The 255,554-nt window shown below is 39.8% G+C and overlaps 1 protein-coding gene across 1 annotated transcript; it reads right to left on the reverse strand.

Annotated features, from left to right (window-relative positions):
- Window positions 1-25,432: 25,432 nt before the first annotated feature.
- b3galt1 (Beta-1,3-galactosyltransferase 1) lies at window positions 25,433-209,150 on the reverse strand. Its single transcript, XM_004917705.4, has 4 exons — window positions 208,799-209,150; window positions 144,005-144,077; window positions 83,851-83,942; window positions 25,433-28,356 (listed from the first exon to the last, which is right to left on the reverse strand). The coding sequence occupies exon 4, from the start codon at window positions 28,149-28,151 to the stop codon at window positions 27,177-27,179; it is 975 nt and encodes a 324-aa protein (XP_004917762.1). The 5' UTR covers window positions 28,152-28,356; window positions 83,851-83,942; window positions 144,005-144,077; window positions 208,799-209,150; the 3' UTR covers window positions 25,433-27,176.
- Between the last annotated feature and the right edge of the window lie 46,404 nt (window positions 209,151-255,554).

Consider the following 255,554-nt stretch of genomic DNA (forward strand, 5'->3'; position numbering starts at 1 on the left):
CCGTTTAGCTGTATCTATTAGTAAGTATCTATTAGTAGGATCAAGTACACAAGATTCAGTGCAAGTTCAACCTACCTTTACCACCATTCTCTCACTCTCCCATAGTGCACTATACAGGTTTACATAATACCCATTAAAGGACAATGAAAGGTTAATATAAATTAAAAGTAAGTCTAAAGGCATTCTTTTTAAGTACTTACTGCATATCTAAATTCCCAGATCCCTGCTTGCTTCTCTGAGATATGGTGCTGGCAGCCTACAGCAGTGTGAAGCCTACAGTGACATCACTGAAATCTCTCTCCCCTTCCTGTAGGTGCCAGCGGCAGCCTTCCTATTCTCTGAGCATTTGTGTCTCCTGCTCTGAGCTACACATGCCCACCAGCCAATCAGAAGTGGATCTGGCAGAGGGGAGGGGGGGGGAGGGAATGAAACACATGTGCAGTATGAAGTAAGGAGGGAAAGGAAGGGAGAATACCTTTTTAGAGATGGCTGCCTGTTCTAGAAAATGTGAAGTAAGTGTGACTGAGTAAATATGTGATTAGGTGAGCCAAAAGTGTGGCGTTTTTACTAAACAAGAGGACGACTATTGGGCAGTATGCTTTTTACATTTTGACTTGCATTCTCCTTTAAGCATTCCCATTCTTGTTGATTAAACAATAGACAAATGTGACTATATTTTGCTCCATCTTTGTAGCTCCAATTAGCTCAGTTTACACCTAGTTCTCTTATTTTAGACAGTCACTACCGGAGTATCAAACGCATTTTTTCAAACAATGACTATATGTTTCCTTTTCAGTTTTAAATGCTTACTTTGGAGAGCTGTGAAGTACAAAAGAGTTGATTTTAATACAGGCATATGTCTACATTCATGAGAATCATTTCCCTTTTACGGCTGGCCAGGTCAACTGCCAGGTTCATATATCACATTGTATGTGCAAAAAAGAATGGAAGAAGTGCATAACTGAGCCCAGTCACATAGCAATAAACAATATGAATGAAATAGATTGTAATATCAATGCATGACGTCTAGGTAGTTAATCACTTAGCAAATCAATAGATTCATGGCAATTAAAATTCCATCTCAAAGATGCACAATGGTTAATAAATCATTACAAAATATATGGCTAAAGTGCCATTAAAAACATTCCCCTATTATTCCATGATAGATATTTATGTTTTCTTGCGTAAGTAAAGAAAGGTATAGAAAAGGCTTCAGCATCAGGGACTGAAGGCCTAATGGTCCATCAAGAATCATCTAAATCACAGTCTTGACAGTTATAAACTCAGCCTAAGTGGCGCAATATAACCATCCCCAACAAAATGATAGCTTTCAGTTTGTAATCTGCTCAGTGGAGCATAATTGCTGCCTGGGCAGAGAACACTATTGACACTTAGTAGCCCAAAATACAGAACCGTCTTATAAAGACAAAGCTCTTTGGGGATATGACCCATCATGTATGGGTATATAAATAGGCTGGTATAACAACGTTCATCATGCTTGCTTAACTGCACTATTGCCAACACTAAGGAGTGTCTGTATCGATCCCAAGCACCAACATAGATTTCATATTTTCTCAATGCCTTGGGGCTTTTTCTTGGTCAACAGAAGAGAGAAACAAGAAAAGTATTATGGAGAAGATCCTACCACATTACTTGTGATACTTCAAAAAATGCCCATTGCCCTCTAGAAGCTGGGTGCTTTAAAGAACCATTCCTGATCTCGTTGGACTACTACAACTGCCTTCTCCCTTGATGACATGAAGGATACTATGAGTTTTAGTAACATGGAAGATGAATGAAGGTTGTTAGTGTTAGGAGGAGTTTGTACTGATTTTTACCAAAAATTGCACCCCTCCAAAGAGCATTTTTGTATGTGCCACACTTTATTTAACCATAGAGGGTTGAGGATTACTATTATTATTGGTGGTCATCTCCACTCTATGGGGCAGATTTACTAATCCACGAATCCGAATCCCGAATTGGAAAAAATTGGATTGTAAACGAACATTTTGCGATTTTTTTCGTTGCTGTCGTGACTTTTTCGCGAATTGTCGCGACTTTTTCGTAGTCGTTACGACTTTTGCGAATTGTCGCAACTTTTTCGTATTGAGCGCTTTTGTACGTGGCGCGACAGTACGATTTTTTCGCGCCGGTGATGAAAAATTCGCCACAATTCATGAAAAAGTCGCGACGGCTACGAAAAAGTTGCGACAATTCGGGAAAAAGTCGCGACGGTGACGGAAAAATCACAAAATACCGATCATTACGAAAAAATCGCACGCGCCGGTGACGAAAAATTTGCGACAATTCATGAAAAAGTCGCAACGGCTACGAAAAGGTTGCGACAATTTGCGAAAAGGTTGCAACGGCGACGAAAAAAATCACAAAATACCGATCATTACGAAAAAAATGCATTCGGACGCTTACGTTCCGTTCGTGGATGAGTAAATCTGCCCCTATGTATATTGAACCAATACATAATCCACCAGTATTGTGATACTTGTTAGCAGCTCACTATACTACAGACTGGTTCATATGGTACATTTCATGGAATGTAGATTTTCCTTCTTAAATCAGTTAAATAATACAAATATATCCGGTCAGAAATTTGAGTGACAACCTTAGCACAAGAATGTTGATGTGCACATCATCTTAATGCTCAATCATCCCCATTAGCAAAACCCTCTTTGCAGATTTTAGTGCACAGGAAAATGTTATTTCCTTAAGGCTTCCAGTAATTACTACTGCTGGAAAGAGATAGAGGCCCAAGGAGCAATTTAGTCAGACCTACTACTGACAACATCATCCTTTTAGGGTCTTGCTGATAACATATTATGACAGACAATATTCCCATGATTTTCAGCTCAGTAAACAGACTGAGAGATGCATATTTGACAATATTTCTTTAATTCAGAAGCATTATTACAAGGATGATGATTTATGTGCATGATATTGATAGCAAACGCTGCTCTGTAAATGTCAGATATCTAATATTTATGTATTTGTTGCATATTGTAAAAAAACAGCAGTGTGAAATGTTTATTAGTGCTGCCCCGAAAGAAAAACTAAAAGTGCGGAGCCTGATTTATCGTCTATGGTTATTCTTTTGACAAGGGGTAACCCATTTTCCTGGCCATCGGGAAAGAGCTAATATATAGGAAAAAAAGATCAAACTGCTGAGAAACTCCCAATTCAATATTTGATCTGCTCCTAAGTTTAAAATGGTTAATAAAAAGAAACTAAGAAGAGGCTAAGGGGCACATTTACTAATCCACGAACGGACCGAAAAGGTCCAAGCGCGTTTTTTCGTAATGATCGGTATTTTTGCGACTTTTTCGTCGCCGTTGCGACTTTTTTGTATGTCCCGCATTTTTTTCGGGGTCGTTACAACTTTATTGTATATTTTCCGCGACTTTTCCGTCACCGTCGCGAAAAAATCGGATTGGTTTTTCTGCCGTTTACAATTGCTCAATACGAAAAAATCGCGATGGCGGCGAAAAAGTTGCGCAAAATACGATAAAGTCGTAACGGCGCCGAAAACATTTCGCAAAATACGAAAAAAACGCGACGGCTACGAAAAAGTCGCAAAATTTTCCTTTCCAATCCGATTTTTTCCCATTCGGGATTCGGATTCGTGGATTAGTAAATGTGCCCCTTAGTGGCAGTTCTTACTGCCAGTTTCATTATCAAACTTATTAAAGGGTAGTTTCCCTTCACAAAAAGTATTGTTTTCAAGTACAGGTATGGTATCTTTTATCCAAAACGCTTGGGATCTGGGTTTTTATTCCAAATAAGAGATCTTTCTGTAATTTAGCCTACTAAAAAACACTTAAACATTAAATAAACTCAATAGAATTGTATTTCCACCAATATGGATTTACGCAGCTTGATGTTCCCAACTCCAATTGCTACAAACAACAGGGAGGCAGATTTAAACAGATCAGCTGGGATTCTCATTGGAGGATTTTTTGCATTCTAAAGCAGTCATTGGCTGTTTTACTGTGCAATATTGCTTTAAGAATACAACCCTGAGATTCCACTGCATATACCCCCCCACATTTGCCAGCATTGTTATAAATAGCAACTATCAAACAAATACCAGCTTTCACCTGGCACCATTTTTTTTGTGGCCATCATCAGTGATATTTACATCTGCAAACAGCACATGTGCACTGCAATAAAGTCCATGCAATAAAAAATGCAGGCTTACACAGGCAGAACTTACTTTGATAAAAAGTCTTGCTTGGATTGAGCACTATAATGGTTAAACTGAGCTCAGGAGGGGAGGTTAGGAGAAAAACATGTTTCCTCTGGCAATAAAATACAAAACTTTTCATAATAACCCGCTCAACCACTCTTGAGGCACCGGTAAGAATTTTTGATACACATGTTAACTCAAGATCTGTGTTATCCTCTTATAGCTTTTATTGGCAGCCACCAGTAACTATATACTATTGTAGCTGATCAATCCAGAAACATATTCAGCAGCTTCCTTGGAATTCCACCTGGATTTGTGTGTTTTTGTGACTGCTTTGTTTAGATTCTTTCTACCAAAGAATAATATTTATGAATAAATGAACTACATACTCCTTCTAATTTATGAAATTGGCAAGCCACACAGCCGCTACATCATGCAATCACATTCTTGACAATTCCGTGCTTCCTACATTGTGGCATCAGTTCTGGTGAGACTCTTTCCTGTTTCAGCAGAATAATTGCCCTGTGTAATGTTCATGCACAATCAGTTTGCACAGATGGGAGTGGAAGATTTTGACTTAAAAAGGGGGGATTGTGGGAGCACTCCAAGGCTAAATAAAATATACAAATACACTGGAAGTGCGACTCATCTGGCCAAATTAACTACAACCATACAAAAGAGAGAGGGGGATTGATCAATGCACATTCCCTGGTCCCCTGTACATTAGTATCTATGCTAGTGCATGTATTTTCAAAAAACAGGGGTTTTTAGTTACAAAATTAGGATCATAAGATTGGTAAGCCACCATACCACGTCACGGTAAACCCCGTATGGTGGCTATTTACCTCTGGTCATATTTTTCAAAGTCTGGCACTTCCCTGCATAGCAGCCTTTCTTGGGATATGTGTCTCCTGTCCTGGGCGTTGGGTTCAGTCACAGGGCTTAGTCCCACCCTATGCCTTTAGCTTTTATATAGAGAGATTGCCAAGACCACAGCATTGGTTCTGCAGGCTTAATCCACCCCTGCTTGTGACTGCCCATTGACCAACACCCATTTTTTAAAGGCATAAGACCACCATTAAAGGGACGGTTGTTGGGGTGCTGCACCCACAAGGAAGTTTGGCCATTCTTCCTGCAGAATAACTCTGTTAAAATGCATAAATACACACAAAGGGGGGTTGTGGGAGCACTCCAAGGGGCACATTTACTAATCCACTAATCTGAATCCCGAATGGGAACAAATCAGATTGTAAATGAAAATGTTGCGACTTTTTAGTCGCCGTCACATTTTTTTTCATATTTTGCACGATTTTTTCGTCGCCGTCACAACTTTATCGTATTTTGCTCGACTTTTTCGTAGCCGTCGCAATTTTTTCGTATTGTGCAATTGTAAACGGCGGAAAAACCAATCTGATTTTTTCGCGGCAGCAACAAAACAGTTGCGACAATTAGCGAACTAGTTGTGACGGCGACGAAAAAGTCGTGACAATTCGCGGAAAAGTTGTGACAGCGATGAAAAAAACGCAAAAAAATACCGATCATTACGGAAATGCATTCGGACGCTTTTCGGACGTTCGTGGATTAGTAATTGTGCCCCCAAGGCTAAATAAAATGTACAAATAGACTGGTGCGATTGATTAATGCACATTCCCTGGTCCCCTGTTTAATAGTTTTGATTTTCCATCGTCCTCTTCCAGAAATCCATGGCAAAGGCATATGGGCACATTTACTAATCCACGAACGTCCGAAAAGCGTCCGAATGCGTTTTTTTCGTAATTATCGTTACTTTGCGACTTTTTCGCGAATTGTCGCGACTTTTTCGAGCTCTCAATACGAAAGTTGCGATAATTCGCGAAAGTCGTAATGCTTATGAAAAAGTCGCGACAATTCCCGAAAGTTATAATGGCAATGAAAAAGTCGCGACAATTCTCCAAAGGCATAATGGCAATGAAAAAGTCGCGACAATTCACGAAATTTGTTATGGCTATGAAAAAAAGTCACGACAATTCGCGCAAGTCGTACCGGTTACGAAAAAGTCGCGGCAATTTACGGGAAAGTCGTAACGGTGACGAAAAAATCGCAAAAAATGCGAAAAAGTTGCAAAATGTTCGTTTTCCAATCCGAATTTTTCTCATTCGGATTCGGATTCGTGGATTAGTAAATCAGCCCCCTAGACTCTTCCTAGGACTGAGACTGCTTTTGTCCATTTGTCAGGTTCTTCATCAGGACATTTGGCCAGTGAACTGGGGGGGGGAATTCTGGTTGTAAATTGAGACTATTGGCCGACATGTCGGTCTGCGTTATGTTAATTCTTTAAAATAAAAACCCCTGTTTTAAAAGTAAATTAGTATCCATGCTAGTGATGTATTTCATTGCCAGGCCTGCTTCTATCCAGTTCTACATCTTTTGAATGCTAGTGAAAGTTAGATGGTTTCACCCAACATGATTGCCCAAACAGAAACATACGAATGAAGCAAATCCAACAATGTTCCAACTTCAAGTGGAAATCTCCATAGAAATGAAGAGGTTAAAGGCTGTTTCAGCAACAAAGAGAGCACCAGCTTTGTAATAAAACTCCTGGTTTTGGAATGAGATGTTAAACAGACAGGTGCCCACGTCATTTTTTGTTAAAAGAATTGGAGAATATGATCTATGATAATGTGAATAATGTTAGCAAAAAAAAGCCCTTGACCTGTCACCCCCAACAACAATGCATTGCTGTGAAATACCGTCCAAATATGAAAAAAAATATGTCATAATATAGAGGTTGTGATGATGTTATGGGCCTTTTATTTGTTCTAAAATGTAAAACTGAGAAATCATTTTCGTAGGGTAAAAAACGTCCCTAGATGGCATTTACTTCTATGAAAACAAGGACATCTTTGCGGCTAAATGTTTTAGAGTCGTTTTTCCCTTCATCAGTAAATCATTAATTTGCTCAGTTGGGATTTGACTTTAGTTTCCATGAAATTAACAAAAAAAAAAAACTAATTTGGGTGGAACTTTGATAGACTTCAATCTTTATTAAAAATCTAAATCACTAGAGAACAGGAAGCTTGTTCTGGTTCCATTCTCTCGCATTACCTATTCTCTTATATATACAATGGGAATACCCATGTGACTAAGCAGAGCTAATATGATTCATATGATTCCCCCGTGCCAGCCTGGGAAAGGTAATTGCATGTTACTAATGAAAATTAGCTGTGATTTTCTAAAGGAGTTTAAATTTAGAGAAAATAAAGCTCTCGGTTTTACCTTCCACCGCAGACGATTCAACATTTTCCAGGTGCAGAAAAGAGCCAAACGCACACAAAATGGCTGTCTCTTTGGATGACTTGTGGCTCACACTGTGAAGTGTAAGTTCTTTGGAAATGACACCGGGCAGGAGGTGATTCCGAATTGAAAGGAGCGAGTGGGAAGAGCAGGAACAATACTGTGTTTTGTAATGCACACGTAGGCAGTGGGAGTCGGTGCAACTCAAAATATTACATTGATTTTCATTTCAATAAAAATGCTCTTACGTGTGGATGAATAAGCTCTTATACATGCTAACTTAATTAACATACTGTTTATGTGCATTTTTTAATTCCATTTCAAGCAAAGAACAGAGAACTAGATGTACATAGAGCAGACGGGATTCTTATTGGTGCATCTTCTTGCATTAATAAGGCCAATGGCGCTGGTGAGTTGGGGACCATTTTAATCATTAATTCTTATGCTTAAAAGGGACACTAAACCCTGCTGTGCTGCACTGCTCAACCAAACTTTACTCAGCTGTTGCTGGACTACAAATCCCAGAATAATGTAACATATAATGAAGGTTGAGGCATGCTGGGAGCTGTAGTCCAGTAATATCAAGGTTGTATTCTTAAAGGAGAAGGAAAGGTAAAATCTAAATAAGCTTTATCAGAAATGTCTGTGTAAATACAGCCATAAGCACCGAGCTGCACTGAGTCCTCTATCAAAAGAAACACAGGGTTTCTTGTCTCCTTATTTGTAAACATGTTCTTTGGTATCGGACTTCCTCTATCAAAAAAATCCTTCATTCCCCCCACCCTTAGGAATGTGTACCAAGCTAAAATGGCAGCTGCAATCGTAAACAAATGGTGGAAGCTTCTAGGGCTCTTTACTCAGGTATGGTAGGGCTTTCTGCAGAATAAATATAGCATTCTAGGTGGCACTAATGGAGAATCTATTGACAATAAAATGCCAGAATGACTTTCCTTCTCCTTTAATGCTCCCAACTCCAATTGCTGGAACAGAGAACAGGGAGCCAGATTTACACAGATCAGCTGGGATTCTCATTGGAGGGTTTCTTGCATTTTAATGCAGCCACTGGCCCTGGAGATTTTGGGGAATGTTTCATGACTACAGCTCCCAGCATGCCTCAACCTTTACTATATGTTACATTATTCTGGGATTTGTAGTTCAGCAACAGCTGAGTAAAGTTTGGTTGAGCAGTGCAGCACAGCAGGGTTTAGTGCCCCTTTAAAAAAATTAGAATTGTGGAAAAAAGTAGAATTTCGAGCACCGATAAATGATTCCCTTAATGTACCTAGCCCTTTTAGTTTTCCATTTCGGATCTGAAAAACAAATACATGCTTCTGTATTATTCTTTGTACAAAAGCCGTTTTTGGATTTATAAAATGTAACAGCTTGATATGGCACAGGGTTTGTTTTGCATTGCTCTTTTCCTACCAAGTCATTTATCCTGATGGAAAGTCACACTGTTCCACAGATTTTGTTTTACTGAGAAATATATGTGTCCGTTACGATCTTGTACTTTGTCTACGTTTTTACCTCATGTTGATCAGCAAAGATGTGACACTGTCTAGTCAGTTAATGGGTTTAAAGCTGTACTGTGGGCAACTGCATGGGCAAAACCTATTCCAAAATGTATCAGAGCTTCTGTAAAGCAACATGAAAACAATAATCAGCAGTTTACCTTGTTCTTGGTCAAGCAACAAGTGGCATTTGGCATGGGCATTAAAATAATGTTCATTGTTACAAGGGAATACGGGAGCTTGCTAAAGAAAATGCCAGTTGCAGGAGTATGTCACTATAGTACACTGTTAATCATTACATACAATTGTATATTTTTGAGGTACAGGTATGGGATCCCTTATCCGGAAACCCGTTATCCAGAAAGATCCAAATTACAGAAAGAGAATCTCCCATAGACTCCATTATAAGCAAATAATCTAATTTTTAAAAATGATTCCCTTTTCTCTGTAATAATAAAACAGTACCTGTACTTGATCCCAACTAAGATATAATTACCCCTTATTGGGGGCAGAATAATCCTATTGGGTTTATTTAATGGTTAAATGATTCCCTTTTCTCTGTAATAGTAAAACAGTACCTGTACTTGATCCCAACTAAGATATAATTACCCCTTATTGGGGGCAGAATAATCCTATTGGGTTTATTTAATGGTTAAATGATTCCCTTTTCTCTGTAATAGTAAAACAGTACCTGTACTTGATCCCAACTAAGATATAATTACCCCTTATTGGGGGCAGAACAGTCCTATTGGGTTTATTTAATGGTTAAATGATTCCCTTTTCTCTGTAATAGTAAAACAGTACCTGTACTTGATCCCAACTAAGATATAATTACCCCTTATTGGGGGCAGAACAGCCCTATTGGGTTTATTTAATGGTTAAATGATTCCCTTTTCTCTGTAATAATAAAACAGTACCTTGTACTTGATCCCAACTAAGATATAATTACCCCTTATTGGGGGCAGAACAGCCCTATTGGGTTTATTTAATGGTTAAATGATTCCCTTTTCTCTGTAATAATAAAACAGTACCTGTACTTGATCTCAACTAAGATATAATTACCCCTTATTGGGGGCAGAACAGTCCTATTGGGTTTATTTCATGGATAAATGATTCCCTTTTCTCTGTAATAATAAAACAGTACCTTGTACTTGATCCCAACTAAGATATAATTACCCCTTATTGGGGGCAGAACAATCCTATTGGGTTTATTTAATGGTTAAATGATTCCCTTTTCTCTGTAATAGTAAAACAGTACCTGTACTTGATCCCAACTAAGATATAATTACCCCTTATTGGGGGCAGAACAGCCCTATTGGGTTTATTTCATGGTTAAATGATTCCCTTTTCTCTGTAATAATAAAACAGTACCTGTACTTGATCCCAACTAAGATATAATTACCCCTTATTGGGGGCAGAACAGCCCTATTGGGTTTATTTAATGGTTAAATGATTCCCTTTTCTCTGTAATAATAAAACAGTACCTGTACTTGATCACAACTAAGATATAATTACCCCTTATTGGGGGCAGAACAGCCCTATTGGGTTTATTTAATGGTTAAATGATTCCCTTTTCTCTGTAATAATAAAACAGTACCTGTACTTGATCCCAACTAAGATATAATTACCCCTTATTGGGGGCAGAACAGCCCTATTGGGTTTATTTAATGGTTAAATGATTCCCTTTTCTCTGTAATAATAAAACAGTACCTGTACTTGATCCCAACTAAGATATAAATACCCCTTAATGGGGGCAGAACAGCCCTATTGGGTTTATTTAATGGTTAAATGATTCCCTTTTCTCTGTAATAATAAAACAGTACCTGTACTTGATCCCAACTAAGATATAAATACCCCTTATTGAAGGCAAAACAATCCTATTGGGTTTAATTACTGTTTTAATAATGTTTTTAGCAATCTTTAGGTAGGAGATCCGAATTACGGTAAGATCCTTTATCCGGAAAACCCCAGGTCCCAAGCATTCTGGATAATGGGTCCCATGCCTGTATAATTAATCCTTATTGGAGGCAAAGCAATCCTATTGGGTTTATTCAATATATTCAATATAACCCTAACCTATAAGCACAATACCCACAATGCAGCATTTTTTTCAAAAATTCCAAAACATTTGAAGCCTTGTGTCCACTGCAACTACACCATATGTGTCAAAAAATGGCAAGTGTTTTGAAACCCATGTCCTCAGTTCAGGGGCGGGCCAAGCTGACTGGGCGCCCTAGGCAACCCGGTTAGCCACTCCCCCCCCGAACGGCGCATGCGCGCCAAAGCACAAGCGAGGGGGGGGCGCGATCTGAACTGTCATTGCCTCCACCGCTAATGACAAGCGGCGGGGGCAATGACAGAGGAAGAGGACTAGGGGTAGAGAGGAGAGGCTCCTGCCTGGCGCCCCCCAATCGTTGCGCCCCCCAATCTTTGCGCCCTAGGCAGCTGCCTCTTCTGCCTACCCCTAGTTCTGGCCCTGCCTCAGTTTAGTAGCTTAAATAAATAAATCAACTTAGTACCTATACTTATAAGAATCAGTACCCTGAACCTTATGCATCACACGTGCAGTCCCTGAGGCTTTTAAGGAGAATGAAAGCCTAACTAAAGAAATAGGCTAGAAACGCTGTATTTTATGTTTTTGGCTTCTGTACCAGCCCAGGGCACCCACTGTAATCCTGTAAGTCAGTTCCTATCCTGCCTTTGCATCACGTTTTGGACTCACCGATTTTGACCCTTGGGCAGATATTTTGGATTCTGCTTATTTGCCACTTGCACTGACTCTCTGAGTGTATTATGGACCATGTTTGCCCAGAGCAACTTGTTCTTTGGAATTGTTTTCCTCCTGTTACTGTTTTGCAGTTTTTCTTATTAAATCTCTTCGTCTAAACAAACATTTTTGTTAAGCAGTATGTGTTACATAATACCTTGGCTCCTTTCTGGCAATTCAGTGGTTTAAGCCTTGGCTATACGTGGGCTCGAGCAACATTGTTTGCTCCTTCTTTAAAAGGCAAGATAAATAATGATGCCACTACACATTCAGCTTAGAAAGGCCAAGAGAGAAAGAAATCACTCCCACGACCAATTAAAACATTTCTCATTACTCTTTATTTTTACAATGTGTTTTAGAAAAATCAGCTTTGACACAGAACACCAATCCCCCTCGTATGAATGTGTAAGCACAACAGACTCATGCTCCCATAACTCACGGCTTTGTTTTCGCAAAGGGAGGATTGGATGTGACTTTGCATGGCATATTCACATTTCGTATTCGTTTCATGACAATAATACAAAATAGAATATTTTTCCATTAGCAGCTAGACTGGCAACTGCACTAAACACCATATGATACAGTGACATCAATGGCACTTTTACAGACATTAAGTTGAAGTATTATTTACAGCTTTGACAAATAGATACTGAACTCTGTATTCCATTAAACATGATTGTAAACTTTAATATCCAGTTTCTTTAATTCCGAGAAAAAAAACACCTCAAAGCTCGTCATTACGTACTTGACAGTTATGACTTGTGATGTCTTGGTTGTACTGTTTATTTGGAAGAAGTGTAAAGATACAACATTATCAAACATCAAAATAGTAGAAAATACTGAACAATTTGCATTTGGGCCTATGGGGACACACCATAGACATTCTGTTTTCTGATAGGATGTATGTATGAAGTCCATATACAGCTATGCAACATGATTAGCACTTAACAAATTGAACAAATGAATACAGCTATACCTGACTCAAGCTGGGTCGCTGAAATTATTGTTAGTGATTAGCAAGCACTAAGCATTCCCGTAAAGGGGATATATACGCTCCACACTTTTCACTGGAGGACCCTCTTATATCATTGAGACTGCTGGCCCTGGAGGACCTTGAAAAAAATGTTTTATAGTGCATTGTTGCTTTAGGAGGCCACCAAGGTGGTTGCTGGGCTACAGCTCCAATCGTGTTTTAACCTTTGAGAATATGCTGGAGAATGCTGGAAGCTGTAATCCAGTAACACTTGCATGGCGCTATACTTCTATGGAAGTCTTGTATTCCCCTTAAGGGCAAACCTAAGCCATGTTATGTGAATACAGACTAGTAGAGCTGACCAGACTTGAAAATGGTGAAATGAAAACCAATAATCAATCTTAAAACAAAAATAATGTTAAGAGTTACTAATTGGGCCATTGTTTAACATGGAAACAGTTTAATAACATTTATTTCTTATTCTCAGCATAGGGAAACTCCATTTGTCATACTGGAATTTCTAAAGTATTGATTATCTCTATATAAATGTCAGAACTGTATAACATGATATGTTTATGTAAAGGGCTATTGTAATAAAAGTTACAAAGTTTGAACCAGGTCTTGTAACCCATAGCGACCCATAGGTTTTTTTTCTTTCAAGGTGATAAATAGTATATGCTGATTGGTTTATATGGCGTATTGGATCTGATGGGACCTTGTGACATTTTTAATTTTAAATATTGAATAGAAATTAATTTTTAAACTGTAATTTTACAATAGAGCTGAAACAAGGAAAATGCAGGCACCGATATGAGGATTGTAGAATGCAAAATATCTAACATTGCCAACATATGAAGATACTTGCAATGTTATTTTACATAAGCAGTGTATGTGGTTTACCAGGATCATTTAATCAAACAAAGCAACAGTGAACTTGTAATTTCAGCCCGGTGACAGAATAATAATTGCATACTAAGTCAACTGAGCTGCTTGGAGAGAACTCATGCAGGTATAGATGGCACAGATGCAAAATGATCTCCTATTGATGTCAGTGGGAGTGAGTGCTATTGCCTTCAGTCTGGGCAAAATGTATTCAGCTCGGAAGTTGTTCAAGTTAGTAAGTGCGAATAACAAAGAGAAGTTCAACGAGGCATCTACAGTATGATCTACTGGAGCATACACTACGGCAGAAGGTATAACTCAGCTACAATGTCAGGACAAATACAGTATAAAAGTTTAAGTACATCATCAATCGAATTGAAGAAAGGCACCCTAGAGCTGTGAAATAACAACAGAAGCAATAGTATTCATGGAATTCAATGGAAATAAGAATGTAGAATAAAAATATGCCTTGTTTTTCTCATCAGGTTACCCTACTGGGTATTTAGGAGATTTTGGGACCACCGTTTAAAGAAGGGGAACTTTTCTAAGGCAATAAGTGTGCACCTATTGTAATCAATAGGTAATTTAGCAACACCATTGCCATTGAAAGCATTTGATCAGGACTAGACTAAAGTTTACTGAATTAGAACATAGCAAATATTCACAAAAATAGAAGTTAAAAATGCCAACTGCAATAAACATAACAAAATCTGTGAATCCAAGTTTAGATCTATATCGAGCTTGTCTGAAACAGCTGGCATTTAATGTAAGCCAAAAAAACACAAATGAGATCTAAATACAGTAGGAGGGGAGGCTATTTCTGAACATGTGGTATAACCATAGGAGTTTTGGGCATCTTTAAATTCACTCTACTGATAAATAACTTGGTACATCTGTATCCATGTTCAAAATCCACAAATAAATGGTCAAGTTGGACAAGCCAAATGGTTTATTTGATATAACCCCCTTTAAATAAAGCTCCATTTCTGCTTCTTTATTTTCATGAGTTGGAGGCATTATTCTGTTAATGATTACCAACTCTAAATTAGAACCTATCTCTTAATAGTCCCTCCTGTGACTTTCAAGGATGCAATGTATATACATGTATTTATGATTTTTCAAAAAACAAATAAACACATATATCAAAATGTCATATTATATCTCAACAGACAGAACCATTAGCCTAATGACTTCTGCTATTTACATTATAAAGTCCATTTGTTGTAGAAAGATGCTATATTGTAGTCTCTCCTTGAGGCTTCTGTACATTAAGAAATACATACAAAGTGATATGGCCTGTGGCCAAATGTAAATGTGATTTTCTAAGAAATCAAAACACAAATAGGAGCTAGGACAGAATCCTAGGTTTAAGGCTTTTCCAACTGCATGCATACAAAATATTGCAAACAATCAGCTTTATGTACAACCGAAACATAGAAACTGCAGAGTTTATACATACACCATATGTACATATTTACATTCATGTAAAACTATGCATATAAAGAGAGGAACAACATGCATTGGATTTTGGCCTTTGGCCTGCACGGACCTAAAATTTGCTGCACGCCAGATCAACCAATCATATATTCTTTATCAAACACAAACCAGTAAATGCTGCCTGTGATTGGTTGCTATGGATTAATAGAACTGGGACAAACTCTGCCTCTGTTATTACAATAGTAACTGCAAGAATTTTGCCTTGTGTTTTGCTTTTCCAAAAAAACTGGAAAAATGTAGGGAAAAAAAGCCAATGGCGTGATTAAAATTTCTCCATAGATTTTGTTGGCCAGAAAAAAAAAACTTTTTTGAGAATAGTTTTGCATTATTTTCCGCAGTTTTGTAAATTTTTGATAAAGTAGAGAAGGGCAGTTTCGCTCACCGCTATCGAACATTTTTTCACATTTTAAGTAGTGACGCGGAAATCTGTCCCGTTTTACCGAAAACAATTGCGAATCGAATGCCGAAAGATTCGCGAAAATGCCCCACGTCAAAAAAAAGTGTAGCATGCGTCATTTTTTGACACGTGTGACTTTTTTTGATGCACATCATTTCTATTTTTGCACGACAGTTTTTTGTGACGTGGGCGTCAATTGTAGACGTGCATTTCGTGAAAAAATCCGCCAATGGCGAAATTTGCAGCGAATCTATGCCTGGTGAATTATTTCACCCATCACTAATTTTCAGTAAAGCATTTTTATTATTAATCCATAGTACTGACTACATTTTTGATATACTGTACAATTTGAAGAGATTTTTTATTTTTTAAGTCTTTGGTGGGTAATTAGGGAATCTCAGTATATAGAACTTGCATCCGTATTTGTAGAAATAATAATATGCAAAGAATGACAAAGACCGTCAGTTGAAAGTCTATTATTTAATGAATTACTTTAGAATAAATGGCTGCAGGTAGGCAGAATAATTTCCCCTGGACTAATTTAGCAAAAAAGTCATGTGATTTCTGACTTCATTTAGTTTCACACAAGGCTTGGGTGGCTGAGATCTCCTGCTACATAATGGTCTAATAAAAGTTACATTTATGGGATTTTTAACAAAAGGCAAGAATGTCTAGACAATTTATTTTTAATTTGACCATACCTAAAATATGGGCATAATGCACTAAGGGAATGAAAAATATGCTGAACTGGTAAATATTCCCACACCTTGTGTCTCAACCCTTTCTCCTTGTAGATTGTAAGCTCTTTTGGGCAGGGCTCTCTTCACCTCTTGTATCGGTTACTGATTGCTTTATATGTTACTCTGTGTGTCCAATGTATGAAACCCACTTATTGTACAGCGCTGCGGAATATGTTGGCGCTTTATAAATAAATGTTAATAATAATAATAATTTCAGTTGAGTTCATAACCTCTTTCCTTCTAATGCAGCAAGGCTACAAGGAGAAAAGACGGAATTTTGATTTTAATGGCGCAAAAAGCAGTTAAATATTAAGCTGTGTCAAACCCAGAAGAAAAAATAAAGAAATAAACCCTATATAATTTAAAAAAAGAAAAAATTAACAGCCTTTATAAATAAAAAATAAAAATGTAAACAATAATAAAGAAAATATAAAGAAAAATTTAAAAAAAACACCTTTTATAATTAGATATAAAAAATCTAAAAAAATCTAAAGAAAAAAATTAAAATAAACACCCTTTATAAATCTAATATTTATTGCATAAAAATAAGCGAAATGGCGCTGTGTGTGGGCAGGGGTTTCCATCTCTAACTGCCCAATTGTATACAATGTAAAAATACAAGCGTATAGAATTTTATATTGTGAACTAATATAGCTGCTTGTGTATTATTAAAGGAGCATACTGTTGCACAATGATTTTTGGTAACGGAAAATATATTGTTTTGTTGTACAGGTATCGGACCCCTTATCCGGAAACCCGTTATCCAGAAAGCTCCGAATTACGGAATGCCCGTCTCCCATAGACTCCATTTTAATCAAAATAATTCAGAATTTTAAAACTGATTTCCTTTTTCTATGTAGAAATAAAACAGAACCTTGTAATTGATTCCAACTAAGATATAGTTAATCCTTATTGGATGCAAAACAATCCTATTGGGTTTAATTAATGTTTTATTGATTTTTTATTAGACTTAAGGTATTGAGATCCAAATTAGGGAAAGACCCCTTATCCGGAATACCCTCGGTCCTGAGCATTCTGGATAATGGGTCCTATACCTGTATTTGTGTATCTTAGTATCTGCTTTTGCTAGACAGAATGTTTTCTGTATTAAATAAATGACATTAAAAGAAGAATGTCTTTTTAACATAAAGATTGACCCTTGTGCCCAAAGGATGGTTCAATTACCTACGATATTAATAAAAAAGGTCAGAATAATAACCTCTCAGCAGATCTTTCATTAGAAGAGCTTCACAAATAGCACAAGGGCACTTCACTCCCAAGGGGTTAACAGTATGTGGAATTGGAATTCGTACTTATTGCCTAGTAATTAAACAGATAGCACTGACATAACATAACACAGCACTATATATAGACTGTTCATCATTTGTTACTTCCACGGAGCTTGCAAGTATTTTTTATCTAGATATTGCGCTCGTTAAAATGGAACCTATGGTCCGGATGATGCAAGGCAGTTATGCTTACCACTTATCCATATTAAAGCAAACTGATGGTTAATCCAGAGGTCATCTAACAGAATTGTACAGGTTTTTGAACCCAATTCTTGGTCAATTAGACTGGAAAGTGAACTTGACGAGTCTTTTCACTTCATTGATAAAGGTCCCATTGAGAACTGAAACATCGATCAAGTTTTGTACAATATGTTTACACATATATATATATCTCAAGTACACAGAAGGCACTCACAGAATCAAATCTGCAAAAGTAGTCCTTTATTCAGTAACCATGTCTACGTGTTTCGAGCCCCACAGGATCGTCGACGATCCTGTGGGGATTGAAACGCGTAGACATGGTTACTGAATAAAGGACTACTTTTGCAGATCTGATGCCATGAGTGCCTTCTGTGTACTTGATATGATTTGCTGGTCAGCACCTGGCTGGTATCTATAAAGTGGTGAGTGCTGATATTTGGAAGCTATTTATATATAAAGTCTTTCTAGTGTCTGCACTCCAATGCTAACAAATCCCACATAGTGGGGTGCTCAATCAAATGAATTGCAAGGTTGAGAAAGGTCATAATGAGGACCAAAATGTAGAATTTTTGTGCAATGTACTCACAATAAAGATATGGAATTTGAATTAGGGTGTGCCAATCTGAAAATATATTCTCTCTCTCTCTCTCTCTCTCTCTCTCTCTCTCTCATATATATATATATATATATATATATCTATATACAGTATATATATATATATATATATATATATATATTTATATATATAGAGAGGTTAAACAATATTTTTCAAATGTATCATATGGCCACAATCTTTCACAAAACATTCTAAACCACTTCAGAATGGATGGCTCAGTATTCAAAATTGGGGTGGGGATGTAGATGTTGAAATTTGCCTTTGTACACTGACCATCCCAACCATAAGAACTGACGTCATTCAGTATTAACACAAACAGTTTGAATGAGAGTGAAAATTATTGAAGTAGCAACAAATTTGTCCTGCTCAGAATCATAACTGTGTGGGGGGCAATAAGTAACCAAAAAATACTGTATATCTATTACAACATAAAGGGCCACATTCAATTATTAAGGTTTAACACATGAAAACTATTGGACAGGATTCAATTTGAGGTTGGAGATGCTCCAAATCCACTATTTTTGTATTCAGCCAAACCCCCAAATCCTTCATGAAAAATTCAGGCAAATACTGAACCGAATCTGAATCCTAAGGATAAGGAAGGGGTGAAGAGAACTGCGCAAAAAATAATACAGTTTGGCCAGGAGAGTGTATTCGGCCAAATCCAAACCCTGCTGAAAAAGCCCAATCTTGCCAAATCCCAAACCGAATCCTGAATTTGGTGCATCCCTTGGTGCATTTCAATTCAGAAAAATTTATTTTACTGTTTATCATGTAAAACCCTATAACTGGAACTGAATTAGTAGAAAAGTTTTTTCTTCTTGAATTAAATCTCATCCATAAATTTTCACATGATAAACCATGAGATCATTTTTTCCAGTGAATTGAATCAGGCCCAAAGTCCCACCTCCATCACTTGCCTGTACCTTGAGATATAAAATGGTAAACGTACGTCAGTCAGGACAAGACAAATTGGTACTGCCAAAGAAATTTTTATCACGGGGTAGCCCAGAAGCTATTTCAGAATACGTCTAACATTATCAAAATGGTTCACTTGACTGGTAACTAAAACCAATTAACATGTCAAGATTCAGTTTATTTGATGAGATCTAACTTCAATGTCAAAACAGCTTGAGAGCTCTCTATAGTGATGGTTATATGTAAAATGTCTGCCATTTGCCATAATTGCCAGCCAGTGTTTAAACAGAATTTTCTAGCTAAGTCTTCATGTTCATGGTAATGCCCTTCCCAGAACAAAGTAGATGCATTGGAAGATGTAAATAATTCATTTGTGTGAGATTTTCTAGCATCGTCTTCGGGGAATTGAAGCTGGAAATGAGGTCAATGTGTATGAACGTGCACGGGGTAGGAAATAGCTGGGGATGAAGGCTCCATACCATATGGAGCAAGGACAACACACAGATATTATGAGAGACTTGGAACTTTGCTTCACATTATATACGTTGTACCTGAAAACTTTCTTGTCTAGAATTAACCCTTCATATCCTCAGGTTGCAAACTTTTGCACTGACTGAGATCTTTCATGTCTGGCATATTCACTATTGGAATCTCACTATTAAATGCAATGACAAAATACATACAATATGCTATCCTTTAGCTCAATATCCTTATCCTGTGATAAAGCCTTTAATTCCTTGATGCCCAGTAATTTGCAAGGCCAGATTAATCAGTTAAGTATAGTTTTAAAGCCTTATACATGTAAATGACAGGAATCTTCCATCTGCTAAATAAATGTGTTTATATAAGATCTAGAATATATTATTTGAAAAGGATGGAAATTACAAGGAAAAAAAATCATCCAAAGAAATACTAAAGCAAGTAAAAATGAAAGATCAACCAAGGAAAGGAAATTAGTAGGATCTTGATTGGATTAAATTGGACAGACATAAAGTTGTATGAATGTCTGCAAGTGCAATGAGCAAAGTAGAATTTTAAATGCAATTGCAATGTTTTTTTCCTACAATGCATTTCTTTCCCAGATTTTCAGTGCCATTGCAATTGCAAGGAGTGAATGCCCTTTGCACAATTGTGCTATGCCTACAGCAGTGACATATAATTCACCAAAATGAATGCAATGGACACACTTTTTGGCCAACTCTGACTCAACTGGAATTCTGTCTGGCATCATTTCTGGTGTCCGGCATATAAGTAATGCCTGTGCCCGATTCTTTAAGTGCAAGTGTGCTGCACCTATTGATGCAGGGTGCAAAAAGAACCCTGGAGCTGCCACCTGGTCAGGAGGTGGTTTCCTTGGATCAATAGGACATGGAGCATTGCTCCTTTAATAAAAGAGGTCTTACATGAAAATGACTGTGGGGAAATAAGCGGGACCACAACTGAGGATGTAAATGAGCCCTGTAGACTCATGAGTCAAAGGAAATTTAACGTGGCCATAAAAGTCCCATTGGTAGCAAGAAAGATCGTTCCCTCCCTCCCCCACCGACATTCAGGGCTTAATCGTCAGATATAGAGGCAGAAACAATAGGAATTCTACCCGCCTAGCGATTCAGATTTTGCTTGGACGCCTTGGCCAGGAAAGTTAAGCAAAGCTAGCACATATATAATATCATATTAAACAACGCTTTGTACTATTGGTACATGTATGGTAGCTTCTAATCCCATCTAATATCCATACACTATGGGGCTGATTTACTAACCCACGAATCCGACCCGAATTGGAAAAGTTCCGACTTGAAAACGAACATTTTGCGACTTTTTCGTATTTGTTGCGATTTTTTCGGCTTCTTTACGAATTTTTCGTTACCAATACGATTTTTGCGTAAAAACGCGAGTTTTTCGTAGCCATTACGAAAGTTGCGTAAAATCTGGCGATTTTTCGTAGCGTTAAAACTTGCGCGAAACTTTGCACCTTTTAAGTTTTAACGCTACGAAAAATGCGCAACTTTTCGCGTAAGTTTTAACGCTACGAAAAAAGCGCAACTTTTTACGCAACTTTCGTAATGGCTACGAAAAACTCGCGTTTTTACGCAAAAATCGTATTGGTAACGAAAAATTCGTAAAGAAGCCGAAAAAATCGCAAAAAATACGAAAAAATCGCAAAATACCGATCATTACGAAAAAAACGCAATCGGACTCATTTCGACCCGTTCGTGGGTAAGTAAATCAGCCCCTATGGATATGGGTTTTTTCAGGAACTGGGCAGGTTTAAAAAAATGTATCTTATAGATTGTAAGCTCTTCTGGGTAGGGCCCTCTTCACCTTTTGTATCACTTATTGGTTGCTTTATATGTAATTCTGTATGTCCAATGTATAAACCCACTAACTGTACAGCGATGCGGAATATGTTGTTGCTTTATGAATACATGTTAATAATAATAATAATAATAATAATCATATCTTCTGAGGCACCACCTTGGTCAGTTAATGGTATATTGGCACATCAGTAAGGAGTCACATGTCCTCTTCCCTTCCTGCTGTTCTGATCAATCCTGATCTTTGTATGAATGAATGAAACAATGGAAAGGCCCTCGATCCACCATACACGCACCGAATATTGTACGAAACCTCATTTTGTACAATAACATCGGTGTGTGGCCAACTTTAGGGACAGAAATGATTGAACAAATGACAATGAAGTGGAAAGCAGAAGAACGTTAGGACAGACCTTACTTCTATATCATTGGAAGGGAAGCATTTGTAACTCTCCAACAAACATTTCTCAGTGTGTGGCTAATTTTGTTCCCAATTGCCGTTTCAACCAAACTGCAGATCATTTTTTAGAAGGGTTTAAAAAAAAGTTTTGTGTCAACAAGCAACAAAGTTCACTACTAAATAAATGTGATCTGTGGTCAAAACAGTTCAAAGCCATGAATGAATAAATGAAATATATCCCAAACGATTTGCTTGTTTAAAGGTTTTTATATGCTGACCTACAGCGCAGATTAAGAATATATTTTGATGCAACTAATTGGTACATTGGATAAATTACATGTTTGGGTTTCCTATTTTGCAAATGTTAAGCGATTCTTAATTATGTATTTGCTAACAAAAAAAAATACCTTTCCCTTGATTTGCACACACACCATAGCTACCAAAATACATTGCTTTAGACAAGACAATTTTCAAAAGTATATTGTAAACAAATGCAACCTCCCCCACTATAGCACAGAAACTGCCATTATTTACATCTACAAATTAAAATTGGTGTAAGCATCCGTCATAGATAATTGCTCCAAACTAGATTCCCAAATGCAGAAATGAAATGTAATAGATGCAGAATTGCCACTTTTTGATAAATAAATGTTTCCGCCCTAGAGATCATTATCTGGAAACAGCGGAGTGGAAAGGCAAAGCTTCTTTATTCTTGTTTAATTAAAAAGCCACTAATGAGGCTAAAGTGAATTCTTAAACTGCTCTTGTGGGCATATAGGTTCATAGACATTCAGCAGATCCCCTCCCCCCTTCTGCATCTCTATCTGGCATGTAAATTCATTTAGATATATTTTAGATAAATAAATAACATATTATTTTTATGTTATTGTTTCCAAATGACCTTTTTATTTTGACTCTGGCCTCTAGTCTGCAACTAAAAATGTTATCTAGTTATTGAGGGTGGGGGTCACTGACCCTGACAACTAAAAACTAGACCGTAAAGATCTGCTCATTTGGCGAGATTTTTTATGTTATATGGCACTATCGGATTGATCCGCTCGTTTGGCACTTAAGTTGAACTATGGGATGACATTGACAACAAGGAGCCCATCAACACGCCGATGGATTCCTCATCCCAACAGGGTTTTTTTTAAACCTGCCTGATCGACATCTAGCCAATTATCAGCCAGATATCAGTTGGGTAGACCTGTTTATAGGCCACATAGATGGGCTGATAAGTTGCTGACTTAGACCTTAAAGGAGAAGGAGAGGCTAATAAAGAGTTAATCTCAAGCTACAGACATACCTTCAGTTGTCTCAATAGTGCCCCCATAGTCTCCCCATATTTCTCTCGTTCAGATGATCAGAAGCCAAACAGGAAGAAGAAACGCTGAGCTGTGTAAAGAAAGTTCCCATAATGCCTCACTCCTGCACCAAGACCGGTGTACATGCTCAGTTAGCTAGACTATGGGGCACATTTACAAAAGCAGGAAAGGTTTTACCGTTGTTTACAATTGTTCGGTACAAAAATTTCGTGACTTTCGGATCGCCAATACGATATTATCATGACTAATACGATTTTTTCGTAAGCATTTTCGTGATATTTGCGATCTTCCGAAATTTTCGTTTCCAATGCGATTTTTTCCCATTCTTGATTCAGATTCGTGGATTAGTAAATGTGCCCCTATGAGTCAGCTTCCTGCTGATTGGCTCAGATCCACATTCCTAAGGGGGGAGGGAGTTCTTAGCATTCTTGAGGGAGGGGGAGCAGGAAAGGGGAGAGAGCAGAGAGCTGCGTGTCTCTGGCAGAGGAAAACAGACACAACAAATCTTTTGACAGAAAACTCAGTGCAGTGTTTCTGTGAGTGCTTATGGCTGTATTTACATAGACCTTTACATAGACCTTTCTGATAAAGCTTACTTAGTTTTTACCTTTCTTTCTTCTTTAAAGCTTCAGGGTATCTGTCACCATTAAATTCATTTGTGACCTATGGGATAATGCATTAAAATACGATTGTATAATATGTACCTTTTAAGAAAAATACACATTTAAAAAAATAGTGTGTTCTAATACTGTATGTCCCTTAAATGTAATTTTTCTGCATATTTTTGGAGAATGGTGTTGAGCAATGGTGGGTGCAATCAGTGATATTTTACACCCCTTGGATTCCCGCAGAAGCCAAATGGCAGCTTTCACTCAAATATATAAATGGATCTATAGGAATTCTTTTTACGCAGAATAAGGGTTACCCTTATACTATACATTTTATAAGGATTTATAAAGATCCATTTGATCTGTTTAACCTTGAAACCAGCAGCTGCTACAGGTGGGGGGCAAGTTACATAGATGGAATAAAGTATTTGGGATGCTTATTTATCAGTTTTTGAATTTTAGAATGTTTTTCCATTTGAATAAACTCAAAATTTTACCAAACTTGAATATTTATTTAAAAAATTAAAATGAAAAAAACTGGATTAGATTAAACCATGAAAAACTCATGCATCAAATGTGTATTCTCTTCATCAGTGTCAGTGGGTCTACATTTCAACAAATTCAACAAAATCTGAAAAACTCAAATTAAAAAAACATATATTTTGCCTGGGACTATTGGCTTTTACATCAACCTGCAAGCCTTTACATGTTTTTAGAAGTTTTTAATTTGAGTTTTTCAAAATTTCTGCACTTACTAAATACGGAACATTCAAGTTTTGGAAAGCATAATTTAAATTTAGGAGTTTTTGGGCAAAAAAATGTAATCACAGAAAAAAAATTGAAATCTGAATGTTGATAAATCAACCCCATAGTTTTCCCAGGCAGGAAACAGTAAGACCTATCTACAGCTTGAAGTAGCCACTAGATAAGACATGGTTGGCTGATTTTCCATTAACATTTTCACTGCAAATGTTATTGATATCCCCCAGTGGTACAGTATGCCTCGAAACTTTCGAGATTTTGCTGGGTTTTGTCTGAAAACTCGACTTTTTCGTGTTGTCGCAGCAACAATTTGATAAAGTTGGGTGACAATTAGAAAAAGTTGAGTTTATGACTTTTCTCACAGCGACTTTTACTTGCAACCTTTTTTTAGTAAATATTAGACATTTGGGAAAATGAGTTTAGTCGAATTTGAAAATAAAAAAAATGTAGTTTTAGTAAATCTGCCCCCTACAGTTACGAACATTTCCTGCCACTTTAATAATGCAAATCTAAAAGTCTAAAGATGAGGGGGAAGGTAGTGGAACAAGGCATTGGCCCAGTCTGTTGAAAACTACCCTGGGCCGGTGCATTTTTCCCTGGCCCAATATAGCAATTTAGCAATTACAGTTGGCACCTCCATTGACTCTTTTCTTGTCCTCTAAATCCATCTAAAATCCCAGACCTCTGTTTAATTGCATAATCCAAACATAATGTAAAGAACATCAACACCAAAAACAAAAAAACAACCCAAAACAAAACAAACCGTACCCCAACTGAATTTATTATATAATATAATTCTGATCTTTTCTTCTACATAACCTATATCTTTCTCTGTAATATCGCTTTTCAGATATGAATATGTACTTTCTAAGGCTCATATAAAGACACTGGGGTGTGTGTGCTAAGGGGATCGGCAATTTACAAAATGGCAAACACAACAGGCAAAAATATGACAATGCAAAACTTCAAAAACTTGCCAATTTATCAAGAACTCCGAGGCGTATTTTCCCCCATAGTAACTTCTCCAGGTTGGAGCTTGTACAGTACGCCACCATTATAAAGACAGAGCAGCCACTTTCACATCTCATTATCTACAGTATATATATGCTCATATCCCACATATGTAATTTCTTTATAGCTTAAATTTGACAGTGTATTTTATGGGGACAATACCTGGGAAATTTATGATGATAATTTACAGCAGCAAAAATGTGGCCTATTACGCTCGTAAGTACTTTTTCAAGCAAATATGCAATGTCACCATGAATATACGCCTAAGGGCAGATTTATCAAAATGTGCGTTTAGATCTAAATACATAAAAACTCACCTATGTTCTATTCATTCCTATGGGATTTTTCCAGCATATTTATCAATGGGTGAAAGTTAGATCTCACCATTGAATAAATTCACTTCTATAAATCCCATAGGAACGAATAGAATGTGAGTTTTTAGGTATTAAGCTCTAAACTTACATTTTGATAAATCTTTCCCCTATTGTACCCTTTAGTAAATATGCTCTACTGACTCCAGTACTGAATATTAAGATGTTTGCATTTATGGAGCAAATTAAAATACCAATCGGGCTTTGGCTACAAAAATACATTTTTTCTTCCATTTGTGTATGAATTACTGGAATATTAATGCAAATGAAAAATTTTGATTTTTTTGGTGTTGCCAGTCCCTAAAACCTTTTTTTTACCACATATAAAAACAGAGCATTGTCATATGATACATAGGGTTATAAAGACATTTACGCGTCTATTTTAGCTGCAAAAAATACTGTATAGGGATCATGTGAGACAGGAGGTGTTGTCTTTGAATAATTTGTTTTAAGGGCAGATTTATCAAAATGTGAGATGAGAGTTCACCACAGAAAAAATCACCCACTTTTGACTTTCTAACTTACATTCATTGATAAATACACTTTTAAAAATCCCATAGGAATGAATACAGTGAATATAGTGGGCAAAATATTGGGGTGAATTTCTGTGTTTCACCATTGGCAGATTGTTTTGCGAAACTGGTCCAAAAATTTGCCGCAGAAAAATTGCTGCAAAAATTTTTTTAGACGTGCGTCATTTTCAGATTTCCGCTAATTGTTTGCTGTTTCACAAATCTTTTCAAATTTTCACGAATTTTTCGTAGAAGCGAAATGAGACAGATTCGCTCATCACTAGTGCTGAACTCTCATCTCGCATTTTGATAAATCTGCCCCTGAATCCCAAGTTCATTAACCAAACGAAGAACAGATTTTTTAAATTGGCAATTGCATCTTCATAAATATGGAATCAAAACAAGAAATACATTTTCCGACAGTTGTCACCTCTGATAGGCTCTAGGGAGAATGTCAAATCTCTATATACAGCAGATTGCAAGAGGAAAAAAGTAAATAGACCAGCACTGTAAAAAATCCAATCACGTTTCTGCTTTTTTTTCCCTCTGTTACCAGCGTATCAAAATATCCGCCATCCATCTCAATAATAAAAACAGTCATCTAAATGTCTTAACATCGAAGATGCTTCTTGCTTGACATGTCATTCCAGATCCTGTGCATTTCTTCAGGACCTATCTGATGCACTGTGATTACCCGCCGGTATCTACACAAGCTGTAGGCCATTTTCCAGTGATTAAAGCCACTGTTTTGAAATGGGTGAATACCGAGCTTCCGTAAACAAAGCCCTACGTAGACATCTTCAAGATGCAACAGTCTGGTATGAAGGGAAGTTTTATAAATGAGTTCCGCAACATCAGCGGAAAAAATGTAGCCAGTTCCTGAACAGAAAGGAGGGTAATTGCTCTCCGGGTACAAGTCTCTAGGCATGTACCATTTACTCCGAACATCCCTTATAGGTCCTCCATTTATGACATAACCAGTAAAGTATCTTCTCCGAGGCTTCGTGGTGGGTTTTAGTAACTTATAAATCAGGTTATCCATATTTACAAAAATGTCACTGTCTGTTTTCATGATATACTTTGCTTTTGAGCAGAAGGTGGCAACCCACCTCATGCCCATCAGGGTTTTGAGAGTCAGGTTGTGGTAGGAGTCGATGAAGTCTTCTACAACAATATCATGAAAGATCTGACTTTCTTGCTCAACCATCTGATTTAAGACCGGGTCTGAATTTTTGCCTAAAAGAAAAAGCGTGACGATTTTAATCCCTTTAAAGTTGCTTTCGTTTCCCCAGGTTTCTCGAATTGCTTGTCGGGCATCAAATTCCTTATGGGTTGTGCTTATAAGGATCACCAGGAAAGGGCCGTCTTTTCCACATTTTTCAGGCTCATTTATAACGAATTCGAAAGAATGCGGGTTTATAGGTCGAGTTCTGATGTTTCCAAAGGTAACATTCTTTTGAACAATGGTTACATCGCCAACTCTGTGGGATGAGTATGAAGTTGGGCGAGTAACACTTAGATACCACAGGGCGCTTGCCCAGCACACAACTGTCAGGATATATAAACATGAGACCTTTGAAGCCATTATCTCTTTGGTCCTCTAGGCGAAGTGTTTAACCAGTGTTCCTTTCCCGTTTACCATTTTGTAATCCACAGGCGGTAGCATAATAACACCGGAATGAAATTCTCTTCAGAAATTCGTGGATCTTGAAAAATTATCTGAAATTCTGCTGGTAATTAGTTTTCATTTTCTTGCAGTCTAATTAATTCCATTGCCTGTTGTACAGAGCCTGAAAAACAAAAAAGAAAATATCAGTAGAATGAAATAAAAACTTTTATACAATATATATTTGAGGTTAAAAAAACAGCTACAATTAGTGATAAGTAGTGATGAGCGAATGAGAAATAGCAAGAAAATTTGTTAAACGGCAAAAAATTTGTGAAACACAATTGTCGCACTTTTTTTGTTGCCAACGTCTACTTTTTTGTCGCTCGCGTCTACTTTTTTGTTGCCCGCATCTATTTTTTTTGCCCGTATCCAATTTTGACGCGACAACGCCCAATGTTGACGTGACCACGCCCAATGTCGACGCGACCGCACCTTTTTTGTTGATGCAACCTCGCCCAATTTGACACAACTTCGCCCAATTTGACACAAGCACGACCAATTTGACGCGCAACAAAAAAAATCCACGCAACAAATTTTTCCGCTGCAAATTTTCACAGAAGTTTCGCAAAACAATTGGCCAATGGCAAAAGGCGGAAATTCACTGCAAATCCATGCCTGGGGAAAAAATTCTCTCATCACTAGTGATGAGTGATTAGCAAAACTTGTCGGCAGGCATGGATTCTTATCGAATTTTCACGTTTTGCCATTGACAGATTTTTGTTGTGCGCGGCAATTTTTTTTTATTATTATTATTAATTATTAATGATTATTATTATTTTTGATGAGCGTCATTTTTCGCATTTTGCTAATTTTTTCGTTGTTCCGTTAATTTGTACAAAGTTTCAAGAATTTTCCAGCAAAGAAAATTCATTAAACAAAGGATTTATAGATGTATAAATAAATTAAGTCTTGTACAATGTGAATCATTTAAAACATTACATTATGTCCCAGAGAAAGGGTTTTTATGTTACATTTTTACAATTCTGTCAAAATGTGATCTCAGAACAAAAAATTACATTCAAGTTTTTTCACAATTGTGATTTTTTTTTTAAAAAAAAGCAAAATTTCCTAAGGGACTTAAATTGGAAAAACAATTATAATTTTCGAGATTTTGTAAATTAATGTAAAAAATACTAGTTCAACAAACTTAAATTAACTTATAAAAATTTTAGTTTGTGTCTTCGAGGCAAATTTCTAAAATTACAGGAAAACTCAATTTCAAATTTTAATACATTTTCCCCTTACTGTCCAAGTTCTGATCTATACAATGTTCTGATCAATACAGAAACAAACCATATATCAATGCTCCACAATAAGGATACAATACAAAAATGTAATTTGTGTCACATGACTCACAAAAAAAAATAATGTAATGTTGTAAAACATACAAATATTAGTTCCTTGACTTGCATAAAAGCACTAAAATTCGACATAAAATTTGTGAATTTTGCAAAAGATACGTGAAACGGCAAAAATGTTGCACATCAAAAAAATTGTAGCGCGCCAAAATAATGCCGCGTATGTAAATAAAAATGACGCACGTGTAAAAAAATGCCACATGTGACACGTATGGTATTTTTATGCACATGAAAATTTTTTTTTTTTTTGCGGGCAACAATTGTTGGACGCAACAATTCACCATTGGCAAATTATTTTCGTGAAACAGGCGACAAAATTTGCCTCCGAAAAATCCGTCGCGCATCCAAAAATTGTCGCCCGCGTCAAAAGAAAATTGTTGCGCACGTAAAAAAAAATGCTGCCCGCGTAAAAAAAATGACATACCTTACGCGCACGACAATTTGTTGTTTTGTGGGGCGACAATTTTTTGACGCAGGCGACAATTTTCGGATGTGCGACGGATTTTTCTGCAGGCAATTTTTGACACCCGTTTCGCCCATCACTGTTTGACATGTAAAAAAGTTTTTTGACCTTCTGCCTTTATATGGTCAAGGAACTCCTTGGTGTCTTATAATAGCCTTATATTTTACAATGGGGGGATCATTAAGCAACCTTGTACCTACATATCATAGACCCATGGGCATTGCAGATAGGGAAATACACATGCAGCTATATACATTTTCACTTGCGACCTACATGTATTTATATATCCCTACATACAGTATATATATATATCCCTACATACAGTATATATATATATATCCCTACATACAGTATATTTATATATCCCTACATACAGTATATATATATATCCCTACATACAGTATATATATATATATATATATATATATATATATATCCCTACATACAGTATATTTATATATCCCTACATACAGTATATATATATCCCTACATACAGTATTTATATATCCCTGCATACAGTATATATATATCCCTACATACAGTATATATATATATATATATCCCTACATACAGTATATATAAATCCCTACATACAGTATATATATATCCCTACATACAGTATATATATATATATATATATATATCCCTACATACAGTATATATATATCCCTACATACAGTATATATATATATATATATATATATATATATATATATATATATATATATCCCTACATACAGTATATTTATATATCCCTACATATATTTTTATGATCTAAATAATCCCAGTTTTACGTTCTGTATTTCATTTTTTAAAATTTGCAGCAGTCTTACATTTCGTATCCAACGTTCTTTACCTCTGGATTTTAGTATAAATGCCGCTGCTTATCAATGTATTTATAGCTGAACTCGCAAGGTCCGCATATCATTTTCAGCCCACTGAGCAGGAAGAATGGGATGAATCCAAACTAAAGCAAATTTTCCTTCCATTTAAAGGGTGAAGGGATATTGATTCACTGCGCTTGTGTTTGGCAATAGCAAAGCCGTTTATATTAGTCTCGATATTATTGCTTTAACAGAAGGTATCTCGAAGAAGAATATGAGACCGTAGATTCTCTGTAAAATGAAAAGATGAAAAATGTTGTAGGTGCCGCTGATCTCAATCGATTTATGTTGTAAGAGACTATTTGCTGAACCATTTATAAGCTGGACAGATAGACAGCCTAACTGCCGCCTTAGAGAGGAGATTTAAAGGACAACATTTGCTTTAGATGCTAAATAGCAGTCTGATGAGAGAAGAACCATGTACATCTTAGAGCTTCTTCTAGACAAAAAAGAAAATACTGCAAGTTAGGCTGGTTGACTCTAGCATCAGTTCCTTGGTAACTGATTAATTGCTACTTACTTTAATGGAAATACAGGTATGGGATCCCTTATCCGGAAACCCATTATCCAGAAAGCTCCGAATTACGGAAAGGCCATCTCCCATAGACTCCATTTTAATCAAATAATTCAGATTTTTAAGACTGATTCCTTTTTTTTCTATAATAATAAAACATTACCTGTACTTGATCCCAACTAAGATATAATTACCCCTTATTGGGGGCAGAACAGCCCTATTGGGTTTATTTCATGGTTAAATGATTCCCTTTTCTCTGTAATAATAAAACAGAACCTGTACTTGATCCCAACTAAGATATAATTACCCCTTATTGGGGGCAGAACAGCCCTATTGGGTTTATTTAATGGTTAAATGATTCCCTTTTCTCTGTAATAATAAAACAGTACCTGTACTTGATCCCAACTAAGATATAATTACCCCTTATTGGGGGCAGAACAGTCCTATTGGGTTTGATTAATGGTTTATTGATTTTTTAGTAGAATTAAGGAATGGAGATCCAAATTACAGAATTTTTACAGAAGGCCCAAAAACATCCTACTTACCATCCCAGACAAATAAACAAGTCCTTCACTTACTATCACAAAGCAGTTACATCACAAAATAGAAAAACTGACCTAAAGGGGGAAATGATAAGAAATTAAAAGGAAACCTCCCAGGCCCAGAACACTAAGGATATGTGGGTCTGGGATCTAGAAGGAATTCCTAGATAATTATACAGGCAGTAAGGATATGGAAGAGCTGCACTGACAATGCTCTCTGCACTGGACTTTTGATCCTCTTGCGCCCCTTAGCACTCTTCCCCCCAGGGTTCCTAAATGACCCCTTGTATGTGTGTTTGTAATATATGTATATTTGTATTTGCTACCTATGTACATGTTGTTGTATAGCAGAACAATAAAGGAATAGAACAAACATGGGTCAATATAATAACAAATACAGATAAGCATATGGATCAGTTATATTAAAAATAAAAAGATAAGTGTCAAAGAGACAAGAGGAAGGAAACCTCTGCCCCTCAGAGCTTACACTCTAAGACCCCTTATATGTGAAACAGTTTTCCTGAACATCCCTTATAAGTTCAGATGAGTTTTATTTATACTGATGATTCCTTTTTATATTGTGCCTAAACTTTTCTCAGAGACCAAAACTGCAATTCGTTCTGGGTAAAAAAAAGGGCAAACTGTGATTAAATGAGGACCCTTGAGTTTAGGCGAAAGTAAACACATTTTATTCCGTTTAACCTATCCTGTCGCAAGCAATTCCGCATTGGAACCTCTGATTGCATTTTCACTCTCACACTGCTTCTACACAAAATCAAAACAAACACAGATAAAGGATTCTAGAGCTTCTGAGTCTTCCCATTTCTTTCAGGTCTAGAATTTATTCAGTGAAATCCCTATGAATATCCCTAGCATCTTGCAATTATTTTACAGCAACACACCATCTGCCTAATCCAAATACCTACTTTCATTCCGGCAAAGTAAGACTTTTCAAAATTCCCCTCCATTGCTACTTTTCTTGTTGTAAAACCTTGCTCTTTTTACTTCACCTACCCATTTATAAAGAATTCCCTCTTTAGAGGTGTAAATCCCCAAAGGGTTTTTCATCTATGGCCCAACTCAGATGCACCCACTCTAATGTTGCAACACACCCCCTAGTTCTGTTTGGTAATGGTGGCCTGTGCCCTTCACCCAGAAGTGCGAAGAAGTTAATACCCCAGCAGGTACCCCACAGGTTAGAGCCCAAGTGGAAAGTTCAGAGCATAGAAGGCACTCTGGTGTGCTTAAAGCCTAATGCCTGAGCAGGTGTTAGAAGGAACTCAGTAGAAAAGAACTTGGCAGTGCTGGCAGGGCCGGATTTCATTTTCGGGCACCCAGAGGCCACCCCCAATCTCAGCCTCCCTCAGGATCGCATGCATGCCCATCCTTGCAGATTACATATGGAACACTGGGGACTGGACACATCCCGTCCCCAGTGCTCCATATGTGAGCACATTTTACGTGTGGCTGGGCGGCATGCCACCCCAAAACTTATGCCACCCTAGGCCTGGGCCTTTGTGGCTTTGCCACAAATCCAGGCCTGAGTGCAGGTACTATTGAGTTAAGCCATGGGTGAGTCCCTCTGAGAAAATGTACCAGAGGCTGATTGTGGAAGTGGGTGAATGAACAGATGGAAGGGCAATTTGTGATTTGGCACCCTCAAATTGCATGATGACAGTTGTACAGGTGGGGCAACTTTATGTGGGCACAGTTCATCTATATGTTTACAAACAGGTCCCAGAAAAGAATAAACTGTGTTTTGGTGCGCTATGGACACACATATGGAAGACAGGTGCATAAGGGCCTGTGTGACTGATCAACTGTGATTGCACTAGAGGTCGATTAGCCAACTTGGTCAAATTTGCGGGGGGGGGGGGGGGTCGGGCACATATGCACAGGTTATCCTAGAACTTGGCTAAACTGTATATTCATCTTTAGAGCAGAGTGATGAATGGTGCTTATTTTATCAGACATTAGATTCAATTCGATGAGAAAAAGTAATCTCATGGTTTATCATTTGAAAACTCGTGGCGAGATCCAATTCAAGTAAAAAAACAATTCTTCTAATTCAGTTCCAGTTTTTCACATAGATTTCAATAGAATTTTGAAATTTGAGATACGTTTTTCTGAACTGCATCTCAAATTAAATCTCGTTCATCAGTTTTCACGTGATTAACCTTTATCTCACTAAATTGAATCTGCCCATTGTCAATTTAACCACCCAGCATGGACAGCCGTATAGCACTAATCCACTTAATGAATGGCTTTAATAAGCTGATCTTTACAATGGTGGTCTCCTAGTCTGTCAGTGTAGGGCATTAGAGGACCAGCTTTTCTGTTTGGATAGAGTGACTACAGACATATGGGATCCATGGAAGGTCTGACTACTTCTGGGCTCATATTTGCAACAAAACTCATTCATGACATTCAATCAATTTAGGAATTCCCAGTTGATAGTGGGTAGAGATAGATTTAATCTGTTATGTTGTATGCCAAACTGGCTCTCAATTGCTCTGTGTATAGGTACATTAACAATCGAAAATGTTGAGGGTCAGACCTGACCTAATATTTAATTCCAAAACACACAAGAATGCAGTTGATCTGCTTGGAGCTTGAGTCACAACTGACCACCCATAGGCGGTGAATACATTTACCTCTCATTTATGGATCTGCCTATGCTATAAAGCATTTTCTGAAAGGTTTTAACTTCCTTTTACAATCTCAGAACAATAATTTGGCTTCTTGTTCTTTTCAGCTTTTAAAACTAATAAGATCCATCATATGGGGTTTATTAATAAAAAATGATTTGTACTTTTAATAGTATGGCCAATAGGCTAGAACTTATAAGCAGTCAGCGGCTTTAATTTCTATTCTGCCAGCACATTCATAATCCTCCACTACAAATGCTTGTTATGGCTTAATTGCTATTTGATTAATTTTCTGGGTGAGCCAAAACCATCAGTTAAAATTGCAGAAAGTCTAAATGTCAACTACAGTATGTTTAAGCAGTACTAGAAAATGAGCTAAAAACTTTGCTATGGAAATGTAACTTGTAATGCCACAGAAAAAAGTGGTAAGTTGGTAGTTAGTTAGTTAGTAAAAGGGGTGCTTCTTATTATTTGATTTATTGCTGAACTATGTGACAGGATTCATGGATGTTGAATATGATCCTCCAATGATGTGTATGGCTCCTGTGTGCCCAATGGGACATCATTAACTCAACATAAGTTGTACAATTGAACATACTTTTTGGATGTTGGATAGTTGACCATGAAAAAGGCTGGGCTGCACTAATTTCTTGTTATGTAGGCCAAGCCTCCATAAATTTCATTATTCTGAAATTATGAATGTAATGAACTAGGAACTAACAGCCCTTAGCACTGGCTACTAAGCTTACTCAGTGCAGTATCTGGTATAGTGTTGTAGGCATTTCCTTAGAGATAAACCCTTTATTCTGTTTTGAGAAATAGATAGTACAGGTATGGGATCCCTTACCCGGAAACCCGTTATCCAGAAAGCTCCGAATTATGGAAAGCCCGTCTCCCGTAGACTCCATTTTAATCAAATAATTCAGAATTTTACAACTGGTTCCCTTTTTCTCTGTAATAATAAAACAGTACCTGTACTTGATCCCAACTAAGATATAATTACCCCTTATTGGGGGCAGAACAGTCCTATTGGGTTTATTTAATGGTTAAATGATTCCCTTTTCTCTGTAATAATAAAACAGTACCTGTACTTGATCCCAACTAAGATATAATTACCCCTTATTGGGGGCAGAACAGTCCTATTGGGTTTATTTCATGGTTAAATGATCCCCTTTTCTCTGTAATAATAAAACAGTACCTGTACTTGATCCCAACTAAGATATAATTACCCCTTATTGGGGGCAGAACAGCCCTATTGGGTTTATTTAATGGTTAAATGATTCCCTTTTCTCTGTAATAATAAAACAGTACCTTGTACTTGATCCCAACTAAAGTATAATTAATCTTTATTGGATGCAAAACAATCCTATTGGGTTTTATTCACGTTTATTGATTTTTTTAGTTGACTTAACGTATGGAGATCCAAATTACAGAAAGACCCCTTATCCGGAATACCCTTGGTCCCGAGCATTTTGGATAACGGGTCCTATACCTGTAGTAACATTTTTTGTTACTAAGGGTGGGAACCTTAATCCTGTTTAAATGTATTAAAAGTATTGTGATCTTAAATGGATGAGTTCTTGAACAAGCATAGTATCCAAGGCTATTGTAATACTAATATCTACAGTTAGTATTAATGTTTGTGTATATAGTTTATGTATGTGAGTGGATAGATAGGTCAGTGTGGGTCTGTATGTGAGTGTATAGATAGGTCAGTATGGGTCTGTATGTGAGTGGATAGATAGGTCAGTATGGGTCTGTATGTGAGTGGATAGATAGGTCAGTATGGGTCTGTATGTGAGTGGATAGATAGGTCAGTATGAGTCTGTATGTGAGTGTATAGATAGGTGAGTATGGGTCTGTATGTGAGTGTATAGATAGGTCAGTATGGGTCTGTATGTGAGTGGATAGATAGGTCAGTATGGGTCTGTATGTGAGTGTATAAATAGGTCAGTATGGGTCTGTATGTGAGTGGATAGATAGGTCAGTGTGGGTCTGTATGTGAGTGGATAGATAGGTCAGTGTGGGTCTGTATGTGAGTGTATAGATAGGTCAGTATGGGTCTGTATGTGAGTGGATAGGTCAGTATGGGTCTGTATGTGAGTGGATAGGTCAGTATGGGTCTGTATGTGAGTGGATAGATAGGTCAGTATGGGTCTGTATGTGAGTGGATAGGTCAGTATGGGTCTGTATGTGAGTGTATAGATAGGTCAGTATGGGTCTGTATGTGAGTGGATAGATAGGTCAGTATGGGTCTGTATGTGAGTGGATAGATAGGTCAGTATGGGTCTGTATGTGAGTGGATAGGTCAGTATGGGTCTGTATGTGAGTGGATAGATAGGTCAGTATGGGTCTGTATGTGAGTGGATAGGTCAGTATGGGTCTGTATGTGAGTGGATAGATAGGTCAGTATGGGTCTGTATGTGAGTGGATAGATAGGTCAGTATGGGTCTGTATGTGAGGGGATAGGTCAGTATGGGTCTGTATGTGAGTGGATAGATAGGTGAGTATGGGTCTGTATGTGAGTGGATAGATAGGTCAGTATGGGTCTGTATGTGAGTGGATAGATAGGTCAGTGTGGGTCTGTATGTGAGTGGATAGATAGGTCAGTATGGGTCTGTATGTGAGTGGATAGATAGGTCAGTATGGGTCTGTATGTGAGTGGATAGATAGGTCAGTATGGGTCTGTATGTGAGTGTATAGATAGGTCAGTATGGGTCTGTATGTGAGTGGATAGATAGGTCAGTATGGGTCTGTATGTGAGTGTATAGATAGGTCAGTATGGGTCTGTATGTGAGTGGATAGGTCAGTATGGGTCTGTATGTGAGTGTATAGGTAGGTCAGTATGGGTCTGTATGTGAGTGTATAGATAGGTCAGTATGGGTCTGTATGTGAGTGTATAGATAGGTCAGTATGGGTCTGTATGTGAGTGGATAGATAGGTCAGTATGGGTCTGTATGTGAGTGGATAGATAGGTCAGTATGGGTCTGTATGTGAGTGTATAGATAGGTCAGTGTGGGTCTGTATGTGAGTGGATAGATAGGTCAGTGTGGGTATGTATGTGAGTGGATAGATAGGTCAGTGTGGGTCTGTATGTGAGTGGATAGGTCAGTATGGGTCTGTATGTGAGTGGATAGATAGGTCAGTGTGGGTCTGTATGTGAGTGGATAGGTCAGTATGGGTCTGTATGTGAGTGTATAGATAGGTCAGTGTGGGTCTGTATGTGAGTGGATAGATAGGTCAGTGTGGGTATGTATGTGAGTGGATAGATAGGTCAGTGTGGGTCTGTATGTGAGTGGATAGGTCAGTATGGGTCTGTATGTGAGTGGATAGGTCAGTATGGGTCTGTATGTGAGTGGATAGGTCAGTATGGGTCTGTATTAGAGATGTAGCGAACTATTCGCCGGAGAACTAATTTGCACGAAAATCGGGTGTTCGCAAGTTCGCAAGTTCGCAAGTTCGCGAACTTTTAGCAAAGTTCGCAATTTTGGGTTCGCCTTAGCTGGAGCCAAATTTTGACCTCTCACCCCAGAGCCAGCAGATACATGGCAGCCAATCAGGCAGCTCTCCCTCCTGGACCACCCCCGGACCACTCCCTTCCATATATAAACCGAAGCCCAGCAGCCATTTTACATTCTGCCTGTGTGTGCTTGATGAGTTAGCATAGGGAGAGAGCTGTGCAGGGGTTTGAGGGACAGTTTAGGTAGCTTTGCTGACTAGTAATCTACTCTTCTTTTCATTGTGTACTGCAGCTCCGTCTGTGTGTGTTTGCTACTGTAATTTATAAAGCCCAGTGCTATTAGTCTAGCTGTGTTGGGGACTGGTGTGCTGCTCCTAGTAGTTCACCCCCAGCACCAACCAGAAATTTAAGTTACTGTTCTTTAATGTGTCCAGTGCTGTTTGCTGTCACTGAGCGATGTTTTTCCACCAGCAATAATATATTCCGTATCCACTACTGCGACGTTTTGTCTTTGGGTGTGAAACGGCTGTAACCTTTACACGACTTGATTGGCATGTAGACGCCGGACATTTTAAGGCAGTTTATTACACAAGTTTAGAAATGTAGTGTGATTTCTGCCCTTTACAGCACAAAATGCAACGCTGTGTCAACAACGTATTTTTCAGAGAAGTTTTTGCCCTTGATCCCCCTCCTGCATGCCACTGTCCAGGTCGTGGCACCCTTTAAACAACTTTAAAATCAGTTTTCTGGCCAGAAATGGCTTTTCTAGTTTTTAAAGTTCGCCTTCCCATTGAAGTCTATGGGGTTCGCAAAGTTCGCACTTTTTGGCAGAAGTTCGCGAACGGGTTCGCGAACTTTTTTTGTGAGGTTCGCTACATCTCTAGTCTGTATGTGAGTGGATAGGTCAGTATGGGTCTGTATGTGAGTGTATAGATAGATCAGTATGGGTCTGTATGTGAGTGGATAGATAGGTCAGTATGGGTCTGTATGTGAGTGGATAGATAGGTCAGTGTGGGTCTGTATGTGAGTGTATAGATAGGTCAGTATGGGTCTGTATGTGAGTGTATAGATAGGTCAGTATGGGTCTGTATGTGAGTGTATAGATAGGTCAGTATGGGTCTGTATGTGAGTGTATAGATAGGTCAGTATGGGTCTGTATGTGAGTGTATAGATAGGTCAGTATGGGTCTGTATGTGAGTGGATAGGTCAGTATGGGTCTGTATGTGAGTGGAAATGTCAGTATGGGTCTGTATGTGAGTGGATAGGTCAGTATGGGTCTGTATGTGAGTGGAAATGTCAGTATGGGTCTGTATGTGAGTGGATAGGTCAGTATGGGTCTGTATGTGAGTGGATAGGTCAGTATGGGTCTTTATGTGAGTGGATAGGTCAGTATGGGTCTGTATGTGAGTGTGTAGATAGGTCAGTATGGGTCTGTATGTGAGTGGATAGATAGGTCAGTATGGGTCTGTATGTGAGTGGATAGATAGGTCAGTATGGGTCTGTATGTGAGTGTGTAGATTGGTAAGTATGGGTTTGTGTGTGAGTGGATAGATAGGTCAGTGTGGGTCTGTATGTGAGTGGATAGATAGGTCAGTATGGGTCTGTATGTGAGTGGATAGGTCAGTATGGGTCTGTATGTGAGTGGATAGATAGGTCAGTATGGGTCTGTATGTGAGTGGATAGATAGGTCAGTGTGGGTCTGTATGTGAGTGGATAGATAGGTCAGTGTGGGTCTGTATGTGAGTGGATAGATAGGTCAGTATGGGTCTGTATGTGAGTGGATAGATAGGTCAGTATGGGTCTGTATGTGAGTGGATAGATAGGTCAGTATGGGTCTGTATGTGAGTGGATAGATAGGTCAGTATGGGTCTGTATGTGAGTGGATAGATAGGTCAGTATGGGTCTGTATGTGAGTGTATAGATAGGTCAGTATGGGTCTGTATGTGAGTGGATAGGTCAGTATGGGTCTGTATGTGAGTGGATAGGTCAGTATGGGTCTGTATGTGAGTGGATAGATAGGTCAGTATGGGTCTGTATGTGAGTGGATAGGTCAGTATGGGTCTGTATGTGAGTGTATAGATAGGTCAGTGTGGGTCTGTATGTGAGTGTATAGATAGGTCAGTATGGGTCTGTATGTGAGTGGATAGGTCAGTATGGGTCTGTATGTGAGTGGATAGATAGGTCAGTATGGGTCTGTATGTGAGTGGATAGGTCAGTATGGGTCTGTATGTGAGTGTGTAGATTGGTAAGTATGGGTTTGTGTGTGCTGGGTTTACTTGGAAGGGTTGAACTTGATGGACTCAGGTCTTTTTTTAACCCTATGTAACTATGTAAATGCAATATGCACAAAAGGTGTAATAAAATAGTATAGCAAAGTTTAATGCATCTTTTCAGTTTTATTGCTGGCATATATTGTGCATTTGGCCCTTATACTATTATAAAATTGCAGATCTCTATTCTCTAGGGTGAAGTCAACATCTTATTTAAAATCATTAGCATTTTCAGGATAATCTGGAACCTATAAGAAAGTTAAAATGGAAATTCTAATACTAGATGCGGTGAATGATTTTTAATGTGTTTAAGATGACTATGTTTTCCCTATCACTGTGGAAAAGGCAATTTTCCTTTTCCATGAACATACATATATAGGCTTCCACTCCAGAAGGCACCATCTGGTCTTGCTCTAACATTGTTTGCTGAAGGAAAATGTGCTTCAAAACTGAAAACACCCAAAGGACAGGTGTTGAATTTATTTCCACATACCAGTAAGGACGGATAAGGGACTTCTTATTTAGCATGGGGTCTTCTCAAATAAACATAAAAAGAAACCAATCAAGCTTTTGCGTTCCTTCTGCAAACGGAAGGATTCCACAATGCAAAATCCCTAAGAAAAATCCAATTTCCCCTCGCATTCCCCAGATATAAGCACAGATGTCATACGTGGACTTTCAGGATCACATATTGTACATTCTTTTGCCAATGCTGCATAAGGACACGCATTGTGCCCCTGCCTGTTTTCTTTGGGTTCATAATATAAGGCTTAATTTATGCTGACTTGTTGAAGGTAGAGCCTTCAAAAGCCCATCTCAGAAGTACTGGACCATTTGCTGCTGAATGAAGCTGTAAGACACGGATTTTAATATGCTGATATTTTATACTGCATGGCCTGTCTGTTTTTGCAAGTGTTGCAATAGATGAACAGTCTGCTTATAAATTAAACTGCATATTATCATGCTGTGTTGCCTGACGTAAGCTTCAGGTTTTTTTTTTTTTGGTGAAGGGTGCTGACAAATTGTACCTGTTCAGCAAGAGTCAATTTGAAATTAATTATTAGGAAGCTTCCGTTGTTAATCAGTTATGTATGAGTCACACTTTATGTACAGGTATGGGATCCCTTATCCGGAAAGCCATTATCCAGAAAGCTCCGAATTACAGAATGCCCATCTTCCATAGACTCCATTTTAATCAAATAATTCAGAATTTTAAAACTGATTCCCTTTTTCTCAGTAGTAATAAAACAGTACCTGCACTTGATCCCAACTAAGATATAATTACCCCTTATTGGGGGCAAAACAGTCCTATTGGGTTTATTTAATGGTTAAATGATTCCCTTTTCTCTGTAATAATAAAACAGTACCTGTACTTGATCCCAACTAAGATATAATTACCCCTTATTGGGGCAGAACAGCCCTATTTGGTTTATTTAATGGTTAAATAATTCCCTTTTCTCTGTAATAATAAAACAGTACCTGTACTTGATCCCAACTAAGATATAATTACCCCTTATTGGGGCAGAACAGTCCTATTGGGTTTATTTCATGGTTAAATGATTCCCTTTTCTCTGTAATAATAAAACAGTACCTGTACGTGATCCCAACTAAGATATAATTACCCCTTATTGGGGCAGAACAGCCCTATTGGGTTTATTTAATGGTTAAATGATTCCCTTTTCTCTGTAATAATAAAACAGTACCTGTACTTGATCCCAACTAAGATATAATTACCCCTTATTGGGGGCAAAACAGTCCTATTGGGTTTATTTAATGGTTAAATGATTCCCTTTTCTCTGTAATAATAAAACAGTACCTGTACTTGATCCCAACTAAGGTATAAATAATCCTTATTGGATGCAAACAATCCCATAGGGTTTAATTAATGTTTTGTTAATTCTTTAGTAGACTTAAGGTATGGAGATCCAAATTACAGAAGGACCCCTTATCTGGAATACCCTTGGTCCCCAGCATTCTGGATAATGGGTCCTATACCTGTACTAATAAATACAATGCTGACCAGACTACATAAGTGGTAAGGTTCTGATATAATCAGTTTAGTCCATAGTTACTATTATTCAACTAACTTTATTCACAATTGGCAATAAGCTGCTTTTATATACAAAATGACCAGAAAGCTTTATCTCTGTCAGACATGCACAGAAGGCTCTCCTCTTCGACTACCCTGTAGTCCTGTAGTCGAAGAGATGAGGAGAGCTGAAGAGGAAGAGGAGGTGGGGCTTCACATACCAGGAAGAAGAGGAAAGGAGCTGGAGATTCCAACTTATAAATTTAGAAACCAGATCAGACAGAATGAAGGGACTAAAGTATATTATGCTGGGGGTTGTTTAGAGTAATTTTAAAGATTGGAAAAAAAGGGTTACTTCTTTTTTAAAGGTTTACTATTTGTAGCAGGTGTGGACTGAACTACAAAGCTATTAAATAAGCTGTTTTCATAAAAAAGTAAATAAATAATAATAAAAAATAAATAAATAAAAAAATAGCATTAGACATACCAGTATATACTATTTAAGAAGTACTGGAAATCACATCCCACTTTGATATTGGACAAAAAAAAAAGTCTCCGCTGAAGATGGCAGCTTCTTTTAAGAAACAGAGTTTTAAGAAACGGTAGTTTTTTTTCATTAGAAAGTAAGAGTAACAAAATTAAAAGAAATATATAAGACTATTTTAAAAAGTCTTTTGCCCCTTTGCTTATTCATTAACATGGACTCCTCCATATTTGAAATCCAGATTATATTAAAATGATAATATGTTACCCAGAAGCCTAGAGAACTATTGGGCAATCAGGGTGACCAGAAGTGCTTCATCCAACCTGAAGCATCCCAACAATGGGACCATGATTTTTCCTCCTTTCCTCACCCAACCTCTTTATTCTCCTACTCTATTTTATTTACATGCTAACATCTATTCATCCATTCATTCTTCCCATTCAGAAATAGGGAATGACCATGAAACAGGCCAAATGGTCAGGAGTAGGAGGGCCCACTGACAGCTGGGCCCACCGGGAGTTTTCCTGGTATCCTGTTGGGCCAGTCCGACACTGCCATGATTTACCTCTTGATAATATGTTGAAGTATGCTGGAACTTGTATTCTACCAAAATCTGAGTAATGTATTGTTGAGCAACTTTGCAATTTTGTTTAGACACCCTTTAAATGTAGGCAAGCTGGGTAGTTTTTGTGGCCAGCCCCAAAGAGCAACACTAAAAAAATCCCACTAGATCATACACCTCCATCTTATCTTTAGAAAAAAGACTGGGGACCAACACTAAGACTTTGGCTCTCACTGAAACAACTTCACACTGTACAGTATGTGGTTTCCAAACTGGGAGACTGGAAGAGAGTAAGGGATGACTTGATCTTTAGGTAACTTAGGGTAAGATTTCGAGAAAATGCGTATTTGCACTCCTATATACAACAGAAAGCCTTACTTGAGAGTCAGGGTAAGAGTTAGGGTGAAAATAATTTCCTATATTCGTAACATTTTATGAGATTGGGGGGCCCTGACGAAAGCTTGGACTAGAAATAGATAAGCCCTAGAACCACTGCTGTGCGACAACAAGCAACTAGAATTCTGTTTCCTTTTGGGATACTCTGCTTTCCTCAATGATAGCAAAAAGCATCTGGTGCAGGAACCTTTAACTATACAGAATGGGTAGGTAAAGGAAGAGCAGAAGGTTGCACTGTACAGGGAACAACCGTTCAAGCTGCAACTTTCCTCCCCTGTTTTTATTGTGCTCATACCTCCAGTTAGCCATCCATTCTTAATTACATTAATACCTGCTGTGCTAGGTTTCCTTTCACGATATATTCAAGCAGAGATAAAAACATGAAGCCGCCCAGCAGGAGTCAGAGCGCCTGTGGGTTAATTCCCTTTTTCAGTAAACAATATCAACACATGGAGAACTTTAGAAAATGTCAGTATGTCTCATATGTCCTTCAACATATTGCCCATTGGCTCGGATTTGGTTGATGGCCCAATTCTCTCACTTTTAATGAGACAACAGATATTATATACAATATTATTTATTAGTATATATATTAGTATATATTTATATTTGTACAGTAACATCATTCAATACCTGCATTTAATTAAATAAGTCACCATATATGCTTTTGGTCAGGTTCTACAAGCAAACCTGTTTACCTGGGATGGGATCCACAACCTTTTTTCACTGATATAAAACATGTTGGTGAGCCACATACGCAACATGAAAATACGTACATGTCTGCAACTGTGGTTGCAGTTGTAAATGAGCCCTATTATCTGTCTTTGGGGGGAGACTAATTAAGACACAAACGCTCCGAGCGTTCGTGTTTTCTGCAACTTTTTCGTACCTTGTGTATTTTAGCCAATTTTTTAATTTTTTTTACGCGACTTTTTTGCACTGTGCGTTAAAAATAACACAACAAAATCGTATTGTTCCAACCAGTACGAAAGTTTCGGATTCATTCAAGCTTCGGTATCGTGATTTTCCTTGGGCCGGGTTGGAGCTGCAGAGTGCCAGTGAGCCCTATGGGAGACTTTCCTTGGGCCGGGTTGGAGCTGCAGAGTGCCATTGAGCCCTATGGGAGACTTTCCTTGGGCCAGGTTGGAGCTGCAGAGTGCCATTGAGCCCTATGGGAGACTTTCCTTGGGCCAGGTTGGAGCTGCAGAGTGCCATTGAGCCCTATGGGAGACTTTCCTTGGGCCAGGTTGGAGCTGCAGAGTGCCATTGAGCCCTATGGGAGACTTTCCTTGGGCCAGGTTGGAGCTGCAGAGTGCCATTGAGCCCTATGGGAGGCTTTCCTTGGGCCGGGTTGGAGCTGCAGAGTGCCATTGAGCCCTATGGGTGACTTTCCTTGGGCCGGGTTGGAGCTGCAGAGTGCCATTGAGCCCTATGGGTGACTTTCCTTGGGCCAGGTTGGAGCTGCAGAGTGCCATTGAGTCCTATGGGAGACTTTCCTTGGGCCGGGTTGGAGCTGCAGAGTGCCATTGAGCCCTATGGGAGACTTTCCTTGGGCCAGGTTGGAGCTGCAGAGTGCCATTGAGCCCTATGGAGACTTTCCTTGGGCCAGGTTGGAGCTGCAGAATGCCATTGAGCCCTATGGGAGGCTTTCCTTGGGCCAGGTTGGAGCTGCAGAGTGCCATTGAGCCCTATGGGAGGCTTTCCTTGGGCCAGGTTGGAGCTGCAGAGTGCCATTGAGCCCTATGGGAGACTTTCCTTGGGCCAGGTTGGAGCTGCAGAGTGCCATTGAGTCCTATGGGAGACTTTCCTTGGGCCGGGTTGGAGCTGCAGAGTGCCATTGAGCCCTATGGGAGACTTTCCTTGGGTCGGGTTGGAGCTGCAGAGTGCCATTGAGCCCTATGGGAGGCTTTCCTTGGGCCAGGTTGGAGCTGCAGAGTGCCATTGAGCCCTATGGGAGGCTTTCCTTGGGCCTGGGCTGGGTTAGAGCTGCAGAGAGCCATTGAGCCCTATGGGAGACTTTCCTTGGGTCGGGTTGGAGCTGCAGAGTGCCATTGAGCCCTATGGGAGGCTTTCCTTGGGCCGGGTTGGAGCTGCAGAGTGCCATTGAGCCCTATGGGAGACTTTCCTTGGGTCGGGTTGGAGCTGCAGAGTGCCATTGAGCCCTATGGGAGACTTTCCTTGGGTCGGGTTGGAGCTGCAGAGTGCCATTGAGCCCTATGGGAGGCTTTCCTTGGGCCGGGTTAGAGCTGCAGAGAGCCATTGAGCCCTATGGGAGACTTTCCTTGGGTCGGGTTGGAGCTGCAGAGTGCCATTGAGCCCTATGGGAGACTTTCCTTGGGTCGGTTTGGAGCTGCAGAGTGCCATTGAGCCCTATGGGAGACTTTCCTTGGGCCGGGTTGGAGCTGCAGAGTGCCATTGAGCCCTATGGGAGGCTTTCCTTGGGCCGGGTTGGAGCTGCAGAGTGCCATTGAGCCCTATGGGAGACTTTCCTTGGGCCGGGTTGGAGCTGCAGAGTGCCATTGAGCCCTATGGGAGACTTTCCTTGGGCCGGGTTGGAGCTGCAGAGTGCCATTGAGCCCTATGGGAGACTTTCCTTGGGCCGGGTTGGAGCTGCAGAGTGCCATTGAGCCCTATGGGAGGCTTTCCTTGGGCCAGGTTGGAGCTGCAGAGTGCCATTGAGCCCTATGGGAGACTTTCCTTGGGCCGGGTTGGAGCTGCAGAGTGCCATTGAGCCCTATGGGAGACTTTCCTTGGGCCGGGTTGGAGCTGCAGAGTGCCATTGATTCCTATGGGAGCTTCTAAAATCATGCACAGAAGGATCAAAGTTGGAAAGGTTTTCCTGCATTTTACGATCGTTTGGATACGAACTTTTTGTGACTGCATTAAGAAGACATTACACATTTTTCCTTAAACGTACAAAAAGCAATAGATTTAGGTGGGTGTGGCATAAGAGATGGTCATGGTATTAAACTTTAATATCTGTGGCCATAATGATTACATTCTGTATCTTCAGCCAATGATATCTCGACTGCAGTAACTCAGTTTGTAAGTCCTTCCTGTCAGCTATGTCATTGGCAGTGGTCGGCCCTTCATTTTCCTGTTCATCTGCCACCTACTCTTTATATGGCCCTGTCGATATTTGCAACATAATTACTGAGATTGTAACAGGTGAGAGTGTTTTTAAAAAAAAATAAAAAATTCATTTTTCATATTTAATTTGGAGAGGACTTTTATTATGTCTGGGTGACAGGTCCCCATTATGCAGACACTGAAATGTGTTTAAGCGTAGAAGTAGTTTTCTTATGCAGTGCACATAAACAACACTTATAAGATGTAATATTTAAAAGGTAACATTTATTTTTTAAAAATAAAAATGAAATATATCTATTGAACCAGAGGAAGGCAAAAAACCCCACTTGCGGGACTTGCCAATTTGGTGCAAGGGGGAAAAAATTCCTTCCTGACCCCTAAGACCTATGGCACAAGGATGTTTATACCCCAGTAATACCCTCAGGGAGAAACCTTCCCTGTCTGGGACTGCTTTTCATTGAGAGCACCATGGTGGTGAAAACACCAAATGTGCAATAGGCCTTAATGGCAGTCGGAAAATTGCCCTGGATCAACGTGATATCCCAGTTAGGGAAACAAAAGAAGAAAAGGCTCATTGCAGCCTTGTAAAATGTAAAAATAGGCAGCAAGAGAAAAAAGGAATTCTAATTTTAAAAAATGGAAAAAAGAAGTAAGAATTCTTCTGTGTTCTTCTGTACTTGACACATTGCCGCTCTCTTTGCCGGATCCCACGCATTGCAGGAAACACTGGAGTAGTCCATTTTGTGTCCATGCTGGGGGAGACCGACACCCTGCAACTCTCTTTGTCATAAATGACACATTGCAGCTCTCTTTGCCGGATCCCACTAATTGCAGTAGACGCTGGAGTAGTCCATATGATGCCCATGCTGGGGGAGACCGACACACTGCAACTCTCTTTGCCATAAATGGCACATTGCAGCTCTCTTTGCCGGATCCCACGCATTGCAGCAGACGCTGGAGTAGTCCATACGATGCCCATGCTGGGGGAGACCGACACCCTGCAACTCTCTTTGCCATAAATGGCACATTGCATCTCTCTTTGCCGGATCCCACGCATTGCAGGAAACGCTGGAGTAGTCCATATGATGCCCATGCTGGGGGAGACCGACACACTGCAACTCTCTTTGCCATAAATGACACATTGCAGCTCTCTTTGCCGGATCCCACTCATTGCAGTCGACGCTGGAGTAGTCCATATGATGCCCATGCTGGGGGAGACCGACACACTGCAACTCTCTTTGCCATAAATGGCACATTGCAGCTCTCTTTGCCGGATCCCACGCATTGCAGCAGACGCTGGAGTAGTCCATACGATGCCCATGCTGGGGGAGACCGACACCCTGCAACTCTCTTTGCCATAAATGGCACATTGCAGCTCTCTTTGCCGGATCCCACGCATTGCAGGAAACGCTGGAGTAGTCCATATGATGCCCATGCTGGGGGAGACCGACACACTGCAACTCTCTTTGCCATAAATGACACATTGCAGCTCTCTTTGCCGGATCCCACGCATTGCAGCAGACGCTGGAGTAGTCCATACGATGCCCATGCTGGGGGAGACCGACACACTGCAACTCTCTTTGCCATAAATGGCACATTGCAGCTCTCTTTGCCGGATCCCACGCATTGCAGGAAACGCTGGAGTAGTCCATACGATGTCCATGCTGGGGGAGACCGACACACTGCAACTCTCTTTGCCATAAATGACACTTTGCTAATTTATAATGTTTACAATTAAACTCAATGCAATAAACAGCTCTTTGTACTGTTCTGTTTGGGCAGAATGGCTGAGTTGTTGGCAGTGGCAATTGTTGGACTCATAAACCATATCAAACTCTATAGAAAAACAATACTAAAACCTACTATTAGTAGATTTTTTTTAAAACAACAACAGTTTCTCAAGAAACTCAGAGACTGTAAATTCAAAGGTGCTCCTCCCAGGCAAAACTCAGCAGGTAAAGCTTTAAAGGGACTAAAATGTCACTAATCACAGGGCTATTACTTAATGGGGCTGGGAAAAGCACTGTGCATGTTCCATGTGTTGCACTTTTTCGAGCTCCAGCTGGGTACAGTTTTTCTGCTGTATAGTCTAGAATGCCTTTGGCAAAACTACCACTGGAAGCCATTCGCAAAACATCTAAATTGTCGAAATGATTAATGCCTGGTGCCCGACTGTACTTTGCAGCAAACAACATTGCCTTCTAATAGCATGTAATTTTATCTGTCCTGCACATTTTACTTTAGCTACATATCCAATTTGCTTTGATGGCATGTACCGAATCAACATGCAATGCGTAAATAAATATCCCGTAGAAGACGCTCTTCCTAACCAGACAGACATTTCTGTTGCCATGACTCTGTTGCAGAACAGTGAATTTTGTCACGTTCGTGGCTGTTAAATTACCACTGCGAGCTGTAACTCTCAATACAAAACTAAATTACACCACGCAGTTATTTTGCTGCTTAATGATGAGGTCATTCGCATTATTATGCTCCCTTCAGTGTGCTTGAACTTGATGGGTTTTAGAAAGCATTGTTATGCAGCTCATACTCATTGAAGTGTTGACCTGGGCATTGCTATTTAATGCGATGCATGCCTGCAAATTCATTCTACCTGTTGTTTTGAAAGCCAATACAGCGTGCCAACATCAATGTCTTCATTTCCTAAGAACACAAGAAAAATGCCCTAAGTTTTTCTTTAGATCTGGGAATTGAAGTAACTGCTTCTAAACATAAGAACGATTAGGAGTGCAGAGAAACATGTATTTCATTGTGTACCGGAGACGTGAACCTGTTGCTAAAGCATGAGTTACCCAAATATGCGGCACTACAGCCCCAACATAATCCAACCTATTACTAAGGAATGGAACATTATAACAAGGGCAATCCAGCAAACACCAGCAATGGGTTCTGTAAGCAACATTGTTCAATAAATTACTCCCATATTTGTCCCATTAAATATAATGAAGTCAATATGATCATGTCTTATTTTTTGCCATACTTTGAAAATACAGGTATGGGTTCCCTTATCCGGAAACCTGTTATCCAGAAAGCTCCGAATTACGGAAAGCCTGTCTCCCATAGACTCCATTTTAATAAAATAATTCAGAATCTTAAAACTGATTTCCTTTTTCTCTGTAATAATAAAACAGTACCTTGTAATTGATCCCAACTAAGATATAATTAATCCTTATTGAATGCAAAACAATCCTATTGGGTTTAATTAATGTTTTATTGATTTTTTAGTAGACTTAAGGTATGGAGATCCAAATTATGGAAAGACCCCTTAACCGGAATACCCTTGGTCCCGGGCATTCTGGATAACAGGTCCTATACCTGTATACACTTTGTACAGATACAGCCAGCAAGTTTTCACATTTTGGGATTCACTAAAGTGCGATAAATTTTATTGCGTTAAATAAGTCGCGACAATTAGCGCGCGATTCACAACAGTATTACCGCGTGCATAATGTCACGACAATTAGCGCGCGTGTAAAAGCTATCGCACTTGCGATAATTAGCATGCATGCGAAAAATACCGCACGCGAGTTATTTAGCGCATAAATTATCGCATGCAGTATCGCACGTAAATTAGCGCAAGTGTGCTTATAGTGAATCGTGCGTTAAGTCACAAAAATTTAGACGCAATAACATTTTTAACGCACGCTATAAATAGCCCACGTTAAAACGCACTTTAGTGAATCAGCCCCTTTGTCTCTTTGACACCATTTTTTGAGGGTTAAATCCTGCTCTAGATGGTGCTAGACTGGGAAGACTTGCCAGCAAAACACAACAGAAATCACCATAGACTGTTAACTGGAAGAGACATAATGCAGCAACATGGTAAAAGGAACTTGGCTGCATTTGTACCAAGCTATTAAATGTAATTAATAAGTTCTGTGACAATATAAAGATACAAGGCTGTAGACAAAGAGCTTTTATACACTTCATACAATCATAATTATAATATCCTCATAAATTGCTATGCCTTGCCGAACCCTGTAGAATGGCGATGGCAGCTGTAGAGTTGTGGGAGAAGGCTATTGTTTCAAAATTCTCCTACACTAGAGCAGCGCTATTTTTGTGGGTGGCATTTTACCAATGACAGCAAAGAACTGCCCCTGGGAACTAAGATTTGCAGAACTGAAGGTCTCTAGCATAGAGAGTGAGGGGAAATTTAATAAAAGGCGCAAACAGTTGGTCAGTAAATGATCCCTCCTCGTTAGTTGCCATGGGTTTCTAGAACAGTATCCGACTTTGTACTTTTAATTACATTTCCCCTAAAGCAGCGGTTCTCAACCTGTGGGTCGGGACCCCTTTGGGGGTCGAAAGACCCTTTCACAGGGGTCGCCTAGGACCATCGGGAAAACACATATTTCTGATGGTTTAAGGAACCGAGACACCGCTCCTCTATGGTTGGGGGTCACCATAACATGAGGAACTGTATTAAAGGGTCACAGCATTAAGAAGGTTGAGAACCACTGCCCTAAAGAGTCTTCAAAGCTCTGTTATATAATTTTAGCAATTATTTCTTTTACAGAATCCCTATAATGACACTGTTTATTTAGACATGTCCTTCTATTCTGCTTTTCTTCTTTGTTATCCAATCTACCGTCTGGTTGTAAGGGAAAGCGAGACCAACCAGAAATTTGCAAAAAAAACATATTTGTAATATTTGCACATTAGTTATTATCAAGACAAGATAAAAGACTCCTCAGTGCAAATAAGTAATAACGGATGAATTCATTCTACACCTTGATATACAAAAATGTAAAAATTATAACCTAAGCTGGAAAGTTCCGTGTGCTACATGGCTGAATCTATTCATAAACTTCATAATCATGGGATTACTCTACAACACTTTTGTAGTTACCATAGTAACCATGTTCACAGAAATATTTGAAAGCAATATTGGGCATAAAGATTGCATTTTTCATACTTAATTCCCTCTCAAACCGCACTACTAATTTAAAATACACATAACTTTAAAAGAGAGTATGGCTTTCTGTCAGCAATCATGGGGACGGCACTGGGAACATACATGGGAATATAAAGTTGATACGACATATATAGAAACACAACGTCTAGAGATAAACTTTCAGGTACATACACTATATTCTGTATTTATTTCTGCAGAAAGTGGACAGACTACTTTTCAGTAGCAGTATTAATGCTTCAAGGAAAGGTTACAACATATCAGATCCTTAGAAATGACAGTGGCTCTTATAAAAGATTAATACCATGCTGCAATTAAAAACATTTACACAGAGCAACAATCTAGGTCCAGCTTTCCTGCTTATCTCTCTAAGCAGCGGATCATCTATAGTGTTCCATGAAGACATCTTAACGCTTTCCAGTTCAGCTGAATATTTTTCATTTCAGTTATACCGAGAGAGCATATCTAATGAGCATGAAGAACATTCATTTTCTCTATATGACTTTTTGTACATGTAAGCGTGAAATATCACTGCATGGCTTGGGTTAGAAATGCTTCATGCAATCCTACATAGGCAGAAACAAGTGAATAATAGCTCATTTTGTAGACATTGTTTGCTATGTATATATTATATGTGCTGAGGGCTTGTTTGTTCATTATCGGCCAAGCTTCTGCTTTGGGTCATCTCTTCCTACAACACTGATACCATTATTTAACAGTGTCATTTTATTTTTGGCCTTTATGAAGGTGCAGCTATGATAGACCTTTTGAAAGAAATTTAGTTGAGGTGACACCAATGTACTTTATGACCCATTTAGGTGCAAAAGAGGCAAACGCACCACAACATTTAATCAGATGTTGGCCAGCTAGCAAACTTTTGGAGGTTCCTAAGGCAAAAAGCTTGTATGTACACCATGAGTCCTTTTTATGGAATCTCGAGTCTAGATGAAGCATTTAGTTACACAGCATCTCCTATAAGTAGTAGCAACTTTTGGCTAAAAGACTCTTTTAGAATATGGTAATTTAAGCCATTATGAGTAATATAAGCCCGACCCTGCCGACAAAAGCATGCTCCTTTGCCCAGGCCAAACCAGCTCCCCTGCCTGTGATGCTCCCTCTCCTCCCCAGCCCAGGCATTGCCGCTGCATTGCTTCCCCACTCCCCTGCCTGTGCTGCTCGCTCTCCTCCACTCCCCAACCCAAGCGTTGCCTCTCCATTGCTTCCCCACTCCCCTGCCTGTGCTGCTCGCTCTCCTCCACTCCCCAACCCAAGCGTTGCCTCTCCATTGCTTCCCCACTCCCCTGCCTGTGCCGCTCCCTCTCCTCCACTCCCCAACCCAAGCGTTGCCTCTCCATTGCTTCCCCACTCCCCTGCCTGTGCCGCTCCCTCTCCTCCACTCCCCAACCCAGGGGTTGCCTCTCCATTGCTTCCCCACTCCCCTGCCTGTGCCGCTCCCTCTCCTCCACTCCCCAACCCAGGGGTTGCCTCTCCATTGCTTCCCCACTCCCCTGCCTGTGCCGCTCCCTCTCCTCCACTCCCCAACCCAGGCGTTGCCTCTCCATTGCTTCCCCACTCCCCTGCCTGTGCCGCTCCCCCTCCTCCACTCCCCAACCCAGGCGTTGCCTCTCCATTGCTTCCCCACTCCCCTGCCTGTGCCGCTCCCTCTCCTCCACTCCCAAAACCAGGCGTTGCCTCTCCATTGCTTCCCCACTCCCCAGCCTGAGCCGGCTCCCCAGAATTTAAAAGGGATATGGCATGGAGGGGGGGTGGGAACAGAAATCAGTAGGAGGGACCTGAGGTCACAGGCCTGGTGGGCCCCTACGCTCCAGTCCGAACCTGATATAAGCCCCTTAATTGACTTCAATTAGTGATGAGGAAATGCAAAAGCTTCCTGAAGATTTATCAAACTTCAAATTTTCAAGGTTTTTTCCAAATTCAAAAAAGCTCAAACATCTCAATCATGCTCTTATTTATGAAAAAGTCATTCTCAAAAACTCTAGAAAAACTTCAATTTTAAAACAGGCTGAATATGAAAAATACTCTTCCTATTGCATAAATGTCAAACATATGAGTTTTGGAAGCTCAAATTAGATAATAGTGGCAATTATTTTTACCTTGAAAACTTGAACTTTAGTAAAAACCTGAATTTGAATTTCACAAAATGTGTCACTCAGCGTACTTATCATTCTATAATCTTACAGTATTTATTAACATACTCTTCAAATATATTTGCAGTCTCTATTAGCGGAAGGTTACAAACCTGAACCACTGTGAAAGCCATTGGGAATCAATGATGTGAAAAACGACATTAAGAATCTATTTCCATTTACATAGATACATGATAAACGGCTACAAAGCCAGCGAGCTCCAGCAGATGCTATTATATCACTCCGGAATCAATACTACATTGTTGTAATGCATTTTAAAGACCTAATAGCAAATGTACAAATTATATTTCAAAGCCTAACATGATTCCAGTTTAAATTTTAGTTTTGGCTTCTCTCCCAACGATGATTTGCCGCTGCCTCAGAAATTGGTTTGTGCACAATTGGCAACTTGATTTATATTCTGAAGCTTATATTCTGTGTGTCAACTACTTGCTAAAATGTTACTGATTGTTGACTACATGTGAAGCTTATGTTTCCAATATTATGTTATTAATTTTCCATTCAGTACATTATGGGGCACATTTACTAATCCACGAACGCTCTGAAGGCGTCCGAATGCGCTTTTTTCGTAATGATCGGTATTTTTGCGCCTTTTTCGTTGCCGTCACGACTTTTTTGTATTTTCCCAGACTTTTCGCCACCTTACTGAAATTTTCGGATTGAATGAGAGAACGTTCGTTGCACAACGAACGTTCTTTCGTGCGCAATTGCGCTGATCGAGCCCATGCAGACATGCACTGAAGGATTAAAGTCAGAAAGGTTCCCGGCGTTTACAATCGTTCAATACGAAAAATTTGCAACGAAAAGTCGTGAAAAATACGAAAAAGTCACGACGGCGACGAAAAAGTTCAGAAATTTTCGTTTCCAATACGAATTTTTGCCGTTCGGGATTCGGATTCGTGGATTAGTAAATGTGCCCCTATATGTAGTAAAATCACTGGCAATGAATTTCATATTAGTCACTACGACTGGAAAGCATTTTTAACGAATTTCCGCATTTTGCCATCGGAGAATTGTTTCACGAAATTAGTGAAAAAATTTGTTGCACGTCAAAAAAAGTCACAGTCGTGTCAAAATAAGTACTGTTGCTACGAAATACGTTGTACGCAACAAAAAAGTTGCACGACAAACTTGTTTTGCGAATTTTTCACTGTTTTGCAAGTTTTTCGGCAAAGCGAAATGGGACAGAGTCGCTCATCACTAGAGATATTCTTTAAAGCTATTTTTAGTTGAAGGAGACATTATTAGTGATGATTAGTAGAGGTTCGCGAAACAGTGAAAAATTTGTGAAATGGTGAAAAGGCAATCTTTTTTTAACGCGTATTGCTAACTCAGTTAAAGGTTATTTTTACTTTGTCTGTGTCTATTAATAATATTCAAGAGAAGAAGTAGTAATATTATTACTATCTTTTTTAAAAAAAATTAATTCTTAATTTTTGGTCCAATAATCCTCTGTCTTTTACTACTATCAATATGTATTTTACATTGCAAAACATCTGGCAGTTATCTGTTGCTGTCTGTCTGTGGAAGCTGAATTTGTCACCCATGTGGTTTTGAACCAGATAGCCCAGTTTTTTAAGAGATTGTCTAGTTCAAAACTTTCTGCCACATTTTCAGCATTGTGAAAAACTGGGCAGAAATCCAACCGTTTGCCCTGACCCCATAGCTGTGCCGAAAAACATCATAGCTCTACTCCAGTGTCATCATGGCCACTCCCAACATCATCATCCTATCCACTTTGCCCAGGTTTAACCACGGACGAAGGTAACAACCCTAGTGGAAGTGGTGGTGATTAGCAAATGGTACTGAAGCTGGTAACATTTACCCTCTTTTTAATTAGCCAGAAGTGCTTTAATCATATATTTAATTATATAGCCCCTTTGTACACTACAGTAATTCTAGCATTGAATAAGCAAATATGAGAAAATATGAATGTGTCCTGTTGTTCTATACTACTCTATACTAGTGATCCCCAACCAGTGGAGGAAACATGTTTACTCCTTGGATGTTGTTCCCAATGTCCCCAAACCAGGTGGTGATTTTTGAATCTTGAAGGCAAGTTTTGGTTGCATAAAAACCAGGTGTACTTCCAAAAAAAAGCCTCCTGTAAACTGATAGTCTGAATAGCCACCCCATAATTTTTTATTATGCTTGTGTTGCTCCCCAAGTCTTTTTACATTTGACTGTGGCTCATGAGTAAGAAAAGTTGGGAACCCGTGTTTTATATGCTATATTGGTCCATCTATAGGTTACATATCTATTATTTTGTCTTCTAGCATTATTTATGGTGTGAGGTACACTTATAACCAGTAAAATGTATTTATAAGTACAATATCCAACGGAAACAGATTTTCTAGTCATGCAACTGACAATCTACCTTCATACATCCTTTGACCCAAGCTAGCTTTTTTATACCAGGATGCAGTTGGCAGGATAATCAAGTTTTCTAATAACGATCAACACTTATTTGTCAACACTTATTTTCCGAATCAGAGTCCCATTAAGAATGGAAAAAGTCAACTGTTTTTAAGGAGAAATTAAACCCTTCTGAATGCTTTTCAATCTCCATGTGTTTTCATGGTTCAACTTAATTTGTAACCTCAGTCCTCTTCCTTTCCTTTACAATTATCAAAAGCATTTGTTACAGAAGATTAAGTAGACTGTGCGGTATCCATTTATAAAGCCGTTTGAGACAGTGGCCTTGCAGAATTTCACAACATCGATCTCACTTCCTTATCAGGCTTATGGAACAGTTGGCATCATAAAATATCCAATTAGTTTCAGTCAATAAAAATATTTAATCTCTACTTTGTTTCTAAATAACTTTATTAAATAACTTGGAGAAATGAAGTTTGACCCCCCCAAGGAAGACACAGAAACGCTGGAAGGTAATTAGTAATGCATCAATTGTCAGGCATCAAAAGGAGACCTTCTGTGGTGGATGTAATTCATTCTAATCCAAGGGTCTATTTGGAAATACACAACTGTGGTTTAATAATGTATTTCGGTAGGCAGTGACTAATGTGGTATAAGGATTAAAAAATATAAAAGGGCCATTAAGCTGATTAAAAACTTTTTTCACTTGTTTGTTTGTATCCTTCCGACTTTGAATGGAGCACAGGGAATTATCTCAGTATAAGTGCGGGAAAAATGTATTCTGTAAAAATTACCCTATTATGCAAGCTGGAGAAGCTTACTATGCAGTCTAATTGTGTCCCTGTGTTCAGCGATGAGTGACAAGGTAATAACATTAGCCTAGTCCTTATCCGGAGCTATTACAACTGTCCTAAAAATAAAAAATAAATAAATGACTGGCGCTGCCACATTGTCGCAAGCAGCAAACTTTTCATATTAAAGCGCCACTGTTATTGTCTGGACTGGACAAAAACAGCAAACAATATAGAGCATAATTAAAATCCATAAAAGAAAATAAAACAAACAACTGTTATAATAATTGCTCTAGGGATCAAAGAACTCCCTTAGAAATCAGTACAATATCTTGGCACTCTATCCATTATGCAAATAATTGTTAGAATTATTGTTATTATTGTTAAAATTAGTGTTAGAATAATATGCATAATGGCTAGAGTGCCAATACGGGGTGCTGATTTATAAGGAAGGTCTTCAGTCCCTAGTCTCCAAGCATTCTTACTTGTGAGCTGCAGTCAAATATAAAATGACTTGGAGAGCAACACAAGCATCATAAAAGTTCATGGAGGTACCAAATAAGGGCTGTGATTGGCTATTAGGCAGCCTCTATGCACCCTATCAGCTTACAGGGGGTTTATTTGGTAGTAAATCTTGTTTTTATTCAACCAAAACTTGCCCCCAAGTCAGGAATTCAACAATAACTCCCTGGTTTGGGAGCAACAGCCAAGGGGTTGGTGAGCAACATGTTTCCCCCGAGCCACTGGTTGGGGATCACTGCCCTAGAGCAAATGTTATAAATTTTCTACCTCCCGCTGAGTAGGTCTAAGCTTTAGCCATGCAGGACAGTTCGGTAGGATTTTGTCCAACCAAAACGTTTTTGCTACCATAACCTCACTCTAATATAGAATTCTGGTTTGCATTAAAATGATTAAGGTAACAATGTGTGCTGAGAGTATATTTAAACACATGGAGCAATAGACATTTGGTTTTGAAGGCTCATCATGACCCCCCATTTGATTCCAATTATTTTGATCATTATGACACATTTTCCCATAGAAATATAAGCTATGATATTTTTGCCATTGAACGCTATGTGCTTTCAAACAAAGTCTGATTTGATTTACACCTGCATGGGCTTCCTTTACGCTAATTATGGTATTGCCTAGATGAAAATATGCTATTTCTACAAATAAACTCCTCTTAGGGCTCCTCTTTCAGTCTAGTTGTTTATTAACTTTTTAATTCAAGTTATTTCTAAACTTGATTGCAAAAAAAAGAGAGTAAACTCTGTCTGTGGAAACTTGACTGTAGCTTGAATGTAATACACCACCCACTGATTTCTATAGAAACTTGCCAGGTTTTAGCTGCCAGATTTTTTCATTCAATTTTTTTTTTTCAATCTCAGTCTCGAAAATTCGATTGCCAAAAAACTCAAATTCAAAACAATTCAAATTTACATTTTCTGTTCTATAATTTTCTTGTAGAGCTGCAAAAACCTGATTTTTAATGGATTTGCCCCTTAGTCTTCCTTGATAACCTTAGCCCAGTGACGTAGCTTAAGACACAGCCTCTGCGGAGGCCTGGGGGCATTCAGGGTGTGGCCAGAACTAAAGAGACTGAGCAGAAAAAGGCAGGAAATATTATGTATACATGGTTACATGATTAGGTATTGCCCCTTTATTGCTACATGCTCTTTTACAAGTATACATTGCAACTCCTTTAGTTCTATGAATCTACTAAAGATTAATAATATATAAAAGATAAAGAAAAATTATTTTATTATGTTATTTATTACTTGCCCCTGTGCTGTGCCTATATTTCCTGAGCATTACTGCCTGCTCTGTATTTTATCCTTGACCCTTGTTAATCTTTATTTCTCTATTCACTCTTCAGAATCGTGCCCTTAATCCATTCAGTGCTAAGGGGTCCTTGCGGAACATTGAAGGGATTAAAGACATGAAACTCCATATTCTATTCAGTGCTTCTGGGGATTGGAACTCATTGCTCAGCCATCGCTTGTAGCAAAAGAAGAGCTGATGCATACGACCTCTTTCATGGCAAAGTTACTTTCTATTCAGTCTCTTCCAGAAACAAACAAATCACTATAACAGTTCCAAAGTCTTTTCTATTCAGCATATTCTGTGTTCTACAGGGACTAAAGCACTGTTTTGTGACAAAAATACACAGACTATTTTTCAATACAAGAACCGAAGGGGGTAAAGTAATAAGGCCTTAACTTTGCTACCAACGGTAACCAATCAACAGGTAGCATGGTAACCACTTAGAAAACAAACATCCACTGGGCTTTCATGGGTTATTAAATGTGGATAAACCTAGAATTTTTTAATTCTTTACACCCTATGTTATTATCACCATATTATCATGGAAAATATATTATCCTTTTTGGCATGAACATCAAGGCTTATTTTTAAAAAAAATTTGAATAGAAAAAAATCTATATTAAATTAAACCGCCGGTCCACAATAGATCTACAAAATTTGAAATACGCGAATGCAAAAAAATCACATAAATTTTGCCTGGAGCAACTTCTATTGACTTCTACATGAAGTTGCAAGCTTTTAGATGCAAGAGTTTAGAGTTTTTTTGCACTTAATAAATATCGAACATTTGAGTCTTTGAAACCATAATTCCAAAAAAATTGAATTACTGCAAAAATTAGAATTTTAACTCCTAAGAACCATTTCCCAAATCTCACTGAGGTTTGACTTATCATGATGTGATATCATTATATGAGGCTGCATCGAATGGTCACATTCATTGCAGCTTCTCACTGACTGCAGTCTCAAGGGAATGGGCAGCTGTTGGACATGGTCTCAGATACTTTTTTTTTACCTATGGCAGAAGGAACTGGGAAGCAGCCAGTAAGTTGCCTTAGGGAGAGAAAGCAAAATGCCAGTGCCTGTGATTCAGAACAGTCTAAAAAGCTTGATGGGGAAAGTTGTTAGTGCTGGTATAATTTAAACTCTGCCCAGTGTTTCTTCAATATAAATGCAAATCTAAAAATCAAACTTCAAATTGTAACAGCAAATAAATACTATAAAATGTGTACTTTTTTATAATATCAAGGGTTTTACCCATGGTTATATGTTTCTCACAGCAGAAACTTTGTTAGGTCTCAAAACAAAGGCTAAAGGTGGCCATAAATGCTAAGATTCACTTGCTTGGCGAGGTCACCAAGCAAGCGGATCTTCTCCTGATATCCCCACCTATGGGTGGACGATATCAGGCTAATTCGGTTGTTTGGCCCTGGGGGTTGGTATAGGCACCCATTGGTTCAGAGCAAAGAGCTGATGTGGTCCCCAATCTGACAAAAAATCAAATCTGCCAGATGGAGATCTGCCCGATTTCAGGCCAGATGTCGGTCGGGCAGGCCCATCGTTTGTGCCCCTACATGGGCTGATAAGCTGCCAAATCGATCTAAGGGACTAATATCGGCAGCTAGATCCACACGATTATAGGCAGCACTCCATCTTAATTCATTAAAATGCCTTTATTGACCCAATGCGGGCAGCAGCAACGCTTCAAGCCTAATTGGCTCTTTTTTTTACAGTGTTTATGTGAACGTATTATATGGCACAATTTGGACACCTTGATTGTATCACAGATAAGTGAAACAGATTTGAATGAATATCATGTTACTACTCTTAAGCTATTTATTCAGTTTGAGTTTTTCAAGGTTTCCTAATTTTTTGTGCGCTTGTCAACCCATGAAAATGATGAGTAAATTACCAATTCATTGTATTACAGTTTTTTCATGGTTTTATTCGATAACTTTTTTTTTTAATTTGGATATTTTAATAAATAAGGTAACATTCACATTTTTAAAAACACAAACGCAATTTTTTATATATGACCCCCTTAGGGGCATATTTATCAGATTTGAATTGTTACCACATTTTTTTGTAAAAAAAATTAGTTTTTGAAATTTTGGGGGATTTATTATGTGCACAAAAACGTAAAGAACTTGAATACCAAAAATGTCATCTGAAAGCTGCTGAGTAAGGATGGGCAAAATAGTTCTACAATAATTTGTGATTTTTTTCGCCATGCAACAATAAAATTTGCTCTGCGTTGCTTTCTTTGATGTGGGTGTTGCTTTCTATGACGCGTGCGTCGGCTTTTAACGCGCGTTAACCGAACGACGCATGCGTTAAAAAAACTTCTCACGAATCAAAAGCCGCCATGCGTCATAGAAAGCAACGTGCGCCAAAGTTTATTGTCGCACACAATTTTTTCGCCACGCAAATTTTTCGCCGCGCAAATTATTTTGCCCATTCCTACTGATGCGTTCATGTACACGAGATTCTATTTCACTATGCGTTTTTTCTTTTGCTGGAGAAGAACACAATTTGCTCCAGTCAGGGTCGGACTGGGCCCCGCTGGCCCAGACCCGATGCCTGTTGCCAATCCCCTGGCCGCCGCTGTCCTCCCCTGACGCGTTTCACTTATGCGCGCTCAGGGGAGGAAGTCAGGAGGGGGCCCCTGCGGGGGGTTAGGGGGATGGGGCGTGGCGAGGAACGCAGCTGGTGGGGGCACCTTTGGGGGTTAAAAAACCCCACCCACCTACTCCAATATATTTGGCAAAATGTTAATTAGAAAAAACTACAAAATTAGAATTTTGCTAAATCTGCAAGATTAAACAAAAAAAATCCTCAACCTTTAATAACTGAAATTGGTCTTTATTAGTTTCAAACAGATTGTCAAAATAGCTTGGATCAAGGAACCAATCCCAAAGAATATTGGTTCCTCGATGATAGAAAATCAGCTATGGATTCCAAAAGGCTGCACTGCTGGTCTGACACTTAGGGGCTGATTTACTAATCCACGAATCCGAATGAGAAAAATTCGGATTGGAAAACGAACATTTTGCGACTTTTTCGTATTTATTGCGATTTTTCCGTCGCCGTTACGACTTTTTCGTAAATTGTTGCGACTTTTTCGTAACCATTACGACTTGCGCAAATTGTCGCGACTTTTTCATAGCCATTACAAATTTCGTGAATTGTCGTGACTTTTTCATAGCCATTACGACTTTCTCGAATTGTCGCGACTTTTTCATATTGAGCGCTCGAAAAATTTGCGTCAATTTGCGAAAAAGTCGCAAAATACCGATCATTACGAAAAAAACGCATTTGCATGCTTTTCGGACGTTCGTGGATTAGTAAATGTGCCCCTTAAATAAACCAATGGTATCTTTTTTACCCCAAAGTAAAATTTTAAACAATTTCCCATAATTAAAGTTTTTAATAATAACCAAGTACACAAAGAAGCAAGAAACATATACTTGCCTGCACGAATACAATATTTTTCATTACTTTAGAAAAAAAGCCAAAGTGAAATAGTTGTTTATTCGCGGCACGCTTTGATGCGCTGCATTAGAATTACACATTAACAACGGTAAGCTATTAGAAATGGTTTCATTTGTCAAAAGGAGAGAGATTACTTGCCGTTAATGGTTGCAGGAATGTTCCATTAAAGAAGGCCTCTAACTATACAGCAGAACGCTATGTACTTTTATACCGAGTGTGAAAATGGAACAATTAATATTTTTGTAACAAGATTGGACAAAACCACCGCAAAAAATTCGCTGGGACAAATATTCATGAGTAAGGAAAAAGTCATGGCCACATCCAACAGGTAGCGGTCGCATCAGAAAAACTTGTGGTTGTGTCAAAAAAGTCATGTGTGCCAAAAAAGTTGTATAAAAGCACACGCTGCAGAGCTAATAGGTCCATATGTGTGCTGATTGGCTGATTTGTACTAGTACAGAATTGTGACCAATTTTTCAGCAAAATGTTACATTTTACATTAAGGGGTATAGTTATCATGCTGTGTAAAAAGTGTAGTGAAGCATTACCAGTGATGTTGCCCAGGGCAACGAATAAGCAATTAGATTTCAACAGCTAGAAAACCAAATCAAAGCATCTGATTGGCTGCTATGAACAACATCACCGGTGATGTTTTACTCCACTTTTTACACAGCATGATAAATATACCCCTAACTGTACATTACATAGAAACCAGCATAGTTGGTATAGTTACCAACAACCTAGTTTTCAGATGTAAAAAGTAAAAAGTCACTAGATAAGTCAATAGGTGCACTATATGTTATTTTCAAAACAGGCAGGAGAGCAATTATGGCTCACAGTGCAACTAAGAAAGTGCAAGGGGCAACAACTACGGCTAATTTTGCACAACCACAACTATGCTTTGAGGTTGTAAATGAACCATTTTATCTTGTTTTCAGGCTTAGATAAAAAAAAGATTTTATTTTGCTGATTAACCCCCTTATATTAACCCCCTTAAACACAGTTTGCCCAGGTGCAGAAAACCTATAGCAACCATACCTCCCAACCTTTGAAAAGTGTAAAGAGGGACAAAAAGACGTGCAGCACATCGCATTTTTGCGACCACAACCCCTAAATATCACTACTATTTTTACAAAATTTGGCAGACTATTTGAAGTTTGAATACGTCTGGGGGGTTTGGGGTCTTGTTTTATGTGTCATTACAGTCTCAGTTCCACCAAGAGACCTGTTTATCTTATTAGTTACAATTGTATCTAAGTGCAGGTGTTGCTTGTTAAGTTTTCTGGGCTCTCTGCCAAATGCTACTTATTTAATTAAGTTTGAGAAACATTGTATCTTTTTTAGTGTTCGGTGCAGGAAATCAAAGGGAAATGAGGGACTTTTCAGTAAGAATCTGGAACTGCGGGACTGTCCAGTGAAAATCGGGACAGTTAGGAGGCACGTAGCAACCAATAACTTTTGCTGTTAAAGAGGTGACCAGTAAATGCTACTTCCTGACTGGTTGCTAAAGTAATTAGCCCTGTAGCAAACTTTGCACCTTTTATTACATAACCCCCATGTGTAATAACTTACTGTCTTTCTAGGGCCCAGAAGACATGAGGACCCAGAAGACCAGATGAGGCTTGCCTCAGAACAGAGATGTTGCTGTCAAAGTACAGATGTGGGATCTAATAAACTGAAACCTCTAATCCAGAATAGTGTCCCGATTAAGCCACTGTTTCTTTTATTAGCTCATTTAGGCAGTTAAACAGACAATCTAATCACCTTGAAACACCAGTGAGATGAGCTCTAATAACTCAAGTGTATTCCATGAAAACAGTATTCTACCTACTTTTTGCAATTAGCCTTCTTTTTATGGGTATCAATTTAGCCTTGTCTAGTACAGCATCAATTATATTGCTTTTGCATTCGCTGGAAATGGAGATTTCATTAGCATTACAGGGGTAGGGATTGTTTTTCATAATGTGCTAGCTAATAAAAATGACACTCCGGAGTCGTAAATGCCTCAAATAATTACCCATTAATGAATTGCACAAAAAAGAAGGTCTTATAATTAAATGTTCACCTTAAAAGCAGGGCTCACTAGTAGGTTCCTTGTCACTCTGCCAGGCATGGTGGTATTGGAGATTATTGTTGGATTTGGTGACCCCTACGCTGGGGAACGATGGTGAATTTGCTTGGTGAGACACTGAGGCTCACTTATAAACACCAGCCAAATTTCACCTGGGCAGTAACCCATAGCAACCAATCAGTGATTAGCCTTTTTCAACCAGCTAAAGGTAGAGCAATAAAAGCAAACATTAAATTGGTTGCCATGAGTTACTGCCCAGGTGCAAATTTGCCCGGTGATTATAAACGACCCCCCAGTGACTTTCCCATGGGCTTGGTCCCTTAGTATTTGCCTGCTAAAGAGCAGCGGTGGTGAAATGGAAATGCCATAGGTGAGCTAGGTACAAGCAGATAGTGGGTATCAATGGCATCTGGAAGGGCAGACTGACTGAGGGTCTCAGGTATGGTACAGGTATGGGACCCGTTATCCAGAATGCTTGGGACCTGAGATATTCCGAATAAGGGGTCTCTGTAATTTAGATCTCCTACATTAAGTCTACTAAAAAAATAATTTAAACAGTAATTAAATCCAATAGGATTGTTTGGGCTCCAATAAGGATTAATTATATCTTATTTGGGATCAAGTACAGGTACTGTTTTATTATTACAGAGAAAAGGGAATAATTTAACCATTAAATAAACCCAATAGGGCTGTTCTGCCCCCAATAAGGGGTAATTATATCTTAGTTGGGATCAAGTACAGGTTCTGTTTTATTATTACAGAGAAAAGGGAATCATTTAACCATTAAATAAACCCAATAGGATTGTTCTGCCCCCAATAAGGGGTAATTATATCTTAGTTGGGATCAAGTACAGGTACTGTTTTATTATTACAGAGAAAAGGGAATCATTTAACCATTAAATAAACCCAATAGGGCTGTTCTGCCCCCAATAAGGATTAATTATATCTTATTTGGGATCAAGTGCAAGGTACTGTTTTATTATTACAGAGAAAAGGGAATAATTTAACCATTAAATAAACCCAATAGGGCTGTTCTGCCCCCAATAAGGGGTAATTATATCTTAGTTGGGATCAAGTACAGGTTCTGTTTTATTATTACAGAGAAAAAGGAAATCATTTTTAAAAATTAGAATTATTTGCTTATAATGGAGTCTATGGGAGATGGCCTTTCCGTAATTCTGAACTTTCAGGATAACGGGTTTCTGGATAAGGGGCCCGATACCTATACTGTGTATTGCTGTTCACATCTAACTGTTAATTGCTATCCCATGAGTGTTGTAAAAAGTAAAAGCCGTGGCCATATCATCCAAAAGATGATTATTATTAGGGAGTGCAATGGGCCTTGCCCTAGTTATGTGCCTCACTACCCCTACAGTATGTACATAGAACTAACCCTGAAAGCTGCATACAATGCTTCATATGTAAATAAGATTTATAATGGTCTCATATTAAACCAGTTTGTTATGGTCACACTGCTCACTGCTGCCAGGACCCGGCAATGTTTGGATTTAAAAGATCAAACATTCAAACTAAAGGTGGCCATACACGTGGCGATCCGACGATGTTTCGTACGACCATCGGTCGCACGAAACATCGTAAGATCCGCCACACACCATTCAGGGCTGAATCGGCAGGTAAGGAGGTAGAAACAATAGGATTTCTACCTCCTTCTGCCGATTCAGCTCTGAAGGGAGAATTTTGGTCAGGCGCCTTCTATGGCGCCCGATCAAAATTTTCAAACTTGTCCGATCGGCGAGTCGTCCGATATCGGCAGCTTCCTGCGATATCGGTCGACTCGCCGACATGCCATACACGCACCGATTATCGTACGAAACGAGGTTTCGTACGATAATATCGGTGCGTGTATGGCCACCTTAAATCCTGAGAATATTGCTAGAAAGCAGGGCCCACAGAGTCAAATCTAATGGATATTCAAACGGTTAAGCACTTTCCCTGATTATTGCTGCTGTTCGACTCTCTTCCTTGTGTTCAAAGCTAAAATCTCAGATCCTAAAATCTAATCGTATTCTGCCTGCAATTACCTGTAATGGTTTTAGATAGCAACATGCCATAGCAACAAATTATGCAATAATAATAGCCGCAAGCCACGTAACACTCTGGGGTCTCCAGAAATGATTCTGTGAGTCTCTCGAAATCCTTGCAAACTGTGTTTCCTAGGAAGGACACAATAGGAAAAAGGAAAAAAGTCCTCCTTCTCTCCTAGTAAGGTCACAGCCTTCTATATTTTACTGAATAACAATTCTGATCCAAAGGCAGCAGCTTAGCAAGCTGAAAGGGAGCTGTAGTTAATATCTTATTATTGGTTATAAGTAAAACACAATTGAAAGACAGGTGTCCCCTCAATAGCAAGGCATGCAGCCTATCACAGGGATTCTTCTCATAATGTAGCCCCAGGTCATGTAGCAGGGCTCACTGCCTTCTGTCTTACAGGTAGGGGTGCCACCTGGCCAGTAAATTACCAGCCAAGGCTGTAATAACTGTTCTCCCACCCCAGCCATGCCTCTGATCCACCCCTAATTCCATCTCACAGCTCCCCCTCTGGCCCTCAGACACCTGTCCAACTCCTGAAAGTCCCCTGTGATACAGGTGGGGATGCACTGACTCCGCCTAATTTGTGTCACAGCCCCACCCCTTACATCACTGGCACGCCCCCATCCCTAGCTGGTATTATGGTTGCCAAAGGGAGGCAACCCTACCTACAGGACTGGTTCCAGTTCTCACTACAGCAACAGTTAGAACATGATCACAGAGAACAGATCATTATTTGCCCTAGCCAACTCACTTAGCTCTTGGCTAATGGAAATTTATTCTATATATATAGGTCCCAAAAGGGACCGAAACGTCAGTTGTACATGCAATTATAATACACAAGAGATTTTTTGAAACACAAAGACCCTTGGTGCTGGCTGCTTTATTTTGATATTTATATGATATTCCGTGCACAGGGGCAGCTGCAGAGCAGCGGATTTTGGAGTGTGGTGCTGTCGTGTGGACTGTTATATATATAAATATATATATTATATTGTACCTTGATCCCTTAGCTAAGATAACTGACAGCATCACAGAGCGTGTGCAGTGAATCAGCAAAATAGAAGATGGGGGGCTACTGGGCACATACCTTCCCTGCTAAAGGGCTATGGTTGCCTTGGGCTGGTAAAAACACCCAAAACATAATGTGCACCATTTCTAGCCTATTTCATTAGTTAAACCTTAGTTCTCCTTTAAAGACAATGTGGGGACAGGAAAAGGCAAAAATTATAGTTCAAGCTATATATTATATACCGCTGTACTCATCTTGGTAGCCTTGTGCAATATTGCTGTTAAAAGTCATTTCTTTGTGGCCTGGGATTGAGATAAAGAGGCCTAGTGGGCACAGATACATCAAAAGAACATTCTATCCTGTCAAGTGCAGTGTTTCACTAATATGTTTCTTCTGTTCTATACTTACCCACAGGCCCTATATCAGTATTTCAATCATTTACAGAAGTCAAAACTAAGTCTAAATTCTGATTCAAGTTACATGTAATTGCTCCCAGCTATGGCTAACTAACCTAATACTACAGATATCTCAAATGCTCAATATTAAACACACACACGGCTTCTTCATCTCCTGGTGTCAATACCTCCGCCCAACATGTTTCTTCACGTTTATGACTTCCTCAGGGTTTACATTGTCTGCCCCTCCATCTCCAAGACTATTACTTATAAAGGGTATTTGCTCATTAAGTGGAAAAGTACAAAGTGAATATCATTGCAACCTTGTTCTCTTGGGTGAGAATTCACATGAGACAAGTCACATCAATAAGACTAGAGATGTAGTGAACTGTTCGCCGGCGAACTAATTCGCGCGAACATCGGGTGTTCGCGTTCGCGCAAATTCACGGACTTTTGCCGATGTTCGCCACTTTGGGTTCGCCGCGGTTTTTTTTGGCGCCGCGTTTTTTCGCCTTGGTTTTTCCGCCGCGTTTTTTCGCTTCGTTTTATCGCCTATGCATATACATAGGAATAGCTTGCGTTTTTTTTTTGGCGTTATTTTTTGGCGTTTTTTTTACAAAGTATTTTTCAGAGAAGTTTTTGCCCTTGATCCCCCTCCTGCATGCCACTGTCCAGGTCGTGGCACCCTTTAAACAACTTTAAAATCAGTTTTCTGGCCAGAAATGGCTTTTCTAGATTTTAAAGTTCGCCTTCCCATTGAAGTCTATGGGGTTCGCAAAGTTCGCGAATATTCGCGAGTTTTGGCGAAAGTCCGCGAACGGGTTCGCGAACATTTTCGGCGATGTTCGCTACATCACTAAATAAGACAAGTCACATCAGTCATAAAATTATTGACAAGTAATGCTTTACAGTGTACAAAGGATATATAATCAAATAGATATTTTGAGATTATAGATGGCTGTCTGGCAGCCCCCCCCCCCCCCAAGCTAGTACTGAGCTGAAAATCCCACTGATACCTGAAGGCTGCAGCTTTTGGCTTTTGTGATTGAGATTTTTGAGCTTTCCTCTAATTCTGCCCATTTATAATTCATAAAAAATACATTTACTTTAAAAAGAATAAGTCAAAAGGTACATTTCTCAGAACTGATTTACTCGGATGGGTTGATACCTTTTGTTTTCTCAGAAACCATTGTAGAAAGATGCCCTTTACCCATGTAACTGAACCAACACTAACTTCAGCACACCAATTACTTTAGATACCAGTGCTCATCAATCTAAGGATGCTTTGCACCAATACTTGAAGGGGAACGCAAGTGGAGAATGTTTATTTATTTATTATTCATTATTCATTTAATAATAACTCTCAGCTGCACATCTTCCTTCCCTACTTCTCACTTGGTCCACCTGCTCCACCCTCTTTTTCACAGGTGTTGGCTAAATTATTCCAGTTCTTGCAAAGGCTTTTCAGCATAAGTGAAGAGAGCCCCTGTTATGCTCCGCAGCACCAATATAGTTTTTACTGTTTAAAAAAGAAAAAAGAAATAAAAATTATATATGTGTGTATAAATATATATATATATATATATATATATAGTATAAAAAAGACCAGCAACTCCGGGATTTCTTGTGAAAAATCAAAACATATATTCAAAGTAGCATAAACGGCTGTTGCTGGTCTTTTTTATACTATTGAAACCCTTTACCGAGCACCCGAGGTATGTTATGTAGCGGTGTGCCATCCTTTGTTTGTATATACAGTATATATATATAAAAGGTTCTCACGACAGCACCTCACTCCAAAATACTAATAAATAGCCGCCCATGTGCACGGAATACAAAATAAAACACAGCCAGCACCAAGGGTCTTATAGTTCAAAAAGGGACCGAAACGTCAGTTATACATGCAATACACTTGAGATTGTTATGAACTATAAGACCCTTGGTGCTGGCTGTGTTTTATTATATATATATATATATATATATATATACAGCAACATAAATACCACACTCACAGGACTTATGGTGAAGAAAAAAGTTCATTTATTGTTCAAACATCAAACTGACGTTTCGGCTGTGTCCACAGCCTTTTTCAAAGTGTGTATGCAGTCAAACCCACCCTACATTTTAACCTCAATCTGGCGCCAAACAGAACTGATGACATCATGCATTCCAAGGATGATGCTCCCCCCACTCATGTACCCTATAAAAACTAAACATAAGACATTGGTTTTCTTATGTTTAGTTTTGATAGGGTACACGAGTGGGGGGAGCATCATCCTTGGAATGCATGATGTCATCAGTTCTGTTTGGCGCCAGATTGAGGTTAAAATGTAGGGTGGGTTTGACTGCATACACACTTTGAAAAAGGCTGTGGACACAGCCGAAACGTCAGTTTGATGTTTGAACAATAAATGAACTTTTTTCTTCACCATAAGTCCTGTGAGTGCGGTATTTATGTTGCTGTAAATTTTCCGTTTTTCAACACTGCACCCAGGCATCCAGTGACTACTGTATACGTGAGTGCCGGCTTCATACATTCTACTTTGTTATATATATATATATATATATATATATATATATACAGTATATATATATATATATGAAAAAGTAATGCTCACATCAATCATCAGCATTAGTCTTAGTGCTTACAGATGGTATAAGAAGACAAGTGCCAGGGATACCCAATGTAACTCCATGCAAGTATTTGCTATTGTTATTCCATAAAGCATAAGCAACAATAAAAAACAGTCCATTGGCCTCAGCCACTAAAACTGCATCTCAAACCAATAGTCAATGTTTCACAAAGAGCCTTTTTTTTTTCTCCTCAGCTCTCTCAGCTGCACCACCTTCCCTACTTCCTGGGCTCACTTCCAGCCCCACCCCCAGTTTTACAGGTGATAATTAATTCCAACACCTGTACTGATTTTCCAGCATGAGTGAACACAGCCCCTGTTATTCTCTCCATTACTTCTTTGTTTTATATAGTTACTGTTCCACTATATATGCATCTCATCAGCATTGAGAATAATATTTTTTTTAAAAACAGTATAACATTGTAAACACAATTCTCATTTCTAAAGGACGCTTCTTTTGCACCACTTCTTGCTAGCATATTAAAGGACATTCCGTATACAAGAGGCAACTCACAATATAACTGCTACTCAGCAAGGGTAATTGGTATTCGCGTCCTTTGGCTGCTATAAAATGAACCCACGCATTTAAGTGTTTCTGTCAAAGTTCAGTTGAGAAAACGGTTAATGATCTGAAATAAACAATAGGCCGAGAGAAAGTGGGCAGCTTGCTTTATGTGCCATTGGTGATCAATATTTGGAATGCAAAAAAGAACAACAAACGCAAAGACGTTCCGGCAGCCGCCGGCAGATGTAATACTTAATGTGAATCTGAGGACACTCTGTTGGAAAGCAGATCCCCAATTTCCGGAGGTGGCAAAAGACCCCATGATTTAGAAAGGTTCATGTGCGGCATCACTACCATTACAGGGATATTGGTTTCCAAACTGTCCGCTCATAAATATGATTAAGTCCTCAATTCCCTTTAATCATATGCATAAGCAAAGCAGGTGGTTTAAATATTTATAGCCCAAGTTCATGTTCATATAGATTATAGAATAAGTCCTCATCTAAAAAGAAGAACATTATGCTGCCTAAAGCAACAGGGAACACTACTACATAACTAACCCATCTTTATTTTATTCCCTAAACATTTATGGATCAGTTATAGATATAATTCTTTAGCTAAAAGCAATACAAAGTCACATTGCGTTTTTTTCTTTTTTGCTTTGATTTTGTTCTAATATGATCATCTATACTGAAATTTCTATATGTCAGATACCTAGATTGGGGCAAAAAAAATATCTGTTTTCTTTAAGCCAAACAGGGCAAACAGAATATAAAATACCAATACAAATTGTTTTGTATATTTGTACAGAGAAACCTAGATATTTAAGCATTTGAGACTATTTGCTGTTGTACACACACACACATTTATATATATACTGTATATATATATATATATATATATATATATATATTCCTTGCATAGAGCAATACTTAATACAGTTTCTTTGGTTCCTTTATAACCAAGGAGGAACCCAAAAGACTTTATTATAAAGGTGTTTTGGTCACGAGGCAACAATTCAGTGCCTTTAGGGCAATTATATGATTCCAAGAATAGAGTATCAAGTGAACAGAGCAGGCAGGAGGGTCTCTTGTATTAATTCGGCTCTGGAGGGCTTAGAAAAACTGTCCAGTACTGTTTAAGAATACATCTCTGTGTACAGGTATGGGACCTGTTATCCAGAATGCTCGGGACCCAGGGTTTTCCGGATAAGGGACCTTTTCGTAATTTGGATCTCCATAACTTAAGTCTGCTAAAAATCATTAAATATTGAATAAAGCCAATAGGCTTGTTTTGCCTCCAATAAGGATTAATTATATCTTAGTTGGGATCAAGTACAGGTACTGTTTTATTATTACAGAGAAAAGGGAATCATTTAACCATTAAATAAACCCAATAGGACTGTTCTGCCCCCAATAAGGGGTAATTATATCTTAGTTGGGATCAAGTACAGGTACTGTTTTATTATTACAGAGAAAAGGGAATAATTTAACCATTAAATAAACCCAATAGGGCTGTTCTGCCCCAATAAGGGGTAATTATATCTTAGTTGGGATCAAGTACAGGTACTGTTTTATTATTACAGAGAAAAGGGAATAATTTAACCATTAAATAAACCCAATAGGGCTGTTCTGCCCCCAATAAGGGGTAATTATATCTTAGTTGGGATCAAGTACAGGTACTGTTTTATTATTACAGAGAAAAGGGAATCATTTAACCATTAAATAAACCCAATAGGGCTGTTCTGCCCCCAATAAGGGGTAATTATATCTTAGTTGGGATCAAGTACAGGTACTGTTTTATTATTACAGAGAAAAGGGAATAATTTAACCATTAAATAAACCCAATAGGACAGTTCTGCCCCAATAAGGGGTAATTATATCTTAGTTGGGATCAAGTACAGGTACTGTTTTATTATTACAGAGAAAAGGGAATAACTTAACCATTAAACAAACCCAATAGGGCTGTTCTGCCCCCAATAAGGGGTAATTATATCTTAGTTGGGATCAAGTACAGGTACTGTTTTATTATTACAGAGAAAAGGGAATCATTTAACCATTAACCCTTTTACTGCCAGCCATTTTGGTCAAAGCGGAACTTGTATTGCCAGACAGTTTTTGAACATTTTGCACTGTTTCACTTTAGGGGCCTTTCCTCGGGGGGACTTTTAGTTTACCAAGGAAAACAATATATCGTTTTTTTCAGAACAACCTAAGCTTTCAAAATATGGTAGAATTTTTGTGTAATTCCAATTCTGTAACAAGATATAGGCTTCTAAATGTCTAAAAATGCAAAAAAAATCAAATTTTCCATAATATAATCACACATACTAGAAACAAAAATTATTTTATGCACGAATATACAACTGATTTGGAAAGTCCCATGTCTCCTGAATGTGCCAATACCAAATATATATAGTTTTATGGAGATTTCTCACTTGTATAGGTCAAAAACTCCCAGCAGTACACTACCAAATTCCCAAAGCACTGCTCCAAAAAAACTGCATACTTTGGATTTCAAGGCCAAAATTCCACTAACAGAAGGTTTATCCCAGAAAATTGTACATTTTTGGAAAGAACAGATTCTGGGGAATACAGAATAGGCACAACTGTCTGTCTACTCCAAACTATCAAGTCGCAATGCTTTCCTAAAGTTATTGGTTTTTATCAAAATTTGTGATTTTTTTTAAAAATCGCTTCAAAGCTTCTAGTCTATAGTATCTTATCTCCTAAAGGTCATAAAGTAACCAAATAAAACACCCTAAATATGAATGCCTGGGGTCCACTGAACAGTTTGATGCCCAATATGTATAGGTTTACCTAAGTATGTGGCATGTAGGGGCCCCAATGTGAACATACCCCATATGAACTGTCATTTCTGTCATTTCAGCTTCTGCAAAATCAACACATTTACATCATTATATGTGGGATGAAGCTAGTAAAAATACGCTCACCCCAGAAAGTCATATATTTTTGGAAAGTACACATTCCCCCGAATCTAAAATGGGTACCCATGTCTTTCTACTCCAAAGTACCCAAGCCGCACAGCTTTTCTAAAGTTAGCAATTTTGATGACATTTCCAAAAATCCCCTCAAAGCTTCCACTTTGAAGCATCTTATCTCCCACATAGCATTAGGTACCAAGATAAAACACCCTGAATTTGAACGCCAGGGGTCCACTGAACAGTTTGATGCCCAATATGTATAGGTTTACCTAAGTATGTGGCATGTAGGGGCCCCAATGTGAACATACCCCCATATGAACTGTCATTTCAGCTCCTGCAAAATCAACACATTTACATTATTATATGTGGGATAAAGCTACAAAAAAGTACGCTCACCCCAGAAAGTCATATATTTTTGGAAAGTACACATTCCCCCGAATCTAAAATGGGTACCCATGTCTTTCTACTCCAAAGTACCAAGCCGCACAGCTTTTCTAAAGTTAGCAATTTTGATGACATTTCCAAAAATCCCCTCAAAGCTTCCAATTTGAAGCATCTTATCTCCCACATAGCATTAGGTACCAAGATAAAACACCCTGAATTTGAACACCAGGGGTCCACTGAACAGTTTGATGCCCAATATGTATAGGTTTACCCAAGTATGTGGCATGTAGGGGCCCGAATGTGAACATACCCCCATATATACTGTCATTTCTGTCATTTCAGCTTCTGCAAAATCAACACATTTACATCATTATATGTGGGATAAAGCTAGTAAAAAGTATGCTCACCCCAGAAAGTCATATATTTTTGGAAAGTACACATTCCCCCGAATCTAAAATGGGTACCTATGTCTTTCTACTCCAAAGTACCAAGCCGCACAGCTTTTCTAAAGTTAGCAATTTTGATGACATTTCCAAAAATCCCCTCAAAGCTTCCACTTTGAAGCATCTTATCTCCCACATAGCATTAGGTACCAAGATAAAACACCCTGAATTTGAACGCCAGGGGTCCACTAAACAGTTTGATGCCCAATATGTATAGGTTTACCTAAGTATGTGGCATGTAGGGGCCCCAATGTGAACATACCCCCATATGAACTGTCATTTCTGTCATTTCAGCTCCTGCAAAATCAACACATTTACATTATTATATGTGGGATAAAGCTTCAAAAAAGTACGCTCACCCCAGAAAGTCATATATTTTTGGAAAGTACACATTCCCCCGAATCTAAAATGGGTACCCATGTCTTTCTACTCCAAAGTACCAAGCCGCACAGCTTTTCTAAAGTTAGCAATTTTGATGACATTTCCAAAAATCCCCTCAAAGCTTCCACTTTGAAGCATCTTATCTCCCACATAGCATTAGGTACCAAGATAAAACACCCTGAATTTGAACACCAGGGGTCCACTGAACAGTTTGATGCCCAATATGTATAGGTTTACCCAAGTATGTGGCATGTAGGGGCCCGAATGTGAACATACCCCCATATATACTGTCATTTCTGTCATTTCAGCTCCTGCAAAATCAACACATTTACATCATTATATGTGAGATAAAGCTACAAAAAAGTACGCTCACCCCAGAAAGCCATATATTTTTGGAAAGTACACATTCCCCCGAATCTAAAATGGGTACCCATGTCTTTCTACTCCAAAGTACCAAGCCGCACAGCTTTTCTAAAGTTAGCAATTTTGATGACATTTCCAAAAATCCCCTCAAAGCTTCCATTTTGAAGCATCTTATCTCCCACATAGCATTAGGTACCAAGATAAAACACCCTGAATTTGAACGCCAGGGGTCCACTGAACAGTTTGATGCCCAATATGTATAGGTTTACCTAAGTATGTGGCATGTAGGGGCCCCAATGTGAACATACCCCCATATATACTGTCATTTCTGTCATTTCAGCTCCTGCAAAATCAACACATTTACATCATTATATGTGGGATAAAGCTTCAAAAAAGTACGCTCACCCCAGAAAGTCATATATTTTTGGAAAGTACACATTCCCCCGAATCTAAAATGGGTACCCATGTCTTTCTACTCCAAAGTACCAAGCCGCACAGCTTTTCTAAAGTTAGCAATTTTGATGACATTTCCAAAAATCCCCTCAAAGCTTCCACTTTGCAGCATCTTATCTCCCACATAGCATTAGGTACCAAGATAAAACACCCTGAATTTGAACACCAGGGGTCCACTGAACAGTTTGATGCCCAATATGTATAGGTTTACCCAAGTATGTGGCATGTAGGGGCCCGAATGTGAACATACCCCTTATATACTGTCATTTCTGTCATTTCAGCTCCTGCAAAATCAACACATTTACATCATTATATGTGAGATAAAGCTACAAAAAAGTACGCTCACCCCAGAAAGCCATATATTTTTGGAAAGTACACATTCCCCCGAATCTAAAATGGGTACCCATGTCTTTCTACTCCAAAGTACCAAGCCGCACAGCTTTTCTAAAGTTAGCAATTTTGATGACATTTCCAAAAATCCCCTCAAAGCTTCCATTTTGAAGCATCTTATCTCCCACATAGCATTAGGTACCAAGATAAAACACCCTGAATTTGAACGCCAGGGGTCCACTGAACAGTTTGATGCCCAATATGTATAGGTTTACCTAAGTATGTGGCATGTAGGGGCCCCAATGTGAACATACCCCCATATATACTGTCATTTCTGTCATTTCAGCTCATGCAAAATCAACACATTTACATCATTATATGTGGGATAAAGCTACAAAAAAGTACGCTCACCCCAGAAAGTCATATATTTTTGGAAAGTACACATTCCCCCGAATCTAAAATGGGTACCCATGTCTTTCTACTCCAAAGTACCAAGCCGCACAGCTTTTCTAAAGTTAGCAATTTTGATGACATTTCCAAAAATCCCCTCAAAGCTTCCACTTTGAAGCATCTTATCTCCCACATAGCATTAGGTACCAAGATAAAACACCCTGAATTTGAACACCAGGGGTCCACTGAACAGTTTGATGCCCAATATGTATAGGTTTACCTAAGTATGTGGCATGTAGGGGCCCCAATGGGAACATACCCCCATATGATCTATCATTTCAGCTCCTGCAAAATCAACACATTTACATCCTTTATCTGGGATAATGCTACAAAAAAGTACATTCACCCCAGAAAGCCATATATTTTTGGAAAATACACATCCCCCCGAATCTATAATGGGTAAATATTTCTTATTGCTACAAAGTACCAAGCTGTAAAGCTTTCCTAAGTTTGCAGATTTATATGACATTTTCGAAAATCGCATAAAAATGTTGCAATTTGCCGCATTTATCTCTCACAATTTCTTGATAAAGATCAGATAAAGACAAATCACCCCAAAAAGGAACACCGGAGGTCTACTGAACAGTTTGATGCCCAATATGCATAGATATACCAAAGTCTGCGGTATGTACTGAACCCAAAATGAAAATAGCGCATAAGGATTTCTCGCCTGCCAGCTCAGCTTTTGCACACAGAGCCCCCTGTCAGTGTATTATGTGCCAAAACTTCCCCTAACCATACAGTGACCCCCACAAAACCATATATTTTTGGAAAGTACACATTCTGACAAATCCAACAAGGGTAAAGAGTCCTTTCTACACCAAAGTACCAATCTGCAGAGCTTTCCTAAAGTTATTGGTTTTTATGACATTTCAGAAAATCGCCTAAAAATGTTGCAATTTGTCGCATTTATCTCACACAATTTCTTGCGTACAAAGGCAAGTCACCCCAAATAGGAACACCAGAGGCCTACTGAACAGTTTGATGCCCAATATGCATAGATATACCAAAGTCTGCAGTATGTACTGAACCCTAAATGAAAATAGCGCATAAGGATTTCTCGCCTGCCAGCTCAGCTTTTGCACACAGAGCCCCCTGTCAGTGTATTATGTGCCAAAACTTCCCCTAACTATACAGAGACCCCCACAAAACCATATATTTTTGGAAAGTACACATTCTGACAAATCCAACAAAGGTAAAGAGTCCTTTCTACACCAAAGTACCAAGCCGCAAAGCTTTCCTAAAGTTATCGGTTTTTATGACATTTCAGAAAATCGCCTAAAAATGTTGCAATTTGCCGCATTTATCTCACACAATTTCTTGCGTACAAAGGCAAGTCACCCCAAATAGGAACACCAGAGGCCTACTGAACAGTTTGATGCCCAATATGCATAGATATACCAAAGTCTGCGGTATGTACTGAACCCTAAATGAAAATAGCGCATAAGGATTTCTCGCCTGCCAGCTCAGCTTTTGCACACAGAGCCCCCTGTCAGTGTATTATGTGCCAAAACTTCCCCTAACTATACAGATCCCCCACAAAACCATATATTTTTGGAAAGTACACATTCTGACAAATCCAACAAGGGTAAAGAGTCCTTTCTACACCAAAGTACCAATCTGCAGAGCTTTCCTAAAGTTATTGGTTTTTATGACATTTCAGAAAATTGCCTAAAAATGTTGCAATTTGTCACATTTATCTCACACAATTTCTTGCGTACAAAGGCAAATCACCCCCAATAGGAACACCAGAGGCCTACTGAACAGTTTGATGCCCAATATGCATAGATATACCAAAGTCTGCGGTATGTACTGAACCCTAAATGAAAATAGCGCATAAGGATTTCTCGCCTGCCAGCTCAGCTTTTGCACACAGAGCCCCCTGTCAGTGTATTATGTGCCAAAACTTCCCCTAACTATACAGATCCCCCACAAAACCATATATTTTTGGAAAGTACACATTCTGACAAATCCAACAAGGGTAAAGAGTCCTTTCTACACCAAAGTACCAATCTGCAGAGCTTTCTTAAAGTTATTGGTTTTTATGACATTTCAGAAAATTGCCTAAAAATGTTGCAATTTGTCGTATTTATCTCACACAATTTCTTGCGTACAAAGGCAAGTCACCCCAAATAGGAACACCAGAGGCCTACTGAACAGTTTGATGCCCAATATGCATAGATATACCAAAGTCTGCAGTATGTACTGAACCCTAAATGAAAATAGCGCATAAGGATTTCTCGCCTGCCAGCTCAGCTTTTGCACACAGAGCCCCCTGTCAGTGTATTATGTGCCAAAACTTCCCCTAACTATACAGAGACCCCCACAAAACCATATATTTTTGGAAAGTACACATTCTGACAAATCCAACAAGGGTAAAGAGTCCTTTCTACACCAAAGTACCAAGCCGCAAAGCTTTCCTAAAGTTATCGGTTTTTATGAGATTTCAGAAAATCGCCTAAAAATGTTGCAATTTGCCGCATTTATCTCACACAATTTCTTGCGTACAAAGGCAAGTCACCCCAAATAGGAACACCAGAGGCCTACTGAACAGTTTGATGCCCAATATGCATAGATATACCAAAGTCTGCGGTATGTACTGAACCCTAAATGAAAATAGCGCATAAGGATTTCTCGCCTGCCAGCTCAGCTTTTGCACACAGAGCCCCGTCAGTGTATTATGTGCAGTAACCCCCCCCCCCTAACTATACAGTGACCCCCAGAAAACCATATATTTTTGGAAAGTACACATTCTGATGAATTCAAAATAGGTAAAGTTATTTTTGTACACCAAAGTTACAACTGGCAAAGCTACGCTAAAAACAGATCAGGAACACTTATATAGGGATAAAATGTGATAAAACCACAAAAATTGTGCAAATCAGTGAAACAACAAAATAAGTTACATGACAGTGTAATTAGTGGCCAGAATATCTGATCCAATAGTTACGCTGTCAAAATAAACAGTTTTTAGGTAAAAGAAAATAAAAACAAAGTGGTAATATGAAAAAAAAAAAAAAAAAAGCAAAACAAAAAAAACCAAAGTGTTTGTGTATACATGTGTGTACATGTGTAAAAGTTGTGTGATAGTGTGTAAGTGTGTATATGAGTGTAAATAAGTGTATAAAAGTGTGAAAAATGAAAAAAAATAAAAAAAAAAAATAAAATAAAAAAATGCTAAAATGTGTGCTGTAAGTGTGTGTAAATGTATGTAAGTGTGTATAAATGTATGTAAATGTGTGTATAAGTGTGTAAAAGTGTGTAAATGCAATAAAAAAAAAAAGTCCTTACCTGTTCCTGAAGACCGATCGCCTCCTTCGTCATTTGGGCCGGCGCTGGGGGAGAGGGAGGAAGCAGGAAGCAGCAGATGCGATGCGATCGCATCTGCTGCTTCCTGGAGGGTCCTGCGAGCGATCGGTTCGCAGGACCCTGATGACAGCCCCCCTGGCACATTGCCCAGGGGGGCTGTCATTGTTAGAAGCCCTCTGCAGCGGCGGCACATGCCGCCGCTGCAGAGGGCAGCGCTTAAACGCCAACGACGTATGAGACACGTCGTTGGCGTTTAAGCCCTTTTACTGCCAGCACGTATGCCATACGTGCTTGGCAGTAAAAGAGTTAAATAAACCCAATAGGGCTGTTCTGCCCCAATAAGGGGTAATTATATCTTAGTTGGGATCAAGTACAGGTACTGTTTTATTATTACAGAGAAAAGGGAATAATTTAACCATTAAATAAACCCAATAGGACTGTTCTGCCCCAATAAGGGGTAATTATATCTTAGTTGGGATCAAGTACAAGGTACTGTTTAATATTTACAGAGAATAAGGAATTTTTTTTCAAATTTCAAATTATTTGCATATAATGGAGTCTAAGGGAGATGGCCTTTCCATAATTTGGAACTTTCTGCATAACAGGTTTCCGGATAAGGGATCCCATACCTGTACTTTAGCTCTCATCATGCTTTAACCATTGATAATATTCTGGAGAATTCCGGGAGCTCCAGCATTCCCACATGGTGCATGGGGGCACTAGGCACATACCTATTTAGCGGGGAAAGGTGCCTGTCACCCTTGGCCCGGGCGGTATGAGTGGAACAACACTGCTATGAAAGGTATATGACCTTTTTAATTACACTAAATGCCCTCCTCAGTTGCTGTTTGACTGCTGTTGGTAACTATGGTAGCAAATAAGATCAACCCATTTTGGTAGTGAATACTAGTGACTGTTAAATAAAACAAGGGGTGTCAAACCGTGCCGGGCCAGGCCAGCCAGCCATCTTGCCACCCACCAGGTATATGTTAGTTTGAACTACTGCACAAACATACTCAGTCACAAAGACTAGGGATAGGTGCCAAAAGACTATGGGCCTAGCACCACCCCACCATTGCACCCTGGGCACATGCCTCTCCTGCCTACCCCTAGTTCCAGCTTTGGGACAAAGCCTGCCAATTAATATTAAATAATGTCTACAAAAAACACGTCATTACTCATTATTATAGGGTCACTTTACCATACAAATTGAGTATGTTACTGCTAAATACATTGAATGACATAGTTCCAAGATATTTCTGTATGAGAATCCTAGGAAGCTGTCCCTCTTACAGGGGAAGGGCCATTTGCTGCGCTGACATATCCTTAATGATATCATGCCACACCCCTAGACTGTTAAGCCACACCCACTTCTGGGTTCTTGTAAGGAAATTATAGCACCATAGGCAGGTAAGCAAAAGTATGTTGCTGCTTAGCATGATGGCATCTTAGGTAACTCTAGACACAAAAGGGAAATATATATGATATACACTGAGCTGTTAATATTTCCATTTTCAGACTGGGGAAATGAAAAAAACATGTTTTTTGGCCTTTTAACGACAATCTATAATATTTTGTTTCCCGCTAAGTGGCTGAGAACAGCTGTAGACCTTGCGTTTGTCTCTGTATGTGCTATTGCTAGGGATATTGTATTGATACTTGTATTGTTATTGTGCGTGACACCAAACCTCCACACATTGTAATAAACATCTTCTCTATTACATTACTGTACAGTCCCAGGCTGTGTAATGGAAGTGCAAAGGAGATGCCAGGGAAGGCTGGACTCACTAAGGCTGATTTGATTTTCGTCCTTCCAATGCTTCTATCACCAGTCATCAAGATTTGGCAATAACAATTAGGCTTACTTCCCAGAAGGTATTAAAGAAGACAGCTCTCCATTAATCTTTTGATTTTGCAAAGACACTTTCTCCAAGTGCTATTCTATCCGTTAGACTCGGAAAATGTCAGCTCCCTAATACGTGGGCATTTCCTTTTCTAGATGAACAGGCAGCAAAGTACCTGATTTAATGATAAAAACGCTGGTGTCAGGCAGGTGCTTACTGTACTGAAAAAACACTGTCCACAAGGAGGTTTTATGTGAAATTCTGCAAAACCCAGTGAACACCAGCTGCCACCTGGTCTGAAATGTACTGAAATGTACTGAAATGTACTGGCAATGCTCGGCCTAGCAGGCTGAATCCAGAGGCCAAATTCTAAAGGCTAACAGAGAAAGTAATAAAACTGAATTAAGGGATTCTATCATAATTTAATAGCATATGTTCATAGGCTCATTCAGCTTTATTACAGATATCAGAAATGAAATATATTATTCATTTATAATGTGCGTAAAAAACGGAACACTTGCTTTTATTAATTACTCTTGGCGCTAAAATCTATCTATCTATCATCTATCTGTCTGTCTGTCTGTCTATCATCTATCTATCTATCTATCTATCTGTCTGTCTGTCTATCTATCTATCTATCTATCTTTCTATCTATCTATCTATCTATCTATCTATCTATCTATCTATCTATCATCTACCATCTATCATTTATCTAAATATGTATCTTCCATACATTCTAGGAATGCAATATTGAACTGAATCCAAAATTTAAGCACCCCAAATTTGCTTTAATTAAAAAAAATAAAAAATCAATCCTGCAAAAATTGCTGGGAGTTGGCCAAATTCTTTCAATTAAAACTGAATTAATGGATTGTATAATCATTTAATAGCATATTTTCATAGGCTGAAGCAGCTTTATTACAGATATCAGAAATATATCATTAATGTACAATATGTGTGAAAAAATGAACACTTGCTTTTATTAAGTACCCTTGGCTCTATCTATCTATCTATCTATCTATCTATCTATCTATCTATCTATCTATCTATCTATCTATCTGTCTGTCTGTCTGTCTGTCTGTCTGTCTGTCTGTCTGTCTGTCTCTGTCTGTCCGCCTGTTTGTCTGTCTATCTATCTATTTATCTATCTATCTATCTATCTATCTATCTATCTATCTATCTATCTATCTATCATCTATATATCTATCATCTATCTATCTGTTTATATCTAAGTTTAAAAAAAATGTCACCCTCAGTGCCTTTAGTTCATGATATTAAGAGTTCAGATTTGGTTCTGCCAAACGCAAGAATTTATTTTGGATGATCCCTTCCTTGCTTATTATGGGTCTGCCAAAAATAATCCAGGTTTATTCAATGTTTCAGGTTTCAGTTGCCAAGATTTTGACTAAAGTCTTTGTACTTCTAATAGAAAACTCCGTGGGGCATTAGTGCAGTAACCCATAGCAACCGCTTAGGATTTCTAAGTTCAACGCTAATTGTAGATCGGTCGCTAGGGTGAACAGCACTGGTGCACATTTGGTTCATAAATGAACCATAAAAGTATGTATAGTTATATATATATATATATATATATATACTCAGGGTAGGATTGACAGCACACGCAGGGTTTTCATATGAAAAATCACAAAGGTGTAGATGAATAAATGTGAGGCTTTATTCAGTCCAGTTATATATATATATATATATATATAAATATGCAGATAAATCCACCACAGACCCACAATCTGGCAAATGATGTACTTACTGAATGATTTTTTCTCTTCAGTCATCATCAATACAAGCAGAAAAACACAGTTGGATAAACTTCTACCCTCTTGGCCTCAGATACATCTTTGTCTGTAAATAAATAAGTAAAAAAAAATTGCCTTTTTAAAAATGAATTGCAGATCCATATTGCAATCATGTGATATGAAAGGGATTTTTAATTCCTAATATAATCACCCCGTAGTTGCTTTCATTTTTCTACATTTTGTTACCTTTTATTGGCCTTTTAGCTTTTGTACATTTTAAATTATTATTTTTTGCCCATTGCAATACTACCTATGTGCCTGTTAATAGACACAATCACATCTACCCAGCACAGCATGCAATTTTTAGCATTAACAATATAGAACGTTCATAAGGAAAATGCTGTTATATTTTATATTATTTGATCATCTCTCTCTGTATATGTTTCTAGGGTTCCCAACCAACTGAAACAAGCATTGCTTGTAAATCACCAGCAAAGGCGGGGACCAGAATTACACATTTATCAGCACATTTACTATGAACCTCCATAACCTTTCTTCCCAGTTTCACCCTCAACCAACCCATTTTAGTCCTCAGTCTTCCCCAATCTCTACTTCCACCATGGTTGTCACTTTGGATCTGCCCCCGGTCACCCTATGACATCATCATTCCACCGCTGTGATGTCACCACCTGCCCCCCTCCAGTAGGAGTGTCAGAAGCACCTAATGACCTCTTTGGCGCCATGTCCAAGATGGTGGTGCCCATGGCTGACATCTGGGACATTTCATAGGTGCTTGATGTCATTACGCCATCCTTGGTGCGAAAATTCAAAATAAAAATACGCCAGGGACCCAGGTTCAATGCCCAAATATAGGTATTTATGCATTAAGGGCAATGCAAAATTAGTGATACACTAGTGCACTTGCTTTCTTCTCCACCCAGTTTACATGATTGGGAAAATTGCATTTAGCTTCAGGTTCATTGGCTAAAATACATATAAAAAAAAATTTACATCAGGTGCAAAGTTTTCTACAGATATAGTAACCCATAGCAACCAATCAGCAGGTAGCTTTGCCCTCTTTGTCTGCCAGTATCTTATGGACTGCTCTGGGTTATTAGACCTGCAGCAAATTGTGCAGCTGTTTTACATTAACTCATAACAGCGCTCAGTTCTTAAATCAGCCTCATAGTGTCTAAATATTAGCATTAGATCTAAAAGCTATGTTTTTATTTCTCCTGTACTTTCCAAACCCAAAATATCTCAGCACTCTGGATAGCACAGGAGCCCCAGGGAAAACAGATGGTTCATTTGTCTGAGCTAACATATCCTTGTGTATGTTGCACACATAAGTATCTCCCAGGGCTTTACAAGGTCCTTACCTTTCTTTTATAAAAAAACATAAAGTATGCCTCAGAGGTCATGTTCTTTAACTAGAAGTAAAGTCCAAGGCAATGACTGGAGCAGTGGCTGGGGGGGGGTGGGGGTGGCTGTATTCAATGTGGTCAATTTCTCTCTGAAAACCCAGCTTGAAGATCAATTAGGGTGACATTTGGCATGAATATCTATTCAAATCACAACTGACTGGTATGCCTATATTTTCCTATATCTGTGTTCAATTCATGGGCTAAGGGGGCCCTGACCAAAGGTCATTACATTATAGTATAAAGAAAAGATGTAAGATGTAGAGTACAATGCTTTTGCATTTAGCCCAACTCTAGAATATGTACATAGCACCCATAGGTGCAAATCTGAAATGGTGCTCTGCAGCTGGCAGAGCAGAATTCCAGAATGGCATAACTTGGGCAAGACATGGGTGTCCCCTAAAACTCTTACTGTGTGTGAGGATGAGCAAGGCTGGAGCAATGAGGAATGTAAAAACCAAGGATGCCCCAGCAGAAGGTGAAGTACCACCAGCCAAGACCAGGGCACAATGTATATCACCTCTTAGTAAATCAAAAACTACTGCTCCATGAATGTACTCAGTACAAAACTGCCAAGCAAAATACTCAGAATAAAGTAAAATACTCAGAATAAAAGATGTTTCAACCACTACAAAATGTTAATCTCAAGTAGATTCTTAAACTATTCAAAGAATAAAAGTAGTATACATGGAGACACGACACCCTCCTAGCATAAGTTGAAGAGTAACCTCATTTGAAAATGATGTATTACGCATTACATGGAGTGAACTGATTCCATCTTCTTGTCCCCAAAGGACGGGATATGAATCCTTGTATAGTTTTCCCATGTGATATAACTTTGTGCTCACTCGGCTTTATGGGTTTATCACTGTCTTCCTTGAAACCAATACTTTTATGCTGTCTACAAAATGTAGTCATATGTGGGCTTGTGGCTGCCATCACTGTCATGTTGTATAAAAGTTATGACCTACTACTTTTTTATTGACTTATCAAAAATTGGGGTTCTGAGCATTTGGGACTGAGGTCCAACTTGCGGCATGACACATATTCAGAGGGCTGTATTATACTAGGGATAGACCGGAGGTCAAAAATCTCTGTCTGGCCTGAGGAACTTGATTTGGTTCGCCCTACTTTAAAGCAATGTCCTTACTGAGCATTGTAACCTAAACTTATAAGCAAGGTGCTTCTTCTTAATACTAATGAATACAAATGCCTTCCAGTGATCCAAAGTGACTAAATTGTTAGGAGGAACTCAACCAACCAAACCCACCCAAGCACTAATATGAATAATATTGTGCTAACTGATTGTTATTCGCAAATTCATTGCCTGTTTAGTGAACCAAGAAAATGGATTCCGCTTTGCAAATTATACAAGGTTTGTCCTAGGGATGGAAACCCGTTGAGATATTCTGAATGAGTGATTATTTAAGGGCTTAAGAATAATGAAGTGCAAATTAATGCATTGTAAAACAAATTTCAAATGCAAAAACAGACTGAGCAGATTTCTGTCATAATCAAAGAACATAACATGCACTTGGGAGGTATTTTTTAATCAATATGCATAGGGAGCATTCACATTTATAGGGTGCACCATCATGTACATTTAATGGCTAATGTGTTGGACAACAGGCCAGTAGACGTTAGCCTCTTATCAGTAAGAAATACATCTTGCAGAATCTCAGTTCTTAATTGACACTTATTTAACAGACTAACTTGATTTAACCATGGGGTTTCCATGGGGACTTTTGTAGACCTTCTCAGAATGTTGAAGTACCTTGGCCTCTAGTTAGCTTCAACCAAACTGCAAGATCTATAGGGTGGTAAGTAACTGCATTAAGTATACTATATTATACTATATTATAAAATATATATGAACACCTCTTTGTCCAACATCCAATTTCAAACCCCAAGGTAATACTTTGAAAGTGGTCCTCTTTTTGTCTTTACTGGAAGGATTACCACCAGATGATGGAAATTTGTTTGTGGGATTTTGTATCCATTCAGCCGTAAAAGCATTCTTGATGTTGTGTACTGATGAGGGGAGATCAGGCTTGGTTGGCAATTTAATCCACAGGTGTCCAGTTTGGGATGAAGTCAGGGTTGGGCACAAGTTCATGCTCACCCGCTATCATCACAGCAAACCAACTCTGTACGTGCCTCCAAGCTGTACAGAGCTTTGTGTGTGGGGACTAAACATTAAAGGAGAAGGAAAGGCTAATAAAGAGTTAATTTCAAGCTGCAGGCATACCTTCAGTTGTCTCAATAGTGCCCTTAAGTCTCCCCATATTTCTCCTGTTCAGATGATCAGAAGCCAAACAGGAAGAAAAAAACGCTGAGCTGTGTTAAGAAAGTTCCCATAATGCCTCACTCCTGCACTGAGACCCAGACCGGTGTACATGCTCAGTTAGTAAGGCTATGAGTCAGATTCCTGCTGATTGGCTCAGATCCACATTCCTAAGGGGGGGAGTGAGTTCTTAGCATTCTTGAGGGAGGGGGAGCAGGAGAGGGGAGAGAGCAGAGAGCTGCATGTCTCTGGCACAGGAAAACAGACACAACAAATCCTTTGACAGAGAACTCAGTGCAGCGTTTCTGTGAGTGCTTATGGCTGTATTTACATAGACCTTTCTGATAAAGCTTACTTAGTTTTTACCTTTCTTTCTCCTTTAATGCCAAGACTAGGAAGCAGGAATTGACAAGAATCTTACTGTACATGGAATTGGTAAATATTGCTTTCACAGAAGCCCTAGCTCATAGCATGACATTCCCAGACAATTAATCTTCCTTCCAGAAACTTCCCAGTCAGCATTATGCATTGAAGCAGGTAGAGTTCATCTGGCACCTGCCAAACCCAGGATCAGTTCTCAGACTGCCATGGAGAAGAGAATGTGTTTCTCCTGCCCCAGAGTCCAACACTAGTGACCTTTACACCATTCCAGCTGACGCTTGGCATTGTGTGTGGTGATGTTAAGCTTGTGTGCAGCTGCTTGTCCATTAAAAAGCCCTGCTCTCAGCAAATGGTTCTTGTGCTGACGTTGCTTCCAGAGACAGTTTGGAACACAGCAGTGCGGACATGTCATTTTGGAAGGGGTTGCTGGATACATTAGCCCCTATAGTATAGCAGTATATAGACCTGGATCTAAACAGAACTGAGCCATTGTGGTTAATTTTGTAAAAAAAAAAAAAAAAAAAAAAAGATGTTTCATCCCTTCATTACACTTTAAAGATCATAGAGCAGTCCTGCTAGAAGAAAGAGACCATTTAGGATTTATTAGTGTTCATTCCACATGGAACACAGGCTTTTATTACCTGCAAATGGCAGTCCGACACACAGGTTGAAATCATTGGTGTTTCCAGTACTGTGTACAGATTTGCACGTCAGTCAGTAAGCCATGTCAAAGAAGCACAATTGAGCCAATATAACCTAAACTCTCTTTTGGCACACTTTATTCCCGCTTGAATATATAATGGAACATCTTCCTGCCTCTAGGTCATATTCATAACAGCTAATTTAAACAAATCGATGCAGTAGATTTTATCTACTGAAAACAGAATTCTAAAAACTGTCCCATTTAATCCTCTGTTATTGCAGACGGTAGCAGGCTGACCCATTAATCTCTCTGGGTAAGTTGTGTATGATAATTTGGCTCTCATTGAGACAAGATGCTGAAACTTTTAAAGAGGCGGTACATCGTTGCTACACATGAGTAGTATGAGTAGAATACTTATGGGGGAATGTAATATAAGTCATAAACGAGAAAAAAATGTGCACAAACAAGAATAAAAATTCACATTTTGCAATGTAATATTGCTCATTAGACTGTTATTGCATTGCAAATTTTAATTGCACATTAAGGCGGCCTAATCTTTTGGAGCTAACGTAACTTTTCCTTTAAGAAGTCTTATTACATACACTGCACAGTGTCGCAAACAATAATATTCGCAAACTTTCCACTGTTGGAAGTAGTCGCTAAACAGTTTCTGCTTTCGCAAAGCCCATATTAAATATGTGCAAAGGCAAATTTGTTTGCACAGAAGCACAAGTTTTCGCATTGAAAATATTTATTTCCGACTTGAATATGTATTCAGCCTATTTTAATTTTTTTAAAAATCCATATTTTCTGCATTATAAAGTACTAAAGAAAACTTTATTCTTCCTTCCCCCTATAAAAAGAGTCATTTGGGCAAAGGGATCTCTGTATAAACAAACCCCTCCCTCCAGCTTTTGTACTGATAACTGTTTATTTACTAAATATGAAGCATTTTTCATCCCCACAGCATACATTGGTACAACTACCCCTTCATCCTATCACCACACACATGCAGTGTCTAGCATTTCTGCCCCATAGAATTTTGGCACAATGGTTTATTCCAACAGGTACATGATATGTGCTATTTATGTGGCCCTCTCCAAGAGAAGCGAACCCCACAGTTAAGCGCATTTTGGTACATCTCTTAGTCCATGAATGGAAGATCATTTTTATGGACCCCGAGCAGAGAGTCCCCCAAACATTGTGACATATAAAGGCTGAAATAGACACAATGACTTGCGTGGAATGAAAGTCCGGTGACTGACGGATGCTTATTTACACGCACATTCTGACAGATGCATTGAAACATTGAAATGCACTGACTGAGGAGTTGCGCATAGAGAATAAACAGGATATCTGACATACGCATAATAATGCTTACTGACAAGCTTGAAAGGACCGATTCCCAATGAGAAAATGACCCTCTGACTGCTAGACTGATACTCAAAACTGACAAGAGCGTAATGCATCACTGAAACTGACACCCACACAGATGTGCTGAGCCGTGGCCTGAAGCGCCGGATCTATATATAATGATCATTAACACTCAACATGGTGTTGGAAAGGTACAGTATATGCTGATAATCAACATGGACTCATATATACAAACTGTTATATATTTATATATAATGCATGTTACAGGTATGGGATCTGTTATCTGGAAAGCTGTTATCCAGAAAACTCTGAATTGCAGGAAGGCCATCTCCCATAGACATTTTAATCCAATAATTCATATTTAAAAATAATTTCCTTTTTCTCTTTTATAATAAAACAGTACCTAATGTTTGATTCTAACTAAGATATTATTAATCTTTACTAGAGCCAAAATAATCCTATAGGGTTTATTTAATGTTTAAATTATTTTTTAGTAGACTTAAGATATGGAGATCCAAATTATGGAAAGACCCCCTTATCCAGAAAACCCCAGGTCCCGAGCATTCTGGATAACAGGTCCCATACCTGTATTAAAATACATTTCTTCAATGCTGTGTAATTGACACATTTGTGGTTGGACATTGTTTTCCACCAATCACCAGATAATCAGAAATGTGACAGTAGATATGGAAAACGTAGGGAATGAAGTATTTTTGAGGCAGAAAGAGGGGATAGTTAGACCTACGTTATCATTCCATAAAAAATTAGTTTCTAGCTGTAGCAATGGAGGGATAATGTGCTACAGTAACCCATAGAAACCAATTAGACCAAACTATGTTCAGTTAGAATGACCACAGCAAACTATAAGTTGGTTAATTTTCCTATAGGGGACAGGCTCAGGGAAAGTTAGCTGGGCAGCTCTTCGCTCCACCGAGGAGGTTAGAGAGGTTAGGATCCCGCAGTATTTAGGCTGCCAGTTCTGGGACATGAGTGGGTAAGCTTAGGGGCAGGTAGTGTGCCAGGGAGCAAACCACCACCTGGTATTGACTGTGCTGGGGATACCATACCCAAATTAAAATGAGTTGCCTCCAGGGAGGAAAGTTCTCATTGGGGTGTGTAATTCACCAAAAGTTGTATTGCTTGGGGTTTAATAAAGAAGTTCATTTGTTTGCCAGAGACATCTGTGGTCCAGGTTATTATTATTATTATTAACATATATTTATAAAGTGGCAACATATTCCGCAGCACTGTACAATAAGTGGGTTTCATACATTGGACATACAGAGTAACATATAAAGCAATCAATAACTGATACAAGAGGTGAAGAGAGCCCTGCCCAAAAGAGCTTACAATCTACAAGGAGAAAGGGTTGAGACACAAGGTGTGGGAATGGGCATGACCAGAGTTGTGAGAGGTGTGGCACAGGGTATTGCTTTTAGCAGCACACTGAGGTTGTTAAACTAGATTAGGGTAAGCCTCTCTAAATAAATGCGTTTCATTACTTACCAAAGTGGTCGTTTGGCAGAGTGAGCAGAATGAAAAGCAACATTGTGGTACAAAGGCCAGGAGTTGCAGGGAGTTGTTCCCTAGTTTGGAGTGCCTTACCAGTATAGCACGCAGCCCATACACAGGCTCTCACTGCCACTAAAGCTAACACCTAAGGGTGCGCTATATGCAAAAAAATTGTCTGTTCTATGCCTTTTCCACTTTGTCCACGGACCCATCTGTAATTGAGTCTGTGTGAGTGTTGGACAATCCGAGCATCTGTGAGGGCACAGTTTCATAGGAAGCAGTTTTTCTTGTGCTGAAGAACATTTGAACACAAGATGAATTGTTCATCTGTAAATAACCTCACAAGGTTGCATCTCGGCACTGCAGTTTCTCCTTGCAAATCGCTTCCGCGGCATGTCACGGGCAGAGCATTACACTGTACCAACGATCCACAGAAGCTCAGAAGTCAGATCAGATTATTTCCTTTTATTAACAACTGCCTGTGCCCTCTGTACCAATTACACTAATACATTGTAAGAGCCTCTGGTTAAATAACAAAGGCAAAAACACAGTGCTGATAAGTCTAATCCCTAGACCCCTGGGCTCCAAAACCTCAGATCAACCCCAACATTTCCACAAGAATCTGCATGGGTCGCACATCAGCACAGATGCTTACTGTATGTTAGTGTGACTTGGATTCATAAGTCCCCCTGTGCTACAGGGTCTATGAATCTCTTGACACCAAAAAGTGCGTATTTACAGGTAAAGGTGCAAATTTTAGAGAGTTAAGAGGTGAAAAATTGTTCCTCTAAGGGTCCATACACCCAGCAAATGCACCTGTAACCATGACTGGTGCAAGCTGCATTCTGTGCCTTAGGTAGGGGGTACCTTGTGCTCCTTATAAATAAGCCCCAAATTCCCACTGAACTACAATTTATAGAATTTTCTTGCTTGTAGTTATCAGATGAGCTGGTGCTATATATAAAATAGGGTTGCCACCTTTCCCAACTGCCAAAAGGTGGGTAGAGGGATGGGTAGTGATGTAACAGGGCGGGGCAGTGACACATAGGGGTGGAGCTGTGACATCACAGGGGTTGGGGCAAGGCAGGGCAATTGGCGAGGAAAAGTAGGCAGGCAGTTTTAGCCTGGACAGCCACAAAAACAGCCACAAAGCTGTCCTGTCCAAAAACAGACGGGTTGAAACCCTAATATAAAAGCATGAGCTGGTGCTATATATACAAGCAGTTATATATTTACAGTATATATAATGTATGCTGTTAGAATATGCTTCGCCAAGACTGTTACCGATGCGCTTTTGGTTGGATATGGTTTTCCACCAATCACTGGATTATTAGAAAAATAACAGGGAATAAAGTGTTTTTGAGGCACAGGGGCTGCTATAAGATGCCATACACAGTCACTATTTATTGGGCTGGGGGGCTGTGTGTACTTGAAATTCCAAGGCTTATTTTGAATCCCAGTCTAGGCCTGGTTTCAGTAATCCACAGTTTAAACTGAACTATGTTTACAGGTAGAATGTCCACAGAAATCTGTTTATTACTGAAAGCCTTCAAAAACTTCTGATACGGGCAATTGAGCATCACTCTGCCTATCATTTCCCATGTTCTGCAGCCTAATGCAAGGTTTATTATTCTCCTTACATCTTACCCCTCCCTTAAAACTGACCTGCCCCATTGCCATTTGCTCAGGTGAAGCATAAAGAAATATTTATAATAGCATGTAGGGGTCACTAAACCATATAGGTATGGGAAAGTATAACCTTTCACATGACTATTACTGTAGGCCTAGGGGCACATTTACTAATCCACGAACGTCCGAAAAGCGCCCGAATGCGTTTTTTTCGTATTCAGTGTTTTGCGACTTTTTCGTGAATTGTCGCAATTTTTTCGAGCGCAATACGAAAAAGTCGCAACTATTCGCGAAAGTCGTAATGGCTATGAAAAAGTCGCGACAATTCACGAAAGTCATAATGGCTATGAAAAGTCGCGACAATTCACGAAAGTCATAAGGGCAATGAAAAAGTCGCGACAATTCACGAAAGTCATAATGGCTATGAAAAAGTCGCGACAATTCACGAAATTTGTAATGGCTATGAAAAAGACGCGACAATTCGCGCAAGTCGTACCGGTTACGAAAAAGTCACAACAATTTACAAAAAAGTCGTAATGGCAACTAAAAAATCGCAAAAAATATGAAAAAGTCTCAAAATGTTCGTTTTCCAATTCGAATTTTTCTCATTCGGATTCGTGGATTAGTAAATCAGCCCCCTAGGCTTAGATACAGTTACAAGCATGAGTTAAGGAACAGCTTTAATTACAATCTCCCCTCCATATGTATGTATGTATAACTTTATTTATAAAGCGCCACAAGGGTACGCAGCGCTGTACAATCTTATAATATACAGAATTACACACAGGGAGAACAAGTGTTATAATAAATACAATAAATACGTATAAATAAACAGGGAATAAATGCCATGTGGTATGAGACACAGTAGGAAGGAGGTCCCTGCCCCGTAGAGCTTACAATCTAAGTATAGACAGATCCTCACATGATGATATTTACTAAGCTCTCTGACTATATTTTTTAATGAAATTATATAATTTTCATTTTTCTTTCCCTTTTAGTTAATTTATTCCAAGAGTGGCTTCTCATCCTGAAATTAGATCACCAAGTGATAAACACGAAAGGTAAAAAAGGTAAGCCGAGCGCCGTGGTGGAAAACGCACGTTCTGCCCCATTACACGACTTAAAGAGACGTGCTCCTGAAAATTACAATAAGCATTTCTTTCTTTGCCACTGCTGAACCATGTTGCACATCCCATGTCAACCAAGAGCGAGAGTCATTGTTCTGGAAAAAAATGCATGTTGTGCATCATTAAACAATGCAAAGGTAGCGCATACAAGGAATTCAATTACTTTTGTCCTTTACGTTGCGGTAGAGGGCTCCGGGTGAAAGAAACAATGACTGCGGCAGAGGAATATTCCCCATAGCAAAATAATAATAGCATTACTGGAAGGCGCAATTGGAACCAGTCACTCACACTGATTTACAGATGCTTTACATAGCGCTTTAGGAACAAAGGGGTTGGGCTGCTGTCTAGCATAGATAGTCACAGTGGGGATCAATAGTGACACAAATGAGAGGAGATCAATGCAAAATCAGCTGCATGACAATGGATTAAATACCTGCTGTGTCTGATAATGACATAAATACCCTATTCATTATTTTATTTATGTGCATGATGTGATTGGTCAATCAGATTGCTGCTGAAACGAAATTATACTAAATTACATAATTTTGACTCCTAAGAAGGGAGGCTGCATCAATGGTGCCGTCTGGAAAAGGCTAACAAAATAGCTACATAATTGAAGATGACCTTGATGACCAGTCTTTTTCCAGCCTTGACTTTTCATCCCATCAGAGAAAAAATGTGTAGCAGGTATAGGGGATGGGGGTACCCCAAAACCCCTGTTACCTCTGTTGGTAACCTTAGACCCGGTCAAATGGGACTCAACTCCTGGTACAGCACACATTACTAAAGACTCTTCTCATTCAGATGGGACCCCACTTACTGTTGGAGGAAAGGTTAACTACACTTAGTATCTACCACAGAAACAAGGTGAACTCTTTACTGACACAAGATACACACTTTGAAATGGTAGAGGCTCACTTTGGTGGTGTGGTCCAAACACTTTCTCAGTCAGATGATACACAATATCAGAGTAGTGCTCACAAGAGCCAGAGGTAGCATTGCCTGACTTGGTGAGAATCCCTAGCGCTAGGCAAAGCTCACAGTGGTGTACTACCTCTTGAGTTCCTATACTCGCAGAATTAACCCCACAGGGTACTAACCCATAATAGCTTCCTCGTTGGAGCCTCTGGCTGCTCTGCTAACTACCCTGATCCTGCCTCTCACTCCTAGTGTGATCAATCTTTGCACCATTGAAACCTACCCGTTCCAGGTCCTGTCAGCAATATCACTCTCTCCAGCAAGTGTGCAGACCAAAAGATGGCGAGCACATGTGAACCTTGGAAAAACATGACACCTTACATTCCTAAGGGATCTACTTCCCCTCCCAACTGAAATAAAGAACCCAATCTAGCTAAGAACCCTCCTAAGGAAATAAAAAACTATAGGTCGGCTTTTACCCACCTACAAAAGTCTTCTCTGTTTCTTTGCCTTCTTCTACAGTTTCCCTTGTGCATTTACATTCAGTTCTAAATCAACACAGAAACCTTTATAGACATATTGATGATTGAAAAGCACTCACATTGTTGTTGTTTAAAGTCACTATGCACTAAAATTCTCCTACTGAATTCGTCTTAGTACAGGGGATGCCTAGAGGCTATGAGCAAACTTGGGAAGCAGTTTTCAACAATGCTCTATATGCACTATTCCATTAAAGGAACAGTAACACCAAAAAATTCAAGTGTATAAAAGAAATTCCAATATAATGTACTGCTGCTCTGCACTGGTACAACTGGGGTGTTTGCCTCAGAAACACTATTATGGTTTATATAAAGAATGCAGCTGTGTAGCCATGGGGGCAGCCATTCAAAAGAGAAAAGGCACAGGCACTTAGCAGATAACAGATAAAACACTATTGTATTCTACAGAACTTATCTGTTATCTGCTATGTAACCTGTGCCTTTTCTCCTTTTTTCCAGCTTGAATGGCTGCCCCCATGGCTACACAGCAGCTTATTATATATAAACTATAGTAGAGTTACTGTAGCAAACACACAACTTTAACCACTGCAGGGCAACAGTACATTATATATCTTTTACTTTAAAACTCTTTAATTTTTAGGTGTTACTGTTCCTTTAACAGGCACATTTTACTGCCTACAACCCCTTCTGTATTTTTATTAAAGGATAAAACAACAGGAGCTCTAGAACTAAGTAAGCATAGATAAAACTGAAAATGCACATAAACTATGAAGGGAAAACCTATGTAGTAGGCAGAGAACTGCCCTAAATTGCTTAAAATTTATTACCGCCTTAAAGGGTCCCGTCACCATAAGAAATAATTCTAAATTGTTTTCTATTGCGTTTGTCATGCAAGATAAACTTCACTTACACTATATAAATATTATAGATCATGTTCTCTTTAGTCTTAAAATTACACACTCACATCAAACAGCCAGGTTCCATTTTGAAACTGTTATTAAGATATATCAGCACAAGTTGGCCTATTCTGTACTTTACTGAAAAAGAAATAAATAGAATGTTACCCATTATTTTGTATAATAATATTCCCTTGCTGAGCTATGCTAACATATATACAGCTCCCTAATTGCAGTTGTTTCTGTTTATCTTATTGAAACAAACCATGATTCCCCCACAGGTATTACTTCCAGATCATTGGCTGGTGTTACATATATAAAATAGCAAATACGTAGCTGATGGCCAGTTAGAATGAGTATTGGATCACTTGGATCTCTTACATACACCTAAAAGACCAGGCAGATTAGGGATAGATTTTGGGTTGAAATATATTTGCAACCTTCATTTAACTGATTTAATGACTGATCCAGCAATATTTTCATATATTTCATCTCATAGCTAAGGAGGACCTTGACAAAAGTTTGGACCTTTAAGGGGGCCCTAGGCAATAGTGTCATCAACTAAGGTTTAGGCTGCTACAGACTAAGGTTAAGGCTGCTACAGACTAAGGTTAAGGCTGCTACAGACTGAGGTTAAGGCTGCAACAGACTAAGGTTTAAGGCTGCTACAGACTAAGGTTTAAGGCTGCTACAGACTAAGGTTAAGGCTGCTACAGACTAAGGTTAAGGCTGCTACAGACTGAGGTTAAGGCTGCAACAGACTAAGGTTTAAGGCTGCTACAGACTAAGGTTTAAGGCTGCTACAGACTAAGGTTTAAGGCTGCTACAGACTAAGGTTTAAGGCTGCTACAGACTAAGGTTTAAGGCTGCTACAGACTATGGTTAAGGCTGCTACAGACTAAGGTTAAGGCTGCTACAGACTAAGGTTAAGGCTGCTACAGACTATGGTTAAGGCTGCTACAGACTAAGGTTAAGGCTGCTACAGACTATGGTTAAGGCTGCTACAAACTAAGGTTAAGGCTGCTGTCATACATGATTTCTTCTACTTGGCCCAGTCGGCCATGAAAATAAATGCCTTCAAGCAGGGGAAAACGGCAGAAAAGCTGTGAGGTCAAACAGTGCTACCTGGAAAAGCAGTTTATAAATAGGCAGTGAACTGATGGATTATATTACAAGGACAAGTAGTTTACATGTGGGTTGTTGCACTCATTTGTTATCAACAAACTCTGATTACAGCAGAAAAAAAAACAGATTGGGAGAAAAAAAAAATTAGATTTTCATTTTACCTCCTATTTGTTGTTTACATGATGAAACTAGGCTGGTAACCAGGAAGGTCCCTGCCCTGCTTGTATTTTCCACCATCAGTTAGTGCGGTAAAACATTATGAAAACAACCAATGAGTATGAATGAGTGAATATTGGACATTGTGTTCACTTGACATTTTGGGGGATTTATTGGCAGATTAACAAAGACAAATCTCACATTCTGAGATGCAAAGTGTGAATTACGATTAAGGGAAAATGTTCTTCATCTTGGATCCCATTGTTTGAAAGACAGTGACAATGATGTGATTAAAGGAGAACTAACTACCATTTTAATTATCTGGACCATATACAGTGCATGGTTTTGTTACCTTTTCGGGACAAAATACCTAATCTGCCTATATTTTTTTATATCTTTGTTGCCTAAAATTCATAAAATTGGAATCAAGCTTTTGTTTTTATTGGCCAAGTGGCAACCCTAACAGTGCCCCTTTCCCCTCCCAAACTGCACTTAAAATCACTTCCCTAGACAGCACTCTCTCCTATACTTGGTCATTAAAAGCAGATTGGGATTGGTGGCCACCTTACTTGCTCACAACATTTTCTGTTTCTGGATCCTTGGCTCTGTTGCCAACCAGAACCATGTGCAGAAGAAACCAACATAAGTTTCAGTTCTTGTAGGCAATAATGAATAATATATGGGTCAGTTTTCATTCTAGGCTAAAAATGGTCATGGTCCCTTTACTGGAGCTCTCGATATGGTCCTCTATATGCTATGGTCAAATGAGAGGTAGGCATGTTCTGGGGTGGGCATGTTCTAACGGTCCCTGATAGAAGCACAGTAGGAGGGGGAGTAGCCAATCACATCCCTGCAGTCACTCAAGCAAAGACAGACTTCAGTTCCCTATCAGGTCAGACTCGCTTCCCTATCCTACAATACAGTGTGCTGAATGCTGCTGGCCCCCTGTACAGCCTGGGAAAGGAGGCAGCAGAAAGTGGAACAGATGGGCGGTACTAGTGAGGGATTTGGAGAAATTCTCAATAAATTAGCCCAAAACACAACTTTTGTTCTTAGTGTAGTGTAACCATATTTGACATTGAACTCACTAGCCAATTCAATGTTGGTTTCCTGGCTCCCTAACTTGTGGATTTATGGTCTGCAATCCATATAGATATAACTGTATATTCCCAGTATGCTTAAATTAGCCTGTAGGACCATTTTATTCTTCTACAGCAGGGGTGGCCAAAACGTCGATCGTGGTCCATCGGTCGATCCCCCGTGGATTTCTGGTGGACCACGTCTAAGCCAGGAAATGCAGACGCAGAAGTGCGGCACGTTTATTGGGTATGTGTACATACGCTGCGTTGCGTACGTATGTGGGGAGCAGCCAAAGTATATTGTCAGGGGAAAATGTCTGGGCACCCCTGTTCTACAGAAACTTGCAGAAATTCATTTTTTTCCTAGTGATGCAATGGATTCTTTCATGCACAGAAGTGAAGTATAAAGCCTGTCACATCATGGATTACCCAGCAATAAATCTACCCTTTCTACAGAGGAAACCATTACCTGCCCACAAATGAATAACAAAAGCTGAAGCAGAATCCACTATCTGCTTATAAAGAAAACATTATCCCACTGAAAACATAAACCATTCTATAATATTACTGATGGATGAAGCCCTGTAAGTGCAGACATGTGAAAATACTTCCATGACTCACCCTTGTTTATTTAGTTTAAATGAAAATCGTTCCGGAGACTTGTAATAACAGACATCATGACGTTTATTCCTAAATGCCAAGGAATGGCAAAAGGAAGCATAACAGCTTATTTGCAGATCATACATGAGAGACCCGTACTTCCAGTGGGCACAACCCTTCCATATTTTTTTCATTATTATTAAGTATTTCTAAACAGGACTGGCTCGGTCTTCAGTTGAGAAGAGAAGAGCAGAAAAGTGAGTAATGCTCTGCTTCTGCCAGTCTCTGCTTAATGCAATGCTCATTTTTATAGGAACACACTTTAATTTCATGTTATCAGCATAGGTTCATTTACAAAGACTTTCCTACATTGTATTCAGGTCTATGTTTGAAGTCTGTGTGCATACTGCCATAATGCTTGTATTAGGATTCCATCAAAACCATGTTCCCAAGGGGCAAAATGATCATGACATTTATACAGGTACATTTATACTTGGAAACTCGTTATCCAGAAACTTCCAAATAATGGGAACAGTGTCGGACTGAGGTGCCAGGAGCCCACCAGAAAACCTTAGATTGTGGGCCCAGTCTCCAAGCTATTTTTCCTTCTCTCTTCACTCGCACTATTTATTCTCTTAATCACTTCCCCATATATATTATTTATTTTTCCTTTTATTTATTTTCTTTGTTCTTATATAGAAATAAGGAATGACCCTGGCAAAGGCACACAAGGAAAATGGCTGGATGAGCGGGAGGGCGCACTGACACCTGGGCCCACCGGGAGTTTTCCTGGTATCCTGTTGGGCCAGTCCGACATCCATAGACAACCCATAGACTCCATTACAGGTATAGGACCCCTTATCCAGAATGCACGGGACCAAGGGTATTCCGGGGTCTTTCCGTAATTTGGATCTCCATGCCTTAAGTCTACTAACAGATCAATAAAACATTAATTAAACCCAATAGGATTGTTTTGCATCCAGTAAGGATTTTTTATATGTTAGTTAGGATAAAGTACAGGTACTGTTTTATTATTAAAGAGAAAAGGGAATCATTTAACCATGAAATAAACCCAATAGGGCTGTTCTGCCCCCAATAAGGGGTAATTATATCTTAGTTGGGATCAAGTACAGGTACTGTTTTATTATTACAGAGAAAAGGGAATCATTTAACCATGAAATAAACCCAATAGGGCTGTTCTGCCCCCAATAAGGGGTAATTATATCTTAGTTAGGATCAAGTACAGGTACTGTTTTATTATTACAGAGAAAAAGGAAATCAGTTTTAAAATTCTGAATTATTTGATTAAAATGGAGTCTATGGCAGATGGGCTTTCCGTAATTCAGAGCTTTCTGGATAACGGGTTTCCTATACCTGTATAAGCAAATCATTCTAATTTTACTAATCATTTTCTTTTTCCCTGTAATAATAAAACAGTACCTTGTACTTGATCCCAACTAAGATATAATTACCCCTTATTGGGGGCAGAACAGTCCTATTGGGTTTATTTCATGGTTAAATGATTCCCTTTTCTCTGTAATAATAAAACAGTACCTGTACTTGAGCCCAACTAAGATATAATTACCCCTTATTGGGGCAGAACAGCCCTATTGGGTGTATTTAATGGTTAAATGATTCCCTTTTCTCTGTAATAATAAAACAGTACCTGTACTTGATCCCAACTAAGATATAATTACCCCTTATTGGGGGCAGAACAGCCCTATTGGGTGTATTTAATGGTTAAATGATTCCCTTTTCTCTGTAATAATAAAACAGTACCTGTACTTGATCCCAACTAAGATATAATTACCCCTTATTGGGGCAGAACAGCCCTATTGGGTTTATTTAATGGTTAAATTATTCCCTTTTCTCTGTAATAATAAAACAGTACCTGTACTTGAGCCCAACTAAGATATAATTAATCCTTATTGGAGGCAAAACAATCCTGTTGGATTTAGTTTGTTTTAATGGTTAAATGATTTATTAGTGGACTTAAGGAATGGAGACCCAAATTATCAGGAAATCCCCAGTTCCCGAGCATTCTGGATAACAGGTCCCCTACCTGATTCCTTGGAGCTACAAAGCAATTCCGGGATTGCCATGCCGCTGTCAACAAGAAAAGCCACACAAAATATTTCTTGATTTCAAACTTCCCAGTTAGTCAGTAATCTAATTAATACTGCATAACATATAACAGCAAAGCAGCCAGTGTATTTCACCGGCAAAGTGCCCAGCATCCCCTCTGGCAGTTGTTGGCAATAAATGAAATTTTATTCATCTGAGCCCTAACTCTCATTCCCTAGGAGATGTACAGTAAAGCTATGCTCCCAGTGACATGGAAGAGGAATCTCCCCAGAGATGAAAAGAGCTGTGTCAGTGATTTGCTGACATCCCATGAAACAGCTGCGGGTTGGTTTAAATGACAGGGAAAGTACAGTGTCTTATTGTTCCCCTGCAACACTAAGGCTTAGAAAATTGCTTTTTTGATCGCCTCACCGAGGGCTCATACGGAATGGCTGTTCATCTGTAGTGGCTGTCCGGGATTATATGTCCAACCGCCGTTCTTGAGGAAAACGGTTATAAATCAAATATGATTTTCCAATAGAGCAAATATGCTTTTTATTCTCAGCCATTCAGAGTATCTTGTGCCCTATCCGGAGAGTTTTTCATCTAATAAAAGGGAAAAATATGGTTATATGTTTAACATTAAAAAAAAAAGCTGCATATATTCTTTTTGTAGATCTGAGCTACTTTTGCTATGGCTGGTCACATGGGGGTGTACACGGGGAGAGTTTTATTAAATATATATATATATGGGAAATGAAATCTGGACAGTGAACAGTCAATTAAAATGAGTTCTATTGACATATTTCCCCCGGGCATGAGCTGGTTTCATGCAAAATTGAATCAGGGATCCCTACTTAGAGATACAACAGTATATGAAATAAAATGCAGTTACATTTAAGCTGGAGTATAATAAAGGAGATATAGTTCCAGACTTAATTGTTAAAGGAACAGATACTATCTCTAAAATGAACCCTTTTGCACCCCTAACTCTCCAATATGGACATCCCAAGAATGCAAGTCAGAATTTAAAAAGCATACTGCCCATTAGTCCTCCTATTGTTTAGTAAAAACGCCACACTTTTGCCAGATCCGCTTCTGATTGGCTGGTGGGCATGTGTAGCTCAGAACAGCAGACAGGATCAAGTTACACACATGCTCAGAGAATGGGAAGGCTGCCGCTGGCACCTACAGGAAGGGGAGAGAGATTTCAGTGATGTCACTGTAGGCTTCACACTGCTGTAGGCTGCCAGCACCATATCTCAGAGAAGCAAGCAGGGATCTGGGAATTTAGATATGCAGTAAGTACTTAAAAAGAATGCCTTTAGACTTACTTTTAATTTATATTAACCTTTCATTGTCTTTAAATGCAGAAGCAAGAGAATTCTCCAATGACTGCACCTCTGTCCATAACTGGGGTTATTAAGTACAGGAAGGCAGTGTCAGCACAAATTGCCCATTTAACCATTTTTTTGCCATAGGTCATAATAAGGGGTTAGGATGAATGGATTTTTTCAGGTGTGATGCCCAACGGAACCCTACATTATATATGTTATATAGATCGGATGTAAATCACAAGGTATCAGTTTGTTCATTGCGACTGATAAGCAAATCCGTCCCATTTCGCATCATCGGAAAAATGTGGCTACATTGACGCACATTACTTTTTTTAGACGACCGCAACTTAGTTGATGGGAGGCAACATTTTTGCCACAACCACAACCTTTTTGAAACAACTGCAAATTTTTGCAGCAGTTTTGGCAAAAAATTCCCCACTGGCAAAACATGGAGTTTCATAGCGAATCCATTCCTGATGAAAAAATTCGCGTTTCACGATTCATTGCACCCACACGCATATTTTGTGCCACTAAAATTGCAAACAATTGAGCTTCTTAGAATAAGGTTGCCACCTCTGCTGGCTTTCTCAGCCGGGGGTAGGGGGGGATGGGGGGGTAGGGTAACGTCACAGGGGGCGGGGAACAAGGTGGGACTGTGACAACGCAGGGCAGGGAAGAGGTGGAGCCATGACATCACATGACTGCAATTGCACGATCTCCGCGTCAATGTTACTGAGTCCTGTCCGGTTTTCCTAATTTGGGAAACCGGACAGATGGCAACCATGTCTCAGAAGCATATGCCCATGGCCTGGCTGCTTAATGCCCATTTAGTCACAGGTGCTTAGCCCATTTGCTATTTACATACCATTGCACCCGAGCTCCTAGGAACCAACATCTGCTGAAAACATGCCAGACTGTGTGATAAAATAAACACTGCAAATAATAGATTGTGCTGGTATTTGCACTGGAGAGCAAACACAATAGCATTAAACATAACTCCCAATCCAACCAATCACGACAAACTAAACTCAAAATCAGCATCTAACCAATACAATTTCTGCACCTTGCCAATACAATTTAAGAAATATTCGCACAGTCACCCAACTGGAAAACATGTATTTTTCTATTTTTTCATTACAAAACTGACCTAATACTTGTACAACATATTGCTTAACTGTGATCATAAGTATCCCCGGAAGGATTTCCATATGTAGTGCAGAATGAGAGCATTATGGGTGTCAGGGAAATTATTGATGAAGTCTCTGGTAATGAGACAACAGATGGTTAGATGGAAAGATGCCTGACTTATGTATATATGCGTGCAAATTGTTCCATGACCATGGTAACTCAAGAATAACAGGACGACAAGCTCATTTCAATTTTAACTCTAAATAAAACATAGCTAAAATACACTTTAATCACTTAGCTGATGCCTCGGTGTTATACACAGGGAATATTGGGCCACATTCAGATCAATAAGAAGGTAATAAAGTGAAGGCTCCATTCAAGTCTATGAGAAAAGCCAAGATTAAATAGGAACAGGAAATCTCAAGTAATTGTTTAAATGAGCCCATAAAGGGGTTGTTCACCTTTGAGTTAACTTTTAGTATGATATCGAGAGTAATATTCTGAGCTCTCCAGTTTGGAATTCCAGCAGCGTACTGGTTGCTAGGGTCCAAATTACCTTAGCAACCAGGGAGTGGTTTGAATGAGAAACTGGTATATGAATAAATGAGGGCCTGAATAGAAAAATAAGTAATAAAAAGTAACAATAGTGATAAAATTGTGGCCTTATAGAGCTTATAGATTGTTTTTTTCTGGTGGGGTGACCCCCATTTGAAAGTGGAAAAGAGTCAGAAGAAGAAGGCAAATAATATAAAAATTATTTAAAAAATAATGACCAATTGAAAAGTTGCTTAGAATTAGCCTTTTTATAACTAAACTGAACTGAACCCCCTATTTAATAGACTGTATCTAATACATTTTATTCATGGGTCAACAACACTTTTCAAGTGCTAAAACCCCTTTGCTTTGTTTATAGGGCTCACTGCCACAACTACACCCATGGGTGTCCTGGGCTCTCTGCATGGCGGAGTGCAATTTACCCATCATGCACCTATGTCCATTGGGCATTCTCAGTGGGCTAGTGTTTCTCTCTGATGGAGTCAGCTCATGGAGGTAGTACAGGTATGGGATCCGTTATCCGGAAACCCATTATCCAGAAAGCTTCGAATTACGGAAAGGCCATCTCCCATAGATTCCAAATGAATTCAAATGATACAGAATTTTAAAACCGATTTCCTTTTTCTCTGTAATAATAAAACAGTACCTTGTACTTGATCCCAACTAAGATATAATTACCCCTTATTGGGGGCAGAACAGTCCTATTGGGTTTATTTAATGGTTAAATGATTCCCTTTTCTCTGTAATAATAAAACAGTACCTGTACTTGATCCCAACTAAGATATAATTACCCCTTATTGGGGCAGAACAGCCCTATTGGGTTTATTTAATGGTTAAATGATTCCCTTTTCTCTGTAATAATAAAACAGTACCTGTACTTAATCCCAACTAAGATATAATTACCCCTTATTGGGGGCAAAACAGCCCTATTGGGTTTATTTAATGGTTAAATGATTCCCTTTTCTCTGTTATAATAAAACAGTACCTGTACTTGATCCCAACTAAGATATAATTACCCCTTATTGGGGGCAGAACAGCCCTATTGGGTTTATTTAATGGTTAAATGATTCCCTTTTCTCTGTAATAATAAAACAGTACCTGTACTTGATCCCAACTAAGATATAAATAATCCTTATTGGATGCAAAACAATCCTATTGGGCTTAATTAATGTTTTGTTGATTTTTTAGTAGGCTTAAGGTATGAAGATCCAAATTACGGAAAGACCCCTTATCCGGAATACCCTTGGTCCCGAGCATTCTGGATAATGGGTCCTATACCTGTAGTAGAAGTAGAAAGTGCAGGTTACATAGAGGTGATACATGTAGCCTTTGAGACAATGTCATAAAAGTAATTCTATTATTATAAAATTAAGTATTCTTTCAACCCCCCCCCCTTAATAAAGTTGGATCTTTGCCATCTTTAGAAAACCCAGTGCCCTACTTTGCCATCTGAACAGTTTTCAAGCACAGACTTTTATTTTAAAGGATTTTTGCTTGTCTACTCTTCCTCGGGAGATTTATCTGCAGCGGATAAATAAATTATATTTACAGACAAGGAAGGGGAAAGCCGGATCATAAATCTTGCTTCTTAGCATAAATGGTAGATAGAAATGCTGGCTGGGGCGACAGGGCGCTGTGCATTTCCCTTCAATATGGATGACAAGCCTGATGTAGTATAAAATAGTAGAAAGGCAGCAATCCATAAATGTACAGTATTTTGTGACAAGGCGGTGGGGAAATAATGCTTTTCTCTCATAGCGAGAGGCAAAAAGTTTTCTTTATTTCCTAAATAAACAGCCAATTGTGGCACCGACCAGTAAAGAGCAAAAGCCACTAAAAGGGTTTCCTCTCCTGTTTTATCAAGGGACTGAAATAATGTCGGCTTGGGGACCCAAGAGTTGTTTTAGAATTAAAGGGGAAGGAGAGGCTAATAAAGAGTTAATCTCAAGCTGCAGGCATACCTTCAGTTCTCTCAATAGTGCCCTTAAGTCTCCCCATATTTCTCCCGTTCAGATGATCAGAAGCCAAACAGGAAGAAAAAACGCTGAGCTGTGTAAAGAAAGTTCCCATAATGCCTCACTCCTGCACAGACACCCAGACCAAGTGAACATGCTCAGTGTGTAAGACTATGGGGGAGATTTACTAATCCACGAATCCGAATCCCAAAAGGGAAAAAATCGGCTTGGAAACGAAAATGTTGCGACTTTTTCGTCGCCGCCGCAACTTTATCGTATTTTGCACGACTATTTCTTCGCCGTCGCAATTTTTTCGCATTGAGCGATTGTAAACAGCGGAAAAACCAATCCATTTTTTTTGCGGCGGCGATGAAAAAGTCGCGTAAAATATATGAAAAAGTCACGACGCCGACGAAAAAGTCGCAAAAATACCGATCATTACGAAAAAACGCATTCGGACGCTTGGTCCGTTCGTGGATTAGTAAATCTGCCCCTATGAGTCAGCTTCCTGCTGATTGGCTCAGATCCACATTCCTAAGGGGGGGGGAGTGAGTTCTTAGCATTCTTGAGGGAGGGGGGAGCAGAATACAGCAGAAAAGCTGCGTGTCTCTGGCAGAGGAAAACAGACACAAGAAATCTTTTTACAGATAATTGTGAGTGCTTATGGCTGTATTTACATAGACCTTTCTGATAAAGCTTACTGAGTTTTTACCTTTCTTTTTTCGCAAATTATTACGCGGTATGCAGATTTTTCTACATTTTCCTGTTATTTCACGAATTTTCCATAGAAGCGAAACGTCACAGATTCGCTCGTCGCTAAAGTTTATCTGTAATGTTAATAAATACACCCCAACAGTGGGAAGCTTGTGCTTGGGTGACCTGCTGTTGCGTTTGCATGCAGTCTTAGAAGGAAAACGTACTGTTTTTTAGCTTGCCAGTGGAAATATACAGGAAGACTTCTAATGATATACTGTAAGAGGTTCCATTAACAAATACTCTTTTTTTATGATCAGGGTTGGAGCTGCTGGACAAGGGCCTTATTCACTCCAAAAGTACCATCCGCTCCTCGGCTATATCAGAACAACCTCTCAACATTGAGGCAGCCAACCCCCTTCCAATCCTCAGCTCCCTTTCTCCAGAGAGCAGCTTTAGGACATGGCTCAATAACCAGGGGAGGCCATTACACTATTTCTGCACATGGGTTCTTTGTTGATCGCATCCACCCCTGTATTAACCTATTTTTCCACCTTTAAACTCCAAACATATCCAGAAATCAGACATATAGACATGACTGCCTCTCGGAAATCCATTTTTACTAACATTTTGGCACCTCCCCCAGTGATTATACCTTTCCTTCTCCTTTAACACAAGGGACCTGCACATCATAAAAGCACCTGAGCCCTAAATTTAACACCAATTGCATCAGATTTTGACTCAACTCCCTGGGCAAGTACCTTGCTTTCCTATACACTGTATATTCATCTTTGCAAATGCTTGAGAAAGATCCATCATATGCACAATATGTACGCCATTGTGATTCAATGCTCATCAAGTTTCATTTAGAAGGATATAATTTACTTATTACTCCTAGTTTTTATCACATATTACAGCAGTACAAACTACAGGATACTTGATGTATTCCTTACCTGGTAAGATGTTTAGATCTGCATGATAGATATCTGATCATTTAGGCCCCAGTAATGGTTGGAAATGGCCAAGTAGGCAGCCACTGGCATGCTGTACTTCAGTATTCAATATTGACTGTCCCTTTCCCCTTTAAATAGTAGAGTAAAATAGATTTACCTTTGGCAGCTATCCCACAACAGAAAATTGATGATTGTTTCCCATTCATACTTTTATGATAAATGCCATTATAGTTTCACTTGGATAACAATGTATATAAGTACCTTTATGTCTTTGGAGGAGAATTGATTTCCCTGCCATTATTCTTAAAAGTGCATCGCAGGTAAATAATTTATTAGCAACGTTTAGTTACTGGAAATATGATCCTAACAATATCATATATACATAGCGTACAACTTTTTACCATTAGTTAATTAAGGTCTAATCGTTGGGAGAAATAAACATATTCTCCACAATTAAATTTACATTCGTATTTCTTTTTTTTTGCAATTTGAGTTTTTTTTGCACAAAAATATGATATTTATGGGAAAAGAACACAATTTTTGCACCATTGAGTGAAAAAACGGCACAAAATCTGAAAGAAAAAATACGCCACCTAAAGGCTGCCAAGGTCATATACAGTAGAAGTCAATGGGCAGCTGTCCTGTTTCTTTTGCTTCGTGGTTATTAGAGGTTTTTGGTTTATTCGGATGCTCCATTCATTGAAAAACACAAAAAACTGAGGGTTTTTTTCTGCATTTTTTGTTCAGGTTTTTTTTTAAAAAGGCTGTTTTAATAAATCACTTGACATTTGCAGTTTTAGAGAAAATATGTTTTTTCATGGTTTCAAAAACCTCTCAAACCACAAAAATGAGAATTAACAGGCTTCCCTGTTATTCACTGGCTCATCATTTTCAAACAATTGTGAAATTTTGCATTAGGGTAGGAACTAGTGATGAGCAAATCTGTCCCATTTCGCTTCGCTATAAAATTAGCGAAATGGCAAGAAAATTCGCAAAACGGCAAAAAATTCGCAAAACGCATTTGTTGAGAAAATTTTTTTGGCGCCCGCATCTTTTCTGGTGACCGGCATCTTTTTTTTTATGCCCACACTTTTTTGATGCGAACGGGCCCAATTTGACGCGCGACAAATTTCGCCGATGGCAAAATGCAGAAATTCACTGCGAATCCATGCCTGGTAAAAAAATTTGCTCATGACTATTAGCAACCAATCAGCAACAAGCTTCGATCAACCTGCTGCAGTTAATATATAAGTAAACTCTTGACTGGTTGCCATGGGTAAATGCACAGTAAGCTGGTATCTAGGGAGCTTGATGTCAACAGAATGTGCACATTTTTATATATCATTTTAATAACTGATCTTGCATTTACTTCATTAGATATACCTAACCCGTATACATATAATTAAGGATTGTTGCTAACTAGCTTATTACAAGGCCAGACATCATGGAAACAAGACAGAATGGAAACAATCCGTCCAAAGTCGTACAACCCAGACAGTGAATTACTTGAAGTTGCTTTTTCATATGCTGTCTTGGTTTGGCTTTGATAGATCAATAGCATCTTGCAGAGTCACCTTGAAATCATATAAGAAACAATAAAAAATGGCTGCTGGAGAAATACAAGGTTATGGGATAAACATAAGCACTATGAAAAGAGAAATATACCTTACTGCTACGGTAGAGTTTCATTAAAAAAAAATTTCAGTGGGTAAGTGAGCAGTTTCAATAATTATTGTCATGAACTCATTTGCTAACAACCCTCATATTTAATAACAGACACAATATTTTCCAAGGTGCCATAACCCATCGCAACCAGTTCACCTTTTGTTTTTAAACAGATGGCCAGAAAATGTCACATGCTGATTGGTTGGTATAGGCGACTTGAATAGCCGCAAACTTTGCACCTTTTATTGCATAACCCCAATAGGGTCAAAATTGCACTGGTGAAGTTATCAGTAGCAGCCAAACAACCATCAATTTTGATCAGTCTACTACAAGCAGGAAAAAAAAAGCAAATATCTGAAAAAAAGAAAGAAGATCTGATTGGTTGCTATGGGTATCTTTACTGGTGCAAATTTGCTTATAAACTGGTCCCTCAGTGTCTACACAGCTCAGAAAGATTAAGGGGTATATTTATCATGCTGTGTAAAAATTTAGTAAAACATTACCGCTGATGTTGCTCATAGCAGCCAATTAGATGCTTTGCTTTTGTTTTCTAACTGTTGAAATCTAATTGCTGATTGGGTAACATCACCGGTAATGCTTCACTCCACTTTTTACACAGCATGATACATACAGTATACCCCTAAGTGACTTTGTGAAGTTGCCAGTAGCACCTGTTTTGCGATACAATCCGCCAATGGCAAAACGCTGAAATTCGGCACGAATCCATGTCTGGCGAAAAATTTCGATCATCGTTAATTATAATAGTGTGTAAGACAACATCACCAGTGATGTCGCCCATAGCAACCAATCAGTAATTGGATTTAAGCAGTCACCTACAAATTAGAAAACAAAAGCAAAGATCTGATTGGTTGCTTTGGGCAACTTGCACCCTATAATAAATATGCCCCTAAGTGACTCTCCTAAATCAGAAATTAATGAGAAAGAGAAATTCAGATCTCCCCTAATTATAGCCCAGTGACACATCTACACAATTTTTCTGAAATGACTCTATTTTGGCTTCCCCTCACCCAGTCACCCCCAGTAATATCCAATTCTCACACTCAAATTTGCACCAGAATTAGTTAACCCTTTGGGTGGTCAGAAATGAAAGAGGGCATGGCCAAAATTAACCCCTCCCCCAGGTGCATCGCCTTCTCTTCTATTTTTTCTGAGTTGATGTACACAAACAGTATATAATCTGGGGTGCAGGGCACTTGGTTACTTTAAAAGCCCAGACTTTAGTTTTATTTGCCTTACATTTTATTTCTCACTACAATTCCATACTTTTTTTTTTTATTTCTAAACCTAATACTTTTACTGGCAAATATTTATGACAGAGACATTATAAGTAATTCATGTTCAAGCAGAACACTTCAGCCATACAGTGAATGCCACTAAATATATTATTATTCATAGAGCTCACTTTAATATTTTATATAATTAAGAACCATAAAAAAAAAATTACCCATAAGAACAAAACTGCACAAAAAGAGCCACGGGCAAGCTTGGGAAAGAGAAATATACATGTTCAACCAGGATTAAGGTTAATGCAGAGAATGTATATAAACCAACGGGAAATGTACCCAAGTGACATTGTAAAATATATATAAAAATAATATGACATAAGTGAGAATAATTTACTAGGCGAGTTCAGTCCCAGAGTAACCTTGGAACTGTACCGATGCCTCCAGCTTGATTAATGCAACTCGTTACAGGAACGTATAAATTACAGTGTTTGTTTAGCACTGGAAAATCTCTCTCTAGATCTCTCTCATAAACAAATCTCAAATAAAAGGTTTATATGTAAGTAAAAAAAAATACAATAGCCAAAGGGCTATAAAATTAATACGTATTGTTACTGTTATGTTATTTTATGGGGCGTCTCTGTGGCGCTGTCCATAGAAGTTCAGTGAGTATTAAGTTGGTGCTCTATTAATAATTCCAGCAATAAAGAGAATCACTGGGTAAACAAAAGTATTGTAATGTTGCGCCAATGCCCTCCCCTGAATTTATAGAGCAGGCTGGTTGAATAACACATTGTGAAGCTCACTAGCTTCTTTATAAGCAGAGAGTTACAGTGATTATATTATGGAGGGTTCTCCACTGCTGGGGTATCAAAGAAGATTTTAAAGATGTTTATAGTATAAGTATTTTTAAAGGAGGACTAAACCCACTACCCATCACTGGCTGTGGCCAAAAGTCCAGGGGCCTCTCTAACTGCAGAGTTGCTCAGTTGGTGGCCACCATCTTTATCTGGTCTAGCAGTATGAGTAGTGGAAACCAGGACCATATTGTCTTCAACTGCTCATGCTTGTCAATGACTGTCAGAAATGAAAAAGATCAAAAATGGTGGTCACTGACCCCATTGGTTTTATGTGTGACCAGCAGTGAGGTTGGGACATGGGGCCCTGTGTAGGGTCTATCGTTCAAAAACAGCTAAAGGTTCAATGAGTTGTACAAGTGTCACTCATAGGTGGCAATCAACTCCGTGTTAATTGCTTGGAAGTTATAGCCAACACTATTTGACTCTGGGTCATCAAGACTGATAGCAACACTTTTGATTATCTCAGCAACCAATTACTACAAATCTCAACAAGGTGTCAGGAATTTCCAACCAGCTCATTATCTCAGGTCACGTTCTAAACTCCTTAGATTGAAGTAAAAATGTCAGCCTTGTTGGAAAAGAAACAAGCAATGAGCAGGATCTAACTGTTCTTTTATGTTTATTTTGTATAAACCATCCACTCAAGGTCATTACTGTAAGGAGCACCTGATAGCGCCCTTATCTTCTTTTGCAGTGTGTCCAAAATGGCAGTGCCCATGGATGACATGTGGGATGCAGCGCTGACTATTTTGACTTTATCTTCTGGTTTTTGACTTTTGGCTTTGATTTTGATCACGCTGATTGCTGCCTGCCTCGATCTTTAGACTGAGTATGACTTTGAGCTTTCTTAACCAGTTGGATACCACAAATCTAACTATATGTACACAGCATCCTCCTGGGTCCAGACTTCAACCCCGGTAAGGGCCATCGGACCTTGACAATTACCTGACTTTTGATTTGTGCATACAAGTCACAATCGACAGCAAGGTGGTACATTAGTATGAACTGCTGTCTTACAGTTTTACTCTTTATGAATCAGAATCTTCATACAGTCCCAAAAATATAAATAGATATGTCTAGTAGGACCCCTTTGTAAAGTAAATTTGACAGTGAACTCGACTAGACGGGAAATAATTGAGTAATAGATTAGATATGAATAAACAGAGGTTAATACAGGAAATTATGGGCTGCCTTATTCTAAAATATAAGTATTAGAATTCACTGAGATATTCCATGACCATCTAAAAGCACAAGGCTGTAGGCCAAGGCTTTTATACAGGTTATGGAAGTCCAAAGTTCACTGAACATGTAATTGTTGTCCCTGGAGGAATTAAACCATTTTCTAGCACTGAATACCTTTACAGAACTATGTCTGCCCTTTTGACGATTCATTACAGTGTAAAATTGGGAAGGTAAAATTGCAGAGTGATCTCCCTATATTAGACAGCTGCCACATGACAGTACTAGTAGGCAAGATTTCTACTGGTCTCTAATTGTATCTTTAATTAAGTCTTGGCTGCTAAGCTGACACCTGGCATTCTTTTGAAGCTTCATTAGGGTTGCCACCTTTTAAAAAAAAAAAAAAAAATACTGACCATCATTTTTACAGGACAGCCCAGTAAATTACTAGCCACAAGGCAACCCTAGGCTTCATGCAGTTGGAACCACAATATGATAGGCAACGTGCTTCATTGTAGATGACAATAGCCCATAGCCAACAATAGCCAAAGGTAGCAGTTAGGTCTGTATTCTGTGGCAAGTAAGCAATTACTTAATTAAGTCTAGTTCTTATTGCCTCTCTTGCTTATCCAATTGCATGATAAAACATGATTGGTGGCCATTAGATCTACTGCCAAAAAAATGGATGTGAGCTTAATAGGAGGAATAATAAATCACAGATGGGACTGTAAAGGTTTCCAACTCCTCCAGGCAGAACAATTATCCTGGACCACACTGGCCTGTTGATGTGGTCCTCCTCTTGCTTAAGTTCCTATGATCCAATAGTGGGTCTGGGCACCATGTGGGTGGCCAATTGGGGAATAGTTCTGTTCCTTCTATTTCGCCACTTTCACTTGCTTGCTAAATAAAAGCCATTTCTGAGAGCTTGCTAGCTCCGTGTAGCTCTTATCTGTGTTTGCTGACTATAAATCATTTATGTCCCTTTGTTAGGAGCATTTTTTCGCTTGTTTTCTCTTAGGTGTGTGATTTATGGATATTGACTGCACCTTTCTACATTGTGTTCTTCCATACTCAACAAACATATCACTGCTTGATAAAAAATACATAAGATTTCAAACTGAAGATCCTGATTTACTTTTTTTTTATTCCTGCTAATCCTTCTTATTCCAACAACACAGGCGGTAGGCTGCAGGCTTAACTGATATGAATGCTTATCGCATGTTCTGATGCATCTATGGAAGCGAGCAGCAATGGAACCAGACACTTTCTAGTAAAAAATGCACTTGGTTATACCACGGAACAGGCATTCGGACGTTATACCTGCTCTTCTGAGCACAAATCTAATCTCTTTTTTTTTTAATGCCATGGTTAATGTAATTTAGATGGAAGCTTAGATGGCAAGGTTAAGACTTATATTGCGTTGCCCAGCTGTTTGAACAGAATGCAGCAAAACGCGCTTGATCTTTTAAACAACACTAACATATTGCCAAGGCAGTTAATCTATAGCGGTTGAGTGATACATTAATCAAAGTCACATCTGCATGATATGAAAGCCTTTACTTTTGGCTTGCAAATTTCACTTTGGAAGTCATTAAACTCATGTAGGCAAGTATCTGATTTAAATTGGGACGATGAGTGCATTCTGGGTAATGCCACTAGAGAGAAAATGGAATAAGAATGAGGCATAGTGTAACGGGGAGAAGGGGGGTTTGAATGAATTTTCCTTCAAAACCACAGCTGTCTAACAGTAGAGCGTTGTTACAAAGGTCTTGCTTAACTGTAACAGTTCAGAGAGATAAATGGCAGCCGATGGTTCTTAATCAGGAATTAAAGGTTTTTGTACTCCCTTGGCAAACTCAATAATTGAGGCAATGAATCCAGCAATACAATGTACTTATACTCCCAGTATAATGTACTCACACACCAACCCAGTTAAGCATAGGATGGGAGTGTAGCCTTCGCCAACAGGATTAACACCACAGTGAAATGGATCCCCTCAAGAGGAAACTTCAAATGAATAAGTAATAGCCTGAGTCCCTTTCCAGTTGTGGTCCCTACACTAAGGCAGGTGTGTTGGCTGAGGAAATACTAGCCCCACCTTATTTTTTGCTTGGGGGAGCACAGGACTCATCTTGCTAAATAACCCTGACTATCATACACCCTTGTGGTGCTAGTCTGTTACTTGTTTGGCCTGGTTCAAAGGGTTACTGTAACCCCAGCTTCACTAAGGTGTTGGTTACTTTAGGGCTTGTTCTTAGACTCCTGTACTAAGGCCTATCTTCACCTCAGGCCCTCTGGCAGGTCCACCTCCTGCTATTATGGAATCCCAAAAGAGAGAAAGAAGCATGTGTTCCCTCCCATTATGTAAACTATGACAAGAAATGTTCATAAGAACCTTGGGCCAATTAGGGAAAAGTCCCTTCCACGGGGCATAGGTAATAGAACTAGGACTTCCTGAGTAGGGAAATAGCATCAGAGAAACCACAAATATCTGTAAGGGGACATATACATTCCATAGCAATGTTGCTGGAATACAAATTGGAGCAGTCAGCATTATCAAAGGAAAAATTATGATGGCAAGGAGAACCCTACTTACCACCATAGTCTTTGTATGTAAGATAACAGGCATAGAATGGATAAGCAGGATATTCCTACATCTGTAAGGTTTTTTTTGTCTTCTACCTCTACTGGGGGGTATTATTGAGGGTTTATTTAATGGATATAGGCTGAGTTTGTCCTTGGAATAGTGGTCAAACAGCAGAGCTCCTGGAAACCTCATGTAGAAATAATTGCATTATTGCTTCGCATATAAGAAGGGAAAGGGACCCTGAGATTTGCACAGTAATGAAATGAAAGAAGAAAAAGAACTGTTTAAAGTATGAAAGCATTGCTGAAATAAAGGCATACAGCACAGTAAGTGCCCCCCAGGCGTTCCATGCAAATTAAGACAAATTATGAGCTTCCACCTCTAATAGGGAAATGTACATCAATTAATTTGCAGATCCTCATTTGAGCAGTTTTAGAAACAATTGCTATGGAATAAAATGGCATTTTATAGCAAATTAAATGATTGTTTAGACTATAACAGATTAGCGTAAATACTGTCATTTTCTTTCTGCTGTGAAGACTGCAGATTCCCAGTCTGTGGCTGCTCAGCGATGCTATCAAAGGTTGATTCATACCAACGATTTGGATAAACTCATTTTGTACAAAGACTCAGAAAACAGGTGACATTGAATTCTATGGCACAGTTCACACTAGTGATGGCGACTGGTGAATAGACTTGCAGACTGACAAAACTTACATCATGGCCGGCGGCAGCAACAATCATATCCCCCGTATCAGTAACATAAGTAACTGGTAGCCAACAGCAGGGGGAGTTGCTGTTAGAAACTGATAATATTAGCAGTGTAAAACTTCTAACATCATTAAAACGAAAAAAAAAAAATAGTATGTATATATTGCAAAAGTGCTCAGAAGAGGCTGTAGTTTCCGGGAAGTTACCCAATTTGAAGCTCTCCTCACACACTCCCGTCACAGTATGCCAATCACCTGTTCTTAGTGTTGTAATTGTTGGCATTTTTGCCTTGAATAAGGGCTTTTTTTCCATGTGCACATGCACAGTGAGCAGAATCTGATGCCACATTGATTAGGCCACGACCCTTTTTCCTAGCGGGATGCTAGGGTTGCACCTGTTCGGTTTTGGCCCGGACAGCTCGGTTTTCTGGAAGGCTGTCTGGGTCAAATTAGAAAAACCGGGCAGGACTCACTGAGAGTGACGCAATTGGCCCTGTCCAGTGACGCCGATGCCCCGCCTCTTCACCGCCCCCGTGACATCACAGCACCGCCCCCATGGCATCACTCTTCTCCCCCTGCCCAACAACAAACAATGGCAGAGGTGGCTACCCTATTACGTGCTGAAGACCCCCCGGCAGCTTAATTCACTGGGTTGACATCTCTGTGGTTTGAATGGCAGACTAGAAGAGGCACAGGTAAGGCATGTATTGAAAGTTAAAAGAAGAAAGAATACAATAGCAGTTTCTTTGTAATTGTTTATATATATATAGAACATTTTTATGTGTGAGTCCTCAACCCAACATTGGTTTTCCTGGCTGAAACCAACACACTTATGTTGTGAGTCATTGACTTTGTTTCTCCTGCTCTAATTGGCTGATTCCAACATGAAGTTAGGGTGAGGAAGCACACTAATAACCCATGACGTGAGCAACGTCGGATCTTGACCCGCCTTTCTCCCAACCTTAACCCCTTTACCTCTTTTACTTACCAACCCCAATAAATACAAGGACACCAATTCTTGGGATAAAAATGGCCACAGAACATTTATTAATAACAATCAGAGTTTTAATTTAAAACATATCATAAGAACAAATAAGATACAAAACAATTCATGAACACAATACAAATGTTTGTATAACAAACAACCAACTTTGAATAAACATACACCATAACATACACCATAACAAGCCAATAACTGTGCAGTGCAACTGGTGCTGCCAGCTGCCCTTCCAGCCCGGAACCCCCTACCCAACAAAACTCACCTCCTAATCCACTTACTTACCCCTGAGGTTCCAGGCATGCCATCCCCAAACAATTATCAAACTCCCTTCCTAACCCCAACCATTGTTTTCCCCCAACTCAATCACCCCGCCAACACCACTCATTGCCTCCACCTCTATAGGGAGGGAGGGTGGGCGTTTTCCTATGCTGCCTAAAATGGATGAGGAGCGGGAACGTTTTCTGCTATTTATACCCCTAATACGAAACAACCAATCAGATAAAAACTGGGAGTGGCTATGTCTGCCCTACTGCTACGTCATGCCCCTGCTTCCCTACGTTTCCCTACGGGTCATTGGGCTACTTTCACATGGTATATCTCAAAAACTACACCAAAAAAATGAATCAAGCCTTTTTGTGCAGATTATAACAGCCACAGTTCCTTTGTGTATTTTATAGAAAAGAAGTAGATAAAGGTCACATGACACCTTGGATATAAGTTCCCCAAGCAAACAGAAAAGAGTCTATAAAGCAAATCCATATTTTATGAAGCAAACAAAATCCCCATTTTACATTAATACTTGAGCAGTTGTGCCAGATATATGTTTAATATTACATCACAATTTATTGTATATATTAAATATTAACTTGTTAAATATTTAATGGGGGGGAAGCATAAGTTTGACTCAGGTTGATGGGAGTTCTACAACAGCCAGATAGCAGGCAGCCACAGAAACATTGTTGAATGAACAAGTGAATATATTCGTCACTATAAATTGGCAAAAGAAAAAGCCAAACATTCTGTAATATTCTTTGCCTAGAAATATTTAGCCATCGCTGCGTATGTATAGCCCCTCTGGCTCTGCTACTTTAAAAGGTATTCTTAATGTATTCCAAAGATGGAGTGTTCTTATAATTAACTTGGATAGGCCATTTTCGCAAAGTTTATTTCTTTAATTTGATTTAATCCATGGTATTTCCCCAGGGACCAAAGGATGTGAAAAACCTTTAGAATAGTGATGTGCGTGCATGTCTAATAGGGATAACAGGTTGTGTTTTCCCATTGGTGCCTCACAGTAAAGGCTATTGAGTCATTGCTATACAGTATGTTAGATTTATCTATTAGTGATGACATAAGAGTATTTGGGTGGAGAATTCACCCAATCTTAAAATTAGGAGATTTATCTGGATTCACGTATTTACGGTTCTTTATTTTTCCCATCTCTATATAGAAACACATAGAGCTTAGTACATAAAAACTCATTCATTCCTATGGGATTTTAAGAAGCATATTTATCAATTGAACTTTAACTTCACTCATTGATAATGCAATAAAATATTGCCATTTTAGGAACCGCACCCAACCCATACCCATGCCTTTATGCTCTATATTCTGCTTCATGTGCCTTAGGTTCAAAGACAAGGAAACTTCATGAGCAAAGAAGACCTGCACCCAACCCAAACCTGTAGTAGTCTTTCAAATTTCAACCTGAACCTACTTGACTTAAGGGTAAATCCATGAGTCCCTTGGGTTGCAGGTCAACCCCACATCACTATAATGCACCAATTGATGCAGAGGAATCTGGAGCTACCGCCACCTTGAAGGTGGTGTAGCTGAATGGTTCATATAGTGGCCTGTATGAATATATACATACATACATATATATATATGACATCACATTGATATCAAATGACATCATCTCAACCCTGAAGATTTTTGGCACTATTGCATCTGATTTGCAGTGATGCGAAAGTGCAATGGAATGTTTTGACAATATTGTGGGGGAAATGCTGCATTGTGGATAAATAAAATGGTGACCCGTGCCCTAGCTTGCTCACTGCACAGTGACCTTGCACTTGGCCAGTTCATTTTGCAAACACAACTTACTGTAACAGAACAACAGAAGCCTTTGTTTCATGCCTATTATGCAAGTCTCTATCTGTAGCTGTCCACCTCCAGGCAAGACCCCAGGCCTAGATCTACTGTAGCTACTCACCCACCTTGCCAACTCATAGTTAAGCCACTTCCCCTGCCAACTGTGATAACAATTTTCATCAGAATGGGATAAAAGGGAAGCTACTTTATTGCTTGTCCCCTCTTCTGTTAAAAAAAATAACTGGCAACTACCATCTTTATCCTGTGATCAAACTAACACATAGGCGGAAATAAGTACACAAGTAAGTGTTCTAAAACAGGCCCAATAGAGAGTGAATATTGATGCAATTTGTTAGAATACTTGTGTCCAAACAAAGTCCTGCCATTTACACATGGTTGCCAGTATGTCCATTCTGCCTCTTCTAATAATGGTGCCCAACGTTTGTCACTATTGGCAGCTATTGACACTGGGGATACCTGGAGTTACCATCATCCTGGGCTTGGTGAGGGTTCAAGGGTTCCTACAACAGGTTGGCTCAATAGGTTCACCAGACTGAGGCTCAGTGAATCAGACGCAAACCATAATGTAGTTTTAAATGTGTGTATCGGAAATGATGAAAATGCTCAGCACAACTTGCACCTGATTTGCATTTAAATTTAATACCCGTTGCATCAGTTTGTGGCCACAGCTGAACTTTGCACCCTTTGGTAAATGACATGATATAGACTCAGTTCTGAGATACTGATTACATCTTGATTGTCAAATACACAGTATTAAAAACATAATGAAGCCAGATAAGAGTCGTAGTTTTGTGCCTTTAATCCAGGGTAAGATCTGTTAATTTATTTCGCTAAGACAAAAAGCGAGACCTTTATTATGGTTCTGCAGGAATATGGGTCAAAAGTAGGTTGATAGGAGGAAAACATATTTTCCTTTTCACTAAAACACTATTTTCTGAGACTGCAAAATGAACAGATGGGAGAAAATACAAAGGCAGCTTGGTAAACAAAACATTCTGTGCAATCTAGAATGATTCCTATATTAAGAGTAAGACAGGCTGTATTCTGATCCCCGTACTGCTTGTGATAACCATTCCATGAGCTTCGCACGCTAACACAGGGCTGAACACAGCTATATGCTGATATAGATATATTTATTGCACAGGTGGCTTACTATGTGCCACCATGTCACTTAACTGAATAGGAGGAATTTATTTGCATTATTAACACACTGATGGAAATGGGAACAAAGCAGAATAAGTGCAATAAATGTGCATAGAAATTGGCTTAGTTAGTAGATTTACATAGCAAACTGCCCCTACAGTGTCCCTGGTGACTCTACACCTGCTATGAAGGCTTGGTTAGGTCTAGTCTATAAACTGTGTGGCCAAAAGTATGTGGACACTTGCCTGTCCAACATCTTATTCCAAAACCAAATGTATTAATATAAAGTTGACCCTCCCTCTGCTGCCTTCGCCCTCAACTCTCCTGAGAAGGCTTTCCACTAGTGATGGGTGAAAAAATTTGGCAGGCATGTATTTGCGACGAATTTCCGTGTTTTGTAACTGGTGGCTTTTTTTGCGAAACCGTGACAAATTTTGCAGCGGAAAAATTTGCTGTGCATCCAAAAATTGTTGCCTGCGTCAAAAGAATTGTATCACTCATCAAAAAGAATTGTCTCACGTCAAATGTATTATCTAGTGTCAAAAGAATTGTCTCGCGCCAAAAAGAATTGTCTCGCGCCAAAAAGAATTGTCTCTCGCATCAAAAGAATTGTCTCTTGCATCAAAAGAATTGTCTCGCTCCAAAAAGAATTGTCTCTCATCAAAAGGGTTACAAATCTTTTGAAAGATTCGCAAATTTTTCGGCGAAGCAAAACGGGACAGATTCAATTCGCTCATCACTACTTGCCACTAGATGCTGAAACGTTGGTGGTAGGATTAGCTTCATTCCATGGGTAAGGAGTTGGGAACTGATGTTGCTGACCAGATTTACAGTTCCTCCCACAAGTCTTTAGTTGTGTTTAGGTAGTGACCCCTGTGCTGACAATAAAGGGTGTGGCTTACTTAGCCAATTTAAATAATTACAAGAGATCCCCACATACTTTTGGCCATATAGTGTATACAGTTTAACACTGCACTATAATTTCCCTTGAAAGACGTATAATCATTCATGCATAATTTCCCATATTTATTTGTCCATAATTTGAGAAGTAAGAGAACCTCTAATGGCATCATCATGTAGGTGATTGATTGGACAAAAGCCCAATGGGAAACATTGTTGCTGATAGCTTTGTTCCAATAAAAACAGTTGTTTTTCTGCAAAGGGCATGGACAAAAGGGGCATTTTGCAACCCACATGATTTCCACCTCGTTGGGCCGTGCCAGATGCCCTTTCATCTACTTTAATGATAATTACATGGACCCTGACTGTGTATTTGGAGGTTAGGCAACAATCCTTTGGACACTGCAGACAGTATTGCCAGTGTTTTCATCCTGCCAACTGAGATGGAACTCGTGAAGATGCCAAAAAAGCTGCCATTACCCTAAAGCAGTGATCCCCAACCAGTGGCTCTTGACCAACATATTGCTCACCACCCCCTTTGATGTTGCTCCCAGTGGCCTCAAAGTAGATGCCCATTTTTAAATTTTTAGAAGTAAAAAGACAGTTTTACTCCAAGCAGAGCTTCCTGCAGGCCAGCAGCCCACATGGGGCTACCAAACAGCCAATTACAGTTCTTATTTGGCATCCCCAAAGAACTTTTTTCATGCTTGTGTGGCTCACCTACACTTTTTACATCTGAGTGTGGCTCATGAGTAAAAAAGGTTGAGGATCCCTGCTCTAAATAATGGTAATTTCTTGCTGTGTATTGGTATCTGTGTATTCTTTGGTGCCTACACTGAGCATATTTTATTCATTTATCACTGAATATGATACAAGTAAATGCCGGAGACACGTTCAGACCATCTCCATATTGAAAGGGGAATAACAAGTTGTTTCTCGCAGTGCGGCACGTCGGAGCAATCATCATGCTGTATGTGAGGCACATTCGTATCAGCATCTGCAATATATCTGTGCTATCGCTCTATGCCTGCTAATTGTAATGCTTACGAACAATTACATTCTACATGCGGCATGTTTTGAGAAACATAATTTCCCTAATTGCTAAAATGAAACATTGTTTGTCGTCTCTGCTGAAATCTATTTACTCTGCAATTTACCATGACATCGAACTTCTCATCTGGGTTCGGAACAACTTGCGTAGCCAGTGTAAGCCTACAAATATCCTAGACTAATGGCCAGGGTTTGGCGAGCCCTTCTTTTGATTCTGATAGGGGTGCGCTAAAGGTAGGCTGCATTGATTTTAGATAATAACAAGATAATATTCCTAATTAGCTCGGGCTCCAGAGAAAACCAATTTTCGGTGTAATTAGAATATGTAAGAGAGGGAAGATGTGCTTGAGAATTAGTAAGAAAAGCATATTAAAGCATTTCTTATAGAGCCTCATTTTCTCCTAGGAGTCATCATGAATACTGATAACGTATCCTACTGACAGCAGCTGAAAGAGAATACTCAAATACCCCATACGCAATAATACTAAGTAAGTAGAAAAAAAGGGCTCAATACAAATAATGAGAACAGTTCTTGCTAGCTCCCTTGTACGGAACATTAATAAACAAATCTGAACCAGACTGACAATAAGAACCATACTGTGATGAGCAAATTGTGCTCCCCGCTATGGATATTTTTCAATAATAAAGTGGGGGTGAACTAAAAGTGTGACCACACAATACAGGCAAACAAGTAATAGAACCCATACCCTCACCCATCAGTGGTTTAAAGGACTGCCCTGTCAAATAAAGTCTTGGTAGACAATGCTACTCACCAAACAGGCAGCCTTTCTAAGAACAACCATATCTACAAAGAGGATATAATGAGAGGCAAGATATTAGGGGTCATTTACTTACTACACTGAGATGTTTAATGTGCAATTTTTGGTTGTAACTGCCATGATCTTTACTCACAGTGCAGTGTTTTTTCATAATGTCAGCAAACTGAGGTTGGATCAAAATTGTGCAATTGAGCTTTCATGATTTTCTATGTCCAACTTTTCTGGCATTAAAGATATGTGAAGGCCGCTCTGGGATCCCTTGTTTGATTCGGTGGTAGCTCCAAGGGGTCATTTACTTACTGCAATGCAGTTGCATGAACAATTCAATTTATTACAAGTACATGTGTCAAAATGCACTCCTTGCACTGCCGTTAGTTGTGCTGGGCACTGCTGCCTTTTGTTCCAAACTGAAACACAGGCCATTGTGGAACCCTGGAGCTACTGTCACCTCTAAACCAGGTGGTAGTAAGGATGCTGGAATTATGGGGAAAAAAATGTTACATTGTGGGTAAAGAAATGCAAAAAACATGGCCACAATTACACTTTGCACACTGCGGTGCTATAAGTAAATAACCCCTCCAGGGATCCCACCCACGGTGTCCTGTGTCAACTATGGTATGGTAAGTAAACGACCCCTACAGACGATGTACCGAATCCACTATTTTTGGATTTGACCGAATCCTAATTTGCGTGTTTATATCATGCAAAGTCACATGATTTTATGGCTGGGCAGGATAGGCAGCTGCTGCCAGGGGCACAACCCCCCCCCCCTCAAAATTACAGTATAATAGACTCTGCTCCCACCAGCCCTGTCTTGCTTTAAGTTCCACAAAGGGCAAGCGGGATTGGTTTGTGGTCTGCAGCCCTTGGCAGTAAGTAAGGGAGCAAGGGTGTCAGTAGGGGGGGGGGGGGGTTGCTGCTCATGCAAGAAGACAAGGAGCCAATTGCAATGGTTGCAAGATGTTTAACAGAATACACATATAAATAGTGTTGTGAATTGTATTTCAGAATACTTGACAAAATAGCTAATTTATTCCATCAACCTATTTCAGTATTATAGTTGGCGTTCTTTTACATGAAGATGACTAGTTCCGGTGCTGGTGACTTTAAACTGATACCATGTTCTATTAAAGGGAAATAATACCCCAATGTTTGCCAATGTAATAGGTGGTTAGACCAATAGGAAATTCACTGTTTCACTGTACAGCACTGTTTCACTGTACAGCTTCAGCCTGTGTCACACTAGCCCTACTAGGGTCCAGCAAAGAACCTGACATTTAGGGCCCACTGTCACAATAGCTAGCTGTAGTGCTTACTATTACAGCACTTATTTGGCCTATGGTGGAGGAGCTGTCTGAGACTGGTTCCTACTAGGTCCTGGGCTCACCGGGAGATCCTGATACTGTAGCAGCCTGGTCTGACGATGCCTGTATCACATTTCCTTGGTTTACATTGCACATCTGGATTGCGGCTTGTAAGCCTGTTGTTTAGGAGGGCTAAGTGGATTGGATTTTCATAAACATTTCTAACTTGACTTGACATAGCTGAAATTAAGCCACAAATGAAGGTATATGTTAACAAAATTACTGTAACTGCTCAACATATGTTTTCATTATTTGATAGATCATTCCAATTATCTCTGACCATTCAGCAATTACCCTAAGGACATCAGGCCATCAAACTAACACTGTAGCACTTTGCTTAAGTTAATTTCCTTCAGCTTTTTGCGCACAAACCCTATTGTTCCACTCCGTGAATGCTTCAGGTTAGGCAACGCCGCCCTCCTTTTTTATTTCTATTACATTTTAGCAACAGGGATCCCCACCTTCCGGCATAAGGCAGGGGAAAGCATGCATTTTTAATTATGAGCAACACATTTCAGTTTGAGAAGCTATCTAAGCCATGCCATACGTGTTGCTCTAGCGGCTAAGTTATCACTTAAAACCCTTCTGATGTATTTTAATGGGCAAACGAGGCTATGGATCATGGCCGTTATGTAATACTGTGTAATCAAGTCCTTTTTTCCCCCAGTGATTCAGCTATGCATGATAAACAGCTCAATCTAGCAATTATATATTAGACTGTTACATGTAGCGTCTGTAGCATTTAGAACATATAATAATTTCATTCAAACTAAGTAACAATTCATTAAGCAATTAGAGAATGTCATTTAAATAGCAGGGAAAATACAGATATATGGATCTTATTTATATGATTTGTGAAACCACTAAATGCTTATTTAAAAATGCAAAGCTTCGCTGCTTTTGCATTCTTGGCAGCCCTATACGGCACTCTAGGACAACGTGTCGCAGACAAGTGATTGATTGGTCAGACTGATAAGCCCAGCCATGCAGGGGACGGTGGGGTAAAGGTTTACTCTTTTCATTCTAGCAGGATTGTAGCTGAAAGTATTATTCCTATTTAGTTATTTATGGCTTGTTTTTGAGCTAGAACAATTCACAATTCATTATTCCTGACTGATTATACTGATCATTGGCTATTTAGGCATGCACAAAGGTTCAGCCAATAACAAGCCTGTTTGCATTCCTTTGGCTGCTTAGCCTCTTAGAAATTGTGACAAGGGCCTTGGTAAACACAAGGCCTGGTATACAGAGCATCAGCATATTTTTGAGACTTGAGGTAAGGAGAATTATCCATATCTGATGCCTTTTAAATAGGGGAGGGTGCAGGGCAGAAATGAATTTGCTCTTATTGACGTAATGCATGGCATACCCTAAGGAGGTGGCACGAGTAAGTTGACTGAAAGGGGATGACCACTTTGGTAGGGCATTGCAAAAGGTGGATATCATATTGAACTGTGAATATTGAATATTTGTTCATCTTAATACATAGTTTAACAGTAGTTTTAGGTTGAAATAATATTTTTCCATCAGGTTCAATATTTTGCACACATAAATCCTACCGAAAGTCTAGCAGATCCAAAGGAAGCAAACAAAACCCCATCTTATGCAGTATTGTAGAATAGGAAAAGTAGAGGGTTGGGCACAGAACTAGCTGTAGCAAGCTTTGAAAGAACAATGTAGAGAATGAATAGGAGTGGTAGAGGGATTTCTCACCCTCCATTAAAAGCACAACTGGATATTTACACTAGAAGAGGAGGTAACAGTGAGGGTGTATCACAATCGGTAACACAAAACAATTGCCAAGGTCCCAGTCGCAGCTCACATTTTTGCCTATAACAGCCACCTTTGGCTTCGGGTGGAGCCCATAGGATGAGGCAGCTTATAAGAATCAGAGTCAGTCAGTCCAGGTCAAAACCAGAACAGCAGGGCAGTACAAAATCAGGATCAAGAAGAGCAAGTCAAGCAGAGGGGTCAGTCTAAGGGGGTCAGTCCAGGCAGAGTTCAGTCAGTACAGGCAGAGCTCAGAACCAAACAGACAGAACAGAAAGCACACCCAGGAACTATGCTAGATAGACCTATAATAGGCGTGGAAGAAACTGAGAGGTAGGTATTTATAGGCTGGATAACTGAAGATTCAAAACAGCTGTGGGCAAATAGAGAGCACCTATAGCCATCATTCCTGCCTGGAAAACCCTGCAGTCTGCTCAAATAGGTGAGAGGCAAGAAAACGGTACAGCAAGCAATGGGTTCCTGGTTCAAATCCAGGTGTGATGGTGATGGTGGAGGAGAGGCACAATCTTGGCACTGACCAGAAGACCACTGCACAGAGAAGAGACAGAAGGTGTTGACTCTGGACAAGTTTGAAGGACAACAAGTGGGATGGACATGTGGAAGATGAGAACTAAGTTGGAGTGGTAAAGATATAAAAGCAGTAAATGAAAATATGGTTTACAGGTATTAATAGGAAATATATATGTATAGGATGAGCAATCTCTGTACAAGATGTGTTTTTCTATGATGATATTACCTAAATAAAGCCTTGAATAATAAAAAAAAAGCAGTAAATGAGATGGAGTGATTGGAGACAAGTAATGTATATTAAGTGTGTCCCAAATGCACAAAAATCATCAAAGTTACATGAACATACTGAACAAATTGTTCATACTGGAACAATTTAAATTATATATTATCAACTCAATATATTTATATATATATATATATATATATAAACTCAATACTGGCTCCAAACTAAAACTTCAAGAACTTAAATAGCTCTTCTCCTTCAGTTTTAAAGTCATTTCATGTTAAAGAATATTCTGTAATAAATCTGAGATTAGATGCCGGTGGCACCACACCGGCCCAGGCCACAAAGTAATCCTTATGACATTAAGCAGAACAGTTTCTGCAGAGTAAAATAAGAAAAAAATAAAACAATATTTACTTTTCCCTAGAGAAGATGTAAACTGGTATGAAATGAGATAAAAAGAAAATAAGAAATGTCAAATCCAAAATAATGTACAGATTAAAGCTACCCCTTCTTGTGCATCTGCTATGTTTATCTGAAACACTTATTACTAATTATTATTAAGCTGTTGTTGATATGAGCTGTGTTTGGTACCAATGTTGTCAGGCAGTAGTTCTTTCCCCGAGCTCTAACACCTGCGGCAGTAATGGGGCAAACAGCTCTGTGTAGCTGGGCTATAAGGATTTCATCTGAACTGAATTCCATTTGCATTAAGCTGTATAAAGGCGAAGCAACAGAATCCACTGAGGACAAGTAAGTGGTTGTAAGCACGGCAGACATACATAGCTTTAGCAATCTTTCCTCCAGCTGTCTGCTTGGATCTGCCTTCAGGGCTACAGAGCTTCAAGGCACATCGTTTACATTAGTGGTTTAGCCTTTGAGAGCCTTGTAAGTCACCTGGGGTCATTCGCAAAACATCATGAATGATGATGACCTAGACTATTGCCTTTGCTAGGCAGAAGACCACGGTTATACAAAATAATACAGTTCCCAGAAACTGCCATTCTAAATAATGTTGGCAGTAATACAGCATTTTGCCAAAAGACAGAACACCAAAGCTGAATTAGATACTAGGTATAAACATAAGGAAATAATATCTGTGCAAATAAGGCCACTGCATCTGTGCTTTTCTTCTGCTTGACTGGGCATTTAACAGTCTGTCCGCAATGACAGACAATTATGGATGAAGAGAACTATTAGTTTTGAGATTCCCTTCCACTAAATGGCCCAAAGCATGGGTACACCTGCATGTCCAACATCTCATTCCAAAACCAAAAGTGTGTTAATATGACGTTAGTCCTCTCTTTGCTGCTAAAACAGCCTTTACCCTTTACAATGCCTTACGCCACACACCCTGCGAGTACGCCTATCCTTGGACTAGGTGAGGGCCCCGGGTGGATCTCTGACCCCAAGTATGAATCCTTCTTGCTTTCTGTACTTTAAACAACCCATTTCACGAATTTACGGAAGCTGAGCCAGGCTTACTCTTTCGCCTAGATAGCACTATGTGGATACCGTGCCGCCCTCAATCTCATAAGCAACCCTGACAGGACTCTTCTTTTTTCCTTCCCTATACTCAACCCCTCTCCCCCCCCTGACCCAGGTTTATATGTATAACATCTCCCCCCCCTTCCCCCCCCTACCCCACCTCCTCTCTCTCCACCTGCCTATATTTCTCGTTGTTATTAAATATTATATTTGTAGAAGGGCCACTATCACATGGTAACCAGAAGCCCTCAGACCTAACGCCAAGAAGAGGATTACGCTACTCTACCTCAGATTTGGATATCTGCGATATATACCTTAATGGACTTGCTGATCATTAGATTGATCTCACCATACTGCCATATTACTGTTTCTGACATGCTTTTGTAACTCCAGCTAACTACCTGTGTCTACCATGTGTTTGGATGGACCTTCTGTCAATGCAAAAACCAATAAAAACTTTTGAATTTAGAAAAAAAAAACAGCCTTTACCCTCTACACCAGTGATCCCCAACCAGTGGCTTATGAGCCACATGTTGCTCACCACCCCTTTTGATGCTGCTCCCAGTGGCCTAAAAGTAGGTGCCTGTTTCTGGCTTGGAGACAAGTTTTGGAAGCACAGAGACACAGTTTTACTTCAAGCAGAGCCTCCTGCAGGCCAGCAGTCAACATGGGGATACCAAATAGCCAATCACAGCCCTTATTTGGCATCCCCAAAGAACTATTTTCATGCTTGTGTGCCTCACCAGAAGTTTTTACATCTAAGTGTGGCTCACACGTGAAAAAGTTAAGGATCCCTGTTCTACACTTTAGAAAAGACTTTCCACAAGACATTTATGGGATTGTCTTTTTTTCTTCCACGTCTCCCTTTCGGCACTGAGGTTGGGTGATCAGGTCTGGCTTCTGTTTCTGGCAATAATCCCACAGATGTTCTGTTGGGTAGAGTTCAGAGCCAGTCAAATTCTTGCACTAATGTCTCAGCAAACCCATTATGTATGGCCAACTGTACACAAAGTAGGAAGCATGTAATCATGAAGAATGTCATAGTATGATGTAATGGCACCTGTGTCAGCAATGATGCACTAATGAGTCAATTAATAGTCAATTACAATAATTAGAAGGGGTGTCCAGTGTCCACATACAGTACTTTAGGGCACATAGTGAATACAGAAACACACATCTACTGAAATTGAATCCTTTGGCCATGCAGTAGATGATACATTTTGCTGTCATCCTATCCAATTGATTTGCTGTCATCCTATCCAACATGCAAATGATACTAACTTTCCAAAAATTTGATCCCGTTTTGCTTGGCAGTGGTGTAATGTGGAATTTCACTGCGAGTCTATGTCTGGCAAAAAATTCCGCTCATCACTATGGAAAACCTCTTTTTTTCTCTACAATCTATTGCTGCCTGACAGGGGACTTCATGCATTCCAAGCATGACATTTTCCAAATGCTAATAGCATTAAATTTCTTGTAAAGGACTCCAAACAAAGCATTATGATGAGAGAGAGATTATTCGTGTGCAAATATTTCTCCTTACAAAATGTCACAGCAAAGGAAATGTCCTGTTCCTCTGCTCTAACAAACATATATACTAATGTATTCCCTATTAAAACAAACCATTACTGCACCCTGCTACCTGCTGCTTTGATTGGAAGAGCTTTGTTCTTCACCCTTTTCTGCAAAAAGATAAATGGACCAATGGAACAAGTTTTAGTAATGATGTGGCACACAGCAACACTCTTTTCAACACTTATGTGAGTAGTAAGTTGTGCATACACTTTACATGAGGGTGATCCATTTGTATGTTGCATGTATATATCTAATTACTAGTGATGGGCTATGTTTCGCCAGGCATGGATTCGTGGCGAATTTCCGCGTTTCACGATTGGCGGATTGTTTTGTGAAATGGATTAAAAAATTTGCAGCGCGTCCAAAAATTGTTGCCCGCGTCAAAAGAATAGACGCAGGCGTCAAAATAATAGCCGCGGGCCACAAAAGAATAGCCATGGGCAACAAAAGAATAGCCGCGCGACAAAATAATAGCCGTGGGCCGTGGGATTAAAAAATTTGCAGCACGTCCAAAAATTGTTGCCCGCGTCAAAAGAATAGACGCAGGCGTCAAAATAATAGCCGCGCGACAAAAGAATAGCCGCGGGCGACAAAAGAATAGCCGCACGACAAAATAATAGCCGCAGGCCACAAAAGAATAGCCACGGACAACAAAAGAATAGCCGCGCGACAAATTAATAGCCATGGGCCACAAAAGAATAGCCGCGGGTGACAAAAGAATAGCCGCGGGCGACAAAAGAATAGCCGTGGGCGACAAAAGAATAGCCGCACGACAAAATAATAGCCACAGGCCACAAAAGAATAGCCACGGGCAACAAAAGAATAGCCGCGCGACAAAATAATAGCCGTGGGCCACAAAAGAATAGCCGCGGGCAACAAAAGAATGGCCGTGGACGACAAAAGAATAGCCGCGGACGACAAAGGAATAGTCTCAGGCGACAATTTTTTTTGATGTGCAACATTTTTGCTGTTTTGCAAATTCGCTCATCACTACTAATTACTGGTCATCAGCACAGGAGCTACTAACATCTGCAGATAAAATATATCTACAGCAGGGAGGCTCAACCTTTTTTACTTGTGAGTAGTGATGAGCAAATTTTTTCAGCAGGCATGGATAGCAAAATGCTGCATTTCACCGTTTTTACATGAAAAAAAATTCACCAAGACAAAAATGTTGCTGAGAAAAAAAGTCACTGCATTTGGGGTAAGAAAAAAAGTCGCACAAAAAAATGTCACCCACATAAAAATTTGTTGCGCAAGTTTTTCGCCATTTCACTACTGGAGTCACATTCAGATGTTAAGTGTTGGTGATCACTATTGGTATGCCACAAAGCATGGCTGTGATTGGCTATTTGGAAATGGCAGAGCAATAGTGATGAGCGAAATCTGTCCCGTTTCCCGAAAAATTTGTGAATCTTTCAAAAGATTTGCGAAACAGGAAAAAAATGCTGCACGTCAAAAAAAAAATTTCTGCACAACAAATGTTTGACATGTGACAATTCTTTTGATGTGAGACAATTCTTTTTGGGCCAAGACAATTCTTTTGGCACAAGACAATTCTTTTTAATGCAAGAGACAATTCTTTTGGTGCAAGACAATTCTCTTCGACGCGAGACAATTCTCTTCGACGCGAGACTATTCTATTTTACACAAGAGACAATTCTTTTAAAGAGAGAGACAATTCTTTTGACGCGCAACAATACACTTGACACTCGCTACAATACGTTTGATGTGGGTGAAAATTTTTGGATGCACTGCAAATTTTTCCACGGCAAATTTTGTTGCCCGTTTTGCAAAAAAATCAAAAAATGGCAAAACGCGGAAATTTGTTGTGAATCCATGCCTTCCGAATTATTCCGCCCATTACTACATAGCAATCCGTAGCTCCTGTAGGGGAAGCATTTGTGAGTTGACTGGTGCACCTTAAGCCAATTATATTTGTCCCCAAATCTACTCTATAGAGCAAAATGCTTCCAGGCAAAAACAGAAACCTTATATTTTCATAAAATCCCTTTCAATAGTGTAGATGGAGTGAAAACTCTCTAGCGTTCACTTTCATTAGAGCCTACCATTAAATTACAAAAGGAACCCCTCTGCCTACTCCCACTCCAATTTCAACTGGTCCAGGCACCATTAGAGGCAAATGAGGCAAAGACATAATGCTTTATTTTCCAGAAAAGAACAACTTTATGGTAATAATGTCAGGTCATACGTAAATTCCTCCTGCTTTGCCTTTATAAATATAAATGTGTGGTTCTGTTTTATCTCTCTTTAGAAGAAAAAAAGATAAATATGCAATTACAGAATCTTTAAGTAAAAAAAGCTTCTGCTTCTCTGCTGAATTCCTTTTATCTTTTTATTCAAACAATTGCTATCAGTTCGATACAAATAAAGAAATGTATTTATTTCGCAGATTAGAATCTAATTTCCGGCTGTAAGGCTGAAGTTACTCGGGAAATGGTGAGTGGGTGGCTATGGCTGCTCAGGAAGGATCCTCCAATGGACTGTCCATATTAACCCCTTTATACATTTGCTCTACATTTTCTGTATCAGAGAGGGACTCAAGTACTTCTAATTCTAATAATGACTGTAATAACAAAATCCCAGAATCAAATACAGAGGGGAATCTTCAAATACAGAGGGGAAGGACCTTGGCCATTGATGATTGTTATACAGTAAGTCTATTTAGTTCTATAGCCTAGCCAAATGACTGTGCTCCTGTGCTAAGTATGGGTGGGGAGAGCCATAGCCCCATCCTAGTGTGGGCCGGTACTCTAGGTGGTGGGTGGTTTCCAACAGAGATGTCAGGTTGTTTTCTGTAATGCCCATTTTAGGTCTTTGGACTCTACTCATGAGGGACATTTGTTTCTTACAAAACTGGGGCAAGGGATGACTGAAGGCAGTTGAAACCCTGAAATAATAGATACACTTCAGGGAAGGTTGAGGAGATGGGACCCCATGGACAAAAACTAGCTAATGGTAAGCTACATCCTATGTTATGTTTGCTCTAGGGCAGTGGTTTCTGGACTTCATGGCCCCACATTGAGGTCAAATATTTGTTAAGCCCTGTTACTCAAACAAGGTTACAGATATATGAAAACTTATGGTTTAAGCTATAAATACAGATATGGAATCCCTTATCTGGAAACCCGTTATCCAGAAAGTTCTGAATTACGGAAAGGCCATCTCCCATAGACTTGATCCCAACTAAGATATAATTACCCCTTATTGGGGGCAGAACAGCCCTATTGGGTTTATTTAATGGTTAAATGATTCTATTTTCTCTGTAATAATAAAACAGTACCTGTACTTGATCCCAACTAAGATATAATTAATCCTTATTGGAGGCAAAACAAGCCTATTGGGTTTATTCAATATGTAAATGATTTTTAGTAGACTTAAGTTATGGAGATCCAAATTACGGAAAGACCCCTTCTCCGGAAAACCCCAGATCCCGAGAATTCTGGATAATAGGTCCCATACCTGTACATAGCTCTACAAATATTTAGGGCAGAAAATAAGAGTTTATTAATAAATATTAGCCAGGGTTATCTAGAACAGCAAATATTGCCCTAAATGACCTTCTAGGTAGGCCTTCTCAGTCAAGCTTCCTAAGGCCCCCTAATAGATTCTAGCCTCACAGTACAAGAACCATTTTCTGTAGGGTAGATAGATAGACAAGGTTTATTGGTAGCAAGGCTTATAATAAGGCATGTATTGATGTGTAACCTGCTTGAAAGAAAATACTAATAAAACTGGAACACCATTACCCTCACACCCCCCTCCAATGTTTTTTCTTTGCACCTGTTTTATTGTAGAAATTTCCTGCAATGATTCTTTACATTGTCTGAAATGCTTTGATATTTGATGGAATGCCTCTACTTACTAAGCAATTTCATCTGACAGCCCAACAGCTAACTGCTAGCTCTGTGATGAAAAGTAGCATGACTAATGCAGGCTTTAAACTCAATTATGTTTCTTTTGACTTTCCAGTTGGAAATTTAAGATCATAGCAAGTGTATTTAATGTGCGTCTGAATTTATCCTGAAAGCAGAGCAGTTCATACATAGTCTCTCTTCTAAAGTCATCTATAAAACAACAACCTGCAGCAGAAGCGAGCAGACAGGGATATGCCACCTACTGTAGTTTCCAAAGACTGGAGTCTACTCAGAATGACTTTTGCAAAACATAACCAGAATGGGGTCCAATGAAGCAGAACCAGTGGGAAACCTCTAAGCTATAAGCTAAAATGGTGTTACTTTATAAAAAAAACCTTACAATGGACTTCCAATACATAGATCAGGTCTCCACTTTGTCTTTTTTTGATCTCTTATGTAACATCAAAGATGAAGCACCAGGAAAAACCTGGTGGGACTGGCCCTCGGACTCGGACCTGATCCCTGCTGTCACTCCCCTGCTGATTTTGCTTGCCCGATTGTGAAGATATGTATAATGTACACGCACTCAGGGAAGGTGGGGATTGGGTAGGCAGCAGGGTCACCAAGGGGGGGTATTGGGGTTGTGTCCAGGGGTGGTCCAGCCCCAGTGGGCCCTGCATACCCCAGTTCAACCCTGGATCTTAATCAAGGAGAACAGTACACATTCAAGTATTAATACTAAATATTTTTACCCTCTACCTAATCCCCTTCTCTGACATCAATGCATCGTCCCCTCAGCTTCACCATCCTGCACCCCAATGTCAGCAAACAAAATGTGAATATGTTAGATAACAGTGAGATGAAGGATGTAGAGCTTGCAAGGATGATTCTCATTGGAGAGTTTTCTTGCATTTGTTGTTTAGCTTGGGATGGCTAATTCAGAGAGCTAGGGGTAAGAAAAGATTCAGTTTTTAGGAAAGATATGTCCTTTTTGACCCACCATGGCATAGACTCTACAAGTCTCTGAAACTCTAATATAGATAATGAATGGGTCTAAACTATGCCATGGCCAGTTCACTAGAAGAAATATACCCTTCAGGTATATTTATCCCTTTTTTTAAAAAAACAAGGTGAAAGAAGACCACTCTGATCCCTTTCCATGGCTCTTTTGATCTATGTTGTTGTCCTGTTTCATGGCACCACTATGGTCTTTCTTCCACTGGTGATCCAAACTATTTAAATCCTACACCAGATCTAAGTCCCACCATCACCTTAGCTAAAGTTCTTCATGTAGTATGAGCAAGCTGTGCAGTCATAGTCCTACTGCTTCCCACTAAACTTGTCCCAACAGTCACTGTTCTAATCATTTTTATGAGTTTTTTTCTACATATTTGGCACATTATTATATATGATCATGTATTCATGTATTATGTTTATATATTAGTTGCTATGTAACCCAAGAACCAAGCCTATGTAGAGTCTGCTTCCTTACAATTTTTTCTACCTCATTTACAAATGTTCAGAGAAGGAATGTGCATTAAATGAGACATATTGATTCCACAGTAGGGGTGATCCATACTAATGTTGGTGGCCTACAACTTTCACCACTCTCTGGCATATTATCAAGGGTTAAAGTTTTACCATAGAGATAGATTCTTCATGATTACATTTTTCTCCAAGTCCTCCAGGGCCAGTGGTCCAATAAATGCAAGAGTATTCTCTAATGAAAATCTTGCCTGTTATATACCATAATTGCTAAGGGTATTACATCCTTATCTTGTAGGTCCAAACACCTAGACATCACTATATCCCTTCTGAAGTCTGATTCCAGTGTTATATTAGCAAGTAAACACTGTACAGTTATCCACATATGTTAGGTAACAGTGAGATGACTAATGTAGAGCTGGTAAGGATGATTCCCATTGGAGAATTCTTGTGCATCAGTAATTAAGCTTGGGGTATTTTGGAGAGCTAGTGGAAACAATGGACTCAGACATAGGGAAGGTATATGTCTCTCTTAAGGTGGCCATACACGGACCGATTTTTTACTTACAAACGACCGATTCCCGAACGATCCGATGCTATCGTTAAGTTATCGTATAGTTGGTGGTGTACGAACGATCGTCGGCCCACTAAACGAGCCGACATTATCGTCCCCAAAATCGATCGGCCAGGTTTAAAAATTTTGGTCGTTTAACGATAAAATCTGCCAGTTGGTGTGAGTGTCAGACATTTGTCTTTCAACGATTGTTCTCTGCGCATGTCACGATTGCCAGCAACGACATCGATCGTACGTAGATGTACGATCGTAGGTATTTTACGATAATGATGCGACAATATCTTTCCCGAATTATCGTTGCCCGTGGATGGCATATCGTATGGGAACTCGATCGCCATACGATCGTTTGTCGATATAATCGTTCATCGCACAATGAGCGAAATCGCCTCGTGTATGGCCACCTTTAGGCTGCTACTATTAGCAGCTACTTGTCATGACTACTAAAACAGACAATGCTCAATGATCATTTACTGATAATTGTCTCTTTGTGTGTATGCAGAGGCATTTAGTAGCCGTGACAAGTAGCTGCTACAAAGTAGCTCCATGTGTCTTCACCCTTAAGATATACTCTTGATTGCTTAAGAGAATATACATAAAATATATAACAGAGGATTTGGCTCGAATGTGCAAAAGGTTACCTTCATTATTTGCCATTATTCTGTACAAGTGACATTTTACAATGAAATATAATTAATGCCTAAAATATTAGTAATAGAATAACATTTCAGCTATTCAAGATATAGAATTATATTATGATATTCTCTCAGGAAAAAAGCACATACACTCTATATAATATAATGCATTGTATACATGCAAGCTAAAGAGAGATGCTATATGGCTAAAAAATTCTACTTTTTTTTTCCTTTGCTAAACTTTTTTCAATTTAAATTAATTGCTAGTGGCATCTCTTTGTTAGAAGTATTGATAGCTAAATATGTTTATGCTCTAGTACATAATAGAAGCCTTGGGAAAACTTGGGATATGTTAAGAAATATACTAGGAAAGAAAGCAGAAAAAAAAGTATTTTCTTTCTTGTTTTATACTTGTGCCCTGGAGTCACATTTCTGGGAGCTGAAGAACATTTTAATACTTTATATAACAGAGAGGCAAAAGGACAAGTGGAACAACTCAAGAGAAGCATCAAGCACTGCATATTGTATGAACACATCTGACTATCTGGCAAATGTGATGTGGGCATTTGAAAGGGCTCATAGCGATTCTGTATAACAGTTTCACAAGAACATCTAGAAAGTTTAGATATTTAGATTTTAGATATAAAGTCTGGGCAAATTTGCACTTGGGCAGTAACCCATAACAACCAATTAGTGATTACATTTTTTTCAGCCAGCAGCAGGTATAATAATGCAATAAGGCATTCTGATTGTTTGCCAAGGGTTACTGCCCAGGTACAAATGTGCACATTCTTTATAAATGACCTCCAGGGAACTTCTATCCTATCCTATTTTCTACTTTCCTCCCACCTTATTTCTCCCTATCATTTATGTTGTATCCTTTTGTACTCCCACACAGACTTTTTCTCCTATTCCCCTAGCTCTAGTCAAAAGTATGTCACAATGGGACCACTTAGAAAACCACCCAACGTTTAAAAAAAAAAAAAAAAAAAAAATATAGACATAACTGTGGCCCTAAATATTTAATGACATATTGCTCCCCAGCATTTTATGGCACAGTCTGTCCCCCAGCATTTTATGGTACAGTCCAACCAAGCATTTCAGAAATTCATATAATGTAGACACAAAGCCCTGTATAGACTGCATTGAACAAACATATTCTTTGCACTTATTATGGTTACTGTATATAAGTAAAAAGACTTGGCATAGAATATACTTCATGGACATCACCTACACCATCTATTCGAGACCACTAGACCCTTTTGTTCTACACTGACTCCTAAAGTACCACATTATTTTTTCAAAGACACATTCTACAAAGAAGACCACATTAACATATAGCCATGCCTAGAATTATAGCTGGTCCAAAATGTGCTTACTAATGAGCTTCCCACAGATTTACAGCACATCAAATATGCACTGCGAAAAGAAAAATAATCCGCAGTGGACAGAGAAACTCAATAGACTTGTCATGACAAACTTAACACATTGTATAGCTGAAACCTGCTGACAGGGCTATTTGTGATGCTCTTCTATAGCATTTTGTGTAATAGGCTGCTTCATTGCCTGCATTGTCTCCTATTCTCCTACTGAAATCTCCTGGGTACAAGATGTTCATAATTGAATTCTGTTGTTATGCAGACTGTCACTCTTTGTCCTACTAAGAAAATCACCTGTTTAGATTTTTGGCCATTATTTAACACGGTATCCCAGTTTTCTAAGAGGCAATGCTTATGACATGGACACACGTTATCATATTTAAAAAGCTAATGCTCTGCTACTATCTCACTCAACACTGGCCTACTCAGACCTTCTGTAAAACTGAACAAAACTGGGTTGACAAAGTCATACCTAGTTCAGAATTCTAAACATGAAAATGTGCATGTAGCCCCCTATCTGTAAGACAGGGATTCTTAGCATATTGGTCAAATAGGCTATTGGTCAAAACCCAAATGATCCAACATTTTCCCCAGAGATCATTTTTTTTTTAAACATTTGTCATGATGACTTTTTAGGATTTGTGTAAATTCCAAGATTTAGTTTTAAGACACACCCTTAGTTTTAGCCAAAAGAAATCATAATGCCATTTTGTCCACTGTACTCAGATTTGTTAAAATAAGGGCAGGAATTTGTGAAAACATTTTGTCAAGGATTATGTATTTGGCACAAACTAAACATTATGGATTAGGTGCATCCCTATCTGCGTCTGACAAACAGCATAGAAATGACTTTGTGTGGTGAATCCATTCATTTGTGAGGAGGTGAAATGCGTTTTGTTCAAGAAAGTTAATAGTAATAAAGTTGTAGGAATGGATAATATGAGCAGGAAGTAGAAGGCTGTGACCTTTTTTGTGGTGGGAGAGACAGGGACAGAAGCCCTTGGTAGGGAGGGTTAGGCCCGCTGGAGGAATTGGCAGAGTCTGCAGCAGGGACAGGAGATGAATGGAACACCCACCTGTGTGACTTGTACTCATTGAATAAACAGAAGAGTTGGCTTTATGATTGAGTCTTCCATGTGTATTCTTCAGTTTTGCCATAGAGGTACAGTATCTCTCTGTTTAAACTAAGGACCACTAAAACTGTCAAGATGGCCATCATAGTGGCCCACGGGAGAGCAAAGGGCCTGGAAAGTCCTAGTTACATTACTGGTGGCCGTATTCCAACATGTAAGATAGGATACAAGTTTGTCACTTACATCGCTCCCTAGAAAGGTGTAAGATACCGTTTTCCCCTGTACTTAATATACTTGCACATGTCTATGATTATTATCATGAATATCCTTTATTTATATAGTGCTAATATTATATAGAGTTCTTTACAGTGATTCTTTATTATTCACATCCGTCCCTGTCTCAGTGGAGCTTACAGTACAATTAATTTTCCCTATGACATTCAAACAAAAAAACAGAATAACACTAAGGTCAGTCCCATCAGGAGCCAATTAACCTGCTTGTATATTTGAAGTGTGGGTGGAAAAGGGGGAGCCCACGGCAACACAGAAAGAAAATTCAAACTCCTTGCCGACAGGGCCCCTGTCAGTGTGCCACTGAATCCAATCCGTAGGATTCCAAATATTAACTGAAAATGATCTACCATGTCAGAACACCTCCAAATGCCTATCAATCTCTCCCGGCCCCATCCATAACATTTATGGCAGCTGCTGGAGCTGGAGTCGTTTAATGCATCTCTTTCCATTGAGGTTAGTGTTAATAACGTCGAAATGCTGACTACAAAAATAGATTCCGGCATCAAAAAGCAAATTCCCATGCTGAAGTGATGCCAAAGTCATTTTCATTCTCTGCGCCACTAATTTATTTCAACTGCAACATACAGAATGCCAGAATCCATGAAAATCCCCCAGTAAATGAAAGAACGTTAATGCTGTAGCGTTTAATGAAACAGAATATTGCATTTACTAAACCATCCCTTTTATGTCACTTGTCGTAATAGCGCAAATACTAGGGGTTTCTATGGCACTGAGTCATGGACACTGCGTGTGTGAATCACATGTGTTGGGTTTCAGACTCCCAATTAACACAGTTGCCTGGTTCAATGCTATGGCGGTTCCAACAACTGGTATAACACATGGGTTACACAAGAACGCAAAGTCACAGAGTGTTAAATTACATTGCATACTGTTAGCTTACCCTTCACTTTGTTGCAATCAGAGTTATTTAAATGCCTGGGTTTGTTATAAAGAAATACAGGTCATTAACCGGGATGTAAAGTCTAGTTATGTTGCTTTAGTTTTCCATTTACAAGGGGAAAGTTCACTTTCAGATGCAGACATTGATATTCTGAAACAATTTGCAACTGGACTTTTAATTGTTCAGGTTTTTATGAGCAATAACAGAACTATAAATGCCAGGGCCAAGATGCAGCCAGGTACCCCCCCCCCCTCTACGGACAGATGATTTGCATTAACGTGAGCGTCCGTCGGGCCTGATGGGGTTATGGGTCCAGTTACAATCAACCCCCCCCGCACACCCAGTAGTGTCACCCCTGTTTATTAGTTATGTAAATATAAGTTCAGCAGTTTTGCAGTTTGGTATTTCAACAGCTAGCTGGTTGCTACGGTCTTATTTTGCTTAGCAACCAGGCAGAGGTTTGTGTGATAGACTGGAATAGGTGTAGGAGGGACATTGTATTTCAGCAGCTATCTGGATGCTATGATCTTATTTTGCCTAGCAACCAGGCAGAGGTTTGTGTGAGAGACTGGAATAAGTGTAGGAGGGACACTGTATTTCAGCAGCTCTCTGGTTGCTATGATCTTATTTTGCCTAGCAACCAGGCAGAGGTTTGTGTGATAGACTGGAATAGGTGTAGGAGGGACATTGTATTTCAGCAGCTATCTGGTTGCTATGATCTTATTTTGTCTAGCAACCAGGCAGATGTTTGTGTGATAGACTGGAATAAGTGTAGGAGGGACATTGTATTTCAGCAGCTATATGGTTGCTATGATCTTATTTTGCCTAGCAACCAGGCAGAGGTTTGTGTGATAGACTGGAATAGGTGTAGGAGGGACATTGTATTTCAGCAGCTATCTGGTTGCTATGATCTTATTTTGTCTAGCAACCAGGCAGAGGTTTGTGTGATAGACTGGAATAAGTGTAGGAGGGACATTGTATTTCAGCAGCTATCTGGTTGCATATGATCTTATTTTGCCTAGCAATCAGGCAGAGGTTTGTGGAATAAGTGTAGGAAGGACTTATAATAGAAATATAAGTAATACAAAGTAACCATAACAATAAAATTGTAAAAACATTTTTTTTTGGCTGCCAGGGTCAGTGACCCCCATTTGAAAGCTGGAAAGAGGTAGAAGAAGAAGCCAAATAACTCAAAAACTATAAAGAATAAATAATGAAGGCCAATTAAAAAGATTTTAGAAATGGGATATTCTATACTATACTAAAAAGTTAATTTTAACCCCTATAATCTGTTTTAAGATATAAGCAGTTTTATACTACTATTTAATTCAAGATGATTCTCCCTGCCTGCTCTGTGCAGTTGAGGATCCCTGTTCTTTATAATAAACTACTGTAGAATAAACAAAATACATATACAGCACTTTGTCCTCCTTTCTGATGTTGGATTACAGGGTTTTATTAGACAAAAACAGCAGGGAACTTTGAGAAATAAAAAATCTCTCTTTCTTCACAATTCTCCTTTAGATGTAGTGATCAGTTTGACTTATGAGTGCTCTTAAGAGTATGATGGCGCTGAGGACATTCATTTGGGGAAGATTGTGGAAAATCATTACAGGAACAGTCTTTTTTATAGGTTTAAAGTAAAAATAACTACCTTCAACAACATATTCTACACATATTATTTGTAGCAAGGGATTTATTGGGATAGAGTTGACTAAACTGAAAAGGTAGAGACCTATTGGGATAAGTGACTTCTGCACATCAGGGTAATGTTTCAAAGAAAGGTTGGCATGGTATATGCTTCATGGACATGTATAGCACCTACCCTGTGCACCATCTATTCCAGACCACTAGAACCTTTGGTTCTACATTGACTCCCTCAAGTACCACATCATTGTTTCAAAGACACATTCTACAAATAAGACCAATTGAACATATAACCATGCCTAGAATTATAGCTGGTCCAAGATTTGCTTACTAATGAGCTTCACATAGATTTACAGCACATCAAATATCCACTGCGAGTAAAAAAAAATCATCCGGAGCAGCGGACAGAGAAACTCAATAGACTTGTCATGACAAACATAACACATTGTATAGCTGAAACCTGCTGACAGGGCTATTTGTGATGCTCTTCTATACCATTTTGTGTAATAGGCTGCTTCATTGCCTGCATTGTCTCTTATTCTCCTACTGAAATCTCCTGGGTACAAGATGTTCATAATTGAATTCTGTTGTTATGTAGACTGTTGCTTTTTGTCCTTCTATGAAAATCACCTGTTTAGATTTTCTTTTGGCAATATTTAACACTGTATCCCAGTTTTCTAAGTGGCAAAGCTTACAACATGGACACGTTATCATATTCAAAAAGCTGATGCCCTGGTTTTTACTTAATATTACTAATACTAATACAAATGCAACCAATTAGGATCTTCTTTTTATTGTTTTGAATGCAACAGATGTACAATATGAAAGCTAAATGCTGATTGGTTGCTGAGGACCACTAGATTTTCATCACAATCTCATCACATATCTTACAAAAACAATAAAAAGACAGGTGTAGACAGTTTAGAAACAGTACTTATATAGGTCAGTAGGCAAATATTTGCATCTATGGTTGTAAGTTCCTATTAAGTTTAATGGTCTCAGATAAAAGGCTGGTTTGTATAAGTATGGATAGGAAGAGTTGTAGCTATATACAGGTATGTGGGTGTTAAAGAGGTTGGGGGGCTTGTTAGGTCTATTGGACTCTACTCATGTTCAATAGACATGAGAAGAGTATGGAAGGCCCTAGTGAACTTAGAGCCATTGGGAACATTAGAACTCAGTGGATTTAGGGAAGACCTAAAAGTAGGCTAGATTCTATAGGAAAGATCCTATATAAAGTCAATCTAGGAATAAGATGTCAGGCAATGACATTTAATACAGGTGCCTGAAGCTTCACTGAGGACTAAAGGGTTAGTACCCTTGGTGTGTAGACTCAGGTTAGTGGATCCCCCTTGGATTTCATCTTCAGGGATTTTGATTGTCTTGTTCATCAAGTTCAACCCTTCATTGTTTCTCCCATCCTTATCGACAATACATCCCATTTGGAACCTAAGGCTCATGTTCATGACAATCATATGTCCATCCCATACATGTCTACAGTTGCATTATGCAATTCCTAGGTATCCCATGCCTCTTCAGTATCTCGCCATCTAATAAATGAAGGTCCTCAATCAGCTAAGTTATGCTCATGCCACCATATGCACATTTTTTGTATTAAATGCTATTTGTTGGACCCATATGCTAGAATAATCCTTTTTTTTTGGCTAATGGGCTGCATAATATTTTCAAGTTATTAAAATACATATATCCTTGTATATCTGGCATATGTCAAAATGACAGCAAAATATATTTACTAGTAAATGCACAACATATATCAATTAATTCAACTTACATTTGCAGGTTACGCTTGTGCAAAGGGTCTTCGGTACTGGCTTGGCTTCAGTATTTAGGCAAAGGTTGGTACCCTAAGAGTTAATACAAAATATTTAGTCGTATAATGACCCAAAAAAACAAAAGGAGAAGAACAAAATGTGATTCTTTGATTTCATGTTTTCATGGTTCCTACTGGGATACTTATCTGCTAGAAAATTCCATACATTAACTTTCACCGCTGACTTTCCCAGCAGACCACGGGAAAATCAGAGTACATAAATAGTAATGACACTGAATAAATGAGTTATATTTAGCGGTTCCATGTGAGAATGTGCAGGAGAGACCTACTGGCAGAGAGCTGATAAACTATCAAGTGTTCACCAGTTAGAAGCACGCATATCATGCTCATTTGCATTCTAGAAAGAACAATAGAATTTGCTTTTTGAAAACCAAATGAGATGCACTCACCCTAGTATTCATCTTGGCCATTTTTATTTTACTGTTGGGTATGGAAGCACCAAACCCATAAAAAATGCATTAGAGCATTTTTCATCTATCCCTTATCCTATCATTTCCTCTCATCTAATACTGGGGACTGGCTAAGTGCCCTTCCTCTTGCTGCAGAAAATCTGCTCACTTTGCAACAGTTGCAGCTCTGCTAGTGTAGCCATCTTTGCTATTTTGATCTTTACATTCCTATGGATGCAGCATTTGGGACCTAAGGTTCAATTCATGGCAATCATATGTCCATTCCATCCATGTGTACAGTTCCATCATGCAAAAAAAACCTTCTTTTAAACAGGGCTTTTTCAACATAGCTCTGCTTATACTGGGCTAACAAAGCAGATAGAAGACTGGCTAAGCTTAATTCACAGGTTCCGGGACCTTTCTCGTCTTAGTGGCACATCCAGTTATTAGTTCTCAAACATGAGAACTGGATTTCATCTTGGGGTGCCTTAATTGTCCTGTCAATCAAGTTTGACCTTTCATTGTATGTCCCTTCTTCATCTACAAATACATCCCATTTGGGACTTAAGGTTCATTTTATGGCAATCGTATGTCCATCCCATACATGTCTACAGTTGCATCATGCACTAAACCCTTTTTTGAAACAGGGCTATTTCAACATAGACAGGGCTAACAAAGCAACAATAAGACTGGCTAAGCCTCATCTACTTGTTTCTTTAGTGGGCATCCAGTCATTACTTCTCAACCATATCTCAACCATGTCTTCCCTCTTCCTTGTGGGGATCTGAAATGCTCAACCCTAGCTTCAGTACTGAGGGAACTGGAGTGCTGGATTTTATCTTAAGGAGCCTTGATTGTCCTATTCATCAACTTTGACCTTTTGTTGCATTTCACATCTAAAAATCTACCTTGGCTTAGTCTTTAGTGGGGATCCAGTCATTAGTTCTCAACCATATCTTCCCTCTTCCTTGTTGGGAAACCATTTGATTCTTTCTGTCTAGTGGGACTTCATTGAGCAGTCATACCTGAACTGCATCACGAGTGGGGCTACCTTAATCAACCCAACTGAAACCTAGTCATCTTTCTGGAGGAAATGGCACACGGTTACTCACTTCATAGGAATTTCCATTTAACTGTATCCTGGAATTCTGAAGCCTACGTTTTACAAATGAAAGGTATTATGAGCACTTTCCTACATATTGACCATTAAAAAGCCAATATATGAGAGGAAGAGGCAGTGAATGAAGCAGAACTGAGGTCCTTAACTGGTGGACTGGTGGCCATCAGCAACACTCCAATAGCCATCAGCAACACTCCAATAGTTATAGTTTAATTTAGCAAAGCTGAAGGCCTGCAGGTTGGACATTAGTGATCTAAACATTAGCATCATTGATTAAACTATTACAGGCGCAGGAAACACACGCAGCCTACATTTAGTCTCACAATCCAATGCGGCTGCTGCTGCTGCACTGTACAACATTTGTAGCCTCTTAATATCACGTCCCCAGGCAGCACTTGTTTGGCCTTATTTAATTAGCTGAACTTGAGATACAGGATAGAGCCGCTTTTATACTCGCCCAAAATGTCATATTGCAGAAACCATGAAACTCAAGTAGTGTCAATAAAAAAGAACCTCCTCCAGGGATCTGGGCGACAGCTATGCAGGGATGCAATGAGCCACAGGCTGCAGATCTCTCCCCTTCTGTTCTGCAGGATACAATCACTTAACTGCTAACTGCGCTAATAGGTGTAATAAAGACAGATGGTATCAAATGTCTCCAGAAAAACTTCCTCTCAGTGTGTTATGGCCTAATAGTAAAGGTCATTTAAGGCACAGCAAGGGATTAAGCATGGTTGGTTTATTTTCCCTTTAAAATCTGACACTGTGTTAATTCTGCAAATAAATGCTTTTGAAATGCCACAAGACCTTTTTGTATTCGTCTTTGGCTGAGACAACATTCGTGACTATATTACATTATCTGATGTTACCTGCTTATTAAGGATTAAGATATATACAGGGATGAATCACCATAGCCATTAATAAGAGAGATCCGTAGTTAGTAAAAATGTACAAACGCACAGAAATTTACATCCGACATCCTGCTAAGCTTAAAGCTACATTTCGGTACCCTATTGTACTTTGGTGCAATTGTCCTGGTCATCCAGCAGTGGCCCTGTTCCTTGGTGGTATTACATGCCCTTGGTGCTTTCTGGCTGCAATCTGACTAAGGAAGGCCAGACAGGTAAAAATTGTCTGAATTGCAATGGCTTAATTTCTGACACTCTGCATAAAAAAGGTGAACTGTTGTGCATTTTGACACGGCCTGCGGTGGGAAACCTGGAATTACCCCTCACCTGTGAGAAGCACAATTCACCTGAGTAGCCTGGGTGGTGTGTCAGTTCGCACAACCATTGCAAATGAGCATTATCATGTAACAACATGTCTCAGGCCAATAGCATTCCTTTATATCTTGTCACTACCTTAGTGAACATTCTACTTTTATTACTGTAACATCTAAACTGACCATACTTCTTTGGGGAGACCTGCTTGTTTCCCAGATTCTGTGCCTGTAATGCCCCCAAGATAGAGGATGTAACCTCACTAGCCCCCTCCTTAAATAGCCTGCCCCCCAGAGCTGTCATCACAACCACCACAAAACATCTGTCTTCTGTCTTTCCCCGTCCTACAATTCATTCTTCCTTCAGCCCATTCTGGCTCCTGGGCCTTCTATCTTCATTGATAGTCTCAGATCAAACATTTCCACCTGGTCCCAAACTTAATCTAAATAAAAAAGGTTAATCATACAGTTATTCTACTTTCCTTTTCCCTAGCTTGTAGCAATGTCTTGCTAACTCTAATGGCAGTCATAAGACTTCACTGTTTTTGGCTACAGCCTTCCCCATTTTCTCCTTGTGTAGTGTGAAAATCCACTTGCAAATGCTACTATACCAAGGGCAATGGACTAGTGAGCAAGACAGTGTGGTCTCTTTCCATGAGGAGTGTGTCCCAGTGGAAGTGTGTCCCCTTTGTAGTGTGAAAATCCACTTGCAAATGCTACTATACCAAGGGCAATGGACTAGTGAGCAAGACAGTGTGGTCTCTTTCCATGAGGAGTGTGTCCCAGTGGAAGTGTGTCCCCTTTGTAGTGTGAAAATCCACTTGCAAATGCTACTATACCAAGGGCAATGGACTAGTGAGCAAGACAGTGTGGTCTCTTTCCATGAGGAGTGTGTCCCAGTGGAAGTGTGTCCCCTTTGTAGTGTGAAAATCCACTTGCAAATGCTACTATACCAAGGGCAATGGCCTAGTGAGCAAGACAGTGTGGTCTCTTTCCATGAGGAGTGTGTCCCAGTGGAAGTGTGTCCCCTTTGTAGTGTGAAAATCCACTTGCAAAAGACACTCTACCAAGGGCAATGGCCTAGTGAGCTCTTGTGGTCTCTTTCCATTGGGATTGTGTTCCATTGGAAAGGAATGTTAAGTCAACTTTGTAGCACAATTCTTAAAAAAGCCTTTTATAGATATACCTTTATATAAAGACGTAACCAGTTACTTAGCATTTTTTAATATCCAATATAGTATCTGGCCTTTCGGTATTCTCAGACCTCTGTGTTTAATGAAAGTTAAGCTTCTTGTCCACCCTGTTATTGCAGCTGTAAGTAGCGAATGCAAGCAGCTATCCTGAACCGTTGCGCTAATCTGACTCCTAATCCTTCGAAGGCCAAGACTTATTTTCTCATTTTTACTGAAAAAAAAAAAATCTGTTGGTAAAGATTATGAATGAAATTATTTATTTGAGGGGGGGGACAAACCGTCATTGTGGGCCTTTAAGCGCCTCATGTCAATATTCCCAATATAGAAAGGGCCATGAAACGTACTTTATAGTTCATAAATAATTTAAGGTGTGTTGCAGCTACAAGGGATTAAAGGGAGATTAATTTGCAGGGGAATAGTTAACCCTTCCATGGCTAAATGTAATAGTTGCCACTCAAAGCAACTCCAATCAGCAGCACTGATTTTCCAGGATAAAAAAAGGTTGTAGCTGGTCCCTGGATATGTTAAGTTAAGCAGCGTTATGCCGTAAGTCACACATTAAGTGCTATAAAAGCTTCATACCCTGTACAACATGTGACTTGCTCCTATCTCCTCCTGTCGCAAAGCATGCATATGATTAATGGCGGATCTCTCTTGCATGATGTAGAATAAAGCTCAAGCAAATCTCAAGAAAAGATCTAGAACCAGATGTTGTTTACAGCAGTGATGTCAAGTAACAAAAGGCAGTTGGGTTTCTGGAACCTGCTTTTCCATATATTCTCTTGTATACAACACTGGAGCAGGTAGAGGTTAATATAAAGAACAAGGGTAAATACAGTTTATTAGACTGACCTCGATTTATTTTTCTGAATGGGTCATATTAGCTAGAGATTAGCAATCCTCTATGTTGAAAAAGTACTATGTCATACCCCTCTCGACACCATGGTCTGGATAAGCAGCCAAACCAGATAGAGCCATTTGTTTAGACCCCTCTCGACACCATGGTCTGGATAAGCAGCCAAACCAGATAGAGCCATTTGTTTAGACCCCTCTCGACACCATGGTCTGGATAAGCAGCCAAACCAGATAGAGCCATTTGTTTAGACCCCTCTCGACACCATGGTCTGGATAAGCAGCCAAACCAGATAAAACCATTTGTTTAGACCCCTCTCTATATCATGTTCTGAATAAGCAGCCAAACCAGATAGAACCATTTGTTTAGACCCCTCTCTATATCATGTTCTGAATAAGCAGCCAAACCTGATAGAACCCATTTGTTTAGACCCCTCTCTATATCATGTTCTGAATAAGCAGCCAAACCTGATAGAACCCATTTGTTTAGACCCCTCTCTATATCATGTTCTGAATAAGCAGCCAAACCAGATAGAACCCATTTGTTTAGACCCCTCTCTATATCATGTTCTGAATAAGCAGCCAAACCAGATAGAACCCATTTGTTTAGACCCCTCTCTATATCATGTTCTGAATAAGCAGCCAAACCTGATAGAACCCATTTGTTTAGACCCCTCTCTATATCATGTTCTGAATAAGCAGCCAAACCAGATAGAACCCATTTGTTTAGACCCCTCTCTATATCATGTTCTGAACAATCAGCCAAACCTGATAGAACCCATTTGTTTAGTCCCCTCTCTGCACCATGTTTTGAATAAGCAGCCAAATCAGATAGAACCATTTATTTAGACCCCTCACTGCACCATATTCTGAATAAGCAGCCAAACCAGATAGAACCCATTTGTTTAGACCCCTCTCTATATCATGTTCTGAATAAGCAGCCAAACCTGATAGAACCCATTTGTTTAGACCCCTCTCTATATCATGTTCTGAATAAGCAGCCAAACCTGATAGAACCCATTTGTTTAGACCCCTCTCTATATCATGTTCCGAATAAGCAGCCAAACCTGATAGAACCCATTTGTTTAGACCCCTCTCTATATCATGTTCTGAATAAGCAGCCAAACCTGATAGAACCATTTATTTAGACCCCTCACTGCACCATATTCTGAATAAGCAGCCAAACCAGATAGAACCATTTATTTAGACCCCTCACTGCACCATGTTCTGAATAAGCAGCCAAACCAGATAGAATCATTTGGTTAGAACCCTCTCTATATCATGTTCTGAATAAGCAGCCAAACCTGATAGAACCCATTTGTTTAGACCCCTCTCTACACCATGTTCTGAATAAGCAGCCAAACCAGATAGAATCATTTGGTTAGAACCCTCTCTATATCATGTTCTGAATAAGCAGCCAAACCAGATAGAACCATTTGTTTAGACCCCTCTCTACACCATGTTCTGAATAAGCAGCCAAACCTGATAGAACCCATTTGTTTAGACCCCTCTCTACACCATGTTCTGAATAAGCAGCCAAACCAGATAGAACCATTTGTTTAGACCCCTCTCTACACCATGTTCTGAATAAGCAGCCAAACCAGATAGAACCATTTGGTTAGAACCCTCTCCACACCAATAAGTACAGTTGCCTGTTGCCCACTATGGTGCAACTCTTTACTTCCAGAATGCCAAGTGCTCCCTCTGTGGGCCAAAGAGGCACAATTTTGCATCCCTTAGTTCTCCAGCACTTTCGCCTGTACCATTGGCAAACAAGCCCTTTCTCTTTTATAAACGAGCAAATGAAATAGTCCACTCAATATCCCATTTGATCTATAAAAGCCTCCGCATCCTCTGCAATTTCCTTTATGCTGTTTAAAACCGCTTCTCTCAAGTTGCTACCCAGTAAATGATTTGTTCTTTGTGTTTAACAATGTGTTCTTTCATATAGGTTTGCCTAGCGTTTTTAGCTTTTCTCTCCCATTAAAGCTGAAACTTTTCAGGAAATGAGTCTGAAAACAACGAAGGGCAATGAAAAATTTATCATCACATTTGTCACCGTTTTATACATACACTAAAAAAAGTCTTTATCCATTTATTTTGGCGCTTTCAGATTCCAGGCCTTGATGAAAAGGAAATATAAAGAATGTAAACGAGAGAATATCGGAGAAATCATTACAAGGAAAGGAAATTGAAGTGAACTGTAGGTGAAAGTCTTTCTGGGTAACAAGCTTTATGCTTTGGGTGCCTCGTCTAAAGAAGAGATCTCTGCTGTCTTAAATGTGCAGCCATGTTATGAACACTGTGGGTTCATTTATATGAACCAAAGCATATTATATTATATGTATATCCATTAGGTGAATATGCAGTAAACTATTTCTCAAGGTGTCATTGGATAATTAACTTGAATTGGTTCCACAGCTCATCTTGAAAGCACTATATAGGGTGCAAGAACATGTCACTTAGTGCTTATTCAGGCAGCAATGGCGCCCAAGGGAATGGCTGTGGACAGGCCAACCCTTAATGTCTGCCCAGTGGCGTAACTACTGTGTGCCAGACTCACCCCCCTCAAAAAAGGGGCCCAACACACACAGTGACCCCTACCAGCCGCCCCCCTCTCTACCGGGATATGGTTTGGAACAGCTCCCTAAGCCCGCCCCCTGTTACCCTGCTGATCTGGTTGACTTCTTAAGACTCAAATAAAACAGTAGTCGACTGTCCTCAGCCTGCCTTCAGTCTGCATCCTCCCAGTCCCACAATTCCCTGCACACGTGATGTCAATAAGGAAAGGAACATCACAATGCAATGCATTGTGGGTTGTGTAGTTCCTGCATGCTGTCTGTAAGCTGTGGAGAAATTTTTACAATTTGTAACATCAATGTTTTAGTCCCTCCTCCCCTGCCAGGATTTCAAATGACGAGGAAGAGAAAAACTGTTTTGCAGCTGGAATTCAGCATATCCAAATGGTATTTATTTATACTTTTGAAGGATCAGATAACAGTGATAGTTATATTAGGGGTTTCTGTGTTGGGTGGGGCTCTTTAACAAATTTTGGTTCGGAATACAAAGATCTTGTTTAAATAGAATAAAACCATGATCCCTGGAATGTGTGTGTTTATCAATAAGAGCAGCAGCTTGTTCAAGGAAAATATAAACATTATAAACATAGCGGAACATTTATGAGACACTCTGGGAAAATACTTGAACTTTACAGACAAAGAGAATCCAGGATGCTATTAATGCATTTCCGACATTCCCAATTATTCTGCCTCCTATATGTAGGAACAAACTGCATTTGGCAGCCAATATGAGCCATAGCTAGCCTTCTTATTTTTTGCTAAAAACACACTTGGACTATGTGACATTGTACACGAAAGACAAAAGCCATTTTATTCTCCAGCCGTTGCTCTCTGCCGGAAGCTGCCCGGAGTACCATCACACAGTATCTTCCATAAAGCTTTTCCTTCCATTACCTTTGGTAAAGTATTGTAGCCTCCAGATTCAGAGCGTGACCTTTTGTTCTATCTCCTTACATAGGTTTTTTGTCTCCTCTCCAACTCACTTTAGCTTTGTGCCTTTTATTTTCTTGGAGTCCTAAAACCATATACTTAAAAGTTTCTTCTTTCCCGTTTCGGAGATACTAGAGATGTTCTATGGTTCTGAATGTGATTCTTAAAGGGGCAGTTCACCTTCACAAAACATATTATTTTAAGAAATACATTGCAAATTGCCTTTTTTCATTTTTTTTTATTTTTAGAAAATGTACCTTTTAAGAATAAATTGCTTTTGTGTCCCCCCTCTTGTGTTTCCTGATGAGAGCTCAGTAAGTCTGGCTGCTGACTATTTAAACTGTTACAGCTGTATACATTACTTGGTCTCATTTCTATTTAGCTTTACTTAATCTCCAAATTTCAAACGTGAACACTTTCCCTAATGTCCTATTTAACAAAAAAAAATTTCATTGTAATAATGGGACAATACATTTTCATAGTGTGGGACAGGTCTTTGCGCACATTTCTGATGAATACAGATGATGGGACATGGCCCTGTAAGTTTCCCATCATTCAGATGTGCAAGTTAGGAAACACCAAGGTGCAATGGAGCCCTGTACTTACAGGCATTGTGCCTACAGCGCTGCACAGTAATCAGCTGGAAGAAGTGCCCTGTAAATTAGATCTAAGGTTTAAGGGTGAAGACACACAGAGCTACTTATTAGCAGCTACTTGTCAAGCCTACTAAACTCCAGAAAATACCTTGCCATAGACAATACTGAAAATTGCCTCAGCTAACACACGTAGAGACAATTATCAGTAAATGATCAGTATTGTCTATTTTAGTAGCCACGACAAGATAGCTGCTACTAGTAGCTCAGTGTGTCTTTACCCTAAGGGCCGTGGCAGACAGGAGATTAGTCGCCTGCGACAAATCTCCCTTGTCGTGGGCAACTAATCTTCCCAAAATGCCATCCCACTGGCAAGAATGTAAATCGCTGGTCGGATGGCATACGCGGGGGCCGAAATCTTGCGGCTGACTAATCTCCTGTCTGCCACGGCCCTTAGGGCTCTGGCACACGGGGAGATTAGTCGCCCGCGACAAATCTCCCTGTTCGGGGGCGACTAATCTCCCAGAGTTGCCATCAGTTGCCATCCCACCGGCGACAATGTAAGTCGCTGGTGGGATGGCACACGCGGCGGCGCGATTTCGGCAAACGCCGAAAATGCCTCGCGAGGCAACTTTCGCGATTTGCTGAAATCGCCTGCGCAGCTTGTGCCATCCCACCGGTGACTTACATTGTCGCCAGTGGGATGGCAATTAGGGGAGATTAGTCGCCCGCGAACAGGGAGATTTGTCACAGGTGACTAATCTCCCCATGTGCCAGAGCCCTTAGGGTGAAGACACACGGAGCTACTAGTAGCAGCTACTTGTCGTGGCTACTAAAATAGACAATGCTGATCATTTACTGATACAGGTATAGGATCCCTTATCCGGAAACCCATTATCCAGAAAGCTCCGAATTACGGAATGCCCGTCTCCCATAGACTCCATTTTAATGAAATAATTTAGAATTTTAAACCAATTTCCTTTTTCTCTGTTGTAATAAAACAGTACCTTGTAATTGATCCCAACTAAGATATAAATAATCTTTATTGGATGCAAAACGATCTCATAGGGTTTAATTAATGTTTTATTGATTCTTTAGTAAACTTAAGGTATGGAGATCCAAATTACGGAAAGACCCCTTATCTGGAATACCCTTGGTCCCGAGCATTCTGGATAATGGGTCCTATACCTGTAATTGTCTCTACGTGTGTTAGCAGAGGCAATTTTCAGTTTTGAACCTTACAGGTTCTGCCATACCTTATCACTGTGCTTATCTTATCACATACCTTATCACTAATAAGAAACAGCAGAACCCAGATTTATGTTTTTCACATTAAAACGGAGTAAATTCTGGACAAACAAAAACACTACCTCCATATTTTACAATCAGATGTAATAAATATGCCGGGACATTAAATAATCAGTGACTTAATATACTATCAATACACGCCTTATGGGAAATTGCAGTATTTCTACTGAACTTTCTAACCTAACTTTATAAAATATAAGTTTTGTTAATATTAACAATATAATATTGTTGCTTATATTTACATTTGTTAGATCCTTTTGTAAAAGAAATATATGTAGGAGGATATTCAGTTTCTTTTATATACACCAACCAAGTTTTATTTATAAGCAAATGTTATCATTTATTTATTTCCAGTAAAATGGCAATGATATAGGGAAGAAAGTTTCATCCCTTTTGTGCATATTTTGCACTTATATGTGCCAATGTGCAAGAGCTGTCCAGCATACCACTTATCTACAATACAGTATTATATACTATATATATAATTAATGTTATTCAATATCAAAAACAGTGCAATGGAACTACTAGTGATGATAAATAACTGGTCATGTGATGACGAAGAATATTGATTAGTGATGGGCGGTAAAATTCGCCAGGCATGGATCCGCGGCTATTTCCGCATTTCACCACTGGCGGTTTATTTGCGAAATGGGCGACAAAATACAATTGTCTCGCTTGTCAAAAGAATTGTCGCAAGTCAAACATATTGTCGCAAGTCAAAAGTACTGTTCCGTGTGACAATTTTTTTTTGACGCGCAGCATTTTCCTCGCAAATTTTTTGCCTTTTTGAAAGATTCGTTCATTTTTCAGCGAAATGGGACACATTCGCTCATCACTAATACTGATGCGACACACTATGGCAGCTCTGTGTTCTTTGCAAAGTGCAAGCTATGTCCTTATACTTTAAGGAAAAAAAAACACCCTTCATAAAAACTTCCCCTTTAATAATGTAGAAATAAGAATATTAAAAAAGTGTTTTATTATAATAATATTTATTAAAAATGTCCAAAATACAGATATAACTACAAGTAGTTAAATAGAACGAAGGAAAACAGTTTTCCCCTTTTCAATTCGCATTATTTCTTTTGCTAGTTTTCAAGATATAAATGGTTTTTAAACTGCAAATACAGTGAATTTAAAGCAACAGTGCCACCTACTGGTCATTTCAGCCAAGTGGCTGCAGTCAGCTCAAAAGTAATTTCTAGAGCAAGGAAACCGTCTTGCTTAGAACTGACCAGAGAAATGTCAGATAGCTCTTATCTGCTCGCTAACTTCATTTCTAAGCAAAACAACATCACAAAACAATTCTTTGTTTTTAATTTTGAGACAACTGCAGCTACTTGGCCGAAATGACCAGCAGATGGCGCTGTTAGTTCAAAATCACTATATTAATTGATAATATCTTGAAAACTATAAAAAAAATAAATGGCAATAGTCCTGAAAGAGAAATTTTACATTAGTTTGTTTTAGGGCTTATATTTCCCTCAATTACTGTACATGCTCCTCTCATAAAGTAACTAAGTAAAGTAACCAGCCTCTGAATGGTCTGAATGCTGTATTTTTACCAGTCTTGAGTAAACACTATGAATCAGGCACTAGAGAATATAGCAAAACTTAAGCCAGAGGCTGAAGACCCACACCCAGTCCCCTTTTCATTGGGGAGTAGACAGCTAAGACCATGACAGATGACAAGTATGCATTATGCATATAGCAAAACTACAGTGATGTCTTCCCCTGTCTTCCTCAAGCCACACTAAGCTTCTCAATATCAAAGGGAAGAAAGAAGCGTAATTTTAAAGGTCTCGTTAATACAACTGAAAATCCCTGATAAACGTAATCCCTGAGAGAAGGGCCGTAAGATGTACAGTAGGTAGCGAGGCAGCTCAGATAAATGCCAAAGAAATGAAAGTATATAAATGAAATAAGATATAGAAGGTACAAGGAACATGAATAAAGGTGATATATAAATATACAGCACCACCACCTCCAGCAGTTGTATTATCACAAATAACAATAAGGGGGCGATTCACTAAAGGTCGATAAAACGAGCGCTACATTCACTAAAAGGACACATGTCATAATAATAAGAAGCGATGTTCTTTGCGTTATTTAACTTGCGATGAACGATTTTCTTGCGTTATTTCCCACCGCGTGCATTATTTGCACGCAATATATTTAGCCGCTTGCTATATTAGCACACGATATTACGCATGTAACCATTACTTTCAGAAAACTACTGATCAGAAAATTGGAAAACTGGCGGCTGCATCACTCTAGGGCCAACACATACTTGAAAAAATCCCGCTGCAAAGTCCATATTGTGTTGCCAAAAGCTCACGAACCACAATTTTCTTGTACCGCCTTCCCCAAGAAGGTCTTAATATTCTCACAGATTAATGCGATATTTAGAGTGTTTAACGTTTCATATGCTTTTGTGAATCATTGCTATTCGCTAATAAACGCAATGCGATAGAAATAATGATTAGCGCTGATGTGTTTTTTGCGCATGCGATATGCGGATTAACGCATGCAAAATGACTTTGATGAATCGTTACTTATTTATTGCATGCTTTTTAATGCAAAAAAGCATGCGATAAGTGGGATTGACCTTTAATGAATCAGCCCCTAAAGGTCCCCATACACGGGCCAATTGTAGCTGCCGATATCGGTCCCTTAGACTGATTCGGCAGCTTATCGGCCCGTGTAGGGGCAGAACGACGCCCATACCCAACCAATATCTGGCCTGAAATTGGCCAGATATCGATCGGGCAAGTTAAAAGATTCAGTCGGATCAGGGACCGCATCAGCTCGTTGATGCGGTCCCCGAACCGACTGCCCCATTGGCCCCAGGGCCAAACGAACGAATAAGCCTACATGTTCCCCCGATATGGCCCACTCATAGGTGGGAATATCGGGTGAAGATCCGCTCGCTTGGCGACCTCGCCAAGTGAGCGAATCTTCATGTGTATGGGCACCTTTAGTCTCTAGTCCTTTTGGCACCCATAAAGCTAAGGGAAGTTTAGCCCTTAAAACCATGGGGGAACTTTGTGCCTTAAAACGACTCGTATCTTATGTTCTGCTGCAATTTTGTTTTTCTCCATGTTCCCCCTCAACATAAACTTTCTTCTTCAGTTTCTCTTTAAATCAAGCTTATAATACCTGCAGTAAAAGTTTATTTATATGAAGATGTTGCATATTTTCCTACACTAATACAGACATTTCTGAAATAGAAACTGCAATGGAGTACAGTGCAAATACAGCATTTTTATTATTGGAACTTTTGCTGTTGCAAGAAAACTGAGGAGCTAATATAAAAACACAAACTATACAAACTATTTAAGTGCTCTTTGGCTCCACTGTGTTTTCTCTACAAGCTTTTCCAGCCTCCTCAATCAATAGAGGTAACCCCTTCTAGTAAACACAGGGTCTCTGTACAGGTCCACATACCCAACCACACCAACCAGGCACTGCCAAAGCAACTGAGCAACACCCTAAGCCTTTGAAAAATACAACCAGACAGCCACCAACTAGACCTCCCCTCCCTCCAAATTCCCTTGCTGCTCCATCCCTGAGCCAAAATGGGGGCAATTACCAGCCAGCAGCACACTCAATGGAAACCAGGAAGAGATCAGCTTCCTCTGAGCAAGCTCCTGTTAAGTGATTGGCCCCTGGAACAGGGACAATAAGTGACACGACCATTAGGGTTGCCACCTTTTTAAAAGGTAATTACCAGCAGGCAGGGGTATCAGTGGCATAAGGGGGGTGGTCTGTGGTGCAAAAGGCGCAGGACAATGACACAGAGAAGTAGGGAAGGGTTTAAGAAGGTGGAGCTATAACATCATGGGTTACAGCTGTATGGTAAAGAGAAGAGAAAAGCCATTTTTGCGGTGGATTATGTGGGTGGGCCAGAGGACAAACTTAAGGATAATACAAATTTGCCCAACTACATTGCCCTCAAATGTGTAATACCAGGCCGGCCTTGGCAAGTGTTTTACCAGATAGGATGGTAAAAATACTGGCCAGGTGGCAACCCTACCAGACATAGAGGCCATGAAAACCACAATGCAGCTCTGCCTCTTCTTCTCAGGTACAGGGGAACAGGACCATTTGGAGGGGGACTCATTGGTGTTTGTCTGTATGTTTCTACCACCACCATTTCCCAGCTTAATCTGCTTAAATGACTTGCAAGTAAGGGGATGGGTAAAGGGGTGTGAGGGGGGGATGCCTCTTCATGAATACAGCTGGGCAGAACACAGGCAGCACTGTATTCATGAGGGGGGGCTGCAGAAGGCAGTATGCAAAGGGAAAAAAAATGGTCGATTGGCTTGTTATGCTCTTCACACACTGTCTGCCTAAATGTAAGTGAGCCCTCATTTCTATAAAGGGTAAGGATGTTATGCAGGATTAGTAGTTTAATTATGCTGAAAAACACTCTTCACCTCAATTCTTTATCAAGCATTCTATTATTTTTCTGTATAATGTAATAAATATAGTAACCAATCAGATATTTGTGTTCAAACAGCAGACCAGTAAACAGTATTTTTGATTGGTTGCCAACGTCGTACCTGTTATTATAGTTCCCCTCCCAAAATAACTCAATTAGACAGTTCCCTGGGGGGAACAAGAGAGTTCCTGATGGCAGCGTTAAGCACGAGAACGCAAATGATCCCCCGCGATCCCAGATTAATGAGCCAAAATATCTGCAGTGGTTAATACAAAACCAACAGACATATGTTTTAACAGATAAACTGCACTGCTATTTCAAGTACTAGCTAAAATCATATCATCGCTAATTACGAGCCCAAATAAACTATTAGGCAACACTTACTCCCTGACATACAGTCACAGCTCTGTTCATAATCATCAAAAACATGCAATAACCATTTAAAGCAGCCTCCTGCAATAAAGTCACCGATAATATAGATTCTGCCAGGAATAAGTGAATTTATAAACATATTCGGCAGGATGACGAGCCCGGGGTTTGACATACACACTGTAGTAAAAAGACAAAGTGACACAGATGCAGTGAAAGCCGGAATGAAGCAACTAGTCATTTCAGCGCACTTGTCACACTAACAACAGCTGTTACTGTCATCTGAAACTTGATATATTTTTAATTAGCAAATGATAGGATAAAGTACAACTGCATCAGGAACAGATCCTATTGTAATCACTCTTATTTTCCTCCAAATTTCTCCTTTAGTTGACTTCTAATAGTCTTATATTTTTAAAAAACGGTGAAACATTTACCCCTATATCATGCACCAGTAAAATATGCTCTAACACGTGATTCTCTATGATGTCATCAGTTGCAGTTAGCGTGACATTGTGTCACATCATTCACTGAGACCTATATAATAAAAGACATAAAGTATCCCCCCATGTAAGATAAAATGATAGTAAAAGGCACAGAGTTACCTGAGCATCATGGAAACATATATTTTGAGTAGGGAGAAACCATCTTTCTTGCCAAATATCTGCTCAGGTCTCAACCAGATATTGATCAGGCTAATTGAGAAACCCCATAAGGTGATGGCTACAACAATTCCTCTCCCAATGGTATCCTCAGGCCCCTAATTCAACCTGATTTAATTGTAGGCCTAGCATTCACCAGATCTCATTTTTGGCTTGGGGTCCACCAGATTTCATTGTTGGTGTAGGGCAGTGATCCCCAACCAGTGGCTCGGGGGCAACATGTTTCTCACCAACCCCTTGGATGTTGCTCTCAGTGCCCCCAAACCAGGGAGTTAATTTTGCATTTCTGACTTGGGGGCAAGTTTTGGTTGAATAAAAACAAGATTTACAAATAAAGCCCCTGTAAGCTGATAGGGTGCATAGAGGCCCCTAATAGCCAATCCTAGCCCTTATTTGGCACCTCCATGAACTTTTATGATGCTTGTGTTGCTCCCCAAGTCTTTTTGCATTTGACTGTAGCTCATGAGTTAGAAAGGTTGGGGACCCCTGGCGTAGGGTCTACCAAATCTCATTGCTGGTCTAGGGTGCAGCAATGAGTCAGTCGACTTCTTGGTCCAGGCTTATTGAGGTCCTATGACAAGATTATCAAAATTTTTCTTATAAAACATTATTTGTAATTTTAGTGGTATTCCACACTGAATTATGGTAACTCTGAAAGTAAATGACATTAGCGAGTGGTTGCATGAATCGGCCTAGGCCACAGACAATGATCTTTTAGTGTTTTGCCATCCACATTTTTTCTTCACCCAAAGGGCAGTGGTGACACCTATAATTGCCTTCCATTACTGTTTTTACACAATTAATATAGGGAACAATGAGGAAGGGGTAATGGCGAGTGATTTAGGACTTCTGTCACCACAGTTTTGGGGTAAAACATGGTGGATAAGACAGATGCCCAAAAACTGCTACTTGGGCCGGAGGCCTAACATTTGTCCTTGAACGATTCTTATTTGTATGTATAACAAGTGTAAATTGCTATGAATCATAATGAATCGCTATCCGTAAAAGAAAGTTATTAATTTGCCAATTAAAATGAGTACCCTGCCAGGTGAACAGCGAATAATGATTGACTCTCCTCTCTCTTACGTCACCCTCCCTGGAAGTTACTGCACCATGACTTGTTTGTGCAGGAAAATGGACAGACGATCTAACAGAATGGGTTTTGTACTGATATAATGAGGAAAGGAACAGAAGGATGCAGAATGTGCTATTTTATTTGTTAAGCCATGGTGATACTGTGTAAAGAGCTATCCCCTATATATTGCTCCAGTCTTGTCGTTGTCATGCCAACGAGGCATCTCTGAGGTGCACTTTGTTGTGCTTTTTCAGTTACTGTATGTTTCAAAGGCAAAATACTTTGCTCACCCACACGGATTCTCACAGGTTTCAATAAAAAAAAGAATGACAGAGAAAAGTTGCAATGAAGCATTTTCAAAAACAGTGAGTTTTACACAGAGGGACCTGGAAACTGTGTGATTTTCTGTCCTCCCAGCGTGTGAGTGGTTTTCTAGCTCTACAAGTTTGACCAGAGATGTCTCAACATAATATGAGGCAATTGAGAAGCCTGCCTGGGGCAAAATAATCCTACAAACCATGCTGAACACACTAAAAATATCTCAGTCCATGTCCCCTTTACACTCCCTTTAGCCATAATGACCCAGACATGCCAATAAGATCACTGTTGAAAATGATCCAGAGCACTACATTAACTCCAGACATGCCAGTAAGATCACAGCAGAAAATGATCAAAAACACTCCATTAACTCCAGATGTGCCAGTAAGATCACTGCAGAAAATAATCCAAAGCATGCCATTAACTCCACACATGCCAGTAGGAACACTGCAGAAGGTGATCAAGAGCATCACATTAACTCCAGACATGCCAGTTAGACCATTGTAGAAAATGATCCAGAGTATATCATCAACTTCAGCCCTGCCCGTAAGATCATTACAGAGAATGATCCAGAGCATTGAATTAAGCATTTGAGAAAAAAAAAAAAATCCTACATACCATGCTGAAAACGCTGAAAAAGTCTCAGTCCATGTCCCCTTTTTACTCCCTTTAGCTACTGTATAATGACCTAGACATGCCAGTAACATAACTGCACAAAATGATTGACAGCATTGCATCAACCCCAGACATACCAGCAAGATCACTGCAGCAACATTCACTCTCCTTGAATTTCAATCATATCAAAGGCACCTGATAGACACTTGCCATTACATGTTACCTTTATTGGCCATCACCCTGATTTGCCTGCAGGGGGCACAGAATTAAACCACAGAGTTGGGGACTTTTCTCCTACAGTATCTATTTTATCTAAATCAAAGCCTAATAGGCAGTTGATTGATGAACATCTCAGAAACCAAATAGATCTCACAGTTATAAACTGGAAACATTCATTATTAAGAATTAATGGCAGGGAAAGCAGTGAGGCCGAGGGAGCTCCCTGTATCAGTTTCTTTTGTTGCAGAAGAGTGGACACTGCCCGAATGCTTTATGGCGGAACTGTGCAGCCCACACACAATCCTCCGCCTCCCTGATCTGCTTATTAGAATACATATAACACTCTTCCAAGTGTCTTCTGGTAATTACATATTTTTATTCTTAATGCTTTTTATATCTATTCCCGTATTGTTTTATTTGTATAAGATCAGTAACCTTTCCACTAAGCTGCAGCCTTTTACTATTATCCGCATTTAAATGCCTCATTTTCAAATTCCATTTTATTCCATTCACTGCTGGGACTTTCCCCTTATTCCTGCAAAATCAATTAATTTGTAGTTTGGCATTGTTTCCTTTGGCAGCATTATATATAAAACAACTATAATACTGCATTTTCTTGACAAAGATGTAGGCTAGAAATGCTGCACATTGTGTTTTAGGCTTCTGTACCAACCCAAGGCACCCACAGCCCTTCAGCAGGGAAGGTCTGTGCCCCCAAAGATGCCCCCAGTAGCCCCCCATCTTCTTTTCTGCTGTAGTAACATAGTAAGTTGGGTTGAAAAAAGACATAGGTCCATCACGTTCAACCATAATGCCTATATATAACCTGCCTAATTCTGTGCTGCTGTCACTTACCTGAGCTAAAGGTCCCCATACACGGCCCGTTAGTAGCTGCCGATATCAGTCCCTTAGACCTTTTCGGCAGCTAATCGGCCCGTGTATGGGCACTTCCGACGGGCCTGCCCGACCGATATCTGGCCTGAAATCGGGCAGATCTCGATTGGGCAGGTTAGAAAATCTAGTCAAATCGGGGACCGCATCGTCTCGTTAATGCGGTCCCTGGACCGACTTTACCTATGCCCTGGATTCTCCCGATATCGCCCACCCATAGGTGGGGATATCGGGAGAAGATCCACTCACTTGGCGACATCGCCAAGCGAGCGGATCTTATGGTGTATGGGGACCTTTAGGGACCTTTATATAGAATATAAAAACTCATGATACAAAGCTTGTATCAGCATCTTCTAAATTTTCTGCTTGATGATTTTTCAAGTGTAGCTTTTTAGCAGCAGCCACGAGCACACTGAGCATGTGCAGTGCCACTGACACTCAAGAGATGCCCTAACAAGTTCCAAGATGGTAAATCATTTTACATATTTTTATAAAATATATTTTTAGCCATACATATAAGTTCTCCTGCAACTAACACTTTTGAATCTATATAGCTATACAGCTACACCAGGGGTGGGTTAATATCTAGTGCTGCCTTGGCATGCAACCTTCCCTGCCCCCTCTCCTAGGAGTCTATAGGATTCATTTATGAATGAAGTGTAGTGTGCAAAGGGCAATTTATCTTTTTTTTTACCCAGAATGCAGCATTTCCCCCAGAATTCAAGCAACTGTGACTGCACGGGGAGTTGCCTGTCACAATTGCACTCAAAGCGTCAAAATGAACGCAACTGTTCACAACAGCTCCATGCCCCCCCCCCCCCCTTACAAATGCAAAGTAAAAGGTACAGTGCAGGGGTGGGTTTGAGAAATTCACAACTAAGGCAGGGGGGCCCAAGTGCACCCCAGTGAGCCCCGACACTGTATTGCTCCCCTACAGTGAGAATGACAATGAAGAATTCAGTCAATGTTCTGATGCTTTGATGAATGGTTGCTGTATGGAAATAATAGCAGAAGGGATAAATATATTTTATACAAATATATCAGAAATCTGTCTCCTGCTTCCTATCATCCTGCTCTTTTTCCCTATGCAGCTCTCTAGCAATGGATTAATATAAACTAGCGCAAAAATCTCCTTCAATTGTAAGTTATGGGACTTAATAAATAATGGAGGGTGTCAGAATAAACAGCTCAGTACTACATCATTTCTCAGTGCTTTGGTATTACATATATTGTAACTAAAAGTAGCAACATTAAGAACTATGGTTTGGGCCTTTTTTTAGCATCAGCATAAATGTGTATACCTAAAATAAATATGTCCAGGGAGGATATTTATTAATATGTAAAAAGTGCAAAAAGTGGTGTAATGTTAAAGGGGAAATAAACTGTTAATATAGGCACCATCTCTCCCTACTATACCTGCTATCCCACAGCCCCAGTCCCTTCCCAGAGGCTATTATCCCCCCACTGCTACTATAGGCACCATCTCTCCCTACTATACCTGCTATCCCACAGCCCCAGTCCCTTCCCAGAGGCTATTATCCCCCACTGCTACTATAGGCACCATCTCTCCCTACTATACCTGCTATCCCACAGCCCCAGTCCCTTCCCAGAGGCTATTATCCCCCCACTGCTACTATAGGCACCATCTCTCCCTACTATACCTGCTATCCCACAGCCCCAGTCCCTTCCCAGAGGCTATTATCCCCCCACTGCTATTATAGGCACCATCTCTCCCTACTATACCTGCTATCCCACAGCCCCAGTCCCTTCCCAGAGGCTATTATCCCCCCACTGCTACTATAGACACCATCTCTCCCTACTATACCTGCTATCCCACAGCCACAGTCCCTTCCCAGAGGCTATTATTCCACTGCTACTATAGGCACCATCTCTCCCTACTATACCTGCTATCCCACAGCCCCAGTCCCTTCCCAGAGGCTATTATCCCACTGCTACTATAGGCACCATCTCTCCCTACTATACCTGCTATCCCACAGCCACAGTCCCTTCCCAGAGGCTATTATCCCACTGCTACTATAGGCACCATCTCTCCCTACTATACCTGCTATCCCACAGCCACAGTCCCTTCCCAGAGGCTATTATCCCCCCCACTACTACTATAGGCACCATCTCTCCCTACTATACCTGCTATCCCACAGCCACAGTCCCTTCCCAGAGGCTATTATCACACTGCTACTATAGGCACCATCTCTCCCTACTATACCTGCTATCCCACAGCCCCAGTCCCTTCCCAGAGGCTATTATCCCACTGCTACTATAGGCACCATCTCTCCCTACTATACCTGCTATCCCACAGCCACAGTCCCTTCCCAGAGGCTATTATCCCACTGCTACTATAGGCACCATCTCTCCCTACTATACCTGCTATCCCACAGCCCCAGTCCCTTCCCAGAGGCTATTATCCCCCCCACTGCTACTATAGGCACCATCTCTCCCTACTATACCTGCTATCCCACAGCCCCAGTCCCTTCCCAGAGGCTATTATCCCCCCACTGCTACTATAGGCACCATCTCTCCCTACTATACCTGCTATCCCACAGCCACAGTCCCTCCCTAATATACTGTATATAAGATACATTTCTGATATATTACTGAGCTTTTCCACACTCTTCTTACAGTACTTACATCTGCAAGTCAGTGGTGCCTCAGTATCTGACTCATTATGGTCTATGTTAAAGACATCTGTGTACAGTAATTCCAAATCTTGTTGCATTAGTTTTTGTTGATCTGCAACTACTTTATACATCTGAAAAAGTAACAGCCTTATAGTAATACCATTAAACCGTGAAAACATTTGAGCAATAAAAAAATCAATACTTACAAATCTGTATAGACCTTTTTTTTTAACTTAGTATAAATCAGCTCAGTATACAGCAGAAGCAAACAGAAATTTGCTTGGATACAATAATTCCCCTATGTGTGGCTGTTCAATGGTCTATCTAATAATGTTGTAGACAGATTATTCCCTTGGGCAACATGGAAGCTGGAGTGCAAACAGACTGAAAAAAAAGTCAGCCTTTAATCAAAAGATACTTGAGGGGCAAGTTCATTTAATTTTAAATAGTTGGCCAATATATTAGATATGACACTTTTGTGTTATCACGTTTGTAAAATTGTCTTCTGTTGCAGGATCTTTGCCAGAAGAGTACACCCAGTGTGCATTGATTTGTGGATCCGTTCAGCTTGACCCCAACCTGAATTCCTGTTGCGCGCAGCTCAGACAGCTGTCTGCACTCAGTAGGAGCGCAACTTGAAATGAAATGATGCAGCAAGCTACTTGAGTGTTGTAGACTTTATAGATATCATGTACATCAACCTTAGGCTGATTTATTATTAACTGACCACTGGGATTGTGTAATTCGTTTTTTTTATAAGTAAGCCTTTTTCTTTTACTTGGGAATTTTTTCCCCTAAGATTGTTACTTTTACTAATCACATATATTCTTAAAAAATAAATAAAAACCTCACCACCTAAAACCTATTTTAATATCTTAATGTTATGGGTATATTCAGGGTTGGACTGGGGGGGTGCAGGGCCCACTGGGACTGCCGCCCCAGGGTGCCCACATCCCCCAAGGTGCCCAGCCGGTTGCACCCCCTTTATCTGTGCCCCCCTAACCACCCACAGGGGCCCCCGCCACCCAACTAACCTCCTCCCCTCCTGGGGAGGACACCATTGGGCGGGGAAGCGGTAACAGAGATTGGATCAGTCCAACCCTGGGCATATTTATTACTAATTGTCCATCTGTGTCAGGTAATTAACTTTTTTAAAACGCCAGTATTTTTGCTATAGGATTTATTTCTACCAATTTGCATTTTCAAGTTTTTTATTTATTATTTTAGGGCCTGGTTAATTATTATTTGACAAATTTTTCTTACAATTACAAGCATATTTCCTCCCAAGAACCCTATTTTCACCAATATTTTTTCTTCATATTTTTTCTATTTTTTTTTTTTTACAAATCACATTTTTTCTTTAAAAAAAATTAAAAATAAAAAGCTCACCACCTAAAACCTGGGTTTTTTAATGTTAATTTTTAGGAGCTTATTTATTATTATTTGACTATTGGGGGGTCAGGTAATTTACTTTAAAAAAAAAAAAAAGGTTTTTGTCAAGCTTTTCAGATTTTATATTTAGGGGCTGATTTAGTATTAATCAACTGCTAATTCGCAAAATACACGACTCGCACTCATGTTTTTTTAAACTGCATGAATTTTTTCTTTAAAAATAAAATATCATCTAAAACCTGATGAGCTTTCTATTTATTTATTTATTTTGAAAAAAACCCATGGGAAAAATGCACAATTAAAAAAAAAACAACAAAACACCATCGCCTTCTTAAAAAACTAATTAGCCTCTTATGGGGTTATGTAATAAAAGGCACTAAGTTTGCCCATGAGCAGTAACCCATAGCGACCAATCAGCAGGAAGCATATACTGACCACTTGTTTAAAAGCAATCATCATTATTGGTTGCTGTTAGTTACTGTTCCTGGGCAAACTTAATGCCTTTTATTACATATGGGGGTATGTGTAAGTAATGACACTCATACAGGCCACCACTGAAAACTACATTAAAATATGGAAGGTATGGAAAATAAATTTGAAATGACAGTCAGATAAGCCATTACATAAATTTGAAGATGAGTGGGAAGTATCACCGCAATAGAACAAGCAAAAACAGACTGATTTATTGCATACAATCACTTTTAAAGCAATTAACTAAGTAAATAAAGTTATGCACCATTCAGTCAGGACGTAAGGAAGGAAACAACCAGGATGTGTTCTTGGCTAAACTATGACCTTCACTAACCCTCAACATGTAGTTATCAAATATATGATTACTGTTTCAGATATTATGTAAGGAGAATATTTATGCCGAGGCAAGGACCATGCCAGAGCTCCCAATGCACAACGGTATATAGAGAATAATCTGGTTTAACAATAACCACACTGCTGCCCTCTAGGTAGGAAACTCTAGGGTTGCACTTTGTATGATATAACACAACATACACAAAGAAATAAATAAAAGCTCATTCTTCTGAAATCAAAACAGACTGGTGCACTTGCTGCCTATATAGGAAACCTTACTGTATCTTTGTGCTTCAGCCGCTATTAGGGCAACTTAATCCGGCGAAGAAAAATATTTTCAGTCACACTTTTGTATTTTTCCTCCGTAGTGGTCTCAACACCACCAATTTGTCCCCAACAACTCCCACCCCTTCTTCACAGGTGGGAAATGATCACTCTCAACTCCTGTACTGGCTTTCCAGCCTGAGTGAACAAAGCCCTTATTTCTAGTTTCGTCTTATGAGAATTGTGGCAAAAATATACAGGTATCGGACACCTTATCCGGAAACCCATTATCCAGAAAGTTCCGAATTACGGAAAGGCCATCTCCCATAGACTCCATTTTAATCAAATAATTCACATTTTTAAAGATGATTTGCTTTTTCTCTGTAATAATAAAACAGTACCTGTACTTGATCCCAACTAAGATATAATTACCCCTTATTGGGGGCAGAACAGCCCTATTGGGTTTATTTAATGGTTAAACGATTCCCTTTTCTCTGTAATAATAAAACAGTACCTGTACTTGATCCCAACTAAGATATAATTACCCCTTATTGGGGGCAGAACAGCCCTATTGGGTTTATTTAATGGTTAATTGATTCCCTTTTCTCTGTAATAATAAAACAGTACCTGTACTTGATCCCAACTAAGATATAATTACCCCTTATTGGGGGCAGAACAGCCCTATTGGGTTTATTTAATGGTTAAATGATTCCCTTTTCTCTGTAATAATAAAACAGTACCTGTACTTGATCCCAACTAAGATATAATTACCCCTTATTGGGGGCAGAACAGCCCTATTGGGTTTATTTAATGGTTAAACGATTCCCTTTTCTCTGTAATAATAAAACAGTACCTGTACTTGATGCCAACTAAGATATAATTACCCCTTATTGGGGGCAGAACAGCCCTGTTGGGTTTATTTAATGGTTAAATGATTCCCTTTTCTCTGTAATAATAAAACAGTACCTGTACTTGATCCCAACTAAGATATAATTACCCCTTATTGGGGGCAGAACAGCCCTATTGGGTTTATTTAATGGTTAAATGATTCCCTTTTCTCTGTAATAATAAAACAGTACCTGTACTTGATCCCAACTAAGATATAATTACCCCTTATTGGGGGCAGAACAGCCCTATTGGGTTTATTTAATGGTTAAATGATTCCCTTTTCTCTGTAATAATAAAACAGTACCTGTACTTGATCCCAACTAAGATATAATTAATCCTTATTGGAGGCAAAACAGTCCTTATCCAGAATACCCCAGGTCCCGAGCATTCTGGATAATAGGTCCCATACCTGTACCTTCCTTCTAGAGTTTTTCCAGCTACTGTGCCTCACTATATAGCAAATTTTGTACCTTTGTATCATTGTTACAAAATTTCATTACAAAACTGTAAAGCATATGCATTTCACAACCAACTATCCTGCAAACCTAGGGCAAAGATTTCATAGGTGAGCTCTCACTTCCCCCAGACATTCAAGACAGAATAACCCTTAAGAATGAGAAGAACTGGTCTATGCTTACTGAGGTTGACATGATGGCCAAGTGTGCCACCCTGGAGCAAGAGCCATAGCAACAGAAAAATTACATAATGGGGTTCCCACAAGAAAACAACATGCTGAAACGTGCTCTTCCTGATTAAAATGAGGGGTCTGCCATCTCTGCAGGGTGCTTCTGTTAAAAGTTATACAGGTATAGGATCCGTTATCTGGAAATCCGATATCCAGAAAGCTCTGAATTACGGAAAGCCTGTCTCCCATAGACGCCAATTTTAAAAATCTGAATTATTTGATTAAAATGATTTCCTTTTTTCTGTAAAAATAAAACAGTGCTTTGTATTTGATCCAAACTAAGATATAATGAATCCTTACTGGACGCAAAATAATCCTATTGAGTTTAATTAATGTTTAATTGATTTTTTAATAGACTTAAGGTATGGAGATCCAAATTACAGAAAAACCTTACCTGGAATAGCCTTGGTCCCAAGCATTCTGGATAACAGGTCCTATACCTGTACCAGATAAAAATGTCACCTTTGCCCATTTATTAAAATGGCCCTGTTAATAAACTACCTATAAAAACCACAAGATATTTAACCTATTTACTCATATAGTGGTCCAATATAACAGCTATTAGGGTTTAATAGAGACAGAAAATTGTCTTTTCAATTTCATTTTGGGGCAAAAAACATGCCATTGTTTCCATAGGAAGCCCCAAAATATTGCCCTTTAGCAGTATAGATCTGCCATTGGTACTCCATGGGGGAAACCCAGCCATGTTACAATATAGACATTATAGGTCTACATTATAGGCGTTATTTTGTAAATTTGTATATAGGTTGGACACAATACAACAAAGTTTGTCATTAACAGTCTACATTTGCCTTACAGAATGTGTATTATAATAATAAAAAAGTTAATTAATTGCCATTGCAATTGTTTACTTTCTTACCTATGGCCATAGCAGTGAATGGACCTTTCCAGAATACAGCCAAGATAATATTATCGGCTATATTTTCCATTTATGTTAAAATATATCATGACGGAAAGGAAAAATAAGCCTTTCTGTCTTCAGCCATCTATATATGCATTAAAGTCCAATCAAATCAAGCGTCTAGCTTAAAGTATATTGATATACCTCACCCTGATATCATTTATAATGTGTAGGTAAGCACTCAGCATTGAGTACCACTCCCGGTGTCAGTGCGGCGGATGATATGTAGCCTTAAATAGAGAGAAAATAAATGAAATCTATTGGAGCTGCAGCAATTACAGCTGTGCTTTCTATAAAGTAGGGAGAGGGAGTGCTCTCGAGAGCTGAATTTGCCAAGGGTTCTGCATTCTCTCTGCCAGGCTCGTTTCAGAAGAAGATAGTATTAGTCATCTTATGTAATGAGAAGGAGCAGATCTACGGCATGTACCTCCGCAACAACACAATCTGATAAACACGCTGGAAACCTCTATGTGAGGATAAGTTCTTAGGAGCACAACAGGTCCGTGACCCCTATAGTCATGTAAATATGTAGCATTGGGAATGCAATAATTGCACGGCACAGTGCACATAATTATTATAGCAATTGTCTCGGATGCAGCAGACAGTTATATCCAACACTTTCTCATGGAAATGGCTAATGTTATTCATTGTAGCCCTGATTTGCCTCCCTTTGACAATCATGTCATTTGTATGAATGCGGCCCTTTTATAATAAACTGCTGGTTGCACAGTTTGACCCCCTTTATAATGATATTCCCCCTGTTTGTGACAAGCATGAGAATGGGAATATCATTTGCTTTTGAATCTGCCCACATGGATGCTGTGATATTACAGATAATTTTCATGCTCAATTTATGACAACATATTAGGGATCATACAATACCCTAGGGTGCAAGGGCAAGAGTGCTAAGGGGTGCAAATGCAAACACAAACTGCACCCCTTTTAATCCAGCGCAAGGAGCAGAATGCAGCACCAGGAGGCACAGATTCTGATTCTGCATTCAGAGGAGTATTTACAATATAGGCACTCAAGAGCCTGTGCCTAGGGCAGCAGCTTTAGGGGGGCGGCCCTCGGATGTCTTCATGGTAAATAAAACATTTGGGGGGAAATAAAGCCCCTTCCCCGGCTGGCAGATACTTTCCTATCAAATCTTTTAGCAAGTGGCAGTAACATCATGCGTAGATGTGTTGCTCCATGATGTCACTTCCAGTGTAAGAAGGTTAATTGTAATTTGTTTGGAAGGTTAAGTTGGTTATGAAATAAAATAAAATCTCCAGGAAGTAGGAGGGAGGCGGCCATATGGCATACAGTCACATTGGGACAGCAGTCTCTTGTAGGGAGAGCTAGGCCACAAAAGAATAAAACAGGGGAAAAGCACACTGTCTGTGTCCCAGGTTGTTGAATAAAGGACAAGTTTGGTCCTACAGGTGTCTTTATCACTTTTACACACTGATTTTAACACTGATTTATTTGCACTTTGCACACTGCGTGGTGCTTATAAAAAACACCCCAATTTAGACAAAAAAACACTACTTGTTCAGGTTAAAAGGAACTCAACAGCTCCCGTCTTCTTTACGATGCAATGGAGTTTATCATCCAGTGCTAGGGTTGGCACCTGTCTGGTTTTTAGCTGGACAGCCTGGTTTTTCAAGGGGTTGTCCAGGTCAAAACTGGTTTTATGACCTGATGAAGATGGCAACCCTATCCAGTGCAACTTTAAAGAACTATATAGTCATTAACAAAATCAGCACAGTGGGCAATGTACAATGTTTGGACACAAATTACAACTAACTGTGGGACCCCTGGAATTGTCCCCTCCCTAGGGTGTGGTGGTAGCTTCAGAGTACCTAGGCACATACTTGCGAATGAGGCCAGACAGATGCAATCGTGCTTAGCACTATACCGAAGTGCAAGGATCAAATTTGGATACTACAATGAATGGCGTCAATGATGAAATGCAGAATTTCACAGTGATTCCATGCCTGCTGACAAAATTTTCTCATCACTACCCAGCACTAGGTGCATACTATTACCTTTAATGACCATTTTAGAATGACTGTACTCGTGTCTGTATTTGTAGATAACCCTTTTGATGGGGGGGGCCAAATCAACCGGGCGCCCTAGGCCAGGGGTCCCCAACCGCCGGGCCGCGGACCAGTTCCGGGCCGTGGACGGCATGGCAGTGCGCCACATCAGTTCCCACAGTGAACAAAAACCACGCAACACACACCTAAAGGAGCCTGCAGTTCGCACCGCGCACACCCGCCCTCCCCCACCAGCGCGTCGTCTGTATAACGCTCCTGAAGTTTGTGCCGCGATACCCCCTCTGCCCCCGGTCTGTGGAAAATTTTGTTTGCCTCCTACCGGGCCTTGGCGCTAAAAAGGTTGGGGACCCCTGCCCTAGGCAACCCGGTTGTCCCCCAACCCCCCACAGTTCCCATGGGGGGGGGAGTGCAATGCGATGTGTCATTGCCCCCACAGCATAATAATAAGCAGCAGGGGCAATGACAGCGGACTAGGGGTAGGCAGGAGAGGCTCCTGCCTGGCGCCCCCTAATAGTTGCACCCTAGGCAGCTGCCTCTTCTGCCTACCCCAAGTTCTGGCCCTGCTTTTGATACATGGTTTAACTGATTAAATGTGTTTTCTATGTAGAGAAAAGAACCCTTTGATGTGAATAATCAGTATAATTATAGCCAAGGCCAAGAGGAATCTCAAGAGAGCTCCTTACTCTTAAGTCACACAAGGCCATCCCAATAAGCAGTATTCTGTATGTTCTACAAGTATCAGCTACAGTTACAAAAAAGGGTCAATAAAACTACAGCAATATTCCTGCCCTTAGCGGTTTATATTCAACGTTTAGCCGACTCCTAATCACACGAGAATTTGTGGGTGTGGGGGTGTCACTTTACTCGCCTCTCCTCAGCTGTCAGGTTATTTGTGAAGGTCACGGAGCATGGACCTCGCAGCTCTTTTATCCAAAGGACGATGGCGACTGTCAGAGTTGTAAATTGCTCACAATTGACTTTTACACCAGCAATGACAATATAAATGAATCTGCTATGCTAGTGTTAGCTCATTAGTGATGGGGAGCATTCCTTTTTTTTTTTTTTTTTACTGAACAATTACAGGCTCTTCTGTAAACAGGGCTATTGATCATCTGCTATTTAAGTCTCTATGGTTGTAAGCACAGTGTCCAGTTTCATTATCGCTCCCCTCGGTGCTGGGAATGTGAAGCTGAGGCTTTAATGCTGAAGAGCACGTACAAAGAATAAATATCAGGCCCCATAAAATGATGGCGAGATTCTGCACAACAATATCTAACTCTCTGGGCCATAAAATAATGATGGATACCTCTAAAGCAGTTGTAGGAGAACAGTGTTCTGTATTTCCAGTCACTACATTGGCAACAACAATCAACATTACTTTAAAGATGATACCTACTTATCCTTTAATGATGAGTATGAAGGGTAATGCTCTATTTTGTCATTATAATACCTGATTTTTTTTTTTTTTTTGCACAGGAAATTATAGATGCAAGCAATAAATTCAATCCTGCGTAGTTACCCATAGCAACCATTTAGCAGACACTTTTAGCTGTTGATTAATTATATCTGACTTCATCCAAAACAGTACATTCTTATGTTAGAGAGATCTTAAAGAAAATCAGTATCACAATCACAAAGTATTGAACGTGTTTACTAGAACCTACCTTCTTAAACAAAAGCAAAATAGAACAGTACCCTTACAGCTTCAACTGCCTTTATTTTTAAAGGGGTTGTAAACCCTACCATAACACTGTCCCACTGCACCCCCTAGTTTTGCTATAGAAGTTGTCAAAAAATTTAATCATAGATGCAAGAAAATTCACCAATGAGAATTCTACTGATCAACAACTTCATTATAAAAGCAAAATAATTGACCAATGAGAATGCTGATTCCCAGCACTGTGTCAGGCATCTTGCTGTTCTCTTACATATAGAGATAATTATGTCATTTTTTCCCTTCATTATATGACACAGGAATGAGACATGGGGATAAAAGACAGACTTGTTCAGTGCTGGGAAACTGTGCTTAATGCTCCCAACTCCAATTGCTGGAACAGAGAACATGGTGCCAGATTTACACAGATCAGCTGGGATTCTCATTGGAGGATTTATTGCATTTTAATGCAGCCGCTGGCCCTGGAGATTTCATGGAAAAAGTTTTGGAAAAGTTTTATTGTGCAATATTGCTTTAAGAATACAACCCTGATGTTGCTGGACTACAGCTCCCAGCATGCCTCAACCATAAATATATGTTAAATTGTTCTGGGATTTGTAGTCCAGCAACAGCCGAGTAAAGTTTGGTTGAGCAGCGCTGTGCAGCAGGGTTTAGTGTCCCTTTAAATGACATGATTACACTTCTAGCTACTGCCACCCCCTGGTCAAGATTGCTATATGACAATACAATACTCTGAAATCAATATGAGATATCAAAACAACATAATTGAGATATTCACTTCTACTTTTTTCCCTACAGTTCCTTATGAACTTCTCTGGTAGCAGGTACCAAAATCAGGATAAAAGAAAGCAAATAACTACATAACAGCTTCTCTATATTCACTGTATTAAAACATATATTAGTCTCCAGCCTACGTATCTACCCAATTTCACATTTCGATAAAATCTTGTCCCTTTCAACATCTCTGCTATAACTAACTATTAACTGGCCTGCAGAGAACCCAGATCTCCGCCCAACTTAACAATGGGTGGCTTCAACTCAGTATCAGTGCCCAATCTCTTATGTATTAATGCAAGCAAATCCCACCAACAATGTTCCAATATCTAGTGGAAAGCTTTTCCGAGAGGGTAAAGGCTGCAAAGGTAGCAAAGAGAGGACCAACTAAAGTTTTAGAATAAGATGTTGAACAGGCAGGTGTCCACACACTTTTGTCCGCACTCTATAATTTAACCAACAATCCCAGTAAGGTCCACCTCCTCTAATTGGCAGAAAAGTGACTATAACTACCTGAACAGACTGCTGACTTCAACTCAACTGAACATTTGTCCACCTCATCTGGCAACATCAGTGCCCAACTTCTTATGTACAAATGAACACAAACCTCATTGACAATGTTCTAATGCCTAGCAGAAAGTCTTCTGTGAAGAGAGAGGGTAAAGGCTGTTTAAACAACTTCATATTGATGTCCTTGGTTTTAGAATGAGATGTTGGACAGAGCAGTCCACAAACATTTGTCCATATAGTGTACGTACTGCCTTGACCCCACCCAATTACAAGCAATAACAAGCAATCCCAATAAGGTCCATGGTCATTCCTAATGTGTACAATTTGCAACTCCAGGCTCTTTACAGATGTTTGACTGGACATTCCTGATCCCTCATCAATTTAAAGGGCGCAATTGTGGTTCGAGTTGTGCAACTTTTGGGTTGCCACTGACACAAGGTATACAGAATCTTCAGAAGTCACTTCTCTGCCTACTGCACTACAGGGTCAAACCTGGGTCACTTTTAACTTGTAAATAATACATACACCATATTTATATTTGTGGTATCTATAGTGGCAGAAGTTCAAAGAGATGAATTCTTATCAATATAAATGCAAAGAGACAGGAAAAATCCCAAACCTTTCAAGTCAGATAGAACGGGAGGCCATTGTTAGGATAAACACCTCCAGAGCAAATTCATAAAGACCTACTTTTCTGCACGGTATTACTCCACAGCATTCTAAACGGCAAGCGGCGCCGAAAGGCAGAATCAGAATTTCTGATGAGTCGGGCCGACACCATTTTTTGGCAGATAATATAACTACTGTACTGTTTGCAAATATCTTTCATGACCTCATTTTGCAAAAGGCATTGTTCATGATATAAATGTGACTTGAATACCAACCAGCATCCGACGATTATTAGATTGATAACATTTTATTTACAGTCATGTTTGTTTCCAATAAAGCCTTGGGAATCCTATGTAATTTGATTGAAATAAACGATTGTAGGATGCATATAAAAGAACACGATCACTACGGTTGCTTTCTAGCATGTATAAAAATGATTTCTCTTCCCCCCCACCTCTCTTTGAACCAACAATACAAACATTTCTCATCACAATGCATTTAATTACTGTATTGCTACCACTTTTCTTCCCAGATATGGAGCTATACCTCGCTGCCATGTCGTTCTTGAAGTGATTAATTCATTTTATTACAATCACCGCTGATGAAGTGTTTTGTGTGTGTGTTTTGTAGGAAGCCCTACTTGGTTTACAAAAGAGTTCTCAAATGTACTTGCTTAAAGCTTGGGTAGGGCAGGAACTACAGCAATTATAGCTTTGTACAATGGCACTTTATTTGAATGTATTAAATGCATTAGTGCTACAGCATTGTACAAGTGCACTTCAGCCATTTCTTAAAAAAAAGACCATATAAAGCACATTGTATTACTGTATATACTCGAGTATAAGCCAATCCGAATATAAGCCGAGTTTACCTAAGAAAACTCTAAAAACTTATTGACTCGGGTATAAGCCTAGGGTGGGAAATGCAGCAGCTACTGCTAAGTTTCAATAATCAAAATAAATACCAATAAAATTACATTAAATGAGACATCATTGGGGTATATGTTCTTAAATATTTATTTCAAAGAAAAACAGTAAACTAGCTCTGTAAGTGGAGGAGAGGGTCAACAAAAACAATATGGTATCATCAATGACACCTTAAGTGTACTACCCCCTTAGCTCAATCAGCAACCGAGCTAAAACACAAAGAGTTAAAATCCTTCAAAACTATATATAGTTAATATAGAATATAATGCAGTTTCTATTGCAGAATGGGACAGGTGAGGATGGTAGATGAAGATGAATTTGGGAGCGGGCCAGGGCACTGGAGGGTCTGGTTGCGGGAGGCCTAATTTGCACACAAATGAGAGAGGGTGCTAGTCTGGAGGTGCCCATGGAACCCGACTCGAATATGGGCCGAGGGTGACTTTTTCAGCACATTTTGGGTGCTGAAAAACTAGGCTTATACTCGAGTATAAAAGACCGTTTACAGTTTTTATCATTTTTGTTTCAATAACTGAATAAAATGAATAGGGGTCTGAGCAATACAAATTTTGCAATGTAAACCTCGGCAAGAAAATAAAGTTTTTCCGTGTTCCCATAAGATTCCAGTGGCTGTCTTAGTTAATAAGTTGAAGGTCTGTTTTGAATGCGTCTTGATCTTTTCTTTCATTAGGTACAGACAGTAAGTCTTTGCATAAAAGTTGTGTGGGAGTTTATATTGTCAGGTAGGGCTATAAAGTGAAAGGAGGAATCTTAGATCTGTATATTCAATGAATTCTTTATTATTTCATGTTTGTTTTGCTCCCCTTAAAAGAATTATAGAGGCCAGGCTTATTGAGTGCACACATTTTTTTCTGGTGCCCATTAAGACACCAGGAGCTTTCAACCATTTCATATAAATTTACAGCCAAAAACATGACCTTCCTTCATTACCATAGGCTTCTGAACCAGCCTATCAGTGGGACATGCTTTTGACCAGCCATGATTAGAATGGCAATAAGCACACTAGAACACGTAATGAGTAGGATGGTATGGGCAGTTGTATGCCACTTTGTTTGAGGCCAGCAGTACTTGGGCACCCTTAGCTATAAAACATGCAACTGGAGAGCCCTGGAGGTACACAACCCACTACTTAACGCCTGGCTATGGCAGATATTAAAGTGATGCTGATATGTTCCTATGAAAGGCAATAGGAAAGTGTCAATGAGTGGCCAAAAGACATTAAGACATTCTGTGCATTAAGCTACTAAAAAGATTATATGGAGAATTTATGGACAAGATTGTTTGTCCACAAATTGCAATATACTTCAAGCCGGCCAACTACATCAAAGTCATCCCTTCTGGCCAGTCCTACACTCGCTTTTATCTGATTTATTAGAAATTTAGTGGTGAGCACAACTATCCCTTTTTGCTATAGTTTATACAGGAGCAATGGCCAGCTCCATTGTTGTAGCTCCCATCATTCCTAGTTCCAGTCAGGTGATCCCAATGGGCCAATAAAAAGGCAACCATTTGGGGGTTTAAACCTGTAAAGCAAGTAAGCAAACTTCAATTCATAAATAATGTATTGAAACGTATTTAAAATGTAATAAAACTCAAGATCACATATTTTGGTGCAATTTGAGAAAACTGCAGCAAATAAAAAATGACCTTGAAAATATCTGAGCTTTCCAAACTTGAATTTTCAAGCTTTATAAAGAAAAAAATATCTAGGATCTTCTATAGACGTTAACAGGAAATATTTCTGAAGGATTTAAAGGAGAAGGAAAGGTAAAATCTAAGTAAGCTTTATCAGAAAGGTCTATGTAAATACAGCCTTAAGCACTCACAGAAACGCTGCACTGACTTCTCTGTCAAAAGGTTAGTTGTGTCTGTAATTCCTGTGCCAGAGACACGCAGCTTTCTGTTCTCTGCTCTTTCCTGCTCCCCCCTCCCTCAAGAATGCTTAGGAATGTGGATCTGAGCCAATCAGCAGGAAGCTGACTCATAGTCTTACTAACTGAGCATGTTTACTTGGTCTGGGTGTCTGTGCAGGAGTGAGGCATTATGGGAACTTTCTTTACACAGCTCAGTGTTTTTTCTTCCTGTTTGGCTTCTGATCATCTGAACAGGTGAAATATGGGGAGACTTAAGGGCACTATTGAGAGAACTGAAGGTATGCCTGCAGTTTGAGATTAACTCTTTACTAGCCTTTCCTTCTCCTTTAAACAAACGTATGTTTGAGTTTTTTTTCAATAGGGTGTTAGAGCTCAAAGAAGCTCCGCAGTAGACATTAGCTGGCATCAAATACAAAGCACTGTTTTATATTTACATAGAAAAAGGAAATCAATTTTAAAAATATGAATTATTTGATTAAAATGGAATCTATGGGAGACAGGCTTTCCATAATTCGGAGCTTTCTTGATATTGGGTTTCCGGATAAGGAATCCCTTACCTGTACTGGGATTTTTTGTGGTAAGATCCATGGTAATAGTCTACCAAGGCACTGTTGCTGTATTCTTCCTTTTGCACTAGGCAGAATAACCATAAGTATTAATGGCTCATATTTTGCAGCAAGAATTTTTAGATTTCTTCATACGAGCATTGATGTCATAAGGAATTCAATGGCATTGACTCGCACATCCCTGATTGTTTCTAATAAATCAATCAATTTGCAGTTTGATTGTAAGTGAACATAGCCACCGAGCATTCGAGTAGAAAGTCTGCCTGAATATCCTTCTTTATGGAAGAAGTAATAAGCGAGTTTGACAGGCAGCATATATGCCAGCAGCTGGTGTTGAATTCCTAATGAACAGGCATTCTCCCCAGTTACACACACACACACACACACACACAAAAACTATCCGGCTCCTTTCCAAATTTCATGCAAAATAAAACTGTTGTATATTGACAGAAGGGAAAAGGGCCATTTATAGCACTTCAAATATTGATGACACATTAAAGGGAAACCACCAACTCTTTTTTAAACATTTCTATAACAAGTGCAGCTACAATCGCAAGGCACAACACCAGAAGTATTGGCGCACAACTGCGTCAGTAGGAACAACATTGAATAATGTACTTCCAGCTACACTTACCTGTTACCCAGGGCTTGTGCACCTTTTCTTCAAAAAAAGGCTCAGTTATAAATTTGCATTTGTCTAATAACCCATAGCAACCAGTCAGTTATTCATTTTTTTCAGCCGACTGTAGGTAGAATAATGAAAGCAAACTTCTAACTGGTTGCCATGGTCACTGCCCAAATGCAAGTTTGCTCAGTATTTATAAATGACCTCCAGTCTCTTTTCATTCATCCCAGTGTCCCCTGCAAAAGGGGACACCTTGAACGCTAGAAGAAGATGGCTAAGCAGCGCTCAGCAACCATTCCCCTGGGCTGGTAGGGTTTTTGAAGAAGAGTGCCAGCTTGGGTAGCAGTTAAGTCACTAGAATTGTCTAATAACTTGCCACCTCCCAGAGGTTTTACTTTTCCTTCTCCTGTAAGACAGTGGACCTTTTGCTCTGGGGGCCAAAATGAAGTCAGGGAATCAGCTCTAGGGTTCATAAAACTGGGTAAGAACTAGTTACGCACTTGATTTTAATTTCTATTTGCTACTGTAGGAGAACATTCCATTGTGTTTGGGAGATCACTGTGACCCACCCCAAATAGCATGGTCAACTGACGCTAGTAGCAATTTCCCTTGCCAGGAATATAGAATGCTGCAGATCTATCAACCTGGATCCAAAAGGCCATGCCTCTCCTGGCCCCCTCCCAGTTCTGGCCAGGCTCCGCCCACTGCCCCACTGATTTGGATAGATATCTTAGGAATCCAAGTGACAATTCCTTTCATTTAAATGAAGGACCAATTACTGTGGGTGACAGGGTGTGAGGGTCTTAAATCAGAGTGGCTCCTAAAAAATACAGGTGAGTTGACATGTCTGTATATGGGTATAAGAAACTTGATCTAAAAGGGAAAATTCATTACTTTAATAGTTTGTCTAGGTAACATCCAGGGTCGGACACCATGGTGCCTCCTCCGGCCGCCCCAGGGGCCCCGCACCCCCCATGATGCCTCCTCTGGCCGCGTACCCCGCAGGGGCCCCCTCCGCACACCCCTAAACCCCCCCACCCCACGGGTGCCCCTGTCTGACATCCTCTTCTGAAGGCATATGTGAAACGCGTCAGGGGAGAACATCGGAGGCCAGAGGAAGCAGCAATAGGGTCGGGTCTGGGCTGCTGGGGCCCACTGTGTATTTTCCCGGCGGCCCAGTCTGACCCTGGTAACATCTCAGGCCCATACAGAAGCCAGGTCCCAAGTTTTCCAGATAAAAGATCCCATAACTTATAACTTGTAATAAAAAATTCAATAACTATACTTGATGGCATGGATTAGTTCCACTGAATAGATTCCAGGCAGGACAGGATAATTCCCAGCTGGAGGTGACACCTTACAGCACCGCTGCCAGTTACTCTCCTCGGCCAGACTGCCGGTGCTGACTGCTTTCCAATGCCCTGACCAGTTACTGAGCAAAATAAGATTAATGGTGTTTATTGAGAAAAATGGCACAGCAAACTCAAAGTGCCTTTTACAACAGAATGTAATGTTGGCAAAACCTGATTCCTCTGTTTTACAGCCCGTCTCACAGACCCCACTGTTCACTCACATCCATAGAACAGTGCTAACCAAAATTAGAATACAACAATCAGTATAAACATGTAAACAATGAATTAATAGGAAACCAATGTTCACACAAGATTACAACAATTTTTAAACTGCGTTATAAAGGCTATTAAAGGGGTTATAAACCCAGCCATGATGCTTTCCCACTAAAAGGGTTGTAAATCCTGCTGTGTACAAATCCCAGAATAATGTAACATATAATGAAGGTTGAGGCATGCTGGGAGCTGTAGTCCAGGAACATCAGGGTTGTATTCTTAAAGCAATATTGCACAATAAAACTTTTCCAAACCTTTTTCCCAAATCTCTACAGCCAGTGGCTGCTTTAAAATGCAAAAAATTCTCCAATGAAAATCTCAAGTCTGCCCTTTATTCCCATGTTTGATTCCAGTGTAATATAATGAGGAAAAAAAGCAACTTCTATAGCAAAACTAGGGGGCAAAGTGGGACACTGTTATAGTTGGGTTAACAACCTCTTTAAACAGCCATTTCTCATGTGTAGAGAATACAGGGTTGTACTATTATATAAGGGGCCCAGGGATGGGCATTTTTACTATATGAAGGGCACAGGGACAGGCAGTACTATATAAAAAACCCAGGCATGGCTGTACTATTGTACTATATAAAGAATCCTAGAGCTTGAGCAAAATTATAATGAGCATAATAGCTTAGAGAATACAACCCTGATGTTGTCGGACTGCAGCTCCCAGCATGCTTTAAAGTGGTTGTAAACCCAACTCTAACACTATCCCCCTGAGCCCCCTAGTTTTGCTATAGAAGTTGCTGGAATATGTAGTTATAAATGCAAGAAAATTAACTAATAAGAATTCTACTGATCAAAAAAAAGTTATTATAGATGCAAAAATGTTGCTGGAAGACTTAATTATAGATGCAAGAAAGTTTTTTTTTCTATCTTAGTTGGGATCAAATACAAGATACTGTTTTATTTTTACAGAGAAAAAGGAAATCGATTTTCAAAATCTGAATTATTTGATTAAAATGGAGTCTATGGGAGACAGGCTTTCTGTAATTTGGAGCTTTCTAGATAACGGGTTTCCAGATAACGGATCCCATACCTGTACTGATCAAAAACCTTGCATTATAAATGGAAAAAAATTCACCAATGAGAATGCTGATTCCCAGCACTGTGTCAGGCATCTTGCTGTTATCTTACATATAGAGATAATTATGTCATTTTTTTTCTTCATTATATACAAAGTACAGGAAGCCAAATTTACACAGATCACCTGGGATTCTCATTGGAGGATTTTTTGCATTTTAAAGTAGTGCTGGGCGGTATACCGGTAAAAACCGATCACCGGTTTTTTTTTTGAAACCGATATGAATTTTCTACATACCGGTGTGCTGAATACTTCCGGGTGCGCGCGTGACGTCAGCGCGCACACTCTACAAAAGCGCCATCGCTAGGACGCATTCAGAGTCGGATACCAATGTGAGCTGTCGGGGGGTGCCTGGCCAGTAATTATATTTTATGTGAAGGGGATGGGGTTGTGTTTGGGGGGGGTGGGGTGGGGGGTTATATTTATGTGAAGGGGATGGGGGGTTTTTGGGGTGGGGGTGGGTGGGTGGGTTATACTTATGTGAAGGGGATGGGGTTGTGTTTGGGGGGGGTGGGATGGGGTGGGGTGGGGGGTTATATTTATGTGAAGGGGATGGGGGGGTGTTTGGGGTGGGGTGGGGTGGGGGGGGTGTGTGCGGATGGGGGGGTGTTTGGGGTGGGGGGGGGTGTGCGGATGGGGGGGTGTTTGGGGTGGGGGGGTGCGTGCGGATGGGGGGGTGTTTGGGGTGGCGGGGAGGGTGCGGGTGGCGGGTGTTTGGGGTGGTCACCTAATCATGCATGGGGAAAAAAAAATACCGTCAAATACCGTGATACCGATATAATTTTGAAAAATACCGTGATATAAATTTTTGGTCATACCGCCCAGCACTATTTTAAAGCAGTCGCTGGCTGTGGCGATTTAGGGAAAAGTTTTATTGTGCAATATTGCTTTAAGAATACACCGCTGATGTTGCTGGACTACAGCTCCCAGCATGCCTCACCCTTCATTATATGTTACATTATTCTGGGATTTGTAGTCCAGCAACAACTGAGTAAAGTTTGGATGAGCAGCACAGCAGGGTTTATATGCCCTTAAACCTTTGATATTACTGTTTTAGAAACTCCAGTGTCCATCATATCAAAGATCGTTTCAAGTAGAATTTCCCTTTAAAGAAGGCATCTTCCCATTCCGAGATGCCGTCAGGGGCAGCACAATATGTGGGAGTGATGTCTCTGTTGAAATGAATGAACACAGACAAATCCCAAACCGAGTTTTTAATTCAGCTGCGGGACTCCCCTTGTTCTCCCATATGTTTCAGAAGAGAAATGCGATTAAGGATATATAATAAATAAAATAACATGTAACGTGTAGTGCTCAGCTCTCCCCATCTTCTTTTATTCATTTACGGCTAATCGGCAAGGAAAGAGACTTTAATGTGTTTTTATGGCCGGGGGCACTGAAGCCTATTATAAGCACAGACACTTACAGATGAAGGCGTCTCCCATGTTAGGAATTAGGCCAGACACAAATATGTGAGCGTTTAATGACTTATAGAATAAGTGTTGGTGGAAAATATATTATAAGGACAGTAGGGATGGAGGAGAAGGTCACTTATCTATGTCTCTTCTGCACATTTCTTCACTTGGACTTTTTACTGTGCAAAAAAATTGTATTTTCCCCAGAAAGGTTCATGGTGAGCAGCCCTTAATGATGTTACATAAAAATGCCATGTCCTTCTATAAAAGCAATCATTTTCCTTTACTTTCTTCATCATTCTTGGTATCTTCTCTACGACTACATGGTTTATTTACAATACACTTTAAATAGGTCTCGGAGTAAATAACGTACCCACTGGATGTAAAAATGTCCACAAAAAAAGTCATAATATATTTGTGTTTTAAAGAGAATATTTAGAAATAACGGCATTTTGCTCCCAGCCTGCTTTCCAGCACAGCAGCAAAACACTATTTGCAAAGACACATTGCAACCCCATTGGCCTAAATGATAATTGCCTGGACACTGTTGGCCCACTCAGTGACCCCCATTTGAAAGAGGCAGAAGAGGAAGGTAAATAATTCAAAAACTATTGAAGATAAAAAATGAAGACCAATTGACAAGTTGCTTAGAATTGGCACTTTAATTACAGATGCAAGAGAATTTTCCAATGAAAATCATCCAGCTCTATGTCAGTCATTTTTGATTGGCAATATTACCCTGATCCTGGACAGCAATTGGTGGATTTGCTGTTAAAACAAGATCCTGCTACAGCTCCCAAACTTAAGGGATTTATAAAAGGTCCTTTTTGAACCCCCTTATCTCTACCTTTTCCTTGCACAAAGGATATACAATCTTGTATTTCCATTTATAAAACTTTGAACATGTCAGAGAATTATTCTGTCCAATTAACTTTAAATCTCCGGTTGCCTGTTCATTACGGCTTTGCTTCCTATGATAAATGTATGCAGATAGGTCCCTCATCCATTAAACGGAAGCACTAGGAAGTGTCACACAGTGTATGCGTCAATAGACAACTGTCAATAATGCGCTGTATGATAATGTATGCTAGGAGGAATGCTTAATTTAGTTCAGCCGGCAATGCTGGGCTAACGTATTACAGAGCCACAGCTCTGACTACACACACACTATCTGTGGCCCTAGGGGTCTTTACAATACCACAAATATCATGAGCCCCATTGTTTGCAATGTGTATAAACCCATACAATGGCAAAAATTAAGCAGATAGCTTTTGTTATGTTGTGTGCTGGTCTGGCTGTTCACAAATCATATGATTCCATGTACCAGTTGGGAAGTTCTCACATGTTCAAAAGGTGGGAAAAAAAGTCTTTGTGATCCTTAGGACAGTCGTGTGGGAGGATAATTACCATTCTGGAAATCCAGTTGCTAGGTAGAATATTATTTTAGAGATACAAGCATATGGGAGCTTGAACTATTCATTTATAGGCATTTAACTGAGATACAGAGCTCTTACATTAGCAATTTCAATATTTTTATAGAGCACTAATCCCTTATCATTGTGTCCTCTAGGAACAGAATGGTGCATATGTTTTGTGCAACTGTTGGCATTTGCCTACAGATAAAAGTGTCCCCCATGTCTGCCCTACAGGTAAAATCCCTGGGAACTCCATTATAACTACAGCCACGTTGCCAACTTATAAATGCAGCCGCCCCTCCATTGGACAACTTATTTGCTCTGCCAAATGAGTAAAGTTCTGGTGCTGAAATGACCCACTATTCTTTCAAATAGCATTTGACGGAATAGTGCTTCCATGAGTACTTTTAATGTAAGACTTTAAAAATAAATGCTGTACCTATAGTATATATATACTAAAGTGATACTCCATAGTCCTGCTAAATGCTACTTTGGTAAAGAATCAGTAAAGTCTCAGGTAATTTGCACCAAGGATTAAATTCCATGTGACAATCATTAGGGTTAGTGACACTTCAAGCCCTTCCTTGAAGTACTGCCCACATTATGGGCTCTGGCACATGGTGAGATTAGTCGCCCGCGACAAAACTCCCTGTTCGCGGGCGACTAATCTCCCCGAGTTGCCATCACCTGCCATCCCACCGGCGAAAATGTAAGTCACTGTTGGGATGGCACACGCGGCGGTGTGGTTTCGGCAAATCGCCGAAGTTGCCTCGCGAGGCTTTTTCGGCGATTTGCCGAAATCACGCCGCCACGTGTGCCATCCCACCGGCGACTTACACTTTCGGTGGGATGGCAACTCGGGGAGATTAGTCGCCCGCGAACAGGGAGATTTGTTGTGGGCGACTAATCTCCCCGTGTGCCAGAGCCCTTATAGGTGCTCATGGGCAGACACAGGAAGGCCAAATACAATGCAAAAAGGGAGATAGGGTGGGGGGGCATCTTCACCCTGTTGTTTACACGGTACATGTTTCTTGGAGCAGAACATGAGGCAGCCCTAAGCAGCGCTACATAAACATAAACATTGCACATATAAATTAGAATATTTGGCCAGATCTTCCATGGAGGGTTTAACATTAAAAATATAGCTGTGGTTCACTCCTAAATTTTAATCATTTTGGAAATCTGCCCTATTATTCCTTGCCTGAAAGTCCCTTTCTTTTACACTGGAGTTCCCAGGGATTTTACCTTTAGGGCAGACATGGGGGACACCTTGGCAAATGCCAACAATTGCACAAAACAGATGCACCATTCTGTTCCTAGAGGACACAGTGATAAGGGATTTAAAACTGCCCTAAAAATATAAATGCCTATAAATGAACATTTCAAGCTCCCATATGCTCATATCTATAAAATAATATTCTACCTAGCAACTGGATTTCCAGAATGGTAATTATCCTCCCACACGAGTGTCCTAAGGATCACAAAGACTTTTTTTTCCCCACCTTTTATACGTGTGAGAATTTCCCAACTGGTACATGGAATGGTATGATTTGTGAACACGCCTTGACTTCCCCCGGATCGTCTCCATCCATCACCGTAACCTTTTCGCTACTAGAACAGTCGTTACTATGAAGCTTGATTCATTACAGGACTGAATATAAAACTTCATATTTTATTTTTACGCATTACAAAGAGTTGTTAAGGTGTCATCCACTGTGTTTGGAATATAAAGCCCTTGGCACTAAATTACGGCATCATTTTTATAGTCACCAAGACGGGTGTGCTCATAAAAAGTCACCACATGGCAAACGCCAGTTAAAGTAAATATAAAATGTCATTATATTTTAAATTGTATATTCATATTAACAGACAGCTTACTGTCTATTACTGTCTGTTTTTTTAACGTGCGCGTAGAACTTGCAGTCAAGGGCGTAATTAGCTATGGTATTGGTTTACTGGTATATTCATTGGTTTGTACCCTTATGCACGTTGCACCAATAAAACAATCTTATTCAAACTAAGGTGTCCATAGGTGGGCAGATATCTAATCAAGGATTTGTCAGAAAATACCATCTGATATGAACTGCATTGAACTGAGGGGTCAACCGTCAAATTGAAATAATTTGGCACAGCCCTTGGGTGCACCTATCATAGCCTGGCCAAAGGAGTGAATTTTTATTTTTACAACAAATTTTGATGTAGGGTCGGCAAATTATCTTAGACTATCATTTCTAGAATCCGTAAGTTGTCGTCCAGCCATAACAAAGACAACTTAATGCAAATAATTTATCTAAGGGGACACAAGAGCTGTTCCAATAATATGCTTCAGGGAATATCACAATACACACAATTTTTTGATTTGCGCCCCCTCCCTTTTTTCCAGAATGAATTGATGCCTCTGCTGCCTACCCCTAGCTCTGGCCCTTTTGCACAATACGTTGATGACGCTACTGACGCTAGTGAGGATGAGTCTCACTTTTCTATTTTGAGAGATAGGGGTCCAACAAAGTTAGTATAATTTCTTTGGCATTGATCGTATGATACGAAGAATAGAGAGTCAAGTGCAAACAGAACAAACAGGATACTCTTAGGACTTCTTAACCTATGATAATATGCTGAAGAATTCTGTATTCCAACAACATTTTAGAGATATGTGTAGTCTGGCAACATTTGGGTGGAGCAATATTGTTATGAAAGTATGGTTGCTACTTCTTTTTAGCTTTGTAAAACCTGGACAAATCCAATCCAACCGCCCCACCCACAATGTCACCAGACCACCCCTGCACATCACTGGCCCACCTCCTGATGTCACATGACCACCCCAAACTTTACCAGCCCACACCCTATCTCCCTGTCTCAACCCCTTTGTCCAGCTTTTGCTGCTAGCAAAGGTGGCTACCTTATATGAAAGGAATATGTCCCCTTTAAAGATTATAAGAACATGCCTCACAGAAGAAGTGTTACATGTCGTCAGTTGCAAAAATAAACTTAAGGTTGCTTCTCTATTTAGTTCTACCCTTGCATAAAACTCTTAGCTTCTAGTTATGACTTAAAAGCTGTAGAAAAACACTCTAAAGTTGGACATACACGCTAAGATCCGCTCACTTGGCGAGGTCACCAAGTGAGCGGATCTTCTCCCAATATCCCCACCTACGGGTGGGCAATATCAGGCTAAATCGGGTTTGAATTACAATGACGGGTATAGGCATCTGTCGCTTCAGGGACCGCATCAACAAGCCGATCCGACTAAAAATCAAACCGCCCGATTGTCAGTCGGGCAGATCTGTCGTTAGTCCCCATACACGGGCAGATAAGCTGTTGAATCGGTCTAAGGGACAGATATCGGCAGCTAGAATCAACCCGTGTATGGAGACCTTAAAACCAGATCTATATAGAGGATGCTGGTGTCTATTTATAGAGCTCTAACCCCATAGGAGAAGAATAACTGAGGATTAGTTGTTCTCAAAATAGACTCACATCTATCAGTACATTATGAAAAATTCCTGGAGAACGTGTCCTATTTATAGTCTCCTCCAAGGCTAAAGTCACCCTGAGCTCCTGTCTGGCCCAAACACTCAGTAAGTGTATGATAACTATATATACAGCAGTATTTACTGGAGAACAAATACACCCATTATGGCAATATCCCATTTTTTTTGTTTTCAGTTTGTTTTAATTACTTGAAATTATTAAATGAAAGTATATGTTTTATACAGATTTGTCGATGCTCAATAAATGAAATGATCCTACCCTGGCAATATAAAGGCATTTCAAAGATGAAATGGCAAACAGAACTGATTTATAGGCTGGGTTTATCATTTCCAATTTCTACATATTTCTTTTCAGTAATTAATTAATGTAAATCTTCGAAGGATTTAATTACGCTTTTCATTATGCTTATAAGAGGCACAGAATTATTTTTGTTGACAGACATATAATCCTGCACATATAGTTGTACTAAGACTTACATCTACCACTCATGATTAAAACAGATAATATCCCACTGATGCAAGTTAAAGGGCAACTAAAGCTTAACAAAGCACTGGGTTAGCAATGCTACACCTTAGGGTTCATGCTAAGTTTTGAGAAAAAATGCCCTTCAGGGGTTATGTAATAAAAGGCACTAAGTAGTGATGAGTGAATCTGTGAAAAATTCGCGAAACGCCGAAAATGTCGTGCGGCAAAAAAAATTGTCACCCGTGACTATTCTTTTGTCGCCCGCGGCTATTATTTTGTTGTGCGGCTATTATTTTGTCGCACGGCTATTCTTTTGTCACCCGTGGCTATTATTTCATTGTGCGGCTATCATTTTGACGCCTGCGGCAATTTTTGGCCTTGCGCCGAATTTTTCCGCGGCAAATTTTTTAATCTGTTTCGCGAAACCATACGCCAATGGCGAAACGTGGAAATTTGCGGCAAATTCATGCCCATCACTAGCACTAAGTTAACCCAGGAACAGTAACCCATAGCAGCCAATCAGCAGGTAGAATTTTTACTGGTCACCTGTTTAAAATCAAACATCTTATTGGTTGCTATGGGTTACTACTACTGGGCAAATTTAGTGCCTTTTATTACATATGGGGCAAATTTTTTAATCCGTTTTGCGAAACCATCCGCCAATGGCGAAACGCGGAAATTTGCCGCAAATTCATGCCCATCACTAGCACTAAGTTAACCCAGGAACAGTAACCCATAGCAGCCAATCAGCAATTGGTCACCTGTTTAAAATCAAACATCTTATTGGTTGCTATGGGTTACTACTACTGGGCAAATTTAGTGCCTTTTATTACATATGGGGTTAGACTCCAATGACCGAAAAAAAAGTTGTGCGGTAAAAAAAAAGAATGGTAATTGAATTTAATTTGTTTTGCAAATGTTTGCCTTTTTACTAATTTTCCAGCGAAGCGGGACAGATTCACTCATTACTATTCAAATACATCCGCTAGTGCCACTGCGGTCCCGACAATTTCCCTGCTGACAGTTGGATGTAATAGCTACTTGCGTGCAAAAATGCGATCCTGCATTTCCTTATAGTTGTGCTTGGCAGCACTCATTCCTTCCTGCCTTCTGTTCAGAGCTGAGCGCTATTGACGCAGGAGAACCCTGGAGCTACCGCCACTTCCTGACCAGATGGTAGCGCCAGGGTTCCCTTCCGGCCCAGGGTCAATAGGTCCAGTTTGCACCTAAATAACTGGGCGCAGGTGTCAACCCCAGGCCTGGATTTGTGGCGCACTGCCGCAGCACCGAAGTTTTGCTCCCAGATGGAGCAATGGGGACCTCTCCCCACTTCTCCATATGTGTCTAAATTGGTTCCCGCGCAAATACACATGCGTACGCTTGTGGTGGGGGGGTGGGGATTGGGGTTGTGAGACGCGAACGCTTTAGATTTGCAATGTAATGTGTGCACAGATGTGATTATTTTGGTAAACTGTGCGAAACTGTGGTAGGGGCAGAACAATTGAGCCAAGTGACTACAATGATCCTGGAATAAGGGAATAACACTGCATTGTGGGGGAACAAATGCTAGAAATATTATATTTGTTATTTTTTTTAGTTAGAATTGGATCAAAATTTGCTGGTGACAATGCGCTGCTTCAGGGGTCCTAGCCGCTAAGTTGATTCTACCCCCCTAGAGGGCAACAGCGCTCTCTGCACTAGCACTAGAAGAGCCAAAATGCCGATTTAAAAATTGGCATTTCTGTTAGCAGGAGTGGATTTTTGCCGCCCCTGGCAACTTGCCAGGCGCTGCCATCTGAGTCGAGTTTCTCAACCTTATGGCAGCAGTGCCCCTGGGTAAACATTTATCATAAAAATACTGTAAATATTCCAATAATTTGCAGTAGGGATTAATTGTCCTATATGTTATTCAAATGGTTTTAAAAACAACATTTTCTGCATCTCTCTAGAATCTCTTTAGGAAACAAACAAACAAAAAAAAGAAATAAAATAAAAAATCACTGCAACCCCTAATTTTTGCTGGAAAATGTAACGAGAATTCTATTGATCAAAAAACTTCTTTCTAAATGTAAAAGAATCTGCCAATGAGAATGCTGATTCCCAGCCCTATGTCAGGCATCTTGCTGGTATCTTACATATAGAGATAATTATGTCATTTTTTCCCTTCATTATATGACACAGGAATCAGACATGGGGATAAAGGACAGACTTGTTCAGTGCTGGGAAACTGTGCTTAATGCTCCCAACTCCAATTGCTGGAACAGAGAACAGGGAGCCAGATTTACACAGATCAGCTGAGATTCTCATTGGAGGATTTCTTGCATTTTAAACAAGCCACTGACCCTGAAGATTTTGGGAAAAGTTTTGCTTTAAAAATACAAACCTGATGTTCCTGGACTACAGCTCCCAGCATGCCTCACCCATCACTATATGTTACATTATTCTGGGATTTGTAGCCCAGCGACAATTGAGTAAAATTTGGTTGAGAAGTGCAATGCAGAAGGGTTTATATCCCCTTTAACGTCTCCTTTGCTCTTTTAAGACTTTCAATGGCAGAGGCAGATAAACAGTAAAACGTCAATCCGTAGGTAACTAAATATTTAATGTTGCAAGGAAAAGTATAATATACACCCACCCTTATGGTGTGCACTGGGATCCTAATCCAATTCCAACAAAAGAGCACCGAGAAGGGAAATCCATTCTCATTTCAGAGTGCCAAGAAATCACTTCCAGGAGCTGAAGGGACAGAGAGGGGACCTAATTGTTTGTGACACGCTGAGAAATCTTTCAACCTCATTAACTGTCAGAACAAATGGGGTTATTATGTCTTTAAGAGGGCGGAGAATAAAATATTTCCTTGCATATCATTGCTCCAAAGACTATGGGCCATGGCTAATTATTAAAGGGGAACATTCATACTTTATTTTTGTAAATCCTAGTAGCGCAGATTGTTGCACTTTGCTCACTGCATCTGGGTGAATGTTTCCAAATACTGAACCAATTCTGAACTCTAACTCATATTCTAATCAGCAAATCACTAATTGGGAACAAAAATCTTTGTGTTGTGCACACATGGATGCACCTTGGATTTACACAGAGTTATTACAATTAAAATAATCCCCATTTAAAATATATAGAAAGCTGCAGCCAGTTTATTTGTAAGAAAAAATAACAATTAATTTCAAAATAAATAAAGCACTAGCATCTGCCCATGTATTGACAGTATAAAGAGGTCATAGATTCTTTATGGGTTGTGTAATAATCAGGCCCAGTTTGTCCCATTCAATCGTCACCCTAATGACCAGGCCCAGACTGGCAATCTGTGGGTTCTGGCAAATGCCAGGGGGGCTGCTGTAAGATGCCATAGACAGTCACTATTTATTGGGCTGGGGGGGGCTGTTTGGGCCTCTGTGTACTGGAAATGCCTGGGCCTATATCAAATCCCAGTCCAGGCTGCTAATGACATAGAACTGGTTAATATATCTGTGTTAATAAAACTCTTTTCCATGGGGCCCACTGCATGTAACAGCAGTCAGGGCTAATAAATGGGCAAAAGGGGCATTTGCCCAGGCCCCACTAGTATAAGGGGGCCCACTAGCACATACCACAACCAAACAGCAGGCCCACAAGTGCACCTTTCATCTGGGATAACTTAGCAAAAGCACCCTGCAGAGATGGCAGACTGCTCATTTTAATCAACTGGCAGATCTCTACAGCATAGTTATTGTAATAAATTTTCCTTGTTTCCTTGGGCATCACCATTTTTCTGCTCCCAGGGCTGTTGGTTTAGGGTGGGTGGCACACCCAGCGCTGCCTCAGGGTCCTAGCCACCTGAGGCAGCCAAGCCAAGTGTCGCTAGTGCAGAGTGTGCAATAGGGATCTCTGCACTAGAAAAGATAATATTCCAATTTAAAAATCAGAATGTCAATCAGAATGTTACCAGGAGCGGCTTTTTGCCACCGCTGGCGCTGGGTGCTGCCGCCTGAGGCACTTTTTCAACTCACCTCTTGGCAGCAGGGCCCCGGGCACACCTTAGGATCATGTAGCCGCAGACCATTTCTTAACTGCCTGCTATATTCAACTTCACACATTTGAGGATTATTTTATCACAAATTGCTTGGAGCAGTGGGGGCCCACCAGCGGAATTATGCCCAGGGCCCACTGGTACCTTAAAGCACTCATATTTCTACACCCTAAGTGTGCTGGGCTGCTAGGAGATTCACCGACTTGTCCAAGTTCCAAAGCAGCTGACAGCGCCATTTAAACACTATCCAGAGCACTTAACCACTGAGCCAGCTCCTTCTCAGTTACTGAGCATTATAAATCATTTTACTGATAATCTGAATGCAAGGCACTCATGGCCAGCTACAGTGTATTACATCCATCTGCAAAAACTCCAGGATGAGGAGGAAGTGATATATTCTGCAAAATATGGGTTGTGTTTCAGCATTCCCTTCCCTTAGCCTGGTTCTCTGAGAAAAATTCCAATGGTAACTTGGATCTCTGGAAATTCACCTTTAGAAGGCAGAATTGGGCTTTGCACACTAGCAATCCTGTCCATCCTCACTAAATAAGTGTGCAGGAGTAGTAAGCTTGGGTAGGGAAGATATGGGGGTGATAAGCAGGAAGGACAGAAACACCACCTAAATAAAAGTAAGTTGGATACCCTGCATCGCCGTTCAGAAATTCACCCCCACTTTATGTACAAGACCAAAATGCACCCTTGGGGGTGTAGACACAACGATTTGTTATACACAGGAGCAGAGCGCCATTGATTCTGGAGATACTGCTCTATCACTGCATCATTCATTAAGTTGACCTGCTTAATTGAATTAGAATTGGCTTGAGGGAAGTGGGTAGCTAAGCTGTTTTGTGTAGCTTTGCCCTAATGGCTAATTTATACACCTACATTTGATTGAGAGGAATAATAAAGTAAGAAATATACCTCCTTCTTATGGTCTTGTATACTGTTTAAGCCATTTTCTAATGCCCAAAATATACCATAGGTGTAGCCAGTGCATATTCCTACTTGCAGTCAGTGGCGTAGCTAGATGTTACTAGGCCCCACAGCAAATTCAATTTGGGGCCCCAAAACATTAAGTTCCTATTTTACTCAAATATATTAAATTTGCCATTGATATGGGTCTTACTGGGCCCTCTACACTTCTGCCCCCCTGCAAAACAGGGTCTGCTTCATCTGTAGTTGTGGTAAATTAGAGATGAAGGACAAAATTGTGAAATGAAGTCATTGCTGGTGACTGGAGTCTCAGTGCTTGGAATTATAGGTATGGGAGCTGATATCCAGAATGCTGAGGACCTGCAGGCCCGGTTTATTGGAGAGGCCACAAAGGCCCGGGCTTAGGGCGGCAGAAGTTTAGGGGCGGCATGCCGCCCCGCCGCAAGAACATTTTTAAATTTTGCTCCCATACGGAGCAGTCGGGACCTCTCCCCACTGCTCCGTATGGGAGTTAAAAGGAGCGTTCGCGCATGCGCAATGGGGGGGGAGCGTTCGCGCATGCGCACGGGGGACTCCCACAGGGGCGGCCTCGGGGCGCACCGGATAGAAATCCGGCCCTGAGGACCTGGAGTTTTTTTTTGATAAGGGGTACTTACTGTAATTTGGATCTCCATACACTGACTGCTACAAAATCATTTACACACTAAATAAACCCAATAGGATTGTTTTGCCTCCAATAAGAATTAATCATATCTTAGCTGAGAAAAAAGGAAATCCTTTTTAAAAAATTGAATTATTTGATTTAAATGGAGTCTATGGGAGATAGTCTTCCTGTAATTCAAAGCATTCTGCATAATGGCTTTCCAGATAATGGATTCCATACCTGTATTTGCATATTTTGTGTAGGGGTCTATAAAGGTCCATAGGCATCTAGATAAATCCTTGGGTGCATCCAGGGTCAGTGCACCCTACACTTGACGCCCCATGTCAAAGGTCCTTCTACATATGGAGCTACATCAGAGGAGTCAACATTTCTATGAAACCTCTACCATTTGCTTGCCAGTTACCACCATCTACAGTCGACTCATTCTGTGGAATGGGTAAAGATGGGGTTGCCCATATGTGAGCTGAGACCGTTTGCATTTGCTATGCCAATGTACCCAATGTACCCAAGTTCTTTTAAATGTAGTCCATCTCTGTAAGGCTAGGTCAACTTGAACAGCACACAGAATAATAATAATAATAATGGTGTATGTTATGTTGAATTGAAGAGAAGAAACCATCACTCCTAGGACCTGCACTCTTCTTGTTTCCACGCAAAACAGAACTCAAATGCACCTTGGGGCTTTGCCCAACGGCACACAGGTTAACACCTTCTCAATCAAATCCTGAAATGCAGTTGAGTATGGTGGTAGGTTTGCAGTTTCATGAATATAATGCAACAGAATGTGCAGCAGTTCCAGCCTTTGGTGCCAAACTGGCATAAGGACCCTTTACCGTTTGCAATAAAATTCACACCAATTTCTAGTTCTCTGTCCCTTATGTGTATGAGCAACAATTGCCTGACCCCTTCGGTTTTATCACATTTCCACTGTCACATCTCAAGGTTTCCCGAGCAACCCTGGCATAGCCGACGCCAACCGCTTTCCCTGTGTTATTACATTGTGATTACAACAGTGCGAGGAATATTGATTCCTATATAAATTCTTCCCAAACTCTTTAACAGACAGAGTCCCTAAATGCACAGTAAAACACCGAAATGATTTAAGGCGGGATGATGTAGCTTTTGTCTGGACTTTAAGACAGAGCTGAGACAAGTAGGGAGGTGGGGACAATTTTTCGAAAGGGTGAATAGACATTCAGACCGGATATAAATCTGTAGGAGCCACAGGGGAACTGCTGCCCCGAAAAGATAAGTAAAATGTATTAAAAGCCATGTTACCTTTTTCTGTTTAACTGGATTTATATAGCTCTCCCTATTATGAATTATGGCTTAAAGGTGCTCCCAGGTGTTACTGTATGAATGCCTGCTTTCTCTCTGCATTAAAACCACTGCAGAGGCACCATACTTGGCACCCTGGCCACACCAATCAGCTGAAATCAAAAGTTGCAGCAATATGGGCCATACCCCATACCCTGCCAAGCTCCTAATTTGCTGAGAACTACACCTACTTTCAGCTAGCCATGCCTGAACTAGAATGAAGATTAACTATGTCAGTTTTATAGTGGTAATTGATAAGACAGGCAGGAGACCCAGCATTTTTCAATAGAAAAGTTGGCAACCCTATTATGCACCATTGGTGGTATGGTGCCAGCTGTTCTTCAGGCTGAGACTTGCCCCTGTGAATGCTTCAAGCGCCCCCATGCTGGAATAACCACTGGAGCTGGTTGGCGAATGCACTAGTAAACAAGCTACCACACACACCATGTTGGGTGCCAATAGCTCTTGAACCAAGTAATGATTTATTAAACAAGTAGAGTAGCAGCAAATATTTATCAGCATAGTCAAGGTATTAGGTACAGCGGCACAGCATACACCAAGTACTCTTTAAGGGTTCTACTCACTCACCACAGCTATTTCTCCCACTAATGCCAATTCTGCTGGGTTCCCTGGGAGTTACTCAGTTTTAGAACCCTCCCTCCCACTCCCGTTATTACAGGCCATTCCCCTTGTATTCAGTACGTTACGTAGGCATGTGCAGGGAACAAGTTGCCACAAAGAAAAGGCCTGATTTTAAGATGCGTGCATGCGTAGTGACATCATTATTGACATCATGTTAGGCCAAACCCCAAACACCGATTAAGCCATGCCCACTTTTCCTGGCAGCACACCCAACCTCCACCTATTTTAAAGTTTGGTGGGTTAAGGTCTCTGTTCCCCATATCTCAGGTTGCCTCATGGGTGCTCCAAGGAACAACACACAAAGTTCCCAGAGTCCCTACCCTCTTGGTGAGTACCTGGGGAACTAACCCACGTTACACCTCCTTGGTGGAGCACAGACTGCACTTTCTAGCTACCCTGTCCGTCTTACACTTCTGGAATGTTCCATTACAGGATCTTCTATCCACTATCTATACATCTTTCATGGGGACCTTTTCCCCAACTTCACTAAGGGTCCTCCTTCCCTTAGGTTACATCCCTTTTTGCTGGGTCCTTCTGCTCCCAGACTCCTCATCAGCATTAACCCCTGCTAATGGGTGAGTCCAAAGAGGATAAGCCATGTGCTCTTTTCCCTTAAATGAAGGGCAGGACCAACTCCGGCCACTTAAAATAAGAGCAGGACCAACTTACTTTAGCCCTTGGCTTATGGGAGCCCATCCCTGCCCCAGGGCATAAGTTATAGATACCCAGGACTTCCTGGACTGTTGGGGGAGTTAAATCGTTGAATACCCAACCCTAATTTTGATGTTATATACATATACATACACTAAAACTTACTACATTTGTATCAGGTCTAGTAACCAATAGAATTTAATTAAGTGAGCCATAAACATTACTACTTAATTTGTTGCACTATGTTACTAGACCTGAGACTCCTTTATTACCTCCATAATGTACCTAAAGAAAGACGCACCCAACAGTGATGTCCAACCTGCAAGTCTTCCTGCTGTTGTTAAACCTGTAGTATCTGTTCTAGTATCACTAGACTTACTTCCATCATTATCACTTACAGTAAGGATAAACATTTCTTTTATATAAGATCCCGTGTTTGAATGTGCTATAAAGTCATTATTCACACTTCTTTTCTAAGCAACATGTGGGTTTGGAAGGTCACATAACTCTGCATTATCTAAGGAAATAAAAATGAATCTAAGGTGTAAAAATAAAACTGAGGTGAAAGTTAAATGAAAAAGAAGGTGTTAAAGTGACACCTAATTAGAAATGTGAGCAGCTTTAACTTAACACCTTATATGTGTCTTAATTTGTGCAAATTTTCATATAAATTATATTTCTTTCTTGAGAATGTTCAGAATACAGGTATGGGATCTGTTATCCGCAAACCTATTATCCAGAAGGCCATCTCCCATACACTCAGTTTTAATCAAATAATTAAACATTTTAAAAATAATTTCCTTTTTCTCTGTAATAATTAAACATATGGGACCTGTTATCCAGAATGCTCTGGACCTGGGGTTTTACGGAAAAGGGATCTTTCCATAATTCAGATCTACATACCTTAAGTCTTTAAAGACATTAAGTAAACATTAAATAAACCCAATAGGATAGTTTTGCCTCCAATAAGGATTAATTATATCTTAGTTAGGATCAAGCACAAGGTTCTGTTTTATTATTACAGGTATAGGACCCATTATCCAGAATGCTCAGGACCAAGGGTATTCCGGATAAGTGGTCTTTCCGTAATTTGGCTCTCCATACCTTAAGTCTACTAAAAAAATCAATAAAACATTAATTAAACCCAATAGGATTGTTTTGCATCCAATAAGGATTAATTATATCTTAGTTGGAATCAATTACAAGAGAGAAAAAGTAACTGAGTTTTAAAATTCTGAACCATTTAATTAAAATGGAGTCTATGGGAGATGGGCTTTCAGTAATTCGGAGCTTTCTGGATAACAGGTTTCCGGATAACAGATCCCATACATGTACAGGTATAGGACCCGTTATCCAAAATGCTGGGGACCAAGGGTATTCCGGATAAGGGGTCTTTCCGTAATTTGGATCTCCATACCTTAACTCTGATAAAAAATCAATAAAACATTAATTAAACCCAATAGGATTGTTTTGCATCCAATAAGGATTATTTATATCTTAGTTGGGATCAAGTACAAGGTACTGTTTTATTATTACAGAGAAAAGGGAATCATTTAACCATTAAATAAACCCAATAGGGCTGTTCTGCCCCCAATAAGGGGTAATTATATCTTAGTTGGGATCAAGTACAGGTACTGTTTTATTATTACAGAGAAAAGGGAATCATTTAACCATTAAATAAACCCAATAGGGCTGTTCTGCCCCCAATAAGGGGTAATTATATCTTAGTTGGGATCAATTACAGGTACTGTTTTATTATTACAGAGAAAAGGGAATCATTTAACCATTAATTAAACCCAATAGGATTGTTTTGCATCCAATAAGGATTATTTATATCTTAGTTGGGATCAATTACAAGGTACTGTTTTATTATTACAGAGAAAAAGGAAATCAGTTTTAAAATTCTGAATTATTTGATTAAAATGGAGTCTATGGGAGACGGGCTTTCCGTAATTCGGAGCTTTCTGGATAACGGGTTTCCGGATAAGGGATCCCATACCTGTACAAGGAAAAGAGAAATCATTTTTTTTTTAATTTAATTTTTTTAATAAAATAGAATCTATAGGAAATCACCTTCCCATAATTCAGAGCTTTATGGATAACAGGGTTTCTGGATAAGGGATCCCATACCTGTACCTTCTACTTGATCCCAACTAAGATAATGAATCCTTCTTGGAGGCAAAACAATGCTATTGGGTTTAATTAACGGCTAAATTATTTTTAGTAAACTTAAGGTATGGAGATCTAAATAACAGAAAGATTTATCTTTATCTGGAAAACCCCAGGTCCCAAGCATTCTGGATAACAGGTCCCATACCTGTTTATCCTACATTGCAGGCATGTGCATGAGCAGAGCGTCAGAGATTTATTATACATCAAACTGGGGGATTCAGAAGGATTTCTAGGGTCTTGTACACCTTAGCAACCAGGCAGTGGTTTGAATGAAGGACTGGAATATAAATAGGAGATGGCCTGAATAAAAAGATAAGAAATAAAAATTAAGGATAACAATAAAATCATAGCCTCACAGAGTTTTTCTCTGCTGTCGGGGTCAGCGACCCCCATTTGGAAGCTCGAAAGATGTAGAAGAGGAAATATAATTAAAAACTATACAAAATAAGCAATAACGACCAATTGCTAGCAATAGGACATTCTATAACATACTAAACATTAATGTTAGTGGCATTTCCACCTAACAGAAAATGACTGGCATATGATTAATAAAAGATGATAATAACAATGCACTTCAAAACATTTCATAAAGTAGTAATAGAGCAGAAGAAACCAAGATGGGAATTTTAATTAAAGGGTGGCCGCACCAAATATCATTCAGCCTCAAACCCTCAAAAGAGAAATAACTGCCAAAACATTCCGAGGGATTTAAATAATGGAACAACGCTAATAAAGTGCCGTTTCAAGTAATTAATGCAAGAGAATGTGTTTATTAAAAATGCAGAGGCTTGTGCTATTCAGGAGCAAAGAAAAGAAAATAAGTACGTAGCAATACAGATGGTGGAATAACACATATTTTAGCAGCTATTTATAGGGACGCAAGGAAAAAATCTCATGCTTTGGTAAAAGAACGAATCCCTTCCTTTCATAAGTAGAAGCATTTCTGTATATTGTGAGGGCATTGGCTCATAGAGGGATAGGGTTTTGCCATCAATGCCAATTCCAACGTCAGCAGTGGGTAACACATTTACTATTACCCCTCCACTCACCCAAATGGTAACGACATGGACTCTGCCAGGGCACTTGTGGTTAGGTGATTCCCACTCATAGGGGGAGATTTATTAAGACACGAATGCTCGGAGCGTTCATTCGCCAATTTTTTCGCGTTTGTCCGACTTTTTTGTACGCCTGCGCAACTTTTTCGTACACTTGCGCGAAAAGATTCAGCGGTTCTGCCGCTGTTTACAATCGTTCGGTACGATAATTTTGTGACTTTAGGATCGCCAATACGATATTATCGTGACTAATACGATTTTTTCGTAAGCATTTTCTTGATATTTAGGATCTTCAGAAATTATCGTATCCAATCCAAATTTTTCCCGTTCGGGATTCGAACTCGTGTTTTAATGAATCGGCCCCATAGAGTGGTACCTTTTCCTATATTTTGCTTTTTTCCTCTATTAATAACATTGGCACCAAGTGTAACTTTTACCAGCCAGGCCAATAAAATACCGGTGAGGTGGCAACCCTAACCACTTGGCAATGGGATGCGTGCTCCTATGGTCCCACTGCCTTCTATACAGTCCACAGGTCCCATGTCATGAAGAACAATTTAATCCTTAAATATTGTAGGCAATCTTTTGTCTATCTGCAAATGCATTCATTACTTTTTTGCATTGATATTTAGGTTTTAGCCTGTTTCATGTTGTTGACCATCTACTGAAAGCCCAGATTTGTGTGAGGGGTATGTTCATTCTACATGCAGGTTAATTTCCTTAGTGGTATTAGCAAGATTGTACAAAGGACCAAAATACTTGAACCTTAGAGCAAGTCCACCAGATTTATAACACTAATACTTTACCCTCGTCGCTCTCCTTGGCTCCCATCATCGCTTATATCTAAAATAAGCTTGGCCTTTTGTTTTTCAGGGGTATCTATAAGAGCAAATAAGCATTAACCACTATATTAAGCACCATAATTCCCTGACCCAGTGGCATTTCTAACGTACAGTCCATATAACATTCACACATTAGGGTCAGATTTAACAGGAGCCACTTAACTCCAGTGTTTCTGGAGTGTGGGTGGAAACCCATGCAGACATGGGAAGAACACACAAGCTTCTTGGAGGTAGTGTCCTACAGAATAGGCTACCACAAGAAAGCTTTCCATTGGAAAACATTGGCTAAGTCTACCAAAATATTCATTATTCCCCACCTAATGTTTGCAGGTTGGAACTGAACCTACTACCCCAGAACTGCAATTCAGCAATGCTATTGTCCACATCATCGTACTGCTCATGAGAAGACCCCTGTCACTCGTTTTTTCCATGATTTTAGAAAAGGAATATACAGAGGACCAAAATGCTTAAACATTAGGGCAAGTCCATCAGATATAACATCAGTGCTTTACCCTTGTCTCTGTCCCTCGCTCCAACCCACACTTTGACCCTTCACTCTGTTGCTATAAACCAGTGGTCCAACATTTGCTCAGGACACTCCTTACCCCATAACAAGATACCAAACAAATAGAAACATTGCCACAGTTCCAATTATATCTAGGACAGCAAATAAGTATTCACCACAAATGTCATCCTAACTTGGCTTCCAGGCATATCTATATATGCATTCACCATGTATCTTACCCTAAACCCACAGTTTGTGATCTCTGCTATAAACCATGTATTATTATCCATTATTTATACATCACTGTAAGATCCTCCCCCAGTGGAGTGTATAATTATAGTAATTCTGTGAAGGTTTTCGTTCATCCGGGTCATGGTATATCTAGCAGAAGTAAATCTAGAGCAACTGGACTTGCTGAGTAATTGTTGAAAACGTTTCTCTACTCATCCGAGCAGCTTCTTCAGTTCAACTCCAGTTCAACATGGATGAGTTCTACTGGATAATTTACATTAATCTTCACACACCAGGGTCAAATTTAGGAGCCACTTTTGGAGGTAGTGTCCTACGGGATAGGCTACCAAAAGAAGGCTTTTCACTGGAAAACATTAGCTAAGCCTACCTAAACATTCATTATTCCTCACCTAATGCTTCCAGGCTGGAACTGAACCTACTACCCCACTGCTGTAATTTAGCAATGCTATTGTCTACATCATTATATTGGCCATGAGAAGACCTCCTGTCGCTTGTTAAATATAAAATGGGCGATAAACCAAAAAAATCTGAATAGCATTTGAAATGTTTAGGATGTATGTTTGGTTATTTAAGAAGCCAGCAGCTTTAATTTCCGATCACAGACACCTATGCACCAATTATATTACAAGGCCACAAGCATTCCATTAGAAATGGAAGTGATACATTTACATTTTAAAAAAAAAAATCACATAAGATGATATGACTGCATCTCTGTCTCTCTCTTTTGCACTCTCTCTCTCTGAGTCATTTCTGTCTGTCTTCGCCATTGTCAGATGCTGGATTTGTTCCAAAGTAATGTGAAGTAGTGCACTATTATTAGAAGTGTTTGCTCAGAGATACCTAATTCCACCTTCAGCCTGATGGAATTTACCAACTGTGAAAAATCAGGAGGCGACTGTGAGTGTAAAACATTATGATTTTTTTTGCAATGAAATCTAAGATAAGAGACACAGGATGGACCACAATTAAAGCCACTGACGTACTGAGTGCTGCAAGCCTAAATTTCATTCTTGAATGGCATCAAATAATACTTGGCGCCAGTGCAGTAGCTAGAATGGTATTGGAGTAATAAATTCCCAATGCCAGGGACAGTATGTACTTCTGTTGGGCCAGATTGTACGATAACTATACATCGGAAGATCAAAAGTATTACCCAAAATGGGTAGGGATTCCAACATGATGCCTAATAATATGTAAATAATAGATCTTGACCACCCTTCAGCTTTTGTGGCGCTATTACTCTCAGGATCCCACCAAATGAAAGTCTGTAGGTGTGACCAGGCCAGTGCAATATAAAGACATGGGCTAAAGGCCACATGATCCCCGGAGTTAGCATTAAGTCCACATATAAGGGCATGCTTGGAACCTTTTCTATACTTAGAGCAGGGATCCCCAACTTTTCTTACTCATGAGCCACAGTCAAATGTAAAAAGACTTGGAGAGCAACACAAGCACCATAAAAGTTCATGGAGGAGCCAAATAAGGGCTAAGATTGGCTATTAGGGGCCTCTATGCACACTATCAGCTTACAGGGGCTTTATTTGGTAGTAAATCTTATTTTTATTCAACCAAAACTTGCCAGCAAGTCAGGAATTCAAAAATAACTACCTGGTTTGGGGGCACTGAGAGCAACAGCCAAGGGGTTGGGGAGCAATATGTCGCTCACGAGCCACTGGTTGGGGATCACTGACTTAGAGAATGGAACTGGCTGCTGTTTAACATAATAAGAACATTGAGGTTTACGGATGACTTGAACCGCGTCCGGCCAGATCGACTTAAAGCAAGAATTCCATTGCAGAAAATGCACGCTGCTTGATTTTCTCAGAAATCCAGAAAAAAAGGCCTATCCCTACAATAAAAAGGCTAATAGTTTCTCAGTGCTCAAGGTGATATTCTTGTGCTAGCTGGGTATAACGTGCCACTATTAATCTCTCAGTCAAATGGTACTTCATCCATTCTCATGGGGTCAGAACCATCCATGCAACTATTAATCTCTTGGTAAAACTGTTCTTCGCCCCTAGTCAGGAAGTCAGAACCATCCATTATTAGTTTCCCAGCAAAACAGAACTACGTCCCTATATATGGAGTCTAAACCATTCGTTTCTCACTAAAATAGTTCTTCTTCTCTAATTATGGAGTTGGGACTATCCATGGGAAAATGCAGCTATTAAACTCTCAATAAAATAGTACTCTTTACCTACTTATCACCAAAAAAAAGATGCACTTAATCATTGGAAACCCATTATCCAGAAAGCTCCGAATTAGGGGAAGACCAAATCTCATAGACTCCATTTTAATCCAATAATTCCCATTTTTACAAATTATTTCCTTTTCTCTGTAAGAATAAAACAGTACTTGAACTTTAACATATAATTAATCCTTATTGGAGTCAAAACGATACTGTTGGGTTTATTTAATGTTTAAATTATGTTTTAGTTGACTTAATGTATGGAGATCCAAATTATGGAGAGATCCCCTTATCCGGAAATCCCCAGGCCCCAAGCATTCTGGACATCAGGTTTTATACCTGTACTTCTGCTCTCATTATGGAGTCAGAACCACCTAAAGAAGAAGCAACTATTAATCTCTCAATAAAACAGTACTCATTCGCTACTCATGGAGTCAGAACTACTCATGCAGCTATTAATCTCTTGGTAATAAGGACGAGTTCGCTACCAGAACCACCTATGCAAGATGTAACTATTAACTGCTCAGTGAAATTACACTCCTTACCTCTTTATGGAGTGAGAACCATTCATAAACATACCAACTAAAATAGAACTCCTTTTCTACTTAAAAAGTCACCATTTTCATGAAGTAACACAAGCAAAGCGTGCCTACATTAAGCACCCAAGGGTAAGCTTAACAGCATTAGACCAGAAAAAGCTAACTACTGGCTGGTTGCTATGGGTTGCTAGACAATGGAAGACCATTGCCCATATTGCTACATACCCTAGTATATGGTACAAACACATGTTTACTGTATGGCCATTGCACACATGTTCAACTTGCAGTTTGTATTTATCTAAAGCCGATATTTTGGTACCAAACAAGGTTTCGTACTATATTTGGTGTGAGTATGGTGGATTGACAAGGTGACCCATATCGCAAAAGCCTTGGATATTGGTCGTCTCGTTGATCCGGCAGGACAGAAAATTTCGATCGGGTGCTGTTGAAGGCGCCCAAGCAAAGGCAAGCATTTAGGGCTGAATCGTTGTTTCTCCTCTTCCATATCTGACGACTTAGCCCTGAATGCTAGTGGAGAGCATGAGTGATCTTTCCCGCGGCCATTGGTTGCGGGAAAAATCATAATTGTAACATGTATGGCCAACTTTAGCCACAGGGTCTCAGCCTACGACCCTGACCCATCCTTTATTCATTCTAAACCTTGGTTTACAAAGCTAAATCCCAAACTAAATGTCTCGCCCTGGATTGAACTGGGATCCGGGACACGGTGAAAAAACACAGTGGGCCATGGCCCTCGTGGGCCCCGCTGACCAAGACCTAATCACCCACCTGCTCAGGGTGCATGGGGGGAAAGGGGCTGGTGGTGGGTGAGCGAGCGAGTGGGCAGGGACCCCTGAGGGTGTGTGGGAGCCCCTGGGGTAGCACACTCCAGTCTTACCCTGGTCTCATCAGGAAAGAAAGACTAATATAAATATAAAATAAAGCAGTACATGTTAAGAGTATCTGCACTCTCTAAAAAATGGATTTTAAAAGTAAACTTGTCCTTTAACAGCATTCTTTGCACTAGTGCTGTTTCATTCAGTTTGCGTATCTACTCTTATTAAGTCAATGTGCTGTGCCTAAATATACACAGTGGAACGCTATGGTATAGTTAAACTCAACAGGTGTATATTTTCTATTGGGCAGACTTGAGACAATGCTTGATACATAAGGAATACAACCTAGGGGGAGATTTATCAAGACATGAATGCTCAGAGCGTATTTCCACCGTTCTTTTTGCGCTTGCGTGAATTTTTTGTACACTTGCGCGAAAAATTCGGGAAGGTTCTGCTGCTGTTTACAGTTTTGGATCGCCAATACGATATTATCATGACTAATGCGATTTTTTCGTAAGCATTTTCGTAATATTTGCGATCTTCAGAAATTATCGTATCCAATCCGAATTTTTCCCATTCGGGATTCGAATTTGTGTCTTAATAAATCTGCCCCCATGTGTACTAACACCGCTGCACTTTATTAAGCATGCATGTACAATGGGCCACAGACTATGCCTTCCTATAACAACAAATGGCATATAATCTGGGCCAGAGGGAGATCAAGACAGCCATTGAGTCCCCGGTGTATATACGAACAATCATTAAAGTACATAATAAACCCTTTGTGCTTTTATCAACCCTTCTTCCCCAAAGGGGCCCCAGAGCGACTGCCCTTTCTGCCCTAACAGCAGCCCTGCATACATCTTCCCAAACAGTCTGGAACTAGAAATAATACAGCATTATATCCACTACATGCAAAGGGTCTCGGAGAGAATTGCTGCATGGAAACAATGTAATCTCCCGAATAACAGCGAAATACTGTGCGCTCTGAATACAACTGATTATTGCATTGACCTGTATTTACTATAAGGCAAGAGGCCTCTCTTTGCTGTATTCAGATGTAACAATGTGTGACTATACTGAAACCTGTCGCTGGCTTTGTGTGGGTATCTGCTTCCTATTCCACAAATAACCCTGCTCTCTGTATAAGGGATAACAGTTCAATACTTACAGCTGCTCATCACCTGCATTACCTTGAATAAACTCCAGCCATAAAAAAGTACAGCTATAAGATCTCTTATCCACATCATGGAAATAGATAGCCCCTTATCCATATCCCAAGAGTTCTGGATAATCAATCCAACATTGATGCTGGATTTATATAAGGGAATACTATCAAGTCGGACCTGGCAGCATAATACTCCCAAGCATGAACTTTGCAAAGATAATAAACAGTTCAATAGACACATATAATATTTACATCAGCTTTGTTGATGGGATCATATTCTTTGCCCAACAGGCCAAGCCCCTATTTCTACCTGTGGGCATCAGTAGACCAGGTACCTATTCATTGCATTTCACTGCTGCTTAAAAAGTTTAGTCCATTTTCAGAAGGAAATAAGATATATCTACACCCAGGAGAACTTTCTCTCTCACAAATGACTGATCTGTGAATGGACCCTCGTAGGGTAAAGGGATACAGGGGATAATATATACACAGTTGGGCTGCAACAACCACCTCCAGTACTATAAAGCGTCAGCCTTGGGGGGGAGCCGAACTGATGAATGTTAATGAAGAAACTGCAAGGCTCATTAATTTCTGATAACCCAAAACAACACAGCGACGACAATACCACAACCTGAGTAGATCAGTAGCCTAAACGTCCAACTCTGTGAGTACAACGGGACATTGTATACAGGGGGGGCCATAAATGTATGCAGCCAAGTGCATGTGATACGCTCTCATTGATCCATCCTGCATTATACTGAAAGGCCCTGCAAGCAAAAGCATCTGTCCCAGTGTTTACAATGCTCAGAGTGCTGAACTCATCAGACTGGGGGCTTGGGGGGGGATTTCAAGTGAGAAAAATCACATGAATTTGCGAAAATAGCCTATCTGCTTTACGTGCTGTCTTTACCCAGCAGATGTTGAGGGGTTGGTCCACTGACTGTACTCAATAGGCCAGGGCAGGTTATTGGAATATAAGTGCTCTTTTCTTCAGACTTCTAAGTACAATTGGCAGAAGCTCCAATGCTGTGAGTGGAGGGGGTACAGCTGTATATAAAGCATGTGTGGCATGAAGCACAGACCATGTACATGTGTATATAGATAGATAACAAAGTTACTTTCTGTGCATATATAGCAGGGGGGTAACATTGTGACAATAAGGTTTCATTGCAAGTGAATATCCCATCCCCTGTGTGAGCAGCCCGGTTATCCCCTGTACATGGGGGAATATTATGGGGGGCTCTGTAGTAACATAATCCCCCCAGATGTATATGGAACTGACAGCAAACACAAGGGTATGAGTGGAGGGAAAGGCACCCAGGATGGAGGCAGCACAGCCAGCAAGTGAATGGATGCCTGGAACAAGCAGCATCCTTCCTCCCTCCCCATATCCATCTCTATTCCCGGCACATGGTACCCAGCAGCTGGGCATGGGGATTGGCTGGGGAGCAGGGCTACCTACCGTCAGTGGAGCAGGGATCCGGTGTCCTGAACAGGCACTGCAGAGGTCGCACAGGCTGCGATCCGCCGGCAAAGTGATGCTGCTTGCGACAGTAGCAGCAGCAGCAGCAGCAGCGAGATGCAGAAGCAATGAACAGGGGCCTCCCAAGCAGCAACGGCTTTCAGTGCGGGCAAAGCCCAACCTCTATCGCCATCTGCCCGCCCAGAGCCAGGCTTGGCTAGTGCAGGGGGAAAGCGGAGCCTGAGCGAAGCCACAGCCCCACATCTCACTAGCTCCACCTGCTCCCCACACGGACTGGCTGCTGCAGTGCCGGAGAGACAGGCTGGAGCGGAGAGGGGAATGGGACAGGGAAGGGAGGCTACAGTGTGAGGGGCTGGGAATGAGGGGACTGGGCTGTGTGGAGCAGAGGGGAAGGTGGGGGACTGGGCTGTGTGGAGCAGAGGGGAAGGTGGGGGACTGGGCTGTGTGGAGCAGAGGGGAAGGTGGGGGAGTGGGCTGTGTGGAGCAGAGGGGAAGGTGGGGGAGTGGGCTGTGTGGAGCAGAGGGGAAGGTGGGGGACTGGGCTGTGTGGAGCAGAGGGGAAGGTGGGGGACTGGGCTGTGTGGAGCAGAGGGGAAGGTGGGGGACTGGGCTGTGTGGAGCAGAGGGGAAGGTGGGGGAGTGGCAGAGGATGGGATGTGCTGCATTGTTGCTGACAGATGCTGCGGAGCAGAAAGGGGGTCGCGGTAACTAAATTACATTCCACTGAGTTTCACTGCAGGAGATTTCCGTAGAGCTCAGTAAAAGAAGGGGCTAATAAGACATATGGACTCTGAGACGTTCCCGTGGGGCACTGTCAGAGAAGGGACTACAAAGTAACATATGTCTTATATTGCCAGGGAGACTTATCTAAGTGGGCTGCTGAGACTGTACTGTATTACTACTAGTGAGGGGTGTCTGTGGAGCTCAGTGAAAGACGGGAATATAGGTACTGTATAACTACTAGTGAGAGGGTTCTGTGGAGCTCAGTGAAAGAAGGGGATATAGGTACTGTATTACTACTAGTGAGAGGGTTCTGTGGAGCTCAGTGAAAGAAGGGGATATAGGTACTGTATTACTACTAGTGAGAGGGTTCTGTGGAGCTCAGTGAAAGAAGGGGATATACTGTAGGTACTGTATTACTACTAGTGAGAGGGTTCTGTGGAGCTCAGTGAAAGAAGGGGATATACTGTAGGTACTGTATTGCTACTAGTGAGAGGGTTCTCTGGGGCTCAGTGAAAGAAGGGAATATAGTTACTACTAGTGAGAGGGTTCTGTGGAGCTCAGCGAGAGAAGGGAATATATATAGGTACTGTATTACTACTAGTGGGAGGCTTCTGTGGAGCTCAGTGAAAGAAGGTGATATATGTACTGTATTACTACTAGTGAGAGGGTTCTGTGGAGCTCAGGAAAAGAAGGGAATATAGTTACTGTATTACTACTAGTGAGAGGGTTGTGTGGAGCTCAGGGAAAGAGGGGAATATAGTTACTGTATTACTACTAGTGAGAGGTTTCTGTGGGGGTCAGTGAAAGAAGGGGATATAGGTACTGTATTACTACTAGTGAGAGGTTTCTGTGGAGCTCTTTGAAAGAAGGGGATATAGGTACTGTATTACTACTAGTGAGAGGGTTCTGTGGAGCTCAGTGAAAGAAGGGGATATAGGTACTGTATTACTACTAGTGAGAGGGTTCTGTGGAGCTCTGTGAAAGAAGGGGATATACTGTAGGTACTGTATTACTACTAGTGAGAGGGTTCTGTGGAGCTCAGGAAAAGAAGGGAATATAGTTACTGTATTACTACTAGTGAGAGGGTTGTGTGGAGCTCAGGGAAAGAGGGGAATATAGTTACTGTATTACTACTAGTGAGAGGTTTCTGTGGGGGTCAGTGAAAGAAGGGGATATAGGTACTGTATTACTACTAGTGAGAGGGTTCTGTGGAGCTGAGTGAAAGAAGGGGATATAGGTACTGTATTACTACTAGTGAGAGGGTTCTGTGGAGCTCAGTGAAAGAAGGGGATATACTGTAGGTACTGTATTACTACTAGTGAGAGGGTTCTGTGGAGCTCAGGAAAAGAAGGGAATATAGTTACTGTATTACTACTAGTGAGAGGGTTCTGTGGAGCTGAGTGAAAGAAGGGGATATAGGTACTGTATTACTACTAGTGAGAGGGTTCTGTGGAGCTCAGTGAAAGAAGGGGATATACTGTAGGTACTGTATTACTACTAGTGAGAGGGTTCTGTGGAGCTCAGGAAAAGAAGGGAATATAGTTACTGTATTACTACTAGTGAGAGGGTTGTGTGGAGCTCAGGGAAAGAGGGGAATATAGTTACTGTATTACTACTAGTGAGAGGTTTCTGTGGGGGTCAGTGAAAGAAGGGGATATAGGTACTGTATTACTACTAGTGAGAGGGTTCTGTGGAGCTCAGTGAAAGAAGGGGATATAGGTACTGTATTACTACTAGTGAGAGGGTTCTGTGGAGCTCAGTGAAAGAAGGGGATATAGGTACTGTATTACTACTAGTGAGAGGGTTCTGAAGAGCTCAGTGAAAGAAGGGGATACTGCGTTCTTTGTACTGTGTTACTAGTGAAGGAGGGTTTTTATGGAGCTGATTTTATACATACTCCTTCATTCAGTGACAGAAAAACTGGAGCAGGAATTTTAGAATGAGGAGGAGGGTCAGGTGACAGACCACTTCTTCCTTCCAACTGTCCTACAAAAGTGACAATTATCTAGGGGGGCCTGTATTGCCACAGGGACAGCTCTTAGAGGTGGGAATGCTTGCCAGGTCAATTTTGCATGGGGGGGGGGGGGGGCTACACCAGTGTGCTGCAAAACCAGTGAGATTTGTCAGTGGGCAGTTTTTGCATTATTGCAAATTATCTGTTGGAGAGCAGAACAGAATGAGGGGGTTGGAAAAGTATGAGGATCCTATATTGTTAGTGAAATATTGCCCCCTACCGGCCCTGCTCAAACATGCATATGTGATGCCGTTGCGGAATGGGTAGGGAGTATTGTGAAAGCAACGCCAGGGATAAGCAATCACGGACTAGGGGTAAGCAGAAGAGATACCTGCCTAGTGCCCCCACCACCATTGCACCCAAGCCAATGTATAAAACACAACTGGTTACTCATGGGGCACTGCTTTGCCCATAGCAGTCCTAGGATGAAGTGTGCATGTACAGTATATCAATGGAGTATGTTTATTAGCAACCCCAAGTCTGTAACAATAGGGTTTGTTGATGATTTAATGTTCTGAATGGCTGTTGTGTTCTTATACCAAACTACATATTTTCTTGTCAATATTTTGCCTTAACCTATAACACTGGGGTCATGTGTTGCTTGGCAGGGAGTGGTAGTTTATTTTCAGAAAATATTCTCTGATCCCATGGAGAATACGTTTCACAGAAAACTTTAAGCTGAGAAAAACATCTGCCTTGCACTAATTTCGCATAAACATAAGATTAAGTTGGTGAACTTTGGTCTTTATTTTTCATAGTTACAGAATACAGACATAGTTAGATGATTAGTTTGGGTTAAAAAAAAATGAAAATGTAGCCATCTAGTTAGGATGGACATAGTTACTACCATGAGTCAATGTTCCTTTTTTATACAAGAGAGAACTTTATTAGATTTACTTGCAACTGACAGAGTTGCATAGTTTATTGTCACTGATAACCACCAAATGCGTCTCAGTTAAAAAGACCTCAAACACATTTCCATTTAGCTTATAACTGTGATCAGGTTATTTTTCCCCAGGTGCTTAACTTGCAGTTATTGTAGTTATTGTCATGTTTGTTTCAAAACACATCAATTAATAGAGCTTCTCCAGCAGAATCCTGCATTGAATTCCATTTTTCAAAAACACTGATTTTATTAATTTATTTTTTACATTTCTCATGGGGCTAGCCATATTCTTCATTTCCCAGGGTGCCACAACCATGTGACCTGTGATCTGATAAACTTCAGTCACAGCAAGTTGCAGTCGCTGCATGTTGGAATAATATCCTCCCTCTCCCAGCAGCCAATCGGCAGAACAATGGGAAGGGAGCAAGATAGCAGCTCCCAGTAGGTATCAGAATATCACTCAATAGTAAGAAATCTAAGTCTGACTTGGGACTCCTCCACTTACATGGGAGTAGGAGAAACAATAGGTTACCTGAAACCAGTTTTAATTTGTTGGTTCAAGAATAAAATTTTAAATGCTAGAGTTAATTATTTGCTGTGTAAATATTGTAATTTAGAAATAAAAAGTACCCCATAAAAATCAAGACAGAATCCCCTTAATGTTAAAAGTCATTTGCCAGTTTGCTGTCCAGTTATCAATTTTTTTTTTAATATTCTGTTCTGGCGTTTTCCATCTTCAGTCCATTAGATTCTTAGCTTACACTAACCACTGTGCCACTTCATTGCAATAAAAGCCCAAATATGTAGAGATGTAGCGAACTGTTTGCCGGCGAACTAATTCGCGCGAACATTGGGTGTTCGCGAGTTCGCAAGTTCGCGAACTTTTCGCGTATGTTCGCAATTTGGGTTCGCGTGGCATTTTTCCACTGCATTTTTTCTCAGCCTAACAACGCCGCACAAGCCACACATGGAGTTTTTCAGCAAATCCCGTTTCCATGGTGCTAATAGCGCGAAATAGCAAAAAACGCAGCGTATTTCCGCTAGGTCTGCCAGCTGCCTTTGCTGTTTTACACAACGCTGTGTCAACAAAGTATTTTTCAGAGAAATTTTTGCCCTTGATCCCCCTCCTGCATGCCACTGTCCAGGTCGTGGCACCCTTTAAACAACTTTAAAATCAGTTTTCTGGCCAGAAATGGCTTTTCTAGGTTTTAAAGTTCGCCTTCCCATTGAAGTCTATGGGGTTCGCAAAGTTCGCGAATATTCACACTTTTTGGCGTAAGTCCGCGAACGGGTTCGCGAACTTTTTTTTTTGAGGTTCGCTACATCCCTACAAATATGCAATGGAAAACCATAGCTAAGGGCCCATCAGTCTGGCCACTCCCACCACACACCACTCTGCTGCCTCCAGTGTTGATGATTACCACCACCAATTACTTTTTGTTGCATTCTGCCCCCCTCCCCAGTGCTCCATTGCTGCACTGCCCAGCCTTCCCACGTGCTCGGGCCCTTGGGGTCCAACAGGATTGGGGTTCACCTGGTTTTGTCCCCATGCCCTGGCCGCCCAGTTGGGCCCTGGAAGTATGTCCCCCATTTAGCACCAGCTTTATGGAAGTAAAACCAAATGCCTGTTCTCATACTGTTCTAATAATAACACTTTCAGCAAAACAGAACTTCCAATTATATTATCCTGCAAAAAAGTCTCTCAGCACTGTAAATAATGAATGAGACAGAAAATAATATATAAAATAAAAATAATGCTTATTTAGTTAAATGCTGTTCATTAAGACTGTGTTGCCTACAGCCCATATTATCTTTAAATGGATCTGGAGAAAAATAATATGACTGAAAAGCAGGCGGATTTTTCTTTTAAATGAAAAAGAGCAAGCACTCTGGGTAATGGGCAGGATTCCAGCTACTATAATGCTTTGCCTACTGCATTGTTTCACGTGGCAGAACCAGCATAGAGAGAGGGGAACAATAAATACTCATTTCAGTAGGAATTACGGTTGCACCGAATCCAGGATTTTGGCAATTGACCGAACCCCAATATATGCCTAAATGAGGCCGCGGAAGGGTTAAAGAGAACTGCATGCTGCTTGCTCAGTTGAAAAATCACGTGTTTTTAAGGATTTGGATTTAGTTCGGCCAGGCACGTAGATTTCTCCGAATCTGAATCCTGCTAAAAAAGGCTGAAATCCTGGATTTGGTGCATCCCTAGTAGGAATTACATTTATAACTTGCAAATAACTTTAAATCCACTGAATATTTTTCTGATTGCATATTGAAATTGACATTAAGGGGCAGATTTATCAAAGTCCGAATTTCGGATAATTTAAAGTACGATTGACAAAAATTCAGATTAAATATGATAATTTCAGATGTGTGTTGAGTGAAAATTTGTATCATGGTCGTACAAAAATATTGTGGTACGATCCAAAAGTTATAAAATTTTCGTATCCGAACAATCGTAAACGGTGCGGAAACCTTTCTGATCCTTCTGTGCATGGATTTTGGAAGCCTCCCATAGGACTCAATGGCACTCTGCAGCTCCAACCTGGCCCAAGGAAAGTCTCCCATAGGGCTCAATGGCACTCTGCAGCTCCAACCCGGCCCAAGGAAAGTCTCCCATAGGGCTCAATGGCACTCTGCAGCTCCAACCCAGCCCAAGGAAAGTCTCCCATAGGGCTCAATGGCACTCTGCAGCTCCAACCCGGCCCAAGGAAAGTCTCCCATAGGGCTCAATGGCACTCTGCAGCTCCAACCCGGCCCAAGGAAAGTCTCCCATAGGGCTCAATGGCACTCTGCAGCTCCAACCCGGCCCAAGGAAAGTCTCCCATAGGGCTCAATGGCACTCTGCAGCTCCAACCCGGCCCAAGGAAAGTCTCCCATAGGGCTCAATGGCACTCTGCAGCCCCAACCCATCCCAAGGAAAGTCTCCCATAGGGCTCAATGGCACTCTGCAGCTCCATCCCGGCCTAAGGAAAGTCTCCCATAGGGCTCAATGGCACTCTGCAGCTCCAACCTGACCCAAGGAAAGTCTCCCATAGGGCTCAATGGCACTCTGCAGCTCCAACCCGGCCCAAGGAAAGTCTCCCATAGGGCTCAATGGCACTCTGCAGCTCCAACCCGGCCCAAGGAAAGTCTCCCATAGGGCTCAATGGCACTCTGCAGCTCCAACCCGGCCCAAGGAAAGTCTCCCATAGGGCTCAATGGCACACTGCAGCTCCAACCCGGCCCAAGGAAAGTCTCCCATAGGGCTCAATGGCACTCTGCAGCTCCAACCCGGCCCAAGGAAAGTCTCCCGTAGGGCTCAATGGCACTCTGCAGCTCCAACCTGGCCCAAGGAAAGTCTCCCATAGGGCTCAATAGCACTCTGCAGCTCCAACCTGACCCAAGGAAAGTCTCCCATAGGGCTCAATGGCACTCTGCAGCTCCAACCCGGCCCAAGGAAAGTCTCCCATAGGGCTCAATGGCACTCTGCAGCTATTTCCTATGATGGGCTTGTAAAAGATATAGACAAGGTGGTATTGCAAAAATAAATCTCTTTATAGAAAAAGCCATAAATTACCCCTATCGAGGGTCCTTATACGGCCCAGTCAGTCCCATTGGCCTAAGGTCACCTGGCAGAGAATTTTCATTCTAGACAGAGTTTGCCAGAGTCTAATAACCCCTAGCATCCAATCAGATGATTTTAAACATTTGATGAGTAAATGTTACCTGCTGATTGGTTGATGTGGGTGTCTAGCTCAGTAGCAAAGCGTGCACCTTTTATAACGTTATATTTCCGTCTGACAAATGCAGATTTGCATTCAAAATGCAGATATAATGCCATTTACGTTTTCATTTATTTGAATGAAATGGCTGTGACCTAATCCTCCCCTTCCCTTTATCATGATTGACGCCTGATGTTTAAGCGAAAAGCTGAAGCCATGCAAAATGTCATTCATTTGCTCACATTCATCCGCTTAGAAATTCTAGCTGCCAGCCCACGGAGTCCTGCTGACCTTTGCGCACATGCGTGTCCCCAGTACCCTGCCCACAGTGACAGATCTTCCTGCCACACTCGTACTGTAGATCACACACTTGTCATACATGACCTATATAGACATAACATATGTCATGGCTTCAATTGTTCTCCTTCCTATATGATATACTGTAGATGGGTTTCTGGGATTTGTTCTGGTTGCCAATTAGTTTCCCCAATAAGTTTCCCCATTGCATTGTGGGCATTATTATTACTATTTCAATTCTTCATTCATTATCTATAGGTTTTCCAGACAATTATCTAACCCACCCATGTAGAATATATTCATGTTAAAGGGGTGCTTCACCATACTTTTAGTATAGAATGGCCTATTCTTAGCAACTTTTCAATTGGTTTTTATTTTATTTTTTATTCTTTTTAAATGATTTGCCTTCTTCTTCTGACTCTTTTCCTCTTTCAAATTGGGGTCACCAACCGTGGCAGCCTCCATGAGGCTACAATTTTATAATTGATGTCATAAAAACAATGAAGACCAATTGAAAATAGACTCAGAACAGCACTCTCCACATTATAATAAATGTTTATTTGATGGTGAAAAACCCTTGTAAATTGATGTCCCTTATGGACCTCAATACACATGTAGGCCTATGCCAAAACCTGGTTCTAACCTGATACAGGTATAGGACCCATTATCCAGAATGCTCGGGACCAAGGGTATTCTGGATAAGGTGTCTTTCCGTAATTTGGATCTCCATACCTTAAGTCTACTAAAAAATCAATAAAACATTAATTAACCCCAATAGGATTGTTTTGCATCCAATAAGGATTATTTATATCTTAGTTGGGATCAAGTATAGGTACTGTTTTATTATTACAGAGAAAAGGGAATCATTTAACCATTAAATAAACCCAATAGGACTGTTCTGCCCCCAATAAGGGGTAATTATATCTTAGTTGGGATCAAGTACAGGTACTGTTTTATTATTACAGAGAAAAGGGAATCATTTAACCATGAAATAAACCCAATAGGGCTGTTCTGCCCCCAATAAGGGGTAATTATATCTTAGTTGGGATCAAGTACAGGTACTGTTTTATTATTACAGAGAAAAGGGAATCATTTAACCATTAAATAAACCCAATAGGGCTGTTGTAGTGATGAGTGAATCTGTCCCGCTTCGCTATAAAATTTGCGAAACGGCAAGAAAATTTGCGAAACAGCGAAAAATTCCCGAAACACGCTATTTTTTTTTGTCACACACGTCTTTTCTGCCGCCCACGTCTATTTTTTTATCGCCTGCACTTTTTTTTATGTGACCGCCCCCTATTTGACACACGACAAAAACAATTTCCGTGCACCAAATTTTCACGGAAGTTTGGCGAAACAGTTCGCTAATGGCGAAATGCGCAAATTTGCTGCCTTTCCATGCCGAAAAAATTCGCTTGTAACTACTAAAATGGCCAAAAGGGGCATCTGCCCAGGGCACACCAGAACAGGGGTCCCATTATCAGACCTTTCATCTGCTATAACTTTTCACTGAAGCATCCCCCTGATATCACAGACCCCTCTTTTTAAACCAACAGTCTTACAGTCATTTTGTTTTATTTACTCCCATAGCTGTTAGTTCAGGGACCTGGACCTTAAAGAAGAAGGAAAGGTAAAATCACTGGGGCCAAAATGCTAGGTGATTTTACCTTTTCTTCTCTTTTAATTCTACTTAAATACAGACCATCTGATTATTACCGACCTTATTATATCTTGGTTCACCTGCTTGAGGATAACACTATTGCAAATGTATTGGGGCAGCCATAGAGTGCCTGACAATCAGATTTTTGCCCTGGGCCCACCGGAATCTTAAATCGGCCCAGTGCTGAAATTCTGCAGAAAATTGCTGCATAGTGTGGAGGAACATGGCGGAAGACTATAGCACTCACAATTTGTTATAAATTACCCCTATAATCCTATAGCCCATAATGAGTTTGCATGGACACACCCAGTGCAATATAATTGTTGGCCCAAGAGCCAAACCATTGGCTCAGCAAGTAGAATACTCAGGAAATCTGATATCTATCGGACTGCAGGGCTAGCTGTTATAGTCCAGTAACATTAGGGCATGAAAACAATGCAATGGAATGTAAATGTACCCTTTAATTACCTGTACATTTTCTATCATATGTTCACTTGCCGAAGGCTGGCCGGCAGCACTGACAACTGCTGAGGAAGGACAGGTAACATTAGCTGACTCAATATACAGGGACTTAAATAAACATTTCTAGCATATTCTAGTCTAGTGCCAAGTTTTTTGAGTTGAGAAATCCAGTTTCTCTTTCGCACGTCGCGCTCTCTGAAATTACTGTTTCTTGATTGACCTTGATTAGTAAAGCTATTTGCTGCAAATTTGTCCTAATTATTTTTGTATACAAAGTTGAGTTAAGCAACCGCTAAAAATTATACAAATGTCAAGGAATGCTAATTAGCGAGAAAAGACACTGAAGAAAAAACCCAAGGTGCGGCGTTAGCGAGGTTGGAAGTCAAAGTTGGAAATGCAATTATAATAAGGATTTTTCTTTTTGCCAGTAAACACAGAAATGATTGTTGAAAGTTTTAACAAGCCTCCCACTCATGCCCAACAGAAAGAGCTTCTACTGGATATATTGATAGCCTCTAGAAATACAGCATTAATTTATACTATTTTCTTTATTCTTCTTTTAGGATAAATGGCACACAGAATGGATTTTTGATTATCTATTATTTATTATCTATATATTATAAACCCAAACATGGGTTTTCTGTGCTCATCATACTGCATAGTAGATTAACACAAGCCTAACATATCAAGCCTAACATAAACCAATCCTAAAATCAAGCCTAACATATCAAGCCTAAAATAACACAAGCCTAACATCAAGCTTAACATAACACAAACCTAACATCAAGCCTAAAATAACACAAGCCTAACATCAATCCTAACATAACACAAGCCTAACATCAAGCCTAACATAACACAAGCCTAACACCAAGCCTAACTTAACACAAGCCTAACATAACACAAGCCTAACATCAAGCCTAAAATAACACAAGCCTAACATCAAGCCTAACATAACACAAGCCTACGTCCTGCTACTGTGCACCTACCCTACCCGAATGAATGAAATACGCTCGGGTGCAGGCACATGTAGCTGATATCTGCCAAAGAACATAAGACTTTGTATCTTTGGCGGATATGGGCTTCATATGCCTGCACCCGAGCGTATTTCATTCATTCGGGTGCAGGCACAGGTAGGAGTGTATGGCGCTATGTTCAGCAAGCAATTTTTGGCTTGCCGAAAATATACGCTGTACGCTCAGTGTGGCATCAACCTAAGAGGCCTGTTTAGCTTATTAGTTACAATTGTATCTCAGTGCAGGTGGGGTTTTTACCTTTTGGGCTCTCTGCCAAAAGTCCACTTATTTCATTAAAAGTGAGAAACAATGTATCTAAGTGAAGGTTGACGCTCATTACGATTTCTGGGCTCTCTGCCAAAAGCTACTTTTAATTAAATTTGTATCTTTTTTAGGTTCAGTGCAGGTATGCATCACCACTAGAATTGGGAGCAGTGACAATGCATTCTCTGTAGGGTCAGACTGGCCCACTGGGGTACGGGGAAAAACCCTGGTGGGCCCTGGTCCTGCTGGGCCCTGATCACTGCGCACAGCCTGCCTTTCTTTAGGTCCATCTGCCCTCGCAGACTTCTGCCCCCCTCCCCACCAGATTGCCCATTGTACTGTGTTTGTTGGGCCCCTGGGGTGAGATTTTCTGGTGCGCCCGAGGTACCCCCAGTCCGACGCTGATTCCCTAGAATGATAAACCACCATCAGAACAGGAGAAACTTTCTCTAAATACATAATGCTGGCTGGAAATCATAGTGGTAGTGATAGATTTCATCATTTGAGCAAGCACCCCTGGTTCCAATGAAAGCAAGCGTTACAGCTACAGTTCTGTCATACCTGATTTGTGGCAGCAGTTCAGACAAGATGCTTTCCCGATTCAATAACAGATTTAGTGAGATGGGATTTATAGAATTTGGATCAGTTTTATTGCGCAATATTGCTTTAATAATACAACCCTGATGTTGCCGGACTACAGCTCCCAGCATGCCTCACTCTTCATTATATGTTACATTATTCTGGGATTTGTAGTTTAGCAACAGCTGAGTAACGTTTGGTTGAGCGGTGCAGTGCAGCAGGGTTTATATTCCCTTTAAAAAAGGATTTTCATTTATGTAGGGTAGTAGGTTAGTAGGGTAGTAGGGTTTAAGGACAGCATTTAGCATCTTTCTGTGTTGGCTCCCTGTGCTACTATTTTATGCATCTAAAAATGTATTACCATTTATGTTGTACCTTGTTTATTGGACATAGCAATATATATACTTTATTTTTGTATAAAATATTACGAGCCTAAAGATTATTATCATACCTCTAGGCACACAAGTTGTATTACACCGTTCAATCTGTACGCAGTACCCTACATTTCCAACACCTAACACCAACATTATTTTAATATTGTGAAAGCTAAAATTCAGTATAAGCTTCGTTCCATGGAAATAAGAAACTTTCTAATTATAATTACTTAAAAAGTTCTGTACCATTTCTGAAATAATCAGGTTTCTTGTCACTATCCCCTTCATCAGTTCTTCTCTACACGCCACGTTGTGTCTGAGTGGGCTTTTTGATGGACAGCTCTAATATATAATTGGTCGGTGGCCCTTTGCCTACATGATTTATTTGAGTTACCTGTCTTTCAAAAACCCTGACTGACACAAAGCCTGCCTGGAAAGAAAGATTGCTGATAGGGGGTTCCTGGGGAAAAACTAGATTATTTAAGGGGGTTGTAAACCCTGCTCCACTGCACTGCTCCTGCACTGCAAATCCCAGAATAATGTAACATATAATGAAGGGTGAGGCATGCTGGGAGCTGTAGTCCAGGAACATCAGGGTTGTATTCTTAAAGCAATATTGCACAATAAAACTTTTCAAGCTCTCCAGTGCCCGCAGCAGCATTGAAATGCAAAAAAATCCTCCAATGAGAATCCCAGCTGATCTGTGTAAATCTGGCTCCATGTTCTCTGTTCCAGCAATTGGAGTTGGGAGCATTAAGCACAGTTTCCCAGCACTGAACAAGTCTGTCCTTTATCCCCATGTCTCATTCCTGTGTTATATAATGAAGGGAAAAAATGACATTTATCTCTGTTTGTAAGATAACAGCAAGATGCCTGACACAGTGATGGGAATCAGCATTCTCATTGGTCAATTCTCTTGCATCTGTAATTAAGTTTTCAGTCAGCAGAATTCTTATTGGTGAATTGGTTTCCATGTGTAATTATGGTTTTCATTAACTTCTATAGAGAACTAGGGGGCGCAGTGGGACAGCTTTACGGTTGGGTTTAGACAGTCACATATATACCTAACTCTCTAACTTCACATGTACTGGTACAGGATCTATTATCCAGAATGCGCAGGACTTGGGGTTTTCTGGATAAGGGGTCTTTCTGTAATATGGATCTCCAGACCTTACGTCTACAAATAATATCAATTAAACATTATATAAACTTTATATGATTGTTTTGCCTCCAATAATGGTACATTCCTTGCTAGTTGGTATCACGTACAAGGTACTCTTTTATTATAGTACTCTTTTATACTACAGAAAAAAAGGTAAATTATTTTTTTTAAGAAATTAAATTATTTGATTACAAAGGAGTCTATGGGAGATGGCCCCTTCATAATTCAGAGCTTTTGAATAACAGATCCCATACCCGTATTAGTACATTTTTTAATGGACTCTGGATTTTCCTCTGTTATGAATGCAGTTGATAACTTCTTTGACTTGTTATATATTTTCCCTCCAGCAAAACCAACACAGATATTCTTCGTGTCTTTGCTCATCAGAGGAAATGTTAAAACCTTCTAGGAAAATTGCATCAACATTATACATTATACAGCACTGCAGCGTGGCCCATATTCCAGCTATTGGATATGACTGTTAGCTGCACAGCTCGCATTATAGATAGATATAGAAGCTACAGGTGCTTTTATTTGCTTGCATGGTATTATTTACAATAGCACAGTTGCCCTTTCTTTTCCCACCATGGATGCTTGAGTTAATCAACCCATTTGTCTCTTATAGATTAGTGTCTAACCGGTATCCACAGAACATGATGCAAAGCAGTGTTATCTCGTGGGAACTTCCCCACAGAATAATCAGATTGTGGTTATCTGCAAAACGCCGGACCAAAAATGTTAGATATTGGTTTATTATTATCTGGAGACATAGCAGCTGCGTGTTTTCTTATTTGTAGAATTTAAAACTACAATCCCAAAAGAATTGGAAAAGAAAAACAAATATACAGGAGAAAAAGCCACAAGGATCATGGTCGGGCAAAATGAAGGCAGGACATGCAAGTGAGTTTAGGAACTCACATATCCTCTTGGGATACCCCCCAGGGTTATATAGTTTTATGTCTATAGAAATTATAAAGTTCTATCCAGGGCTGGAACAAGGGGTAGGCAGAAAAGGTACCTGCCTAGGGCACAAAAGTGAGGGGGCGCTAGGCAGGTACCTCTTTTGCCAACCCCTAGTCAGGGTCGGACTGGGCTGGCAGGACACTGGGAAAAAACCCAGTGGGTGCCGACGGCCTAGATTCAATCTCAGTTGGCCTCCCTCCCAGGATCACATCTACTTATGCGCACTTGGGGGAAGAGACGGGGCCCATATGGGGGTCGTGTACATGCAGCGGGTTCGCCCCTAGTGGGAGCATGTGTGTGTGGCGGGGATCCCTGGGGGGGGTGGAAGCCCCGGAGGGTCTGCACACCGCTAGTACAACCCTGCCCCTAGTCCAGGATCTCTAACCCCTGTCACTCATTTCATGTCGCTCCCAGCCTCAACGAATTGTGTGATCCTTTTTGCATGCACGGGGGCAGTGGTGGGGCCTGCCTCTAGTTCAGTCATGTATGAGATATTTGAACAGAGATGTCTACACAGAGAAGGAACATGAGCTGATAATGTGGTAAGTAAAATGGACCTTGGTAGGACTTGCCTATCACTTTAACTATAGGCCAGTTATGGAAGAGGGGATGCAACAGGGCCTGTGCCATAAGAAATTATTTAAAGGGTTTGTAAACCCTACCATAACACTGTCTCACTGCGCCCCCTAGTTTAATTATAGATGGAAGAAAATTCACCAATGAGAATTCTACTGATCAAAAACGTCATTATAAATGCAAACTAATTGACCAATAAGAATGCTGATTCCCAGCACTGTGTCAGGAATCTTGCTGTTATCTTACATATACAGATAATTATGTCATTTTTCCCTTCATTATATGACACAGGAATGAGACATGGGGATAAAGGACAGACTTGTTCAGTGCTGGGAAACTGTGCTTAATGCTCCCAACTCCAATTGCTGGAACAGAGAACAGGGAGCCAGATTTACACAGATCAGCTGGGATTCTCATTGGAGGATATTTTTGCATTTCAATGCTGCCGCGGGCACTGGAGGGATTTGTAGATTTGGGATTTGTAGTCTAGCAACAGCTGAGTAAAGTTTGGTTGAGCAGTGCCGCAGGGTATAGTACCCCTTTAAGCACAGTTTCCCAGCACTGAACAAATCTGTCCTTTATGAATTATGTCTAATTGTAGTGTCATATAATTTATTTGCTATAGTTTTTTTTATTTATTTGCCTTTCTCGCAGGACTCTTTCCAGCTTCGAAATGGGGGTCTTTGACCCCAGCAGTAAAAAAGAATTGTTCTGTGAGGCTACAATTTTATTGGTTTTTTTAATCATTTCTGTATGGGACCTGTTATCCAGAAGGCTCAGGACCTGGGGTTTTCCAGATAAGGGGTCTTTCTGAAATTTAGTTCTGCAAATCATCTAAACACTAGTTAAACCCAATAGGACTGTTCTGCCCCCAATAAGGGGTAATTATATCTTAGTTGGGATCAAGTACAGGTACTGTTTTATTATTACAGAGAAAAGGAAATCATTTAACCATTAAATAAACCCAATAGGGCTGTTCTGCCCCCAATAAGGGGTAATTATATCTTTGGGATCAAGTACAGGTACTGTTTTATTATTACAGAGAAAAAGCTTTTAAAAATTAGGATTATTTGCTTGCAAAGGAGTCTGTGGGAGATGCCCATACCTGTACCACTTTGTATAGAGAGATTTTTTTTTTAACAATGATTTTCCAGCTTGAGAACAGGCTAGAATAATACCGAGAAAAGCACCAGAATGACTCCATTTCATTTCCACTCTTCTGTTTTACAACTATGATCTTGTTAAGGAAAATCCCATTAGGAGTTACATATTATCTGTCACTTCCTAAGGGTATGTCTGCAAATGAAGACTTTTTGTCTCAACGCTTTGGTGACATGGCAGATTTAATTATAAGCAATTGCCTGGGTCTGAGATTTGCCAGAAGAGGCTCTGAGTCAATTACCTTCTTTTAGGTGCAATATGTTAAAGAAAAGGTGATTTGTTTTCTTGTGTTTATTAATTTGTTTTTGTGTTTTGATGTTTTTTAAAAGACATTTGAAACTGATTCTGCCGAGAGGTGTCTGTTCTGTCAAGTATGGCACCTCCGGGTACATTTCCATTACAGAGAGCTTTTTCATTCAGAATGATCATACAAAAGTTCATCAAGTGGACCTGATTAAATAAAGGCTCAGGCACCTCGTAGTGCTTGTTGGTATTCAATTATAAAGATACAACAATTGTTTGTATTTCATTTCTGATCACTCTGTTATTCTCAGGATTGAAAGATCAGGTCTGTATCTGAGAGCATATGCAACAGTTGGTCTTCCATTGCAAACCCATCGTTAGTAAAGAGTTTATTTCTTTCTTTCTTTTCAGAAACATGGAACACCACTTTTATGGAAGGTGTAGTTTCCTTCAGTTGGTGACCAGACTGCCAGTATTCCAGTGTCGCTCCCCGTGTGTATATATTTGGCACAGTAATTAGGATTTAATAATACTTCCCAAAGGAATGAAAGCTGAGAGACACAAGAAAGTCAGTGCTTCTAAACTCACAGGATTGCAACAAAGTGTGTTTTAAATTAGGGGGGATCAATGCATAAAGATGTTAAATGCAGTTTCCATAGACCCCTTACATTTCTTTGTAAGTCCCAAATAATAATGCGATACTCTGGAGAAGACACTGAAAAATACCAATGGGAAAAGGTCAATATTTATTCTTTATTAAGCCTTTTTTATCAGTGTTTTGTATGTAGTATAGGCTGTACATGAAGTCATACTGGGAACCTATATCAATCTATCATCTATCTATCATCTATCTATCTATCTATCTATCTATCAATCATCTATCATCTATCTATCTATCTATCTATCATCTATCTATCTATCTATCTAGCTATCTATCTATCTATCTATCTATCTATCTATCATCTATCTATCTATCTATCTATCTATCTATCATCATCACCTATCTATCTATCTATCTATCTATCATCTATCTATCTATCTATCTATCTATCATCATCTATCTATCATCTATCTATCTATCTATCTATCTATCTATTTATCTATCTATCACCTATCTATCTACCTATATATCTATCTATCATCTATCTATCTATCTTTCTATCTATCTATCATATATCTATCTATCTATCTATCTATCAATCATCTATCTATCATCTATCTATCTATCATCTATTTATCTATCTATCTATCTATTATCTATCTATCTATCTATCTATCTATCTATCTATCTATCTATCTATCTATCTTTCTTTCTTTGCAGACTGGGGATGATCAGCAATGCCCTTACACCCTCCCTTCTGCCTTGGGGGCCCAGGAAATTCACTGGTCTGTCTTTATAAACAAAATGTCCAGTGCAACTGCAGCTGCTTTCTCCCATAGTGCAAACATATGTCCACCATGATGATCTTTAAAGCAAGTAAGTTGCAGCTAAAACTCAGTCCCTTTGTTAAATGTATAATGAAGCAGTAGAATTTGTAAGTAACCAGATAAAAGTGAGTGTAGGACTGGCCAGACCGGGGGTGACTAAGACATAGTTGGCCCGACTTGTATATATAACAATATATGGACAAACAATCACTGTTTTGCAATGAAAGGCAGGGCTTGTTCTGTCCAAGAACTGCATCAATCCCAGGTAAGCCAGTACATACATCCCAGATCACACCAGTTATTAATAATTAGTCATTACGATGAGTCAAGGTTTACAAAACCTGCTTTGTTCAGCAACTGCTACAATAATTGGTGATTTGTGGTAATTAAGGCTTCCTATCGATTGCCTCAATGAGAAACCAATGAAGCTTTGATGAATAAAGGTGAAAGTCAAAGAAGAATGTTTAGCTGGAACATGAACAATATTCTATGGAAAGAAATATATAACAGAGGGAAAGCACATTATAAGAGATGTAATGGAAATACCCAGACAATAGGGCTCATTTACAAACATAGACACATTGGGAAATTTGTGATTTGCCACTTTCATTATCAGGTACTCGCGTCCAAATGTGCTCTACGCTCATATAGTTGTGCTCAGCGGCGATCAGTCCTTCCTGACTTCCATTCTTAATTAAACTCTGCTGCTTCTACTGACACATGGCACTGGGCGAACATTGGACTTACCGTCACCTTTTGACCAGGTGGCAGCTCCAGGGTTCCCTCAGCACCCTATGGAAATAGATGCAGTGCACTTGCACCCAAAAAATCAGGTGCAGATGTTATTGGCACACCAAACAGAAGAACTAATGTAAGCAATCACTGCAACTGACACCAGACTGCAAAAATATTTGTTGCAATTTGTTTGAAAAGTGCATGTGATATTGCATCTATTTTCATTAATTGGATGTAGTTGCACCGAATGTAGCACACAAGAGTTAGGAGCAGCACATGTGCATCCGTTTTAATGTTTGCTTGTCTAATTGTGGGGAAAAAAACGCCCAAAAGTGCACTTTTCTCACTGCCTCATGATAAGTGAATGGGCCCGAATACCTTCTAGTGGAGATTCGCTAATGGTCTTGGATAGGTAGAATTTTCATTGGTGAATTTACACATCTGTAATTAAGCTTTTCTTCAACTACCTTTTAATGTACATTGCAAATGTGCAAAAAAAAAGTTTTTCATACAATTGTTTTGAGGTTTCACATTTTTTTCACATTTTTTAAAAAGTGTTTTTTACTGAGCTGTTTGACTTTTCTATCAGTTAAAGATAAACAGAGTCTGTCACTGCTATTCAAGCTTCAACTAGGGTTGCCACCTTTTTCTGTGACTAATTCAGGCCGTCTGGTTTGGGGCGGGATGTGACATCATTTGGGGTGGGGAAATGGGCATGCTGGGCGGGGCAAAGATTTATGGGGCTGGTAAATGAACAGGTAAATGGGTGGACTGGGAAAGGTTATAGGCGACGCTTTCTTTCTGTTCTGATCCGAGAACCCTGCACTACACTGATGAGCCCCAAGAAGGGCGAAACTGGTCTGTATTCTAAGCACATTCATGTAGGAATGAAACCTGTTTGTTGTTTATTTGGAAATAACACAGAACCATTGATGATATAATTATGCCTTCTAAACCACCACTCATGGATTTACATTAAAGAGTCACTTAAAAATGATGTTAATCCAGGTACAGGTATGGGATTTGTTATATGGAGACCTGTTATCCAGAAAGGCCATGTCCCATAGACTCCATTATAAGCAAATAATTTCCTTTTTCACTGTAATAATAAAACAGTATATTATACTTGATGGTAAAGATATAATGAACTCTTATTAAAGGCAAAACAATCCTGTTGGGTTTATGTAATGTTTAAATGATTTTTTAGTAGACTTAAATTATCGAGATCCAAATTATGTAAAGATCTCTTCTCTGGAAAATCCCAAGTCCTGAGCGTGCTGGATAACAGGTCCCATACCTGTACCTAAACATAAATGTCTTGAGTTCTGCAAAACCTACATACAAATAAAAATACATTTTCCCATGCAGTGATTAGGGTCTCTTTAAAAGGATTTCAAGATTTATTAACATTATCTTCATTCTATGCTATTATATTATATATTAATTCTATACATTCTATGCTACATTGGCACTTTATCACAAAAGGAAATCAGTCATTTCATTGAAAATCCGATTCTGTGCTAAAAACACAGATCATTCTTAGATAGAAAGTTGAACAAATATTTACTCCTGTATTTCAGCAGTCACACAGATGTACCTGGCAATATCTGATAAAGGAAATGATCGTTTCATCGATGCCGGGTCTTGACAAAAACATGGAAACATGTTCAGCTTATGTATTTTCCTTATATTGTTTGCGCTTTCTTTGCTGAAACATTTCCTTTTTATAAAGGCCAATTTTGCAGAAAGACAATAATGTGCAGCCATACTTTTATTTCCTGCATTAATATGTATGTAGAAATTCACACTTGTAATGTAAAACTATAGCTATTTTTCCTAAGGTCTTTAAAAATCCCTTTCATAGTCATTTAACATTGTAACCATTTTTCTGCTAAAACTCAAAAATCCCAGCAGAGCCACAAGTTGTTGGCAAGCTTTATTATATCCCTATAGGGTTGCCCTGCTAGGGGTACAGATCAGTTTGGCCAGATGTGACCATAACATAGGCCAAGGATGGCATTAGTCCATTTATGCAAGATTTCCCTGGTCCACTGGGGTAAAGGGAAATTAGCAGGAGCAATGTATGCTTAGATTACATTGAACCAAGTACATAGTTGGAAGAATCTATTACCAGTTTACCTTACACAAACTACCAGGGTACTTAAGGGAGATGCCGTGGGGAAATGCTTTGCCAATGCATACCTTTCTGGTCAAGGCACATACAGAAGGTGATGCTTTAGACAGGGTCCAGACTTGTCGCATTTAGGATACAAGAAAAAGCAGTGGAAGGATCCCTTATAGTGTATGGAAGTGTCATCTGAAGGACCTTTTTACCACCTGTTGTTTAAGAAATGCCCATTAGTTCATCTCTATTGTAGCAGTAATGGAATGCAGATGCACCAAAAAAGATATGCAGTCCTGGCCACCATTAGAAGTCACAGGGCCTTATACTGTTAAGCTGACAGGCCTCCCCACCCCCCCTGGAGTCCCCAATTTGTAGCCATGTGGGTTCATTGGGTGGTGGGCCCTGCCAACAAGAAGAATGGGGCCCAACTTTTTCTTTCTTTTTTTATACCAATACCCTGTGATGTTCCCCTTAAACCACATCTATTCCACTACAAGGCCTGCTCCATTTGTGTCAGCCACGGGCCCCTGACCGGGATATCCTCTGATGGATGCCCTGATGTAGCCTATTTCAGTGCACTTATCTTGCATATCACTGGTGGTTTTCTGTTTTCACAATCTCAATACATCCACAGCTGCCATAACCTTGGCATCAGTGTAGCATGGGCCTCCCAAGAATTTAAAAGTATAGCACAAAATACATATCTGACCTAATAATTAATTTACTTTTTGCTTATCAAAGTCACTGACCCTGCCTACTAGATACAGTTTTAAAGGGGTTGTAAACCCTGCTGCACTGCACTTATCAACCAAACTTTATTCAGTTGTTGCTGGACTACAAACCCCAGAATAATAAAACATGTTATGTTATAGGGCAAGAAAGACATATAATTGAAATACAGGTATGGGATCTGTTATCCGGAAACCCGTTATCCAGAAAGCTCCGAATTATGAACAGTCCATTTCCCATAGACTCCATTTTAATCAAATAATTCAGATTTTTTAAATGTATTCCCTTTTTCTCTGTAATAATAAAACTGTACATTGTATTTGATACCAACTAAGATATAATTGATCCTTATTGGATGCAAAACAATCCTATTGGGTTTAGTTAATGTTTTATTGATTTTTTAGTAGACTTAAGCTATGGAGATCCATATTACGGAAAGACCCCTTATACGTAATATCCTTGGTCCCGAGCATTCTGGATAACAGGTCCTATACCTGTACTATAAAAATAAACAATTAAGGCTAAGAATAGGACATTGTGTTAGTAAAAGTGTACTTAATGGTGAACTACTCCTTTAAAGCAAGCTTGGGGCTCAGTGGCCCAGCAATATCAGGGATAGATTCTCCCAGGTATACTGCTCAATAACGCTTATTGTGCTCTTTAGGGCCGGCGGCTCCCTTGATGCTCCAGTGAGGATGCTGCCTGCTCTGTGCACAGCCGGCTCGCTCTTCTCTGTTCATAAGATTGTTGCCGCAGAGATTAAACATATTTTTTTCTGTCCCCAAACACCTAAACAGCAATATGAGCACTTTCAACTAAGATGAAAAAAGACACTAGGAACTGACATTATAAGGCAGGATTTCACCGGAGAATTCTGTTGCATATGTGAATCATTTCCCACAATCTGATATGCTTAGGGCTTAGGGACCTAATGAAAGCAATGCAAGAGGTCTGCAGAAGGTTTATTTCTCTTTAAGGGTTTAGGGATTACTTTTCATCACTTGTCCAATTAATAAGAAGATACAGGTATGGGACCTGTTATCCAGAATGCTCGGGACCTGGCCTTTTCCGGATAAGGGATCTTTCCATAATTTGAATCTCCATACCTTAAGCCTGCTAAAAATCATTCAAATATTGAATAAACCCAATAGGATTGTTTTGCCTCCAATAAGAACTCATTACTACTGATGAGTGAATTTTTTCGCCAGGCATGGATTTGCAGTGAATTTCCGCATTTCACTATTGGAAAATTGTTTTGTGAAACTTCAGTGAAAATTTGCCACATGTAAAAAAATTTAGTCGCACATCAGATTGGGCGCGGTCGAGTCAGATTGGGCGTGGTCATGTAAAAAAAGGGTGCGCTCGCATCAAAAAAGAGCAGACAACAAAAAAAATCGCCCGACAAATTGGTTTTGCTAATTTTTCGTCGTTTCACAAATTTTCTTGGCGTTTCGCGAATTTTATGGTGAAGCCAAACAGAAAAGATTCGCTCATCACTACTCCTTATACTTTTGTTGGGATCAAGTACAGGTACTGTTTTATTACAGGTATAGGACCCGTTATCCAGAATGCTCGGGACCAAGGGCATTCCGGATATGGGATCTTTCCGTAATTTGGATCTCCATACCTTAACTATGATAAATAATCAATAAAACATTAATTAAACCCAATAAGATTGTTCTGCATCCAATAAGGGTAATTATATCTTAGTTGGGATCAAGTTTTATTATTACAGAGAAAAGGGAATCATTTAACCATTAAATAAACCCAATAGGGCTGTTCTGCCCCCAATAAGGGGTAATTATATCTTAGTTGGGATCAAGTACAGGTACTGTTTTATTATTACAGAGAAAAGGGAATCATTTAACCATTTAATAAACCCAATAGGGCTGTTCTGCCCCAATAAGGGGTAATTATACCTTAGTTGGGATCAAGTACAGGTACTGTTTTATTATTACAGAGAAAAGGGAATCATTTAACCATTTAATAAACCCAATAGGGCTGTTCTGCCCCAATAAGGGGTAATTATACCTTAGTTGGGATCAAGTACAGGTACTGTTTTATTATTACAGAGAAAAGGGAATCATTTAACCATTAAATAAACCCAATAGGGCTGTTCTGCCCCCAATAAGGGGTAATTATATCTTAGTTGGGATCAAGTACAGGTACTGTTTTATTATTACAGAGAAAAGGAAAATCATTTAAAAAAATTAAATTGAGTCTATGGGAGATGGCCTTTCCATAATTTGGGACTTTCTGGTTAAAGGGTTTCCGGATAAGGGATCCCATACCTGTACTCTCTTTGATGTAAAACATATTTGCTGGAAACGATCACTACATGACTCTGTACGTCTTTCTGTTCTAAGTATAAAAAAAAACTATTAAAAAAAAAAAAGTGTAGGTGAGCCACACAAGCATAAAAAACGTTCTTTGGGGATGCCAAATAAGGCTGTAATTGGCTATTTGGTAGCCCCATGTAGGATGCTGGCCTGCAGGAGGCTCTGTTTGGAGTAAAACTGTCTTTGTGCTTCCAAAACTTGCCTCCAAGCCAGAAATGTAAAAATGGGCACCTACTGTGAGGCCACTGGGAGCAACATCAAAGGGGGTTGGTGAGCAACAGGTTGCGCCAGAGCCACTGGTTGGGGATCACTGATCTAAGGTCTGTCGCTGGCACTCAAGTTACAGTAGCTACTACATTTCCAGGACACTGTTTATTCTATGGAGACAGGCATTGCTTCCTGGACTGCAGTTAAAGGGACAATAAAACAATGGCTTATAAATAAAGCTCCCATTAAAGTACCATAAATAAGCCCTTTATTTAAATGTGTTTAGTCTTGGTTTTTTTTTTTTTAATTACAGCCTTTATTTCAGAAAAAAGTCCATAAGCTATGTGCTATTGTGCCTACTACCAGACCTTAAAGGAAAACTATACCCCCAAACAATGTAGGTCTCTATAAAAATATATTGCATAAACAGCTCATATGTAAAACCCGGCTTCATCTAAATAAACCATTTTCATAAAAATATACTGCTTTAGTAGTATGTGCCATTGGGTAATACTAAATAGAAAATTGCCATTTTAAGTACTAAGGGCCGCCCCCTGGGATCATACACTATGTTTCATGGTGGCCACAAACAAGCCAAGGCACACATACATGTTAGGGCACATCAACCAACTGTTGAGTTCTGACTTTTACTCCCACACTACTTCCTGCTACAGTTAAAGCGCATTATTTATGGTCATGTGATCTCTTCAAGGGAAAACATGTAAAAAGCCAATATTTACTGATATATATATATTCCAGTTTGATAAGATTCTTTTATAGGTCACTTAATATGATATGAACTATCTGTTGGTTAAGTAATCATTCTGGGGGTATAGTTTTGTTTTTGTTAAAAGCGATTCTGCCAGGATTTTTATAGAATAGAATAGTTTTTTTCACATAGCAAATAATTCATTCTACCATTAAAAATGTTATTCTTGAACCAACAAATGTATTTTTAGCTGTAATATTGGTGTTTAGGCGCCATCTCAGTGCATTGTGCCTGAGTCTGAGCTTTCAGAAGGAGCCGGTGCTACACATTAGAACTGCTTTTGATGTAACCTATTGTTTCTCCTACTCTGGAGGAGTCATGGCTGGACTTGGGTGTTTTACTATTAAGTGCTATTCTCATATCTACCACAAGGTGGAAACATTATTAGAAATGCAGGTGTCAGAAGCTGTTATCATTCTCCCTTCCCATTGTTCTGCTGTAAAGAGAGACTCCTTTTCCCAGCAGCTGACAAGTTGCAAAATACATTTAATTACACTCCCCCAATTGCTCTGCAAAGTTCCCCAACAATTTGGGGAGCAGCAATTGGGTTAATACTGTGACAATACACTTTTTCATTACATGAAACTAAACCCAAGTCATTACTGGTAACCTTAGTTATTCACAATGCAGCATCATGTGCTTATATCAGGCTCCCAATAAATCTCCGACGGACTATCCAACAGTGTATGATTTGATTTAGTTTCTGTACGACATCCATCGGGTTGCAGTAGAACTAATCAGTTGAGATATACTGTGTCATTGTTTCTGACATTGTTCTGTGTCAGTGTTCTGGGCTCTGTTTGCTTAGCTGTGTTATATTACCTTATTATTATGTCACCGTGATTGATCCACACTCCTTTTATTATATCCCAACATGCAACACTTGCTTTGTTATGCAAAAGTTTGTTATAGTAATATAGTAATGATGAAAAAGCAAATATTGCCCACAATATACTGTATATATGGGGTTGCAACTTGGCCAGAATATCACTGGCCTGTATGGTAAATTACTGTTCTGCCTGGTCCTTCCTCAGGTCAAACAGCAGGGATTGCTTAGGTTACACCAATATAATATTAAAGGGTCTGTAAACCCTACCATAACACTGTCCCACTGCGCCCCCTAGTTTTGCTATAGAAGTTGCCAAAAAATGTAATTATAAATGCAAGAAAATTCACCAATGAGAATTCTACTGATCAAAAACTTCATTTTAAATGCAAAATAATTGACCAATGAGAATGCTGATTCCCAGCACTGTGTCAGGCATCTTGCTGTTATCTTACATATAGAGATAATGATGTCATTTTTTTCCATTCATTATATGACACAGGAATCAGACATGGGGATAAAGGACAGACTTGTTCAGTGCTGGGAAACTGTGCTTAATGCTCCCAACTCCAATTGCTGGAACAGAGAACATGGAGCCAGATTTACACAGATCAGCTGGGATTCTCATTGGAGGATTTCTCACATTTTATAGCAGTCACTGGCAGTAGAGATTTGGGAAAAAGTTTTGGAAAAGTTTTATTGTGCAATATTGCTTTAAGATTACAACCCTGATGTTGCTGGACTACAACACCCAGCATGCCTCAACCTTCATTGTATGTTACATTATTCTGAGATTTGTAGTTCAGCAACAGCTGAGTAAAGTTTGGTTGAGCAGCGCTGTGCAGCAGGGTTTAGTGCCCCTTTAACAGCATAAAACAGCCACAGAAGCAGGCCCGGATTTGTGGAGAGGCCACAAAGGCCCGGGCCTAGGGCGGCAGAAACCTGGGGGCGGCATGCCGCCCAGCCGCACAACAATCTCAAAATTTCTGCTCCCATACGGAGCAATGGGGACTTCTCCCCACTGCTCCGTATGCACTTTGGCCCACGGCGCATGTGCGCTTTGCTTGCCTCCACTGTTTGCGCATGCACGCACCACCCCCCGCGCCTGCGCACTACCGCTGGTCAGGCACGACGCACGCATGCGCACGGGGGGGGGGGGCGTGGGACCGGGGCCGGCCTGGGGGCGGCGAGTTTTGAAATCCGGCCCTGCACAGAAGTTTAGTCTGTCCATCCATTCACCATTTATCCAGAAGAAGAGTGCAAAGGGTAAGTGCTAAGGAACTCTTTGAAATGGAAAGAAAGAAAATCATACAGTTGTTTTCATTTCACGGACTTTCTTTTTTAATGTGAATGTTATTACTGTAATTCCTGAACTCGCTGCTTGTGTTCCATCTGATTCTCTCCCAGAAAATTACCCCCATAAGCTACAAAGCATAAAGGGACGCCTAGTAGGGAATTTCTGTTTATTAAGCATATTACCTTGCAGTGATTGCTTTGGAGCCGCCCCGTCGGGCCAGGTCTGAGCATTACATACATAAAGAGCAAAATATGGGAAAATTGTCTCCTTCCTGGCTTTCATTTGTTTTACTTCTTTGCACTAAAGGGATCTTTATGATGGGTAATAAAGTACAGGATCTGGCACGGGGTGCGTTTAGTAGCATCAAGAACTGTTGGGCAATTGAAAAATATTCTCATCTACTCAGTGGATATTAAATACAGATTTTACATTTTAATTAAATGCCTCACGTCTTAAATAAACCAGTAACTGTGCTGTTCTCCTCCTCGGTAAATGGTCTGTATATATTTTGTTAAGGAACATACTGCATTAAAAAAAACAACATTACTGGTAGATATGGGATTTGGGGACATATACATTCCTAAAAAATGACTCTTTAGCTCCCTCTAGCCCTTAAAATTATGTATCCCAAGCTTAAAGGGGTTATAAATGCAAAATATTTGACCAATGAGAATGCTGATTCCCAGCACTGTGTCAGGCATCTTGCTGTTATCTTACATATAGAGATTATTTGTCATTTTTTTTCTCAGTTAGATTACACTGGTGTCAAACATGGGAATAAAGGACAGGAAACTGTGCTTAAAGAGACACTAAACCCAACCGTAAAGCTGTCCCACTTGCGCCCCCTAGTTCTCTATAGAAGTTGATGAAAAACATAATTACACATGGAAACCAATTCACCAATAAGAATTCTACTGACTGAAAACTTAATTAAAGATGCAAGATAATTGACCAATGAGAATACTGATTCCCAGCACTGTGTCAGGCATCTTGCTGTTATCTTACATATAGAGATAATTATGTCATTTTTTCCATTCATTATATGGCACAGGAATCAGACATGGGGATAAAGGGACAGACTTGTTCAGTGCCGGGAAACTGCTTAATGCTCCCAACTCCAATTGCTGGAACAGGGAACATGGAGCCAGATTTACACAGATCAGCTGGGATTCTCATTGGAGGAATTTTTTGCATTTCAATGCTGCCGCAGGTACCGGAGAGCCTGAAAAGTTTTATTGTGCAATATTGCTTTAAGAATACAACCCTGATGTTGCTGGACTACAGCTCCCAGGATGCCTCAACCTTCATTATATGTTACATTATTCTGGGATTTGTAGTCCAGCAACAACTGAATAAGGTTTGGTTGAGCAGCGCTGTGCAGCAGGGTTTAGTTTCCCTTTAAGCAGTGCAATGGAGATTTGGACCTGCCTATAACTGTACATGCTATTGGTTGGGGATCTCAGAGAATATGACCTGGATGGTGCTGCCAGCTCCCCAGCACTAGTCTGCATTTTTAACCAGGTAGAGGGATTAGTGCCTAGCCTAGGGATATAAGGGCACACTATGGGCATTTATACTTTACTATGTAACAAACTGTATGATGAACTATATTACATTGTTAAATGCAGTATTCCCTTCTTATTTTAGTGACTTTGTATTGTGTTTCAGACTTTTCTTACTTTCCACCAATTATCTTAATACAATAAAGATAGATAATGGAAATATAAGAGGATTTTACGAATTAGAGAAAAGCTCTTTAACTTTATTACTGCCCTTTACATATGGAATCTGTGTTTCCCTTCCCAATACTCCTGGACTACTGAAGCATCACCGCTTTCTTCTTTTATTTTTTTGGAGTCATTTAAAGAAACACGAATAACGGAGCAATAAAATTCCGTGGTGCATTAGCCGCGATCAATACCGCATTTACAAAAGCCACCTGAATGCCAGGAATATTATTTTTATGGCAAGATTTCTGTAAAGAATAAAATATCTAAAGTGGTTTGAAAATTAAATATGGGGTTGTGATGAATGAGAGCAAAGCCTAAAGCTCTGTATCTGGTATGAAATGTTACGCTGTGTATCTGGTGTTCTGTTTTAGTTTTGGTAATTAATCCTTGTGTTACTGAGACAGCATTAATGGAGCAGGACACCTACAGTACTGCACTCACTGTACCAGGGACATAAATGGCTTCTACAGAACTGCTAGATATTAATGTTTATTGCAGTATAGTAATAGCTCTGGAATGATTATGGGCATCTGAACCTTGTATAAACCTGTCCCATGGTGCCCCCTAGCTCTCTAAAGTAGGTGGTCTTAACTTAATTACAACAACAATAAGAATCCTAATTACTAGGTCAGGCATTTTACTGCTAACTGTGCAAATATTGGCTTCCCATTATTACTTTCTAAGCAAATGATTATGGGGGAACATACTACTGTTTCAATATTTGATTAAGGGGCATATTTATTATGCTGTGTAAAAAACGGCGAGAAAATTCGCCACACATCGCCAGGCTTCGCCGTGTAAAAATGGCGTAAAAACGGCGTAAAATCGGCGTAATTGTTTTACGCGTTTTTTCTTCCACCGGAACTTATGGAAAATAATGGCGTAATATCTGGCGTAATATCTGGCGTAATATCCGGCGTAATATCCGGCGTTCAGATGGCGATCTTACTCCGTTTTTTCGGCGAATTAGTTTTACACAGCATAATAAATACGCCCCTAAATGTCCTGGGTACCTACACTGTTATAACTAATTCTTCTTCCACTATATGCAGTGCTTATACAGGAAGGGATCTGTTATCTGGAAAGCTGTTATCCAGAAAGCTCTGAATTATGGGAAGGCTATCTCCCACAGAATCCATAGTAATCAAATAATTCAGATTTTTTATAAATGATAAAACAGTACCTTGTACTTGCAAAGATATAATTAATTCTTATTGGTGACAATAAAATGGGTTTTTTTTAATGGCTAAATGATTTGCTAAGTAGACAGCGTATGGAGATCCAAATTACGGAATAATCCCTATCCTGAAAATCCCAGGTCTTGATAACAGGTTCCATATCTGTACTGCAGATATGAAGGGACTTGCAACTTGGGGTACATGGAATAAATTTGGGTTACAATCCAGTGACCCACTGTAATGGATCAACCAGTCATTTTGATTTGTTTGGTGACCTTGTAAGTATGAAATCAAATTCTGATTGGCTGTTGTTTCACTAAGAGAAGCTTAGTGAAGTGGTCATAAAGCCTATGGCCAATAACGCATAAGGGTTGATTCACTAAAGTGCGTTAAAAACGTTATCGCATTTTATTTTTCACGTCTTAACGCTCAATTCACTAAAAGGATATTTGCGTTAATTTAGACATGATGCTGTGTGCGTTATTTAAGTTGCAAAGACTATTTTTGTGCGGTATTTGATGCAACACACACTAATTAACGCAGCGCGCTACTTATCGCACACACGCCATATTAGCCATACACGGCATTAAGTTCGTAAAACAACTTTTTTTGAAAATGACCATTTCCCTGCAAACTGGAGGCTGCATCACTCAGGGGCCAACACAGACTTGAATAAATCCCACTGAAAGTCCATATTGTGTTGCCAAAAGCTCATGAACTGTACACCTGCCCCAAGTAGGTGTTAATTTTTGCACAGACTAATGCGATATTTAGCGCGCCTAAGTGTTTGTGAATCATGCGTTCATATTCATTTCTGCGCAAGAATTAACGCAATGCGGTAAAATTAACGCATTTGGATAATGCGATAATACTTAAGCGAATTGTGCGGTTTTTTTTGCGCAAAAAAGCATGCGATAAGTGTTATCGCACTTTAGTGAATCAACCCTATTATATGCTAATAGCAAAATAGATACATGGGCATTCGAACCAGTAACAGTGAAATAAGGAATTGTAGGGAATTAAAGCTATATGGAATGTTAACCCTATAGGTCCCTACAGGGGTTTATTATGCTTTATTTATGATGGAAGCTGAAGTATAGCAACATGGGTTCAATATTGTTTGATGCAAGCAAGGTGTTTTAAAGGTGAAGAACATTTTCCCCTATAATTTAAGTGCACATTATAATGGGTTATTCCATAGATATGCCTTTCAAAAATAAAAATCTGTCTTCCTGTCTTCCTTCCTGTAAGAAAAACAGATGGGAAGAAAAATTTACTAAAAATAAAGTTCCAGTTCAAAGTGACAGGTGATGGGAATAAGAGTGATTCCCATTGCTCCTCTTGCACAGCGACACATTCTGCATGACACTAGTAAAGAGCGAATTTTTTCGCCAGGCATAGATTCGCAGCGAATGTCCGCATTTTGCCATTGGCGAATTGTTTTTGCGAAACTTACGAAAAAATTTGCTGCGGAAAAAAAAGTTGCGGCTGGGGCAAATTGGGGGTGGCCGCATTAAAAAAAAGACACCGGCGACAAAAAAGTTGCAAGACAAACGCATTTCACTGATTTTTCGCCGTTTCGTAAATTTTCCTGTAGTTTTGCAAATTTTTCTGCAAAGCGAAATGGGACAGATTCGCTCATCGCTACATAACACCCATCTCCATCCACATCAAAAGTGGGATCTGGATAAAATATTTAAACTGTCACAATATTGATTTTGCTTTTAACAAATACTATTTTTTTTCTAGTGTTTGTAGAACTAAAGCCTAAAATAATCTGACTAGAATCTCAAATTTTGGGGTTTTAAACTGGTATGGGACCTGTTACTCGGGACCCGAGGTTTTCCAGATAAGGGATCTTTCTGTAGTTTGGATCTCCATACCTTAAGTCTACTAAAAAAACATTTTAATGTTAAATAAGGATTAATGATATCTTAGTTGGGATCAAGTACAGGTACTGTTTTATTATTACAGAGAAAAGGGAATCATTTAACCATTAAATAAACCCAACAGGGCTGTTCTGCCCCCAATAAGGGGTAATTATATCTTAGTTGGCATCAAGTACAGGTACTGTTTTATTATTACAGAGAAAAGGGAATCATTTAACCATTAAATAAACCCAATAGGGCTGTTCTGCCCCCAATAAGGGGTAATTATATCTTAGTTGGGATCAAGTACAGGTACTGTTTTATTATTACAGAGAAAAGGGAATCATTTAACCATTAAATAAACCCAACAGGGCTGTTCTGCCCCCAATAAGGGGTAATTATATCTTAGTTGGCATCAAGTACAGGTACTGTTTTATTATTACAGAGAAAAGGGAATCATTTAACCATTAAATAAACCCAATAGGGCTGTTCTGCCCCCAATAAGGGGTAATTATATCTTAGTTGGGATCAAGTACAGGTACTGTTTTATTATTACAGAGAAAAGGGAATCATTTAACCATTAAATAAACCCAACAGGGCTGTTCTGCCCCCAATAAGGGGTAATTATATCTTAGTTGGCATCAAGTACAGGTACTGTTTTATTATTACAGAGAAAAGGGAATCATTTAACCATTAAATAAACCCAACAGGGCTGTTCTGCCCCCAATAAGGGGTAATTATATCTTAGTTGGCATCAAGTACAGGTACTGTTTTATTATTACAGAGAAAAGGGAATCATTTAACCATTAAATAAACCCAATAGGGCTGTTCTGCCCCCAATAAGGGGTAATTATATCTTAGTTGGGATCAAGTACAGGTACTGTTTTATTATTACAGAGAAAAGGGAATCATTTAACCATTAAATAAACCCAATATGGCTGTTCTGCCCCCAATAAGGGGTAATTATATCTTAGTTGGGATCAAGTACAGGTACTGTTTTATTATTACAGAGAAAAGGGAATCATTTAACCATTAAATAAACCCAACAGGGCTGTTCTGCCCCCAATAAGGGGTAATTATATCTTAGTTGGGATCAAGTACAGGTACTGTTTTATTATTACAGAGAAAAGGGAATCATTTAACCATTAAATAAACCCAATAGGGCTGTTCTGCCCCAATAAGGGGTAATTATATCTTAGTTGGGATCAAGTACAGGTACTGTTTTATTATTACAGAGAAAAGGGAATCATTTAACCATTAAATAAACCCAATAGGACTGTTCTGCCCCCAATAAGGGGTAATTATTTCTTATTACATCCGCGAAATGCATTTGTTGCGCGACTTTTTTTTTTGGTGCAAAAAAATGACAAATCATGAAGAAAACGTTATTAAATGCTTACCTAAACCCATAATATTAGAATGTTGGTAAATCTGCCCCTTATAGTCAACTTTAGTAAGGAGCAAATTATTTCACCAGGCATGGATTCGTAGCAAAATTCTGCATTTTTCCATTGACGAATTCACAAAATTTAGGCGCACAAGTTGTTTCAAAAATTGCATCAAAGAATGTCACATGCGGCAAAAATTACGCGGGTCAAAAAAGTTGTGTTTTGCTAATTTTTCAGCTAAGCGAAATGGGACAGATTCCCTCATCAATAGTCAACATCATGTCTGCCCAAGAATTGTCGCGAGTCAAACATATTGTCACGCATCAAAAGAATTGTCTTGCGCTAAAAAGAATTGTCTCTCTCATCAAAAGAATTGTCTCTCGCATCAAAAAGAATTGTCTCTTGCATCAAAAGAATTGTCTTGCGCCAAAAAGAATCATCTCTCTCATCAAAAATATTGTTGCACGTCAAGCGTATTGTCGCACGTATTGACATTTTTTTTGATGCGCAACATTTTCCCTATTTTGCAAATTTTCCGGTGAATCGAAATGGGACAGATTCGCTCATCAGTATTCATCATTCATTTGTGTGCAGCCAAAATGGACAGGGATGGAATAATAGACAGAACCACAGCAGCAACAACTCACACACCCCCTGCTCTCTAGAAATTTGGGCAGATTTATGTCATAAAGAAAAAGAAACAAATATTGAGACGGAGAAATGAAATGAAATGTCAAACCAAGTAATAATATATCCTTACTTATGAAAAGCAATAGGCAGAAAGTTGTACTGTGCAAGTGAATTACACCCCTGTCAATTGCAATGTGTTATTCCTCCCATTGTATTGGTATAGTTATTATATCTGATTTAGTGATAGGCTTGCCTGTATCGACCAATGGAGCCACTATCTGCATTATTTAGCTAATAACACTCCATTATATGTTACAAACTTGCATTCTACTAAATGGGAATATGTCTCATGTTTAAACACCTGACGTTAGGGTAATTATACACGCTTGTTTTTTTCATACCAGCATTTGGAATAATGGAACTGTTTTGGGCTACTCAAACCTGAATGTGCTGCAGTAAAAATAATGGTAATCTATTTTTTAATGTTTATTGCTAAATTTTATTAATGCAATTTCCTTTTATAGCTAACTATTACAACTGCTTGTTAAAATTTGATTCTAATGGCGTTTTGGTAATGATGCAGATTTACTAAGAATTTGGAGATTCCCCCCCCCTCACTATTTTCATTAAAAACATTTTTCATTAAAAAAAATAGAATCCAGAGTTCAATTTTGGTATTTTATATCTACAGTTTCAACTTAAAGCCTTAATGTTATGGGGTGACTAAATTGCATTTTTGTATCTAGTACAGGTATAGAACTTGTTATCCAGAAAGCTCCAAAGCCATCTCCCATAGACTTCATATTAAATAAATACATTTATTTTATTTGTGATAATAAAACAGTACCTTGTACCTATTGTGTTTATTTAATGCTCAAATATTTTTTGTTAGACCTAAAGTATGGCTTGGAAAGGAAAAAGTGCACAAGGTATGGCATCCAGAAAGAGACGGCTAGGAGGCAGTTAGTAATCTAGGTTTGAACAACATCGGTTAGTGAAGGGGTGTCTAAATATATCTGATGTTTTCTGCATATAAGTAGTATTTAAGACCAAATGAAGAGATAAGGTCACATAAAGAGATATACACCCAAAAGCCCAACTTCAAGAAAAGAAATGGTGAAAATTTATTTTCTGTTGTAGATTCTTGAAACTGTGATTTACCTATGTCTACAACAGGGGTCCCCAACCTTTCCTACTCATGAGCTACAGTCAAATGTAAAAGACTTGGAGAGCAACACAAGCATCATAACAGTTCATGGAGGTGCCAAATAAGGGTTAAGATTGGCTATTAGGGGCCTCTATGCACCCTATCAGCTTAAAGGGGCTTTATTTGGTAGGAAATCTTGTTTTTATTCAACCAAAACTTGCCCCCAAGTCAGGAATTCAAAAATAACTCCCTGGTTTGGGGGCACTGAGAGCAACATCCAAGGGGTTGGGGAGAAACATGTTGCCCCCGAGCCACAGGTCTACAACCTGGTTATAAGCTAAGGGTGGGTCATGAGCAAAGCTTGGACCTCCAAGTGGAGCTTGAATTTAAAAAGTCAGGTTTATTTTATACTTTACAAATTGAACAAAGTAGGGAAGGAAAATATAGAATGAGAAGAAACAGGAACAGGGATGTATACTGAATATTTTGGTTGGTATATTTTGTATATTGTGTATATTATGGGGCACATTTATCAAAGTACGACAGGTCCGATTACAAAAAATTCGTATTTTTTCTAAAGTTGACAACTTTTGCTTATATTCTGCAATATTTTAGTTAATTTGCGCGACAATTTGTGCGACAAAAGCATATTTGTTGCAACGAGTACAAAAGTTTTGGATTCATTCAAGCTTCGGTATCGTGACTCTCCTTGGGCCAGGTTGGAGCTGCAGAGTGCCATTGAGTCCTATGGGAGACTTTCCTTGGGTCAGGTTGGAGCTGCAGAATGCCATTGAGCCCTATGGGAGACTTTCCTTGGGCCAGGTTGGAGCTACAGAGTGCCATTGAGTCCTATGGGAGGCTTTCCTTGGGCCAGGTTGGAGCTGCAGAGTGCCATTGAGCCCTATGGGAGACTTTCCTTGGGCCGGGTTGGAGCTGCAGAGTGCCATTGAGCCCTATGGGAGACTTTCCTTGGGCCGGGTTGGAGCTGCAGAGTGCCATTGAGCCCTATGGGAGGCTTTCCTTGGGCCGGGTTGGAGCTGCAGAGTGCCATTGAGCCCTATGGGAGACTTTCCTTGGGCCGGGTTGGAGCTGCAGAGTGCCATTGAGCCCTATGGGAGACTTTCCTTGGGCCGGGTTGGAGCTGCAGAGTGCCATTGAGCCCTATGGGAGACTTTCCTTGGGCCGGGTTGGAGCTGCAGAGTGCCATTGAGCCCTATGGGAGACTTTCCTTGGGCCCGGTTGGAGCTGCAGAGTGCCATTGAGCCCTATGGGAGGCTTTCCTTGGGCCGGGTTGGAGCTGCAGAGTGCCATTGAGTCCTATGGGAGACTTTCCTTGGGCCGGGTTGGAGCTGCAGGGTGCCATTGAGCCCTATGGGAGACTTTCCTTGGGCCGGGTTGGAGCTGCAGAGTGCCATTGAGCCCTATGGGAGACTTTCCTTGGGCCGGGTTGGAGCTGCAGAGTGCCATTGAGCCCTATGGGAGGCTTTCCTTGGGCCGGGTTGGAGCTGCAGAGTGCCATTGTGTCAAGAATCAATACTGTGGTGAGTGGGATAAGGGAAGGTGAGTCCTTCAGGCAGGGGCTGTTACGGGACAGAGGAGGCGTGGACAGGACAGGAGCAGACGTAGAGAAGATGGGACAGGACGAGACAGAGCGGGCGTAGACTAGACGAGACAGGACGGGATGGAGCGGGCGTAGACTAGACGACACAGGACGGGACGGAGCGGGCGTAGACTAGACGACACAAGACGGGACGGAGCGGGCGTAGACTAGACGACACAAGACGGGACGGAGCGGGCGTAGACTAGACGACACAGGACGGGACGGAGCGGGCGTAGACTAGACGACACAGGACGGGACGGAGCGGGCGTAGACTAGACAACACAGGACGGGACGGAGCGGGCGTAGACTAGACGACACAGGACGGGACGGAGGCAAGATCAGGCAGGACCAGAGAGAACAGAACAGGCAAGGCTAGACAAGGCAAAAGTAAGGACTGAGGAGAGAGGAGCAAGGAGCGAAAACAGGAACAAGATAAAGGGAGTAGGGACAAGGAAGCAAGGCTAAGGAGCAGAGAAAAGAAGAAACAAGACAAAGGAGCCAAAACGGGAAACACCAGCTAGGGTCAGGCCACAGTGCTGAATGTAATCAATGTTCAGGCACTGAGTGTTAGGAGGGCTGGGCTTATATAGGGCAGAGTCAGCCCTGATTGGCTGACCCCACCTAGCCAATAAGGCTGCTGGGGTAATATTATGAAACCCAGGACACTGGTGAAAGGGATTACAAAGCAATCCCCTCTCATCGGCTGCTCTCCTGGCTCAACAGTCAGAGAGAGCAGCCAAGAACCAGTAGGTCCTGGGATCAAACCCCAGCAGAGCCTGACACATTGAGCCCTATGGTAATGAAGGTAGGAGAATGAAGGATGCGCCATTCATTGTAACAAAATAGCCTTTTTGGCATAAAGGAAATATGGGGGATAGCAAAGCCTAGAATTGCTTCATGCTGTACCTGCAATGCCAATGGATAGAGAATAGAGAATACGTTTGAAAAATCAGTGACCCTATAAGCAAATTTTAGAAGACCTCCCCAAATCTGCTGGATGACATGAAAAATACATGGAAAATCTGAAGTTTGTGGCAGATTTTGCATAATCTGTATAAGGTAAGGTATGCTTGGTTAAGGCATTTAATTAGTATATACCTGCCTCTCATTGCAATTGTTATAGCAGGCACTTGGCTGGGTGCCTCCTTCCTTACCTAGCCATCCAACTGTCCCAATGTCCCTTTGGGTTCTGGAAGACTGCCACTAAATATTGTAGAAGCATGATAGGTTTAGGAAGATCCTGGCTATGGCTAGATTTACTTCTAGAGTAGTCTCCACTAATTTAATTGGTCGGAAGGGAAACTGTGTCTAAAACTTCCTATCATTAAGCTTGCTATAGTAAAACTTTAAGACTGGGGTGCCCAGACTGACTGGTGATGCCAAGCCCAAAGTGAATGCTAATTTGCTGACCATGAGGGCCATTAGCTGGCTCAGAAAAAGGAGGCTTGATCTCAAGGTGTATGACAACAACTGATGGAATTATATCTCTATTGTAGGCACATTGGGACTAGTAAAATCTGGCTGCAGGAGGTAGATTATGTGTATAAAATAGTACATGTGCACTCATTCCCTAGTCCTTGAGTTGCATAATATCAATGAGAAAGGAGATCAGATTGATTGGAGGTGGCCTATGTCTTTATTGGTAGGTCTTTTGTGTAGGATGTTAAAACAGATCCAGAAATACCAAATTTCATAAAATCACATATAGCTCCAGAATTACAGTACAGGTATAAGATCTGTTATCCAAAATGCTCGGGACCTGGGGTCTTCTGGATAAGGGATCTTTGCGTAATTTGGATCTCCATAACTTAAGTGTGATAAAAATCATTCAAGTATTGGATAAACCCAATAGGCTCATTTTGCCTCTAATAAGGATTAATTATATCTTAGTTGGGATCAAGTACAGTTACTGTTTTATTATTACTGAGAAAGGGGAATCATTTAACCATTAAATAAACCCAATAGGGCTGTTCTGCCCCCAATAAGGGGTAATTATATCTTAGTTGGGATCAAGTACAGGTACTGTTTTATTATTACTGAGAAAGGGGAATCATTTAACCATTAAATAAACCCAATAGGGCTGTTCTGCCCCCAATAAGGGGTAATTATATCTTAGTTGGGAATCAAGTACAGGTACTGTTTTATTATTACTGAGAAAGGGGAATCATTTAACCATTAAATAAACCCAATAGGGCTGTTCTGCCCCCAATAAGGGGTAATTATATCTTAGTTGGGATCAAGTACAGGTACTGTTTTATTATTACAGAGAAAAAGAAAATCATTTTAAAAAATTGGAATTATTTGCTTATAATGGAGTCTATGGGAGATGGCCTTTCTGTAATTCAGAACTTTCTGGATAATGGGTTTCCAGATAAGGGATCCCATACCTATACTACAGTAACAAAGGGTGAATTATTCTGATAGGATAAATACTGGACATTTCAATCACTAACAATCACAAAAATCACCAGTTTTACAAATGTATGCCTTGCTTCCTAATACTGAATTATTATGCATTCTTACAATCCTTGCACACTATTTTTTTCTTCATTTTAATGCCTCATTACAGATTTACTCATCTCATTTTGTGCCCTCAGAGTGTTAATTACAGCAGTCAAACCGCTATCTTTTTGGCCAGATATTTCAAAATTAAATTTAATGTTTATTTCCAAAATGTATGGCCATAAATTGCAGCTGCAATGTGAATGTATGAATGTGTCTATAAAGTAACATCTAGATATTATTGAGTAGCTGTTGTAATGCAACACTGTGTGCTGTAATTACTGCATCTATGTCAAACCATAAAATCAACAACAATTAGCGAGAGAGAGTCCCAATAATTGGCCAGTACAATCCAGTTTCCATTCACAAAATCCCCTAAACTACACAATTCAACAATTGTAACTGGAAAAGCCAAAAACAAACCCCTTAATATTCTTACTAATGCTCTCTAAGCAGATTTTGGGGCACATTTACTAAGCAATTTTGAGAATTTATTTTTTTTTTACTTCTCGAAAAATTAGATTCTTTTCTAAAATTTTCCCTAAAAAATCAATCAATCAATGTTTAGTTACCTTTTTTTGTCAAAAAAAAAATTGGCAGTTTTGATCTTTCGAGTACCATTGAGTCCTATGGGGGTTTAGAATAGTAGAGGAATAGAATAATCAGTGACAGTCTGTCCTTGACACATTTTCAAGGAGAAGTTAACCCCCTCGTTGTTTTATGTTTCACCCAGTTTCAAGGATAGTTAACCCCCTCATTGTTTTCTGTTTCACCCAGTTTCAAGGAGAAGTGAATCCCTTCGCTGTTTTCTATTTCACACATTTTCAAAGGGAAGTTAGTCCCATTACCGTTTTCTATTTCACACATTTTCAAGGGGAAGTTAACCCATCACTATTTTCTATTTTACCCAGTTTCAAATGAAACCTAAACACATTATTGTTTTCAAAGAATGAGTGCCAATGCTCCTAAAATGGCTGCTAGAGGAATTCCTGTTTGGGAAGAATAAAGAAGAATCATGGAAATAAACGACCATTTAAACTCTAATTGTAATAATAATTTGGCTCAAAAAATTTGGGCTTTTCAAATTTTTGTACAAACTATTCAAACATTATCGTTACATTTTATAAATTAAACAATGACTGAGTTTAATTCAAATTTATACCATGTCGAGTTTATTTGACTTTCAAGGCCAGAAAGAAATGAATTTTAGTAAATGTGCCCCTTTGAGTTTATTGGTTGCCTTCTTCAGTCTCTCCTTTCACTTGGCCTTTGTGAAACCTTGTTCTGGTTTTCCTATGACCTCTCCAATCACTATCTTTCTCCCATTGTCTCACAAAATGGGAGTGAGCTTACTTCAAGAGTCTGGGCTAGGCTTTCTTTACAGTTTCTCCCTTAGTCAATTAATTCCTATGGCTTTTAATACAGGTATGGGATCCCTTATTCAGAAACCCATTATCCAGAAAGCTCTGAATTAAGAGAAAGCCATCTCCTATAGAGTCCATTTTAGCAAATAAATCTAATTTTTATAAACGATTCCTTTTTCTCTGTAATAATAAAACAGTACCTGTACTTGATCCCAACTAAGATATAATTACCCCTTATTGGGGGCAGAACAGCCCTATTGGGTTTATTTAATGGTTAAATGATTCCCTTTTCTCTGTAATAATAAAACAGTACCTGTACTTGATCCCAACTAAGATATAATTACCCCTTATTGGGGGCAGAACAATCCTATTGGGTTTATTTCATGGTTAAATGATTCCCTTTTCTCTGTAATAATAAAACAGTACCTGTACTTGATCCCAACTAAGATATAATTACCCCTTATTGGGGGCAGAACAGCCCTATTGGGTTTATTTAATGGTTAAATGATTCCCTTTTCTCTGTAATAATAAAACAGTACCTGTACTTGATCCCAACTAAGATATAATTACCCCTTATTGGGGCAGAACAGCCCTATTGGGTTTATTTAATGGTTAAATGATTCCCTTTTCTCTGTAATAATAAAACAGTACCTGTACTTGATGGTAACTAAGCTGCATAAATCTATATTGGTGGCTAAACAATCCTATTGGGTTTGTTTAATGTTTAAATGATTTTTAGCAGACCGAGGGCTGCCCCCTCAAAAGGGTTGTAAACCCAACTATAACGCCATCCCACTGCACCCCCTATTTTTTGCTACAGAAGTTTTTGGAAAATGTAATTATAGATGCAGGAGAATTCACCAATAAGAATTCTACTGGTAAAAAACTTCATTATAAATGCAAAATAATTGACCAATGAGAATGCTGATTCCCAGCACTGTATCAGGCATCTTGCTGTTACATCTTACATATATTTCTTCATTATATGACACAGGAATCAGACATGGAAATAAAGGACAGACTTGTTCAGTGCTGGGAAACTGTGCTTAATGTTTCCAACTCCAGTTACAGGAACAGAGAACAGGGAGCCAGAGTTACACAAATCACCTTGGATTCTTTTTGGTGGATTTTGTGGTTTTTGATGTTTTTTTTGCTGCTTGTGGAGATTTGGGGCAAATTTTTGGAAACATTTTTTTGCAATATTGCTTTAAGAATACAACCCTGATGTTGCTGGACTACAGCTCCCAGCATCCCTCATTATATGTTACATTATTCTGAGTAAAGTTTAGTTGAGCTGTGCCTATATGGTAAACACGGCCCTGCTTGCAATAGTACCACTTTGGCATTAAGCAAAGCCCTACATAAAGGTTTGTAATACAAGTTCTGACCAACACTATGTGGTACAGGCGGGTTAATATTAGAGGCTTTCCAATTGCTTTGATTTTGCTTACTCAAAAGCAGCTCCTGACCCTTATCTGCCTCATATACAGAGATCTGTGCTATTGCTCCTCATTCTCAGTTGGGAAGCTGCCAACAGCAGGTGCAGGAAACATACAGTAATTCTGATTTACTGCAGCGGCAGCTGGGAATCCATGGATCTGCAATATCACATTCGAGGCCTGAAAGGTGATACCCACCTTCCTGTAATGCTGAGGCCAGGTGAAAACTAAGCATCAGTCACCAGGAAATGATCTTTATAGAAGGCTCAAATGGCCCTTGTCCTTCAGCCTATAATAAGGATTGTCAGCAGTGTGCAACAGCTCATATCAAATGATCAAAGTGTCCATGCAAACAGGGGATTTCAGGACCCTTTTAGTAATAATGGGATAACTTACCTTATCCTTGTTCAGCTCAGGAAGAAAAAAAGGCAAAATCAACCGCTGTATTGTTAAACTCACTTTAAAAAATAGAAAGCATCAAAGGGTGAATACGTAATAAATAATCTGAAGTTTATACCATGTCTAGTTACCCATAGCAACTATTCTATTTTTGCTTTCAGTCACATGACCAGCAAATACTACCTGCTGATTAGCTGCTAGGAGTAAAAAGACCTTGAGAAAACTTGCAACTTGGTTGGGTTTATAAATGGTACCATATATTTAAATCAATAAAAATCCACATATCCATAGCATGTGGAGGGGGTTATTTACAGTACCTGAACATATATAACCCCTACTACAATACTATTTGGTGTAGAGAAGTTGGAGAGCATCTGGATATTAGGTTTTGAGTAATGTGGGCAGAATTATAATCAATAACATCTAGTGATGAGCGAATCTGTCCCGTTCCGCTTTGCCGAAAAATTCGCAAATCTTTCAAAAGATTCACGAAACGGCGAAAATGTTGCACGTCAAAAAAAAATTGTCGTCCGCGGCTATTCATTTGTCGCTTGGCTATTCTTTTGTCGCCCGTGGCTATTCTTTCATTGCGCGGCTATTATTTTGTTGCGCGGCTATTCTTTCATCGCCCGTGACTATTATTTTGTCGCGCGGCTATTATTTAGTCACCCACGGCTATTATTTAGTCACCCGCGGCTATTATTTCGTCGCCCGCGGCTATTATTTTGTCGCCCGCGGCTATTATTTCGGCGCCCGCGGCTATTCTTTTGTCGCCCGCAGCTATTATTTTGTTGCGCGGCTATTATTTCATCGCGCGGCTATTATTTCGTCACCCGCGACTATTATTTCATCACCCGCGGCTATTATTTCGTCACCGGCGGCAATTATTTCGCCACCCGCGGCTATTATTTCGCCACCCGCAGCCATTATTTTGTTGCCCGCGGCTATTATTTTGTCACGGGCGACAATTTTTGCCCGTGCAGCGAATTTTTCCACAGCAAATTTTTTCATCCGTTTCGCTAAACAATCCGCCAATGGCGAAACGCAGAAATTCGCCGCGAATCCATGCCTGCTGAAACATTTCGCCCATCACTAATAACAACCACTCAGCAATGAAAGCAAAGGTTGTGTGCTATGGGCTGATTATGGTTGTGGCAAGACTTGGGGCACAACAGAATTTGTGGGTCCCTATATTTATACAAGGTAAGCCTAAACTGATATAAAGGCTTATGGTTGCCATCTTGCCTACTGTTTCTACCACCTTCTTTCTGCTGTTCTGTAAGAAACTCTTTTTACAATGCCCAGAGAAATTGTCTTTATATACACATCTAAAAGACAGCTCTGACTATATCCTCCAGCAACTGCCAACACAACCATCTGGCCATCCTTCATACAAAGACATACCCACAGACACTGGCGGAATTAGATTTGTCTATTATATGCCATTATAATGTCTTTATTTGCCTATTATAGCTCTCCAGTCATACAATACCTTAATCCTGCAGAGAGATTTTTTACCGTTTGAGACATTGAAAATTCAAAAATATGCCGGCGAATGGAGCTCAAAAATTGGATCCTATTCTGAGGCTCAAATAAAGCCGCTCAACAGTTTCAAAATATTTGAAAGCATCGAGAATATTGAATTTCCAGAGACAATAAATATTTTAGAATATATATATGATTCAGCTGTTCTGCTTCTGCTGTGCTCATTCTTTGAAACCACAGAAACGTTGTTGGAATATTTGGGGTTCTTTTTTTTTCAGCTGAATCGGTTTTCTATAAAAGACACAGCACCCAGCTTTTGTGTAAGTAGCTTTTATTATGAGCGAATACTGTAACTGTCACATATGCTTACTGTTCCATGCAAACTACTTCAACATTCAACTTCAACAAAAGAAATGCGCACACACATATGGGTCTATGCAATGGAATATTAAAAATATTTTCAATATTACCTTCTTGCAGTGAATAGACTTATTCTTCTCGAACTAAAACTTCTGGCAGTGAATAAACTGTGGTTAAAGCAAAGCACCTCTATTTGCAACCCGGGACTCACTAGTCAAGATGGAACTAAGCCAATGAAAGGTACGATCTGTTAGTTCACCTGTATTCGGGTTAAGGTCCCCATACACGGTAAGATACGCTTGCTTGGCGAGATCGGCAAGCGAGCGGATCTTCCCCCGATATCCCCACCTACGGGTGGGCGATATCGGGGAGCTTGAAGTTAAAAAAAAAAAAGAATCCGATCGTTTGGCCCTGGGGCCAAACAACCGGATTATGTAGGCGGCAATGGGGCAGTCGGTTCGGGGCCGCATCAACGAGCTGATGCGGTCCCCAATCCGACTGGATTTTCTAACCTGGCCGATCGATATTTGGCCAATTTCAGGCCAGATATCGGTCTGCTAGCCCGCTCGTTTCTGCCCCTACACGGGCAGATAAGCTGCCGAGTCGGTCCAAGGGACCGATATCGGCAGCTTCTATCGGCCCGTGTATGGGGGCCTTTACACACAGAAGGGGCCTAGGGTACTACAACAAAATTCCATTAAATGGTAATTATTATAATTTACTATGGTGGCTCCGTTTGAAAACAGAAACACATAGGGGCACATTTATCAAAGTAAGATTGTTTTCGTACTGTGTGTATTTTTTGTGACTTTTTCGTACTTTGCGACAATTTGTGCAACAAAATCGTGTTTTCGTGTGACAAAATCGTGTTTTATGTGCTTTGCGACAATTTGTTCGACAATTTGTGCAACAAAATCATATTTTTCGTGCTTTGCGACAATTTGTGCAACAATCTGTGCAACAAAATCGTATTGTCGTGCTTTGCAACAATTTGTGCGACAAAATTGTATTTGACACAAGGACTACGAAAGTTCAGAAATTTTTGGATTGAAATGAAAAGAATCATATTTCGTGATTCGGATTTGTACTTTAATGAATGTGCCCCATAGGGGCACATTTACTAATTCACGAATGTCCGAAAAGCTTATGAATGCGTTTTTTTTCGTAATGATCGGTATTTTGCGACTTTTTCGAGCGCTCAATACGAAAGTCGCGACAATTCGCGAAAGTCGCACTGTCTATGAAAAAGTCGCGACAATTCTCGAAATTTGTACTGGCAATGAAACGAAAAAGTCGCAAAATGTTTGCTTTATAATCCAAATTTTTCCCATTCGGATTCGTGGATTAGTAAATCAGCCCCATAGTGTTGAGCGAATTTGGCCTGTTTGGCTTCGACCAAAAATCTACGAAACTGCTAAAATGTCACGCATCTACAAAGATTTGTTGGGTGCGTCATTTGTTTGACTTGCACTACAATTTTTTTTGACGCATGTAACAATTTTTTAATGCAGGCGACAATTTTTGCGAAATAAATTGCCACAGGGAAACGTGAAAATTCGCAGCGATTCTATGCCTGGCAAATTATTTTGCCCATCAATACTTCCACATTTAAGGGCAGATTTATCAAAATTCGGATCTGTGTAGTGATGAGCAAATCTTTCCCTGTCAATTTTGACGCAACCACGCCCAATTTGATGCACAACAAAAAAAAATCTGAGCGCCGAATTTTTCCGCGCCGAATTTTCACAGAATTTTTGTAAAACAATTAGCCAATGGCAAAATGCAGAAATTCGCTCATCACTAGATCTGTGTAATTTTAGAGGTTTTTTTCAATGTCGACTAAACTCACATTTTTAAGTGTACGAATGTTTCCTTTTTGTTAAAAAAAATCTGGATTTAAAAAACACTAACAAATAAAAAACAGAAAATAAGAATACAAATACTTTGAAATCTTGTTTTCATAAGAATTGTTGTGAGATTACAAGTAAAAAATCCCCACAAAGTTACTGTCTTCATGGTTTTTACACTTGAGAAATAACGAAAAATTTGTGTTTCAGAGTAAAAATCTTAATATATGATTTTTAGAGCTAAAAAGTTTGATTCGGGGAAACAAAAAGAATATGAACATTGATAAATGTGCCCCTTATTGACCCTTGATTTACTTAAGCCATGCATTTCTATACATTTTGCTCCGTTTACATTAATTTGGGTATAAAAGCTGTACCTCTTTAACCTCATTATAACCTGTAAAATGAATGGCAAGAATGTAAGCAATGGCAAATATGACTGCAGTAGCACATTTGTTGGAATTTTCTTCTTATAGGGAATATATATCCTATTTATAAGTAATAGAATTGATTCATTTTCCCTAAACGTTGTAAATAACGAGCTGGAACACTGAATTGCCAGTTGCCAATTCCACTTCATTGTAATGGTTCCCAGGCAAACAACACAACACTGCAGTTTATACTATAAACACCAGGGCCGGAACTAGGGGTAGGCAGAAGAGGCAGCTGCCTAGGGCACAATGATTAGGGGGCGCCAGGCAGAAGCCTCTGCTGCCTACCACTAGTTCCCCTACTTTGCCATTGCCCCCGCTGCTAATGATAAGCGGCGGGGGCAATGACCCACGGCATCGCACCCCCCCCCCCGAACTGCGCATGCGTGCCAACGGAGGGGGCGGGCCAGGTGGCCGACCGGGTTGCCTAGGGCACCCCTAGGCCCGCCCCTGATAAACACTGACATTGTTCCAGTGAAATTTTACTAACAAAGTGCCCTAGAATAACAATGTTTGTTGACCAAATGCATCTTGGTCATTTAAGGGGATGCTGGGATACTTTAACAATAGCTTAAGACCACATATTGGATATTGTTGGTTTATCTGAATAGTTCAAGGCTCTGAAGATACAGATGGGGCAGAATTCATTTTCTTATTTGGCTCACACAGTACTCCATTTATTGCCATAGGAAATAAGGTGTAGCAGTGCTCCATCTGTAAGTCATGCACTACAAAGGACAGCATGGCCATTGCACTATGAAAACTAAGCCAGATTACTTATCAGGGAAGCCATCACTATCATGCAGAACACATTCTTGGTAA

This window comes from Xenopus tropicalis, chromosome 9 (genome assembly GCF_000004195.4).
Source record: "Xenopus tropicalis strain Nigerian chromosome 9, UCB_Xtro_10.0, whole genome shotgun sequence".
In the NCBI taxonomy this organism is placed as follows: Eukaryota; Metazoa; Chordata; class Amphibia; order Anura; family Pipidae; genus Xenopus; species Xenopus tropicalis.

Excerpts from the sequence above, each read along its gene's own strand:
- b3galt1 (XM_004917705.4), bottom strand. The coding sequence starts at position 28,151 with ATGGCTTCAAAGGTCTCATGTTTATATATCCTGACAGTTGTGTGCTGG.